Source organism: Cryptomeria japonica, chromosome 9, assembly GCF_030272615.1.
Source record: "Cryptomeria japonica chromosome 9, Sugi_1.0, whole genome shotgun sequence".
NCBI lineage: Eukaryota > Viridiplantae > Streptophyta > Pinopsida > Cupressales > Cupressaceae > Cryptomeria > Cryptomeria japonica.
Genome location: NC_081413.1, coordinates 188,192,157 through 188,480,514, shown reverse-complemented (window position 1 = coordinate 188,480,514; position 288,358 = coordinate 188,192,157). Strand labels below are relative to the sequence as shown.

At 36.5% G+C, this 288,358-nt stretch overlaps 1 protein-coding gene across 1 annotated transcript; it reads right to left on the bottom strand.

Moving 5' to 3' along the window:
- Positions 1-122,486: 122,486 nt before the first annotated feature.
- On the bottom strand, positions 122,487-236,878 carry LOC131038330 (geranylgeranyl transferase type-2 subunit alpha 1). Its single transcript, XM_057970716.2, has 8 exons — positions 236,452-236,878; positions 236,127-236,286; positions 220,426-220,592; positions 220,207-220,311; positions 203,364-204,152; positions 202,968-203,154; positions 159,255-159,444; positions 122,487-123,255 (listed from the first exon to the last, which is right to left on the bottom strand). The coding sequence occupies exons 1-8, from the start codon at positions 236,559-236,561 to the stop codon at positions 122,870-122,872; spliced, it is 2,094 nt and encodes a 697-aa protein (XP_057826699.1). The 5' UTR covers positions 236,562-236,878; the 3' UTR covers positions 122,487-122,869.
- Positions 236,879-288,358: the final 51,480 nt, after the last annotated feature.

Below are 288,358 nucleotides of genomic sequence, written 5' to 3'. Positions count from 1 at the left end.
GCTATACACTTGAAACCAAGAATCACTTGCACACATGCACAAGGATGGGTGGAACTAGCTAAAAATAGCTAGACTATTCTTACTCTCCTCCCCACATACATCACCTAGATAAAAACATCTAGGGGCGAGTTGTGCATGTCCTTTTCTCCCCATGGATCACCTAGATAAAAACATCTAGTTGCGAGTAGTCCATGCTCTCTTTCATCATTCTTCTCATGGATCACCTGGATAAACACATCTAGAGTGTATTCATGCTCTCTCTTCTTCTTCTCATGAACTCATAGTTTTTCTATTGATAGTTCATGGATGATGCTTTCTTTGCTCTTTTATGTGATCACTTTTGTTCATGAGATGGGATTTTTCAAGAATGATATTAATTGTTGAGACATTTTTGATATCGAGGTCTCTTTGGCTAGTTGATTCGAGGTCTCTTTCTTAGCTTTTGTTATGTGTCTTTTTGTGTGCCCTTACATATGTTTGACTGAGTTAAGATCCTAAGATTGTGGGCTTAGTTCCTCAAAATTAGTGTTATCTTATACTCCTTGTAATTCTGCTCTGCATTTCTCATCTTCTTCATCCCTCTTTCTTCTACTTTACCATAAGTATTTGCGTAAGCTTATACTCCTACTAAAGTGGGGGCTAAATGTAGCATCCTAAAATTGCACCCTTTGTAATTTTGACTGTATTTTGGGTCCTCACCTTATCAGTTTCATCCCCATACTTGATTGGGACCCGTCTATGCCTCCCCTATGCAACCAAACTTCATTTTTTACCTTGCACCTTGCATGACCATCTTGATCCTGCCCCAAAATAGGGCAGGACCAAGATGTGGTGCCCTAGTCCCCACTAGGAGCACAATGTAATGCCTTGGTCCCCAGTGGGGACTAGGGCGTGGTGTCCTAGGATCCCCTCAAGGAGACCTATCTTGGCCCCTCTCCCTTAGACCTACCTCAAATGTGAGTGAGAAATAAAGCCCTATGTTGGCGTATGTCAGAAAATTAAATGTTTGATGGCATGCAAGTATATAAGGAGGCCTTCCCCTCTCATTTTGAGATATCATCATACATTCATGAAGGAATAATTGGATCTCAAGTGTTCAAGAATTCAAGTGTTCAATTATTCATCATCTAGAATTACTCAAGGCTACATATTCTTCATCTATCCATTGGAGCAACATTACATCATTCATTTGCAAGCATGTGTGTGTTAGGGTTTTGTCATGTTCATGCCATTTCATACAACATATGTGATTACATCCAAGAAGCAAAACATCATTATCATTTATTGCAGATATGAAGGTATACCTTTTCCATCATTTATTTCAAGCATTTGCAGTATTTCATTCAAGGTTGATTCCAAACTAGGGTTTGACCTAGGCAAGCCCCTGTTCCCAACCCCTTTCTTCTTCTTTCTGTGTGCAGGAAGCAGGTGCACAACTGTACTTATAGAATTAAGCTTTATTTGTAGAGACATAAAAACCCTTTTTGATAGGTGGAAAGTTCAGAGGACCGATAGGAGGGCGCCCCTATCTGGACACACGATCCCTGCAACTTTTGCCAGATTTTGCAGAGCAGCTCTGAATCATCTTAAACTTATTAGATCTAGGTGCACGACCGAATCCCAAATCTGTAGCTCGTTGTTTTCTCTTACTTTGTCTTCATTTACAACACTTTACTCATTGAACTCACAAAAGAGGGTCAGCCACATTCCAATTTCAACCAATCTACTTAGTATTCAGTCCTTGGGATTGGATCTAGTGGATTCATCCCCTCTTTTGAATGTAAAGCTTCCCCAAGTGAATTCTCCTTTCCAAGTGGTGAATTTGCGAAGCCTCCAATTTTCCACTTTACACTAGCATATATATCTTAAAAATAATCTATATAAAAATACATTGAGAGATATCAATATGTTTAAATTTTTTCATTATTAGAAATAGAGCATCCCACCTACACTATCAACAACTTGTCGATAAGTTAAAGAAAGTAAAATAAATAAAAATTTAAACTTACAATTGGTAGTGTTGTGATAGATAGTAGATTGCAAAATTATATGAGGTTGTAGACAAAACTAAATAGAGAACATAATGCATATATAGACAAGTTGTCCACTAAACATATTGTTGTCGCTTTGTGAACTTACAATTGATTAACTGATACATAATCAAGTTAGGATCAAGGAAGTATATTGATGGATGTACATGTAGATTTCAATATTTTTTAAATTTGCTAACAATAATTGTATTTATTTGCTTGTGTTACTCTAAATATATTAGATTTAATGAAATCATCTACTACAAAACTAAGTAATAATTCTTCACATAAGAAACCTACATTAATGGGAGCTAATCTTTTAGAAGCTATAATTAAAAAACACATAAATATAGACTAAAGAAAGTGAAAGACAAATGAAATTTGAAATTGTAATTGGTAATGTTGTGTTAGATAGTAGATTTAAAAATTATGCAAGATTGTAGACAAAATTAAGTAGAGTTAATTTGAAATAGAGCATCCCACCTACACCAACGACAACTTGTCAAACACCCCTGTTCCATTCTAAACTTAAATATTTAATTTAAGTTTGACACCTACTAAAAAGGTCTTATAGATTCATATGCTTTCTTGCAATATCTTTAAACTTGGATGAGCTTATAAAGATATTTGTAAAATATTATCTAAATATTTTTTGATAGATGGTTTTGGTGTGTAATATTATTTACTATTTTGTAAATTTAAAATGTATTTACTATTAGATAAGAATCTAAGGTTAAAGTGCCAAATATAATGAATTTTTTTTTATCAACTATATTCTTATCAAATTGTGAAAGTGGAAGCTCTTAACCTTGATGTTGATGGATTTGTTAATGTTATATCATTCATGTTTTAGTTGAGACATGAATTCATTATGAATTGACATTGTTAAGTGTTTACTTTAAATTATTGAAATTTTTATCTTTATAAATCACTTTTTTATTTTTATTATCAATAATATTTTCACTCAAATTGAGTACATTAAAATTTGTATATATACAACTAATATAAAGATCTTAAATACATTTATTTAAGAAAATGTAAGTGATCATTTTGAAACTATTTTATATACTATATATATATGGAGATTTTAGAATTTATATTATTTATTTTGAAAATATTATGTATAATATTAAATATCAATATTTTGATATGTCAAGACTATCTAATTTAACATAAAAATAAGAATTTTTGTTAATATTCATGTCATTACACTCGACCAATCTGTCATAACTAACTTATCAATTTTCTCTACACAATATATAATATTAAATATTTTTATTTTGACATGTCAAGACTATCTAATTCAAAATAAAAATAAGATTTTTTGTCAACATTCATGTCATTAAACTTGACCCTTCTTTCATAACTAAGAGATCATTTTTCTCTACATAATATATATAATTCAAATCTTTCATTTGTATGTGAAATTCTTAGGAGAGCTCAAAGTTTTCTCTACACAATAAATGTAATTCAAATCTTTTATTTGTATGAGGAATGTTAAAAATTAAACTATATTTGATCACATAGTTGTTAAGTGCAATCATGTCTCATGCAAAAGACACACCTCTCCATTGATAGGTATATAAATAAAGATATTTGTAATTCATTTATTTGATATAAAGTAATTTATGACTCATTTATTTGATATAAAGTAACTCTATCGAAACTCTCAAATTTCAACAATCATCTGAAATATACTCCCACATTATTTAATCTTAGCATTTAATTTTTTTTTTCACTTTCATTCTCAACTTAGATCTTTGTGATTCATTTATTTTATACACAAAAAATCTATTCAAGCTCTCCAATTTCAACAATTTGTATTAGAGCACACTACAACATTGATTGCAAAAATCATTGTTGAATCTTAAAGGAAACTTTTTTAGTGTGGATTAAAGAAGTTGCAACATTGATTGCAAAGATCATTGTTAAATTTTTAAAGAAGAAAATTGTAACATTGATTGTATAGATCATAACTGAATTTTAAAGGAAAAATTGTTTCATTAATTGCATCGGTCATTACAAAATTTAAAAAGTCATCTTGATTGTAGAGATCATTGCAAATGGTAAACAATTTATTGAGTGCCATTTTTCTTAAATTGACTAGTGCTGACAATTGTAGAGAATGACATCATCAAAAGAAAAATATTTTTTCTTTTAGGAGACCTCACCTCTTTTGTCAATGGAACTAAAACAAGACATCCCATAAATGTTTGTCTACAAGACAATTTCTACAAAAACTCAGGCCAAGCATTGGCTTTAATAACTTTTTCAATTGGTGGTATGTTGATAGAAAATGTGTAGCATGCAACTACACCAAAGGAAGCTCGGAATGCAATCATTATAATATTCTAGCACAAGAATGATGTGAGAATACACATGCTTCAAACTCAATTATATAATCTATGAAATGGATGGTACAATAACCAAGCATTTATTAAAAACAAGGGTATATAAAATCATCTTATTAATGCGTGTAAGGTTATAGATGATAAAGATCTCATCTCTATAACTCTTAATAGTTTTCCTAAATCATTTGAGAGTTTTAAAGCTACTCTTACATCAAGTGGGAAATTGGCAACCCTAAAATTTAATGATCTAGAGAGCCTATTATTGCAACATGAGGAAATGTTTAATGAAGATAATATAGTTGAATCATCAAATTCCTTTGCCTTCAAGTTTAAGGGCAAGGAGCCACCACAACAAAGACATCCTATTGTAGATAATGATGAAAAAAGAAAAGGAAGGGTTTTCTATTATTGCATTGTCATGGTGGTCTTAAAGTACACTGCTTGAAAAAGAAGAAAGATATGAATAAAATTAAGCAAAGAAGTATGATGGTCAATGCAAACATTGAAGATGATGAAGGCCATAGGAAATTTATAGTAAATGCCTCGAAATATATTACAAATGTTGATATTTTAAATAGTGACTCGAGTGCTACTTGCCACATGATTGGTAATATTGACAACTTGACAATTGTAGTAAACAAATGAAGAAACATTGTTACATTGGTATATGACTCACAATTACATGTTGAAGGAGTTGACAATTCTCATTTAGATGTTCCAACACAGGATAATACAATTATTGATAATGTTTTATTTATTCTAAATTAAAGAAAAATCTTATCTTAGTCCAATCATTGCCAAAAATGTTAGTTATTTAAAAAAAATAAAAATTGCAATGTATTTAATAGTGAGGGAAAATTAGTGTGTGATGGATATATGAAAGGAGCCCTATTTTATTTGGACAAACTCCTCTCAAGCCTTAGTTTCAAGAATTGCTTCAAGGAATCAATTATGACATGAAAGATTTGACCATATTTGTTGAACATAGTGTTGGTTGGGTTGTCATTGATGTCAAAGGTGTATATCACGAGAGTAGTCATATTATCATTATGTTCCCCTCAAATTCAAGTGTCTAGAAGGTTGTTGTAATTTTAATTACTTATGTCATGTCATGTCATGTTAGAGCATCTATGGTCTAGAAGGATAGAGAAAACTATGTTGGATAACTCTCTTGAAATATTTCATTAGTATTATCATAAACATGTTTTAGTTGTCTGTAGAGATTTGGAAGTGTCTGATATATATTTTGAGGTTTATTGCTCATAAATTGTATGTGCATTGGCATAGTGTTTTGTAATACATTTTACTATAGTAATTCTTTGTGACTTGTGATTTGCAAGATAAGTAAGGCTACACACAAAGACACATCTATTGAAGTTTCAAAGGCATAGATCAAGAAGAAGGAAAGTTATGGTTGATAGAATGCTCACAATGATTAGTTCACTATATGTGTGGATGTTCCTGATGAATATGTTAGAATATTGCATCATGCACTAGTTGGATGGAACATTTGGAGGTTAATTGAGATCAAATGAGTTAGTATCAGACAACACATAGCATGATCCCACTCTTAGTGCAATGTGTTGGCTTTTAGACTAGGCCTATTACACGTTTGGTTTAAAATTTATTCATGTAATTGACTTGTAGATGTTGTAACTAAGTTTTGGGTTGATTTGTGGATGTAATTAATACAAGGATTCATATATAATATAATTAAATTCATTCCAATAGTGTGAATGTTGTGATTATGACTGATAATTGTGACAACAGTTGTGCAAACTATCTATAGTGCGCCTCCTTGACTCGTCCTTTTGAGAGGGTGTGATAAACACTTTTAGGTTTGTGTGTGTTTTGATATCTTTGTCTCATTCTTATATTGATAGTCTCTTTGACATTAGTGGATTCATTATGATTTATGTGGATGAAATTATGTCCCGGACTAATATGATGATGAGATTTATGTGTAGTGATCTAGATGCAATCATTATTCATGTATTGATTATATTTCTTATGAGGATATGATGACATCTTATTATTGCTGACCCCACTTTATGATTATAATGGACGAGATGATGTTTTTCTTGATTGCGAATGTATTACTACTGTATTCGTGATAGAGACGATGTCATACCACTCATTACGAGCATGATATGACATTGTGATTCTCTCTCACTTGCTTGATCATTTATGATATATATATCATGGTATATGTTGCCTCATGGTTATTGGTGATTGCAAGATTTGCAGGTACTAGACATCAACTCCACCTATTGTAACATATATGAGCGTGTCTTAATCCCAACGGCAAGTTGATTGGAGATGGCATGAGCTCCCTCTACACACTCTAGGCTTAAGTTGATACCCTTATCAGTTAGTGTCTTGACTTAAGTCATTGGTTTGTGTCATGTGGTATGTTGTTCAACCCCATGTCAAGTTGCCTTGTGAGTTTGCGATTATTTATTAATTAATAATTAATTGGTTTATATAGTTTATTTAGTATTAAATTAAATTATTGGATGACATTAATATTTGATATTAATGTGTGAATTATTATTATTGGAGATTTATTATTTATTGATGTTTATTTCATGAATATGTATTTAATTGGTGATTTAATATTATTATTATTTTATGGTCTAATATTTAATTGAATATTTTTTTTATTTGAGCTTTTGATTTATTGGATTATTAATTATTTATTTATTGTTTAATTACTAGTTGAGTATTTATGCTTGTCTGTACATTTACTTATTTATTATCTATTTTGTTTATTTGTCTATTGTTTATTTATTTATTTTTGGGTTATTTATTGTTTATCTAATTATTTATTGTTTTGATTATTTATTTATTTATTTGCCTTGTTGTTTTATTTTGTACCTACCCCTTGTTATGATTGGCCCTCTTGGGAGTTGTGATTGCGAGCATATCTAATTAGTTTATTTTACATTTGCATATCATAGCTAAAACATTTCAATCTTGAATCTCCATAAGACATCCATAGTACAAAAAGCTGTTGAGAGCTACACTAATTTGGAACTTGGAGAGGAGAGAAACAAGGGAGAAGGAGCTACAAGCATGGTGGAAGGCATTTGGAGATGCCTTGTTGTGTTTGCTTTCATAGTTAAATACTTCATTATGTTTTTTAGTGTCTCTCTTGGTATGCCTGCTTAGACTAGTTTTTGGCTGATTAACACTAACACTTCTTTGTTTCTCATGTTTCTTATGTGTTATACGACGGTAGGTTCTTGTCTAAACATTAACCCCTTTTTGCAGAGCATCATTTGGTGAACCCAACGTGAACCAAGGAGCAACTTAAAAAAAAAAACTAACTTGTTTGACTATTTTGCTTGACATACAGGTTGCGCTTCGGCGCTTTTGTTCGCGCTTTAGTGCTATCTTTATTTGGTATTCTAGCATTTTTGTTTCTATAATAGCACTATTGTCCAAAATTTAGCGATGTTGTCTATAGTCTAGAGCTTTTGTCTCTTAATTAGCACTTTTGTTTCTGTATTAGCGTGTTTGTCTTTCGGTCTAAATATTTTCTTTTGGCGCTTTTGTCCTTAGTTTGCGCTTTTGTGTTAAGTAGCGCTTCTGTTCTCAAAGAGAGTAGCACTATTGTAACAAAGCATTGTAAAAAATTTCTTGTAACCGATATATTAATTTTTCTTAGGCTTGTAGAAGCCCACCATGTGTTCAGATTTTACTGACTTTTCATTTCATGTGCAGGTGTAAACTAACCCATTTTATTGCTTAGGATTTTAGAAATTCCTTTCTTGATTTTATTGCAAGTTAAAACAAACTCAAACACTTCATTTGATGCTTAAAACTCAAAATTTTCATTTGGTTCTCTAAAAATCACAAACAAATTTTGTTTTTCATGCAAGATAAGCAACCTAAACACTTCATTTTGGTGCATAAAACTCAACCAAACAAATTTTGATTTCCTTGCATCAATTCAGGTTAAAAATCACAATCCACACTTGGTTTTTGGGCAAATAAAAAGAACAATCAACTTGTTTTATTTTACAAAGTGAATTACTTCAAGCAAACATGCTCTTCATTAAGTTAACCAGGATTTCATTTTTCCTAGTTTACTCAACACATTGCCTTTGAAGGATACAAAGAACACCATGACTATTGGAGCAACATCTCCAAATAGTTAGATCACCATTGCAATGATAAGTTAAAAGGAACAAGTGTATTTTGTGTTTGGCACACTTGTGCAAAAGTGTTTGTCGAGTGGTCCTACTTCTAACACACTCTATCCTCTCCCTTGGCTTTTGTTGTCCTAGGTGTAAGAGAAAAGTGTTAGTAACACTCAAATTTTATCTTTTTAAGAGAGGCCTGCCAAGAGACACATCACTCTTGGGAATGAACTCGCGTGGTAAATCCTTAGAGCCGTTATAGAAATCAGGTGTGAGCGAAAGCCGTAGCCTTGGGTATAGCCATTCCTACAATGTAACTCGTCGAAAGGACAAATGGGCCCCACCACAAGTTACAAGGCTCTTAAGTGAGTCACAGTAGAATGAACTTATGTCCAAAAACATTGAAAATTACTAAACACCTTTAAGTAGTAGCCCACCCATTCTATTGATTGAGGATATTTGTGATAAATTTAGTGCAAGAGCATAGAAGTTTTTTCTCCCAAGATACTCACCATACATATTTCCTTGAGTAGAAACATAGATTTTTGAAAGGTTACTTGTAGCCCGATAAAAGTGGTGACTCCCCCATCATAGGGATCATCTATTTGTTATGTCGTGCAAGACTTAGTATATCAAATCCTTACTTGCCATGACGGGATTCATAAGGTATGTAGTACCAAAGTTGAAATATCAAGATGTGGGTTGAAATTATCACAACTAGCCATTTGACCTTAGGGATAAAGAGTGTTTGAAGTGTTTTTCATTTTGAGTCAAGACCAATGCAAATTGAGCCAACTTCAGGCTTTGGAAAATACCTAAAATATATTTGAAGGAAAGGGTCATAAAAAGTTCAAAGGATTGGGTTGATCTAGACCCACACCTATTTGTGCCTTTTGAGGCAACATTCTTGTGTTTGTTTGCTTGCTTTGTTTTCTTGTCAAAGAAAAAAACCAAAATCAATTCCAAAAACAAGTATTCATCCAACATAAACATTTTCAAAATACCAACAAAAGATCAAAAACAAAGAGCAATAACAAAAATATCAAACTATATGACCATTCTTCACATCTTGAGAAAGAAGAGTCTTCATCAACATATCAACTTGAAGAAAAGACCATTGAGCTCAAAGGATTTTATCAAAAGGAGGAAATTCTTCTATCTTAATAGACAAATCTTTGTCTCTCATAGAACCTTCTTACATCACATGCGTCGATACCTTCAAGGAAAATCAAACGAGTTTGATCAAGAGTCATTAAACCACATAGCTTTTACTCAATATAGAGCTTTGAGTTATCATCAAAATAAGGGAGGCAAGATCAATCCTGCCTTCTTTCCAGATCTTTGTATCACATATAACTCAGCTAGGGTAGAACCACCAACCCTTGAACAAGAAGAGGAAGAGTTTGTTCCTTTTGTAACACAAAGTTTCTATTGAAGTTAACATTTCATCCATTCTCACCATTCACACATTATCAATCCATTTCAACTCTCAAAACATCAAGAGGTTTTTGTCCTAAGTTCTATTTCGATATTGCTTGAATAAAACACAACACATCACCTTTTAGAGTGTCTCTACATCTAGGATAAACTCATCCTAAGAGGCATTTCTACGTAGGTTAAAACTAGTCTATGAGTGAATCCTCTCATTACTAGGTAGTTGGGTCTGTAACACATCTCAGATCTCTCTAAAGCTTATCACATCAAACTTTGTTAATCAAACACAACAAGCAATTCAAGGAAGAATTTTTGGTAACATCTACCTTTAGTGTTAGAGATCCATATGCAAAACACTTCACCAAACATCAATCTTTCATTTCATCACCAACTCATCATCATTTTCATCAAAATTCAACAAAAACTTATAAACAAAATGGCTCAAACTAGATCAAGGTCTAGATGACAAGAAATTAAGGAAGAAGAGGAGGAAAATATCAATGAATTCCAAGAAGCTCTTGGAGGAAATCCAAATGATGAAAATCTAAGTACTCCTACTCCTGCGACAATAGAAAGGGCACAACACAACCCTCTCTTTAATAGACTTTTTGACGAAATACTCAGGAGAAACACTGATGCTCACTTTTTAAGACTTGCTCAAGAGGGAGCCAAACTACCCTCTGATTTTGATATGGCACAAGGCAAGCATCAGAACGCCAAAGGCATAATGAGGATGAAGGATGTCGAGATCACATTAGATACAACCTTCATCAAGGTAATCCCCCACATCCTCCTCCTCCAAATGAAATAGACATGTTGCGGCAACAAGTTGAGAATCTCACCCAACAACTTCATAGTGGTGTGAAAACTAATCAGTTTTCAGTTAATGACATTTGTCCCTATCCCTTTGATAGGAATCTTCATATGCCACCTTTTCCATGAGGGTTTGAAACACCCAAGTTCAAAAAGTACCAAGGAAAAGGAGATCCTCGTGATCATGTTAGAGAATTCCATTCAGCTTGCCTCGAAGTGGCATACGCGGACACATACCTAATGTGATTTTTTCCCCAAAGTTTGGGAGGAACAACCACATCATGGTTTTCCCGACTACCAGGTGGCATTAGGACCTTCGAAGAACTAGTCTAGAAGTTCCTGGCACATTACTCACACAACATTGAACGTGATATCACAATGGCTGATCTATGTAACATTGAGAAAAAACCAGGTGAGCTATTTTTCAGTCTTTCTACAACAATGGCGTCAAATGTCTAGCAGACATTCTCTTCAATTACCTGAACAAGAACTAGTGGAAAATTTATTTCCAACTCAAACGAAGAAATGGAATTTCACCTAGATGTAAAAGACACAGACTCTTTCAATGGCATGATCACCAAAGGTTTAAAATGTGAACAGGCTCTCATCAAAAAAGGGCTTATCAAGATATACAATGAGCCAAAGGATGGCCCTTGCCCATGCTTCAATAGTGACAAGCCTAACTTCTGTAACAAAAACAAAAACATCATCAATGACTGGGTTGTGGATGCAAGAACTATCAAAAGTGCACAACCTGTGGTCCAATTTGCAGGATAGAACCCCCCACCCAAGAATAAAACAATTGCTCCTCCAAATCAAGGATGCAATATATCTCAAGAGGAACCCAGACAACATCAGCAAAATTTTAAACCAAAATGAACATACACTCCCTTAGGGGAACCTATTGAAATGGTGTTACGTCAACTGGTTTATCAAAATCTGGTTTTCTTACCCAAAACATCAAATTACGAACCTTAGGTCAAACCTTCATGGTGGAGGGATATTGAACATTGCGATTTCCATCAAGGGAAAGGGCATAAGACGAGAAATTGTCACAGATTGAAAGACCTTATTCAAGATCTTATTGACCAAGGTGAGATTGAAATCAAAGGACATGACCCATAAACAACAAACAATTATCATCTCATGTTCAAAAATCCACTTCCATCACAAGATCAAAGGGGTCCTTCCACTTCAGGAGGAGACACAGATACCACCAATTATACGTGCATCACCTATAATTACACTGTGAATCACCTATATGATGCCAGTGAATAAATTGCAACTATTACCATCAAGAGTCCCAACTCCACTTGCAATGTTGTTACACGTCATGGCAAGATTACCATAAAAGCAGCTCCACAAGGAACCACATCTATCCCAAAGCAGTATAACCTTGTGGACCAATTAGATAAAATGCTCGCACTGATATCTATCTTAGAGCTATTGCGCCTATCTCCATCTCATAAAACAATCTTGGATCAAGCTCTCCAAAAGGCATTAGTTCCTACAAACCTAAATATAGATCAATTCCAAGCCATGGTTGGCAATCTAAGGTCATCACCTTGTCTCACTTTCTCTGAAAGTGACAACACATCCTTCCAGCAACCTCATAACGCCTCACTCCACATTGAAGGATTTATCAATCAACATAGGATCAAGCGAGCCTTTATCGACAATGGAGCAGGCCTAAATATCTGTACACTACAATTAGTAATAGCATTGGGATATGCAATTGAATCAGTTGATCCCCACAAGAAGATAACAATCAAAGCCTATGATGATGCAGAGCATTCATCCAAAGGAGTCATTGTGCTACCAATCTGAGTGGGCCCCGTGGTGAAACACATCATATGTCAAGTTCTGAACCTTCCTCTACCATATAATTTATTATTAGGAAGACCTTGGATACATGCCATGCAAGCCATTCCATCCACCTACCATCAATGTATCAAGTTCCCGCATAATGGTGTAGAAATTACAATCCTGGATGATGCAAACCCCTTTGTATATTGTCACAATATCAATCATCAACTAGAGATTACCGTTCCCAACAATAGAGAAGCCATCTCATCCACATCATATGTAAGTCCAGTCTCTCTTTCCAGTTCAAACACCACTATACCCAAGCAAGAGAAGCTCAAGATGAAAATAGCAGAGGAAGGTCCTGGGGAGTACAATTTGAGCCAACTCTTTTGTGTTGGACAAATGCCTACTTCTCCTAGAACTCATGGTAAACCTCAACGGTTACTTCAAACACCACTGATCAAGCCAACATGTACTTTGATGTCATTCACCCTTGGAAAGAGTCAAGAAGAAGAGACCAGATATGAGGACTTAGCAGAATGGATCTATAAAGACCCAATCACCACGGACATCCCACAAGCTAAGCTTCCCACCGATCAGTATAGAAAAGGCCTTCTCATTATGCAAAGAATGGGTTATGATGGTCAAAGTGCTTTGGGACCTTGTAAGCAAGGAAGACATGAACCGCTGTAGCCAGAATTAAAGCCCAAAGATAACACAGGCTTAGGATTTCAAAAGGAGATCCTTCCTAAACTCAAATTCAAAGGAAAACCCAGCAAACCTCTATATCAACCTACTACAAAGAGGTCACCTTTGATTATATCAGCAACACCAAAAACCAAACCAACTGCCCCACTGAGGCTAAACATCTCAGCAATAGCATCCATAACACCAATCATCCCACCAATCAAACCAAAAAACCCATCAACCGCAACAACCGCATCAACAACACCACTAGCACTATCAGAACCCCCAACAGTATCGACAACACCGACAATTCCAGCTAAAGCAATAGATTCAACACTACCAATACTCCCTATATCGGATTCATTGATTCCCATAATTCTTCCTATAGCACCGATCATTTCATCCACAATGGTACATCAACCGATCACACCTACAATGTTTAACTCAAAGGATATCCTCGTATGGTATAGTAATCGGATACTAGAAAGTGACTCAGAGACTGACTCACATGAGTGGGAATTTGATTTCGTCCAGCTTAATACTTCAGATGAGGAAGACGCATCACTACCTCCACCTTGCAAAGACATCCCTATTTATAGAGAAGCACAGATAAGGACCTCTTGGGTTCCTGAACTGGAAACATCTTCCACAGACCCTACGTCACATCCTATGCTTGATTTTGACAGGGAGAGTACCATCAATGACCTTCACCACAATGTCTTAACCCTCACTGACACATCTAATGAACTTAACCTAATCGATGAAGTAATGCCCATTGTCCATCTCGAACTCATCAAATGGAACCAACCTAATCCCCCATGCCTTGACCACTTCCAAAATGATGAGGCGATCATTGACTTTTTGGAACTACGGGATAACATACCAAGCGGGGATCACAAAGCTAGATTCACCATTGAACTTAATAGTGCAACACACTTCAGGGCAGATGCCAAACCTTTCAGTTGCAAAAAAATATAACAATAAAACGTGGATCTTCCAGTGAAAACCACACTGTGGCACTGTTTGATCCCACAAAAGTAAAAAGAAAGAGCATATCCAATGGTGAAAACCTCTTTGAGGCACTGAAGGATGATAGGTTTGACATTATCCCCTCTAGTACACAGCAGGAACGATCAACAATTCTCATCGAGGAAACGGAAGAATAAAATGTGGGGACTCCTGACACTCCTCACCACATACATCTGGCATCTCTTTTGACTCTAGAGGAACAACCCAAGTTTGTCTAATTCTTCAAACAATGCCAGATCAACTTCGCATGGTCATATGCAGACATGCTTGGTCTTGATCCCGATTTAGTCATGCATCACCTCACCATAGCAGAAGGAGCCAAGCCTGTCAAGCAGAAGCTTCGCAAGATGCATCCTTAGATTGCAGTACTAGTCAAAGCATAACTTAAGAAACTTCTGGATGTTGGTTTCATTAGACCCATTGATTATGCAGATTGGATATCCAATATTGTGCTTGTCGGCAAACCAAATGGGGGCATTCGTATCTGTACTGACTTCAGAGATCTGAACAAGGCATGTCCTAAAGATGACTTCCCCCTACCAAACATCAACATAATAGTGGACCTAACAGCAGGACATGCCATGCTTTCACTCATGGATGTTTTTCAGGGTACAACCAGATAAAGATCGCACTAGAGGATCAACATAAGATGACCTTCACATGTCAATGGGGAACATACTTTTGGTCTAAAGAATGCAGGAGCGACCTATCAAATAGAAATGACTGCCATCTTCCATGACATGATGCATACCATAATGGAAGATTATGTTGATGACTTATTGGCAAAATCACTAACAAGAGAAGGTCATCTAGAAATATTAGAGAAAATCTTTGACAGACTGGAAGAATATCATGTTCGACTCAACCCAAAGAAATGTGTCTTTGGATTAACCTCAGGGAATCTTCTAGGATACATTGTCTCAAGCAAAGGCATTGAGGTTGATCCTACAAAGGTCAAAGCAATCATGGACATGCCACCACCAAAGAACATCAGTCAGCTAAGGACATTACAAGGGCGCCTACAATCCATCCGAAGATTCATCGTACAACTAGTAGATAAGTGTTACCCATTTACACACCTGTTACACAAAAACATCCACTTTCAATGGGATGCCAGATGCCAGCAAGCATTCTGAATGCTTAAAGACTATCTCATGAATACACCATTATGGATCCCCCTGGATCCGAGTAGACCTCTACTACTCTATATATCAGCAAAAAATAAAACATTAGGAGTACTACTGGCTCAACATAATGTAGAAGGGAAAGAGTGTGTTGTTTACTACATCTCTCACACACTGGTTGGCTATGAACTTAATTACACCCCTATTGAGCGAGCTTGCCTAGTAGTAATCTTGGTAGCCACTAAACTGAGACACTATCTGTTAACACATAAAGTACAACTCATTTCCAAAATCGATCCACTAAAGTACTTACTCAGCAAAGCCGCATTGACAGGCCGCTTGGCCAAATGGGTGATGATTCTAAGTGAATTTGACATTGAGTATGTGGACCGTAAGGCTATCAAGGGGGAAGTTATTGCAGATCAGTTGGCTAATGCAACACTCATAGGCAATCATCCTCTCATTTCCAATTTTCCAGACGAAGAGATATTCATGATGACAACAGCACAACCATGATAACTATACTTTGATGGTTCATACACTAGGCATGGCTCGGGGGCAGACATTCTGTTTATCACACCTCAAGGTGACAACATCCCGAAGTCTTACAAGCTCACATTTCCATGCACAAACAACATAGCTAAGTATGAAGCCCTGATCACAGGACTTAGACTAGCCATACAGTGGAAATTAAAAGAGTTACATATATATGGCGACTCCCAACTGGTCATCCGACAAGTAACCGATGAATATCAAACCAAGGATGACAAACTCATGTCGTACAAATAAATGGTGGAATGTTTAAAGGCATCATTTACTACTATCACCTTTGAGAAGATACCTAAAGACTAGAATCGAGTTGCTGACGCTATGGCTACCATTGCATCTCTCTTAGATCTTCCACATAATTCCACATGCTACGAGTTCTTGGTCAAACAACTTTGGACTCCCGCTTATGATATTCTCGAATCTGAGATGATATGTTTCCTTATTGGTTCTGAATCCCCATGGTATGGTGAGTTCTACACCTATCTCTGTGATCACACACTTCCTCCTAACCAATCGAATAACCAACGTAAAACTTTCATTCGCCAAACCGCTCGATATACCATTATTGCTGAAACCCTATACCGATGCAGTCTTGATGGTACTCTCCTTTGATGTCTAGAATGGGATGAGATAAAAAAGTTCTTGGAAGAGGTACATGAAGTAATTTGTGGAACTCACGCAAGCGGCCCTTCACTAGCTAAGAAAATCATAGGCGCTGGATACTATTGGCCATCCATGGAAAAAGACATACTATTTTGTCAAAAAATGCAAGAAGTGCCAAATTCATGGAGACTTGATACATGTACTAGCACAAGAACTACAACCAATCACAACACCATGGCCTTTTTGTCAATGGGGACTTGACCTTGTGGGTAAAATCTATCCATCTTCATCCAATGACCACAAATTCATTATTACCACCATTGAATACTTCACAAAGTGGATCGAAGCTGTTCCACTTACCCAAGTCACCGACAAGAAGATCGCCTCATTTATCCTTAATTACATCATCTTCTAGTATGGTGTACCCATGTCCATCATCACAGATAATGGTCTTCCTTTCAAAAATCAGGATGTCCGTGAGCTCTGTGAGAAGTTTCACATCCAACACCACTTTTCCACTCCCTATTACCCACAAGGCAATGGTCAGGCCAAAGCATCAAACAAGAACATATTGAGAATTCTCAAGAAGACAGTCAATGATGCCGACCATGATTGGCATGTTCAATTGAATCCAGAAATATGGGCATACCGAACTAGCATTCGAACCCCTACAAGTGCAACTCCCTACTCACTGGTCTATGGTGCAGAAGCTATCCTTCCTATTGAAGTTGAGATACCATCACTACGGGTTTCCTTGCATCATCTCATAGATGATGAAGCATACAGGGTATCACGTCTTTAGGACTTAGAGCTACTTGATGAGAAACAACAAGCTGCATACAATCACCTTAAAGCTTATCAGCAGCGCATGAGCAGAAGCTATAATCATCGAGTTAGACCTCAGACATTTGAGGTAGGTGATCTTGTTCTTCAAGAGAATACTCATAACCAACCAAACAAAGGACATTAGGGAAAGTTTGAATCAAAGTGGCTGGGTCCATATGTTATCACTACTGTATTTGGGTCTGGGGCATATCGGTTGGCTACTTCAGAAGGAGAACTGCTAGCAGATCCAATCAATAACATGCACCTCAAACGGTTTTATACATAAGCTACACAGAGCATCAGGCTCCCCTACATACCAAAAAAACACCAAAAACATTCAGATAAATGTCCTGAAGAAAATAGTAAAGAAAAATCATGCATCCAAACGGTGAACAACCACTATAGTGGCACCTTGGGTAAGTGTGATGGTGAAAACCTGGCAAACATGTGCCACTTGTAAAGTCTATGGCTCCATTGTCTTTCAAACTTGTTGTGATCACATTCATTACATGCACACATCCATCCTTCCAAACCATGACTTGTTATTGATCTGCAATCAAGGATAATACTTCATGCGTCTTGCATCCTGTTTTTTCATAGTCATGTTTAAACTGGGGGCAATGCCCTTGACCTATTGATGGGAGTGGATTCTGCATTACTTGTGATTCATTAAGTTCATTCAAAACCATCCACAAAATACCAAAAACATTCAAAACTGTCTCTCAAAATCCAGAAACATTCAAAACAATCATCACAATACCAAAAACATTGGAAAATTATCTCACAAAATCCAAAAACACGATAAAACATCAAAAATCAATAAAAAACATGGCAACACTTTGTACATACGCATCCAAGTAGATACCAAACACACATTCTGAAATACTCAAACGATGATCACTTATCACATCAACCAAACAATCAACATCGACACACAAACTGCCTTAACAAGGATGCATCCTTCCTTACCAAAACAAAGACAAGATGACATTTTCTTTGACAAGAAAATTCTGTTTAAGATATCAAATACTTGGTTGATTTGTAGGTTATTTATTCATTTATATCAGGTTCCTACGCTACTCTAGGATATCCACAAGTGATTAGAGTGGCCAGGATGGTTCCTAGGCATTGTTTATATATCTTTTGCGAATTCTTCTGATGAAGTTCTGGGGCATGTCCTAATGGTGTCTACATGGGAAGTTCACTACATTACGTGATCTTGTGCAAAATATAGTCATGGATCACTATGACTTGTAGGCTACAACATATACCTCGACCATATGAGCATGAACCATTATGGAGGGTCCATATTCTTTATTTATTTATGCTACTTGTTTGCAGGTACAATGCTCCAAACTTGGTTCCTACTGCCTCATCCAAGATTGATACTACCCTTGCTCAATGATGAAAATAAAGCACTATGCATCATCATTTTATCTCATTTGTATATATTTCATTCCGTTGCATTCCACCCATCCATACATTCATAATAGCTGCATATCATGCATACATAGTCATAACAATGCATACTCTATTTCACTCTTCTTCCATAGGATTAGGTCCTCCATTTCTTCTATCTAATATCAAACCCCCCCTCACCCTCCCCATCTCGATAATCAACATCAAATACCCTACATCATTTCCCATCAACCCAATCAAGTAAGTTACTCTATCTGCACAGGTACATCGACTCACACACACCTAGACTATCAACAGATACTTTGATCAAGTATCTTTGGGTCTCAACAGGTAATCAATCATGGTAATCCTAAACTACAACAAGCATTTATCATAATGACCTAGTCTTAATGGGGCTGCTATGATTCACCACAACCATCCATCACACGCATACACTATCAATTGATCAACCAATCAAACACAATCCAACAGACAATTACACCAATTGTCTAAGTCTCAATGAGTATTTTGCTTCATATACCTTGACTTCATCGAGCAATTACATCAATTGTCTAAGTCACATCAGGTCACTTTGATTCACTTACTCATACTTTATCCTGTCCAAGGAACCAACTAACATCAATTGTCATGCTTTGACTCGACCAGGGCAATTAAACCAATTGCACCAGATTGTCCAACCAATTTTGATCAATTCTATAGCATCAATCCAAACCACACACTACATCTGCTCTATATCTCTTGCATGACCTACGGGTACTCATTGGCTTGTTGTTTCTCTGTTTCACTCCGTTTTCTCTCATTCTTTCACCAGTATTGCTAAATTTTTCTCTTCTACCACCCCGCCAATTTTCATTCTTTTTCGAGAGATCGCCCGATTTTAAAAAAAATTCGGCCCATCTCTCGAGGGGGCATACCACCCATTAAATTGACATTTTATGGGGCATATTTCTTCACACCTATTTTTATTTCTTTGAAATGACGCGATAAACCACACCGTCTCAAAGAGAGGCTAATGTAGTCACATAAATCTGTCCATTTTAATTAAATGAATATTTGCTATTTATTTGATTAAAAATCCACTAGCCATCAGTTAATTAAATTAACATTTAATTAATTCATCTTCAAATCATTCTCCTATTAATTAAATAAATTATTCAATTTATTTTAATTAATTCATTAGACCAAATTCACAATCAATTAAATGAATAAATTCTATTTATTTTAATTTAATCCTCTTTCCTCTTTTAAACAAATTAAATAAAACATTTATTTAAATCATTAAATCCCCCCCCACTTGCATTCTCCTAAAAATGCAACTTGCACCTATTTGTTGAAATAAATAAATATTATTTTAATAAAAATCCTATTTTCTCTCACCCACCAAACCCACTTGCAATCCTAACCCCCTTCTAGATTCCTCTAAACCCTTCCTAATTAGCCTAATCCATCCCCTAAATATTGTCATATTCCTAAGAAACTTGGAGTCACTTCTCAAAGACTTCAAAGTCTTTGAAAAGCATTAAATGCTTCATGTGTTCAACAATTTAACCTCTAAATTCTTCCAAACCACTTATGGCTCTTACATGACCATTAATGGTTAAATCCACTTGCACCCATGGTTAGGGACTTTGACCCCTAACTTAACCCTCATGTGACCCATATGTCTTCTCAAGAATTTATTGCTTTGACCATGGTTATCCTCACTAACTCTTGCACAAGAGTTTATTCATTGGATAAAAGCATTATTCTTTGGATAATGAATTTATTCACTCAACCCAACCTTAAGCTTAACTCCCAAGTTAACTCTCAGGTCATGTCAAACATTTAATGCTTCTTCCCTCTCCTCTCAACCTATCTCATATTGACACTTGTCAACCTGGGATTGGGTTGAAATCCCTCTCATGGATTGAATATCATTCAATCCTGACTCTTGTTGAGATTACTCAATCTCAACCATTCATTGCTCCATTTTACCTATAAATAGAGCTCACATTCCTCATTTTCAAATTCTCAAGCATTCTCAAGCATTTAGCATTCATAGTCATAATCCTGAAAACTTGTATGCATTTACATTATAGTGAATTTTAGAGAAAGAGCATTTAGCATAAATAACATATATTGTCATTTTGGACTAAAATAAATCTTAGTTAATTTCATAGCATATCTAATTAGTTTATTTTACATTTCCATATCATAGCTAAAACATTTCAATCTTGAAGGAAAGGTTTAGGGCTCTGCAACCAAGGGCGAATGAACCATCCTTGGAAGCAAGTCAACTCTCTGGCTGAGGGCTCCTAGGCATATTGGGAGGCCCTCGCATTCAATTTGCCTAGTACCTCCATTAATGGAGAAGCATAAAGATGAAGATGACAACAAATCCAACACAACCACCACAGAAGGGAAGAAAAACGCTCAAAAGAACACTGAAGGGAAGAAATCATTTCGGTAAACGCTCGAAGGACACTCCACCATCTTTACAAAGGATGCAAGGTTCGAAGCAGATTCTTCCTATGATGCAACCACAAACCAGACCCACATCAAAGGTGAGGCTGCCTTGGCACCTAAAGTTGTCATTAAGCCTAATGCTTCCATGGTAGAATGTATTTTTAAGGAAACAGCTAGACGTAGGAATTCTGCAATTTTTTAGCAGCCCTTGATGTAGATAGAATACCGTCTAGACAATATCTGAATAGGTGGTTTCAAGATGTTTGGTTTTCAAAGCTTGGCATTCATTTTTTGTTTTTTAGAATGTTGCAAAAAGGATTGTTTCTTATTTTTTTTAATGATAAAGAAACCCAAAAGAAAGTGATAGAAAAACAATTTTGGAATGTTGGAAACTCATGTTTTAGAGTCCAGTTCCATGTAATGAAGAAATATTGGCCTTGTCTAGCCCTAAATGGGTTACTATTAAAAGCATACCACCCTTTTTATGGAACTGTATATCAAAATTTATTGAGCCCCTAGGTAAGGTAATCAAAATTGATTCCTCTGCTACCCTGCTTCCACATATGGATGCAAGAGTGTTTATCGCTCTCAACCCAGGCTCGATCCTTCCCTCTGTAATTGATATATGTATTGAAAACCAACTCTTCTCTTGTCTTTTAGAGTATTTGGGTGGTATTAACGCCTACCATAAATGCAGAAGAAGTGGACACATACTTAAAAATTGCCCTCTATTAGCAGGAAAGAATAACACTCAGTCCAAGAACACCTCTGTTCGACACCCCAATCACTCTGCCTCTGAAGACCTCTTGAACCCTAAACTAAAAGACTCTACTCCCCCCCCCATTACACACTAATCCCATGACTTCTGCCCCTTCCATCCACCCTCAGATTAACCCCTCCATTCTGCCACCCCCACAGGCCACCAATCCCACACCCACTAGCCACCAATCTCATGGCTGCCCTAGCCCACTCAGTGCTACTCCCTCGATAGATGAGTCTTTGGCCAAATATCAGAAGGCCATAAAAGAGGCCAACTTGGCTAACACTACTCCTAGTTATATGGAACCTGAAATGGCTGGTATCCCCACTAAACTTGGAGGACACAGGACCCAAAATGCACAGCAAATTGTCCTTGAAAAGTTGAAAACTGCTGCAGAATTCAGAAAACAACTTGAAGAGTCTCTAAATATTCAAAACAAGGAAATTGAGGCCAGTACCATGCCCTTCCTCCATGACTTGATTGGAGGGGAGGATGGTGGTCTCCAAGATACCACCAATGCCAGCTGCACTAAAATTCTGGGGGTTGAATGTAGGGGTAATTGGGACATCCTTGGGGAAACAAACATCCCCCCCACTGCTGCCAAACCAAATACTCCCTTCGAGGCCACAGTTGAGGGGGAGGAAACTCAAAATTCTACTACACCCCTTGAATTAGCATCAGCTAACATTGATGGGGTAGTGGAACTGACCACCCCCCTTCCGACCAAGCCATTGAGGTTGGTCATGGACCTGGACCCCATGGGGAGACTGATGAAGGTGAGGTTAACAACATTGGTGGAAATAAGCCTATCTCCCTAGACCTTAGAATCTTTGACTTTGGGTCTTATAATGGGGAAGGAGATTTATCATGGAGTAAATCCAAGAAAAAAAGGAGGAAAAGATCCCCTAAAGTCTCCAAAGAGCTGACAACCAAGAAGGAATCAATGGGGCCTAAACAACTCTCTGAATTAAGGAAAAAAAGAGGTAGACCTCTCTCAACAGTGGCCTTTGATGGTTGTCACCTCTCTAACCCTGAGGAACGACCTAAATGCTTTGAGGGGTTCAAGTCCCTGATAGAAACTACTGAACAAACATCCTAATGATAAAAGCCACCTCATGGAACATAAGAGGCCTTGAGGCCCCTGATAGGAAATATGTGGTCAAAAGATTTCTAAACATGCACAAAGATGTTGACTGTCTTATGCTCCAGGAGTTGAAATCAATAGGGTTCACTTTGGAAGTTGGATTAAGATCTATCTGGAGGGAGGCCACCCCCTTGTATACCAACCATCCTAAAGGAAGAGGAGGGGTTGCAATATTATTAAACCCTAACTGGGCTAGTAAGGTGGAAAAATGGGGGCAATCCCCTTGTGCTAGTGTAGTATGGGCTATTATTCAGAATGACAACTCCACCTTTGGCATATGCTCAATTTATGCCTCTAATGATTACCAGGAAAGGGCAAATATGTGGGAATGGATCTCAAATTTAGAGGATATCCCCTGGATCTTGGGTGGAGACTTCAATATGGTAATAAATTCTCAAGATAAATAGGGCGGTAATAAGGTAGAATGGAAAGGTACTGAGAGAATTCAGTGGGAAAGGATGACTAACAAGATGAATCTACTTGATCCTCTAGCAGGAAAGAAGGGTGAATATAAATCAATATGGTACACCTGGTGTAACCATCAACAATATAATAAAAGAGTTTACTGGAGGTTGGACAGATTTTACTTCAATAAAGACTTCTTTGAAATCAATACAAATGATGGGGGAATACAGTATGTTGTCATACCTTATACACTCTCAAATCATCATCCTATTATGATAGGACTAAAGTTAACTGGGAATAGGGTATCCACATTCAACCCTAGATCAAACTTTAAGATGAATACCAGTCTATTACAGGATGAAGACATGAAATGTGCCATGTGTCTAGTCAGAATGTTTAACAAATATAGTAATCCCCAATGGTCCAACATAGACAGGTGGAATCAGAATATCCAAACATGGACCTCACTCTGCCAAGCCATGGGTAAAAAGAAGGAAAAAGATGTCAGAGCATCCGAATTATAGTTGCATAATGACCTCCAATTGGCTAAACTTGAACTTCAAGGGGACCCTGAGAACATATCACTCACTAACCAACTAGTTAGGGTCAAGGCTAATCTTAGAAGACTGCAGAATTAGAAAATCAAAGGATGGAGAGCTAGGGAAAAATTGAACTGGTTAGATACTGGAGATTGAGGGTCTAAATTCTTCTTCCACATTCTCAAAATGAAACAAGCTAGAGAAAAAATTGATACTATTTGGGATTAGAATAAGAACCTATCTAAACTTGCTGAAATCCTTGAATGTTTTTCCCAGTTCTACAAGAATCTATTCTCTACTAAACCAGTAAGGGAGGATCAGGAGAATGCCAGAAATATTATTATGTCCCTAGTCCCCAGGCTTATTAACAGAGAGGACAGTAAGTTTCTCGAAATGAATATTATAAAAGAAGAAATCAGGGGAGCTATCTTGGCTCTTAGCAACGACAAATCCCCCGACCCTGATGGGTTCCCAATAGAATTATATAAAGAAAACATTGGGTGGATTGTTGATGATCTTTATTCCCTGTACTTTGAGGCGATACTTAGTGGCTCCTTAGGCAAGAATGTTAATCAAGGGCTAATAAAGCTCATCCCCAAGGAAGGAGACAAAACCCTAAATAAAAATTAGAGGCCCATCACACTGTTGAATGTGTCCTATAAAATATTGGCTAAGTTGGTTGCATGTAGATTGGAAAAGATCTTACCTAAGATTGTCAACAATACTCAAATAGGGTTTGTTAAAGGAAGGTACATACTGGAAAACTTAATCACATGTTGGGAGTCCTTGCACTGGGCGAAATAATTAGGACAGAGTGGAGCCATGTTGCTCATAGATTTTGAGAAGGCATATGATAGGATAGAATGGGACTACATCATTCAGATGCTCCACTCTTTAGGCTTCCCCCCTGGATTTTGTAATATGGTTAGAACCTTACTTTGTGATGCCAATGTCGTTGTTGAAGTCAATGGACTAAGATCCACCAATTTTGAACTTACTAGGTCTATTAGACATGGATGTCCTTTAGCTCTTGCCTTATTTGTGCTAGTTGTTGATGCAATGTTCTATCTACTTAAGGAATCCTTTGTTACCCCCACTATTAGGGGTATTACACTACCTAACAAAGAGGAAATCTATAATATCTAGTTTGTTGATGACACTGTACTATTGATTAAGTTGGAGGAAGATAACCTTGTAGTCCTGATGAAAAATATTGATATTTTCTGTTTGGCATTTGGTAGCAAAATTGCTCTTCACAAATCCAATCTTCTTGGATGGGATAAAAAACCTCTAGGATGGCTTAAGAAGTTCTCTCTTAATTGGTTGGGCCCAACACATATTGTCAAATATTTAGGTATTCCTTTCTCTGTCCTCCCAAACCTAAAAGAAATGTGGGAATGGGTAAGGAACAAGATAGATAAGAAACTCTCAAAGTGGAATAAGAATTTTCTCTCCTTAGCAGGAAGATTCCAGGTCTGTCAAAAATTTTTAGCCTCATATAATATCTATTTTTCATCAGCCTAGCTATTTAAGAACTACCAATTTAATCATGTCCAAAAGTAGATTATGGAATTACTTTGGTCAGATGGCAAGGGGACTAAGAAACAACATGCAGTCAAATGGGAATGGTGCACTATGAATAAACTACTTAGAGGGATGGGGTTGAAAGACCTAAAACTACAAGGTATTTCTCTTGCTTCCAAATGGATCCTTAAAGCCATGGAAGGCAATGAACCATGGAAAGTTCTTATAAGAAATAATATCAAATGCTTTGTTCCTAACAAAGCTAGGAAATGGAAGGACCTCCCACTACTGGATAGTCTTATGGGGCAGTTTGAGGTAGCTTCGGTTGGGTTTGATATCTTCAAGTCACCATGGAAGGCCTGAGAACAAGTGAGACACTTGGTGAATATCAAAAGTGATGGCATTGAATAGGGGAATATTGCTGAAAACATATCAATATGGTGGAACTTGATCCATAATGGAAAACTGTTGGCTACACTTCAAGGCTGCTCTGTATTGAAATGGCATGATTGGGGTATTAAAAACTTTGAACAACTGTTTACTAACAACCAACTCAGGTCATGGGAGGAGCTGCAATCCACCTTCTCTATCCTAGATTCCCAGATCAGGACATACAACATCCTTAGATTGGCACTATCCTCTTCTCTCCCCCCCCTCACCCCCTGCTCCCTCACTCCCCCCCCCCATGATTGTACTTTGCTGGAATTGTGACACACCTCTCCCTTCACTAAAATCTAAATGTATTTACTCCACACTCACCGAATCTGATACCATCCTTCTGCACCTTAATGCATTCTGGGACCTAGACTGGGAACCGAAGACCTGGAAAGACTGTCTAAATAGGTTTTGGATGGCCCATAATGAACCTAAAAAGAAATTCTTTGGGTGGTGACTACTATTGAATAAACTCCCCATAAAAAATAAGGAAGGTGCCTTAATAAACTGTAGCATTTGTAGAGCACCTGAGTCTGTGAAACACATATTCTTTGAATGCCATTTTGCTAAGGAAATATGGAGAATTTTTCTGGTTCTCTTGAGTTCATAGATTTGTTCTAGGCTATGTCAAGGGCTGTAAGAGGATTGCTAATATCTTTTGGTCTTGTTTTTCTTTGGAAGTTTTGTGGCTCATATGGAAGTATCACAATGATGACATCTTTAATAGAAATACCAGGAACCTCACTGAGTTTCTTAGGAGACTCATTGCTCATTCTATTTCTGTACAAGTCACTGTTGTGCTTAAACTTGACTCAGACAAGTTTGACAGATGGATCAAGGACTGGGCCACTACTATGTACATCCGTGAACTATCACACGGGTTCACTTGGGAAAGAGATGAACCAGGCAAAGCACCTTTTGAACAAGCCCCGGTAGCCTTCATGAGGCAATTGGATCATAGGCAAATGTATATGGAGATCATCCAGGAGGAGGCCGATCTGATCACTAAGTGCATTTCCCATCCTCATAAGAAAGAACTGCTAGATGGTCAGGTAGAAGTATGGCAGGAAGGAGCTATGGGCTGGGTGGCATGGCTCCCACCTATGGACAATGACGACTCACCAGATGTTGAAATCCTACTTCCTTAACAGCTGATTAATATGCTATGATGTCATTTTGTTTATAAATTTGTAATATGCTATGATGTCATTTTGTTTATAAATATGTACATCAGTTGTAATCCCCTTTTACTTGGAGGTGCATGTTAATTGTGTATTTTGTATATGCACCTTCTATTGGTGCCTTGACTACTACTGAACTTAGTCTTTTTGCTGAAGCCATGTAATGCTTTCTTGATATCTAATCCAAAAAAACATTTCAATCTTAAATCTCCATAAGGCATCCATAGTACAAAAAGATGCCGAGAGCTACACTAATTTGGAACTTGGAGAGGAGAGGAACAAGGGAGAAGGAGCTACAAGCATGGTGGAAGGCATTTGGAGATGCCTTGTTGTGTTTGCTTTCATAATTAAATACTTCATTATGTTTTTCAGTGTCTCTCTTGGTATGCCTGCTTAGAATAGTTTTTGGTTGATTAACACTAACTCTTCTTTGTTTCTTGTGTTTCTTATGTGTTATACGATCACAGGTTCTTGTCTAAACATTAACCCCTTTTTGCAAAGCATCACTTTGTATATGGGTCTTTAATCATTTTGTCAATCTATGATGCATTTTTGTATTTTGGCTTGTATCAGAGATTTTTGTGATTGTCTTGAGTTTTCTTTGAGATGTTTATAGTTCAGTATCATTCATTTTGTTGTTGATTTATGCTCTGACAAGATGTTTTGTGCCTTGCTATTGAGGTTTGTGCATATATGTTGATTATCTCTAGCAAGAAGGAGAATGCCTTGTTGTTGAGGTTGATTGTATATGAGCTCTAGTGGGATGGATGTGCATCACCATTGAGGATTGTATTTGAATATTGTTGAGTAAGATGGTGTATGCCTTACTCTTTCTTATTGTTATACTTTTGATGGTGGAGGCTCTTGTTTTGGCATGTTGGAATTATAGTTCATTGTTATGCTTCATATGTGTATTTGTGCTATTGTGACTATGGATTTATTTCATTTGAGCCTTCATGATGTTATTGTGTTTATGTTTCACCCTAAGGTCTTGGTCCATGGATAGGGGGAGTGGGCTCTTGCATGTGTAGGACCAGGGTCATGAGAAATAGACCTCTAGGAGGGGGTCTAGACTGGATGGAAGCTAATGAAGAGTTTTCCTTTGTAATTGCAAGTGATAAATTTAATAAATTAATTAGTAGGTTGGGTAATTAGGATTCACTTAATCAAGATAATGAATTTGAGTTTATGCCCCAATGGAGAGTCCCAGGGAGGTTGTTTTGGGATATAAGATTAGGAAGACCATTGGTGCCGTAAAATGATCTCCCTTGTTTGTATCCAAGGTTGAGATGGATTCCACATGAGGCTTGCATGTGATGACACTCTTTCCCTATGTGTCCATTATCCTTATGCCTTGATTGTTGATTATTCCTATGGGAGTTTATTGCTTTTTGTGTCAGCCTCATGATGTATTTTGGCTATTAAATTCTTGATTGTTGTCTTTGTGGATGTCATTTTGAGTCCTTAGTTGTTAGGTGTCTGTTGAAATGTGGCGACTGATCAGAAAAGTACTGTACACTTAGCACATATCCTTGCTGGGGTTCGGGGCTGGGCCGGGCCCCGAGCCGGGGTTCGGGGGTGGGAGCCCCCGAGAAAAACCTTTTTTGGGTATTTTTTTGTTGTTGATGAAAACCGACATTGTAATAAAACCCTAAAAAGGTCGACTTTGTTTTTGCCCTAAAAACACATGTTATAAGCAGCTGGGATGCTTAAGGCATTTTGAGGTTGATGTACTATTTTTGCTGGATAATAAGAAAGATTGGACAGCTGTGTATGGTGGACGTAACCCATTCTGGGTGAACCACATTAAATCTCTGTGGTTTCTGTGTCCTGTGTTTTTTCTTTATCTTTTGTATTTAAATCTGCATATAATTGTTAGTTCATATTTGCTTCAGATCTGCTTGAAACCCTAACAATTGGTATCAGAGTGAGGTTTTTCTGTAAATCGGCAGGACTTTTAGATTTGAGTGGGAGCAATGGAGGATTCCAAATTCAAGGTCGAAAAGTTTAACGGTCAGAATTATCAGTTATGGAAAATGCAGATGGAGGATTACCTATATCAAAAGGATTTGTGGCGGCCGTTGGAAGGAAAGACAAAGAAAGAAACTACAATGTCAGATGAAGAGTGGGACATTTTAGATAGAAAGGCACTGGGATCCATTCGATTGTGCCTTGCACCATCCATAGAATTCAATATTACAGAAGCAAAAATGACTATAGATTTGATGGTGACATTGACTAAGTTGTATGAGAAATCCTCGACTTCGAATAAGGTATTTCTTATGAAGCATTTGTTTAATTTGAAAATGAGTGAGGGAGGATCTATAGTGGAGCACTTAAATGAATTTAATACAATTACCAGTCAATTGTCTTAAGTAAAAATTACCTTTGTAGAAGACGTTAGGGCTCTCTTGATTTTATGTTCTTTGCCAGAAAGCTGGAATAGCTTGGTTATGGCTGTAAGTAACTCTATCTCTGGTAAAAATACTTTGGTATTTGATGATATTGTTGGTGTTATCCTAAGCGAGGAAATGTGAAGGAAAAGCATAGGTGAAAATTCAACATCATCAAGTAGTATTTTGAATGTGGAGAACAGAGGAAGATCAAAGGAAAGAGGAAAAGGCCCTTGGAATGAGAAGTCACGAGGGAAGTCAAAGAAAGGACGCTCTCAATCTAGAGGAAAGAAAGATTGTTGGTACTGTGGAAAGCCTGGTCATCTAAAGAAAGACTGTTGGTCTCAGAAAAACAAAGAAGGAGACAAAAATGAAAATGATATTAACGAAGCTAATATTGCAAGTAATACTTTACAAGATGCTTTAATCTTATGTTTGGATAACGTTAATTATTCCTGGGTAATAGATTTTGGGACTTCATTTCATGCTACACCCCATAGAAAATATTTTCTAGATTATGTTCAAGGTGATTTTGGACAGGTATATTTGGGTGTGGATGAGCTCGTGAAATTGTTGGAAAAGGAAAGATAAAGATAAAGTTGCAAAATGGAAATGACTGGTTTCTGCAGGAGGTAAGACATGTTCCCAACTTAAGAAGAAATTTAATTTCTGCAGGGCAACTAGGTAGTGAAGGTTGCATAGTTACCTTCTCAGACAATATCTAGAAGGTCACTAAAGGATCATTAGTAGTAGCTAAAGGTGCAAAGGTAGGCACATTATATCTGTGTACTGGTAACACTTACTCTACCTTAGCTGCTACAGATAAAGTTACTGCAGGGACAACAACAATAGATGTTGCAAGAACATATTTGATAATGTGGCACCATAGGCTTGGGCACATGAGTGAGAAAGGGATGAAAATCCTTCACTCCAAAAATCTATTGCTAGGACTAAGAAGATTGATTTAGGGTTATGTGAAAACTGTGTTTATGGTAAACAGAAAAGAGTTAGATTTCTCAAGGTTGGGAAAGAGAAGAAGAGTGAGAAGTTAGAGCTTGTGCATTCAGATGTATGGGGACCGGCTCAGGTATCATCTCTTGGTGGCTCTTGTTATTATGTTTTTTTTATTGATGACTCAGCCAGAAAAACATGGGTATATTTCCTAAAACAAAAATTAGATGTTTTTGAAACTTTTAAGAAATGGAAAGCTTTGGTTGAGAATGAGACAGAAAAAAAGTTGAAGTGTCTCAGATTAGATAATGGAGGTGAGTATTGTAGAAAAGAATTTGAAGATTGTTGCTCCTTAAATGGGATTCGAAAGCAGAAGACAGTTCTAGGAACTCCACAGGAAAATGGTGTGTCAGAGAGAATGAATAGGATTATCATGGAACACGCGAGGAGCATGAGATTGCATGCTTGATTGCCCTTACATTTTTGGGCAGATGTTGTACATACTGCTATCTATTTGATAAATAGAGGACCTTCAACCCCTTTGGATGGTGGTATTCCAAAGGAGGCATGGATTGGTAAAAAGGTAAATTATTCTTTTCTGAAAACCTTTGGTTGTGAAGCTTTTGTCCATGTTGATAAAGAAAACATAACTAAGCTTGTTTCTAAATCTCAGAAATGTACCTTCATTGGATATGGGATAGATGAATATGGCTATCGGTTATGGGATTTTGAAAATAAGAAGATAATTAGAATTAGAGATGTTATATTCAATGAGAAGGTTATGTATAAAGAACAGATGCAGGAAAAGAAGCATGAACAAGACAAACAAGAATATGTGGTGTTAGATGAGATTCCTGAAAATGAAATGCCATAGGTACCTGATGCTCAGCAACAACAGATTGTCCCACAAACTCCTACAAGTGTTAGACATTCTACAAGGTCAAGTAGACCCCCTGAAAGATTTTCTCCTTCTTTGTATTTTATTTTATTAATTGATTCTAGTGAACCCGAAGAATATGAAGAAGCAATGCAGGTGGATGCCAAACAATAGTGGGAGCTAGGTATGAAAGAGGAGATGGACTCCTTGATGAAAAATAAGACTTGGGACTTAGTCCCTTTACCTACAGAAAAAAGAGCTTTGCCTAACAAATGGGTATATAGGCTGAACGAGGAGGAAGGAGGTCAGAAAAGATATAAGGCCAGACTTGTGGTAAAAGGTTTTGCATAGAAAAAGGGTATAGTTTATGATGAAATATTTCTCCAGATGTAAAAATGACTTCAATTAGAACTGTACTTAGTCTTGTGGCTGTAGATGATTTACATCTTGAACAATTAGATGTCAAAACAACTTTTCTCCATGGAGATTTGGAGGAGGAAATTTACATGTTGCAACCATAGGGATATGAGGTCAAAGGTAAGGAGAACTTGGTGTGCAGGTTGAAGAAAAGTTTGTATGGCCTAAAGCAAGCACCCCGAAAATGGTATTTAAAATTTGATAGTTTCATGGCTGAACATAGTTATCATAGATGTCATTCTGATCATTGTGTATATTTTAAGAGATTGGATAATGGCAGTTATATTATCCTATTGCTTTATGTTGATGATATGCTTGTTGTTGGGTCTAACATGCAACATATAAATGATCTTAAACAGAAATTAGCCAGGTCATTTGCTATGATGGATTTGGGTGCAGCTAAGGAAATTCTCGGTATGAGGAATACATGGGACAAGAAAAATAGAACCTTGAATTTGTCCTAAAGTGAGTATATAAAGAAGGTGTTGAAAAGATTTAACATGCAGGATGCAAAAGCAGTTGGTACACCTTTGGCTAGTCATTTCAAATTGACTAAGGAGATGTGCCCAAAGGCACAGAAAGAGGTTAATAAAATGTCTAACATCCCATATTCATCAGCTATTGGAAGTATGATGTATAAAAAGGTATGCACAAGGCCAGATATTGCACATGCAGTGGGAGTTGTGAGCGGGTTTATGAGTAATCCAGGTATGGAACATTGGAATGCTATGAAATGGATCTTTCGGTATTTGAAAAGAACCACTACAAAGGCATTATGTTTCAAAGGATCTAATGCGGCTTTGAGTGGATTTGTTGACTCTGATCTGGCAGGTGATATTGATTCATGGAGGAGTACTATAGCGTATGTTTTTACTATAGGGGGAACTGCAGTCAGTTGGATTTCTAGGCTGCAAAAGGTTGTTGCACTTTCAACCACTAAAGCCGAGTATGTTGCTTCTACAGAAGCCAACAAGGAGATGATTTAGTTACAATGTTTTCTGGAGGAATTGGGTCAGACATAGGAGGATTTCCCATTGTATACTAATAGCCAGAGTGCCATTCATCTTGCAAAGAACTCTACTTTTCATTCAAGGACAAAGCACATTTAGCTCAGGTACCACTTCATCCAGACTATTTTGGAGGAGGGTCAGTTACGGCTTGAGAAGATTCACATAAGTGAGAAACTTGCTGATATGTTCACGAAGGCAATTGCACAAGAGAAGCTTATTTCTTCATCAGTTTTTGTTGGTCTTCTTGATTGATAATTGTGGAATTTATACCAGTAGAGTCCTAGTATTTTATCCAGTGGATGTTGCATGTACAGTGGTGTTGTGTAGTATCAGTCTCCAAGTGGGAGATTGTTTGGTGTGGAGTCTGATCAGTCTCCAAGTGGGAGATTGTTGAAATGTGGCGACTGATTAGCAAAGTACTATACACTTAGTACATATCCTTGTCGGGGTTCGGGGCTGGCCTGGGCCCCAGGCCCCGGGTAGGGGTTCGGGGGCAGCAGTCCCCAAGGAAAGCAGGGGTTTGGGGGTGGGAGCCCTCGAGAAATTTTTTTTTGGGTATTTTTTTTGTTGATGAAAACCGACATTGTAATAAAACCCTAAAAAGGCCGACTTTGTTTTTGCCCTAAAAATGCATGTTATAAGCAGCTGGGATGCTTAAGGCATTGTGAGGTTGATGTACTATTTTTGCTGGATAATAAGAAAGATTGGATGGTTGTGTATGGTGGACATAACCCATTCTGGGTGAACCACGTTAAATCTCTGTGTTATCTATGTCCTATGTTTTTTCTTTATCTTTTGTAATTAAATCTTCTTATAATTGTTAGTTCATATTTTCTTCGAATCTGCTTGAAACCCTAACAGTGTCAGCCTAGGTCTTGAGTGTGAGTTGGAACCCCATTTCATCTCCTAGCATGGGGGGTGGTTCCTTTTTGGTTCCACATGGTCGGGTGGTTTGATTCCCTCTTCCATTAGGATGTTCTTCATTGGATGCTAGCAAGCGTGGATGTGGATGGATTCTTGGCGCTTATTCTATATAATTTAGATTGTAATTAAGTATCTTATATCATGAGAAAAGATTTATCTGTAAAGAGACTATGTATCTTGTTTAAGTATCTTGTAATCATATGTGATAAAGACTTGTAGTAGGCTGTGATCATGATATAATGTAGTAGGTTATGATTGTTGTAATCATTGTAACACTTATGTTGTAAATGGATATTCATCATGTATGTATGTAATTTGGGATTGGAAGGAAACAATGGAATGAATGAGTAAAATTATTAGATTATCTTGTGTATCTATGGATGTAAAGAGAATGTTAAATGAACATATTAGCATTATGGTAGATGTTCTTAATGGAAATGATGTTATTCCCTATTATTGGTTTTCTCTTGATTATGAATATGCATGAGTGGTTTGTAGGCACATATGGTTAACTTGAAGGAAAAGAATTAGGTTAAATTTATATGATGTTTGCATGGAAAAGATGATATTATTTTTGGTGGTTTTGAAAAGGAAAACATGAACATTTGGTTTTAGTCCTTATAAATGAATTCAAGAGTTAATGGGAATATGTAGGATTTGCATTGATAGATCATAATACTCATGTTAGGAAGAAAGTAATTGATTATGAACTAAATGTAATGAATTTTAATGGTACCATGATTATAGATGTTCTTTTGTGTTAGAGTTTAATTAGGTAATGAAGTTGAAGTACCCTAGGGAATGGTAGATGTTGTATTGTTATTTCCACTTGCGTAATATGATGCTATGGTTATGGTTATAGTGGACGTTTTTAAAAAAAAACCATCTCTATTTGTTAGATTACTTATTTTATCTAGGGTATTTTGGCGGGCATTACACTATCTACTCAAATTGTGTTTAAGTGTATGGCTTAAAATGTGACTCTCATGCACATAGTAAGAGTGTTCTAAAGATTTGAGATCGAGGAGATGTTAAAGGTTTATCCTTGAAGGTTTGCATGACATATCTTTCATGTAATTTTTTGTAATTGAGGTTGGCACCTCATCATTTGAGGTGATGCTCAATTCTTGTTTAGGGGATTAGTGCGTCTTGTATGTTAGTACTTGCAAATATTAATGAGGATTGGTGTCTCCATTATAGGTTGTGATTATTGTGGGTTGGTGCCTACAAAATACTGCAATTTATCGGTTTTCTTAGTCATATTGGAATTGGCCAGTAGATCCAAGTAGTTCTTCTCACAATGGTTTCTCCCTTCTGGGTTTCCACATATCCAGTGTTGTATTGTGTTGATGTGTGTTTATCTTTTGCTTAGCAGTTTCTATGATGATTTGAGAAATTATTAGTGGTAATTAATGTTTAATTAAAGTGAAATTGGCATATACTAATTCACCCTCGCCTCTTAGTATATATGTGTGTTTAACAATATTAACTTTGAATCACTAAAGGAACTATTCAATCAAAATATCAGATATGGCCTTTGCCCCATCACTACAGAGAAGTGTTTTGTGAAGTTTGTGTCATGATGAGACAACATAAAGAAAATTTTGATTTTGGAAAAGCTTGGAGAACCTCCAAGAAATTGAAGTTAGTTTATTTTGATCTTTGTGGAACCATGAAGACAATTTCTAGAGGGAAATATTGATATTTATGACATTCATTAATGACTTCACTAAAAAGGTTTGCGTTTACTTTTTGAAAAAAATAATTTTGAAGCATTTTTTTTCTTATGATTTTGTACATCAAGTTGAGAATGAAAGTGATAAAAGAATAAAATTCAAAGATCAAACAATTGGGGGAATAAATTTTAGATTAATTTTTCAATTTTTTAAAACAAAAAGGAATTAATAGGCAATTCTTAGCTCCGTATACTCCAACACAAATTGGCGTAGCTAAAAGAATCAATACAAAAATTGATGAGAAATTTAAATTCATGCTCAAGGCTTGTAACCTTGATGAAAAATTATATGGAGAAGTAGTTCATATAGTAATTTATTTGATTAATCAGAGTTTGATTCCTAGTTTAAAATAAATCTCTCCAGAAGAACCATGGTTAAGGAGGAAACCAACAGTTTGACATTTGAGAATTTTTGGGAGTATTGCCTATAGGTATAGTTCAAAAGAAAAGAGAATAAAATTTGATGATAAGAGTAAAATATTGCATATGTGTTGTTTATGATGTCTCAGTAAAGCCTATCGGTTGTATGATCCTAAGGCAAATAAATTCACATCTCTATAGATGTCAAATTTGAAGAAGAGTCACATTCCAAGCATTTGCCATGTTGATTGTTTAGAAGACAAATATGATAGTGGTGCATCATCATTGCTCACCCATAAATGTTGTACTAGAATTGGAAAGTCTCATTTAATTTCTAGAAGAGAAGAAATTGATGAGACAAATTCAAGCTCACTAACCACTCCACAATGTAATCTTACTCTACGGTGATCAAAATAAGCTAGGAAAACACCTATTAGAATGCATGGCTATAGAGTCAATTATGCATTAATGTAAAGTGTTCTAAGTGCTCACAAACCAAAAACTTTTGATGAAGCAATAAATGATAAAAAAATGGAAATATGATATTTTAGACACCTAAAATTAGCATTTAATTAAATAAATATTTACTATTTATTTAATTATTTTATCCTAATGTCTTCTATTAATTAAATAGATTTTTTAAGTTATTTAATTAATTCACTAAACCTCTTCTTTCTAAATTAAATAAATATTTATTATTTATTTAATCTCACCCCTTTCCTCTATTAACTAAATAAATACTTTTTTTTAATTCACTTACAGTTTCTAATTTAATCTTAGCCCTCCAACTTGTTCACATGGACCATAATCTAAATCCGTAGGCATGTGACAAGTGAAATTCACTTCATTCTTTCTCCAAAGTCAACCCACTGCTTAATCTTATCACTCAAATTCAAATTAACCTCTTAATCTTATTCACCCTTATCTTTTACCTTTCACCTCTTAATCTCCTCCCTTCATCTTTACATATAAATCCTATTGAGTCTCTTTCATCTATGAGATCCTGGCCAATCACAATCTAACCTTGTAATCTAAACCCTCCATTTTTAGGATAATTTCTATAAAAGAGGCTTCCTCCTCTTATACTACATTATGCATAACTTGGTCATACCTACACTTTGCCAAAATATAAAGCATACATCATCAGAAGCATAGCCTTACATCATCACAACCACATCCATTCTTCCTTGAGCACTTGCCAAAGTGCAACACAAATTTGGGAGCAACAAAATCAAATACGAGATCATGGAGGATATGAGAACAATGAAGACAAACCTATCATGGATGTAAAGATATAATCTTGGTTGTTTTATGTTTTATTTACATGAATGGTAGTTGTATATTGATTGTTTGTTGAATTAGTTTGTAGATCTAGGGTTAGTGGCTAGCTTTGTTAGGGTTTTCAAATAGATCATAATTCAACATACACATTTTGGCATGCCCGATGGGACTTATTTGCCTATTGACTTTGTATTTTTGGATGTTTTCGCAACCCTATATTTTTTTTTATTTTTATTTTTTTAATTATGAGACTAACCTTGTACAACTAGGGTTGAGGACACAAGCTTAGGGTTTACAAAGATTTGATCATCTCTCAAATGGCTATGAATTTTTGTACAAAATTTTTACTACAGACTAGGGATGGTATAAGGAGATTTCAGACCAAAAATCAATTTTTTGGATTAGTTTTGATGGAGTTATAACTTTTTTTTGTGATTTTTCATAAAAAAATATTTCTTAGGCAAAAATCAGCTAATTTTTTAGAACTTCTTACATTTTTGGAAAGGTCCCAGAATTATAGAGGGGTTTGTTCTTTGTATTTTTAATTTTGACAACAAATAATTAATAAAAAAATAGATCTTTAGAAATTAATGTTTTTTCATAAATTTGCTCTCTAGGGATCAAATTAAGGAATTTTTCTAAAAATTTTACATTTTTGAAAGTCTCTTAGAATTTATTAGGGGTGTCTTCTTTACATTTTTATTTTTGGAGTGAAAATAGTGAAAAAAACTTGAATCTTGTTAACTAGGTCAAAAGAAAAATAAAATAAAATTGTAATCTTGTGATGAGCTTATATTTTATTTGCATATATTTTATTGCACCATAAGATTGCTTTATTGTAGCATCATAAATTGTACACCCTTAATTAGGTTGTCCAATTCCATGATTAGTTAGCACTCACCTTAGTGTGTCCCATTGCATTTTGTATTATAGGACTTCTTTAGGAATTTAATTTATAGTTTAAATAAACCTAAGTCCTCTCTCATCAATGCACATACCATAAAATTGGGCCCTTAATCCTAAGTGTGCCCCTTTTTTATCATTTAATCCTGATTTAATTTGAATCTTACCCTAATGTCAATCTTCAAATCACACCCTACATAGCTACACATCCTGGTTTGAGCCACCGAGCTAGAATTAGCATTAGATTCCCATTATCCAGCATCCCTAGAAATTCAAAAAAAAGTTGACGGGACTAGGACGAATCTCTACTACCTGGTCTTGAACTTTTTTTTTCCAAATTTGGGGAGGATAATTTGGTGGTGTTTTCAAATTCAAATCCTACTCCATGTCAAATTATATCATTTCTAAGTCATCTTTTCATCAAATTCAAACCTAGGGTTTCATATATAAGGCAAATCTTTCCCTCATTTAGGGACCAATCTAGGAATTCAAGAGGAGATCCTTGTGAAGTGAAAGTGCTACTATATGTGAATTTTCAGACCTTTAGACTCATCCATCATTCAAGTCTTCATAAACCATAGAAGTTTCAAGAGACATTGGATAATGATAAGGGAATCATCAACTGTTGATTGACTTGTACCTTTTCCTAAAGATTGGGTATAGTTTCAAGTTGTTCTTATGTCTCTACATTGAGATTCAGATCTACATCACATTAGTTTTCAGATTTACATCATTATTTTAAGTTTGTATCATAATTGTGATCTAAAGCATATTCATTGATATCATTTAGGATTTTCTCTAATACATTGGGTAAAACTCTAGTTTACATTTAGCTCATAGAAATCTTACAAACACATAAGATTCAAGAGAACACACACTTTTCTAGTTACATTGTCGTCTATTTGTGGAGGTGGAAATCACCAAAACAAGGGTGTTAACTAAGACAAACCCCTATATAGCCACAAACACACCATTTTCAACTTGCAGGTATAGTTACAGGTATCCAACGAAGCAAGAAGTTTTCGAAAGATCTTAGCAGACAATTGTAGGGTTTTTTTGGAAATCAGGCCTAGTTTTTAGGGACCAGGGTGCCTCATGCCCTGGTCCTCCTTGTTTTGCACTAGATTTTTAGGTCTCTATTTAGACTATCTCAAAAACCAGATCTTCAAATCATAGGTCAACAGACTAGGATGCCCAAATGCCCTAGTATTGTCAATTCTTCTACAAATTCATATCACAGGTGCACAATAGAATCCTCTTCTTAGATCTATATTTACTATCTCAATTCAGTTGTCTATTACTTTGTTTCAGTGCTTGTTTATTTAATTGTCTTTGTTCCTTCATTATAGTTTTACATTTGTAAAGACGTAAACACTCTAACTTTCAATAAAAGAACGAAAACTTCTTAACTTCAAACAAATCTATAATTCCCTTAATAAATTCATTTGTTCTTCTCAAATCATTCCAAACACTCATAATTCCATTCAAGTAAATCATAAAATTTGCAAGTTTATAAGTTGATACTACTAAGTCTATAACCAATAAATAGGTAAACAATAGTAATCTTACAAAATTGAGTATCCTTTCATAATATTCCAACATACAACTCAATATTCATATATTCATTACAAGACTTAGGCATTCTATAGCCTTAAGTTAACAATATCTAAGATACAAGATAATATGCAATAATGAGATAAGATACATCATTTAATCTTCAATCCATAAGCCAACTTCAATTCAATCCTTCGACTGAAGATGAGAACAAGATTCAGGCACTTTTTCCACCCAACCTTGAAGCATACGCTTCCACAAAATTCTTAATCAAACAAGAATATCCAACCCTGCATGAATTGTTTAGCAAGAATAATTCGATATGCAAGATGGAGTCTTGGTGCGTGCTTAGAATGATACATGCATTTTTTATTATTCTAACTCATTTAAGAAACAAGCAAGATCAAAAAAAGGATATAGTAGAGAGTCATAAATACATCCATCTATTCCAATGGTCAATAAGTTACTCGACTGAGTATAATGCCATGCATAGCAATAAAATAGTTTGGAAAAGCAAACTATACTCTCTAAAACCCCATATTCGGCACCCGTCTTGGAATGTAAAATTTCCCTAAATCACATGACTAGCATATTCATTCATCTAGCATGCCTATTACCTCTAAGTTTACTTCTATGAGTATGTTTGTCAAGTATTTCCATTCACAAGCATACATAGTTTGAAAACAATTCAAACATAAATTCATTTTACAAGAAGAACAATCTTTCATTTTCAGCATAAATTTAATGTTTAAAATAAAGAAGGTGTAACACATGTATGCACATATTTGCATATTTAAAAGAATACAAAAATGAAAGTTATGAGTACACGTTCTTATAAATTTGTGTATCTCATATGATCTGAGTTTTTTTTAGTATGTATTATCTTATTATTTCAGTTATTCATCATCTATGTTTCAATTTTCCAATGGACAAAAGCACAACATTCATGTTTAGATATGTTCTAATAAGAGTACATTGTTTCCAGAATTTCAAGTTTATATGAAAATATTATTGCATTGGAAACTAATCAAGTTTGCATGCTTTTATATGTTTTCTATACGTTCTGTTGCCCCATATTTGATATACCCAAAATTTTAACTTCAAATTGGTCTCAGTGTCGAGTAAAGATCCAATAGGTGTTTATGTTTAAGCAGTGAGCACGTGGTCCAAAGTCGTTGCCAGTAAAAATATGAAAATGGATGAATTTTGGAAATTACCAAGAATTAAGGGGAATCATTTTATTGACATTCCCTTAGCATCATTCTATGTCATGTGGCCAATTTTTGCATGAACCCAGTTCATAGTTTGTCATATTTTAAATTTTCAAATTTTGGTGTTTGTCGCCTAAAAATGATTAAAATCTCTCATTTTAGGATTTTTCATGAGGATTAAATAATTTTTTTGTCTCTTTTCCCTACCATCGACATGTGTTTCAAATTTCAGGATCTAACTCCATACCGTTTGGAAGATATGGTCATTTTTCTCAAGCCTGAGCATTAAATTTAAAATATTTAAATTATTTTTCGAAGAAATAATTTAATATTTTAGAATATTTTAATATTTTGGTCATTTGAGGGAAAAAGTTGTCTAAAAATGTCATTTTTATTTCTCCTTTATTCTTCTCCGTAGTCGATGGTTTCTGGAGGTCAAGGTCATAGTCTTTGAAAGAAATGGTTAAAGATGCTCCATTTTCGAGCATTTTTAACCCATAATCATAACCTTTGCAAAAAAATAGTTAGGAATGCTCCGTTTTCAAGCATTCTTAACCCATATTTATAAACTCTCACAAAAAGGTTAAGAATGCTCCAAAACATAGCATTCCTAACCTTGTGGGCCCGCTTTGTCAATAAGGTTAGAAATGCTCCATTCTGGAGCATTCTTAACTTCCTCCATAAGAGTTTTTAAAAGAAACTTCAAATAACAAGTTATGAACATTCATCAATGCATTGAAGAAGAGAGGGAGTTCATCGGATATTGAAGTTGTAGCTGCTCTAGAGACATGAAAGTAAATTATGGGATCCTCTGAAAGAGATTTCATCTCATGGTTGCAATAATGCCAGAACACACATAATGTATTTGTTGAATAGACTTTAGAAACTTTCAAGTGATTGCAATTAGCAAGGGTAATGAACTCCTCTGCAACCTATGCCAACATCCTCCTTGCCTGTGCTGAAATGGAAGCTCTGAAAAGAATATCGACATCCACCAAAGTATAATGAATTTGTTTTTTTTGCCCCGACCGACATGTTTGCAAATGATATGGAAGCAAAGACAATACATGAGAAATGTTTGACATAATGTCATAGGCTGCTAATAATAGAAGCATAGACATACTGTAAAATGCAGATATGTATGTAAAATGTAGAAGGCATGGATAAGGTGCAAACCATTTGACAAAATGCCTCAACCAACTATCTTCCTAGGGAATGATACATGTATATGACTACAATATGTGCATCATGTTAAATATTACTCCAATCCTAGCAAGAGGATAAAAGAATTTTACCAGTCGTGTAGTTGCAATTGTTTTGGTAGATATATATGCGGAATGTGAACCATAGTGGGGAGTGTAGTCGATTGAGCGAGTAAAGGGCAGTATGATTTTAACCCCCTCTGATTCCCGATCGAGGAGGAAGCCAAGCTTAGTACATACAGATCTAGACCTAGAGAATCATCAATCAATCAATAAGGGAGAAACCAATGTATAGGTAGGCCCATAGGGAGGGGGACTTGGTCCTTGGGTAATGAAGCAAAGATCAAATACATATAGTCAGAAATGGGGCTCTAGGTCAACAACACTACACCATTAAGAATAGATTTGGTTCAATTTGTCTTAAAGTTTCATTTCTGGTCTACATGCCTACTGGTTAATTGTCGAACTATACTCAAGGCCACAATGAACCAATGTGAGGTGGAGCACTACCCCATCTATTTCTTAATATTATTATTACTACCCTACTCTAATGCTAAAGAGGGAGGGGCAGCATGAGCGGATGTACATTAGTGGTAGGAACAACTTGCATGGATATCATTCATGATTCCCTCACCATAAGAATAGTGAACGTTAACACCATTATTCTTACTCAAGTGAATTACTTGACAAATGTTTTAAAGAAATGTGGTCTCATTTACATGGCAAGTGAACTCGATTTCAAGTGCTTATGAACAAATTCAACTATGGCTATCTTATCATTATTGTTCTTGCTTTCCACTCATATATGGCGTAGACCCTTGGGAGGTTCTTTCAATTCAGTCATTCCATAATAATCCAATCCAGTGAATTGCTTGATAGAACGCCTTAAAGAAATGTGGTCTCATTTAAAGCAATGATCGTAGGATATGCACAAATTTAGTCACGGTATTCAACAAATCATAAAGGATAGAGGCGTTAGATGTTGTAGTCGCAACTACTGCAAATGGTGGAAGCATAGCCAATGCCGTGTGCTATTTGATAGCATGTTGTGTTTACAAAGTGCGGATCATGAAAGCTTAGAACAACAGGATGTGCATTCATCAAAGCCTAATGTATTCAATTTTGTCAAAAGTTTATTGAACTAACCATCTCTATGGTAAACACGCATTCAAATGAGAAGCATTAAAAAAATGACATGTTCATCTTGATGGATATGCATGTGATTCTGGAAGCTTGGATTAGACAGTGAGCATGAACTATTTATTCAAGTATCTCAAAAGGAAAAGACATCATCTCAAATAATGAAATGAAATGGTTGCAGAATGAGCAAGGATCTACAACTCCAAGGAAGTGTGAGTGACATGGAGGATGTGATATGATGGCCAAATTTCTCAAAGAGGATTCACAAATATGCAAGGTTATCTCAAATGTACTAATGTATGGACATGTTGTGATCTCAAATGGTTAGATGACGAGATGATGACAACTTCAAATGAAGTGGATAAAGATGGAGAAGTGCCTCAACATAACTTATGACTTGGTTCTTCATCAATGTTACAAGTTTGAATTTGTATTTTTGTAAAGAATGACATGTGGGTTAGTTTATGACAACAAAGATTTTTCACAGATAATTGGCAAACATGCAAGATGGCAGTAAAGGATTCTAGTTGATGTGATCACAATGGGTATCTCCTCGAATAAAAGATATTGGCAGATAAATATCTTGTTTCAATGATCAAGATACCAACTTATGGAATAGATGGTGAAGTGATTACAAGATCAAATGAAGCAAATGAAGATGGAGGCCACCTCGAAAAAATTGACAATGAATTATTTCTTCAATTTAATGGGTTTGAAATTCTTTTTGTAAAAAAAGTGACTTATGTCACTTATTGTAACCAAAGGTTAAAAATTTGACTTCTTCTGCACATAAAGGTGTAAGTTATTAACTCATTGAAATTTACACAGAAAAGAGTTAGTTATTAACCCAGGATTGAAGTTGGTTATAAGGTAGTTATCCTACAAGCCTATAAATAGAAGGCTTTTGCATTGTTATTGGGGGGGACTTTTACGACAGGGGGAAAACTCTTCAGAATTTTGTAGAGGAACTAAGTGCGAACTTTGATGTTCATACCTTTGTACTAAGGGGTTTTTGAACTTGTATATTTTCAAAAAGAATAATGAATAATGCATTGAGTTCATGTTTCTTGAATGTATTCATGAGTTATTATTACTAATTTATCGTATGTTGAATTAGTAATCCCTTTATATATTGGTGAAATCTATTGATGGAACACATCATTTCATGGTATCTTGACTTGCATGTGCTAGTGCAACCTATCTCTTCCTGTGTCGAGGTTTATTGTACTTCTTTCATCATCATTACATGACTAACCTATTTGGTGTTAACCCCTTTTATAATTGTTATCCTTTATGGAATCCTACTTGGTATTCGTATGTCTTCTAGTAGGGTTTCTATTATTAATCTTGGTTTAAGTTTTATATTTTATCCTTTATGTACTTTCAGGTTAAAAGTACACAAAAATCCTAAATACTCCATCATACGAGGGAGCTGCCCCTCTCAAACACAAAGGAAGATTGTGGTTTTACCCCAATCTCTCCAACTGTTGGAACGTTTGTCACTGCTCATCAGGCAAACATGGTCAGTTTCAGGTAAACAACCGCAGTGACAAATTTGTTTACCAACACGTTCTTATCAATAATATCCTACGTTTGGTAAGTTTCAACAAGTTGTTTCTTCTCAGATTTAAATCTAACAATGTTTATAACAACATATATGAAGAATCTTATTTACCCAAAATGAATACATAAGTTTATGTATGTACATATATAAATAAACAACGTTGCATTCATGCTCAACGTATTCTGTAATCAAGAAGACAACATGCACAAAAATATACATGTAAAAGAAAATCAGTTTTACAGAGATGTATTCTGGTTTATCTTCGTCTTCTTCTAATTCAAAATATGAAAGTGTGTATACATTTAGCTTATAGGAAAGAATCGGTTTCATGAATCTAAACATTATGTCTATGTATTTTTATATACATATGTACATATATATATTTATATGTGTATGTACTTTATATATATATATATATATATATATATATATATATATATAAAAGAAGTTTATAACGTGTTGGTTCTATTCTCAACAAAAGAAATAAAACAAAGAATGAAATTTTGACAGTCCTTGCTTTCAAAATCAATAGAGATTTCATATTTAACAGAGAAAGACATTTCTTCTACAGAGATATAAATTTGATAGAGAGAAGATTTCAACAAAGATTTCATTCTTAGAAAGTAATTTTGTTTAATATTTTGTCATAATGCAAACTAAATCGATTCGGCCTACCTTTGTAATTGATTGCTAAATCTGAATGAACAAATGACCTATTGGTTGATATCGATTCTTCCTTCCTCTTATTTACTATTATTTTCTCACAATTTGGCTTAGTGTATCCTTCTCTCCTACTTGCCTTATGTGTTTTTAGTGTATCTTTTCTTCCAGTTGTGTAAAACAATGACCATGTTTTCCTTTATGCTGCTGGGCATTAGCTTTTCCTGACTTCATGGCTTAAACTCTCTAATCATTAACTTTTAACTGTGGTTGAATTAGTTTCAATGACCTGGGAGAGGCACGTCACCCTCTATCTAAGGCTCCTTAATCACCAAATGCAGTGGTGGATATTTAAAATGCTAGGTAAGTATGACTTTCAATTAACACAGTCGCTCTTTTTAAACCGATAACCATGAGTCTTAATTACCTTGCCAAGTCGATTTCCCATATCGGCTCCTTAAGCATATAACATGAATTCGATGCTTAGAATGCATAAAGTATGTATCATGCAACCAACACACACACACATATTAAACTCAAAACTTAGTTATCAATGCCATTCATTTTAATTAACATTATATATTTATTTATTTAAATTTATATATATATGTATATCAAAACATCAAATATACATACATACATACATACATACGTACATACATACATACATGTATATATGTAGATATATATACACACACATATCTATACATACATACATACATACATACATATACATACATACATATACATACATACATACATACATATATATATACATACATATATATATATATACATACATATATATATATATACATACATATATATATACATAGATATATATATATACATAGATATATATATATATATATATGTATGTATGTATATATATATGTATGTATATATATATATGTATGTATATATATATATATACATACATATATATATACATACATATATATATACATACATACACACACACACACACACACACACACACATATATATATATATATATATATATATATATATATATATATATATATATATATATATATATATATATATATATATATATATATATATATATATATATATATATATATTGTTGGCAATATAACAAGGATATTGAGAAGGTTGTTGATGATTATGGACATAACTGATTAAAGATGTTTTACTGTCTTGATATTATTATTTTGTCATTGATGTCAAGAAATTGATTTTCTAATTCAGTATGATGTTGCCATATCTTAAGAAATATGATATGAAGATTATAAAGAAGTCGGTAAAGACACAGGAAAGAATATGATGAATAAAGGGATAAGTTATTCAATGGGCAACTCTACCGAGTTAGACAATGATGAGATATTGATGTTTTAGATTGTTTTAACATCATACATATGTTGTAAAATGTAAAGGTTAATACTACACTATGTTATCAGACAAAGAACCTAGTCGGTAAACCCTAAGGAACCTAGTCGGTAAACCCTAAGGTTATCGCAGTCGGTTAATGAAGACAAAATGTCTACTGAGTAAAGTTTAGTATTCACCGAGTTGTAACTGAGCTATAATAGAATGCATTAAATGTTTACATGTGATATTTAATGAAAGAAGCTGATGAGCTGGAGTGGATCAATGATTGACAAGCCATGGAAGAAGTTTGTTAACAAATCTAAGGCAATGGAAAGTCGGCAAGAAGATCTATAGCTCATATTGAACCGCATTACCCTAACACAAGTTCCAAGATGATTGTGCAAGTTCTGAGGCAGGGTAAAACATTTTTCAGATCATAAGATACAATGAACCTGGACAAGATTGAAGATCTAATGGCTGTGATTGATCATGGGAAATGTGATCAAGGAGATTAAGCGGTTACATGATTGTTTATAAATAAGGAATTGTTGATAAACAGTGAATGCGGGCAAGTGTATGCACAGGGATGCTAAATAGTGATCACCGAGCAATGAAGCTTGAAGACTTGTTGGAATAACAGAGTATTGATGCCCAGCTGATAGACAAGAATAGTTCTATGTCTAGATTGTGTTGAACAAATAAGAATCTGCTTTAGCATTTTAGATGTAAAGTTGCAAATAGGTTGTATTACTGTTAGCTTGTGGAAGTAACAGGAAATCTCTTAACCGAGTGGACTTAACAGTATTATAAGTAAATCCTCTAACAAGGTGACATTCTAAATGAGTGTTTGAAATCCTTTGACAAGGTCACTTCTAACAAAGTGAAGATCCTAACAGATCTGAGGGAAATCCCTTAACTGGGTCACATCTAGCAATGTGTTTTGTAATCTTTAACAGGATTGGCTTTTAACCGAGCATACTCTAGAAGAGTATATTTCTTAGTGGGTCCGAAATCCCACAGTGGTTTTTCCCTATTTGGGTTTCCACGTTAAATCTGGTGTTATGAGGTTTATATTGTTCATATGCTTTTGAGTTTTCATGTTTGACAGTTTTTATTCTATGACTGATATATGTTATCGAGGTTGAATCTAATGTTTTCATTGATGATTAAGTTTGTATGATTCACCCCCCCCCCCCTCTCATCTTGTTGGCTATTGGATCTATACTTACATTAAGTATCAGAACTATCAATTGGTATCAGAGCTTTGGACTCCGAAAGGAAAGTTTAAAGGCACTTGAGTTAAAGATCCAAAGATGTATAAGAGGGATGCACCTAAGCTGATTAAGTCAAGTTTCTCTACATGGCAGAAAAGGATGAAGCTACATCTATCAGGAGTTGGAGAATATGCTATATACTATCTGGAGAATGATTTTGTTACACCAAGCACCTATCCATTGACTATGGAAGAGATAAAGGCAAAGCAAGAACACATTCAAGCAATGATTGAAATAACATCTGCATTGACCGATTCTGAGTTTAATGATCTAGAAGGCTGCAATGATGCAAAGGCTATGTAGACTAAGCTCATATCTGTATATGGAGGAGATGAACATGTTCAAAGAGAAAAAGTTGATAGTCTAAGAGGACAACCTGAATCTATGAGGATGAATGAAGGTGAGAACATAACCCAGTATAGTACAAGACTAAAGGAGATTGTAAATCAAATCAAGGGAGCAGGAGGAATTATTGAAGAAAAGGATGTGACAAGTAAGTTGTTAAGAACCCTTCTACCTACCTATGCAATCCGAGTCTTTGCAATCAATGAATTGAGGTCTATACCTAATATGCCAGTTTCCTTGGATGCTACTATTGGTAAGCTACATGCATTTGAGTTAAGTAATTTTGATAACAGTGGGTCATCGGTAAATAAAGTTGAATCTGCATTTAGTTCTTTTCATCTGAATGAATCTAATGATTACAATGAAAGAAAGTATAAGTACTCTGGAGAAGATCATAGTGGAGCAAGTGAAAGATTTCGGAAGAACATGGAGGAGGTACACAAACTATATGAAGAAATCAAAAAGCAAGAAGAGTTTGAAGCACTATTGGCCAAAAGGTTACCAAGAAGCAAAGGTAAGTATAAGGGAAAACTACCCTTGAAATGTTTCAATTGTGATAAGATTGGACATATGGCTTCTAACTGTCCTGACAAAGATTTCACTGAAAAGAGAGATTACCGAGATGACAGACAGAAAGATAATCATCACAGAGGTCACTGAGACTTCAGAAGAAGAGATAGAAAGACCTGCTTAATTGTTGATGAGGAATCTAAAGATGATATATCAGATGAGACTAATATAGAGGAAGTTGTTTATGTGGCTATCAAGGATGGATCAGATGAAGAAAGGTATGAAGAAAAAGCCCTAATATCTCACATAAACACTAATGATTCATGGATTATAGATAGTGGATGCTCACATCATATGATAGGAGATAAACACAAGTTTGTTATGTTAGAAGATTATGATGGAGGCTATGTTAGATTTGGTAATGATGCACCATGCCCGGTGAGAGGTAAAGGATCCATAACACTTCTTGATAAAGCAAGATGCAATGATGTTTATTGGGTTGAAGGTTTGAAATATAATTTGTTGAGTGTAGCACAACTAAACAACACAAGTTACCGAATAGAATTTCAGAAAGGAATTCTCAAAGTTCATGACAAAAATGGAAAGTTAGCTGCTACCGGGACACAAACAAAAGGTAATACATCTCACCTTGACTCTACTCACAACAAGTGCTTACATGCAAAGATTGATAACACCTGGTTATGGCATAAAAGGTTTTGTCATGTTAATTTTGATAATTTGATCAAGATAAGTAAGAAGCACAGAGGAAGAGGTCTACCGAGTCTTAAAAAACCTGAGAATGCTATATGCCGAGGATGCCAAATGGGCAAGATGACAAGATCCAGCTTTACAAGTAAGTCCTACACTTCTAAGGGAATTTTAGATTGTGTGCACACTGATCTTTGTGGTCCTATGAAAGTTCAAAGTTATTATGGTGATAAGTATTTCATATTATTTGTGGATGATTATTAAAGGATGATGTCAGTAATGTTTTTAAAAGAAAAATCAAAAACTTTTCAAATGTTTAAGTGGTACAAGGCTAGAGTTGAAAATGAAACAGGAAGACATCTGAAATGTCTTAGATCAGATAGAGGAGGAGAGTTCACATCTGATGAGTTCAACCTATTTTGCAATGATCATGGTATTAAAAGACAAGTCTCTGCACCGAGGACTCCACAGCAAAATGGAATAGCTGAAAGAAGAAATAGATCTATTGTGGATTGTGCTAGAACACTGATGATTGAGAAGAAGGTTCCACAAACATTTTGGAGAGAAGCAATAAGCACAGCTGTTTACACCTTGAACCGAGTTCAATTGAAGAAAGGTACTTTGGAGACACCTTATGAAATCTGGTATGGCAAGAAACCTAATGTAAGTTATTTTAAGATCTTTGGAAGCAAATGCTATGTTCATAAAGATGATAGAAATGGCAAGTTTGATCAGAAAAGTGAAGAAGGAACATTTCTAGGATATTCTTCTAGAAGCGAAGCATTTAAATGTCTGATCAAATCATCTAACAAAATAGTAGAAAGTGCAAATGTGAAAATTGATGAATTTGTAGAAAGAACTGATGACAGGAATTCCAAAGAACCAGAAGACTATGATGAATTTGTCTATGTGCAACTGAAAAGTCCTACCAAGATAACTGTTGAAGGAAATGAGGAAGCTATCTAGTTACTGAGTGATGACAAGGATCATACAGAGCCTACTGAGCCTATATTAGCCAAATATGTCAGAAGACATCATGCAACAAGTCAGATTATAGGAGATAAGGATGATCCAGTAATGACAAGGAACAAACTGAGACAGAACACATGTCTGATATCTGAATTTGAACCAAGAATAGTGAAAGAGGCATTTAACAGCGAAAATTGGATAAATGCTATGACTGAAGAGATTGATCAAATCGAGAAAAATAACACATGGACACTAGTCCCAAGACCTAAGGACAAAAATGTAATTGGTACAAAGTGGATCTTCAGAAACAAGCTAAATGAGAAAGAAGAGGTCATTCGGAACAAAGCAAGATTGGTTTGCAAAGGTTATGCCCAAGAAGAAGGAATTGATTATGGTGAAACTTTTGCACCTGTTGCTAGACTTGAAGGAGTTAGAACATTGTTGGCATATGCTGCTTTCAAAAACTTCAAGGTATATCAAATGGATGTCAAATCTGCATTTTTGAATGGAATGTTAGAAGAAGAAGTTTTCATTGAACAACCTGAAGGATTTGTTGAAGACAATAATAAAGATCAGGTATGTAAATTGAACAAAGCTTTATATGGTTTGAAACAAGCACCTAGAGCGTGGTATGAAAGACTGCACTCTTATTTGATTAAGATTGGTTTTATAAGGACAAGTGAGAATAGCAACATGTATATGTGATGAAAATGGAATACTAATCTCAGCCATATTTGTTGATGATATTATATTTTGTGGAAATGACTCTTTATGCAAGACCTTTGGTAATGAAATGAGCAAAGAATTTGAGATGTCATTAATCGGTGAGATAAAGTATTTTATAGGCTTACAGATACTGCAAATGAAAAATGAAATTTTCATTACTCAATCCAAATACATAAAGGAAATCTTGAAGAAATTTGGAATGGAGAATTCAAATCCAGTAAGTACTCCTATGAATACAAACTGCAAACTATCAAAGAATGATGAATCTGTATCTGTTGATGAGACACTCTACCGATCCATGATTGGAAAACTTCAATATGTTGTTCATAGCAGGCCAGATATAGCACATGCAGTTGGTATTGTTGCAAGATTCTCTGCAGATCCTAAGGAAATACACATGATAGCAATCAAAAGAATTTTTAGATACTTGAAAGGAACTGAAGATTATGACTTAGTATATCAAAAAGGAAATGATTTTGATTTGAAAGTCTATACTGATGCTGATTGGGCAGGCAAAATTGATGATAGGAAAAGCACAAGTGGAGGAGCTCTCTTCTTAGGAGAAAGACTAGTGAGTTGGCTTAGCAAGAAACAAGGATGTGTTTCTCAGTCAACAGCCGAAGCTGAATATGTTGTTGCAACACTGAATTATACCAACATTGCATGGACCAAACAATTGTTGGAAGGTATAAATGAGAAAGTTACCGAGCCAGTAACTATATTCTGTGACAATACTAGTGCCATTAATATTTCAAAGAACCCTGTTATGCACTCTAAGACAAAGCACATATCTATCAAATATCATTATCTTATAGAAGAAGCTCATGAAAAGAAAGTGGTGTTGGAATATGTTAACACAAAGGAACAAATAGCTGATATCTTCACCAAGCCACTACCAAAGGACACTTTTGAATATCTTAGAAGTAAGTTAGGGGTCCTACCCCTATCTTCTACTCACTAACCGAGTTTGGTGAACGCATCACTTTGATGAATCTATTGAATATCTTTTAGGGAGCTGATGCTGGAGTGATACACTTTAAGAATGCTTTTCTGAAAGTGTATTGGAACAATATTGGGATAATACAGAAAATGATACAGGGAACAGGAATTGTAAACAAATGCTATGACCGAGACTCAGTTGATACACATCAGCAGGAAATAACTTCTTACAGAAACAACTTATGTTTTAATTCTTTTCTTTTTGGCATTGTTGTCAAAGGGGGAGAAGACTACCAAAGGGGGAGAAGACCTACCCAAGGGGGAGAAGACTAAAGGAGGAGAAGACCTGAGAAGATTGAGAGAAAACCAGAAGAAAAGTCTGATGTATGGGGGAGAGCATTTCAGCATTTCAGAATCACAGCAATCCAAATTCTTAATGATCAAATCAATTGGTTTTGCCATCAATGCCAAAGGGGGAGATTGTTGGCAATATAACAAGGATATTGAGAAGGTTGTTGATGATTATGAACATAACTGATTAAAGATGTTTTACTATCTTGATATTATTATTTTGTCATTGATGTCAAGAAATTGATTTTCTAATTCAGTATGATGTTGCCATATCTTAAGAAATATGATATGAAGATTATAAAGAAGTCGGTAAAGACACAGGAAAGAATATGATGAATAAAGGGATAAGTTATTCAATGGGCAACTCTACCGAGTCAGACAATGATGAGATCTTGATGTTTTAGATTGTTTTAACATCATACATATGTTGTAAAATGTAAAGGTTAATACTACACTATGTTATCAGGCAAAGAACCTAGTCGGTAAACCCTAAGGTTATTGCAGTCGGTTAATGAAGATAGAATGTCTACCGAGTAAAGTTTAGTATTCATCGAGTTGTAACCGAGCTATAACAGAATGCATTAAATGTTTACATGTGATATTTAATGAAAGAAGCTGATGAGATGGGGCGGATCAATGATTGACAAGCCGTGGAAGAAGTTTGTTAACAAATTTAAGGCAATGGAAAGTCGGCAAGAAGATCTACAACTTAGATTGAACTGCATTACCCTAACACAAGTTCTAAGATGATTGTGCAAGTTTTGAGGTAGGGTAAAACATTTTTCAGATCGTAAGATACAATGAACCTGGACAAGATTGAAGATCTGATGGCTATGATTGATCATGGGAAATGTGATCAAGGAGATTAAGTGGTTAGATGATTGTTTATAAATAAGGAATTGTTGATAAACAGTGAATGCGGGCAAGTGTATGCACAGGGATGCTACATAGTGATCATCGATCACAGAAGCTTGAAGACCTATTGGAATAACAGAGTATTGATGCCCAGCTGATAGACAAGAATAGCTCTATGTCTAGATTGTGTTGAACAAATAAGAATCTGCTTTAGCATTTTAGATGTAAAGTTGCAGATAGATTATATTACTGTTAGCTTGTGGAAGTAACAGGAAATCTCTTAACCGAGTGGACTTAACAGTCTTATAAGTAAATCCTCTAACAAGGTGACATTCTAAATGAGTGTTTGAAATCCTTTGACAAGGTCACTTCTAACAAAGTGAAGATCCTAACAGATCTGAGGGAAATCCCTTAACCGGGTCACATCTAGCAATGTGTTTTGTAATCTTTAATAGGATTGGCTTTTAACCGAGCATACTCTAGAAGAGTATATTTCTTAGTGGGTCCGAAATCCCATAGTGGTTTTTCCCTATTTGGGTTTCCACGTTAAATCTGGTGTTATGAGGTTTATATTGTTCATATGCTTTTGAGTTTTCATGTTTGACAATTTTTATTCTATGACTGATATATGTTACCGAGGTTGAATCTGATGTTTTCATTGATGATTAGGTTTGTATGATTCACCCCCCCCTCTCATCTTTTTGGCTATTGGATCTGTACTTACATTAAGTATCAGGACTATATATATATGTGTGTGTGTGTGTGTGTGTGTGTGTGTGTGTGTATATGTGTATGTATGTATCTATATATATACATACATACATACACATACATACATACATATATACATGCATACATATATATGTATATGTATATATATATACATATGTATGTATGTATGTATATGTATACACACACACACACACACACACACACACATATAACGGAATAAAAACATAGCATTCATCTATTTTATTTTGAATATATATATACTCCATCTGCATGAACAATGTAAATAACAATCATCAAAATGCATGCATAATCATTTAAAAGCATTCAAAATCAAGCTTTCTCTAAATCAAATAACATCAATTATGAACACTTAATAAGAATTCATCATTCAAATTTAAACGAACACTCAATTTTAGAGCCATATAAAACAATCATTCAAATTTAAATGAACACTCAATTTTAGAGCCATATAAAACAATCATCTATGCAAGATGCATTCTATGAAATCTAATGTGGTTTGTGAGATTCCATCTCTATACCAAATTCAAAAAGCTAAAACAACTCTAGCTGAACCAAGTTCTCGTCTTCATCTATGTTCAGTTGTTCCAGCTACATTCACTTGCACTTGATTGCTCATTAGCAACGACAATCTCCAATTTTCACAATAAAACAATTTAAATCATTCACTTGCATTTAAATTTCCATTTCCATTCAATTTCATTTCGTTATCCATCTAGTTCAATTTTCATTTCATCCATATAACATAAAATATAAATAATTTTCCTAATTTAATAATTTCAATTAAATATAAATAAAAACAATACGTGACAACATTCTCCTATACTTTAGATATCTCTTTGTATAACATTGAAGGAATATAAACCCTAGAATTATCCCTTGACTCTCTTTCACAAGAGTTAGTTAAGGATGATCACTCTTCTAAGTGCTTTTGTATTCCAATATTTGTTTGAAAGTGGATTTAGGTCCTAATACTACCTGATTCTATTTTCATCCAAAACATTTTGGTGAACCTAACTCTCATTCATTGCATTTACTGTTTGTATTTTATCATTGCATGTTTCTTTCATGTTAAAAACATAAAAAAAATAAAATTTAGAAATCTTGTTTTATGCAGTGTGTGTTTAGTTTTATATACACTTTTCATTTTAAAAGTTAGTTTTCAATATTGTCAGATCTCTATTTGCAAGATTTTCATACATATGATAATCCTTTTGCTTATGATGATTACACTTTTAGTAAGGAAGAACTTGATGAAGCTCTTGATTAGTTCCTTTATCCTAAGCCTTCTAAATAAATATTTTTCTTAAGACTTTGTTGGATATTGGTTGTTGTGTTGTCATTGATGTCAACATATTTTTCTATGTATTCCACTGTTGCAGTTTGGTTGAATGAGTTGGTTTGGCCTATGTGTTGCAGATGAGGTGATGCGGATTAAAGGGTTTCTGGTATGATGTCTGTAGATGGTTCATTTCCATTTGTAGAGGTTTGCATGATGTTTTGATTGAGTTTTGTGATCTGATATTGAGGAGATGTTATTCAGTTGTTCGTGTTATTCGGTATTCTGGTTTATGGTCCATATTGCTCTGAAATTTTGTTGTGGATGTGTGGGATGTTTTATGTACATTTATGTGTGTCCTCAATTCGATTGCTTCATGATTTGGATATACATGAACAAATCTTCTAGGTTAACAGTCAGTTATGATGGTATTCTTGATCTCTGGTAGAGAGATAATGGAGATTCTTGTAATCTGATTTGTTGTAGTTGTTGTGGTGCAATTCATGTTGCTTGTGAATGTCTCTAGATCATGTTCTATGCATATTGGTGGTCCACATTGACTATTGTGCACATCATTGAATATTTCCTTTGTCCAGTCGCCTTCTTCATATTATGCGACATTGTTGGTGTTGTAACATGTTGCAGATGATTGAGGCATAATTGTTGGAGGTGTTTCATATTCGCAGTATTGATTTGGGTCCAGACTATGTATTTGCCAACATTTTTTTGGTCCGTATGTATTGTGTAGCGTGTGAGGTTATTATTTTGTAATTTGTATTGAGAGTTTAGCCGACCTATATTTCAGAGGTTGAGGGTTTGTATAAATAAATGTAATAATCATGTAAGATGTATGTTTGTTTTGTATATGTGAGTGTGTGGTCGAGTTGGATGTGTGAACAAGTGATTTGATCTTTCAGAAGAGTGAAGGAGAGAAGAAGTGTTGCAGAGAAGACTGTGTACTTAACCAGAACTTTACTCAAACATATGGAGATGCTATTTTCATAGTTCATGTAATTTAGATTGTTGTCTGAATGCTTTTGTAAATCAATGAGACTTCCTGTAAGGCAGTGAGCCTTCCCTTAAGGTTGTAGCCTTTTTGGGTTTCTTATTTTGAGCAATAATCTCTAGGCAGTGTGTCTGAATGCATGTGCATTCCACATTGTAATATTTTCATTTACTCCTAATAGGGTATTATCTCATTGTGGGTAGGTTCCCACTGTGGTTTTTCCCTTAACCGGGTTTTTCACGTCAAAAATCTTGGTGTTGTGTGTTATTGATGTGGAGTTGTTTCATGCTTTAACTATTAATTATCATATTTGTTTTGAGGTTTAAGTTGCAGTAAGTTTTTGTGCAAACTGATTCATTCCCCCCCCCCCCTCACAGTTTGTTGAATTGTTGCCAACAATTGGTATCAAAGATAGATCCTTTGGAAGAAGCTTGACCGCTTGAGGATGGAAACCTTTGCTTTCAAGAAGGATAGTCTTAGATTTGATGGAAAAAACTACACTCTGGAAAAGTCGGATGCAATGTTATTTGAGATGAATTGGAGGAAGATTACTAAGAATGTATACAATGTTCCTCGGAATGGTCCTACTCTAGACACATAAAATTTGTCATCTTAATCCCGGGTGAATCCACCTTATTTTTCATGCATTATTCCATCTATTGTCATTTATCATCATTTATCCATTATTAATATTATCATTAATATTATTATTCATCATTTATCCATTATTAATATTATCATTAATTATTATTATTTATTATTTAATATCTCTATTATCATTAATATTATAATTCCATTTATCATTTACTAATATTATTATTATATCACCTATTTATCATCTATCACCTATAAATTTTATAATAATATCATTTATCTATTTTCACAAATACATACATTTGCATTTCTACTTTCTCCTCTACTCACTTACATTCACCTCACACATGTGGTATCAAACTCTCAAGTCCAATCTTTTATCCCACATTCATCACATAACTTGGATTCACTCGGAGAACTTCTATAAAAATCTAGCCCCCTCTCTCATTTGAGGCTATCTAGCAATCTAGCAACTTAGCAATTAGCTTATTTTTGTGTTCTTGTATTTCTCAAACTTTCTTCATTTTCATTTCCTATTTTGCTTTGCATTTTAAATCTCCAATAAATCATAGCTTTTTATGCTTGAACATTTTGATCTATCTTATTGTAGGTTCGCTTGAAATTTTTTAATGTTTTGAAGGTTTTTGATGCTCTATTTAGAGGTTGTTTGAGAGTTACATTATAGGAAATATCATTATCAGCGACGCTTTGATCTTCTAGTTATTGTTTGCTTCATTATCATTTTTGTTCATTATCATTTCTATGTCTACACTCATTTTGCATCCCACATTATATGATTTTGTATTCCTGCATGTATTATGTATTCCACATCATTATTTGAATTCATTGTGCCAACAAAAAAACGTGTTCTCTATTTATCAGCACATTTTTGGTACATTTGATACGTTGATTTCAGCACATTGCATTACGTTTTGCTTCATTCATTATCACTGAGCAAGTTGCCCTTCATTGATTGGCTGCACATACATTGGTTTCTACATATGGCTGCTCATTTATACATTTAAAATATGCATCATTTGTTTATGCACTGCCTTCTACTATTGCAGCACTTCATTAAGGCAATCCCCTCACTAAGCTTATTTTGTGCATATCCTAGAGACATTTCATCCAACCTACATTTTGGCCTCCATAGGTTTGTTTTTACAACCCATGTGAGTTGTTCCATTAGCTGTGTGGGTGAGATTTTTTAGTTTCATTAAATTCTTTACTTTAGTTTTTTTTCATTTTTTAGTTTGATAGAATGTAGTTTAGTTTATTTTTTAGTTTTTTAGTTTTCTTAAAAGTTAGTTATAGTTTAAAAAAGTTTTGTTTTACGTTAGTTTTTTTTTGCTATTAGTTTTAACTTTTAAAAAAAAAAATTATATTAAATATCAAGAGACCAAAATTAGGAGAGTTTATACAAAAATGAGGATGGGAGGCAAAGCCTTAGCCATTAACCAATGGGATTATCCGACTGAACAAAGACAACCTCCTACAAAAAAAAGAGTTACGAGAGACAGTATATACACTAAACCATATACATCAACTAGAGGCTACTGGACACCTATTGCAGAATCTCATCCTAGTTTTCCATCCATGTTGTCCATCCTTGTGGCCCTTCCATCCACACCACCTTCTTCCGCTCCAGGACCTGGGTAAACATTTCGAGCTTATCAAAGTAGGGACCTCTGTTGTCCTTGAGTTCCTTGATCAGTTTCTTTAGAGCCTCATCGAATGCAGTCTGGTTCTCCACAATTCTATCCCATTCAAATCCATCCTTCATCTCATATATGAACATGGTTGCCCGACCATCCCTGAGGAAATGCAACAGCTTCTCCCTCTCGACATTCATCAAAAAACATACCTGCACAACAATTTTATAACGTGAGTTTCTTAAAAAACCCAGTAAGAGTCCTATTAGTACCTTGGAATTTTTCCTCATTTCTAAGCTTCCAAATAAACCAAAGTATGAAAGAAGAGAGAATTTGCCAAAATAGGTTAGCATCGTTCTTGAGGCCATGAATGAATCCAACAATAATATCTAGAGTACAAACATGTTCAGTAATGAAAATTCCAAACATCAGCTAGACCTCTCTGGTAAAAATGCAGTCAAAAAATATGTGCCGCATATTCTCAGGCTTCCTACATAGAGAGCATAGGTCAAAGGCACCAATGTTATTCCTAATAGGCAGTCTATCCAACATTAGTTGCCACCTGAAGCATCTGATTTTAGGGGGGATGGGGGACGTCCATAGTTTCTCAAATGTTTTCTGCCAAGTAGATGTATTAAGGTCAACATACCAGAGGGAGTTAATATGATTGATCACCGTGGTATCATGAGTGAGAAGTTTGTAGATAGACTTGGCTTTGACCTTGGAGAGGAGGGAGCCATCCTTCCATCGGAATGAGAGGTATCTGTGAGCATCTACATCAGTGTTCCTAGGAAGATCTAGACAAGCACAAGCGTTTGTAATCATATTGTAGGTTCTCTTATGCGAGGCAGGGAGGCAAAACTTATTGCTAAGGTCCTCCCAGCTGATGAGATTATCATGTTCCAAGATGTCCAAGAGGTATTTAATGCCTTTATTATACCAATTCCTAGTAGAGCAACCTTGGGTTAAAGCGAGGGGTTTAGAGTTATGGTAGAGATTCCACCATATTAGAGTTGGTAATAAGTTTACGCACGTGCTCCCAAGCTTTCCAGATGGATTTAAACACCCAAGTGCCTTGAACAGACATAGAGAATCCGCCTACTATCAGATCACTAAAGGGGAGGGCTTTCTAAGATTTGGCAGACTTGGGGATGCCATTTTGTATGTTATTTCTGACAAGGATCTTCTAGGGTTCTTGTCCTTCCAGGGCATGAAATATCCACTTGGCAGCTAGGGAAACTCCTCGCGTTCTAAGATCCTTAAGTCTCAACCCACCAAGTTTCTTATCTATGTGGCACCAGAGCCATTTGATGGTGTGGGCCTTTCTTTTACCCTTACCATCAGACCAAAGGAAGTGCCTGATAGATTTTTGGATCTCATAAACTTGGTAGTTACTGAACATCCAGACAAAGGAGTAGTACAAACTATAGGAGGAGAGGATTTTTTGGCAGACTTGGATCCTACCAACCAGGGATAGAATCCTATTGTCCCATTTATTAAGTTTTTTGTCAATCTTTTTTTTGACCCAAATCCACATATCCTTGAGAGAGGGAGAGACAGAAAAAGGGATACCGAGGTACCTAACTATTTTATTGGGTCCTCCCCATGAATATCCAACCTGCTAAAGCTAGTCTGGGGGTTCCTCATTCCACCCAAGCATGATAGACTTGGAATTGGAGATACAAGCACCAGAGGCTCTGCCAAAGGTTGCAAGCTTTTGATTGAGGGAGTCAATGTTATGCCTAAAGAGCTCTAGGAAGAGCACAGTGTCATCAACAAATTGTATGTTGAGCAATTCAGAGTCATATGGCATCTTAATGCCATGAAATTTAGGGGATAGGGTATCATCTCTTAGGAGGTAAAAGAGGGTGTTTGAGGCAATGACAAACAAAGCAGGGGCAAGGGGGCAGCCCTGTCTAATGGATCTAGAAAGAGGAATAGACTGGGAAAGTGATCCATTAACTTCAACTAGGGTAGAGGCATCTTTGAGGAGAATTTGGACATATTTACAGAACTTACTAGGGAAACCAAAGGCTTTGAGCATCATGAGGATGAAGTCCCATTCCACTCTGTCATAGGCCTTCTCAAAGTCTACAAGGAACATGGCAGTATCTTGATTTGAAGTTTTGGCCCATTCCATAGATTCCCAGCTAGTGACAAGGTTCTCCAAGATATACCTTCCTTTAATGAATCCTATTTGGGTAGAGCAAATGAACTTGGGAAGGATATTCTCAAGGTGAGAGGCTAGGGCTTTGGCAAGGATTTTATAAGAAATGTTGAGGAGAGTAATTGGCCTCCAATTTTTTATGAGGGCTTTGTCCCCATCTTTTGGGATAAGTTTAACAATGCCCCTATTGATGGACTCCCCAAGGGTTCCACAATCAAATGCTTTGGTGTATATGTCATAAAGGTCTTTGGTGACCCACTCAATATTGGTTTTGTAAAACTCAGCAGGAAGTCCATCGGGGCTTGGGGCCTTATCATCCTTGAGGGCTTTAATGGCATCAGCAATTTCTATCATAGAGATTTTGGTCTTGAGAGGAAGAGCTTCAGCCTCGGAGATTCTGTTTGGGATAATGTTACTGCACCTATTTCTAGCCTCTTTTGAGGCTTCACTATCTTCCGAGGTAAAGAGGGTTTTATAAAACATTTCAAAAGCATCTTTGATCTCTTTGATGTTTAGGAGTTCCTTATCCTCAACTATGATTCTGTCAATTTTTTCTCTATTTTGTTTTTGTTTAAGGAGATTGAAGAAGACTTTAGAGCCTTTATCTCCAAATTTTAGCCAATGATTACATGCTCTGATAAGGGCACCCTTGATTTTGACCTGTTGATGTTTCCTAAGAATGTCTCTATCCTGAGCTACATGTTCTGCCAAGATAGAGGAGGAAGGATGTAATTGTATTTCATGCTCCAAGGAGTGGAGCCGATTAGTGAGAGTTTTTTCCACAAGCCTAAGATCCTTGGCTTTCTTCTGGCCTATAGTTTAGAATATTTTTTGTGAAGAGGAGACATTTTTGTTCCATCTGAGGGTGTGGGAATGGGGATGTTGAGAGTGCATGTTAAAGAGTCTAACCATTTTAATGGCAGTTAGGGCATCCTTCTCATTTAGCAGGGAGGTATTAAGGATAAACTTCTTATTGAGAGGATTGTTGTTAGGGATGGAGTTCCTAGTATTGATGACAACAATGATAGGGAAATGGTTAGATAAGGTTACTGGCAGAACAACCACCGAGTTCCCCAAGTGGTTAGGGGAGAAGGAGAAGAATTTTTTATTAACATAGAACCTGTCTAATCTAGAGTAAATTCGGCTGGGGCCTTGCTGAAAGTTGCACCAAGTGTACCATAGGGCAGAGGATTAAGATTTGCTACCCTCAAGGGGGTCAAATAGCTGCATGTGTTGTTTAAATCTATCCCAGTGAGGTTTTTCTTGGCACTTCCATTCAAAAGGGATACCCCTGGCCTTATCATATTGGTTTTCAATCATGTTAAATTCTCTAGCCATGACCCAGGGGATACTTGGAAGGGCTGCTAGCCAATTCCAGGGGGACACTCTTTCCCTAGGATCATTAGGTGCATATATAGAACATACTCCAAAACAAGAGCCTCTGATATCCAAGGAGGCCCAAGCCACTCTGTTACAAATTTAGTTTCTAAATTTTTATAATTTAGTTTCTAATTTTTTTTTTTAAATTTAGTTTCTAATTTTTATATTTTAAATTAGATTTTTAATTTGAATTTTAAAGTAGTTTTTTTATTTAGATTTTAGATTAGATTTTTAATTTAATTTTAGATTAATTATTTAATTTAATTCTAGATTAGGTTTTATATATAACTTTAGATTAGATTTTGTTAATTAGTTTAGATTTTTCTAATTTTTAATTAGTTTCGATTTTTCTAATTGTTGATTAGTTTAGATTTTTCTAATTGTTAATTAGTTTAGATTTTTCTATTGTTAATTGGTTTAGATTTTTAATTGTAAATTAGTTTAAATTTTTCTAATTGTTAATTAGTTTAGATTTTTTTAAGTTGTTAGTGTGTGCTTTTTTAGTGTGTTTGTTTTGATTTCGGGGACTAATCTTTTGACTTTTTGTCTTGTGCGAGGCATCCAATCTTGTGTGTCAAAGATAAAATTTTGAAACTACTAATCTTATTTGATGTAGGATGTATGTCGAAGGATTTGTGATTTGAAACTTATTGTTTGATTTTTAGATTATATCAAATTTCAAATTGGTGCTCTAAAATTAACCAGTTTCTTTTGTGTCTTGAGCAATAGGCTCTTTTTGTTTTACCTTTTAGAGGGTCTGCCTCTCGAGAAGCCCTTAAGGCTCAATGAGAGGGAATGGCCCAAGTGGTAATGGGATAAATCCAAGCTCTTCCAAACCACTATAAATAAATGTGTTTGTGACGAAAGTTGCAAGCAACGAGTGTTGATTAGTTCATATCGACAACATGTCTCCCCATAAACCCTATATAGCACAACCTCTATAGGTTGGGAGCCTTTCTTAATAGAGTGTATGTCGCCGCATGTATGGTCGCTCGAATAGATGCCCTTACTAGACACCTTTTGTGTTAGAAGCCAAAAAGCCTTCGAGTTGTTGATGCAGGAGGTCAGACCTCTGAAGTGGCTCACATTCTTACGGTTCTTAGTAGAGATACAAAGTTCACCATGAGGAGTTTTCATGGGGACTGGTACTTGGATGCCCTAGAGAAGTGAGTGTCAAGGGTGGAGTCAGTGGGGTCAAGCATCTAAGTATCCGCTCGGAATTACGTAGCTCAAGGTAACCCCCCAAGTGAGATTCAATAACTATTATCCTAGCCCACCTTAGGATTGTGCTTGAATGTGTTTTTATTGCAAAATCAAACAAATATTCTATTGGTCGTGTTTTCTAAGTGTGTGAAAAACAAACAAGAAAATTTCACAATCAACACCACACTTGAAATTGAAACACTTTACAAAAACCTTGGTCTAAACTTTCAAGTATCCATCCACATTGTAAAACAAAAACATTGCAAAACAACATTGTCATTGAAACATTGAACCCATGTTCTAAAAACAATCATTTCAAATCTCTTGAGACATCACTTTTGGAGTTCTAATCTTTTAGGTTCTTGTATAGTCACGTCATTCTAGTTGCCATACCTTTTAGGTCCTTGCATAGTCTTCACCTAGTTGAACCTTTCATACTTGCATATCTCATTTAATTATACCTAGTCCTTTGCATGCCACCCTTAGATAAAACCTTTGCATAGCTCCCTTAGATCAAACCTTTGGATACCACCATTAGGTTATACCCTTGCATAATCCCCTTAGATCATACCCATAATATTTGCATAGCCTTCCATCATTCCTTTAGGACAAAAACTTAAACCTTACATAAGTGCCTTGGGTAATTTCATCATTGGTCATAGCATTTCATTTATTGATATCCTTAGTACTTGCATACCAAAAAAATTTTTAAAAAAAATCCAAAGTCCAAAAAAACAAAAAAAAAACATTGCTTGCACTTAAGATTTTTCGTCTTAGGTTTGACATCAACTTTTGATCATCAATCACCCTTATCACTTGAGGTGCATCTTCCTTGAGTTAGGGAACCTATCAGTGTCTTTGAGTTGTTATTCCTCTTGGATTTCATCATCTCCTATCATAGCATGCCCTCTCTTTGATCACGTATCCTTGTGTTTATCCATCATAGCACAAGTCAAACCTCACATTGCAAATATTTTCAGACCTAGAGTATCCTTAGTCCTTGTATCAAACATCATTCATCTTCATATCCCATTTAAGATTTAGCTACACATTGCTTTCATATCATATAGATCACATTTTTGCATCAATCCTTTAGTAGTCATATCACATATATTGCATCTTTACATTGATCCTTAGTTGCATCCCAATCTCATGTCATATAGTTCCCCCTTTGCACATTAGGGTTTGCATCATACCTTGAGTCTCATTCATTGTCATTTACATAAACCTTAGGTCAAAGATCAGAAAATTGCTTATGTCTCCTAACTCGAGAATCAAAATGTTTCAAAATCATATATTTCAACATGAAGACAACCTTACTGATTTAGATGAAGAAGAACAAATTAGCATTACAACTAGTGAAACTAGTGAAACAAGCGATGAAGAAATAACTCAGTCTACTATTGACAAAGCATTTCACGATCATAGATTTACTAAACTTCTTAAAGAGGTGGTAAAACATGATCCACAAACATACTTCAAAGCCCTTGTTGATGAGGGAATTAAATTGCCACCTAATTTTGACATATCATTGCTCACAATTAGGGACAAATCAAGAGCTAGTGAAGCTAAACCTACAAGGAAAAACAATGAGGAGAGGATAAAAGATCACATACCTTTCTACTTGCAACCAGGATACAAGAGATCTACGAAAACAACAAAACATGCACCTACTGATGATCCTGTTTTGAGTGAATTGAGAGCAGTGAGACAAGAAATAGACACTCTCAATAATCATAAGGCATCATCACACAAATTTTCCATTGAGGACATATGTCCCTATCCTTTTGATCCGATTATTCTGATGCCACGTTTTCCTAGTTATTGGGATATCCCAAAACTAGATAAGTATAGAGGAAAAGGGGACCCTAGAGATCACTTGAGATAATTTTGCGCCGCTACCTTGGAATTCGCAGTAGATGAAACATACCTTATGTTACTCTTGTCTCACACTCTTGGAGGAAGTGTCATGGAATGGTTCTCTAGATTACCTCCAATGATCAAATCTTTTCAAGAATTGGTTGATAAGTTCATTTCACATTATTCTTACAACTGCGAACATGAGGTATCCATGATGGAACTCTTCAACACAAAACAAAAACAAGGAGAACCTTTTGTATTGTTTCTGTAAAGATGGAGACATTTAACAAAAAGAACACCTTATGACATTCCCAATACGCAACTTCTTTACCTCTTTTGTCACAACTTAAACAAGGAAATTGGAAGAGAACTTCATCTCAAGTGTTTAGACTCTTTTGAGGAAGTAATAGACTCTGGATGTCGAATTGAACAAACCCTTATCGGCGATGGTACTATAAAGATAAATGATGATAAAGATCACAAAACAAATTCAAACAATAAGACACCCTTTTGGGCTTAAAACAAGAATATGGTTAATGACGGAGTTGCTTAAACGAAAATACTAAAAAATCATCATCTATCTACAACCTTAAGGGTTCATCCTCAGAAAAAGGAAAAGAAAAACAAAGAAGCTTCCCTAAACAAAATTTTACACCATTGGGACAACCACTCAAATCAGCATTGAAAGAACTCCTTAAAAAAATATTATAACATTGCCAGAGATAAGGGAATACAACCCTCAAGTTAAACCCCCATGGTGGAATGATGATCACTTTTGCGACTACCATAGACACAAGGGTCATAAGACTAATAGTTGTAATAAACTCCGACATGTGATACAAGACATACTCCTTCCAGTAACTCTGATCGTGAGATATTAAAAAATCCTTTCCCTAAGAATGACAAGGATAAAGGGAAGGACCCAAAATCTGGTGATGGTGTGAACTATACTAATGCTAAATATGACTATACCATAAAAAACATTAGTGAGGTTCATGATAATCATGTGAATACCTTCATCATAAAGGGAAAAGAAACTGATTGTAATATTACCACTCGCAGAGGCACATTTATTATTAAGGGCTCTAATTCTAAACCCGCTACACCATATTTGCAATACAACCTTATAGAGAATTTAGGGAAAACACCCGCACAAATTTCCATACTTGAGTTGCTACGCCTATCCCCTGAACATAAAGCTATCCTTGATAAAGTGCTCATTACTACCACAGTTCCTACAAACCTACATGTAGATCAATTTCAAGCTATTGTGGGACATATCGCCTACCCTCATACCCTCACTTTCATTGAGAATGATGACTCATCCATGCAACAACCCCATAATTCACCCTTACACATTGAGTCCTTGTCCATAGAGTTAAGATCAAGAAAGTTTTGATAGACAGAGGAGCGGGTCTAAATATTTGTACTTTGAAATTAATTAGAGAGCTTGGGTCCGATGAAAATGCAATTGATCCAAAGAAAAAGATTACAATAAAGGCATATGATGAAGAGGAACACTCATCTAAGGGATCAATTACCTTTCCTATTAAAGTGGGACCTGTGGTGAAGGATGTGATTTTCCAAGTCCTTGATCTCCCCTTGACCTATAACATTCTCCTCAAAAGGCCTTGGATCCATGCAATGTAAGCTATACCTTCTACCTACCATCAATGTATCAAATTTTCACACAATGGTGTCAAAGTAACTATACCAGGAGATCCAAAACCTTTTATGTGTTGGAATTTGCATGAAGACTGCATTAATAAAATGTTATGTTGTCATTGATGTCAATTAACCGGTAATGATGTTGTTATAATGTTGTTTTGTAACTAGTAGGAAGAGCTAGTGAAGGGAACTGCAACTGGTAGGTGAGTTTGTAGAGGAAACTGTTATTGCTAAGTAATGGTGAGATCAACCAGTAAACCCTACATGTTGATATGATAAACCCTAACCAATTAAGTTTGGTGAATTAGCTATATTGGTTTATAATCTAATGATGAGCAATAATGATTATGACATGTATGCATGTTGTATGAGAAGAGTTTCAAAGTGTTTTTGGCACATTGAGATAATGGTGTTTATCTTGGGAATGAGCAAGCACATTGCATGTAATGCAAACCACGTGATGAGTTACAGAGTTTGTTGAAGTGGTGATCAAGGAGCGGTCGAGGCTATGTTGAATGATGTGCAAAGATTGTTATGTAATCCAATGGTCATACTTGAACTGATTTGTTTGTAATCTCTATGAGAGAATTAGGCTTGTGTTGTGTTACCAACCTATTGATTTGTTTATAAGGTAGATGAGTTGTTTTGTTTTAGAGTTGGCAAATTTGTAGTTGAGAGTGAGAGTGTGGTTTCCAAACTGGATGATGTATATGCAGTTTGTGTAAAGGCAGATAAGATCATGAAAAGGATTTGAACAAGCAAGTGTAGTTCTATTCAAACTGATCAACAAACTCTTGTTGTTTTCTAATAATTATAATAGTAAAATACCCTAACCGGGTAAGCTCTAACAAGCTTAGTGTTATTAAAATCCTCTAACTAGGTGGTCCATTAGCTTGGATTTCAAATCCTCTACCGAGGTTACTCCTCAAAAGGTATTGCTTCTAATAGGGCATTATAGTCAATCCCTTAACCGGGTGGTCCCTAACAGGATTTGTTCTTAACAGGACTTATTGTAAAGCTTTAACAAGCTTGGCTCCTAACAGGGTGAACTTTAGAAGAGTTCAGAATACTTGTGGGTATTTATCCCCACCGTGGTTTTTCCCATTTGGGTTTCCATGTCAAAAATATTGTGTCAAGTGGTGAATGTTTTTGTGGTTATGTTTACTATGGTTGAAATGCTTAATTGCTAAATCTACTTTGATATGTTATGTTAACCGACAACAATCTGAAATGAATTTTTACTTGCATCAATAAAGTATTTGGATGTTTGTGAGTTTCAAGTTGTTTTACTGTTAATCTGTTATAATAGTCAACTGGTTCAACTTAACAATGATATTGCATTTGTAGTTTAGTGGTTTAACTTGTCAGTTTAGAGTTCGCATTGAGAGGTTGATTTTAAGATTGGTGAAAGTTTATTATCAATTTTCTATCTACTAATTCACCCCCCCTCTCGGTAGTTGACCGAATCCTTATTCTTTCATCATACCATCATTATGTATTGAAATAATTTGAGTTCTAAGACTGAATCCATAATTTTTAGTAACCATTAAGCACCTCCTTCCCAAGCATACATTGATCCTGGATCCTTAAAAGTATCCACTTCCAGATCCAATGAAGCTGAGATTAGAATAAAAGTAAAAGACCATGGAGTAGGGGAATATTCTATGAGTCATTCTCTCTACATTGGAAAGCTACCTTTGTCCCCTTGCACTTGTGGAAAACCACAAATGACTGAGACCACATCAGACACCACTACTATAGTCTGTAAACCTACTATTTTTTAAAAATGGGGAGCTTTATATGATGAAATGGAAGAAGAGGACCCCTTGAGATGGTTATATAAAGATGAAGATATAGAGAAAGAACAAATTGTAGAACCTAAAGTCAAAATACCAGCTGAGCTATATGGAAAGGGATTAAAGATAATGAAAAGATATGGCTATGATGGTCATAGTCCTCTTGGTTTACACAAACAAGGTATACTTGAACCGATCAAACCTGATGGTGGATGTAAGGTTCCTGGTATAGGGTATGATATGAAAAAAGATAAGACCTTGAGTACTAAGGGTAACTCAAGTGAGGTAGGGGATTCTTCTAATGCAACATAGACTAACGAGGAAGGTTTCATTGCTCACTCTGATGATTTCATTAATATATATGACTATGATTATATTTGTACCCTTGACCCTATTCATAACCTTGAACCTAATCATGATCCTTTACCTCTTGTTCACCCACAACTTATTTATCGGGACCATCAGGGACAACCCCAGTTAGATGTTTTTCAAAACGATGAGGCAATCAAAAACTTTCTTAGAGCACGAAGTGATTTACCCCTTGAAGATCATAGGGTTGGATTCACCATAGAACTCAATAGTGCAACTTACTTTGGAGAAGGTGCCAAGCCTTTCTGTCATAAAATTATGGAAAATATCAATAGGTCTTCTAGTGAAAACCATTTTGTGGCGCTATTAGACCCCAAAAACTAAAAATAAAGGACGTATCAAAAGGTGAAAACCTCTTTGAGGCACCTAAGGATGGAAGGCTTGACACACTTCCCCTAGAATTATACCATGAGAAGTCATCTATGTTAGTGGAAAAAACACTATCGAAAAACTTCGGCACAAAAGAGAAACCAAAGATTATAAATCTAGCTGAATCATTGTCCCCTGAAGAGATAATAGAGGATATCCAGTTTTACAAGGAAAGAAAGGTTAATTTGGCATGGTCCTATGCAGACATGCTCGAACTTGACCCTGATTTAGTTATGCATCACTTGTCTTTACCACTAGGGGCAAAACCTATCAAACAAAAATTGAGAAAAATGCACCCTCATGTGGCACTATTGGTAAAGGAAAAATTACAAAAGCTACTAGATGCTGGATTTATAAGACTTGTTGACTATGCTGAATGGATTTCAAACTTGGTACCAATTTCAAAACCTGATGGGAGTGTCTGTGTTTTCACAGATTTTAGAGATTTAAATAAAGCTTGTCCTAAACATGACTTCCCACTTCCAAATATTAACTTGATAGTGGATGCCACAATAGAACACGAGATGTTATCCCTCATGGATAAGTTATCAGGCTATAATCATATCAAAATTGTTCTTGAAGACCGGATCAAAACAACATTCACTTTTACTTGGTGAACTTTTTGTTGGAATGTCATGCCCTTCGGATTAAAGAATTTCAGAGCTACTTATCAACGTGCAATGACCACTATCTTTCATGAAATGATGCATATATATCTGAAAGATTATGTAGATGACTTTCTTGGAAAATATTACACCAGGAAGGGACATTTAGAAATCATGGACAAAATCTTTACAAGGTTGGAAAAATACAAAGTTTGATTGAATCCAAAGAAATGTGTCTTTGGGGTAACCTCTAGGAAACTCCTTGGCTACATTGTATCATCTAAGGGAATTGAAGCTGATCCTGAAAAATTAAAATCCATACTTGAGATGCCGCCACCAAGGAATATTCGTTAGTTGAGATCTTTACAAGGGAAACTCCAATCTATTTTTCTCTTTATAGCACAACTGGTAGATAAGTGTCAACCAGTTTAGCACCTGCTACATAAAAATGTTTCATTCAGATGGGATGACAAATGTGAACAATCTTTTCAATAGATCAAAAGAATACCTAATGTCACCACCAGTGTTAGTACCTCCCACATATGACAAGCCTCTACTACTATATATATCCACAACTGCCACAAAACTGCGGGCACTTTTGGCTCAAAATGACTCTGAAGGAAAAGAACGTACAATGTATTACATCAGTCATACCCTAGTGGGATATGATCTTAATTATAGTCCTATTGAGAGAGTGTGTCTTGATGTAGTTTTTTCCTTATAGAAATTGCGACATTACATGCTTACACACCAAACAAAGCTCATTGCAAAAATCGATCCACTTAAATATCTTCTGAGGAAAGCGGCTCTTATAGGATGACTGGCTAAATGGGTCATGATTCTTAGTGACTTTGACATTGAGTATGTAGAAATAAAAGAAATAAAAGGAAAAGTTATAGAAGATCAACTTGTTGATGCTCCTTTCACAGATGATCATCCACTTATCATAGAGTTACCTGATGAGTCATTATTCAACATGGAATCTTCAAATCTCTGGACTCTCTATTTTGATGGCTCCTTCACACATGGTGGCTTTGGTGTTGGCATTCTCTTCGTCAGACTGCAAGGGGATTTCCTACCAAAGGCTTATAAAATAAAATTTCCTTGTACCAACAATATCGCGGAATATGGAGCATTACTTTCTGGACTCTATATGGTTGTACAATAAAAAAATTTAGATTTGCATGTTCTCGGTGACTCCCAGTTAGTGATCAGACATGTTAATGATGATTATAAGACAAAAGCTTAAAAGATTATGCCATACAAGAGAATGGTAGATGATTTCAAGGCATGCTTTACCACAATCACATTTGAGAAAATTCCTCGAGACAACAATAGAGTAACTGATGCAATGGCTACAATCGCCTCCCTTGTAATAATGTAAAGTAATGTTGAATACTATGAGTTCTTGGTTGAACCATGATTGTAGCCTGCCTACAATGTACCACAATCTGAAATGATATGTCTCATTGTTGGTCCTAATTCCCAGTGATATGGAGATATTTATGCCTATTTACATGATAATAACTTACCTCTTGATTTATCCAACAAAGCCCGAAAAAATTTTATTCGTCGAGCCTCTCGTTATGCCATTTTAGTTGATATGCTATATTGTCAAGGTCTTGATGGTACCTTACTTAGATGTCTTGAGTGTGACAAAGCCAACATTGCCTTGTGAGAGGTGCACAAAGGTATATGTGGGGCACATTCAAGCAGTCCTACCCTAGCTAAGAAACTCTTGCGTATTGGTTATTAATGGCCTACTATGGAGAAGGACGCTTATCAGTTTGTTAAGAAATACAAGCAATGCCAAATACATGGAGACTTGATACATGCACCAGCACAGGAATTGCAACCAATTATCACCTCTTGGCCCTTCTATCAGTGGGGACTCGACCTTGTGGGAAAAATCCATCCACCCTCATCCAATGGCCACAAATTCATCATCATTGCTATCGAGTATTTCACAAAATGGATTGAAGTCATTCCCCTTACCCATATCACTGGAAAATAAATTGTGACATTTATTTTAAATTACATGATATGTAAGTTTGGTGTCCCCCTTTACATCATTACTGATAAAGGTCGTCCCTTCAAGAACCAAGATGTTCGTGAGCTTTGTGACAAATTTCTTATCCAACATCATTTCTCCACACCATACTATCCTCAAGTTAACGACCAAGCTGAGGCCTCTAACAAAAATATCCTTCAAATCCTCAACAATACGGTCAATGAAGTTTGTCATGATTGGTATATCTAATTGAACCCCGCCTTGTGGCCTTACCGCATGATTTTCTGCACTCCCACAAATACCACTCTATACTCCCTTGTTTATGTTGTTGAAGCTATATTTCCCATTGAGGTTGAGATACCCTCCCTATGGGTCTCTTTGCACAACCTGATCAGTGATGAAGACTACAAAGTCTCCTGCTTAAATGACTTAGAATTGCTGGATGAAAGAAGACAAACCACTTTTGATCACCTAAGAGTATATCAGCAACGCATGTGCAGAAGTTACAACCATAGAGTCAGATCTCACACATTTGAGGTTGGTGATCTTGTCTATAGAGAAAATTCAAATAACCAACAAGACAGAGAGAAAAGGGGCAAGTTTGAACCTAATTGGCTTGGTCCATATATTATCACTGTTGTGTATGGATTGGGAGCATATCAGCTAGCAACTCTCAAGGGTGAACCGCTTGAAGATCCAATCAATAGCATTCACCTTCGCAAATTCTATGCTTGAGTACTTTAGAAAATTTTCTTTAAAAGATCTTGAAAAATTACAAAAAAATGAGAAAAAGATCCCGAAAAAATACAAAAAAATGACAAAAAGATCCTAAAAAAATATCACCACCTTGGTGAAAACCTGGTAAACAGGCACCTTGTGACGTGTCACAAAAAAAGTGAAAAATAAAAAAAGTAAAGAAAAATAAATTCGTCCACTGGTGAAAACCTGGCAAACAGTTGCCTTGGGCAAGTACCATGGTGAAAAATGGGCAACCGATACCACGCATAGAGATTTTGCTTCTCCTTCCTTCAGTACTCTACTTGATCATGCCCTATTTGTATCTACCTTCCCATTTCATAATAGCCTTTCCACCCCCACCATAGCTTGTGGATCATTTGCATACCCCGTGTGCACTACTTCTCTTGCATACTACGCTAGTCTTATCCTTCACTGGAGTATCTCCTCAACCTTGGGAGTGGGTTGGGATAGTTGGCATCTCACGATTGGAGGAACTATCTTCTAAAATGTCCTAAAAAAATCTTTAAAATCATAAAAAAGTCCTGACAAAAAAATCATAAAATGTCCTGAAAAAATTATAAAATGTCATAAAAAAACCCTAAAATTTAAAACATTTACAAAAACCCTAAAAATCATAAAAATCCAAAAAACATGTAATAAACATTGCGATGACACAAACACTTCGGACAAGCATGCAACTTCGAAACTTCAACAAACTCATGACATGACGAGATTACGATTGAGAAAACATAACAACATCTGATCGACTTATTAAAACCAAACAGATTAATTGTGAACAAAAATCATTCGGCATGAAACATATTCTTTTCTTTTTTTCTTTTTTTCTTTTGATTGTTTTTGATTTTCTTTTTTTTTGGTGACATGTCTTTTAGCTTTTCCAGGATGTCTCTGACTAGATATTTTATCTCCAGGATGTCTCTAACTAGAAAGGCGAGGATTGGGCATGTTCACATGTTTGCTACTTGTGGATTGTTTCTTAGTAATATGATGGCTTGTCTTAGGACATGATCATTTAAGATCATCGAGGACATAATAGTCTGATGCAAACTGAGGTAATCCTTCTTGTATGATGTGTTTTCTTTCAGGCAACTAGTATGATGATTCATTTGGGTCTTATTTGTATCTAGATGAGTTTTTACATTTGCCATAATAAGCTCGATGATGACTTTAGCACTTCAAAAGCACAAGAATTTTCATCACCTTTCATATCCTCTTTCTCATCATTCTTCTTTCTCATCACTTTTCTCCTTTCATCACCCTTTTCATCTCTCTTTTTCATCATTTCTTCCATCATCTTCTTCATTCTTCTTATTGCAGCAAGATCAATCAAACGCTTTATCCAACTGAAGCATGTCTCTGAAATTATTAATCACTTTATCATTTCAACCAACTTGCTTCTTGCAATCTCAATGCCCCTAGATCAATCAATCAATCAATCAATCAATTAATCATTGGATCACCTTATCTTGTGATCACATCAATCCCTATTAGCTTAATCAACTCAATCATCTTATCAACCTAGTTATACTATTCATTTCCATCAATTGTTTAGTTACGCCTCATCAACAATGCATTTCCATCAAATGTACATCTCAACTTAGTCACTTGTGCAATATCAATCATCCAATATCATTTTTGTAATCTATCGAGAGATCAATCTCCATCAAATCTGTTCGATCAATCTCTCGAGGGGGCATAATCAATAAATTATCACCCTTACCAGGATATCTTTGGGGCATATATAATGTTGATCATTTTCTTTGAAACAACATGACAGGGTACATTGTCTCAAAGAGGGGAAAAACGTAGACACATAAAATTTGCCATCTTAATCCCAGGTGAATCCGCCTCATTTTTCATGCATTATTCCATCTATTGTCATTTATCACCACTTATCCATTATTAATATTATTATTCATCATTTATCCATTATTAATATTATCATTAATTGTCATTATTTATCATTTAATATCATCAATAATATCTATATTATCATTAATATTATAATTCCATTTATCATTTATTTATATTATTATAGGGTATATGCACCAAGTTGTGGTACCAAAAGGGGGTCTTAAGATGCCATTTTTTTTGTGAAATCAGCAAAGTCTAAACTTCAACGATAAATTGAACATAATTACACTCCAAATTTGAAGATGCAACAAGAACAAGAGTCGGAATGCTTCGAGTCTACTTTCTAAACTACTAATTTATTTTGAAAATGGTGGAGATTAAGGGCTTCAAAAAGGGGGGCCACAAAAAGTGGTCCTATTTTTATGTAAAAAACATAACATAGTGTCTATTGTGGCCCCCCTAAAATGTTAACTTTTTTTTTGAATTTTTAAAATCGCTTTTGTGAGAAATTAGATAACACCTTGTAGTTTATGCCAGATTTTTCATCTAATTTTTTTAATGAGTATATGATTTTTTACTAATTTTCGAAGTGGACACATCTTGAAAAATAGAAATTTGAGCATGCTCCCCCCTAAAATCATTGAAAACTAATCAAAACTTTTTTTAAAAAATTGTGTAGAATGGAGTGTAGTTTCTAAAAATGTAAGTTTTTCAAAATCTGATGAACGTGTGAAAATCTATACCCGAAATAGTGCATGTTGGTTTTTGACAAAAAACAGACACATTGACAAAAGAAATTATAGATGAAAGACTTAACGAAGTCAAAATTTGAAATGAATTAAATTTTTGGATAGCTAATAAGGAGCTCAAGTTTACCATGGTTTTTTTTTTAACTTCATTGAAACATGTACAAACCTGACGGAGAGAACGACCAAAAATATGTCAAAATTTTCAATGTTCTGATAAAAACACATCTCTAGCCTGAAATGGTCATCCAAACCTTTGGGTTGGATGCCCAAGGCAAATCCAACCCATATGTTTGGTGTTTCCCAAAGCAGGCCATTTGGTGTGCACCAAATATGGCACTCTCCCTATTTGGCGTGTACCAAATGTGATCAATGGGTTTTCCCATCTGGCGCGCACCAAATATGGTCCATATTCCACATTTGGCGTGTGCCAAATAGGGAGAGCACCAAATGTGGTCCATATTCCACACTTGGCATGCACCAAATAGGGAGAGCACCAAATGTGTACAGAAACAATTTTTAGTTGAAACAATGTCCCATTAGCTATCTCTCTCTCCTTTTATATCTTTTTGTACATATTGTGTCTCTTATCAATCCCTCCTTAGGTTCTAAGTAAATAACCTCTATTCCACTTATGTATATTTCTCTCTCCCTCTCCAATTCTCACCCTATAGGTACTTGCCCCTCTTTCTTTCTTTTTGAACTATCCCCCTCACCTATATCTACGTTTACCATCTCTAAGTATCTCAAAAAATCACCATCTACCCCTCCTTCCCTCTTTCTCTTTGTTCCTTTGTCTCTCATTTTATATCTCACTCCCCTCTCTCAATTATGGCCTCTGTCTCCTCTCTCTCCACTTGTCAAGGTATCCACCTCTATCCATCTCACATTGAGCTCTCAAGGTATCCATATTCATCCATGTCCCATTACCCTCCTCTATGAGCTAGATATCCCATTACCTACCTTTATCTCCCTTCACTCGTAGTTGCATATCTCTATATGAACCAGATCTCTTATTCTCTCTCCCCTTACCTCTGATCTCCCTTCATTCTTATATCCCTACTCTTCTTTGTCCCTCCCCTCTCTAACTCTCACAATTCTCTTATTCCCCTATCCCTATGTATCTCCCTCTCCATCCTTACACCCATCTCATTCTCTCTCTCACCTCTTTCCCTCAGTCTCTCCCTCACTTTCTTCATGTTTACCTCTCTATCCCCCCCACCCTCCTTAAACCCCCATCTCACCTCTCTCTCCCCTTTGATCTTCTCACCTCCCTTCCCCTCTATATCCTTTATCCCTAATTATCTCATTCCATTCATTTTACCTCTCTATCACCCACACCCTCCTTAAACCCCCATCTCTCCTCTCCCTCCCCTCTAGGCCTCCCACCTCCCTTCCCCCCTATGTCCTTTATCCCCAAGTATCCCACCTCTCTCTCCCCTCTATCCTCTCACCTCCCTTCCCCTTTATGTCCTTTATCCCCAAGTATCTTATTCCCTTCAGGTTTACCTATGTGTCCCCCTCATCCTCCTTAATCTCTCATCTATGTCTCTCACCTCTCTTCTTGTCTATGTTCTTCATCCACAAATATGTTTGTTTCTTCATGTTTACATCTCTATCCCCCCACCCTCTCAAAACCCCCATCTTGCCTCTCTCTCCCCTCTAAGCCTTTGACCTCCCTTCCCCTCTATGTCCTTTATCCCCAAGTCTCTCATTCCCTTCATGTTTACCTCTCTATACCCTCCACCCTCCTTAAACCTTAATACCTATCTCTCCCCTCTAGACCTCTCAACTCACTTCCCATCTATGCCCTTTATCACCAAGTCTCTTAGTCCCTTTTAATTTTTACCTCTATATCCCCCCCCCACCATCCTTAAACCCCCATATCGCCCCTCTCTCCCCTCTAGGTTTCTCACCTCTCAAAATCTATCTCAGTAGTTAAATCTCCCTAGATTGGCCCATATTTATCTCCCTTCCCTCGTAGTTCCATCTCTCTCTATGAACTAGATCTCATATTCTCTCTCTCCCCTTACCTCTTCTCGAGCTCTTCATTCTTATAGATACATACTCTTATTTGTCCCTCCCCTCTCTATCTCTCACAATTCCCTTATTCACCTATCCCTTGAGCTATCTCCCACTCCATCCTTACACCCATCTAATTCCTTCTCTCACCTCTTTCCCTCAGTTTCTTCCTCACTCCCTCCTCTCTCTAGGTCTCTCCCACACTTTCTTCATGCTTAACTCTCTATCACCCCCAACCTTCCTTAAACCCCCATCTCATATCTCTCTCCCCTTTGTGCCTCTCACCTCCCTTCCCCTCTACATTTCTTTTATCCCACCTCTCTCTATCTCTCCTATAAGCCTCTTAGGTCTCCCTTCCCCTCTATGTCCTTTATGCCCAAGTATCTCATTTCCTTCATGTTTACCTTTGTATCCCCCTCATCCTCCTTATGGCCTTTTACCTCTCTTTCCCTCTATGTCCTTTATCCCCAAGTCACTCATTCCCTTCGTGTTTACCTCTCTATCCCCTCCACCCTCCTTAAACCTCAGTACCTATCTCTCCCCTCTAGACCTCTCAACTCCCTTGGACCTTATATGCCCTTTATCACCAAGTATCTTAGTCCCTTTGAATGTTTACCTCTATATCCCCCCCACCATCCATAAACCCCCATATCACCCTTCTCCCCTCTAGGTTTCTCACCTCTCAAAATCTATCTCTGATGTTAAATCTCCCTTATTTTCTTCATCACTCCCTCCTCTCTCTAGGTCTCTCCCACACTTTATTCATGCATACCTCTCTATCACCCCCAACCTTCCTTAAACCCCCATCTAATATCTCTCTCCCCTTTGTGCAACCCACCTCCCTTCCCCTCTACATTTCCTTTATCCCACCTCTCTCTCTCTCTCCTCTAAGCCTCTTAGGTCTCCCTTCCCCTCTATGTCCTTTATGCCCAAGTATCTCGTTCCCTTCATGTTTACCTTTGTATCCCCTTCATCCTCCTTATGGCCTTTTACCTCCCTTTCCCTCTATGTCCTTTATACCCAAGTCTCTCATTCCCTTCATGTTTACCTCTCTATCCCCTCCACCCTCCTTAAACCTTGGTACCTATATCTCCCCTCTAGACTTCTCAACTCCCTTGGACCTTCTATGCCCTTTATCACCAAGTCTCTTAGTCCCTTTGAATTTTTACCTCTATATCCCCCCCCACCATCCTTAAACCCCCATGTCACCCCTCTCCCCTCTAGGTTTCTCACCTCTCAAAATATATCTCAATAGTTAAATCTCCCTAGATTTTCTCATCTTTATGTCGCTTCCCTCGTAGTTCCATCTCTCTCTATGAACTAGATCTCATATTCTCTCTCTCCCCTTACCTCTTCTCTAGCTCTTCATTCTTATAGATACATACTCTTCTTTCTCCCTCCCCTCTCTAGCTCTTAAAATTCCCTTATTCCCCTATCCCTTGGGCTATCTCCCTCTCCATCCTTACACCCATCTAATTCCCTCTCTCTCTCTCACCTCTTTCCCTTAGTTTCTTCCTCACTCCCTCCTCTCTCTAGGTCTCTCCCACACTTTCTTCATGCTTACCTCTCTATCACCCCCAACTTTCCTTAAACCCTCATCTCATATCTCTCTCCCCTTTGTGCCTCTCACCTCCCTTCCCCTCTACATTTCCTTTATCCCACCTATCTCTCTCTCTCTCCTATAATCCTCTTAGGTCTCCCTTCCCCTCTATGTCCTTTATGACCAAGTATCTTGTTCCCTTCATGTTTACCTTTTTATCCACCTCATCCTCCTTATGGCCTTTTACGTCCCTTTCCCTCTATGTCCTTTATACCCAAGTCTCTCATTCCCTTCATGTTTACCTCTCTATCCCCTCCACCCTCCTTAAACCTTAGTACCTATATCTCACCTCTAGACCTCTCAACTCCCTTGGACCTTCTATGCCCTTTATCACCAAGTCTCTTAGTCCCTTTTAATGTTTACCTCTATATCCCCCCCATCATCCTTAAACCCCTCTCCCCTTTATGTGCTTTATACCCAAATCTGTCGACCTCACTTTCTTACTCACACCCTTCCCTCTCTAGTTTTGTCCCTCACTTTCTTCCTCACTCTCTCCTCTCTCTAGGTATCTCCCTCTCTTTCTTCCCCATTCCTTCCCCTCTCTAGGTATCTTCCTTCCCTCCCTACCCCTATTTCTAACTCTCCTGCAATCCCCCACTCTCTCTCTCTTTGTTCTTGTATCCCTCCTCTTCTTTCTCCCTCCTTCTATAAGCTTTGCACCCCCTTTATTCCCCCCTCCCTCGATATCTCACCCTCCATCCTTACCTCATATGGTTTAGCATATCGGGCTATAAGGTCTATGGTTATTGTATAGGGTTGAGGATTTAGTATATTGGGTCATACGATCTAGGGTATTTGTTATAGGTTTTAAATGGTTTAATTTTTATGGTTGTGGCTATCAAACTATATAGTATAAAGTATAGATTATAGGGTATAGAGTATAAATTTATCAAAGGTTAAAAAATTTCAATGGAAGTCAGTTGGCACTAGCCAAATGAGCTACACTAAAAAATGGTTATATGGGACCCTTGACCCATGATCCAAGCCCACATTCTCTCATTTTGTCTACTTTATGCGCATGATAAAAAAAAAATTCTTTTTTCTTGGTGTTGACATTTTATGCAAGGTTATTTTATACATTATTAGGTCTCCACCACTTTTTTTTTCATTTTGCAACATCAAAGAGGAAGAACATAGTTTTCTTCATCAAATTTGAATAATTGAGGTAATATTTTCTTGCTTTTAGAATTCAAATACTTATTAAGTGTTATTTTGTTTAAATGCTAGAATAAAAGTGTTTTGTCAAAATTAATTATAATCCTATTAGATTTACATTATATTTAAGAATGCATTTGAAGGAAGTTGCATAAGAAAATTATTTGTTTAGTGGTTTAAAACAAAAATTGTAATTTCATACATCCTTTTTAAGATCTTATGAACTAATTTAAAAAAGGAATACATGAAATAATTTCAATTTCATATATCCATTTTAACATATGCATAATTAGGATAGTCATAGATGCATCAGGACTGCCCCTTACACCTCTTGAAATATCTTTATGAATTAACTTTATTCTCTTTTATGTGTATGTACATGTAGAAATCATCATCTTGCCAAGGAAATGACCAAAAATGTAACACCAGAAGAGCGTGAAGCTAAGAATGCAAAAAAAAAGAGAAAGAATGAAGCAACTTCGTGAAGCAAGCAAATTGAATACCATAGAAGAAGAGGTGCCAATTGAAGAGGAACATGAAATATCCATCCAATATAAGAGAGAGACAGAATTGGCCACACAAAGGCAATGGATGCAAAACCTTCATGCAATGAGACAATTGAATTCTGAGGTTGAGAGCATGTCTACCACAATTCAAGTTGAAGGTACCCCATCTCTTACATCTCAATTTGAAGGCGCACCATCACTTATTGGCACACCGTTAGCGTCTACAACATCTCATATTGAATGCACTTCCTTTATGACATTTGAAGTTTCAAGTACTTCATGATTGACATCAAGTATTGGAGCTACACCATCTTGTACACCTCAATTTCAAGGTATGTCATTATTTTCATCTCCGGTTGAAGGTATGCCACCTATCCCTAATGTTGTTGGCATTCCTAATCTTGAGGTAACTCAAAGTCCTCCTAGAGTTTTGCATAGAAAGCCTAAGTATTTGATTAATATTGATGCTAATATTTTCAAACCAATGGTTGACAAGATTATAAAGCGTACTTGTCAAAGACATGCTAACCGGATATGGAAAATATTTTTTTAGCCTTTAAATGAGATGGGAAGATGTCGACTATTTGTTGAAATAATGAGAAATCTGAAATTTAGGCCCATAATGAAAATTCTTGGGCTAAGAACATCGATTGAATCAAGTGACAAATCTATTGTGAAGAATCTAATGAATGCATATGATACTGTTGGTTCTAACTAATGCACAAAAGATAGTAATGCCACACGACGTGTCATTACATCAACAATTGTAAGCACTCAAACTAAGAAATCTTGCCTCATTAGAAAGACAAGTAAATAATTGAAGATAAGTAGACAAACTATAATGAGAGCTATGGGAAGGCAAAAAAGAGCGGAGGATCCATATGACAATGAGTTATGGGAATTTTCCGATAGATTACAACGAAAAGATAAAGCAATTGTTGAAGCCTTGAGATCCCTAACTGAAGAGCTTTGGAAGAATAACACAAGAGTCTCTACAAATCAAAGAGATGTTGTAAGGAGGATTGGTAGTAAAATCCGTGATCCACATTCGAAACATTTTTTGGATATGACTCAAACACAATTTTTTTCCAAGTTCCAACTTATGTATTCTCAAATTAAAATTAGTCAAAGATTCTTTGAAATGGTAAAGCCTTTTTATGTCAAAATAAATCACACATGCACAACTTTTTGTTGTAGAGTACATATCTAATTTTCTAACCATTATGATTTTTATCAACACATATGTATAGATTTGCATGCTAACAATGTTTTGCAAGAATGCAACATAATTGGTCCACTGACATCTTCAAGGGAATTCATATCTAGCATCTTATGTGAAAGAGTAGATCATCAACTATATTACAATAAGTGTTGCTTGGATGGTACATGTGTTCATTGTGGTGGATTCCAACATTTACAAATTTTTCAACATATGGATATTAGACAAGAAATTGGTAATGAATTAGTGGAATTTGGAAAATATAAGATAGTGGCCTACATGCTAAAAGATGGAAAAGAAGCAAAAAGGTGTGAATTGGTTAGTGAGAAGATTCCAGTGTATCAGTTTATGGGCATCTTTCATGAGAATATAGTGTATGAGTATGCAAGGCATAAACATCAAGCTCGTTGGTTGGACTCACAATTTAAGTTATGCAAGGACATATTTCCACTTCATACAATCATTTCAATTGTTAACTTTGCAGAGAACAACACACTACAACCGCAGAAAGAGGTGCAATCGCAATATTACAGCTCCACACAAGTTTCTATATTTGTGCATATAGCATTCATTCATGCACATGATAGTGTGGAAGAGGATAGGAAGATATTGAGGGAGTGTCATTTTTACATTAGTGATGATCACTCACACTCTACAGAGTTTGTGCAAGGTTGTTTTCAGATATTCTACGATGATTTGACTAGCTGAGGCATATCATTCTGTCAACATATCATATGGTCAAATAATTGTGCATCACAATTTAAGAACTCTCAAATGTTTTATTGGTTGAGTAGGATGCATAAGTTGACTGCTATTTAGCATATGTGGAATTTCTCTGAGGTTGGGCATGGAAAAGGGGAGCATGATGGTGCAGGAGCATGTATTAAAAGAGCTTTAGCACGAGAAGAGTTAAAGTACAAAGAGAATCCAAACTTGAAATATGTAAAATCAATTGTTCAGTGGTGCAATGGTACAATTGGTCTAGGTAATCAAGGTAAGTCTTCATTTCGCAGATTTTTTGGGTTGGTAGATGATACTAACATTGCAAAATTTGAAGATTGTTGTACATTGATAGGATCAAGTGAGCTACACTCTTTCAAAAGCTCTAATGCAGGTTCATGGACTATCCATACTTGTGATGGCATGTTATTTTTTTTCATGTAGAGATGGTGCCTATAATGAGTGTGAGTCAAAGGACTAGGTGGACGAATGGTGTATGAGGCCTCTAATCCCACTTGAGACATATCGACCTTTGAGTGCACTACAACTCACACAAATGGAAGCAACTATTGACTTTGACCATTTGTCAGATTTAGTCCAACCACATAAATTATCCACATGCAAGTTTTTGTACTTTAATATTTTACCTTAGTTATTTGCTAAATTCTTCTCACTTTATCATTATAGGGCATGTTTATGTAGTTATTACAGTTGAAGACAATGAAGAAGGAACATATTATTACTTGTGTCATTGTGTGGACACAAAAAAGAAATTGGATGACCCTATGATAGATGGAGAAAATATTGAGTACCCCACAAGATCAATAGTTGTTACTAGTACATGGCTTAGAAGGTACCTAGTGAAGAAGTCTAACTTGTGGTTGTTTGAGGACTTCAAGACACATAGGAAGATTCTTCATTATTCTAACCTAGTTGTAGCTTCAAATGTTCATTTAATCAGATATGGGGGTAGAGCACTAAACAAGAACCTATGGAAGGTTCGTGAGTCTGACCATGAGGCCATACTAGACACAATAAAGAGTAGAGAAGATCCAGATGGTTCATTGGATTAAATGTAAATGCAAAAATTGTAATATCAATCATATTTGGATATATGTACATGACTTGTATTTTTTGACTACTCGAGGCATTGTATTATAAAAATTGTTTTTTTGTCTTGTTTTGTGTTATTTTATGTAAATAATGTCATTTTAGACCATTAGAGATCACATGGGATCATTTTGTGAAGTTTTGGGCTAATATGGTAAAAGATGTAAAAATTGCTCATTTGTTGTCAATCACTCAAAGTGTGAAAAATTGTCCAAATTCAGCATCATTTTTATTGATGTTAGTGACATGTAAGAAGGATTCATCTGATCCTATGGGTTTGTGAGATGGCACTCTAAAAAAGTCTCTCTTGGTTTAGGTAGACTCGGATCCAATTGCTCGTGGCGACACTTTCTCAGTTGCGACAAAAAGCATCACATGAGTTCAATGAAAAGTTGCATAATGCCCCATCTTTCAGTCCACTCATCACAACACCGAACCGTCAGCACGTACGCATCTGGGCAACTAATTTTACACTAGGAATGCCTTCATTTGTCTATCGAACTCACCTGATCGATGCAGGCCACACCCTAGCAACAAAATCCCTAAAGTGCTCAAAGTGTGAGAAATTATCAAAATTTGGCATCGCGTTTCTTGACCTTGGTGATACATAAGAATGAGTCATCTGATCCAATGAGGTCATGTTACGACACTCTAAAAAGTCCTCTCTCAGTTTAGGTAGATTTTGATCCAATTGCTCATGGCAACACTTTCTCGGTTGCAACAAAAAGCATTAGATGAGTTCAATGAAAAGTTGCACAATGCCCCATCTTTAAATCCGCTCATTGTGGCACTGAACCGTCAACACATAGGCATCTGGGTGGCTCATTTTATGCTAGGAATTTCTTTGTTCCTCTATCAAACTCACCTGATTGATGCAGGCCACACCCTAGCAGTGAAATCCCTAAAGTGCTCAAAGAGTGAAAAAATGTCAAAATTTGGCATTGCATTTATCAACCTTAGTGACACGTAAGAATGATTTGTCTGATCCTACGGGGTCGTGTTATGGCACTCTAAAAAATCCTCTCTCAGTTTAGGTAGACTCGGATCCAATTGCTCATGGCGACACTTTCTCAGTTGTGACAAAAAGCATCAGATGAGTTCAATGAAAAGTTGCACAATGCCCCATCTTTCAATCCGCTCGTCGCAACATCGAACCGTCAGCTCATACACATCGAGGTGGTTGGTTTTACGCTAGGAATTCCTTCATTTTTCTCTCCAACTCGTCTGATCGATGTGGGCCACACCCTAGCAAAGAAATCACTTAAGTGCTCAAGTTGCTCAAAGTTGTCAATATTCGACATCACGTTTCTTGATGCCTATTAATCATAAGGATGAGACATCTGATCCTCTGGGGTTTTGTTATGGCACTCTAAAAAAGCCTCTCTCAGTTTAGGTAGACTCAGATCCAATTGTTCGTGGCAACACTTTCTCGGTTGCAACAAAAAGTGTCAGATGAGTTCGATGAAAAGTTGCACAATGTCCCATGTTTCAATCCATTCGTCGCAGCACCGATCCGTCAGCTCATATGCATCATGGTGTCCAGTTTTACGCTATGAATGTTGTCTTTTTTCTCTCCAACTCGTTCTATCAATGTGGGCCACACCCTAGCAGCGAAATCACTTATGTGCTCAAGTTGCTCAAACTTGTCAATATCCAGCATCGCGTTTCCCAGTGCCCGTTAATCATAAGAATGAGTGGTCTAATTCTACAAGGTCATGTTATGGCACTCTAAAAAAGCCTCTCTCAGTTTAGGTAGACTCGGATCTAATTACTCGTGGTGACACTTTCTTGGTTGTAAAACAAAGCATCAGATGAGTTCAATAAAAAGTTGCACAATGCCCCATCTTTTAATCCACTCGTTGTGGCACCAAACCGTCAGCTCGTACGCATTAGGGTGACAAATTTTACATTAGGAATGCCTTCATTTTTCTCTCCAACTCGTCCAATCAATGTGAGCCACACCCTAGCAGCGAAATCGCTTAAGTGCTCAAGTTGCTCAAAGTTATCAATATTCGGCATCGCATTTCTCAATGCTCGTTAATCATAAAAATGAGCTGTCTAATCCTACGCGGTCATGTTATAGCAATCAAAAAAACCTCTCTTGGTTTAGGTAGACTCGGATTTGATTGCTCGTGGTGACACTTTCTCGGTTGTGAGAAAATGCATTAGATGAGTTCAATGAAAAGTTGCACAATGCCCCATCTTTCAATCTGCTCGTCATGATACCGAACTGTCATCTTGTACACATTGGGGTGGTCAGGTTTATGCTAGGAATGCCTTCATTTTTCTCTCCAACTCGTCTGATCGATGCAGGCCACACCCTAGCAACCAAATCGCTTAAGTGCTCAAGTTGCTCAAAGTTGTCAATATTCGGCATTGCGTTTCTCGGCGCCTGTTAATCCTAAGAATGAGTCGCTTGATCCTATGGGGTTGTGTTATGGCACTCTAAAAAATCCTCTCTTAGTTTAGGTAGACTCAGATCCAATTTCTCGTGGTGACACTTTCTTGGTTGCGACAAAAATCGTCAGATGAGTTCAATGAAAAGTTGCACAATGCCCCATCTTTCAATCCGCTTGTTGCGGCACCAAACCATCAGCTCATCCATGTCGAGGTGGCTGGGTTTATGCTAGGAATGCCTTTTTTTTCTCTCCAACTCTTCTGATCATTGCAGGCCACACCCTAGCAGCAAAATCGCTTAAGTGCTCAAGTTGCTTAAAGTTGTCAATGTTTGGTATCACGTTTCTCGACGCCCGTTAATCATAAGAATGAGTCATCTGATTCTACGACGTTGTGTTATGACACTCTACACAAGCCTCTCTTGATTTTGGAAGACTTGGATCCAATTTCTCATGGTGACACTTTCTCGGTTGTGACAAAAAGCATCAGATGAGTTCAATGAAAAGTTGCACAATTCCCTAACTTTCAATCCGTTTGTCGTGGCACTGAACCGTCAACTCGTACGCATTCGAGTGGTTGGGTTTACGCTAGGAATGTATTCATTTTTCTTTCCAACTCTTCTGATCGATGCGAGCCACACCCTACCAGCCATCCCATTTAAGTACTCAAAGCGCGAAAAGTTGCCAAACTTTGGCAACGCATTTCTCGATGCCCGTGAGACTTATGAATGAGTCATCTCATCATACGGGGTCATTCTATGACACTCTATTATTCTATGCATTAGATTAATAGACCTAAATACTCTTAAGTATTATTAATTATTGGGAGTCATTTAAAGTATCTCTATTAGGGTATGCATTAGATGAATAGAAGTATATGGGCTATGCAATTTTTTTAAAATGGGTATTGGTACAATGGTGTCTTACATTGTCTAATTTTGGTTCTTTCCATTTTTCCCTTATATAGTCTTATTTCGACTATAACTATTGAATTTGTGTTGATGCCTATAATCTTGTGTCTTGGATTACAAACACATATTTAGGTTCAAAGCTTAATTAACAATAAACTTTGTGCAATTATTCTTTTAATCATTTGTACTGCAATTATGGATAACCATGATAAATGATTTGCATTAACCAAAAAGCTACAAATCCATACAACATTGTATACTGTTAAAAGTATCAAATATATTCAATACAGACAAATAGGCTTTCCAAAAGCCATATGGACATAGAATGTCACGTATTCATAAAACAAAACATATGTTCAAAATTGCTATAAAGGTATACAACATGATATCCAATAAAGTCAAATAGGAGCTTTCCAAAAGCCATATGGACATAGAATGTCACATATTTGTAATAAAAAACATATGTTCAAAATTGCCATATAGGCATACAACATGGTATCCAATAAAGTCAAATAGGAGCTTGCCAAAAGTCATATGGACATAGAATGTCACATATTCATAATACAAAACATATGTTCAAAATTTCCATATAGGCATACAACATAGGACCCTATCCCATTCATTTCCCTCCAGGGGAAGGAAAGAGATCATGAGATATCTTTGCATGTCTAGGGGATGGAGATGTATATGATTCAGGTGTCTTTCGAGTATGCCCACTTGACCTCCTCTCCAGACTTTTTTGTAACTCCACCTGATACAATGAAAAGAATGATGTTAGCATATACAAAAATTGAATTTTAGAATGACATATAATAGAATAGTCATTTACCGCATACAAATAATCATGATGTTCATCCACAACAAGTGCACGTTCATGATCTGGAGTGACAAGCCCCTCATGTAAGCATCACAATATAAATTAAACTAAATACAAGTGTCGTTAAAATCTTCAATAACGTATTATTAAGATAACAAATGTAATGCTAAATTTACTAAATTTACAAATATGTCTCATACTTCTGTCAAAGCAGTTGAACTTGCTACTGCTGCAACAACACCACGCTCCATTAACGCGTGAACAGTAAGAGGAGTCTCTGATGTCAACATCTAAAAATTAAACAAAGTATGATCAATCGCCAAAACTATCTATATTATTTAATAACAACATTAAAGATAAATTGCTTACCTGGGTGAAAGATTGTCGATGAAATACACTGCGAGGTGTTGATGTTGAAGCTCTAGCATCAAACTATTTGACATCCAAAATGAGTAATTAGAAAATCATTCACAAGGGTGTTGCAATAATGTTGTTAGTATTATGAACACTTTGACCCTAATTTTTTATCATTATAATTTACTAATTTAGATATATTCTTAAATTTCCATATAAGATTTAATAAAAACAATGAAATGAACTTGTAATGAAATCCACCTGGTTATCAATGCCAAATATTTCGTTCAGCAAGGATTATGTCATGACAATGTTCTCTGTAGCAAACTTCACTCATGCACGTGCATTCTCAGAACTATTAGGATCATAAGTGCAAAGAGAGCCATAAGATCGACAAAAATCAGTTGGAACTTGATGCCTAGAAGAATCACGATCATCACTTGCATCACCCTCTACTAGAGGCCTAGCATAATGTATAAGTGTGTCAGTGAGTGAGCTAATGGAGTCTAGAGTTTTGACCTCAACACTCTCCTTCACAATGGAAGGAATAATAACATGCTCCACCATAGGTTTGGCCAAGGGTCTTGGTGGGAGATTTGGGTCACGTTGTGCACCCTCTCTATCATGTGAGGAACCCCACCTTTACCTTGGAAATCTAGAAAATCAAAATAGTTTGGGATCTCATTAAGGACAAACTCATAGTATATTTTTCTCAAAAAGTATTGGGGTACCTCATTATTATTGCATGGGGGCTGATCAAATACCATCCACCACCTATCCCAAAAATTGTTCTTAATCCCTTCATGATGACACCAAAGAATAGGGAATATCCTACATCTAGGGTGTAAAGGTTGATTCGTTCGGGGGTCCGTAAAAAGAGCACACAAGTCAAATTTATTAATTTTCTTTTTCTTCACTATCGCATATGATAATTTATCAGCATAAAATTGCTTTTGTTCTTCCTTCTTACTGGACCAAAAATTTATTTGCCCACTCATGGATTGTATGTGAGATACAATAGATTGCAAAGAACTGGAAAGGTTTGTCCTATGGGAGTTTGTTCCAGTGGGATCTTTTAGCCTTCTGATTAAACCATCAAGCTCTTTTTGGCTATTTTCTATTTGACCTAATAGGTTTTCTTGTGTACCTATGGGATGTCTAGGGATTGTAGGAGGTTCTTGATGTGATTATTCTTCAATATGGTCTTCATGAGGAGGTGATTGAGTGTTTTCAACATTTTCTTTTCTAATCTCATTTCCTGATAATGAAAATAAATTTAAATCAAGAAACCTAGTTTAATCTTCAAATTAATAAAAAAATTACAATAAGATAACAAAAATGCATACCTCTTTGAGGGTGTGGCGGAATTTTGATGAGAGATGGAAAACTTAGTGCCCAATATCAAGCTTCTATAAAAGGCGAGCGTAAGAAAATGACACCCCAAATCGCCAAAACACGGGTTTGGGAGTGCAAAATGCATCCAAAATGCGGACTTATGTTTTTTTATGGTTTGAAAAGGTCATACGGCGTGCGCCTTATGATAATTTAATCTTTTTTTGAAGTGTGGCACCTTTTTGGTACCACAACTTCGTGCATACACCCTATATCACCTATTTATCATCTATCACCTATATATTTTATAATAATATATTTTATCTATTTTCACAAATACATGCATTTGCATTTATACTTTCTCCTCTACTCACTTACATTCACCTCGCACATGTGGGATCAAACTCTCAAGTCCAATCTTTTATCCCACATTCATCACATAACTTGGATTCACTTGGACAAATTATATAAAAAACCTGGCCCCCTCTCTCATTTGAGGCTATCCAGCAATCTAGCAACTTAGCAATTAGCTCATTTTTGCATTCTTGTATTTCTCAAACTTTCTTCATTTTCATTGCCTATTTCGCTTTGCATTTTAAATCTCCAATAAATCATAGCTTCTTGTGCATGCTTCTGAGAGAAAAAATATTAAAAACACAAGACCTTGATTTAAGGAGTGCAATGGAGTAGTTTCATCATAGCATGCATGTGTGTTAGTTTAGATCTTTTTGGTTTGCATTTTTGTGGTTTGCATAAAAACTTCATTGTTTGATGTTGAATCATCTGGATCTTCTCCCATAAGATCTCAGGTTTGGTTTTTGCATCTACACCTACTACTCTGGATGAGATAAAGGAAGCAAAATACAATATCAGAGCTAAGGAAGCATTGTTGAGTACCTTGTCAGATTTTGAGATGACTAATGTGATGGACTTAGAGACTTCTCATGAGATTTGGATAAAGTTGGAGACCTTGAATGAAGGTGATATCCATGTGAAGATTGCTAAGTTGCAGAGCTTGAAGGGTAAATATGGGAACCAAAAGATGGGTGAAGATGAGAACATTACTTCTTTTATGCAGAAAGTGAATGAGCTTGTGTGTGGAATCAGATGTGCCGGTGGAGTATTAGAAGAATCTAAGATTGTTGCTAAAGTATTGAGATCCTTGCCTTCTTCTTACAAACATAAAGTTGTTTCTATTGATGAGATCTAGACTATGACAAATGTGACAAGAGACATGTTGATTGGTAAGCTTGGTGCTTTTGAGATGAGTGAGTTTGGAGACTTTCTTCCTAAGATTGAATCTACATTCAAAGCTGTTGTTTCCGGGAAGCAGTGATATGATCTGGGAGAAAGTTCTACAAGAGTATCTAGATATGAGAAAGAGATGGAAGATGAAGAAAGATAGATTGAGGAGCTTAAAGCACTTATTGCCAAAAGATTGCCTAAAGGTGTCGATAAGTATGAAGGAAAGTTACCTCTTAAATGTTTTTCATGCAATAAGATAAGACATTTTGCATCAGGGTGTTTGGAAAGAGATAGAAATCCTAAGAAGTCATTTAAGACATATAAGCCTAAGTATCAGAAGAAGTGTTATTATGTTGTTGATGAAGGAGTGACAGATGATGAGTTGGATAAAGGAAATTCAAGAGATAAATTTTTGTCCATTACTATCAAGGAAGATGATCCTGTAATTACAGATTCTACAAGATGCATCATTGAGGAGATAATGTTAGCTGCTAAAGTTGAGGAGAAAGATGAATGGGTAATTGACAGTGGTTTCTCTCATCATATGATAGGTGATAAGAGTCAATTTGGAAAAGTATTATGGTGGTATAGTAAGACTTGGTGATAACAAATCTTGTGTAATCTGTGGTAGAGGCTCAATTTCTCTTGATGGTAAGAACAATACTGATGATGTGTTGTATATTGAAGGTTTAAAGACTAATCTTTTGAGTGTTGGTCAGATGGTCAATAAGGGATATAACTTGCAATTCAAAAATGGCAAATGTGAGATCTTGAGTAGCTCCAGAATTGAGATTGCATCAACAACAAAGACTAAAGGTAATATCTTTCATTTGAATGTTGGTGGTAAAAGTTGTTTGATTGCTCAGATTGATGAAAGTTGGTTATGGCATAAAAGGATGTGTCATGTAAATTTTGATTCCTTGGTTAAGATAAGTTATACTCAAGAAATGAGAGATCTACAAAAGTTAATAAATCCCTCTAATTTGGTATGTAAGGAATGTCAATTAGGGAAGCATACAAGAGTTACTTATAAGAGCAAACAGTATAATTTTAATGGATTGTTAGATCTTGTGCATACCGGTCTGTGTGGTCCTTCTAGAGTGACAAGCTTACAGGGTGACATGTATTTTACGTTATTGATTGATTATTATTTAAGAATGATGTGGGTTACCTTCTTAAGGGGGAAATCTGAAGCGTTGGATAAGTTCAATATTTTCAAAGCTAGAGTTGAAACTAAGACTAGATTGAAGCTGAAATGTTTGAGATCTGACAGAGGTGGAGAATTCACTTCCGATGAGATTAATGCATATTGTGAAGAGCATGGAGTTAAGAGACAGTTATCTGCTCCTAGGACACCACAATAGATTGGTGTTGTAGAGAGGAAGAACATAATAGTTCAAGAAGCTGCTAGAACCATGATGATTGAAGGAAATGTTTTGCATATGTTTTGGAGAGAAGTTGTGAGTACTGCAGTATACACTCTTAACCAAGTAAATATCAAAGGTGATACTAGTAAGACTCCTTATGAGTTATGGTTTGGTCATTCTCCTACTATTAGATATTTTAGAATTTTTGGTAGTAAATGCTATATCAAAAGAGATGAAGATCTTGGAAAGTTTGATGCTAGATGTGATGAAGGAATCTTTTTTGGTTATTCTACTAAAAGTAAGGCCTACTGGTGTTATGATAAAATATTGAGAAAGATGGTTGAAAGTGCTAATGTGAAGGTCAATGAAGGTAATATAAGACAAATTAAATCTTGCGGATGTGATTCTAATGATTAGGATGTCAGTTCAAATAGAGGAAAGCAAGTGTAGACCCAAAGTCAAGTTCAGATTGCTCTGGAAAAGCATGTGAATGAAGGTGCAGATGTAGAAGAAAGAATTCAAGAGCCTGGAATTCAATAAAATCCTAAAACTCCCAGGTATGTAAGGTTGAATTATTCAAAAAATCATATTATTGGTGATAAGAATAAAGGTGTGATGACTAGAGAAAGACTAGTTGAAGAAATTTGTTTGATTTCTAAGATTGAGCCTAAGAATGTTGATGAAGCTTGTAAAGATGAAAATTTGATTAAAGCTATGGAAGAAGAATTGAATCAGATTGATAAAAATAATACATGGATTCTTTTTCCTAGACCAAAGGATAAAAAATGTAATTGGAACTAAATGGGTATTTTGGAATAAGTTGAATGAACAGGTTGAAGTTGTTAGGAATAAAGCTAGACTTGTGTGTAAGCGTTATCCTCAGATGGAAGGAATTGATTATGAGGAGACCTTTGCTCTAGTATCTAGAATTTAAATAGTTAGATTATTTCTTACATATGTTTCTCACAAATATTTCAATCTTTTTCAGATGGATTTCAAATCAGCCTTTCTTAATGGTGAATTTGAAGAAGTCTAGATTGAGAAAACAAATGGATTTCAGCTGACAGATGAAAAGGACATGGTTTGCCGATTGAATATAGCATTGTATGGATTGAAGCAAGCCCCTGGAGCCTGGTATGCTAGATTGGATAAGTATTTGATGAAGCTTGGATTCAATAAAGGTACTGTTAACATAAATTTTTATTTCAAGATTGATCAAAATAACATCTTGATTGTTGAAGTTTTTGTTGATGACATTATCTTTTGAGAAAATGATTGCTTATGTAAGAGATTTGCTTAAGAGATGTAGAATGAATTTGAGATATCTATGATTGCTGAAATGAAATTATTTTTGGGATTGCAAATTACTCAGTTGGATAAAGGTATTTTCATATCTCAGTCTAAGTATGTGAAGGAATTGTTGAAGAAATTTGGTTTTGAGGACTCTAAACCCGTTGGTACACCTATGGTGAGCAGATGCAAGTTGACAAAGGATGATGATTCATTGAAAGATAATCAAACTAGATATAGATCTATGATTGGTGGTTTGTTGTATTTGACTTAGACTAGACTTGATATAATGAATGGTGTGTGTCATGTTGCTAGATTTCAAGTTGATCCTAAGGAATCTCATGTTATTGCTATAAAAAGGATATTTAGATATTTGAAAGGGACGGTTGATTTTGGTTTGTGCTATTCCAAGAATGATGACTTTACTTTGAGTGCTTTTACAAATGATGATTAGGCAGTTGATATTGATGACCGAAAGAGTACTACTGGTGGTACATTTTTTTTGGGTAAGAAGTTGGTGTCTTGGGTGAGCAAGAAGCAGCATGTTATTTCCTTATCTACTGCAGAAGTGTAATACATTGTTGTTGCTAGCAATTATACTCAGGTAATCTGGATGAAGTAAATGTTGAAGGATATAGGAGTTATTTATGATGAGCCTATTGATATATACTATGATAATTCAATTTTTATGAATATTTCAAAGAACCATGTGTTGCATTCCAAAACAAAACATATATCAATCAAATTTCATTTCTTGAGAGAGAAGGTGAATGAGAAAGAAGTCAGATTGGAGTATGTATTTATGAAGGAACAAATTGTAGATATCTTTACAAAGCCTTTGCCTAAAGATATTTTTGAGTATCTCAAAGAGAATATAGGGGTGATTGCTCCTCCTGATGAGAACTAAGATGCATGGATTTGCATCAGGCCGATGAACTTCACAAAGATATTTTATGCTCTGGATTGATGAGTGAGCTTGCTACTCAGAGGGAGTAGTCAGTGTTGGTGTTGAGTTCAGATGTTCAGAGTTGTGAATCTAATTCAAAGGAGAGGGAATCCTGATTCTTGAGCCTTTGTCATTAATGTCAAAGGGGGAGAGAAGCATGTGAAAAACCCTAAATTATTTTTGAGGTATTTGGGGAGCTGATACTTATAATTTTGAGGGAGATTGTTATGAGTTGTTTCTTTCTTTGCATTGATTGTTTTTCACATTCATATGTTGCCATCAATTCCAAAGAGGGAGATTGTTGGATATTGGTTGATGTGTTTTCATTGATGTCAACATATTATTTTGTGTATTCCTATATTGTAGTTTGGTTGGATGAGTTGGTTTAGCCTATGTGTTGTAGATGAGGTGATGTGGATTAAAGGGTTTCTGGTATGGTGTCTGTAGATGGTTCATTTCCATTTGCAGAGGTTTGCATGATGTTTTGATTGAGTTTTGTGATCCAATATTGAGGTTGTTATTTAGTTGTTCATGTTATAAGGTATTATGGTTTATGCTCCATATTGCTCCGAAATTGCTATATATTTTGTTGCAGATGTGTGGGATGTGTTCTGGATGTTGATGTGTGCCCTCAGTTCAATTTTTTCATGATTTGGATATCCACAAGCAAATATTTTAGGTTGACAGTCAGTTATGATGGTATTCTTGAGCTCCGGTAGAGAGATAATGATGTTTCTTGTAATCCGAGTTGTTGCGGTTGTTGTGGTGTGATTCACGTTGCTTGTGAGTGTCTCTATATCATCTTCTATGTGTATTGGTGGTCCACATTGATTATTGTGTGCATTATTGAATATGTTCTTTGTCTGGTGGCATTCTTTGTGTTATGTGGCAGTCTTGGTGTTGTAGCATGTCGCGGATGATCGAGGCATAAGTATTGGAGGTGTTTCATATTTGCGGTATTGATTTGGGTCCAGAATATGTCTTAGCCGACATTGTTTTGGTCTGCATATATTGTGTAGCATGTGAGGTTATTATTTTATAATTTGTAATGAGGGTTTAGTCGACCTATATTTCAGGGGTAGATGGTTTGTATAAATAAATGTAATAATCATGTAGGATGTATGTCTACATTGTATCTACAAGTGTGTGATCGATTTGGATGTGCGAACAAGTGATTTGATCTTTCAGAAGTGTGAAGGAGAGAAGAAGTGTTGCAGAGAAGACTGTGTGCTTAACCGGAGTTGTACTCAGGCATATGGAGATGTTATTTTTAGAGTTCATGTAATCCGGATTGTTGTCTGAATGCTTTTGTAATTCAGTGAGACTTCCTGTAAGGCAGTGAGCCTTCCCTTAAGGTTGTAGCCTTTCTAGGTTTCTCATTTTGAGCAGTAAGTTCTACGCAGTGTTACTGAATGCATGTGCATTCCCCATTGTAATATTTTCATTTACTCCTAATAGGGTATTATCTCATTGTGGGTAGGTTCTCACTGTGGTTTTTCCCTTGACTAGGTTTTACATGCCAAAAATATTGGTGTTATGTGTTATTCATGTGGAGTTGTTTCATTCTTTAACTATTAATTATCAAATCTGTTTTGAGGTTTAAGTTGCAGTCAATTTTTGTGCAAACTAATTCCACCCCCCCCTCTCAATTTGTTGCATTGTTGCCAACAATTGGAATCAAAGCTAGATCCTTTGAAAGTAGCTTGACCACTTGAGGAGATCTAGGATGACAACCTTTTCTTTCAAGAAGGATAGTTCTAGATTTAATGGAACGAACTACACTCTCTTGAAAAGCCGGACGCAATGTCATTTGAGATGCATTGGAGAAGAGTACTGGAATATTACTAAGAATGTATACAATGTTCCTCAGAATGGTCCTACCATTCGAATCACATGGGAGAGTTATAATTTGGTTTCCCATACCTACAATACAAGAAACAATAGGCATCATAATCCTCTTTCAGTTATTCCTTCTTCTCAACCAATACTTCCACCAACACCTTGTTTATCACAAAATCTTGGTAAAGAGTATGATCTTATTGAATAGCTTAAAGCTACTCCCGCCAAGGTTTACCTGTGGGATTTGATTCAAAATTCATCCATACATCATGTAATGTTACAAGATGCTTTAAATAACTTAGACGTTCCACCCGCAGTGGCACCTAATAATATGGCTTCTTTTATTGAATCTATGAAAACACCTAAAGCTCAAATTGCATTCTCAGAGGATGAGTTACCTTCTAAGGAAATTCAAAATCGATGTGATTCACTTATGATTGTTGTCCTTATTAATAGTAATGTTATAAGAGAAACACTTTTGGGCCATGGATCTAGCCTTAATCTTTGTATAATTGATTTATTGCATAAGATTAATGTGGATACTTCTCTTATAAAACCCAAATCTTTTTCTATAAATGGTTTTGACAATGTTGCTAGAACTTCTTTAGGTAATATAACCTTTCCTATTAAGGTAGGACATTTTATTTTAAGTACACCTATTTAAGTCATGCATGATAGCCTTACAATATTTTGTTAGGATGACCTTGGATTCATAGTACACAAGTTGTCCCTTCTTCTCTTCATCGTCAAGTCAAATTCTGTTATAACAACGAGATGCATACTTTGTACATTGATACCAATTTACAAGCTTGTTTGCAAACCTCATCTGATTCTAAATCTTCTTCAAGTACTCCTTATTCTTCTATCACTCAAGATGAGTCACCGTCTCCTCCTGAAGATACTTCTTCTACTTCATCTACTTATGACATTGAGACATATAAGGCCCTACCTTCCCTTACAAAAATGTCTTCTCTTTATGGTCCTGGTTTCCACATCCTCGATAAAAGTGGATATAATGGCAATGGTTGTAGCACAAGTGAACAAGGGATAAAAGCTCCTTTAGAGAGTCATATTCATGAGGCATCTTTTGGCCTTGTCTATAATCCCTCTAAGCCCACCAAAGCATCTAAGAGACCATCTCTAATATCAATGTCATATTTTCCTCCAGTTCCCTTTCTTTAATGCATCCTCACTTAATTAATTATGACTAACTGCCTTCCCTTGATATCTTTTCTTCTAATAATTCCTTGGCTGATTTTTTAGGATTCTATGATAATCTTCCTCATTACGATCATAATCATAGATTTCCTTATTGTTTAAATGTTGAGGCATACTTTGGGAAAGACACTGAATTAGGAGGTGATACGGAAGAGATGATTCATGAATTTCCTCAACCAATGGATGTTCCCCAACAAAGTAATATTCTTGTGAGTGATTCCATTGACATTAAAATGGATCCATACAATTAGGAGGAAATCATAAAGATCGAGAAGTGTTTAAGCAATAATGAGCAAGATTAATATTCTTCATTATTACGTGAGTTCCCTAAAATATTTGCTTGGATCTATTGAGATATGTCTGGAATTGACCTTAAGATTGTGACTCATAACATTGTGTTGATTCCTGATGCTAAACCCATGAAGTAGAAAATTAGGAAAATGAACCCCAAAATAGTCTTGCTTGTCAAAGCTGGAATAGAAAAACTTCTAGAAGCTAGCTTCATTTTCTCTCTTGATTACTCTCCCTAGATTTCAAATATTGTTGTTGTTGCCAAACCTAATAACAATATTAGGATGTTCATTGACTTTCAAGATCTCAATAAGGCTTCTTTGAAACGTGATTTTTTGCTTTTGAATATTGATATATATTTTATTCTACGAATGTTCATGCTTTGTTATCTTTCATGGATGGCTTTTCTGGATACAATCAAATGTTGAAATATAAAATTTCTTTTACAACTCCTTGGGTTACATTTTTGGGGGTTGTGATGCCTTTCGGGTTGAAAAACGTTGGTCCCACCTATCAACGCGCTATGACTCTTATATTTCATGATTATATGCATAAAATATTGGAAGATTATGTTGATGATATCATATTTAAGTCTATCTCTTGTCAAGACCATGTTAGGATCCTTTGCCAAATTTTTGAACAAATTCGTAAATACAACATGCACTTGAATCCTTGAAAATGTGTTTTTGGTGTGGATAGTCGATAACTATTAGAGTTCATTATTTTGCATCCTGGTATTGAAGTGGATACAAAAAAAATAGATTCCATTGTAAGCATGCCACCTCAAAATATATTTCAATTGTGAAGTTTACAAGGAAAAATTCAAGCTATTCGTAGGTTTTTTTCACAACTTGTAGATCAAACTTTCTCTCTTACTCAATTGCTTAAGAAAGATACTACCTTTTGATGGAATATGGATTGTCAAAAAATATTTTGAAGATTTGAAACTTTCTTTGGCTAATCCTCCTATTTCGCAACTTGTTATTCGTAGTCAACCTTTTCTTCATTATACCACTGCTTCTTCTCATGCTCTCATAGATTTATTGGCACAACATAATAATGATGGTAAATAATATCTGGTTTATTATATAAATCACACTTTACTCAATTTTGAGGTATGATACATTGCAATTAAAAATATGTGTCTTACTGGTGTTTTTCCAACTCAAAAGCTAAGACATTATCTTTTGAACACTGAGACACATGTCATTATCAAATTTGATCCCTTAAAACATCTCTTTTCTAAAAATACTTTTTCAAGATGCTTAGCAAAATGGTTTTTGTTGTTAACTAAATTTCACCTTAAGTTTGTTTCCCAAAAAGAAATCAAAGGACAAGCTTTAATCGATCATTTGGTTGATGCTCCTTCTCCTCTTAATTCACCTAATCAGGATTCATTTCTAGATGACTTTGTTATCCCCCTAGATATTGATAATACTTGGGATTTGTACTTTTATGTATCTAAGTGTCGAACTAGTTCAAGCGTCGGTGTTATTTTGACACCACCTTCAAGAAAACCAATCCCTTTAGCCTATCGTCTCAATTTCCTATGTACTAACAATATCATTGAGTACAAAGCCCTTATTGTTGGTTTAAAAGTGGCTTTATCCTTTAACATTCAACATTTATGTATATATGGTGATCCATAATTGATTATAAGACAAGTTATGGGAGCATATCAAGCTAATCAAAATAAGCTTTCACAATACTATAACTTGGACTTGCCATTGTAAATAAGTTTCTTTCTTATACCATAGATCCTATCCCTCAAAAGGACAATCGACATGCAGATTCTATGGCAAGTCCAACTTACCTTATATCCCTTGATGATCCTTCTATGGTTATCAATTCATCATTCACAAACTAAACTTACCTGCTATTATTGATAGTTCTAGTGAAGTGGACTCATGTTATCCTTTAGATCCTGGTCAATGGTATTCTTATATCATTCAATATTTGGCCAATGGTACCTTTCCAGATTCTACAAGAACACTAGAACTCTAATACATAAGCTTGTTGTAAGATACATCATTCTTTTCAACGTTATTTATAGAAGGGGTTATAATGGCCTTCTTTTTCGTTGTCTCAACAAGATTGGGATTCCCATTGCTCTTGAGGAAGCACATTTGGGTGCTTGCGGGGGGAATTTTGGTGGGAAATATTTGGTGCACTTTGAATGGGATACTATAGAAAAAATATGGAAATATATTCTTTTTCTTTTGTCAAAAAGTCATCAATGCCAACAACATATTTTTTTTATCCATGCTCCTGCTTATGAACATAGGTCCCAAGTTGCCTCTTGGCCCTTTTCACTATGGGGTTTAGATATTATTGGTAAAATTTCCCCTTCATCACACGGACATACTTTCATTCTCATTGCCACAAATTGTTTTACGAAGTGGGTAGAGGTTGTTCCTCTTCACTCCACTACCACTGATGTAATCTACCAATTCATTCTAGATAGTATAATTTCTCGATTTGGTATACCTTCCACTTTGATTTTTGAAAATGGTACCTCATTGAAGAACAAAGATGTGAATAAGTTCCTAGGGAAATTTCATATCCAACATCGCTTTTCTACTCCATATTACCCTCAATCAAATGATCAAGTTGAGGCTTCTAATCAAATTATTTAACAAATTCTTCATAAGATTGTAAATCAGCATGGTAAGGGTTGGCATCACATTGGCATACTCAGTTGACATATGCTTTTTGGGCCTATTCAATGTGTTCGCATAACTACGAGTACAACTCCTTATAATCTTGTTTACCGAGCTAACACAATTATGCCTTTGGAGTTAGAGATTCCTTCACTAATAATTTCTCTTAAGGGGATAATTGATGATAATTCTTATAAGGAACAACGTCTTCAACAACTTGATATGATTGATGAAAAATGTGTACACTGATGAATAATGATGAACTACTAAGGTCCTAACCAGTACTGAGAGGGGGGGGTGAATCAGTACACACAAAAAATGCTTTAACACTTTATCATATTAAAACACAACTAACTGGTTGTCTTCACCACTGTACTTAACCATAGCAATACCAGTTAAACAGAAATACTTCAAATAGCTAAATTGGTTAAACAAAAATGCTTCAGACAACATTCAACAGATCTCAAATCTTGATGACTACTTCACCGATATAATCATGCATGAGTTGTATCAATAATACCACAACCATTTAACACTGCATGCATATCTAACTTAATTAAAATCACACAATCATCACATGAAAAACTTACAACCCATAACACACAGATTTTTCACATGGAAACCCAAATGGGAAAAACCACGGTGGGGATGAATACCCACAAGCTTGTTTGTGAACTCTTTTGAAGTCCACTCTATTAGGAGCCTAGTCTGGTTAAAGACTTTACAATAAAGGTTTTGTTAGGAACCGTTCCTGTTAGGGATCACCCAGTTAAGAGATGTCTATATACCCTGTTAAAGGTTGAAACCCTGTTAAGAGTTACCTCGCTAGAGGATTTAAATAACTCAATGAACTTGAGCCACTTGCTTAGAAGATTTACAACAAAGCCTGTTAAAGCTACCCAGTCAAGGGATTTACCTTTTGTTGAAATGGTTAGAAGATAACAGGTAAGACACTCTGATTTGATAACAACACTTCTTGCTAAGGCAGATCCTTTTCAGTTCCTCTCTTCTACAATCACACTCTGCAAATTCCTCACTCTGGTTTGGCAAGTATCAAATCTCCAACATGCGGACACAAATACAACTTTTACCAACCACTACAATAACAAAACTCATCAACCTTATAGACAACAACTAGGTCGGTAGCATAAACCCTAAACCCTAAATATTTCAAGTTTACACTTACAAGCGGTCCAATCCTGACCATCCAAACAAATTACATAGAATGAAACAATCTAAAACAGATCTCAAAGCATTTTGCATCGTCCAATCTTCACTGCATCTGAAAATCAATAACCCATCTTCACTGCATCTGAAAATCAATAACCCATCACGCGCTCTTCACACACCGCTAAGTAAAACGCTCATTCCCAAGGTAGGCATTCAATGCATTCAATCTTCACATACAAGAACCACAAATAAATCCTTCACCTGCACACAGCTGATGTGGAATCTCCATCCTTATCCTTATTCCTTAACTAATCTAGTCACAAAACATCATCAGTTGCACCGCACAAGCCAAACCGGTAACCCTAGAGCTGAACTGAGACTACCAATCGATAGTCACACTTAGTGAACCCCGACACCGGTCCACTCCATCCCGGTTGACCATAACTACTTCTGATCTTCATATTGGTTCACCTACTTGAGCACTTATTGACATCAATGATAACATACATTATCACTACTTCATCATATGCCAACATACACGTTCTCAAACATATTCAAGCTAATAAAAAAAACTCTACAATGAAGCTATAATGATAAGGTTATTCAATGTTCTTTCTCTTTGGGTGATTTGGTGCTCTATGAAAATCACTGTAACATGAATGCTTTGATAGGTAAAAAATGAAAGTTTAGTTCAAATTAGCTTGGACCATACATCATCACTAATGCTTATGGATCAGGTGTTTGCATGATAGTAGATATGGAAGGTATGTCTCTTAAGAAACCCATAAATGTTATGCATCTTCATAGACATTATGGTTAAATTTATTTTTTCTCTTTCCTTTCTTCTCTTTCTTCATCCTTATTAAGTAATATGCTAGAATGTCTTCATTAGAGCATGCGGTATTAGATAAGGTTATTATTTAATATGCATTGCTTCATTCTTGAAGAAAAAATTGTTGTCTTGAATTCATTATGTAATTTCTTAGGAATTTATTTTTTCTTTATGTTATCTTCATTACAAGTTGGGGTTGTTGTTGCACCAAAAGATCGACACGTCAATGCCCCATACAACCACTAGACTTATAGAATCCATAGGATGTTGTTAACCCATGTCGTGAATCCCTGTCAGGGACGCTGGCCCACTGCCAACAAGATTATTATCCAATATTTCTATTTGTTATGTTAGATTAGATCATGTTGTGTTTAGTTAATACATACTTTAATTAGATCACATTGTTGTGTGCTTTAACATAATTATATTACATCATCAGTAGTAGTATTTAATTAAACACTTAGGGTGTTTGGTTAAGTCACACATGTATCAATTTAATCATGATGACATTGAGAAATGAATCACGTGAATGCTAAATTAGACATACATGTTATTTACCAAATTTGTTACTTTTAATTAAAGCAATAAAACACAGTGTTTTGCATTTCAAGGAACAAGTTTGAGAAAACATTATATATATATATATATATATATATATATATATATATATATTAAAAATTGGACTCGAGAGAATTAATTAAATATGAGTTATTTAATTAATGGATCCATAATTCTTCTACTTATAAATAAATTGAATAATTTATTTATATAGTTCATTTTTCCAAAATTCTTCTTATCATAAATTATTTCTCCATTTGCCTAATTAAATGACCAAATTTAATTAATTTGTTTTATTTAGTTATCCACTCCCACTTAATTTAAATTTTAAATTCAAATTTATCACATGTCTCCTAATCTAAACTACCCTCCTAACCCTCCAACCTACCATCTAACCTTGGGTTGAACGAACCTTATCCATTAAAACTACTTCTATCTTAACCTTTAATGGAGTTGTCTCTTCCCTCACCAGGTACATGGCATCCTTGCCACATGTTCTCCCCCTCCATGCCACTTGCCCTCTTGTAGGAAATGTGTGGAATTTGTTGGAGATTCCCTTGCCACTTGTCCTTCTAAGAATGACAAGTTTCATATCTCCCCAAGCCTTTTCTAACCTCTTCATTTCTCACCGTCCATCTCTCCAGGATAAATCTAGACCATTGAACCCTATCACCCAGGATCATACCTTGGAAAATATATAAATATCCCTTTTCATTCATGAAGGGATCCTTAATCTTTTATTTTGAATATTTGCATATGTGGTGAGCATAGAAGCATCCATAGTTTTTGCATTTAGCATAATGTTTATTTGATTATAGCATAGCCACCATGTTAAACTAGAATTATGATCATTCATCTCATTTCCATTTAGATCATAGGATCATAGTATAGCATACTCATTCTTCAGGTTGTCATCATGGAGGTCCATGCTGCTGAGAGCCAATAAACAGACCAACAAGGTCCTTGGAGATAGAGGACAATGAGATGCCATTGGGAAGTGCTCTCTTACTTTATTCATTGATTAATTTTTTAATATAATGTCTCATTGGTGTGTTAGGTGTTTTACTTGATTAATTCACATTCCTAGCATAATATATATATAGGGTTTCGATAGAAAAAGTACATATCATCACCACTCATACAAAATCTGGTGTATACATCCCCAACTCTATGGTTGGTGGCTACTTGAGCCCTCTGGTCCCTGACGCGGTGACCCCATAGGTGCATGTTGATGGACTAACATGGAACGTGAGTGACTCCTAGAAGAGCTCCTCCTATCCCTATCCAACATGATACCCTCGTACATCGTTGACTCTGGTTGGGCCTCCATGAGCTCATGTTGTAGTTGCTTCCTCTCCTCTCATGCAACCTCCAACTCTACTCTAATAGAACTGAATACATGCTCGTGCTACTTGACACTCTATTTAGATCTTAATGTTATTTATGAGGATTGCGGAATGTGTGTTGAGATGATGATATCACCAAGTACGTGACTAATAAAGTCACACTATCCTTGTGCACTAGCTGTAGAGAGAAATAGAATTTCATATAAGTCACATATATATACACATTTCAAAATTAATCAAACAAATTTGAATCTAACCATATCTTTTTACCCAGATCCAATTCCTTCCAAGTAGGATCAAAAGAGGCAGGAGAGTGAGATACTATTCTTGAGGGCATAACACTTTTTCTCTCTCCTTGTTCATACTGCCTCAGCACCTCAGACTATGGTGTGGATGGTGATGACTTGGGTATCCTCGAGGTCGATCTCTATAAGGGTATGCCATCCTCCTCTACCTCTACACCCTACCCCCTATCCCCTATCGGTAGAGGGTCAATATCTGGAGCCTCATCCCTCATATGATCAAGAGCATCAATCTCATCTAGCTCCTCCTCTTTCTCCTCACCATCTATCTTGCTAGGCTCCTTAGATGCCTCATCTCCTCCTCTCACCCCACTATGTGAATATGTTGGTCTCACCCATGGCTTGGGATTCCCTCTCAAATAGTCTAGAGAAAATATGGCTTCAGGATAGCTAGCCTCCCAATATCTAGTATAGCTCCATTGTATGCATGTATCATCCTCAAGTGGGGTAACATATCTGTGACATCTCTCCTCCTCCTCGTCATCTATGATCTCTACATCCTATGTTGTAGGTCTAGGCCTAGCTCCTAGTTTCATGAAACTTTGAGAGTATCGTATGTAGATCAATACAACTGTGGGATAGCCTTTCTATAGACTAAACTACCTCATCACTTTGATGTAACTATGAAGACCCTCTAGTAGACAATCCCACTGCATGTGACGTAATTGTACATTCTATCCTACCCAATTATAGATTTGTCTATAAGGTGTCCATATGATGTCATTAGGTCAAAGGCAGTCCATCATGACTCTCCAATACAATAAGTCTCCTCTCTATCATGGTCTCATGCATGGACATGCATGCGCTTGGGGCTCCTTAAGGCTGATATCTACAAGAAACCTCATAGGCCTCATGCATGTGATATGCTTGAATATCCAAACCTAGAGAAGAGTGCATTTCATCAAAATCTTCCCCTCATAATAAAAATAATCTCCTAAATCATGGCAGAGATGTGATAACATGCTACATCCCCATGCGAACACAATATGGTGCTCCTCCATCTGATGTATGGTGTAGGCTAGTCCTCCATGTATGTGACTACCTCAACCATTTATACAACTAATACCACTGTAAATCATAAGTCTCCTAACCAATGTGATATTGCCTGTTTGATGTAATAACCATCAGATAAGTATCTAACCCCTAGACTCTCTAGGAGGCCCTCTACCAGTGTAGTATTTTTTATCTCTCTAAACCTCAACTCATGAATGATGTGAATGATATCTCATATTTCTCCCTCTCACTTGCGATTGTAGTATGTGATATACTTCCTATAACATGATTGTCATCTCTTTGATAGGAATGAAGAAGATAGATGTATCGGGATCTCATCTCTCCATCAAGGCCATCAACATTGGCCCACAAAATTCGATCATCGGCATGCAACATACCCACCATAAGCCAACTACTTGGAGAAGCCTTTGCTCATCCTAAGATAGGTGAGGGATTTGAATCCAAAAATGGTTGTATATGTGACCTAAGGTATGCTCCTGTATGTATGTTAGTTCCTCCAGACATCAAATCCATGCATCTATATCATCATTATCATCATCAAAAAACCTCTCTTAACCCCATGAGTACCACTTGGTGCCCCTTTTTTGGGACCATGGCACCTTAATGGGACCATGGTACCCAAGTGGGTCCATGAAGCCCATTTTGGGTGGCCCATGTCAGATTTAGGGATATAGACAACAAATCATCTAATCAAATGAAACTAAATCAACAAAGTATAATTGGCAAGCCTACCTCATCCAGTGGGAGATCCTCCAAGACTGATAGCCTTAGGATTACCATCCTCATGGGAACGTTTGATCATTAGCACAACATTCTTCTCCCCATGGGCTCCTCTTTTGCACTTTGAGACAAAAAAGGTGAATAAGACAAATGAATAGTGTATTGTCACTATTTAAAAGGTAATTCTCTTTCAAAACCCTAATTATGTATTTTGCACTTAATCTTTCATATCTTGAGTTAGAAAGCTCTGATTCCCGCATCATTGATTGCATTGGAATTGTGATTCAACTCTAGCTTTCCAAATGATTCTCTATTAGTTTTGATCTTCTAGCAAACCTTATTACAAGCATTTGTCATTAATTTTCCTTCACAATTCAAAGCAGTAAACATGATACCCTGTTTCAACATCCTAATTAACAATCTAAAATAGGGGGCATATAGCTATCCTCAAATTTCATCTCTCCTAGTAAGCAAATAGGAGATTTTACTATTTTAACTAGCATTGTGGTTTTGTAGATTTCATTTCCTAACATTGTATTCTAGATATTGTTGGGGGTTCTATTCGACATTTATGGACATATCCCTTTTCCTATGAATGTTTACTCTTTTGTACTTTAGCTTGCATATGCACATATTATAATATGACCACTAAAGTGGGGAATAAATGTAGTGTCGTAAATTGTACACCCTTAATTAGGTTGTCCAATTCCACGCTTAGTTAGAACTCACCTTAGTGTGTTCCATTACATTTTGCACTATAGGACTTCTTTAAGCATTTGATTAATAATTTATTTAAACCTAAGTCCTCTCTCATCAATCCACATCGCATAAAATTGGGCCCTTAATCCTTAGTGTGCCCCTTAATCTTTATTTAATCCTAATCTTACCCTAATTTCAATCTTCAAATCACATCTTGTATATCTACACATCTTGGGTTGAGTCATCGAGCTAGAATTGGCATTAGAATCTTGTTATCCTGCATCCCTAGAAATTTAGAAAAAAAGTTGATACAACCAGGGTGAATCTCTACTACTTGGTCTCAAAAAAAATTCCCCAAATTTTGAGAGGATAATTTAGGGTTTTTTCTAATTCAAATCCCACTTCGTGTCAAATTATATCATTTCTAATTCAACTTTTCATCAAATTCAAACCTAGGTTTTCATATATAAGGTAAATATTTCCCTTATTTGGGGATCAATCTAGGATTTCAAGAGGATATCCTTGTGAAGTAAAAGTAATTCTATATGTGAAGTTTCAGACTTGCAAATCCATCCATCATTCAAGTCTTCATCAACCATGGAAGTTTCAAGAGACATTGGAGAATGATAGGGAATCATCGACTGTTGATTGGCTTGTACCTCTTCCTAAAGGTTGGGTATGTCTTCATGTTGTTCTTATGTCTCTACATTGAGCTTTACATCTATATCACATTAGTTTTCATATTTACATCATATATTTGTGATCTAAAGCATATTTATTACTATCATTTAGGATTTTCTCTAACACACTTGGTTAGAACTCTAGTTTGCATTTAACTCATAGCAATCTTACAAACACATAAGATTCAAGAGCACACAGACTTTTCTAGTTACAATATAGGCTATCTGTGGAGGTGGAAATCATCAAAACAAGGTGGTTGACTAAGGAAAACCCCCATATAGACACAAACATACCATTTCAACTTGCAGGTACATTTATAGGTATCTGGTGGAGTGGGAAGTTTCTAGATCTCAATAGATAATTGTATCTTTTCTATTAGAAATCAGTCCTAGTTTTCAAGGACTAGGGTGCACAACAACCTTGTCCTCGGACCAAGGTGCCTCACATCTTGATCCTCCTTGTTCTGCACCAAATTTCTAGTTCTTTGTTTAGATTGTCTTAGAAGGAAGATCTTTAGGTCACTAGTCAATAGACTAGGGCCCCCAACACCTTAGTCTTATCAATTCTGCTATAGATTTATATGACACATGCAAAAAAAAATCCTCTTCTTAGATCTATATTTATTGTCTCAGTTCAGTTGTTTGTTATTGTGTTTTAGTGCTTGTTTATTCACTTGTCTTTGTTCCTTCATTATAGTTTTACACTCACATATAATTTACATATCCCTTTACATAGCAACGAAGGAATAAAAAGTCTAGAATTATCCCTTGACTCTCTTTCACAAGAGTTAGTTAAGGATGATCACTCATATAGATGCTTTCATTTTCCAGTGTTTGTGTGAAAGTAAATTTAGGTCCTAATACTAGCCAATTCCATTTTCATCCAAAACATATATCATCCTTGAAATTGTTTTATCATTAGTTTTAATATCATAATGAATCAACTCATGCATAACATTTATTTTCTTTTGTTTATCATTTTTTGCATATTTTCACACACATGGATTTGAGGATGATAAAAAGCTAGCTTGGAGCTCATCATTGGATCAAAGGGTTCCAAAACGAAGGGGAAGCATTAAAATCAAGGTGCCCTTATTCTAAACCTTTTCATTTACATTCTAAAATTGATTATAATCTTTTTCATTTATCATAAAATCATTTCTTTCTCTAGATCAACTTGTTTGGTGTGTCTTCCACATATTGAAAATGGGATCAAATCAACCTTTCACATTTCCATTTTGACTAAAAAAGAAAAAGTGTCTTTCCATCCCTAAGATCACATATGTATGATCTCAACCCAACGATAACCTTGAGTGGTTGGAAATAAGTGATCTTATTTTTATTTTTAGGAGGTCTTCCTAGAGAAGTGATCACTCTAGGGGATGACCTCAACTCTTGTGTTTTGACAAAGAATAAATAGTGAGGGTGAATCAAAAGACAATACCTCTTGGAAGTGAAGTATTGTCAATTTTGTCTAAGCCTCTAAGAACTTTATACCTTTGAGAAGTGAAGGTGGAGAACGGTTTAACCTCTCCTCCTAGATATTTGGCACTATTTCTCTTTCATTTCAAATATTTAAGCCTCACATAACCTTGTGGTATATATAGGATACCCCTAGTTGATCTTATCAAGCCTTTAGTTGAACCTTTTGGCCATAATTTCTTATGTATGCAAGGATTGATACTTCCACTTGAGTAGGATTGTTGTTTTTTATGTGCTTGAATTTTTTGACCACCTTCCCCACTTGAAACCAAAAGTGTATACATCATCCAAATGGAATCATAGGTTCTTGTCTTTTTTATTTCTTTCTTATTGTGTTTTCATATTTAATAAAAAATCCAAAAAAACTCAAAATATCAAGCTAGGATCACATCAACTGATCCAAGGATTCAACCAAAACCAATCACATGTAACATCTTAATATCCCAAACTTCATGGATTTATGTTTGTAGCGTCCTAAAATTGCGACACTTGCAATTTCGACTGCATTTCAGTCTTCACGATGGCGACGCAACACGCAACCTGAATGGAGACCCTGAAACTTGCTCACGACACTGAAAACTGCATTTTTCAAGTACCCTGGCCTGAACCTCCTTGCACCCTGATGTCCCGGGAGGTGGGACCAGAGCACCCAGCGCCCTGGTCCTTCAGGACCAAGGCGCCCAGCGCCCTGGTCCCTGGGTCCTATTTTGGGCCCGGTCTCCTAAGGGGTCTCAGGTCTTTTTGTTTGCAATTTGGAAATTATCTTTCCTGGTCGGCCTAAGGTCGGGAAAATCAGTCTATCAGCCCTAATTGACAAGTATATAAATGACATTTTCCTCTTTCATTCGATATATGATGGAAAAGGCATGGAAACTATACTCAAGCATTCAAGCACTCAAGCATTCAAGCATTCAAGCATTCCTTCTAAGTCTCCATTCAAGGCTAAGTGTTGCATTCAAGACAAGGATTCAACCATTGAAGAGGAGATCACATGCTACATACAACATACAACATACAACATCTAAACCTTCGCACATAAGGATACAAACATCCTTAGAACAAGGTATTAGTACTTGTTTTACAGTCATTTACATTTACAGCTCTTGCTCATTTCTTGGTTAATTCCAAAACCGGGGTTTGACCTAAAGGCAAACCCCTAATCCCTAACCCCCCAATCGTCTTCACTTTTCTGTGTTTAGGTTGCAGGTACGCGGCTGAAATTGAAGATCTAGAATCCTTGTGCAGAGACGAACAGATCCCCCTTCGTTTCGCGGATTTTTCGGAGGACTGTGGCGCCGGGCGCCATCGTCCCGACAACTTTTGCTCAAATTTGCAGGACAGCGCCGTATCGACATTTTACTGCTAATTCCAGGTCCGCAGCTTCATCCTATAACCCGAACTCAGTTTATAAGCGAATCTTTATGATTTTCTATGCATTCCTAGCTTAATTTCCTTAACAACATTCTTTACAAAAGAGGGTAGCCTTGCTTTCCTAACCCTTGAAATTCATTTAGCATCCAATCTTGCATTGCGTGGGATTGGATCTTATGAGTTTCAACCCCTCTTTTGAATGTAAAGTCTCTCCCCTAAGTGAAAAACCATCGAATCCTAGCAAACCTCCCTTCTCTCTCCTCGGAGTTGGAAGAGGGGAGAACAACTAGGGTTCGATCGCGATTTTTTTCCGCTTTACAATGTTACAAATTTTGTAGGGAAGGTGAAGAGCTTATCCTTCCAATTGAAAGAGCATGTGAGACCGTCACAACCAACCTATTGATCATATCAATCCAACTAGCACATATCTTAGAACTTGCACCAAAATTACATACCTCAACAACAACAAAACATCTTTTCCACAAACACATACAACTAAAACCCAAACTTCATGGATTGGTTTATAAACTTGGTCATGGAAGTTAAATCATTCACACCAAACCCCCAATTCAAACATCAAAACTAAATCCCCAAAAACAACATTTCACTCAACCAACAATGCACATGCACACCTATCTCTTCAAACAACCAAGTCAATACCCAAAGGATGATGTAAAAAATAACTAATCAACTACAGAAAATTTACACTTTTGGGAGATTCGATGGGATCAGCCCTGCAAAAACTTGTTGTCAATAAACTTATCACATTACCTGAGGCTAGAGCATTTGAACCTATAGTCAAACCCTCATGGTGGAATGATAATTAATTTTGTGAATATTATCGAAACAAAGTACATATTGTAGACACCTAAAATTGTCCAGTCTAATTAAATAAATATTTTATTTATTTAATAATCTAAGCTTAATTCTTCTATTAATTAAATAAATCTTTATTTATTTAATTAATTCATTTATCCTCTTCTAGCCTTATTTCTCATTTAAATAAATACATTTATTTATTTAAATTATCCTTTTCCTAAATTAAATAAATATCTTATTTATTTAATTGATCTCACTCCTATTAATTATATAAATCTTTATTTATTTAATTAATTCATTAACCTTTTCTACCCATGACACATGTCATTCATCTCTTAATTCATACACTACCTACCCCTTTCATTATTTTATTATTTCTTTTACCTACCCTCTAATCATAGCCGACCTCTTTTACACCTCTCAATCTTATCCCTCCATTTCTTATAGTGTCTTCTATATAAGAGGATACTTCCTTCATTATCAACCCTAATCAATCAATCTACACACATACTATGCATTCAGCCCCCGTTGACTACTTGACTACACTACGCTTTTGAACATAGGCGATCCTACTTGCAACCACATTTTGTTCTTTGTTGAGCTCTTGTGCACATAAAATTTGAGAGCAAATATATCAAGCAAGATCAATGGAGATAGGAAGAATGGAGATCCAAACCCTATTGGACATGTGATGGTATAATCTTTGTGATTTCATTTGATTTGCATTGTCTTAGGTAATCTTCATATGTTATGGTGGATCTTTGTTGTTGTTAGGCTAGGGTTTTGTGGTTGAATTCATTTAGCCTTTCAATATTGTTATTATTGTTATCCATTTTCACATTACCTAAGGCTAGAGCATTTGAACCTATAGTCAAACCCTCATGGTGGAATGATAATTAATTTTGTGAATATTATCGAAACAAAGTACATATAAATTTTGATTGCTCAAGATTTAAAAATCTCATCGAGGACCTTATTGGTCAAGGTGACAATACTATTAAAGAACATCTTAATAATTCACCTGATGAGGAATCATGCATATGTCAAGATACTATTTCCAAGCATGATCAAAATCATCTACCTATGTCTAGCAATGGCTCATCAAAAAACAATAACACCAATGGCATATCTACCTCCCATGAAGATGATGGCCCACAAGTATCCTCCATTTATCCCACCATTCCTTCATCCCCTAAAGCTTTACAATAGCAATCCCCATTGTCTCCATAAAAAAATGAATGCAATGATGATTCCTTTCAAGTTTACCCTTAAAGGCTATCCATAATAGAAATCCAAGATAATCCACTTCTTGATACATATCCCTCCCATGATACAAAAATCCTAGAACCAATACCACCTCCCTAGAATCTCATGATGATCTGACCATCCCTAGAATCTTCAATTGAACCCACTCAAGGTAGTCCCATTAAATATCTAATTCTACCATGCCAAAGCATGAACTCCATCCAATAATCCCCCATACATATCCAAACTCATACCCCATGTCAAGAGAACAATCCAAAGTGTGAAGAAACAAGTCCTAAACGAGTCAAGATCAAGATCTCAAATCCTTCCCATTCCATCCAATTGTTAACCAAGAACCCATCTCCCTAGAATCGCATGATGATCCCACCATCCCTTTTCATTATATCCAAAATGATTCCCTTGCATCTGAATAAAAATGTGCCTTCAAGTCCCACTCATAATCCACTTCCTAAGAAAGATCATGATATCCCTTCTATCCTTCCCAATGATCCTATTCAAAATCAAGAGCAAAGCACCCTTTCCACTCCATCCAATGATTGTCTTCCATGTCAAGATCAAGTTATCCGTTCATCTCCTTTTCATAATCCTCCATATCCATCTCAAGATCTCAACATCCCTTCTAATCCCCCTCATGATCCTAATCCTCCTTAGGATCTCATCATCTCTACCCAAGATGTTCAACCCCTTACTTATCAACTTGGGTCATGCACTCATTCGATCCAGTTTACTTCATGAGCTTATTATTCCTTCCATACCATGTCCTCCCCAAAATGGAATTGCATCTTGTTTCAAAAGCAACAAGTATCCCATTGGTAAAAATATTTTTCAAAGAATGCATCATCAAGGAAAAGGGTTGGGCATCTATGAAAAAGGTATATTAGAACCCCTTGATATAAAAAGAAAATCCTAATTTTCATGGCCTTGGATACATAGCTCACTCTCAAGATGTTGGTATCCCTACTAAGTCTCACTTTGGTCCATCTAAACACCAAAATGTACATCCCCCTTCATCCCTTCCATCCTCCTTAGGTACTTATATCCCTTCATGCACTATCCATATTACCCCTAGCTCACAATCCACTTACCCTACCATAAATCAAGATCAAAAAAGGTACATATCCTTGAGAACCTTCCAACCATCCACCTACATGAACTCATCCAAAAGACATCTATATCATTCCTATGCACTCATAAATTCCAATAGTGTTGGAAGCAATTTGGATTGCAAACATAAAATCCATAAGTCCAAAAATCCACACACATCCAAAGGTCAACATGTCCCATCTAAAAGAAATGTAAAAACAAAGAAAAATTTCATCCAAAAGAAAAAAGAAAAATCCAAAAGGCAATTGAGGCACATTAAGGAAAAAAGAAAAATAAAAAACTATGTGGATTCCTAAGTTTCTCATAGAAGCAATGCAATCCAAAGAACCAAAAAGAAAAGAGATATGTAAAAGCCATTTCGATTCCCAAGTTGCTCATAAAAGAAATGCATCATCTATAAAAAATTAAAATTGGCATAAAAAATTGTTATTCCAAAGGCTTCCTACAATCCTCCATTTAAACATCTCCCACCTTTGAAATATATTTTGGGTCCTTATATTCCAAAATCTACATCCACTTCTCCATCAAAACCTCAAACTCCAAAATCCATTTTTACTCTATCACTCCACCACCCTTCAAGTTGTGTACCAACTTTGATCTTGCCAACATTTCCATCCACCCCTACATAAATATTCCAACACCCCGTCCATTATCCAATACCCACTTTCTATCCTACCATCCCTCCCATCTAATCCTTTGCATAAATCCTTACTCCATTCCACCTTATCATCCATTTCATCTCCCTTTACCATCACCCTACAAATGTGTTTGAGCATAGCTCCTATATTCATGCTCCATTGCAACACATCTTTCAAGGGTACCATCTAAATAACAAGGTTCTTGAGTCCCTCATCTCCTATCATGCATCTATTATCTTCAAAAAAGTCAAAAAAATAGAAAAAAAAAAGCAAAAAAAAAGCAAAAAAAAAGAAGAAAAGAAAAAAAGAGAAAAATAATTTATCCAATGGTGAAAACCACCACTTGTGGCACCTTGGACAAGTATCTTGATGTAAACCTAGCAAACAAGTGTCATGTGTAATTCATTACCCTCTTGCACTCTACACTTGGGGGCAAGTCTCATCCGTGCTATCCTATCCAATTTGTCCTCCATTATCCCTCATTCACCCAACCTACATCCATATTCCCTTTTCCACCTTTGATCTTGACAAGGTTAGGGATCTTCATAAGCATCATGCATCATATCTACTTCACCTTCTCCACACTTTGTCCATTTATCTTATCCATTTGTTACTTCTAGCATCCATTACCACCTTTGATCTTGCTTATCCTAGCTCCATCCTATCCATCCCTCAATCTTGATGAAATCTAAGGACATAAAATGCAAAACATGTTTTCAGAAACACCTTGACATGTCCATTCTTGTTGACAATATGTCATTCAAAATACCATGCCATCACCTTGCATTGTCATATTTGGTTCCCCGGCTTGGATAAACATGTTATCCCATAATGAGAGAGTCTTTGAAAACCAAATAAGCCTTTATTCCATAATAAGTTGCCTTCATCCTTCACTTATCCATTTCCATCCCATCAATTCATTCATCCGCTCATAATGTTTTATGCCTTCCTAGACACTAGGGGAAAATAAATAGACCTTGCTTGAGAATAAATGTTGATATATGTCTTATACTTCAATCAGTGATTTCGACAACTTTCATGAAATTCAAAATCCAAGAAAAAAAAAAATTTAATAAAATAAAATCCAAAAAAATAAAAAAACTTATGGCAACAAAATCTACAAGGCACATTTTGATTGCACCCCGTTCCTTTTTAACGATCTTCTCCAAATCTTCATAACTCATTATTTTGGATTTCTTTTCATTTTTTTCAACCACCCATTGATTTGTTTCTCCAAAGAGATTCTCCATTTTTAGCTTTTGCATTTTATATCCCATTCCATTAAATTTCTCTATGTCCAAACAAGATGCAGAGGAAGTCATGCTTTCAACACACAATATGCAAAAATTAGATCAACCAAAACAACCACTTCAACTAAAAAAAAAACCTTCATTGTACCACCCAAGACATAAAGAGGGCCAAGATCTGATACCAATATTATAAAATTGAAGGTAAACATCAATAATAGAAGTTGAAAATCTACTATAGAACTAATCTAGCAATGGCTAAACATATGGAGTTTCAAATAAATAATAAAAGAAAAATAGAGAACAAAAGATTGAACATATAAAATAATGTTTAATGTGGAGAGACCCTTTTCAGAAAAAACCTCCAGAAAAGAAGAGATGCATAGCTCGTATTATTTGCAACTAACATTATAACACATCAACTCTAAACTCCTCTTGAATCTTCAATTTGACATAATAGCCCCCACAAAGAAAACTAACACAAATTACACTCCCAAGCACTTGTTATATATAAAATATGCAACCATGTGTCCACCTTAAATAGTGGCTTCCAGACTAGTGTAATCCTCATGTGTCCACCTTAGAATTTTCACTTGTAAACCAATAATGAGCTCTTACAAAACCTCTTGCAGTTATCATATGGTGTCTTCCATGCATGGGTGCATAGGGACCAAAATAACAAAGGTTCTATCATAAATATTGTCACAGTCATCATAGAATCTTATAACATGTGTCATATTTTATCATAGATTCTTACAATTTATGATAGTCATCATAATAACTCAAAATAGTTGATTCTTAAGGTGGACACAAAGATCTTCCAAGTTAACATTTTTTACTGTTACCACCATACTTGTACTATTAATATAATCTATAACATTTTTTTAATAAATCATTAATTATCGAAGCTAGTAAATAAATATTTTCATACCATTAGAAGCAAATCATCATTAGTGAAAACCTTCCATCCCTTATGAGCAACTTACAAGAAATATTAGGAGTAATTAAATTACATGAGATTTACAAGATTGGTGACACCTTAATCCCAACACCATTAAACTTTAATAGTTCACACTATGTTCTATGAGCCTCTCCTGGCCCATCCCACTAATATCTACTAGGTGTTCTATGATCCTCTCCTGGCCCATCCCACCAATATCTACTAGTCAATCTTGTATTGTATTAAACCATCTTTTATTTCACTCTATGTTCTAATATCCCCTCTTAGTCCTATCCCATTATCCCTTATACATTATACTACCTCCCTCCTAATTTCATTAGATACACATACCCTTACAAGAAACCTTTCCTTCCACTCATTATTGACCAACTCTCTTCTCCATTACCTCTACACACCTCAAGTTCACATTTTATGTCCTATAGTGAAAACCTAGAAACCTCCTAATTCACCCAATGTTCCATTAGTCCCTCCTAATCCAATTTACTTAATCTCTAATAATTTACCCTGTTATCTATTATCCCATCTTGGCCCACTTCATTTATCTCTACTATTATATCCTATGTTCCATTATCACCCTCTATTCCCATCCCATTAAATTCTCTTATTTCATCCTATGTTCCATTATCCTCTTCTCTTCACATCCCATTGTACCATCTCTTATTTCACCTTATGCAACATTATCCTTCTTGGTCTTGTCCCTTTATCCCTTCTATATTATACCACATCCCTCCACATTTCATCCTATAGATACCATTACAATAAACCTTTCCTTCTACTCATTGGTGTACAACTCTCTTCTCCATTACTACTACACACATCAAGTACCTACTTCATGTCATATAGAAAACCCTTGACACCTCCCAATTCATCCTATATTCCATTAGTCCATCCTAAACTCATCCCATTAACCTTTAATAGTTTCATTATCTACTTCTATTCACATCTCATGAAGAAGGTGGAGTTAGCAATGATAATTACAATACTATATTTAGCAAATATCTCATCATGGGTGTGAAAATTGAGTAGTGGAGCAATCTTGAATGATATTGGTGGGTCCATATGAGTTGGGTGTTGATTGTGGATGTTTGTGTTGAGATATGGGCATTATGTAGGAGTTAAAGTCAAAGATAATGTCTAGTATTATAAATAAGTTATTTGTGCTATTCATTTGCTCATTGGAAGTTACATTTACTATTTTCAAACGAACCTCTTCATTTTGGACATAGAAATTTTTGCATTTTACCATGGTTTGATTGTACAAACCATTTGTAATATTCATCTTCCATTTCTCTATAAATTGGAGGCATAAAATAGTAGTTTTATGAGATTGCTTTCTAGGTGCACAAATGTTGTCAAAGTACATGTCAGAGTTCTATAAGTCATGTTTTGCAGGTGACCTTTCGAGATAAAGAAAGGACAAACCAAGAAGCATAAGAGATTTCATTCAAGGGAGAAAGAACTCGATGCTTGCAGTGATAGGACTGAGTTGATGGCGGTAAGTATTCATCGAAGAAGAAGAACCCATACAGTTTGTCCTTGCGATCTGGTTCTTCGAAGAGGAGGTCAGATGGTTGATATCAAATTCAGAGGGAGTCTAACATTTCATCAGAAGCAACATTAGATAAGGAGGTCAGAAGGTTGATATCAGGCTCAGAGGGAGCCACACCATCATGAAGATATGCTTAATGCATCCTTCTCTATGAGAGAGAAGTTTGAGGAGCAAGCCATTGCTTAAATGCATTCTTCTCTGTGAGAGAGGAGTTTGAGGAGCAAGCCCTTGTTAATACACTCTTCTTTGTGAGGGAGAAGTCTGAAGAGAAGGCCCATGTTCCACCCTCTGGGAATAGCCATGATGAATGTCATCATGTTGGGTACCGTGATGAATCGTGTTCCACCCTCTAGGAGTAGCCATGGTAGATGTCATTTCATAACTATATTATTAACAAGGATTCCTCCCTAGCTAAGAGGGAGTGTTGATGTTGTAGTGGCCACCCTTGTGAAGAGATAGATGGTGTCATTGAGAACCGACCCCTTGTGAAAGGGTGCCTCCCTCATATATATAGAAGATGCAAACTCATTCTTTGATCCATTCAATTTATGTGAAGAGCAATTTATATATTAGTTAGAGCAGATCGATCCTGTGAAGAAGGCCAATCAGATTTGTTCTTGTGAAATTTGCTTCAAGGAGTGAAGCAACATGTATTGGGCCTGTATCTTGCATTATTGCTAGACATATTTGATATATAAAGAAGACATTTTTATGCTGGGTTTTTCTCCCTCGAGTAGGAGGGTTTTCCCTTGAAGATCAAACTCTAGATATTCTAGCCAAACCTCTTTCAGAATGAAGGTTGATCACTTCAGAAAAGGTTTAGGTATGATAGAAAGGTAATTTGCTTTGTAATCTGTATTTGCATGTTTAATGTGTAAACTTCTTTGTCATGACAGGACATTTTGGATTTTATCCCCTAGGTTCATATCCAAGAGGTGACGATCTCTCAAGATAATGAACACTTGTATGGAGAAATTATAAGGTGACGATCTTATAATGTCCAAACCAGTTATCATGGTGGATCTCTGGTGGATCATGGATGAAGCCATGATTGTGTTGTGGTAAAACATTCATATGAAGTGTTAGCGCACATACCACAACTTGGATAAGATGAGAATTTAAATCTTTCTCATACGATTATCCTTAAGTATTGCGTGTTTAGGCAATACTGATATCACGTGCTTAGGTGATATCCTGTCATCACAAGATTGACGTGATGGACATTTGTATCATGTGTCTAGATGATACTTCATATCATGTGATTAGGTGATATGACATTTGTATAAAGTGTTGTTTGTACATACCACAACTTGGATAAGATGTGAATTTATGATCATCCTTAAGGATTGCGTGTTTAGGCAATACTGATATCACGTGTTCAGGTGATATCTTATCATAATGAAATTATGAATCTTTTATATCACATGGTTAGGTGATGCTCTTATGTCCTGATGGTGCTTCATATCATATATATATTCTATAAATTGGAGGCATAAGATGTTTTATATTTGTATCTTATGTCCTGATGGTGCTTCATATCATATATATATTCTTGGAGACTGACATTATGGAAAAGAAATGTGATGCAGGTTACTTTATCTATCTTCCAAAGCTAAGAGGGAGTGTTAATGCATTAGTAGCTTCTGCAAGATAAGACTTTCCTTACCCGTTAATCTTCTCTATTCTGTTTTGGTTTACTCATCTATGCTATTAGATTATCTGATTTATGCTTTCCAAACTGAATATGTTTATCAGATTATAACATTGATCATGATTATAATATTAACATTGATAAAGATGAATTAGATCGACGACTTGCTTAACAAAGTTAAGCTTCGATCTAATGCTATTAGTTATCGATCTATTAACATTTGCTTTAACACCGATTCATTATCGGGTGTGTTTATTTCGACCTGTTATCATTTACAATGATACCGATTCATTATCGGGTATGTCTATATCGATCTGTTATCAATGATACCGATTCATTATCTAGTATGTTTACATCGATCTGTTATCAATGGCACCAATTAGTTATCATAGACACCGAGTGGATCGGTTGATGGTTGATGGTTGTAAAAGTCACGACCAAGTGACATCTTGGTCGAACATGTCTAAAAGACATGTCCGATCAATGTGCCACTTGATCGTGACTACCTGATACATGTTCATCCTCCATACCTGCAGCAAAAGAAAGACAACAACATTATTGTCATAGTTATAATATCAAAATTCTAAATACACCATCCTGCATATAACTTGTTCATTAAATTGGAAATTGCAATAACATTTACACCATGGTCATGATCCCCATGATCCACACTAATGCAGTGGTATAACATCTTGTGATCAAATCAAGGAGCCCATCTCATGTGGTGTGGTCTCTTTGGGCTTTGATCCATTGAACCATGAACTAATACAAGTGATTTCCCACCCACTACTAATGCTAGTTATGACTTCACACCAAGTCCAACAATTGATCCTCATACCTAGGATGCGATGGATGGTTAGACTGAGTGGCTAGGAAAGATAATAATAGAGGTAAGTTCATGATGAACTTGTAGTTTTATATTCATTTTCTTCTTGTTAATCTTATGAACAATGCCTCTAATTTTTATTTGTGGAAGTGCATGTACAATGTTTGAAGCTGCTTATTATTATAGTCAACTTTCATATAGGTCAGTTACTCATGTTTTGATATGGATGTAACAATTTTAAGACAATTCTAGGCTTTGGATTGAATCCAATTGGGTTGTCAAAGAAAGGGCACAAAAATAATGCTGGTCGCATATTGTCCATAAACATAAGAGGCCACATATTAAACTTCCTAAATAGGCATGCATCTAGATCTACTTGAAAGAGGCCATTGTATTCCACTTAATCTTTATAGAATGTACAATAGCAGTACAATATTTGTAAGTTGTTTGAATCTACACAAACGTATTTGAAAGCAATATGGTAAACAAGTCATGCACTTATTAGTGCCATCAATGTTCCCAACTATTCAAGATGCCAGCTTGTTATATCATATACTCATAACTACACTTGTTACTATCTTGATTGAATTTCCTCTAAAAAGAAATCATAAAATTTTAACATAATTTCAAACTCTCCGATGGAAGTTAAGTTTAATAATCTATCGCTTTTGTTTTAATAAAAGAGGAGAAAAGTAACTTGGATCAAACCATTTCCATTTATAGCATACTTACAATACTCACTTTTTTTTGTAATTGGTCATATCCATTGTTGTTCCCTTGAAGTTCTTTGCATGTTAGAATCTTCAATCCCTTAACTTGTACCATTAGGCCCTTTGTTGTGCTCTTTCTCCCATGGCAAATGGCAATGGCCCTTGTTGATCTTGTAAGATCTATCCATTAGGTGTGCTGTTGACAAATAAATCAGCTCACTTGTCCCTAACTCATGAAGAACTCACTCCAAACCAACTTTACAATAAAACAATTATCAACCAAAGTGCATGTTCTCACTTATTGTTGTTATTTATCACAATTCATAAAAGTGGACAGTTGCTTTATTTATATGCAGATAATTTGAGTTCACCATTTATTGCATTCAAGATCTCTTAGTGTTATAATATTTCCCATGCTAAGTGAATGCACAAACTTTATTTATTTATGAAGCTACTTGAAAACAACAAAAGTAACATTGATAGTAATCCTCTTCTTCTAAAAATAATACAGTAAAAACTTCAAGTCTTCTTATTTTCAATAAAAACAAAACTCAAAGATCTCTTAGTGTTATAATATTTCCCATGCTAAGTGAATGCACAAACTTTATTTATTTATGAAGCTACTTGAAAACAACAAAAGTAACATTGATAGTAATCCTCTTCTCCTAAAAATAATACAGTAAAAACTTCAAGTCTTCTTATTTTCAATAAAAACAAAACTCAAAGGCTTAGCATTGACTAATAATTAAAAATTGTATCAAGACAAATCATCGTTCCAGCTTTATGTTAATTAGTATTTCCCATGCTGTCTAATTGTGTAGGACTAAATTTTACAACTTAAGCAATAAGGCAAAAAAAAGTTTTGGAGTTGATCACTTACCATATGACTGACATTTAGAGTACAAGTTAGAGTCAAAGTTCCTGAGGTTTTAAGGAACACAATTTACAGTAAACAAGGAAATCTCAGAAAACGCGGAAAAGCCACAACCACAATCTCGCTATGATAACTTGAGTCTTGCCAAAAGAAGATTGTCCATGAACTTGCACTAGACTGTCTTTAAATAAATATGGTTAGGGTCCACTATTAATGATAATCATATTCATATAGAAGTACAATGCAAGTCCTACACCATTCACCACCATTAGAATTATGAGGTTTGCCCATCATTAGTAAAAGCCCATGGCTGCCATTTCTAACTAGCTTTAGCATGTATAGCACAATTCCTGTGCTTATCTTCCATGGAAGAATCAATGTTGTGCAAGCATGATGTTTCTTCAGAACCATCCACAATGTGAACTTTTTGGAAAGTTGTGAATTACAGTAGATTCGATGAGATCCATCATGTGACTGAGCTTTATCCAGGGGCTAGAAATATGCTACACTGGTAGATAACACTTTTAAGCCACACGTGTCCCGTCAAGCCATTTAAGTGTTGGAAGAATTTTTTTCAACGAGATTTTACAGTTTTCATCAATAGCAGGATTTCCTGCAGTATCTAGTTGTCTAAGATGCAAGCCCTTGAACATTAATGTGATTTCCCAAGAACATTCAAGATTGTCTTGCTCCATGTCTCCACTGAACTCTTTGGTGCTTGCAGATGAATTGTTTAGAACAGACGGAAAGGAATACCTTGTAGTGTCAATAGAATGTGATCCAATTTCATTGTATGCAATATTCAATGCCGTTAATGTCATTATTAGTCTCAAAGGAGCAAGCGCAGTAAAATTGGGCAGGAGATTGTGACTAAGATTCAGGCAAGATAGCAGCTGCAGAGCTTCCAGTCCTGTTGAATAAAATCAACTTAAAATTAGAACTGAAATTATCAGCTAAAATTTCGTATTTTACCCCAAACATCTTACCAAGATATAAAAGATAATCAAAATGTTATTCAAGACATTACATCAAATCCATTCATTGCTTGGTCCATTTTGTGGCAGGTGGCAACTACAGTACTAAGATGAAAACAGTCATTTTAATTAATAAGAGACATAAGATTTCCAGAATCTGTGATAGTTAACGAGAATGCTTCTTGATGTAACTGTGTAATATTTTTTAGTATCAACTATCAACATGTTGGATCACACTACATGATCCATCATCAGGATGAGAAAAAATTTGAATACACAGTTTGTTGTAGATTCATGCTTTTCTATAGGTTATAATCTTTGACAAGCTCTATTAAGTGTTTAAATACATTTCAAAGATTGGTCAAGTATCCTATACAGTGGGGCTAAAGTATTAATAATTGATTTTTTCAATAATCGCAATTAATAGATATGCAGAATTGGGGTCTCTCAGTTATACACATTACAAGCAACCTGAAGACAACTTATCCAGCATAGCATGTTACAATTTTATTTTTCACATCAGTATCTCTTAAAGTTACTAACCAATAAATACCTTCAGAATAAGAAAGAAAAGATCTTTGATAAACATTAGTAAATCAATGGGTTAAAAAGTATCTTAAATATCAGGATGATTAGAATGCTTGGCTGGAGATGGGTCTAGTTAAAACTTGATATAGACTTTTTGACCAGAATCAATGATGCATGGTACGTTAAAAATGGTAAGCTATCAGACAAGACACCTTTGATCATTCTTGTGCATTTTCCTTAAGATTATTGTTAAGAGAAACAATATTGACAGAGGATACCAATGAGACAATAAGAGAATCTTTCACAGCCTGTTTTCATCAGGTTCTCTAGCTCCATAGTTGTATGTGATTGCCACTGATACTCTTGGTTATTTGTAGTACATAACCAGAGACAAGGAAAAATCAAAGAACTTCCTTTACCAGGAGGTTAAAAATAGCTTGGTGTGGAATTCAGTGGTGATGACTCAATCTAGTTCTTAACCCCTGTACTTTCTCAACACCATTTTAAGGCACAATACATTGTTTAAAACTTTAAACATTCTAGCAGATATTGCTAATGTGTTATTTGGTTAAAAACAGATTTCCTCCTCATCATGAGCATCTGATCAAATCAAATATGGAAGTTTATAATTACAAGTGAAAACATTTGCTACTTAGGTATTTATCCTGCATTCCATTGCTGACTAGTGGCAAGAGATAATAGCTAAATTTGAATAGAAAAAAAAGACACAGGACTTGGGTATTTAATACGACTTTTGTGTTTCCCGTCCCAGGAAGATTCTAACATGTAGAAAAGGTACTTGGAAATTTTGATTGGGGTTTGGAAAATTGCTGAATTTGTATCAATCTTTTTACCAGTATCTTCCAACTTTGGCACTCTTCAAAGAGATCAAGGACTGAGAATGCCAGTCATTAGACAAATGGCAGATCTTACTCTCCAACAGAGTTCAATTTACTCCAGAATTTGTGCTTACTAGATTGGCACATCTTATGAAAATATTAAGAGTTTGGCAATTAATTTCTCTAACTACCTTTCGCCCCACAATCCTTGCAGTCAGATTGGCATCATGCCTTCATTTGCTAGCAAAAGACCAGCAAGAAAAGGAATGTTTTGCTGAGAAAAACTATAGAAACATGAGATGCGGAAGTGGCAAATGTGGAACAATTTAAATCAAGTTTAAATTTCAAGAAGAGCACATAAACCGGATACCAAAATGATCCCTAAAAGATGCCTTTTCAAATTGCAACCATGAGAATCAGGTCCTTTTGAATGTTGAGAAATAGAAAGACACTTGGCGGGGATGTCCTCTTTTTTCAGAGCTGGACAGTCTACAACATCTGGTGAATTTAAAAATATAAATTTCACTTTTTAAGAAAAAGATGCTAAAAACCCCTAAAACACTAAAAAGACAAGGATTATTGTTGCAAATTTGGTGCATTGTATTTACTTTTTTTGTTTTTTGTTTTTTTTAGTTTGTTTAAGTTATTTTGAATCTGTCCCCCCAATGTCCTGTTGCGATGTTTTCACACATCATCCCATTGCAAATGGGGACCCCCTGTTTTTGCTGAATAAACCAAGTCTTTTGCAGTCTGTGTCGTCTCCCGACCCTAAGGAATGAGTTATAAGGTCTTGTTGGTCTAGATTCAGGCCTTTGGAAGTAATGGAGTGACTAAGTAGGGAATGGGTTCTTAAGGAATATACAACCTAGCCAAGATATAGTCTTAATATTGTCATCAAGTCGAGAATAAGGGTTTTAACGTATTGAGAAATGCATTGTGCTTATTGCTTTATCCTTCAAACTTTGCATTTTGCTAACTATGAACTTGATTGATGCTTGTACCTCACAACGTTTCCTTGTCTTTCTTCAGGCATATTACGTGGAGCAAGACTTTGGATGCTAAGAGGAGGACATCGTTGAGTGGGTGATTTCATCGTCCAATAATAGAACAAAGAATGCATAGTCAAAGGAAGGGAATGATGGATGTTTGGCTAAGTGTCAAGATAACCCTGAGAAATGATATGAGGAAATGAGTTATCTGAGAAATGATATGAAAAAATGAAAGAGGATCTTTTAAAGGTCTTACCAGTGAAATTTGAGCATAATTTGAGAACTTTCTATTTTTAGAAAGTTTCACTGTGGTCCCATTTGACCTAATTTTGCGTTTGGGCAGACTTTCTATTTTTAGAAACAACTGAACGTTAACTGCAAGTGGAAAAGATATCCAGATTCAAGTCCAAAAGAACAAAGATGAAATGCAGAGCATAAAAAGTCAGTGCAGGAGGAATTTGGCGAAAAGGAAAAATCCACCCAAGAGTGGAAATTCTCAGCGAAGGAGGAATTTGGTGAAAATTGAAAATCCTCCTCTAGCCCAAAACTCCACCCAAGAGTGGAAATTCTCAACGAAGGAGGAATTTGGCGAAAATTGAAAATCCTCCTCCAGCCCAATGTTGGTGTTGGAAATAAGCCACACCCGGACCGACGATGGACTGGTCCAAGAGGGGCCAGTAGCTCGGTGGTAGAGCACTCCAACAACGTATGGAAGGTCCTAGGTTCGAGTCCTAGCTGGTCCATGTCTCAACATGGTATCAGAGCCAGGTCTAGGCTAGGAGCCTGTTGTGACGTTTTCACACATCGCCCCATTGCAAATGGGGACCCCTGCTTTTTGCTTTCTAGGGTTTGTTTTTCAGTTTTTTTAAGGTTTTGTCCGTTAGCCTTTGCATTTTGAGTGTCGCCAAGGGGATCACATGGATAGCAAGTCCGGCTTGAGTGATGTCTTGATCCTGAAATTTGGCTAAGTCTGGAATGTCCTAATCCTGAAATTTGACTAAGTCTGGAAACTAAAAAACCTCAAAAAACTAGATTTTGCAATATAGCTCCTGGAGGTCTGAAACCACTCTCAAACATCCTGAAAGTATATATGGAATATAACTTAAAGTATAAGTCACTTATACTTAAATGTTATATTCCATAAAATTATCCTGATGGAGAGTTCAAAAGTCAAATTTCGCTCCTGTCCTTCACCGAGGATCCAGAGCAAATTTCGCTCCCGTCCCTCACCAAGGGTCCAAGGCGAAAAAGCTTATTTGAGTCATTCCTGACCTTGTTTGGTCAAATTGGAACATCAAAGGCATGGTGGAGGATGAAATGAACGTGATAGAGCATCCAGATTTGATTAAAGACAATGAAATGATGGAGTTTTGCCTAGAAGGGTAATTTCGCTCCTGTCCCTCTCTGAAGGACCAGAGCGATTTTCTTTATATACACATTTTTAAACCTTTCTTGGGCTTGAACTCTTATTCATGGCGTATAACAAGATGATATCTTCCTTAGCCAAGAATTTCGAGATGAAGGATGAAGCACTTTGGCCTAGATGACAAAAAGCGCTCCTGTCCCTCACTGAAGGACCATGGCGTTTTTTCAAGTTTCTCTTTGTTTGAGATTTTATGGCAAAACTTGACTTGGATGGGAAGGACGAATGATGTTTTATGCCTTAGACACGATTGAGGGTTTAAAAGACAAGGAAATATACCATGAAGTAAAAAGGTGCTCCTGTCCCTCTCCAAGGGTCCAGAGCGATTTTCTAAAAGTGTAAATTTCTTGCAAAGACAAGGCAAGTGTTGTGATCGAAATGAATGGAAGAAGACATGATTAGCCCATTGAAGATAATTTGGAAGGTTAGCAAAGGACAGACAAACTTGAATTTACAAAAAGCGCTCCTGTCCCTCACCAAGGGACCAAGGCGAAAAACATATTATCTAGCTTTTCTCTCCAAATTTGAACAAATCTAGGCCAAGGCGCAAGTTTGAAATAATGTTTAAAATGCTTCGAGGTGGAATTGAGATGCAAGAGTTGCAAATTTTGATGACAATTGGGAAAAGCGCTCCTGTCCCTCACCAAGGGACCAGGGCGAAATCTCCAAATATGCCCATTTACCTTGCATTTTGAAATGATATTTTTGTTACCAAGACTCAAGGAGTAGTGAAATGTGATATTCTACGCCTGGAGAGTAATTTGAAGATTAATGTGATCATGAATTTGTGCAATGGACTCAAAGCGCTCCTATCCCTCTCCAAAGGACCAAGGCGATTTTTATAAAATCAACAAGTTCTCTCCAAGATTATGCTAAGGAAAGATTGAGCAAGATTGGAAGGGTCTTCTAAAGCATGGTGAACAAAGATTTACCTCCAAAAACTTGATGATCCTAGGCCAAATGCAAAAGTCGCTCCTATCCTTCACTAAGGGACCAGGGCGAAAATCCTTGGAACACTCATTTAGCCTTGCAAAAAACAAGTTAAGCATGCATAGAATGAATGAAGGGGATCATCGCTTACCCCACAACGAGAATCGACAAATAAAAGGTGAAGGATCAAGACCAAAGTGAAAAATCGCTCTTGTCCCTCTCCAAGGGTCCAGGGCGAAAAAAAATCCTAAAGGCACTTTCCTCCTAGAAATCAAGCGAATTAAATTCAAGACTCCAATTGAAAGTGCCATTTTGGATGCCTAGATGAAGTTTTGGCGATAAAAAATGAAGAATACAAGGTTTAGATTGCAAGTTCGCTCCTGTCCCTCTCCAAGGGACCAGAGCGAAGTTATTGGCATTCTTTATTTTTACCTTATTTCAACGTTGATATCCTCTAAAATCGAATTAGATGCCAAAATTGCCAACTTCGAAATATTTAAAATAAAAATTAAATTAAATTGGCATTTAATAAAGGCGCATTGGCATTTAATAAATTAATTTTGAGCCTCAAAAAAAAATCGAATTTTTATTATAAAGGCATTTAAAATTAATTTTGTGAAATCAAAATTAAAAATGGAGTGCTTGAGGACTTATTTTTATTATTTTATCAAGTCAGCCTCTCCTTTTTGCAATTTTATTTATTTTTAGGCCTATTTTGACAAGTCGGCCTCATGGGTAAGTGGAAGGTGAGCGCTCTATATATTGAGGAGTGTTGCTTCACATTTCAAATCATTCAATCATTCCTTTAAGGGCGAAATTCATCTTGAAGGCTATTGGAGAGGCGAATTTCTTGCTTGTGGAAGGTGAAATTCTTTTGAAGCTAGAGGAGGCGTGACTCATCCAAGGGAGGACTATAATCTAAGCTTGTCCATCAAAATCCAGTCTTCTCTCATCATTTTTTTCAAAGTTTTGTACTTAAGTACTCAAGGGAAGGTATGAAGATTTACTTTTTTGAAGATCTCATTCAAGACTTATTGTGATCCCATTGCAATTCTGTAAAATCTAAGTCTTAAAGATCCAAATTCCATTTCATTATTAATTTGAAAATGTGTAATTCTTGATTTAGCATGACTTTTTTCAAATTAATATCTTAAGTTTTACCTTTGAAAGGTCTTAAATTTCATGCTTTGAGGTTTGATGCTCAAAAAACTAACTTTAATATTTTGTGTAGGTATCAAGATGGCGACTCCCAAGCTCGAAGGATCTACAAGTCGGAAGGACGGTCTCCTCCAAGAAGATCAAGCGAGGATAAGGGCGACCTCCTCCAGTCTAGCATCAACAAGGACGACCTTCTTCGATCAAACATCATCAGGATAAGGGCAACCTTTTCCAATCCAGTATTCCAAGGCGAGGTACATCATCATCTTGCACATCAGAGACAAAAGAAGTCAGACCAAAGGGGTTCGTTGAAGAAGCAGATAGTTTCAGAGAAATTAATTAAGGTTAACTTCTCAACGTTACCAAATTGGGTATCAACCAAGTGTCAAATGAGGTGGCATCCTAGTCATCACTTCTGCAGTCAGATAGGTCCACCTCAGCGTGTCCAGATTCAATGTACCTAACTTATGGAAGGTGGCACAAACTTCGATGTACCTACCCCAGCTATCCATTGGTGGAATTTTCCAGAGAGGACATGTGTCCAAGCAATATAATTTTATCATTGGTCAAGCATTAAATGTTATGTAATGGTTGTAACAAACCCTAATTAGGGTTTTCATTGTAAAATCTTGGCCATTGATCTCGAATTGATCTAAGCCATCGAATTGTATTGAGGGCACTATATAAGCCCTAGCATTTCATTTGTAAAGGCAGTTGGAAGCAGTTAGAGAGTAGTTAGATAGTGAATTAGTCAATTGATAGAATAGCAATTAGAGTAGAGTAGAGAGAGAAGGCAAAGATTGTTGCCAAGATGTTGTAAAAGACTTGTAACTTCATTGAAGAAATGGTGAAATTTATGGGTCGATTCGACAATTTGCATGGTCTTTATACTTCTCATATTTGATTTCATGTTATTAGATGAGTGGAAGAAATGTGCTTGATTGATGGTGAAATTCGCATATCCATACTACTAGCAATTTGTTGATTCCAGACTTGCCTTGTGTAGTCAATTGGAATCATTCAGCTTAAGCTTAACTTCAATTGTCGCTTCTTCATTGATATGCATCAACCTGATGGTGTCTATGCCTGCAGTGATGATTTGAACATCATAAAGCTTTCCTTCAAAGATCGCACTAACCTTGTGGAGATGGTCCTGGGATGTCAAAACAAGACTTAGTTAGAATTTTATCTAAGATCATTCATTGCTCCTACATTCTTAGTATTAGGATTAGATCCTTTCCTCGCCCTCGTCTTTTTTTCCTTTTTTTCCAAATCTAAGGCAGTAATATCCTGTGTTCCAGCAATATTCAAAGCAGATCAGACGTTCAATCATCAAATGTAAGTCCCCTTGTGATTCCAGCAAATCACATCATACCACAGAGAGCTTATCCACACATAGAGATCCTACAACGAAGAACCTTGAAGTCATCCTGATTGATCCTTTTCGCGATATCTTCAGCATTCAGAAGCTTTACTCAAGAGAGGATAAGGTACCCTTGGGTATTTTATTTTGTGTTTGATGGTGTACAAAATACACGTCAACAGAGCCCCAAGCACACGAGAGGTGTGGCTTAAGGGGGGGTGTTGGTGTTGGAAATAAGCCACACTCGGACCGACGATAGACTGATCCAAGAGGGGCCAGTAGCTCAGTGGTAGAGCACTCCAGCAACGTATGGAAGGTCCTAGGTTCGAGTTCTAGCTGGTCCATGTCTCAACACCCAAAACTCCACCACAAGAGTGGAAAATTCTCAACGAAGAAGAAATTTGGCAAAAATTGAAAATCCTCCTCCAACCCAAAACTCCACCCAAGAGTGGAAAATCCACTCCGAGGATGAATTTTCCGTGAGGACAAAAAATCCTTCTTTGCCGCTCCAAAGGCGTCCAAGTCTTGGAAATGGTAAAAATTTGTCTATGGGAAAATTCCTTCTTCCCCTCCAAGTGCACCCAAGCATTCATGAAGTCTTGGAAACAATGAAAAATTGGCTATGTTGGAAATTCCTTCCTTCAGAACAAAATTCTTGTAAACAATGAAAAATTGGCCAAGTGTTGGAAATTCCCTCCTTCAGGACAAAATTCTTGAAAAGTGAAAAAATGGTTAAGTATTAGAGAATTCCTCCTTCAAGTCCAAAATGCGCCCAAGCATTCCTCAGGTCATGGAAATCTGAAATTTTTACTAAGGTATGGAAAATCCTTCAGGACTTCCTAAATATACCCAACTTCATGATGGCAAGAAAGGATGAAATTTCACCAAGGAAAATTCCTTCCCCAAGCTCCAAATGCGCCTATCTCCAAGAAGGGAAGAAATGATAAATTTTGCTAAGTGTTGACAAATCCTCCTCCAAGATTGATATGCGCTCAAGGATTCCTCAAAAATGGAAACTCAAAAATTTGACTATGGAGAAATTCCTTCTCCAAGCTCCAAATGCACCCATCTCCAAAATGTCAGATAATGATAAAACATCAAGACATCAAGGGGCATGGAGGTCCAAGATGACCAGATCCAATTTATGACATACAAGTTCAAGAAGAAATCCAATCTCAAGAAGTTCATGGAGGAAGAATTCCATTTCTAAACATCGAGGGGGACATTCAAACTCCAAACATTCAGGCTTCGAGGCAATCTAGTCCCAGACCCCAAGGTTCACTTCAAAGATCAAAGTTCAAGTGCAAATGTAGAAAGAAGAATTTCCTTCGAAAATTCAAAATCAAAGGTCAGAAAGTTCAACTGTGAAAGATTTCAAGAATGACAGAATCTTCGATAGGAGAGTCCAATCCATTCCAAGAAGGTGAATTCCCAAACCCAAGTATGTGGAAAGGAGGGGTGATTAGGGAAAAGGAAGTATATGACTTCTCTGGATGGTATTGCATAGTGATATTAGGAAAACAAGCCTTTAAGAAGTCAAATGAAGAATCAGCCCGGCTAAGGAGGATACAAAAAGAAATTTAGATGGAAATCCTCTCCTCAATGGAGAAATTGTTTGCACAAGAAATGGGAGATAAGGAAATGACCACAGATAATTTGAAGAGCAAGGTCAAGGAATACGTTTTCAAGGACATGAGTTCTTTCTCGGGGAGTCGCTTGGATGACATTTCCTTATTCATTAGTTTCATGAACAAGATTCAGGAACTCAAGCCAGCATGGGAGAAGATTCTTAGTCAATGTGAAAAGGATACAACAATCGTGGAGTACAAGCATGAGACTACTCCAAGTATCTCTGTAGATGAACTTGAGATAATGATGTCTAGGTAAATTGAATTTGCCAACAAAGAGAGAGATAAGGGACACTTATTTCTAGATAAAGAGTTGTTTGATGCTTAGTTCACACTCAGTTATTGGTTTTTTACTCTAGTTCTTTTTTGCATAAAAGGTGGTCATTTACTTTGAAACCCTAATTAGGGTTCCATCTTGTAATCTTGGCCCTTGATTGCAAATCAATCTTGGTTGTCCATTTGTGGAAGGATCTCTATAAAAGGCCCATGTCTTCTTATTTGTAATAATTAGATAGCTCTTTAGAAATAGAGAGCTCTTTCTCTTTAGAGTAGAAATAGAGTAGGAGAAGGAGAAGACATTGTTGTAAGACTTGGAGAAATAAAATTTGATTTCATTGAAGACAAAGTGGATTCATGTTTATTTTAGCTTGTTGCATGACGTTCCTTCAACTTCTCAAATTGTTAGAAGTGCATTGATGTTAATGGAGAATGTGACAATGTTTGATGAATTTCAATGGTTCATACTTTTTGCACTTAGATGATTTCTATTTGCAGTATAAAGTTAGCCTGAGCGTTTTTTTAATATGGATGCTTAACTTCTATCATGGAATGCACATTGTTCGTTATGATGGTGTTCATTGTGATATGAAAACTCTCTGCATAATCCCTAGAAGATTGCACCAATTCTCGTGTTGTTGTTGAGCATGGCAAAGCAGGACTTGGTTATGGGGAATTCGTCCATTGGAGCATGATCCATTACCCTCATTGTCCCTAGGAGTAGATTAGAACTTCTTAACCTTTTCCTTTTGTCTTTTTTTCCAGTTCCAATTAAGTCCATTCAAGGAAGAAGCATCACAATCCTATAATATCCGATGATGAAGTTCCAGCCATAGCATCAAGAGAAGTGAAGAACAACAAAAGTGTAAGTCCCCCTTAGATTACCAACATACATCAGCCAAAAGAGCTTACATCCAACATTAAGTCTCATGTACGCAGTAGAAAACTTGGAGTCGCCTCAGTGAACTCTTTTGCAATCTTAGCACGCGAGGAGTCTTTGTTCAAGAGAGGATAAAGTGTATTTGGCATTTTTACTTTGTGTTGGTGTGGTCACAAAACACCCATAACACGTCCTCAAAATTGGAGAAAGTTTTCGTTCATAGACAAAGTCTTGGGATGGTTGGTGCTTCAACAAGGATTGAAAATTAAGAAATCTCTTTAGGGCTGGCTGATCAAAATCTTATTGCATTTTATATTGGAAAGAAGAGTCTATTCAGCATGTCTTTTTGAAATGTATTGAAGGGTGGGTTTTTTCAGTGTTGTTTCAATCTAATTTCAACTATTTAAAGTGGTCCAAGGGGACACGTCCCTAAGGGTCTTGACATTTCAAGGACAATATCTCCCCCACCTTCCGCTATCCCTTTATTCATTTTCTTTTGATGTGGCGACATGCCCTTTTATTCTTGTACTTTGGGGACAGCCTACCATCCCTGATTAATCCAGACACATTTTTTAAGTGAAAAAAGGAAAATTAAAACAATAAAAATCGATATTACACAAACCCAGGAAACATCTTATTGTTTTGAGGATGATCAGCCAATCTTACATAAACCTATGTTTTCAGCATTTAGCAAAGAACCCAACATTTTTTGGATATCAACTTCAACTAAATTTACGTATTATAAACTTTAACTCAATCAATTTTATTTAGTTATAAGTTATTCATATTTTAAAATTCAAATATTCTATTTATATTATTTAATGGTCATCCCCCAGCCACCCCTACAATCCAGGAATTATTTCATTATCCTTGAAACTCAAAGAAACCCTCACTAATTTTATTTATGTACCCTCTATTCAAGGTTATATTCTAGGGGAAGATGTGTATGATACAGGATAGCTGCAAAACTTTATAATACATGATTAAAATGTCTGCAAATAACTTCTTGTGGAAGAGATGATGTAAAACATTAATGAAAGACAATTCCCTATTCAGCTTAGGACGACACTTCAATTGGCATAAATTTCTTCCCTTGACGCAACCTAAGTTACATTTCTTCAAAACAAGTAACACAACATTTGAAAATGTTAAATTTACTTGCTTTTTGAGTCGAGGTATAGAGAGGAGTTTCAATCATTCCCTATAATGTCCTAAGGCTAAAATAAAGAAATGCACCCTCCCATTCAAGGGTGAATAAAAAGAATGTAGAAAAGAATTGAGATGGTTGAGGCCTGGTGGGAAGGTGAAAATGAGTTTTGATGGGGCATCCAAAAGAAATCCAAGTAAGGCTGGGGTTGGATATGTCTTACATGATTGTACTGGAGGCTTTATGTTGCGCCGTTCTATCTATTTGAAGGATCAAACAAATAATCACACAAAATGGGTAGCATTGCTTGCAAGTCTTAAAGTTACATATGTGGCTGGTTTTCGGGAAATGGAAGTGATAGAGAACTCATCGATAATCATTAATGCAGCAATAAAAGGGCATTATCCAAATTAGAAGCTAAATGCAATATTAGAGGAAGTCAAAAAGTGGAGATCAAAATTTATCTCTTTCAAGATCTCTCATTGCTATAGAGTCCAAAATAGTGTGGTAGATTACATGGCTAAACAATGGACTTTGCTTCAAAACTTCACTTTGGTAGAAATTATGGATATAAATGATTGGATTAATCTTGCCACCTTAATTGAGACGGATTAACTACATTAAATATTAAATGTGGTCAACAGTGATTATGATAAGTTTATATACGGAAGTGAGGTGGTTGAAGTGCTTGGAGTAGAACGCTACAACTCATGGGAGAAGTATGGTGAAGCAATTGTTAATAATGTTGGATGGTGCCATTCTAGTATTTGTTGTTTTGAGTGGCATATTTCTAGGTTATGTAGCTGGTAGTAAGAGCCTGGTTTGGGCGCTGTTGTCATTTTATGACATCCTTGGTCCATCAGTGAGAACTAGTAAGAGATATGCTCCATGGACCAGCGCTGCCCCATTTGATCAAGGACAAAACCAATGGAATCATGAAATGTTTAAGTGTTGTCTTGTCAAGATGCGGAAGTTCTCCAGCCTTTTTCCTTCCTTGAACCTGAAATCCCGAAATTTCAAGTTCTCAAGCCTTTTTCCTTCCTCGAACCCGGAATCCCAAAATTCCCAATTCTCAAGCCTTTTTCCTTCCTTGAACCCAGAATCCCGAAATTCCCAATTCTCAAGCCTTTTTCCTTCCTTGAACCTGGAATCTTGAAATTCCCAGTTCTCAAGCCTTTTTCCTTCCTTTAACTCGAAATCCCAAAATTACCAGTTCTCAAGCCTTTTTCCTTCCTTGAACCTGGAATCCCGAGATTCCCAGTTCTCAAGCCCATTTCCTTCTTTGAACCCGGAATCCCGGAATCCCAAAGGTTCCCATTTCTTCTACCCTTGCAACAAGGTCGGACATCTGATCTCTACTGACATCTACACTTCCAGATGGTGTGATCAACACTCAAGGCTCTTGATGCTCTACCAACTCCTACAACTTGTCTACTTTCATTCATGGAGCTACAGGGGCACATTTAATGATCTTTGCAAAACTGCCATCAAGTGGAGTCCAAGGCCATGCTTATTTATGGTTACTTGATGGCATTCATGTCAGGTTTGCCTAACCTGACTTTGGAATGTCAGACAATCCACCTTCTAGAAGTATTTTTCTTCTTAGGATTGCCTTGTCAGGGTACGGCTAGGTTGCTTGCATGCAAACCATGTCAGGTCTGTGCACCTCCCTGTTGTCCCTGACTGACTTTCCTCTGATCACGCCAGGGTCAAGGCTTCCTCTCCTTGACCATTGGTTTCTCCTCTACGACCAGTTTGCTACATATAGGTTGTTAGACCTCATCTTAAAGGGTTCTCTTCCTACTGGCTTGAGCTACTCTTTGCTCTTTCACTTCTCTTGAAGATTGGTATATTTTCTTGCATTTCCGCAACTGTAAGTTTGGCCATTGGCCTGAGAATGAATTAAAATTATCATTCTTGCCTTCCTTCAACTGATGTATGTTGTGTATGTTGTCTTACCTTCATTGTAAGTGTATGTTTTGTGGCTTTCTTTCACGTATATGTTGTGTTAACTTGTTTCTCGGTGTGACTTGTGGGAAACCTTCTCCCCTTTTGACATTCAGCAAATTCTAACCTCCATACATGCATTTGGGGTCATTCATGAAATTGAAGTTTGTGCATCTCCTGGGTATTTCGATTGGTTCTTTGTGTCAAATCTAGGTGGGGAGAGAAACATCTCTTATCTTGGTGCATCGCCTCCTTCCATTTTAGCATTTCCTTCTTCCCTTTTCCTCTGCAAGTTATTTGGATGGGTTTAGAAGTAGAATTTGGAGTGTTGAGTTGGTTCAAGACCTGCACTTGGATTGAGAAGGAAGTCAACCTTCTTCGAAGATTCAACTACATTGCGCAAGGTCCCACACTTCGGGGTTGTTTCCATGTTTCATGAGGTTGTTGAGTTGATAGCTCAGCATGGGTGCAAACTTTTGTGACAACAGTTTCTGGCACACCCGATGAGACATACTTTCAACTTGCATGCTAAGGATTCAGTGTTGTTCTTAGTATCTCAGCCTTTGGAGGCAGTCATCATTCAAGCACTTGGCGACTCTACTCACAAATCCAGTCTCTTGTTCATGACCTGTTGCTGATTTCATGACCAGAATTTATACAAGGGCGTCTTCTAGAGGTAATTTCCAACTTTCATAACTCTCATTTCAAGTTCTAGAAGACGAAGAGGTGGACCTTCATTGTCACCAGTCAGAAGTGTTAAGGTTGTAAGCACTACATCACCCAAGTCTCGTTCTACCTCGCCATTTACAAGACATTGCAGTCTAGGGCTTCCACTACTCATATCAATAGACCATTGTTTCACATGGCCACAAATCAAGTTTTCGTTACCTTCAATGGGCAGAGTCCTCTCATTTCAGCCCAAAAGAATGTTATACCAGTGGCTGCGTTAAAGAGTATACTCTATTTTACTAGTGAGACAACTACTACTCCCATAGAGCACATTCAAGACATTGCAAACATCTGCTCCGTCCATAATGGCATTGAAGATGATGTTGTTGTTAGGCTCTTGGCCACTTCCTTGAAAGGAAAAGCTTTGCAATGGTATAGAGGATTACCGCCTAACTCCATTCATGACTGGGACAAATTAGGAGAGAAGTTGTGTGAGCATCTTGAAGACCAAAGTGATCACCTATCCCTAGTTGAACAACTAACTACAATCAAGAGGGCACCTCAAGAGTTCATGGGAGACTTCAATTTCAAACTCCAAAAGACATGGAATAGAATCCTTGCCTTGGTAAAGCCATCTCCCAATCATGCCTTCTTGAATTATCTAAGAGCTCTCAATAGTGATGTAGCTATCATGATACAATCAATGGGTGGAACTTCTCTACCAGATGCGTATGACATATCCATAAAGGCAAAAAATTGTTCGATACAGGCTGGGAAGATAACTCCAAGGCCGCCAATGCCTCTATTCCCAAAAGCTCCTACTCAACAGCCCACCTTGGCCCCTATCCTCATGGCGCCCACAACCCATCCATTTACATCCACTTCATCCTCAAATAAGCTCCACAAGGTTAGACTCTATTGCAAAACTTTGGCAATGAGTTGGTGACTCTAAAGAGGCAACGGGCTCAGCATAGCAAGCCTTATCAAGCACAAATCAGAAATACCAATAGAATAGGCCACCTTTTCAAGGGCAAAACTAATGGAGTAATGTCAGGCCCTTGAATAGTTTGAATCATAGTTCCAGGACTCTCGGAGTCCTGGCGAGTTCCGAGCCGAGTGAACCTAGCCGAGTCCTAGAGACTCGGAACTCTCCAAGAACTTGCTCTAGGCAATACTCACTAGAAACTAGTTTTTTGCCGAGTCTCGATTCGGGTCAGCCTTGTCGAGTCCGCGTCGAGTCCGAGTCTCGTTTCTATGGTTTGAATCCTACAATTGCAAATAACTCAAAGGCAATTGTTCCAATGTACAACAATCTGACCCAAGAGCAAGATTGGTGTCAACCATGCAATCTGCCACACAACCAAGGTGCATCCCAAAATGGAGAGTAGTGTAGAACGAGCCAACCACCTCCGACCAGCAATATGATCCAAATCAGCCAAGTGTTGGCAATCAAGCTCACATACAAGGAGATTCTACTTTCGTCAATTGGCAAGAGGCAAAATTTTGTGGTATATGTTGGTTGAAAATTTTGCAAACTCTAGAAGTTTACAAAATTATAGCTTCAAGCACAGTGTGTGAGATTAAATCTCTCATACTTTCTTAGGGAAGGCTCCCCCTTTCACTTACTACTCTATCTATTTAAAAATGAATACAACTTCTGACTTCTAATCTAAACTTGGGTGGTACATCATCCTATTCTCTTTTTTCAGAATAGATGTTATTCTCTCCTCTTTCTTCAAGAAAGAATTTACAATATAGAGCAGTAATAATCCTTACACTTTCAATATTACAAATTAACCCAAAATATAGGAATGATCAAATACAAATAAGTAAAGAAGTAAAGTTTCCATGAAGGCACAAAGTCCCCCGTTGCTTCTCCGGGACGGGAAAACAATGTTCAAGCTCAAAGTCTTGTAGTCACTATAATCCTATCACCCTTTTACAATTAACTTTTGTAGGCCATTGTTGACGTGTATTTTGTACACAATCATACACAGAATAAAATACCGACAGGCATCTTATCCTCTCTTGAGAAAATAGTCTCTAACTGCTGAAGATCTGCAAAAAGGATCAGTTAGATGGACTCCAAGGTTCTTTTAGTGGGGTCTCCACGTGTGGACAAGCTTTTTTAGTGGTATGATGTGATTTGCTGTTTCCTCCAAGGCGTCTTACGTATTCAAAGCTCGAAGATTTCACTAAACTAAAAGGAACTTTCAAAAAAAAATGAAAAAAAATAGGGCTTAAGAGGTCTAATCTAGCCTAACCCTATGAACGACTTAGCATGAATGAGATTTGGCAAGACTCAACCAACTTCAATTTTGCCATAAGATAACAACTTAATTGAAATTAGTGCGATCTTCTAAGGTAATAATGGTATTCAATGCATCAAAGACCAAGGACACTACTACGAAGGTACATATCCTAGATGCGAAAATGCTTGAAGGTTAAGGACTCAAAATGTTTTCCAGTCGACCACGCAAGGCGTTCCTACAATCAACAAGAAGCTAGTGGTTTGGATTGCGAATCCTACCAAATATCAAATCTCACACTTAGCCTTTCAAATTAACAAACTACTTTGATTGAGCGTGATTCAAGTACATCCAACAACCATGAAGATAACTTAAGAAATTTGCAACAAAACACCATAACTTCAATATTTTATTGATTTCCAAGTCATCATATACAACAATTGCTTGAGTTTCTCTCTTCAAGACTCAATCTTGCTACAAAATAAAAATTGCTCACAACTCTAATCTCTCTATTTCACTCTTATCTAAATATTCGACTATTAACTCCCTCTAAATGAAATGAAAAATGGGGGTATAAATAGCATCCCCAGTTACAATGAAAGGTCCAGATTGAAAGCAAATCAATGAACAAGATCATGACACCTAAACCCTAATTAGGGTTTGTTACAAATGACCTCCTTTTTACTGAACAATATTAAATACATAGCCAAATATTAAATTTGGCACAAAAATCTAGGAGGTATCAACCAATGAGAAATAAGATGTCATGTCATCTGTAACAACCTTTCATCTAGAATCTTATTCCCTTTCCAATTCTCTTTCTTAGCATATGCAATGAATTTTGTCACGATTTCTTCGATTTCTGTGCTTGGAATCTCGGGAAGATTCTTGATACTCTCTTCTAAGTGGATAACCTGATCAAATGCATCTAGAAGAGCTGTGTCCCAAGTAGGTTCAAGTTCCTTTGTTCTATCAATCAGGAGCATGGTGGCATACATCTGATCATACTGCTCATCTGTAACATCTGCGTCCTTGCGAAAGATGATCTTGATTCTATCCTCAAATTCTTGTATATCCACATCTATCTCGACCTCGATCCTTCTGCCAAGAATGGTACGAAGTACCTCAAATACTCTGTCCTGGATCGGATTGATCACCTCCTCAACTTGACCACATCTAACACTGATGTCCTCAAAGAGAACACTCTTTATATGGAGTAAGGTTGACCACTGAAACAAACTGTGAGAATCACCTTCTAAGATCCTCTCTTGTGCTAAAATTCTTCTGGATGTGTGTCTTATAACTTTCAAGACAGGGATGACAACGTCCTTGGTATGGGCAAATGCAGCTACTGTTGCCATCAATCTGTGAATAATCTCAAGAACTTGGATAGCCTGATGGGTGATCTTCGACATCCTTGTAACAAACTCAATGGCCACCGTGTGAGATCTATCCATCCAACTACATGTACGCTGGACCATATTCCTGAATCTTTCTGCTTCATTGATTGATTGAAGGGGTAATGCCTGCAATGGTGATCTAACTGGATCTTGACGTCCCAAAGGTTCATTGATATGACTGAAATATGTCCTCCATGCACCGACCTCTTTCTCAAGCTTTCTATTCTTTTCTACTTCTTCTCTAAACTTGTCCTTCAATGCCTCAAATGTGTCGGTGGCATCATCTAAAGTCTGCTCTGCTGTGGATGGTCCTAACTCAATAGTCTGTATATGATAGTCCTCTGCTAGGATCTCACCCTCATATTTGTCTGCTGCCGGTGTAGCTATCTGCAGTTTTCTAGATCCAGTCTCATCTCGAACCATCTTGGACATCTTTGTAGCCTTCTTCTTCTCTGTTGTCATATGTGAACGTCCAACAAGGCTCTCTAAATCAATTGCACTGTCCTCGTCCTCAATTACGATCACCTTAGTCAATCTTTCCTTCAACCAATCTGGGATATTTGATCTTGTCTCTTGAACTTGAATCTCTTTATGTACTATTTCTTCTTGTCTGGGAGGAGATGTTACTTCATTATCATTATCTAAATCATAGTCTTGGAGAGATCCATCGGATGAAACATGCTGTGCCTGTCCTTCCTCCTGCCTATCATTCTGTACCATCGATTCCATGGATTCTTCCACTCGAATTGTTCTATCCTCTGGTCTGGAAGAAGTACCTGGTGTTTGATCTTTGTTGGCACCTTGCTTTTTCTTGGAAGGCTCTTTCTTTTCTGATCTTTCCTTTCTCTTCGAACCTCTCGAATGAAGATTGCCCTCACTGGCGCATCGAAGGTTACCTTCACCTGAATTCCTAGGATTAGGATTGCCTTCACTAACACTGGCTCCACCTTCGGCTGGCTTTTCTTCCAAAGTAAAAGACATAGCTATGCCTTGTTCTCTCAACTTCTGATGTTGAACGTCTATCCATCTGCGAGTACAAGACAAGACTGGTGCCATCAAATCATCTAAATCCACGGCCTCGGGCTCATTCCAATTCAAACTTATTGTTTTGCTTTCTCTATCATATGAAGATTGGATGTGCTTGCCGTTGTCCTGAGCTTGGTCGGCTACTCTGTAAATCTTACATTTCCTGATGAAATCCAAAGGCAATCTAGAATGTATCTTTCGTTTCACTTCGAGATCATCTAGGAGATTCATCATAAAATCTTCAATCTGGTACTCATGTCTAAATCTTCTACCGACCGTCTCCTCTAAATGTCCATGGGGATCAAAACTATTCCTCCAAGCAAAAGATGAAAAGGGATACAAGGCTAACTCCTTCTCTGCGTCATCCATGGCTAAGACAGTAGGACATACCTCAACTGAATTACCCAAAATAATAGGTACCTGAACTCCATTCTGATGTCTGTGTCTGAATGCCTTCACATATGCTGCCAACTGCCTTGTTACTTCAAGTAACACAATTCTATCTGTCGGGTACCTCGGCAACATGTATGGAGGTAAAGGACATCCATACACTCTGATGTAAGTGAACTTGGGAAACTGAATGAACCAAGCACCGTACCTCTTGATGAATTCCTGGGCATCCTGAGATAATCTGTTGTGAATCCCTCCTTGCAACGTCCTTGTGATGTTCATCGTGAAAGTATCATTGATTAACTTGTAGTTCTTCCCTGGTGGATGATGCAAGTAGGTATAGGATTCACAAACTCTGACCTCGCCGGGTCCTCTTCCAATCACTCCTCTGTGAGGTAGTCCTGCGTACTCAACGCTCCTGATTAAGGCATAGATGACATATGAACTCATGTGGAAGGACTTAGTAGCCCTGAGTCTTCTCAACTGTACGTCTAAGCAATGGCTAATTATCCTAGCCCAATGTATTGTACCCTTTCCTTGAACAATCACCTGGATGAAGTAAAACATCCATTTCTCAAAATAGAAGGCATGAGGTGCTCCTGTGACTCTGTTGAGCATGGTGATCAAATCTCTGTACTCCTCTTGGAAATCAATCCTGTGCGGTGTGTTCGGTACTTTGCTCAGACGGGGACGACTCTTAAGTAGCCAGTTCTTGTTGATTATGCTTAGGCAAGCATCTGGATCATCATCATACACTGATCTGGCTCCTTCAATGCTCTTGTATATCATGTCCCTGTGCTCTGGAAGATGGAAGGCTTCACTTATGGCTTCCTCTGAAAGGTACGCCAAAGTGTTTCCTTCATTGGACACAATTGTTCTGGACTGTGGATTGTAATGACGGGCACACTCGATCATCAACTCGTGGCACTGAATGGCTGGAGGAAAACCGGCCGCCTTAATGATGCCACTCTCTATTATTCTCCGGGCGACAGGTGATGGCTTGCCGATATAAGGGACCTCTCGGAACTTCTTCGTGCTAAAGTTCCCCAAGTTGGTATCTCCAATGTTGCTCCACTTGGACACGATCTTGGTCTCCACTTCTTCGGTCTTCTGATCTTCTTTCATGAGAGCCGAGCGACTGGTGGATGCTCCCGCCTTTGGGGTCGCCATACCTCGATAGAGAGCTAACTCTAGAATGCAAAAACAAAATTCGCCTAGGCAAAATTGAGGTATAAAGTAATCTTCAATATGATCTCCTCAAAATTGACTTCGCCACCTCTGGACAGGACGTGATCTTCAATTATCGCCTTGGACGCGGTCTCAAATGGATCTTCAAATTCGTACTTTGGCGTGGTCTTCAAGTTCGCCTTGGACGTGGTTTCAAATGAACCTTCAAACTCGCACCACCCTTGGTCTTCAATGTAATTCGCACTCTATATTAGCGCCACCTTTGGTATGAATAAAACTTGCGCCACCTTGGATAATATTCGCACTATCTTTGAACACACTTAACACTTTCCTTCGTCTTCCTTAATTCGCATGTAGAGAGGTAAAATAATGATGTGAAAATAATAGTTTTCACCCCCCTATATATAGCGCTCTCATCGATTTATCTCTTTGGCCGACTTGATGAAATATAACAATTTCAAAACGATTTTTAAATGATTTGCAATGACATAACAAGGCCGACTTCCATATATGAGCGCTTGAAATCGATTTTTTATTAATTAAATAATTAATTATTAATGCCTTGCGTTTTTTATTTGCAAATTTCGATTTTAATAAAGGCAAAAAAAAATAATTAATAAAGATTAACGCCCTATTAAATGCCAATTTAAATAGGATTTTCAATTTTTTAAATCGATTTAGCATTTAAGGATATTTGAATTGTTTAATTTGGCGCCAAAAATATGAAAATAAAGGGACGTACCTCATCGCTCTGGTCCCTTGGAGAGGGACAGGAGCGATTCACCATCTTTGGCATGATTCTTGCGTTTTCAACGTTCAACTTCTTCATTTCCACGTTCCAAATCGATCATCTGGTGGTCCTTCGAATTTGAATTTCTTTCTTGTGCGAGCAAATGCATTTTATGACCATTATCGCCCTGGTCCCTTGGAGAGGGACAGGAGCGATCCTAAGTTTTTTGCTTGAAATTCTCCATTTTGGTACGATCCTTTCCTTGTATCATCTTCCAAATGCTATTTAAAACCTTGTGCGCCCTTGTCTTAACGTGATTTTCAAAGAATATCATGTGTTTGGCCTAACATCGCCCTGGTCCCTTGGAGAGGGACAGGAGCGATCTCCATGTCTTCACGTTTATCTTGTATCTTTGACCTTCAAACCTTCATTGTAAGGCGAACAATATCATTGCTTGTGTCCTTTGCGCTTATTATATTTGTCTTCATTATGTGTTTGGACGTTTTAAAGGGACCATCGCCCTTGTCCCTTGGAGAGGGACAGGAGCGATCTATTATTTCTCCTTGATCTTGGCGACTTTTAAACTTCGATCTCCTTTGCAATGTCCTTCAAACGTCGTCCTTCGCATTTCCTAACCTTGCTTCGCCTTGATCTTTGAAGGAACGCGAGTGTTTTGATAGTATCGCCTTGGTCCTTGTCCAAAGGACAGGAGCGATCTTGATTTTTTCACGTTCAATATGCATTTTTGACCTTCGATCTTCCATTGTGATGTTTTCCAAACGCCATCCCTTGTCTTGCTTAACCTCGCATTGTTTCGATTTTGGAGGAATATGAGCGCTTTTGATAGGATCGCCCTGGTCCTTGTCCAAAGGACAGGAGCGATATGAGCTTTTACCTTGATTAGCAATGTTTGGACGTTTAAAACTCTCGTATGTTATCATCAAATTATGGCTTGAACCTTGTTTATCCTTATGGAGTCTTGACTTAGCACGTACTTGAAGCAAAACAAAGGATCCAAAGCAAATCACCCTGGTCCCTTGGAGAGGGACAGGAGCGATATGATCCCTAGGTCCATTTTGGTGATTATCTAACGTTTGAAATCTTCATGCATCACCTTTCTACCTTTCCGTGGACCATCTAAGACCTTGCGAAATCTTGTCCTTACGGAAATCTTGCTCAAAATGATCAATACATCTAACATCGCTCTGGTCCCTTCCTGAGGGACAGGAGCGAAGTTCATTATTATGTGCTTGTTCTTGTTTTTACCAACTTGCAATTATCTTCATTGCGTGAAATGACGTCTTTTCGACCTTCTTGGTTGCTCGAAACTTGTTCGCCTTTTGAAATTTATGCCATTATGTAGGTATCGCTCTGGTCCCTTCCCATGGGACAGGAGCGATCTGGGTCTTAGAGTGCACGTTCCTTCCATGTGATGACCTTTACAACCTTGCGCTTGATGGAAATGCTCTAAAATGTCTTCGCCACCCTTTGTCTTGACTTGGATCGGCCTTGAACTTTGGAGGAACGACCTTTAACTTGCGTAGAGAGTATTATCATCATCATCGCCCTGGTCCCTTGGAGAGGGACAGGAGCGATCCTTCCCTTGTGGCCACTATCTCACTTTGCCTGGTTCCAAGTTTATATTCAACGGACTCGTCCTTCTTCCCTCTATTCGTTCATGCCTTGACATCATTTGTAACTTTGCAAGAAAAACAATTATATCAAAAATCGCTCTGGTCCCTTCCAGAGGGACAGGAGCGAACTAGGCATTTAACACTGGTATGGACGTCCAAAAAATCTTCAAATTATATTCAATGCGTTCACCTCATGTTTTCCTTTGTTTTTGAACGTAAACTTGCCTTGACCCTTGTCTGGATTTTGCAAAATGAAGGAAATCGCTCTGGTCCCTGGGAGAGGGACGAGAGTTACAAGGTACTTCGCCCTGGTCCCTTGGAGAGGGACAGGAGCGATATGGTCAATATAGGTCATTCTCCTTCGTTTTTGCATCTCAAATTATATTCATTTGGCAAAACATCTTCTCTTGGACGTCCTCAAATTGCTAAGTCATTAAAATCTTGCAAGGACGAGGCGAAATTTGATTTGTAGCTCCGGTCCTTCACTGAGGGACAGGGGCGATTTTCCTCCTGGAGGCCTTTCTGTGCTCATGAAAATCTTCAATTTATATTCAATGGAAAGATCTCGTCGTTCTCCATCACTTCAAACGTAAAATTTGTCTGGACTCTGCAAGGATGATGAGATATTTGAAAATGAGCTCCCGTCCTTCACTGAGGGACAGGAGCGATTTTGCTCCTACAGGCCAAAATAACAAGATTTTTCACATTTTAACACTTCACGAGGCGAAAACAAATCAATTCCAATGCCCAAGATCAACATTCAAAAAAGTCAAAATTTGGTCAAAATATTCAATCAGACAAAAATTCATATTGACGGTCAACACTTAGAAAAGTTTAAGTCCTGCATGAACATTCTAATTGAAAATTAGACCATTTTGGCGAAATCATTGCATTCAAAAATTTGCATTCTAGAAAAGAAGCTCAGAAGCTCTCAAAAATGACTGGATTTTGGCTTGAAAAGGCAAAATTTAAAACCCTAAGGCTTGGCCCTAAATCCAGACAACCAACCAACTAGCAAAATCCTAAAAACAAAAGCGAAAACGAGCGAAAAACAAGCAAAAAGAGGGGGTCCCCATTTGCGATGGGGCGATGTGTGAAATGGTCACAACAGCCATAGTTGTGCACTAAGACAACAAAGTAAAGCACAAAGTCTTTATCTTGATATCCTATTACAACTTTTGATAATCTTTTCTTGGAATAACAATATGAAGCTCGGAGTCTTCAAGTTATTATCTCCTTCTACTAAGATGACAAAATGAAGCTCAAAGTCTTCAAAATGCCATCTTTCACCTATTCTTAATCCTAATTACAAGAGCTGAAAAATGGCACAAAGTTCACAAACCAACAATTGTTTCTATTCTTTAACAATATTTCCTCAACAACACCTTTACTTGAGCAAAATAAGAATTTACAATGAAAATGACATAAGAACACCCTCACCGTAAACCACAAATGAATCCAACACAAAGTCTAGATGCCAAAGCTTTCTTCTTATTTCATCAAGTTTGTAAAATCACAAGAGGAACACAATGTTTCACTTTTGCTCCACGTTGGCAAAGTTTCGGCATATAGATTAAAGATAATAGATCCAAATTACAATAAGCAACCTCATATGTATAGAGGAGAGGTGCAGCATAAAACTAGGAAAGTTAAAAATAATTTGTGATCAAGTCAAAGGTAGAGTTCAATTTGACTTAGGACACATGCAAGTTTTGGATGCAAAAACTTGAATACAAAATGACACTTGAGGTGTCTGTTGAGATTACAAAATGACACTAGACTAGAGATGCATAAAAATGACTAAGTGTCTGGAGCCTCGTCTTGTTTCCAACATTCTTAACCAATGGAGTCTTCATGTCCTCGTTTGGTAGCCTGTATTTAACAATCATCCCAATGTGCTGAATCTGGCATCTGGAGTGGAGTTGAAGAAATGGATTTGAAGAATTCCCAAAGTTGGACAAAAATGACCAAAAATTGCCAATCGAGGTTTAAGAAGTGCATTTCGCACTTATAAGTCCGATTTGCATTTGAAAAGGGTCAACAGTCATATAGGTGCATATCGGACTTATAAGTCCGATTTGCACTTATGCAAAAACAAAGGGAAGAAAAATTGACTATGGTGCAAATCGGGGTTATAACTCCGATTTACACCTAAGAAGGAAATATGGTGCAAGTCGAGGTTATAACCCCGATTTGCACTGACTCTTGGCACTTAGGAAAAATGCAAATGGCAAACGGTGTAGGTTGAGGTTATAACCCCCACATGCACCGCTAAGGGAAGACTTGGTGTAGATTGGGGATACGACCCCGATCTGCACCGTTTCAAGGGGACTCGGTGTAGGTCGAGGTTACGGCCCCAATCTACACCAAAATGAGCTGACTTGGTGCAAGTTGGGGTTATAACCCCGCCTTGCACCATAATAGGAAGACTTGGTGTAAGTCGGGGTTGTAACCCTGCCTTGCACCAAAAACAAGATTTCTAAGGCTTTAGGTGTAGGTCAAGGTTATAACTCCGACTTTCACCTGACATGAAAGACTTGGCTATGAAATGGTGTAAATCGGGGTTACAAACACAATTTGCACCCAACCTTAAAATTTTGAAGGGGAAGTGTAATTCAGGTTTGTAACCCCGATTTACACCAAAACATAAAACTAACTTAAAAGACCCAGAAAAGGACTAGAACCTTTGAATCAAAAATCGCTTGTTGTGACCTTTTCACACATCACCCCATTGCAAATGGGGACCCCCTCTTTTCCTGCTTTCCACGTTGGTTAGTTTAGGGTTTTAGCAACATAGTGGGCAATTTTGAGTTTCCCATGCCCGAGTCTCGGAATTTTAATCATGCCTATTGTCGTTTAGGGTTTTTGAAGTTATAGGATCAAGCGCATAAAGTTGAGATTTTAAATGATCCTAATTTTGTCTAAGTGTAGACCTTTTGAGCGTTAACGTGTTTTTAAACGTCCTCGTCATTGATTTTTTAAGTGCTAAGATATTTTAGGACCATTTGGAGTTGTTTTCTCACTCCTAGGAAGATATTCAAGTTGATTTTGCACTTTATCCCGATAGGTTTCCTTGTGTTTAGCTCAAATCTTTGGCAAATTTGCCTAAGTCCAAATGAGTTTTATTGACTTTTGAAGTTTCCTAGTCATTTTGAGTGGAAAAATCATCATTTTCCGGATGAAAATCCATAGTCTAAGGGTTAAAAGGTCAAAATTCCACACTAGAGGTGTTTTTCCCCTCATATTCCTGACTACCCATGATTTTCCCCCACTCAAAATCCAGACTAGACATGAATTTCCCCTAGAATCCAGACATGCCCTATTTTTCCACCATTCAAAATCCATACTTGGGGCCATTTTCCACTAGATGACTAAGAATTTGACTAAGTGTTGGGATTTTTCCTGACTACCTTCGTTTTTCCACTAGGAGTGTGGATAAGGTTACAGATGACTTTTATGATGACTCCTGACATGGATCGATTTTCCACTAGGACTTTTGTGACGATATTTTGTGGATTTTTATGTGGATATTCATTCCAGACCCTAGGCAAATTTCCATTGGGAATGATTTTGATGATTTTTGTGTCTGGATGAATGTCCAGACAAGGGTCGATTTTCCCCTAGGAGGATTTTTGTGCTAAGTGATGAAGTTTAAGTTAGAATTTTGATTCCAGACCCAAATCGATTTTCCCCTGGACCCATTTTTGTTCAAGTTGATGAATTTTTTATAGGGATTTTTGTCCCTACTTGGGGCGATTCCCCAAAGGGGATATTTAATGATTTTTTAATGAAGTTTGTTGGGATTTTTATCCCAATTAAAATCAATTTTCCCCTATTGGTCATTATTGATCTAAATTTTAAAATCTTTCAATAAAGTGAGCCTCAAATTTAATTGTTTTTATGAAGTGCAACGATTATTTTAAAAAAATAAATAAATAAATAAATGATTTGCAATGAGCATTTAATAATTTTTTACCTTCTAGAAGCAAAACGGTTTTTGCCAAGCAAGTATAAGTGCAAGTTTTTTATCCCACATAGCTTGTGTGGTAAAAGTTCAAGGTGAAAGCAAGTTTAAAAGGAGGCGGCCAGCATTATTATATTATTATATTTACCAAGTGTGTGCTTGCTAAAGCGATTTCTCCTTCAGTTGGCAAATTTTGGTGAAGTGTCAAGTTGACACATTGGGTTGAAGATTGTTTTGTCGCCCATTTTTCCTCATTTCCAGCCCAAGGCGATTTTTTCTTGGCTGCCATTGGAGTGTGTTGAAGCTTCATTTTTCAGACTTATGCGATTTTTGGGAGGTGGCGCCATTTTTGGGAGGAAGACGATTTTTGTTTTGAGGGGTTTTTTACCTCCATTTTTGGTGATATTCCTCTTTGGTGTGTGGCGCCATTATTGGAAGTTTGCTGGTTGATGTTCTCAGACCTGTTATTTGCCTCCATTGCTGAAATCTTTCGACCTCCATTGCTGGTTGTGCATGACATTTTCAGATATATACTTCGTTAACAGCTTATTTGTGCCTAAGACGATTTTGTCTAAAGGCTGATTGGAGGCATTTTCAGAGCTTATTTAAGTTGTTACAAGTCTGAAACTCCATTGATAGGCGGCTGTCCTAAAAAAAACTTCATTTCCAGCCACTTGTCAACTTTGACGATTTTGTTTGGAAGACACTTTTAAATCATTTTTTGATCATTTTCAGGGATTTATACTACTTCGCAAGGTGCTGGTAAGTCGGAAACAATTCATTTTCAGAATTGTCCTCAAAAAATATTCTTTTTACCAGCCATACTTACATTCTCCAGATTGATTCTTTCACCATTGAAATCGATTTTCATCAAATTTGTGCATATTTGGGTGATTGCAATCTATTTTTTGAGAGTAATTTGTGAAGTTGCAGGTTATCTTCAGATTTTTTGGCAGCCATTGTTGACCTCGGAAGGTGGCTTCAAACGTAGCTATGTGTGAAAACATAACCTTTCACACCTTTCCATAGTCATTGTTTGATCCGCTATACTCCTTTGCACTCTATTTTGGTAAATTTCCTAAGTAAAAGGAGGCGTCTTCAAACTTTGGTCTAAAAATTATTGATTTTAATGAATTTCATGAGGGTTTTATACCCTAGCCTTGTCACATTTTGCATTCTACTCTTGAAATCTATTGAGAGTGGATTATTTTCCCGATTTCCATACCCAAATTTGTCTAAATCATTAGGAAATCAGAATTTTTGTCAAGAATATTTTCCAAAGTTCTAACTTCTAGCTTTGTACAGGTACAATGTCGAAGTCCGGACTCAAGGAAAGGAGAGAACAACAAAAGATAGTTGAGACTAGATTCTATCCAAAATCCAAGATGTCATCCAGATGGAAGGAGAATACGGACACGAACATGCATTTTCTGCACATGAGCTAGATGCGACAGCGGATGTTCGGAATTGGGAGCCAGATTCCTTCCCCAGCTTATGTGAACATTATGAAGAGTGGCATTTATCAGGCCGTTGGATTCCCGCAGTCCATACAGTGCAGTAAGCTTATCCTGGAGTGTGCACGATGTTATGATCCTCGCTCTTGAGTGATCAAGACTCCTAAGGGTGCCATCATTGCCTACCTTGCTAAGGATGCGATTGTTGAGGTGTTTGGAATTCCACGTAGAGCGGACATGAAAGATATAACTAAGGATGAATATGAAGACCGATATAAGAAGAAGATGGATGCGTGCAAAACCGTAGTGAACAAGGAATGGATGATCAAGCCTAGGACTCATCATTCCAAGGCTCCCAAGACACTCATGTGCACAGACTTCAAAGATGAATATAGTGATTTAGTATTCCTGCTTAACCGAGTGATGGGATGCCGCAAGGTGCAATATACAATGGATGGATGTTCTATTTCATCCAGGATTGTCTGAAAGGAACATTGATAAATTGGTCTAAAATCATAAGTGACAATTTGGATTTTCAGCTGAGGAATGTGGAGCGATCCAGGTCATTCGCCATGACTTCCTATTTGGTATACCTACTTGCACTATTTGTTACTTACAAGGGATTGATATGCAGAGGTGAAGTCGGGAATGGACAAGGACAATTCAGGAGTTATGAGTGCTATCCACAGCTGAACATGTATCGAATGGAAGATTATAAGAGAGTGAATGATGTATTCACAATGTACATAACGCAAATGTTGCAAGGTGGAGTCCATAGGAGGTTGTCCAAGGAGGCAACAGAGCTGATAGAGAAATATGGATCGTGGTATATACAGTTTCCCACTTTCACATACCTTAGGATTCATGGATTTCAATCCGAACCCTACAGGCTTCCTAAGTATCCTTCTGACAAAGTGATCTTGTTAGAAGTGGTGAGATAGCTTTTGGAGTTTGATTCTATCCAGAAGGAAAAGCATAGAACGGGCATGTCATTTCCTATTTCAATTGGGAAGACATTGGAGGTATGCCAATTTGCCTTAGCAGCCAGCACAGCAAGTGAGGAACTTGCATTCTATCGATTTGCACATACAAGAGAAGAGAAAGGTTTGATCCAGATAAGAAAGTTAGAAGGATCGGGGGAGAAAAGTTCATCCACAAGGTATTCATAGAAGATTATTGGGCCAACTTGATGGACGAGTAGGCAATAAAGAGAAAAATGTGGTCCAGAATGTCAGTGGATTTCATGAGGAAGTGTGGACTTTTTCTCATTCCTGACCAAGTGTTAGATGACAAGGATCATACGCATCCACAATATGAAAATGAAATGAAGAAGGCGATTCTATTGCCTAATTGGTCAGAGCCAGAAGAAATAGATTTGAATGTATTGATGAGAGAGGTCTTGAGTTTCTCCCGAGCATGGGTGGATATTCAAATGAACAGATTAGTTGATATGGGTGTTACCTTCACTTATGAAAAGATGAAACCAGAGGAATCCTGTTCCGAAGATGATCAGAGGACTATTAGTGATATCAGGATTCATGCAGATGAGGAGAGTCAAGCTCCCAAGAGAAGGAAGAACACACTAGGAGAAGTCAAAGCTAGAGGAAAGAAGATTGAGGAGGTTAAGAAGAAGAAGCAAAAGACTATCATTCCTTCGCCTATCATTCCTTCACCACCCCTCAGTGTCTCCTCAACCAAGGAAGTTGAAGTACCAGAACAAAACAAGGGGACTGAGCAATGTTCCAAAACAGTGATACTACCAGAGAATATTCAGGATTTACATGCCACAACAACATTTGCTCCACCTAATGAGGATAATGATCAGTTGGGATCCCCTACTGTCCTTTTGGAGGTTAGTTTGGGAAAGAATGTATACGATTTGACTAGGGATAATCATGATGATGATGATGATGATGATGATGTTATCTCGGCATTGAGAGGGCTTGATCAAGAGATGTGTCCCGATGATGGTATGGAGATGGCCGCTATTCCCGATTGGCTGATGAAGAGTATGGAGAAAAGTAAAAAGATGATAGAGGCACAGCCTATTGATGACATTGATGACTACTTAGCTAGGAGCAATAAGGAGAGAGAACCTAAGAGAGCTGAGATTTTGGCACACATAGCTAGAGATGAGACAAGAATGCGGATTGCGCAGGTGGTTGTTCCTATTGGAGGTGTGATGGCAGACATTGCTACTCCCATGGATTTCCAAATTACTTCAATTGCCCTTGGTTGTACTACAAAAGAGCATGAATTTCAGGAGGTTGGTGACACCCTTAAGGCTATCAATGTGAAATTGGATGGAGAAATAGAGAAAAGAGAGATGATTTGGTCTCTTTGTTGATTAATGTTCATAATTTGGAGAAGCTTATGCCAGATTGGGAGAACACTTTGGATGTTTGCTCGGATGTTTTGGACGTGACCGATTTACAGCAGGATACCTTACCCAGCATTTCCATGGAGGAGTTAGATTTTGTATTGGCTAGATTCTTGGTGTATGCTAGGAGAGAGAGAGAGATGTAGGACAGAATCTTCTAGAAGATTCCCTATTTGATGACTAGGCGTCTTTATATTGGGCCATATGTTGGTGGCTCCATTTTTTATGTAAACCCTAATTAGGGCAACTCTAGGGTTTTGTTGGCATGATCTTGGCCCTTGACTTAGTTTTAATCGTGGCCATCCATTTTGTATGAGACTCTATATATACCTCATTGCCTCTCATTTGTAAGAGAGTTTTTGTAGAATTGTTGGTATATGCTACAACTTTTTGAATATAAATCATTGTTTGACTTGATGGTGATTTTGTTTTTCAAGTGTTGTCTTGCATTCAAGGTTCTCAATTCCTCCAAGTTAGATTAGAATTTTAGATTAGAATTTGCTTTCATGTTTGTTAGATTGAATGAAAGAATTGTTGAGTATATTTGTGTGGAATCTATGAATCCATACCACTAGCCTCTTGTTGATTGTAAGTGCGCCTTGCGTGGTCAACTGAAAATTTATGCAAACTTAAACTTCGATTATTACATATCCATTGTTATGCATCAACTTGGATGGTCTCAATGCTTGATGGTAATAGTTTTAAAATCTATGAAATATACCCTAGATGATTACACTAAGCTTGTGTCAAAATTTGTTCGATTTGATGGTGAGACCTTGCCTAGTTTGATTCCACTAAATTTGTTCATCATTTCCTACATTCCTAGGCTTAGAATAGATTTCCTAAACCCTATTCCCTTTTGCCATTTTTTTTAGTAAGTCTTGTTAGAATTGAGTCCAGAACTACATTGCCATATTCTAAGTTATCAGCACGCCCATTCCATATCATGATAAATGAAGTTAATTCGAACAATTGTGTAAGTCCCCAAGTGAAAACAGCAATTCACATCGACCACTGAGTTACCCACTCGTCAAGACCTGACTGTAGAAACCTTGGAATCGTTTTAGTTGGTCTTATCCTTAGCATCTGAGGTGATTTTGTTCAGGAGAGGGTAAAGTGCTTTGGTATTTTATTTTGAATGTGATGTGCATAAAACACACAAAAACAAGTCCTAAATCACACATGAGGAGGAATGAAGACTACCTCGAAAAGCGTTCTTAGAGAAAATGAGCTAAAAACTAGACAAAATTTGTAAGGGTTGTCCTGTTTTTGTGACTTAGCCAAAAATGAGGACAACAGTATAAACTAGACAAATGGTGATGCTATGCTACAATACGCAAGGTGAAAAAGGAAAGTGGTAGAGGGTGCCTCACCTTCAACTTCTGCCCAAGCTCCAACACCCAAGGTAGCTATCCAAGTACAAGTCAAAATACCATTCAAGGGAGTAGGAGGCAAGAGGAGGCCCAAGTTGCCCCAAGAACAAAGATAGACCTTATAGCTTCAAAGGGGCCTTCAAAATCAGTTGGTGTTCCTTTCAATATAGTTGACCAAATGAAGAAAGCCAATCTCAATGTCTCTATGTGGGAGGCCCTTTCCATCCCATCTCAAAGGGATTTTCTTAAGGAGGCATTGAAGGACATCTACCAAACAAGCAATGAGATTGCGGTCAACAGGAAGACAGTATCCACTAGTTTGGTACAACCAAAGGAGGAAGAAGATTCAAGCAAGATCAATAAGCCTCCCCCCTTCTATCTCTCTTTAATCATGGGAGATAACTTAGTTCACAATTGTATGATAGATTCAAAACCTAGCAACTCAGTCATGCCTAAGAAGGTAGCTAACCTTCTTGGTATAGAATATAATGCAGAGGGTTTGGTGGTAATGGGCAAATACCTTGGTTTCTTCTTTAGGGGTCAACACTTGGCACCATCCAATGGTCCAACCTCTCCAACCTTCCAAAGGTTATCAAGCTTGTCCTTGATCCTTCCCAAGGATCAATCTTCTCAAGACAACTTAGTTTCTCTAGGAGACTCCTACTCCTAAATATTCAACCCCTAAACCAAGACATCTCTCAACCCCCAAGCCCTTTGCCAACAGGACCTTTTGCTCAAATGGTGGAATCTATCATATGTGAGTTGTTGTATATGTTTTATATGGTATTTGCATTGACCTTGTCCCCTTTGATAGGTATTTATAAGTCCTTTGTGCCTTTTGCCCCTATGGACCTAGGAAATAGGGCTACAAGCAATTAGCCCTCCATTTGAACTTTTCCCACTTTACCTATCAAACTACCTAAACAACCCCCTGAACAAATTTGATATTCAAGTACCCTTTTGGGCATTCTAAAAGATTTCAAACTTCTACATCTGGGTTTTAAGTGCAAGTTTTCAAACCCTATTGGGCCTAATTTTGGTCTAACTAGTCGGTATAGAGGTTTAGGCCTCAAAACCTTCACCAGTCGGATGGAGAGGAAGTCAGGGCTCTTGGAGAGGGTCTGCACATGCCTAAGGGTCCTTCCCATGCAAACTTTTACCACCATTGTGTCCACTGTCCCAAGGATTCATTCAATCCCTCACTGCACAGACTTGCCACATGGAGATGCCAAGTCTAGGGCATCACTCCAACAGTGCCAAGGCGAAATCTTCTGCTCCCCAAACCAAGCAAAACAACTAGTATACATGGTAATCCAACATTCCTCGGGGTTTCAGACCTTTCCCATAGAGGAATGTTGAATAGGGTCTCCTTTTGCATCCAAACCCTGGTTTTGAGGGTTTTACCAGGCAGCGAGGAAGAAAAATCAACTACTCCTCGATCACAGAATTTCAAGACCTCAAACCAACTTCAAATGAGAGGTGATTCACTGCTACACTTGTTTCAAAACATTAGATCCTCCAGAAATCCGTACAAATCCATACCCAGACCAAGAACCCAAGAAAAAGTAGTAAAAATGATAGTTTCAGATTGGTAGGGAGCATAAATTTCATTCAAAGCCTTAATGTAACCTTTGGGAATCGTTCCTCAGGCTTAAATAAGACTAAGGAAGCCTTCTAACCACTTCCCAACGTACAAAATGCAACCAACTAGCCGTTGGGCAACCACAACTCAAAAAGTTGCAAAAATTGCTCATGACAACATAGCAACTTTTGACATATTATGACATCACACACTTGCCTTCGTATTGAAGGTTACAAATTGGATACACCACATCTCTAGGATCCCTAGACACCAAAAACATAAATAAAATGCCCATACAAGGCTTGTGACCAAGTATACAACTTTGGAGCCTTAGGGCTTATTACAAGCATTGGTAGCATTGGACCTACCATATCCATTTAGGACCTACACAAGTGTTCTATCACACCTTAAGTGCCCCTGCACCAGAATATGAAATTGTGACTAAGGGAGTTGTCCAATTGGAAGGCACTTCTATGAAGACAGTAGGGATAGTTAAAAATGTGAAGTTAACTTTGCATGCATGCCCTGGTTGCACTATCTTACAAGACATGTCAATTATTGACCTCCTTGCCTTCTTTGCCATCTGTCTGTCTAGAGACTTCACCGCCAAGATAGGTAGATATTTGTCTTCTGTTTGGTTCCACATGCTATTTCGAACAAGGTATGGTACCAAGGTTACCATAAAAGCAAAACCCATTGTACAAAACCACATTGAGCCTTACACCACCAGCCCTATAAACATGAATTGCACTTTGCGTGAAGAGGGGGAGAAGTGTATTGTCAATGAGCTTGCTACTCTTCTAGAAGAGGTTCTTGATTGCTTGCTAGATGAGTGGGGCAACGCTTTCTAGTTTGATCCATTAGCTAAAAGTGAGAAGGCTAAGCTCGGTACCTATTGTATTCATGAGGAGGATATTCCTATTCCTAACCTCATCAAGACACGAGAAGATTTGAAGGGGTTATGGAGCATGTTTTTTGATGGTTCAAGAAACAAGAATGGTGCTGGTGTAATGCTTCTTTCTCCTGAGCGAGAGAAATATTTCTTCTCTTTTAGGCTTCATTTTGGTTGCACCAACAATATGGCCGAATATGAAGCCCTAGTCCAAGGTCTCCAACTTGCACAAAAGAGAGATCAAATCTTTGCAGGTATTTGGGGATAGTGAGTTAGTTGTTAATCATATCAGAGATCAAAGCATAACAAAGAATAACTTACTCAAATCGTACAAACAAAGGGTTTGGGATTTGATTGAAGGATTTGAGGCCTTCAACATCCAAAGCATTCCTAGGAGACGGAATAAGCATGTTCATAGGCTTGCAACTTTACGTACTTGATCCTATAACTTCAAAAACCCTAAACAACACTAGGCATGATCAAAACTCTGAGACTTGAGCACGGGAAACTCAAAATTGCCCACTAAGCTGCCAAAACCCTAAACTAACCAACGCTAGAAGCAGGAAAAAAGGGGGTCCCCGTTAGCAATGGGGCGATGTGTGAAAAGGTCACAACAGGTGTATGGTCATGTTTTCGAGCATTTGAAAACAGATCCTCCAGTTAGTTGTTGTGCTAAAGATCCTTTTTTTGTTTAAGTCTTTTTAAGATTATGGGTCTCTTTTGTTTGCTCTTTTTCCATTACAGCAAGTTCTGCAAGGTCTGCTCTATTTTGGAGGGTAGCTTTTGTATCCTGTACTTAGGGTTTTTCTGGTAATGATTGTATCAAGCTGGTGTTAATGTTTGTAGCGCAGGAGATTTCATTTACCTGCAATGGTTGTGTTACTGTTAGCCACGGGAGATTTCATTTAACTGTGATGATTTTGTGGATGATGAAATTTTACTGTCGCCGACTTTCGTATTATGAGAGTCTCATCCTTGCTGGCACGATTTCCTTCTTTACCGTTTTTCATCCGTTAGTGGTGCCGTCATGACTCGTTTTCAGCTCCTGTCAGTAGTGGAGTATGAAACGTTTTTTTATGTAACTGTCGATGAGCTTCGGTGTCTCTTGGCCTTCCGTCTCCACCGTCAAGAGATAGTTCGTGCTCTGCTGGTTCCTTATATTATGTTAGCTGTCTGTTTTGCGTGTGGGAAAAGCATATAAGAAAGACAATCCATTTCATATGCATCCTGTGTTCATCGGAAAGTGTGGAGAGAAGCTTGGATAGCATTTGTTTCAGTGATTTTCGTATATGACTGGTGTATGATTATTTCTGGTCATAGAGAGTTTATGTGTTGAGCGTATTGTAGAAGCCAGCAGGCTTTACTTTATCAGTTATATGTTTCTGCTGTTGATTGTTAAGAGTTAACAATCTTGTTTAGACTATTGCCTTTTTAAGCTTGAGGACATTGTATTCAGTTTGGCGCTTTCAATAAAAGTTTGATTTTGGTGTGGCTGGGTTTTTCACCCTCAGGTGGAGGGTTTTCCCAGGATAAAATTCTGTGTATCTTGTTTTTGTGAGATTTTCTAAGTTTCAGATTGTTGTGTCTTACCTTTCTTATTCTAACATTAACAGCTGGTATTGTGTTATTTTCCTACTAAGCCTAATGGTGCCTATACTTCAATGAAGTTTGTACGCTTATTATATAGTTGGGCTGGGGCCCCATTTGTAGATCCCTGATATAATAATTATAAAATAAAGAGTTATTGCCATACTTGATCTCACTTAACAAAATACTGCATGTGTTGATTAATGCTTTATACTAGCTATGACACTATACTGAAATCACATCCAGAAACATCTAAGTGAGCTCTTGTGAGCAAGATAAAGCATAAGCAAAATTGTAGTGAAGACTGACCATCTATTGATCGAAGCCTGTTATGACTGATATCCAGATTCTGCAGCCACAGTAATCGCTCCATGCAGCCAATTCTGGACAGCGATAATCCATTTAATCGTAACCATATATTTTGTTGTCCATGTGAAATGAAATCTATGCTGACTGACTCCCAGATGTAATCCTGTAGCTTTTCTTTGCTTCCAGTTACCTGAAAACCATAAAGGAAAAAGTAATGGTTTTCTATCACTATATTCTGTTTTACTATTTAGTGTGTAGAAGAGAACATTACAATGTTTCCACAAAGAATGTAGCTGCTAAGATCCCTATTAAAATAATCTGAGAACACATACAAGCACCATAGATTTGCAAACAGCATGGCAGCTTAACAATAAAAAAGATATAGTCATCAACTGCAAATTTTTACCATAAGCAAATTTAAGGTGAGCTGCCCAAAACATGCAACAAGCTCCAGCAGGGGAGCTCACTTTTAAGTTTTAGATAATCCACCAAGGTATTCAATTACAAAATAAAAAGAAAATTTCATCCTACAAATCATATATCACTGTAACATTCTCGTTCCCAAAGAAATTTGTAGTTTTAAGTGTCCTTTAGCTTTACTGTGGCTGACAAGAGGCATGTAGCATGAATCCATGTAAGCAATAATCTTCTTGGAGAGAATCAGCAGCTTACTCACAAAATTTATAATGCTATTGATTTCCCAATGTTAATCTTCTGTAGCAAAAGGCGGCACTGACCTCTGATCCACAAGCCCAACAGCTGATAGTAATTTCTATGTAATCAAATAATCTTCCCTAATGTATTGCCATTTCTATAAAAGAATTCCCTTATTAGATCTTGGAAGTTCTACTGAAATACTTCCCTACAATCAAATTGGATATATATCAAATCTGCTGGAAACATTTCTGATAAAATATAAGCAAACAAAAATTATTCATTAATAGTTTTTAGTAGATGTACTAATCATACCTTTGGAATCTTGTTGAAATATGCTATTGCACCTATTTTATTTAGTTTACTTAGGTAAATATATTTTATTCTTAGTAGGTTAATAATGATGTCATCCTTGATTGGAGGCAATACAACCATTTGTCACATTTGCTTCGATAATATTTGATTGATTGTGATTAGGCAGTGCCTCTACCTCATCAAGTGGCACCATTGTTTCAACCTATTGAATTACCTCCTCTCTTGATTGAAATTAACTCATATCGTCTTGAACCTATGTCACCATGACTCATCCATCAAAAAGGATGTGTGTGTGTACAATTTTCCTTTGAATTGCTAATGAATAAAATAGCCATTTTGTTGCTCATTCATGTTTTCTCTATTCACAGAAATTAGGTTATTGTAATTAGTCATAGAGAATTTTGGTCTTACGTAGATTTAGCTTAGGCAAATCTTAATTGATTCAATTTTATATATAATTTCATACATTTTGTGCAAATTATTGTTATTTTATATACTTTTGATATTTATATATATCCTTTGCCCCAAAAATCTAGGCAATTTTCATTGTCGTTGAAACCCCATCCAATGTTGCTCTATCCCAAAAATCTTAGAGAAACATTGACCACAACATGATGAGATGCATGTTATAGGAAAGAACATAGAGTGAATTTACTAATAGAGCACTAATTAATCTTTGGACAAAACCACTTCAGAAGAAGTCTAAAAGGATTGTTGGAAGGTGTGTGCCATTCGTCCCCTTGGTTGTTCAATACCGCCCTCAAGGATTCGCATCATGGCTTAACCACCTCCCATGGTTTTTTTATCTCTGGTGTTTGTATCAGGCGTTAACAGGTCAATCTTTTGGCGCAATGACAAACCTTGGTTAACAAATGGTATCAAAGCTCAGGTCACAGGTTTAACCCCTCGATCGCACTGGGGAGGGGGAGGGGGGGGATTATTGGAAAGTGTGCACCATTCGTCCCCTTGGTTGTTCAACGCCGCCCTGAAGGATTTGTGAAATGGCATAACCGCCTCCCATGGTTTGTTTATCTCTAGTGTTTGTATCGGGTGTTAACAGGTCAATCTTTTGGCGTAACAGCAAACCTTGGCTAACAAGGAGGCGCCCTGTTAAGCATCTAAAATATTTGGCAGCATGGTCTCTATCCACATTCTAAAACAAGAATGGATGAAGCTTGATCATGATAAGCACAAAATCACAAAAAAATACATCAATAAAATCTCATTATTTAACAATACCTATCTTCAATTGGAATCGGACTTGATTACTCACATCACGATATAACAGCAGCCCTAGAGTAGAGACTACAAAGGGAGTAGATGCAAGTTTGCAACCAACATTTCAATACTCATAAGTGATTGCAAGTGGTGAGCAACTCATGCTCAGACTTGCTTGCTGCTCATAGATGAGCCCATGTCAAGTACTCATTCAGCTTTCCAGTACCAAAACATGACAAGTAATTGGCATGGGCTCACCTTTGCATGGCAAGCATATTTGGATGTGCCATAAACCTTCCAAACACTTTAAACTCTGAAATTTTCAGCATTTAACTATGCATGTGCTTCTTTGTCATTAACAACCATATATGATCTCTTTGAGCTTCCAATTGAAGGGACTGAAGAAGAAAAAAAATTAATTTTCTGCATATTTCAAGTATGCTTTTTTCTCTGTTTTTTCTTTTTCTTCAGATTTAGCATTAGATTTATGATCTTATGATTTTATTAAAGGACTTAATTTCAAGATCTATTTCAATTTCATAGACATTCCACAAAAAATGCACAACAGGGTGAGACAAAAGCACCTCAATTGTAATGCTCCCCACTGTAAGAAGATAATAAATAAATAAATAAAATATAATAATACAGCAAATCGCCACAAAGAAGAAACAAAGATGAATAATTAAGGATCAGCCCTTGAAGACATATTAATTACTCCTTGGATCAGCGCCTTCCTTAATTATTGATTAGCATCTTTAGCAATGGGCAGCGGGTGTTAATGAGAAAGTAGTGAGTGCATAAGAGAAGGGGCATCTCTTCAAAGTAAGAGATGTAACCCTTCCCAAAAATGAAAGATATAAAAAAGGGTTGAAGCCTCACTTGAAGGGGCATCGAACAAGGAAATCTGATTGAGTATAAATCAAGAAAGAACAGCAATCTATGTTATTTAGATAAGTGATTGGTATGCCACATATTTGTATCTATTAAATGTATTTAGATAAGTGATTGGTATGCCACATGTTTGTATTTATTATTTATTTATTTATGAATCTGTTTGAATAATTTATTTATTTAATTAACTTGCCAATCCATCAAGAATGATAAGATTAGTAATTATTTATCTGATTCCCATCGAGCAATCACATCTGGAATCAATGTGAAATGTTTGGTAGGGAGATGCAGCGGTACCAGTTTCCTCATCAAGTACCCTACCCCGAGTTGGATTGCTTGTGGGCCAAGGGGCCGAATGACTCGAAGGCTCATTTTGTGCCCTTGGGCTTGGTTGAGGAGGACAGTCTCTTGGCACCCTATCAAACTTTCCCATTGCATTCCTAATATGGTTGGCTGATGGAAATAAGCTATGAAAATGGACCCATATGTATTTTGGATATTTAGTTTTCAATAGAGATTATTTATGATCATAATGCATGGTGTTAATTAATTACAATTCTCTCTAAGTTTAACTGCAATTATGTAATTTATTCATAGAATACTATTTGTGAATAAGTGTATTGTTGGAATTGTTATTTTGGGCAAAAATCGGGTATAATTCCAAAAGGGGCCATTACATCAATGACCCTATTTTTGTGCCATACAACCTTCACCTTCTCTCAAAAAAGGTGGAGGGCTCAATTGATCGTGAGGCAACTGACCTGAACAACATTGATCCATATAACAACTAAAGTACCCTTATGATAAACCCCATGTTTATAGAAGATTAGATTTCTAGATTTGAGAGACAGGCAGAGGAGGATGCAGCGAAAATAATAGGAGGCACTGAATTGGAAGAGATCGTTGTTGACAATAATGTTGGTCCTAAGGAGTCATAACCTCATAGGTCAAGGGCAGAATTGAGATCACAACAAACACAAAGGAGAACCCCAACTATCGCTAGCATGTCTATGAGGAAGAGAAAATTTAAAATATCGTAACTTGAATGAAATTGTGTTCTTTTATGATGATTTTCAATCATCATGCGATTCACATCATATTACTGGTTGTTGTATAATTGTATTCACATGATATAACATTGTATTCCTTCCTTTTTTATTCAAATATGAAACCAAACACCTCCCCAGCATTCTACAAACTCGTTCCATATGTTTTTAACTATATTTTGAATGATACTTATGCTTTTTAATGAATTTAAGTTTTTTATAAGTTGCCAAGTCTGAGTCAAAATTGAATCTGCTAATTTTTGCCAAGTCACAAATTTTCAAACTCTAGTTGCAGCAATTGATAGACTGGTATTGTCAACAACTAACCCTAAACTAAATACATTTGACTTTGTACATCATAACCATACTTACTAGGAGATGGGGACTAACACTAGTACAAGAGACAAGGATAGTTATCAATATGCCATTTCCAAACAAAAAAGTTGGTGCCAATAAAAATAAAATATTTATATTATATAATTTTAATTAAGAAACAACAATCATATAATGGAGATGCAACTTTAAGAATGTAAGCAATGATGCGAAGCAAATTTGAATGGAGTTCGTGAACAAGCTACAAAGATAAGGGTAGAGGAAAGGAGTACAACCATATTCCTTCAAATTTGCAAACAAGAAATGCAAACAAAGTAATACACTACAATGAAACAACTCCTAGATTCATTGTGATTGTAGCAAATTATATTCCTATTGGTAGAAGAAGCCACTTTCAAAACATTGACAAGGAGCAATCTATGGTTTTGGATGTGGTAGAGATCAAAATCAATTTGGTAGAGATTAATATTAGCTCTAAAACTAATCACCTCTATTCTCATTCCTTTGTTGGAAGATTTGCAAACTACTAGCCAGCTAGAGAGAATTTGGAGAACTAGATAAAATTCATGTAGGGCATTACACATCAAATAGCCTTTTTGCCTTGTGGTTTCTTCACAATCATTTGTCCGTCTATGGACGAAAAAGAGAGAAATTTCAATGGTTCACAGTTGTTGGATGGTGCTAGTTTGTTTACCCAAGAATGACGGCCAAACTTTGATCCATTATTGTGCAATCTTGAATTTTCCATGGCTTAGATTTGCCTCTATAATCGACTTCTAGAATATGGGATGTCTCCATAATCAAAGATTGGTAATTCCCTTGGTAAATTTCAAGAGGTGGATAACAATGTCAAAGAAGAGATACCAAGAATCTATACTCAAGTGTGTTAAGATCATTTTTTCCTCCCCCCTTCCAAAATCCATTCTTGTTTAGACATCGATTGGGAATAGTCTCAAAGAATTGATATTCAAAGGCCTAGCCCTAGATGTTCTTACCATTCAAAACATAGACACAAGCTGATTTCTCATTTGGATATGGTGAATAAGGATCTCCCCACCCCCCTCCTTTGTCATGCCCCTCCAAACTAAGGAAAGATCACAATCATCCTTAATATGTGATAATACCTAGGCAGTTAAACAAATAGACCAGCCAAGAATAAAGAAATTAAAATAATAAATAAAAAAAGGAAACTGTTATTTGAATAAGGGCCGACCAGAAATAAGGAAAATAAAATTAAAAATAATAAAGATAGCAACAAGGGCCATCCAGATAAAGGATATCAACAGCCACATTTATATAGTACCCATTCATTAAGAGGGCCAACTAGATTAGTCAGCCACATTTATATAGTACCCATTCATTAAGAGGGCCAACGAGATTAGTCATGAATTATTAATCGACCCACCTAGAACCAAAGAAATGGGAATCGCCATGAATCGCCTAAACTCGGCGAGTCCGAGTCCGAGCCATGCTTGCCGAGTCTCTGGGACTCGGACTCGGACTCGTCCAAGTCTGGCGAGCAAACTCGTGCTCAAACTCGCCAAACTCGGTGAGTCCCGAGCCCCAAACTCGGCTACTGCCTGGGTTAAGTAAAATGACAAAAAAAAACATTTTAAAAAGTTTTTTAAAATGAATGGTCTCGTCTTTGTTCACTACAACCTCCGCCTGAGAATGAGAAAAATTAGGGTTACAACATGTCAGCCAATAGAAAAATAACACCCGACGCCTTTATTAAATAATAAGTTTTTTTGGCCTCGCAGGACGCTGCCCCTTGACCCCACCTTGAGGGCGCTACCCCCAAACACCCATCGAAAAATATGGGGGGAAACTGCGTCGATAGAAGTAGGGAAAATTTAACCTCCGAGTCTAACACTAATTGGATCGACCAGGTAGATATAGAGGCTGAGACTGTAGCCATGGTAGAGGAGGACCGGAGAGCACGAGCACAGACAGGAGATTCAGAGGCAGATAGTGACACGAATGTTCCTGATGTTGGTGAGCATGGCATGGTGTCACGAGGAGTGGCCATGGCTGTCGAATCATCCAAGACCTACCTTAGAAGCCTTCGCAAGGGGCCAGGGCCGGAGGGTGCTACCGTGCAGGCTCCTCTGAGCCATAGGCTTGTAGTTGTATTTACCTTTCGTATTTGTATGAAACATTTGATGATCATCATATGAAGACATGGATTTTGTATTCCATGAGTTTTGTAATATTGTATACATTTGACAATATTTATATATCTATGTTTGTTATTTCCTTCGGCTACAATTTGCATTTATGCTTATGTGATTGATGTATACTTGTGTATGTAATCAAATGAGCCGAGTTTGATGATGTTATTGTGTCTTTAAGGTGTATTCAATAAAGGGTGCCTGAAACAAGTTTTAAATCTTTAAGAATCTCTAAATTTCTTGAGTTTTTCACTTTCCCGAGTCCAGCCGAGTTTGACTCCGAGTCCCGGGTCCGAGTCCGAGCCGAATCCGAGTCCCGTTTCTTTGCCTACAACATATAAAGACAGCACTTTAATTATGCAAGGATGCATCCCTTGCAAAGTTAATGGACGACATGAAGAGGTATGACCCCTTTGCAATGGGATATATAAAAGGAAGATCAATTCATCCAAGAAGGGCATCGAATGGAAAGAAACATTTGATCTGAAATCAGAAAATAAGCCAATAAAGAGCACAATCTGATTTATTATTAGCAGCCTGAAATTAGCAAGTCTATGTGTGGAAATGTGATGTGATAATATGAATGCATTATTTATTTTTTGCTGAAATATATAGGGATAATTTATGTAATTGCATTATTCCCTAATTTAAGTATTGTTTTCCAATTTAAGTAAAATTACTGATATTTCTAATTGAACGTGTTATTATATAAATTCCTATAGTTATTCTATTTGGAATTAGGTAGGAATGATTGCAAAACAAGAAGGTCGATCAACCTTTCGAGTTCACAAAAGGTGAAGACCTAACCTACCTTTCATCAAGTATGCCACCCGAGATAGAGCACTCGTGGGCCGGGAGACTTATGTATGCTCCCGGGCTTGGTGGAGGAGAGAGTCTCATGCTCTCATCAAGCATGCCACCCCGCGATGGAGTTCTCATGGGTTGGGAGGCTAAATAGTGCTCTTAACCTTGATTGAGGAGGATGGAGCAACTCCAAAGTGGACTGAGGGATGGAGTGGACTATTTGCCACCCATGCTCTCGCAATACAAAAATAACTATCCTTGAAATTACAGTTTGCAAAGTTTCTAGCTAACTCCTAATATGGTTACTAAAGGAATATGCCTTGAACAATAATTGATACAATTGATTATATATGCAATTATATGTTATTGAATCCCTAACCCTTGTGGAAATAATTGGTCTTATGAATTACATTTCAAATGTTAACTAACATGATTGTGGGACCTAAACTAGAATTCATCTTGCTAAAGACATTTCAATTGGTAGATTTATGAAATTAACTGTATTACATTTCTTATTCCAATTGGAATTGTGATTTTAGAGCAAAATATAGTAATACCCCAAAAGGGACATTACATCCTTAATTGAGATCTCGCCTAATATTGCAAATTCTTGCCTATTGCCAAAGGATGGGGTAGAGATAGATCCTTCAACAACCCATTCAACAAAGAGTTAAGGAGAGCAAGATTAGTCCAACTCTCCTTTGAGAAGCATTCATATTGACTCTTTGATAATGTTTGAAGCACAACATAAAGAGTTTTATGTCCCCCAAATACCCCCATTACTTTAGATGATCCAAAGGTGGATATAAACTGGGAAGAAGATGTCTTGCACACTCTCAAAAGAAGCTGATATGGAAATGGACCTAGAAAGCTTTGAAGAAGATGTAGGAGAATTCATTTCTAAGGAAATTTTAAAACTTTCACAAAAAAGATACAAAAGTCCAAGGCAAATTGTGGAGCTCAAAGCAAAAGAGGAAGAAAAACAATAAAGGAGATTGCCTTTTTTTGAGAGTTTGTTGGGTTTTGTACATTCCTTAGTCAGATGTAAAAAACCAAACCTTGATGGTTCTGTTGTGAGGTATTCACACATTGCCCCATTGCAAATGGGGACCCCCACTTTTTCGCTTTCTAGGGTTAGTCCTTTTTGCTTTCTAGGTTGCCTTAGAGTTGCTATTAATCTTTGCATTGAAGGGATAGAGTTTGTCAAGTAGCCAGAAGGTTCATCAAGTCAGGGTGGTCTCCTGAGGTTGGAGCAGAGTTCCCAGACTCGCTGCGAGTCAAGCGAGTTCACCGAGTTGGCGAGTCGAGCCTAGCTCGGCGAGTTTTGTTGGCTCGGGACTCGGACTCGGCGGGTTTGGGCCATATCTCGTCAGGCGAGTTATGCCAAAACTCGCCGAGTCCGAGCTCCAGGACTCGGCCAGCGAAACGTTCAAATTTTGATTTTAAAAAACAAAAAAAATAAAAGCTTTTGACATTTTTTTTTTTAATTTCTCTTTCATTTAACCCTAAAAGGTCTTCTAATTGCTAGTTGTGAGAAGAAGAGAGGAAAAGTGAGAGAGAGGAAGAAAAACAAGAGGCCATAGGTTTGCAACCGGCAGGGAAGAAGAGCATCAAGGAGACCACAAATCACATTGGGGAGGCCATAGGATTGCATTGAGAGCATCAAGGAGTCCATAGCAAGACTTCTCAACTCATTTGAAAGAGGTAAGTGTTAAACTTTGTAGATTTTGTTGGTTTTTTTAGGTATGTTAATGGATTTTTTTCATTTGTTTGTTAATTTTTTTTAGTTTAACAATTAACTTTCCAAATCTTGAATGTTTTTATTTTTTTAGCCTAACTTCAATGAGAGAAGTAGAATAATAGCAAAGTGCAAACCCTACATTTTTTTAGAAAAAATTTGTAAACATGTATTTACAATTTTTTCTTAAAAAAAAGTAGGGTTTGCTGATTTTTTCTATTAGTTTATAACTTTATAAAGTTTTCTTATTGCAGCAGCCTTCACATTTAAAAAACATTCATTTTTCACAATGCCTAAAAAGGATGAGGCTTGGAAATATACTGAAGACTTTATTGGCAAACAAAAAAATCAAACAAAATATTTTTTTTGTAAAGAAATTAATTTTGGTGGCATCAATAGATTTAAATACCATATTGCCGGCATACCTGGCCATGATATTGAGGTATGTAAAAAACAAACTGCTGAGACAAAACGTTTTTGTTATGTCCAATTAGAAACACATGAACAAGAAAAATTAACTAAGAAGAGGCAATTAATGGAGTTAAGTGCTATTGGCTCCCATGCACCCGCACCCGCATCCGCATCCACATCCGCAGGCTGTGTTGGAGAGGGTTCTTCCATGCCTCCCTTTCGTCCTAGTGCTTTTGTTAGTGCTAGTGCTTCTACTTCTACTCCTCCTAGTGGCACTATTAACTTTGGCCCTAGAGTTCGGAAATCCAGGTTGGATAGTTATTTTGTGCCATGCAGTACTCCTAGGGCACAGCCCTCGCTTGAGAGCATGGGTTGGAACAAGGAGGTTCATGATGCTACAAGAAAACAAATTTGCAAGTTTTGGTACTTTTGCAACATTCCATTTATTGCAGCCAGGTAATTCTTTTTGATTTGATTGCTTTAAGTTTAAAAGTAAATTTATAGTTTGAAGTTGAACTCTACTTTGTCTAATCATAATCTATTTGTGACAGGTCTCCTTATTGGCAAGGCAAGGTAGATGCCATAACCATTTGTGGTGCGGGGTTTAAAGCCCCTACTGATGCTGAGTTAAGTGGCCCCCTCTTGTTAGAAATGGTTGAGGATATGAAAGTTGAGCTAGAGGACCACCGATAGTCTTGGAGCCAAAAGGGTTGCACCATCATGACAGATGGTTGGACGGATAGGAGGAATAGAACACTGCTAAATTTTCTTGTTTCCTGCGGAAGTGATTGATCATGATTCATTCTAATTTGTACTTCCCTAAATGCATTGAATAAATTAAATTTTGATTTGTTGAAACTCTATTTTCAGGATCCGCCATGTTCTTGAAGTCTATTGATGCTTCCTCACATGTGAAAAATGCCACATACTTATGTGAGGCTATTGAGGAAGTCATGCAAGAGGTGGGGGAAGAAAATGTGGTGCAGGTGGTGACAGATAATGCAGCAAGTTATGTTGCTGCAGGTAAACTTTGAACTTTTCAAGTCTTGATGGAGAGGCATCTATGATTATTTAAAATTTTCTTAACACATCAAAATTTCTAATTAATTTAAAATTGCTGCAGGTAAACTTTTGATGGAGAGACACCCAAAAATTTTTTGGTCTCCATGTGCGGCCCATTGCCTTGACCTCATGTTGGAGGATATTGGTAAGCTTGAATGGGTGAAATCAATAGTTGAAAGGCCCCAAAATATCAGCAAGTTTATCTACAATCATGAATTAGTCCTTAGCATTATGAGGCAATACACGAGGCAAAAGGAGTTGGCTTGTCCTGGTATCACGAGGTTTGCCTCAAACTTCCTCACACTGAAATCCTTGACGAAATCAAAGGCGGCTTTGAGGCGTATGTTTGTTGGTGAGGAGTGGACTTCCTCATCCTATGCTACGACCACTGCAGGGATAGATGTGGTAAATTGCATTTTTGATGAGCTAGGTTTTTGAACCTGTTGGTGTCTGTTTTATCATCTACCAAACATTAGGATAGGATACCCGAAGGTATTCTATCCTCTCCTGAAAAATCACTACTGATTCCAAGGTCTATATGTGCGAACAAGCGACTTTAGTGGAATAGCTTCTTGGGTAGTGTATGCTGAAATTTTCAAGGGGAACTTACCTTTAACAAGTATTCTTGAACTGCTGGACTTAGATGGATTTAGCAATTTTTAGGCTCTTCTTCTTTTTTTGGGATTTTCTGGGATTTAGACTTTCAAAAGAAAGGGGAAAAGAGATAGGGTTTAGGAAGGCTAATCTAATCCTACGAATTCTGGAGACGGTATCAACTGGATGCTTTCGAGAAACCAAACCTTGCTTCACCACACTAGGGACAACTGCACAAGGCCGGTGCAATCTTCAATGGGTTGTGCTTATGATCGAGATGTTGGGATGCACAGGGGATGGGCTCAGACTAACTTTGCACAATAGAATGGAAATCATCCATTTACCAAAAGTATGAGCGGAAATACACCATCAATTGATACTTATCAAATCCTTCATTCAAATTAACAACAATGAAAGCAAATCTAAATTATTTCTAACTAAGTGTTGAGGCAATTGAAACCATGCAAATAATTCAAATAATAGAGATTACAAAGCAGCGCACATGCAATATATTATCTGGAAATGACCTTAAGCAACAATACATCAAAAACCTCACCCTTTTCAAATGAGGGGAGGCAACCTTATATAGTTTCTCAAAAATAAATGAATGGCCGAGATTAAACAGTGATCAAGGGCCAAGATTGAAAGTCCTGAACCCTAATTAGGGTTTCCCGAAATACTATTAGTTCAAGCAAATGAAAGAGTGACAAGTGACGCAGCTGCTAATTTTACTGAGGTGAGTGGCCACTTTCCTCTTTCAGAGATTCAACGTATCTGGACACCACGAGCTTGACCTCCTCTATGGTGACACTTGGCAAACCGCCAATTTGGAAATCGACGAGATCCACATCGTCGACGCACGTAGCAAGGATGCCTTCCCACTCTACTGCCTGGGTGAGAAAGTTGTCATCGATGGAGAGGAAGTTTGCAATCTTAGAAAGATCGCCTTTGTCAATCATCCCTGAATCTCGGAAGAAGCTTGTCTGAATCCTGGTTCTCAGGTTCTCTGCTTGTAAATGCTTCTCCCTTAGGCTTTCCTTCTGCCAGATCTCTGACGCCACCCGGAATACCTTGCCCAGGATCTCTCTAACCCTTGCCTCTGTCTCAAAACACTTGGTCTCGGATTTCTTCAAGACTTCAATCCGAGTGACCAGAGCATAGTACCACGTGCCGAAGTCGTACCTGTCTCCTGTCTGTATGATGCCTGCATCCACTAAGCTCTTCTTTGACATGCCTCAGATAACCTTTAGGTGAGGAAGTATTTCATTCTGAATTTCATCCACTTCTTCCCAATTGGATGATAGATCCTAGATACAATCAATCAACAAAGAAGTTGCCTCATGCGTTGATACTAAGTTTTCTACCAGGGTGTCAGCACGTATCACAGCATCTGAAATCCACTCCTTTTCTTGAGTGTATGATCCCTTCATCTCATCATAGTCCTTCATTGATCCCTGTTGAAGAGGCTGTGGTGGAGTAGCTGGGACTTCATGGTTGAGCGGGCTGGTAAGATGGAGAACATACTTCGTCCACTGCTGGTTTTCTTCCTCCACTTTCTTTCTCTTTTCTTTCTCATGAGCCAGCCTTCTCTTTAGAACATTACAGGAGTCGTCAAAATATTGGACCTCCTGGTCCTCGGTAGGCTTACCCATCTCTATGGTGGTGATCTTGTAATCATTTGCGGTGACATTGTCCCTTGTCTTCCCTTCTTTGGGCACTGCTATCTGGACTGTCCTGAATTCGACACTGTCTCTTTGAATCAGGGAGAACTTCCTGGCTGGTTTGGGCGGTTTAGCTGCGGCGGGCTCATTCACCTTCTCCAGGAATGCTGCGGTAGCCTCCTCGGTTGAGTGGACCTCCTTAGGAACCTTGGCCTTTATTCTTGCTCTCAGCCAATCAGGAATGGTTGATTGTTCTAGAGTATTCCGATCAAACTCATCGTCTGCTTCTCCTGGGTTCGCTGGTATGCCATCCAAAAAAATTATAGGGGCTTCATCCTACCCCCTGTCTGGAGTTCGGAAGACCTTCTCCATCACCTCCTCAACTGGCTGAGAAAGCACTCTTACTTCATCATCACTCACATAGATATTTATCTCTTGTTCCCCAGTTGTACTCCGATCAGGCGCAATGGAAGCAACACTTAGGATGGAGTGACTTTCACTGGATTATCTTCTCTCAACTATAGCCCTTTTCCCTGTGCACTTTGTGGAGCTTCCACCCAACTCTTTTCTCTTTCGAGATCCAACACTTTCCAGATTCCGAGCATCACCGGCGGAGGTACAAGGGTGGACGGACAGAGTATCATCCACTCCCATTAAGTCATAAGTTAGAACCATACCTTTGGCCTTCAACTGTTTTGTCTTTTCAGATGCCCACCACCTTGAGTATTCAACCACTGACCTCATGAGGCATACTAGATCTGATTTTTCTCCCTCTGTCCAATCTATCAAGACTAAAGGTTCATTCTTCATCTTCTCAAAACCCGGTTGCTGAAGTTCTAGGCTTTCTTCCACCTGATCGACAACTTTGAACACTTCCATTGCTCTCACCATACTTAGAGGAATTCTTGACCAGAACCTCTTCCGGATCTCGAAACCATCGACTGCATTAGCCCAGTAGTCTTCCAGATCTAGTCTATGCTCAAACGTTGTCCCTTCGATCTTCTTTATCCTCTGGAATGGATCGAAATCTTTTCTTGCCTTGTATTGGTAAAAGGGATACCAGGCCAGTTCTTTCTCAGCAGTAGCTGCAACTTGTGATGATGGACATGTTTCCAGCCCATTACCAATTGTAAGTGAGGATGTGCCTTCCTTCTTCTGCTTATCCCTTTGAATCACTATATACTCCTCCAATTGTCTCACAACCTTGAGCAACACCACTCGGTTGGTAGGGTAAGCTGGAAGCTTGTATGGAGGACCAGAGAATCCCTGAATTCGGAGGTAAGTGAACTTTGGATATTGGATGTACCAACACCCGAACCGACCGATAAAGTCCATAGACTCTTGAGAGAGCCTTTGGTGCAGGCCACCTTGAAAGGTCCGGGTAATGTGCATCAGGAAGGCATCATTCACCCTTTTGAAATGGAACTTTTCCTCCATATGGAGCTGGGGATAGCAATCATATACCAAGAATTGGTTCTCCTTGTTCCCAACTTCTTCTCTACAAGTGAGACCTTTGTACCTATAGGTCCTGGCTAAAGAATAGAACAAGTAAGAACTCATGAAGAAAGTCCTATTTGCCTCCAGATTCCTTAGCTGGCTGTCTAAACTATCGCTGATCATATGGGCCCAGTCTATCATTTTTACTCCATTGATTATTTCATTAATGAAATAATACATCCAGGGTTCGAATGGAGCTCCCTGAGGATTTCCTATTATTCTATTGAGCAAGACGATCATGTCCCCAATGTCCTCCTTGAAGTATGCTCGTACTAGGCTCTTTCTTTGGAGTTTAGAGGCGCCCTTCCTCGGCCTGTCTAACCAGGAATGATTAACTATGGCATCATATTCTTCCAGGTGATCATGGTACAGACTGTCAGCTTCATCCTTGGTCATATATACTGTGTTGTGGTACTCAGGGATCCTGAAGGCCTCTCTGATGGCCTCATCACTGACATTTGCCAACACTCTTCCATCAGGTGCAACAATATCCTTACTGATGGGGTTGTAGTGTTTGGCACATTCAACTACTAGTTCATTGCACTACATGGTGGGGAGGAAGCCGGCAGCGTGCACGATACCACTCTTCATCATTTTCCGCGCAATGGTGGTAGGCACAAGGTTGTCCAGACCAAACATTTGCTTCTTAAACTCCCTCAGATTGATGTGTCCGAGGTTGGTGTCGTTGATGTTCTTCCACTTGGAAGTCATCCTTGACTCTAGAGGAGCATCTTTATCTACCTGGAACTTCATGGCGCTCAAAACCTGCAGATGAATGATAAAAACTTTAAGTTAGAAAAAAATTCTGCAGAATTTCGAAAAAAAAAAAATAACGGGGCCGCGAAATGGCTAAGTGTTGGAAAATTTTCATTTTTTCACTCTCATTACTTAGCCACAAAAGTTGAATTTTCGCCTCCAGACCTTCAGCCTTGAAGCTGGTTGAAGTCACCATCAAGTGTTAAAACTTTCGAAAATTTTCATACTTAGCCAAAAAAATTGAATTTTCACCTCCAGACCCTCAGCGTTGAAGCTAGTTGAAGTCACTATCAAGTGTTTGAAACTTTCAAAAATTTTCATAGCCAAAAAAAATTGAATTTTCACCTCCAGACCCTCAGCCTTGAAGCTGGTTGAAGTCACTATCAAGTGTTTGAAACTTTCGAAATTTTTCATACTTAGCCAAAAAAAATTAAATTTTCTTTCTCCAAAATCATTTATTAAATTCTAGAAAAATATTCAGAAAATTCACAATTTTAATTTTACCTCTGACTTGGCTAGACTTTTCTCCAAAATATTGAGAAAATTCAGAAAAGATGCCTTTCTCCAGAAATCTATAAGCCTTTTGCCAAAATATTATCCGACTTCCAGCAATATCTAGAATTTCCTCCAGATGATCTTCAAACTGACATACTCTACTAAGCTCTCCTTAGTAATTTTGAACTTCTTGGTGTAATAATGAATTTGATAATGAAGTATTTGTAGACAAGTTTTAAGAAAAATCATCCAACTCATACTTCTAATTCTAAAAAAAAACAAAAACTTTCCATTTTGATTTAAGTTTGAAGATATTCATTAATCCTCCAATATTCCCTTTCAAAAAAACTTTCCATTTTGAATTAATATCTCAATAAATTTTTAATATTCCCTCAATATTCTCAAAAAAAACATTCCATTTTGGATTTATTTTGAGGATTTTTTTTTTTTTAATTTAGATATTTCTTCATTTTGGATTTAATTTTGAAATCTCTGTGGATTTTGTGACATCATGTTGACTTTGTTTGACCTTCCATGTGTAGGTTGATTTTTCGAATTTTATTTCCATCCTTTTCAAATTTTGGCGAATTTAGCCAACCTCTCCAAGGTATGGCGAACTTTGTCTAGAACTCCTTTGTGGCCTCTATTAACGTGAAAAAAATTGAAATAAGGCATTGGGGCGGACTTTGATGTTGACTCCTCCATGGCTTCCTTTACCTTGGCGGACTTTGGTGGTCTCTTCATGGCCTCTTCAACCTTGGGCGGACTTTACCTTGGCCTCTTCATGGCCTCCTTCTTCCTTGACTTAGCATCTTGGGCGGACTTCTAGCAAGGTTTCCATATGACTATGGCGGACTTTGGTGTCTTCTCCATCTTGGGCGGACTTCTAATGCTTCTCCTCATTGGGCGGACTTTGGACTACACTCCCACCTTGAGCGGACTTCAACCTTAGCACCCATGTGACCTCTCCAACCTTGGGCGGACTTTACCTTGGCCTCTTCATGGTCTCTTCATGGCTGGGCGGACTTTGGAGTTACCTCCTTCATGGCCTCTTCATGGCTGGGCCTGGGCGGACTTTGGCTTGGCCTCTTCATGGCCCCTTCAAACTTGGGCGGACTTTACCTTAGCACCCATGTGGCCTCTCCAACCTTGGGCAGACTTTGTCGTTAGCACCTTCATGGTCTTGTTGTGACCTTTTCACACATCGCCCCATTGCTAACGAGGACCCCCTCTTTGCTAGCTTCCTGCATCGTTAGGTTAGGGTTTTGGCTGCTTAGTGGGTAATTTTGCATTTTCCGTGCCCGAGTCTCAGAGTTTTGATCATGCCTAGTGCCGTCTAGGGTTTTTGAAGTGTTAGGATCAAGTTGCAAAAGATGATATTTTTTAATGATCCTAAGTTTTGCTAAGTGTTTGAGCATTTGAACGTTAACGTGTTTTTAAACACGCGCATCAATAATTTTAAAGTGCTAAGATATTCACAAACCTTTTGAAGTTGTTTTCTCACTCCTAAGGTAATATTTAAGTTGGTTTCGCACTTTATTCCAACATTTTCCTGGCGTTTCGCTCATATTTTTGGAAAATTAGTCTAAGTCCAATTAAATTTAAAGTCGCTGAGTGATTTTGAGTGGTTAAAATGTTAAAATCCTAAGGGAAATCCATATTCCAAGGGTTAAAGGGTCAAAATCCATGCTAGAGGTGATTTTCCCCTCACATTCCAAACTACCCAACCCATTCCCCCACTCAAAATCCATACTACACATGGGTTTCCCCTGGAATCCATACTGGCCACTAATTTCCCCCACTGCTTATCCAAACCTGGAGCGATTTTCCCCTGGAGATGCTAAAATTTGGCTAAGTGTCAGGATTTATCCAGACACCCATCGAATTTCCCCTGGGAGTGCGGACTGGAGTGCAAGGATAATTCCATGCCTGGGTCGTTTTTCCACAAGGATTTTTGTGACAACTAAGTTAGGATTTTTGTTTGGATTTTTATCCAGACAGGGATCGATTTTCCCCTGAGCATTTTGTAAGGATTTTTGTCCGGATTTTTGTCCAGACAGGGATCGATTTTCCGCTAGGAACATTATTAAGAGTTTTTGAGTCCGGATTTTTGTCCAGACTGAGGTCGAATTTCCACCAGGGAGGTACTTTTCAAGTTAAGTGATTTTTGAGTGTGGATTTTTGTCCAGACACCCATCGAATTTCCCCTGGGGGGTGATTTTTGCAAATTGAGTGCAATTTTGTCTGGATTTTTGTTCAAACTCCTATCGATTTTCCCCTAGAGGGTGATTTATGTGCATTTTGATGATTTTGAGCATGGATTTTTATCCAAGCATGGGTCGAATTTCCCCTATGGGGCAAATTTTGACACTTAAGCGTTTTTTGAAGGGATTTTTTAATCCCAACCTATAGCGATTTTCCCCTGGAGGCTTTATTTTGGATTTAAATTGGAATATTTTAAATAAAAGCCCCATTTGATTGCTTTTAAATAATTATTAAATGATTATTTAAAATTTAAAAGCAAATTTAATAACTTGCAATAATTATTAAATGTTTGAATCTTCTAGAAGCAAGTTAGGGTTTCACCAAGCAAGTATTTATACAAGTGTTTTTTTATCCCAAATTGCTTGTGTGGTGAAAGTTGGAGCTGAAAGCAAGTATATGAGAGGAACTTCAGCATTATTTTATTATTATTTCTGCCAGGTGTCTCCATGAGAGCGATTTTTTCAAGTTGGGCGAATTTTTTTAGCAAGGCATTTTTGTGAAGTGTGGGATTGAAGATTTATTTCCCTCCATTTTTTCCAGCTTGCTGATTTATTCCTCTTGGCTGCCATTAAAGACCAGTTTCAGATTTTCGATTTTGCTAAGTTTGGCGATTTTTTCCAAATTTAACATTTTTTGGTGAAAGTTGGCGAATTTGTGTTTGGAGACCTTGGGCGATTTTTCCTCCACCATTGTTGCTTGCTGTTCAAACCTTCATTTCTGCAGATTGCTGCCATTAACAACAATTTTCAGAATTTTGAAATTTTCAATTTTTTGCTAAGGCAGGCAAATTTTTGTGTTTGGGGTTTTCAATCCCAACTTGGGCGATTTTTCCAGATTATTGCCATCCTCCATTATTGCAGATCCGAGCTACCATTGGCATCAATTTTCAGATTTCCATTTTAGCGCTAGACTTGGGAAAATTTCGATTTTGCTTGGAGGCCACATTTTGGTGGATTTTTCATGCATGTTTGTTGGCTGTCATCATTTCCAGCCTGCTGATTCGCTTCAGATCTGAGGTTTGCTTCAGATTTTGACCTCCATTAATGGCTGCCATTAATTTTCAGACTTAAGATTTTATTGCCCAGCCAATTCTAACTTAAATATTTAGCATTTGGAGACATTTTGTGGAGTTTTCTGTGCACTTTTTAGACCATTTTATCGCTGTTGCAAGTCTGAAACTCCATTGTTAGGCGGTTGTCCTCAGAAATTTCATTTCCAGCCACCTAACCAATTTTGGCGAATTTGCTTGGGGCTGTTTCCTAAGCCATTTTTCATCATTTTCAGGGATTTAAACCACTTTGCAAGGTGCTGGTAAGTCTGAAGTGTTCGATTTTCAGACTTGTCCTCAGAACACTAATTTTTACCAACCATACTTACATTCCAGAAAATGATTGTTTTCATCAATAAAACTGATTTCTATTGATTTTATGCACATTTTGAAGATTATAACATATTTTAAAAGTCTGAATTTTCAGGTTGTCTTCAGAATTTTGACCTCCATTGTTGACTGTGGAAGGTGTCTTTAGACATTCATTGTGTGAAAACACAACCTTTCACACCTTTCCTAAGTCATCATCAATCCGGTATACTCCTTTGCATTCTTTGCTTGCATATTTTCTAAGCGTAAGGAGGTATAAATGAATTTTTATGGAAGGCTTCCATGCCTTAGTGTTGTCACACATTGAACGTAATTGCTAAAATTTACCAAGTGTATGGATTATTTTCCTGACTTCATGCTCTAAACTAGCTAAATCTCTAGAAAGTCAGGAATTTTATTACAAGTATTTATTTTTATCCTAGGACTAACTTCCAGTTTCGTACAGGTGCGATGTCGAAGTCAGGATACAAGGAAAGGAAAGAGCTGCTGAAGACGTTGGAGATTGGATTTTATCCAGAGTTCAAGATTTCATCTAGATGGAGGGAGATCACTGATACCAACATGCATTTCTTGGACTTCGACCAGATGCAGCGTCGGATGTTCGGATCCAGAGATCAGGTTCCTTCTCCAGCATATGCGAATATTATGAAGAGTGGCATTTTCCATGCCGTTGGGTTTCCACAATCCATACAATGCAGTGAGTTGATCCTGGAGTGTGCACGATGTTACAATCCGCTCACAAGAATGATCAAGAGTCCGAAGGGTGTTGTCATCGCCTACCTTGCTGAGGATGCCATTGCTGAGGTATTCGGAATTCCACGCAGTACAGACATGAAGGATGTGACCAAGGAAGATTATGCAGACAGATACACGAAGAAGATGGGTGTATGCAAGAGTTTAATTAATAAAGAATGGATGATTGAACCTAGAAATCATCATTCCAAGGCTCCCAAGACACTTATGTGCGTAGATTTTAAGGAGGAATATAGTGATTTGATATTCCTACTCAACAGACTGATGGGAATGCCGCAGGGAGCAATATTTCATGGATGGATGTTCTACTTCATCCAAGATTGTCTTAAAGGGACACTAGTGAATTGGTCTAAGATCATAAGCGACAATCTGGATTTTCAGTTGAGGAATGTAGAGAGGTCCAAGTCATTCGCCATGACTTCTTACCTGGTGTACCTACTTGCACGGTTTGTTTCATACAGAGGATTAATATGCAAAGGTGAAGTCGGGAATGGGCAAGGACAGTTTAAGAGTTATGAATGCTACCCCCAGTTGAGTATGCACAGAATTGAAGACTATAAAAGAGTGAATGATGCATTCACTATGTACATCACACGGATGCTGCAGGGCGGAATCCACAGAAGATTGTCCAAGGAGGCAACAGAGTTAATAGAGAAATATGGATCGTGGTATATACAGTTTCCCATTTTCACATATCTCAAGATTCATGGGTTTCAATCTGAACCCTACAGACTTCCTAGGTATCCTACTGACAGAATGATATTGTTGGAAGTGGTAAGACAGCTTCTAGAGTTCGATGTTATCCAGAGAGAGAAGCACAGGACAGGAATGACATTCCCTATTTCAGTTGGGAAGACGTCAGAGGTCTGCCAATCCGCCATAGCTGCCAGCACTGCAGGTGAGGAGATTGCATTCTACAGATTCGCTACCTACAAGAAAAGAGAAAGATTTGATCCAGACAAGAAGGTCGGGAGGATTAGAGGAGAGAAGTTCACTCACAAGGTTGACATAGAGGATTATTGGGCTAACTTAATGGATGAACAAGCAGTAAAGAGAAGAATGTGGTCCAGAATGTCAGTGGATTTCATGAGGAAGTGTGGACTTTTCCTCATCCCTGATCAGGTATTAGATGATAGAGATCATACACACTCACATTATGAGAATGAAATGAAGAAGGCAATCCTATTGCCAAATTGGTCAGAGTCAGAGGAGACTGATCTGAATATATTGATGAGAGAAGTCTTGAATTTCTCCCGCACATGGGTAGATATGCAGATGAACAGATTAGTTGACATGGGTGTTCCCTTCACTTATGAGAGGATGAAGACGGAAGAGTCTACTTCTGAGGATAATCAGAGGACTGTCAGTGATGTCAGGATTCATGCAGACGAAGAGAGTCAAGCTCCCAAAAGAAGGAAGAACATGTATGGAGAAGTCAAAGCTAGAGAGAAGAAGATTGAGGATGTGAAGAAGAAACAGAAGACTATCATTCCTTCACCCCCTCCCAGTGTCTCATCAATCGAAGTGATTGAAGTAACAGAACAGAATAAGGAGACTCAGCAGTGTTCCAACACAGTGATACTACCAGAGAATACTCAGGAATTTCATGCCACAGCAACATCTGCACCTCCTAATGAGAATGATGACCAGCCGGGATCCCCTACTGTCCTTTTGGAAGTTAGTTTGGGAAATGATGTATATGATTGGACCAGGAATAATCCTGATGATAATGATGAAGTTATCTCGGCACTGAAGGACCTTGATCAAGAAATATTTCTTGATGATGGTATGGAGATGACCGCTATTCCTGAATGGTTGAGGAAGAGTATGGAAAAAAGTAAACAAATGATAGAAGTACAGCCTATTGAGGATATTGATGACTACCTAGCTAGGAGTGCTAAGAGGAAAGAGCCCAAGAGAGCGGAGATTTTGTCGCACATAGCTAGAGATGAGACAGGAATGCGGATTGTGCAGATTGTTGTTCCTAGAGCAGGCGTGACAGTGGACACTGCTACTCCCATGGATTTCCAGATCACTTCAATTGCCCTTGGTCGTCCATCCGCAGGGTAGGAATTTCAGGAGATTGGTGACAACCTCCAAGCAATCAATGCCAAGTTAGACATAGCGATTGCGGAGAATGAAAGGTACAAAGAAGAAAATATTAGACTCAGAGAGTATATTGCAGGGACAAGGCATGGGGATCTGTTGTGACCATTTCACACATCGCCCCATGCAAATGGGGACCCCCTCTTTTTGTTCGTTTTTCGCTCGCTTTTCGCTTCGCTTTTAGGGTTTTGTTAGTCAGTCAATTGTCTGGATTTAGGGTCAAGCCTTAGGGTTTTAATTGCCGTCTTTTCAGGCCAGAATCCGGTCAGTTTTGGGAGCTTTTGAGCTTCCTTTCGAAGGATGCAAATTTTGAATGAAATGAATTCGCCAGAATGGTCTATTTTCAATTGGAATTTTGAGTGCAGAGCTTAAATTTGTCTAAGTGTTGATGATGAAATGTGAATTTTTGTCCGATTGAATATTTTGACCAGATTTTGAGTTTTTTGATTTTTGATCCTAGGCATTGTAAATGATTTGTTTTCGCCGTGTGAAGTGATAAAATGTGTAAAATCATGTTATTTTGGCCTATAGGAGCAAAATCGCCCCTGTCCCTAAATGAAGGACAGGAGCTCGTTTTCGAATATCTTATTGTCCTTGCAGGGTCAAGGTGAATTTCGAGTTGGAAATGATAGAGAAAGGCGTGATCTTTCCGTTGAATATAAATTGTAGATTTTCACAAGCACAGAGGTGCCTCCAGGAATCAAAATCGCTCCTGTCCCTCAGTGAAGGACCGGAGCTACAAATCAAATATTGCTTTGTCCTTGCAGGATTTCAACGACTTGACGATTTGAAGATGTCCAAGGGGATATGTTTTATCGAATGAATATAACTTGAAGAGCAAACATGAAGAAAAATGGTCCAAAATGCCAAAATTGCTCCTGTCCCTCTTCAAGGGACCAGGGCGAAGTACATTGTAGCTCCCGTCCCTCTCCAAGGGACCAGAGCGATATTCTTCATAGGGCGAGATTCAGGCAAAGATCAAGTCAAGTTTACGTTTGAAGGCAAGGAAGGAGGTGAAATGAACTCATTGAAGATAAATTGAAGATTACCAAATGCCATCAAAGGACCAAAATGCTTAAGTTCGCTCCTGTCCCTTAGGAAGGGACCAGAGCGATTTTTGTTATAGATGATTTTCTTGCCAAGTTACAACCGATCTCAAGGCATGAATGAATGAAAGGAAGTATGACAAGACAATTGAAGATAGTTTTTGAAGGAGATGAAGTGAAATGAAGCCCACAAGAGCAAAATCGCTCTTGTCCCTCTCCAAGGGACCAGGGCGATATGATGATTATATTGCTATTCTTCCAAGTTCAAGCCACTCTAAAATGAAGAACAAGGAGGCAAGGACGTCTTAAGACATCTCAATCAAGCACGAAGTATCCAAAGTTGCCAATATTGAAGGAACCGCACTTAGACACCTAGTTCGCTCCTGTCCCTCAGGAAGGGACCAGAGCGATATTTCCATAAAGGCATAAAATTTGAAAGTTTATCAAGCATCAAGTGACCAAGAACGATCAAGGAACTTTATTTTGCACGATGATAGCGATTGCAAGTTGAACAAGGCCAAGACGAGCTCAAAATGTTGAAATTCGCTCCTGTCCCTCAGGAAGGGACCAGAGCGATATTGATTATATTAGCCAAATCTCTCAAATATCACGTAAGGTCAAGGTTTTGCAAGGTCGTAAAGGGTCCAAGGCATGATTAGAAGGTGATATACAAAGACTTCAAACGTTAAATGATCATCAAAATGAACACAGAGGCTATATCGCTTCTGTCCCTCTCCAAGGGACCAGGGCGATTTGCTTAGGATCCTTCATTTTTCTTCAAATTCATGCCAAGTCAAGGTTTTTCGGGATTACACAAGGTATAAGGTGTCTTTTGAAGATGATATGCAAGAGTTTTGAACGTCAAAGTGTTACCAATTTGTGCAAGGAACTCATATCGCTCCTGTCCCTCTCCAAGGGACCAGGGCGATAATGGTCATGAGATGCATTTATTCACACGTGCAAGACACTCAAGTTCGAAAGACCCAACAAAAATACCGATTTGAACGTAAGGATAGAGACTTTGGACGTCGAAATTGCAAGAATCATGACAAAACTGATGGATCGCTCCTGTCCCTCTCCAAGGGACCAGGGCGATGAGGTACGTATCTTCCATTTTCAAAATTTGGCGCTCAAACACATTTTCTTTAAATTTATTTTAAATGCTAAAATCGATAGATTGAAAATCTAATTAAAAATGGCATTTAAAATTTGCGCTTAATATTTATTAATTATTTTGCCTTTATAAAAGTCGAAATTTATTTATTTAAATAATAAAGGCATTTAATTAATTATTTATTAATTAAATAAATTCAAAAGGAGCGCTTGGTTTGTGAGAGTCGGCCTTGTTATTTATTTAAAAATCGTTTAAATTGCCTTATTAATTACCAAGTCGGCCTATATGGAGGTGAGAGGTGAACGCTATAAAGGGGAGGTGAAAATCATTATTTTCACATTATCGTTTTCATCTCATATGCGATCAAAGGAAGAAGTGCGAATTGATATCCAAGGTGGAGCGAATTTCATTCCAAGCAAAGTGGTGCGAGTCCAAGTTTCCATTTGTGCGAACTTGTCAAATCCATTGGAGATCACGTTAAAAACTTGAAAGGTGGTGAAATTGATAAGGAGAGATTGCGTTGAAGACTATTTATACGTCAATTTTGCCTAGGCGAATCCTTTTTATTTTGCATTCTAGAGTTAGCTCTCGATTTGAGGTATGGCGATTTGGTTTTATTGTTTTATTTGTTGATCGTCATATTTTAAATCTTGAATTTTGAATTTTTTTGAATTTTGGATTCCTGGCTCAATCGTTTTATTTTAGGAAATGATAACTCAAAGACTTATCATGAAGTTTCCTAAAATTTATTCTCTAATCTATGTTATTTATTGCAAAATCTAGCTTCTCATTATGAAATGTTGTGTAGGTATGGCAACCCCGAAGGCGGGAGCATCCACCAGTCGTTCAGCTCTCATGAAAGAAGATCAGAAGACCGAAGAAGTGGAGACCAAGATCGTGTCTAAGTGGAGCCACATTGGAGATACAAACTTGGGCAACTTTAGCACGAAGAAGTTTCGAGATGTCCCTTACATTGGTAAGCCATCACTTGTCGCCCGGAGAATAATCGAGAGTGGTATCATTAAGGCGGCCGGCTTTCCTCCAGCTATTCAGTGCCATGAGTTGATGATCGAATGTGCTCGTCACTATGATCCACAGTCTAGGACGATCGTGTCCAATGAGGGAAACACTTTGGCGTACCTTTCAGAGGAAGCTATAAGTGAAGCTTTCCATCTTCCAGAGCACAGGGACATGATATACAAGAGCATAGAAGGAGCCAGATCAATGTACGAAGATGATCCAAATGCTTGTCTAAGCATTATCAATAAGAACTGGCTACTTAAGAGCCGTCCCCGTCTGAGCAAGGTCCCGAACACACCGCACAGGATTGATTTCCAAGAGGAGTACAAAGATTTGATTACCATGCTCAACCGAGTTACAGGAGCCCCTCACGCCTTCTATTTTGAGAAGTGGATGTTTTACTTCATCCAGGTGATCGTCCAGGGAAAAGGTACGATACATTGGGCTAGGATGATTAGCCATTGCTTGGACGTACAGTTGAAAAGACTCAAGGCTACTAAGTCTTTCTACATGAGTTCATATGTCATCTATGCCTTGATCAGGAGTGTTGAGTACGCAGGACTACCTCACAGAGGAGTGATTGGAAGAGGACCCGGCGAGGTCAGAGCTTGTGATTCCTATGCCTACTTGCATCATCCGCCAGGAAGTAACTACAAGTTGGTTAATGATACCTTCACGATGAACATCACAAGGACGTTGCAAGGTGGCATTCACAACAGATTATCTCAGGATGCACAGGAGTTCATAAAGAGGTACAGTGCTTGGTTCATTCAGTTTCCCAAGTTCACTTATATTAGAGTACATGGATGTCCTTTACCTCCATACATGTTGCCGAGATATCCGACAGACAGAATTGTGTTACTTGAGGTAACAAGACAGTTGGCAGCATATGTGAAGGCATTCAGACACAGACATCAGAATGGAGTTCCAGTACCTATCATTTTGGGCAATTCAGTTGAGGTATGTCCTAATGCTTTAGCCATGGATGACGCAGAGAAGGAGTTAGCCTTGTATGCTTTTTCATCTTTTGCTTTGAGAGAAAGCTTTGATCCACATGGACACTTAGAGGAGACAGTCGGCAGAAAGTTTAGACATGAGTACCAAATTGAAGATTTTATGATGAACCTCCTAGATGATTTTGAAGTGAAACGAAAAATGCATTCTAGATTGCCTTTGGATTTCATCAGGAAATGCAGGATTTACAGAGTGGCCGACCAAGCTCAGGACAGTGGCAGACATATCCAGTCTTCCTATGATCGAGAAAGCAAAACAATAAGGTTAGATTGGAATGAGCCCGAGGTCATGGATCTAGATACTTTGATGGCACCAGTCTTGTCTTGTACTCGCAGATGGGTTGACATACAACATCAGAAATTGAGAGAACAAGGCATAGCTATGTCTTTCACTTTGGAAGAGAAACCAGCCGAAGGTGGAGCTAGTGTGAGTGAAGGCAATCCTAATCCTAGAAATTCAGGTGAAGGTAACCTTCGATGTGCCAGTGAGGGCAATCTCCATCCAAGGGGTTCGAAGAGAAAAGAAAGGTCAGAAAAGAAAGAGTCTTCCAAGAGGAAACAAGAGGCTAACAAAGATCGATCATCCGGTACTTCTTCTAGACCTGAGAAGAGAACAATTCAAGTGGAAGAATCCATGGAGTCTATGGTACAGAATGACAGGCAGGGAGAAGGACAGGCACAGCATGGTTCACCAAATGGATCTCTCCAAGATTATGATTTAGATGAAGATAAAGAAGACAATGAAATGACATCTCCTCCCAGACAAGAAGAAATAGTGCACAAAGAGATTCAAGTTCAAGAAACAAGATCAAATATCCCAGATTGGTTGAAGGAAAGATTAACTAAGGTGATCATAGTAGAGGACGAGGACAGTGCAATTGATTTAGAGACCCTTGTTGGACGTTCACACGAAGTAACAGAGAAGAGAAAGGCTACCAAGATGTCCAAGATGATTCGAGATGAGACTGGATCCAAGAAATTGCAGATAGCTACACCGGCAGCAGACAAATATGAAGGTGAGATCCTAGCAGAGGAATATGATATACAGACATTTGAGCTAGGACCATCCACAGCTGAGCAGACTTTAGATGATGCCACCGACTCATTTGAGGCATTGAAGGACAAGCTTAAAGAAGAAATGGAGAAGAATAGAAAGCTTGAGAGAGAGGTCGGTGCATGGAGGACTTATTTCAGTCACATCAATGAGCCTTTGGGACGTCAGGATCCAGCTAGATCACCAGTGCAAGCACTTCCGCTTCAATCAATCAGTGAGGCAGAAAGATTCAGGAACATGGTTCAACGTACAAATAATTGGATGGATAGATCTCATACAGTGGCCATAGAGTTTGTAACAAGGATGATGAAGATTATTCATCAAGCTATCCAAGTTCTTGAGATAATCCACAATTTGATGATAACAGTAGCTGCATTCGCCCATACCAAGGATGTTATCATTCCTGTCTTGAAAGTTATTAGACATACATCAAGGAAGATCTTAGCGCAAGAGAAGATTTTGGAAGGGGAATCTCACAGTTTGTTTCAGTGGTCAACCTTACTCCATATGAAGAGTGTTTTCTTCGAGGACATTAGTGTTAGATGTGGCCAAGTTGAGGAGGTGATCAATCCGATCCAGGACAGAGTATTTGAGGTACTTCGTACCATTCTTGGCAGAAGGATCGAGGTCGAGACAGATGTGGATATGCAGGAGTTAGAGGATAGAATCAAGGTCATCTTTTGCAAGGACGCAAATATTACAGATGAGCAATATGATCAAATGTTTGCCACCATGCTCCTGATTGAAAGAACAAAGGAACTTGAATCTACTTGGGACGCAGCTCTTCTAGATGCATTCGATCAGGTCATCCACTTGGAAGAGAGTATGAAGAATCTTCCCGAGATTCCAATTGCAGAAATCGAAGGAATCGTGACAAGATTCATTGCATATGCTAAAAAAGAACCTTGGAGTCTACCTAACTGATCCTTTATGCGAATCTTCAGCAGTTAGAGACTATTTTCTCAAGAGAGGATAAGATGCCTATTGGTATTTTATTCTGTGTATGATGGTGTACAAAATACACGTCAACAGGATCCCACCCTTATTTCTCCTATTGCAGTTGACCATGGAATACATTCACACTGCGAGGTAGCGAGAGGTACACACTCCGAGGTGGAAAAGTGGATTGAAAGCACAAGAAGGCAGGCAGATGATTTCCTTACTCAGTTTGTCCAAGCATATGATAAGACAACAACGCTTGTATTCAGAATCCAGTATTTGGAGGGAGTTTGGGAAGAATTCCGGCCTATCCAAGAGAAGACTATTCCATGCCTCCTGGCATTGAAGAAGGTTCCTAATTCCATTTTGGTCAGCGAGAACATTGTGCACAGTGGAGACATATATAATTTCCATGGCTGGTATAGTGCACTAGCTTTGAAGAAATCAGCTTATGAGAACGCCCAATCGAGTTGTATGGAGATGGAAGGATTAATTCAGGACATTCAGATGAAAATCCTTGCCTCGATTGAGGAATTATTGGGTGTTGATGTTAGTGATGCTAGTGATTTACACTTAGCCGAATTAAGAGACAAGATAAAATTTATGTATTTTTGCCAGTTGGACCCTTTGCAGAAGAGTCAGATAGATGACTTGGTCTCTTTGTTGATTCATGTTCATAATTCGCAGAAGCTCATACCTGAATGGGAGAACACTTTGAATGCTTGCTCGGATTCATTGGATGTGATTGATTTACAGCAGGATACCTTGCCTAGCGTTTCCATGGAGGAGTTAGATTCAGTTTTGGCTAGATTCTTGGAGTATGCTAGGAGAGAGAGAGATGCAGGGAGGAATCTTCTAGAAGATTCTCTATATGATGACTAGGTATCTTTCTATTGGGCCATATGTTGGTGGCACCATTTTTGATGTAACCCTAATTAGGGCAATTCTAGGGTTTTGTTGGCATGATCTCGGCCGTTGATCTCAGATCAATCTGGGCCATCCATTTTGTAAGAGACTCTATATATGCCCCTTTGTCTCTCATTTGTAAGAGAGAGTTTTTGTAGAATTGTTGGTATATGCTACAGCTATTTGAATCCTAATCATTGTTCAATTGTTAGTGATTTTGCTCTTCAAGTGTTGTATTTGCATTCATGGTTCTCAATTCCTCCAAGTTAGATTAGAATTTAGATTAGAATTTATTTTCATGTATGTTAGATTGAGTGGAAGATTTGTTGAATTTATCTGTGTGGAATCCTTAATCCATACCACTAGCCTCTTTCCGCTGGTAAGTGCGCCTTGTGTGGTCAACTGGAGTTTGAGTAAGCATAACTTCAACTATTACGCGTCCGTTGACAAGCATCAACTTGGATGGTGTCTTCGTTTGATGGTAATAGTTTGAAAATCATTAAGTATACCTTAGATGATTGCACTAAGCTTGTGTCAATACCTGATTGTGAGACCTTGCCTGGTTTGATTCCACTAAATCCATTCACCATTTCCTACATTCCTAGGATTAGAATAGATTTCCTGAACCCTATTCTTTTTCCCCCTTTTTTAGTAAGAAGTAAATCCAAAGCTTTATTGATAAATCTTAAGTTGTTAGCACACCTATTCCACATCATTCATGATAATCCAAACATTTGCGTAAGTCCCCAAAGTGAAACACAGCAATTCACATCAACCACTGAACTTACCCACTCGTCAAGACCTGACATGTAGAAACCTTGGAATCACATTAGTTGATCTCATCCTTAGCATCTAAGGTGATTTTGTTCAAGAGAGGGTAAATTACTTTGGTAATTTATTCTGTATTGTTATGTGCATAAAAAACACATCAACAGGTCTCCATCAAGGTGGGGCGGACTTTGTTGTTAGCTCCTTCATAGCCTCTCAACCTTGGGCGGACTTCAAGCTTAGCCCCCACATAGCCTCCATCAAGGTGGGGCGGACTTTGTTGTTAGCTCCTTCATAGCCTCTCAACCTTGGGCGGACTTTGGAGAGTGCTCCTTCGTGGCCCCTTCAAACTTGGGCAGACTTTACCTTAGCCTTGGGCGGACTTCAAGCCTTGCACCCACATGATCTCCTAAGGTGGGGCAGACTTCAAGCCTTGCTCCTTCATGGTCTCCTTAGGTGGGGCAGACTTTGGAGTGGGCACCCATGTGACCTCCCAACTCATGGCGGACTTTAGGCAAGGCGCCCACATGACCTCCATTAGCATGGCGGACTTTAACCTTAGCACCCACATGACCTCTTCATCCTTCGTGATGGGGTTTGAACCTGCAGAAACACTTCAAAACCCTTGTTAGCCAAACTTAGAAGAATTTTCAAAGAAATTTCAAAATTTCACAGTTTAATCTAATTTAATCGGATTAACTTGAAATTTGAAATCCGTCCTTAGGTGGATCATCTGAAAAAGCAAAAAGCCTAAAATCTAAGGATTTTAGCTTTTTAGGTCAAAACTTGGAATTTTCAAATTCCAGTCGAAGCTGGTCGATGGTGCAAGTGTAAACCCTAGGTTTGCATCCCGGAAAAAGCAAAAAGCCTAAAATCTAGGGATTCAGCTTTTTTAGGTCAAAACTTGGAATTTTCGAATCCCGGTCGAAGCTGGTCAATGGTGCAAGTGTAAACCCTAGGTTTGCATCCCGGAAAAAGCAAAAAGCCTAAAATCTAGGGATTCAACTTTTTTAGGTCAAAACTTGGAATTTTCGAATTTCGGTCGAAGCTGGTCAGTGGTGCAAGTGTAAACCCTAGGTTTGCATCCCGAAAAAGCAAAAAGCAGACATCCCTAAAAAATAGGAAAAACTTTCTAAAAATAGCCATACCGAGGATCCGGCTAAAAATGCCAAAAATGAAACTTCCTAAAAAATAGGAAAAAGCAAAAAAGCAAACTTTCTAAAAATAGAAAGTTGTCCAAATTTGTCCAAATCAATTGCGATCTTCGTCCTTTGGCCTCTCTAAGCACTCTGGTGGTGTTCACACTTCGGAATCACATAACTTGCAAAAACTAACTTTCAATCGTCAGGGCCTGAAATGCTCTGAACTGGACAAGGCTTGGTGAAACTGCAGCAAAAGGTCACAGGACACTAACAAAATCCTAGATAGCAGGAAAAGAGAGGGTCCCCATTTGCAATGGGGTGATGTGTGGAAAAGGTCACAACAGGACCCCCTATGGAGAAATCGTGCGGGTAAATTTATTACAATTTAACATTTAGTAATTTACTTTTAATTTATTAACAATTTAACTTTGCAATTTTGTTTTTTTTTATTTAATTGGTGACTTAATTGTTTTTGTTTAACATTATGTGTAGGCCACTGAGCCCCTCGTAGTTCTCCTACAAGTTGTTGATGGGGAGAAGCCCTCTATGGGCTATATATATGAGGGTATGGATAGGGCCAAGGAGGCCATTAGGTCCATATATGCAGGAGATGAGGATAAGTATGGCCCCATTTGGGAGATTATTGATAGGAGATGGCAGAACCAGCTTCACAGGCTCATCCATGCAGCAGCCTATTACCTCAATCCGGCATTTTGATTCCGTGATGACTTCAAGGCAAATGAGGAGGTTCTTAGTGGCCTGTATACAATGGTACAGAAGTTGTGTAGTGATGGCATAGCCTCAAGTACAACGCTCCAGCTGGATAAATATAATAATCAAGAAGGGGCATTCTTCGCAAGCATCATGTGCATAGAGGCTCGGACACAATTGCAGCCCAAGTAGAAATATATGTAAACTTAAGATTCTTAAGTTTATGGCTTATGCATTTTAATTTTTGATTTTATAATCTAGCCTTAAAGTTGGAAATGAGTTTGATTTTTTTTATTTTCATTATTTCAAATAGATGGTGGCAAATGTTTGGGCCCTCAACCCCAAACCTTCAAAAAATTGCCATCCATATTTTGAGTCAGCCATGCAGCGCTTCTGGATGTGAGCGCAATTGGTCCATGTTCAAGCACATCCACTCGAAGAGGCGTAATAGATTGTTTGTGGAGAGGTTGAATGATCTTGTTTTTGTTCATTACAACCTCCGTCTTAGGACCAGACAGATTTTGGGCACTGACTCCTCTCCAATCACTTTAGCAGAGATCGATCCAAAGTCTGAGTGGATCATTGAGTCTACCGATCCCATCTTCACTGAGGAGGACCATGAGTGGGTTGACCAGGCAGACAAAGAGGCTGAGGCTGTGGCTATGGCAGAGGAGGAGGATAGAGCACGATCCGGCACAGGCACAACTAATGTTGATCATTGTGGCACCTCACAGGCGGAGACTATGGCTACTCAATCATCCAGGACCTACCTTAGACGCATTTGTAGAAGGCAGACAGACTACTCTAAGGCTGAGGATGAGCTAGAGCCTGAGCCATAGACTTATTTTTGTTCACATTTACATATATGTTTGGGAACATTTGATGTCATGGATTTTATATACATTTGACAACATTTATAACTCTATATATCTATGTTTTCTATTTCCTTCAGCTACAATTTACATTTCTACGCATGTGATGGATGTATGTTTATGTATGTGATCAAATTAGCTTCTATTTGATGATGTTATGGTGTCTTTAAGCTTTATTCAATAATGGGTGCATGAAACAAGTTTTAAATCGTTAAAAATCTCTAAATTTCAAGGGTTTTTTATTTTGTCGAGTCGTTGTCGAGTCATAGCAGAGTCACGAGTCGAGTCGGCCTTGCTGAGTCCGAGTCTAGGAACTTTGGAGTAAAGACAGTCAGTTGTTAAGGCTTTTGAAATGGATGACTTGTATCTTGTTTGTAGGGTTATGATTGAAATGAAGAACGAAGAAAATCAAGTGAGTTGAGCATGATAGGTAAATAGGAGTCCTTTGTATCATGCCTAGGTTTCTTGTGTTATCTAATCATACTTCTTGTTGCAAGCACAAGCCTTGGTTGTTTGAATGGTGTCCTTGAACTTCTCAACCTAATTCATGTCCTTGCCAAAGTCTGAGGGCGAGAAGTTCACTAAGGTGATGTACCTCATTAAGGTCCCAGAGCGAACTTTGTCTTTGAGTCCCATCCTCCCGAAGGTCATAGAGCGAATTCACCTCTTGAGTCTTGTCTTTGCAAAGGATGGTGAGCGAAATTTTATTTTAGGTCTCGTCCTTTTGAAGATCTCTGACCGAATTTCTTATAGAGGTGTTTCTTAGAGGCTGAATTGATGTTGCTTTCAAATTGATGAAGTAGTAAGTTTCAAGTCATGTTTTTGCAATGGTCATAAGGCAAGTTGCCAAGTCTCGTCATTTAGGTCTTGTCCCTAGAGAGGTCACATAGCGAATTTTGCCTATCTCGACCCTATCCTCATCAAGGACATTGAGCGAACTATGTTTTAAAACTTGTCCTTGAGCTAGTCATGAAGCGATTTGAGCTTATCTTTGGGAAGGTCAGTGAGAGAAGTTTATCTTTTGGTCTTGTCCTCACAAAGGACATAAAGAAAAATTGAATTTAGCTCATGTCCTTGAGAAGGACATAAAGCGAGCTTCTTCATTTTGAACTTGTCTTCTTAAATGGACACATTCAACGTATAAGTCTTGTCCTTGGAAAGGACATGGAACAAGTTTGATTATAAAACTTGTCCTTAAGGCGGTCCTAGAGCGAACCATTTCTTGAGAGTTGTCCACACAAAGGACATAGAACGAAGTAATGAATTATAGCACCTGCCCTTGGCAAGGACGAAGAGTGAAAAAACATATAGTTCCTGTCCTTCGAGAGGACACAGAGCGAAGTGATTGATATGTTTTGTCTTTGAGATGGTCGTGGAGCGAATTCACTTACTATAGGGCATGTCCTTAGAGAAGACCTTGAGCGAAATCCTTACCTTGAGTTTGATCATCAAACATATGACCCGATTTGATAAAGTATACATTTTTAAGGGGCTGACCAAAGTAAAGTTATAGATCTTGTCCTTAGGACGAACATGGAGTGAATTTTGAATATAGGTCATGTCCTTCAAGAGGACCATGAGCGAATTTTGGATTTAGGTCCTATCCCTGGGCTGGTCAAAGAGAGAACTGATTGCTTTAAACATTGATTGGTCAAATCAAATGATGCAATTTAATCTTGGTCTTGTTGTTAGGAAGAGAGAATTAATTATAGGACCTGTCCCTAGGGAGTTCATAGAGCGAATTTCACATCTTGACCTGTCCTTACCAAGGACAGTGAGCGAACTTTCCCATATAGGTCCTGTCCCTAGCAAGGACATAGAGCGAATTTTCCAAGGAAATGTACTTCACAAGCAAGTCAAAGCGAATTTCAAAGATGTACCTTGCAAGAGTTTTAGAACGAATTTTGTATTTCAAATTCCAAGAAGAGAAGTTCAAGGTAAGAAAGTCGGCTATCATAAAGAAGCTTTTTGTTATTTATTTTACCAAGTTGGCCTATTACTCCCGAGGACATGTCTCTTACCCTAAATCGCATATAAAGGGAACGTCAAATCAATCATTCCAAGCATCAATTCAAACATTTTTCTCTCCATCAATGGCAGGTCAGCGAATTACTCCAGCAGGTCAATGAATTTCATCAGCATATTTGTGAATTTCATCCAGCATATAGGCGAAATTTATTATTGAGGATGCAGGTTTGAGTCTTGAGAAGGCGAATTTATCATTTAAGTATTGAGGAAAAGCGAATTTGCTCAGCTAGGAAGCCTATCAACCAGCAAAGTCGTCGTTAGACAGCCTAGATTTGCTCTAGGATATTCAAATTGCCCAATGAACTTACTAATTGCAATCATTCAAAATCAGAGATTGTGTCAAGTTAAGAGATTATATCAGCTATATATCATATGAGTTTGATACTATACTTGCTTTTTTTGGCAGGTATAAAAAGGAAGATCATGCAACCACCATAAGGCAAGAGACACAAGCAAGGATGGAGGGATGACTCGATCATGACAAACACTTCCTATCATCACTATGCAAGACCAAGGACAAGATACAAGGGGACTACTTCAAGAAGCTTCATCAGCATCAAGAACACCTCAAATGCATGAAGAAGACTCAAAGTACTACTAAGTTAAAAAAACTTCAAGTGTTCAACAATTGCAAGCAATAGCGGGTTATCTTCAAGGTTTTCATTCTATCACATCAACATGGAGAGATCATAAGATGGCGAAGGAGAGATCGTGCAATCACTCCAAGAAACACAAGTAAGGATGGAAGAAAGACTTAGCTACATCAATACTTCCCATCACCACTACTTTGAGCAAGCTAGATAATGTTGAGTATCAAGAGATATCTCTCAACATCCCTTCATGGTGACAAGTCAACTCTACAAGTGCAAGTTGAAGCGGCGTCCTAGTCATCACCCTAGTCACTACTTCACCAATCCGAGGGTTCCACATCAGCATGTCTAGATGCAATGTACCTGACTCACCAGTGATGGCACAAACTTCGAGGCACCAACCCCTGAAATCTATTGGTCCACACTCATGAAATGTAATTTTCTCATTGGCTAAGGAGAGTTTGCTGTAACAAACCTTAATTAGGGTTTTCATTGTAAAATCCTGGCCATTGATCTCAAATGGATCTGAGCTGTTGAATTGTATTGAGAGCACTCTAAAAGGCTCAAGCTCTTCATTTGTAAAGGTTAAAAGCTAACAACAATAGTTAATAGTCAATAGATAGTCTTAAGAGAATAGAATAGTAATTAGAGTAGAGTAGGAGGAGAAGGCAGAAATTGTTGCCTAAGTTGTAAATGAACTCCATTTTCATTGAAGTTATGGTGAAGTGTGTTGTTTCTTTATAACGTGCATGGTTTCTTGTTGGATCTTCATGTTAGGTGATAAATAATTAGATTGAATGGGAGAATTTGTTGAATGCATTTGTGTGGAATCCACCCAGTCCATACCACTAGCCTCTTACTGATTGTAAGTGCGCCTTGTGTGGTCAACTAGAATGATATGAGGTTAATTTCGAATCGTTCTACACTCATTGTTTATGCAATAACTTGAATGGTGATCAATGTTTGATGGTATTGATTCGAACATCTTTGAAACGTCCTTAGAAGATTGCACTGAGCTTGTGTCAAATTGTTCAAGTTGATGGTGAGACCTCGCTCAGTAGGGTTCCATATAGTCATTCGTCTATGTTCTTACATTCGAGGTCTTAGAATAGGTTTTCTCGACCCTTTACCTTTTGCCATTTTTTAAAAATCAAGCTAGGTTAGAACAAGAGCATCACCATATAGCAACATCAGATGATCTAAGTTCCAGCAAATCAAGCATTCACGCATTCAAATGTAAGTCCCCTTGTGGTTCTAGCATAATCACATCAAACCAAATGAGCTTATCCACACGTAGAGATCCTACATTCGGAACCTTGGAGTTTTTCTTGGATGAGCCTTAAGCAAATCTTCAGCATCCAAAAGATTTTGTTCAAGAGAGGATAAGATACTTATGGTATTTTATTGTGTTCACATGAGCGTAGAAAACACATCAATAGGTTCCATTCATTGACGACTAACTAAACATGTCCTTTCAAATGTTGCTCCACAAGGCCTTGAGCCCAGATGATTTTGCAGCTTCATTTTTCCAAGTGCTCAGATTTTATAAAGAGTGTTGTGATGGCAGCTACTAAAAGAATCAATCTAGGAAATCAAAAAGGATTTTAAAGGTATGAACTATAATTTCATTGCTCTTATTCCAAAAAAGGCAAATCCAACTTCTTCAATGATTTTCAGCTAGTTTCCTTATGCAACATGATCTCCAAATTAATCTCCAAAGCCATGGCAAATTAACTCAAACTCAAAAGTGTTGCTTCCCACTCTCATTTCAAATGAGCCAAGGAATTTTCTCACTAAAGTAGTTCTCTTAACACATGAAGCCATTCATTCAATCTCTTCCATGAATTCAAAAAGCATGTTGGTTAAGCTAGATATCAGCAAAGCCTACAATCAAGTAAAAAAGAAATTTTTATATCATGGTCCTAGAATGATTTGGCTTTTGTGAGGAATGGAGAAAATGGATCTTCAATTGCATAGCTTTCCCAAGGCATTATGTTTTGATTAATGGATCTCCCTCTAGAATTTTCAAACCAACTAGAAGTCTCCATCAAGGAGATTCCCTCTCTCCATTTATAAGCAGTTCATTCACAATGCAAGTAGTCTCAAATCCTCAATTGATGGAAGAGCATACATATTACAAAAGGACTAAGTGCTATGATGCACAGATAGTTTGCTGACAGCAATATGTTGTTTGACAAAGCTTCCATGTCTTAGAGAGTCTATGGTGATGAAGGATATCCTTTCTTCTTGCTCCATCACCTATGATTAGTATATCAATGAAGATAAATCTGAAATATATTATTTCAAAACTTCTCATAACTTTTAGCAATCTTTGTCAAGAAAATATTTGGTTATTGCTATATTTGTTGACACAAGGAAAGCCTCTTTGTGGAAGAATCTTATGAACTCATTCCAGTCCAAACTCAACACTTACAAAGTAAAGTGGCTAACTTTAGCCCGAAGGTTGTGTTGATGAGTGTTTTGTGACACCTTACAACACAGAATAAAGTATTGAATACTCTATCCTCTCTTGAACAAAGATCTCTCAAATGCTAAGTTATGTGATCAAACAAGGTGACTCCAATGTTTATATTGTCAAGTCTTGACGTGTGGATAGACTCAATGGTTGATGTGATTGTTGGTAATCCAAGGGGACTTACATTATGAACTACAACTGGAACATGAACATCGGATGTATCCATCTGTGATGCTTCTTCTCCTAAACTAATTCAAACTCAAAAGGAAAAAAACGACAAAACGGGGAAAGGGTTAAGAAAGACTATGCTACGCCTAAGATCAATGATGACGATGAATGCTACTTAGACAAACTCCCTCAAACCAAGGTTTGTTTCGCCATGATGACAACAACTACACAAACTTGATGCAATCTTCTTAAGGAAATGGAAGATTTTCATACTACGAATACATTACCCAAATACCCAATGCTGGTACAACTTGAACAAGTATCCAGAATCAAACTTAGCATAATAATGAGGTTCGGGCTAACTTTACACTATGACTTGCAAACAACAAACCACAAAAAGAATGGAAAAAGGAATTCATCACAATAACTTCATAAGCATCCACCATAGTCAATGAACTCTAATTAACTTTGAGAAGTAACAAGAAACCATGCAAATGTAGAAACAACACAAAGATCCACCATAGTGTTGATGCGGGAAATCATACTGCTACTCTTTCAGGTCAACACAGAATAGAACGCTAAGTATCCTATCTTCTCTTGAATAAGGAAATCCCTAATGTTGTTCTAAATGATCAATGGGAACAACCTCAAGGTTCCAACTGCCAGGTCTTGACGGCTTAGGATATCTCAGCAATAATGTGCTTTGTTGGTAAACACGAGGGGACTTACAAATGCAACAAGCTGGCCTGCATCTGTTGATGCTTTGGTTCTCAAGCTAAGAAAATAAATAACAAAAGAGATAGGGTTTGGGGATCCAATGGACAATGATAGTAATGATTGATGATACGGATAGACAGATTTCACATAACTAACCCCTACTAAGCCAGAGATATACTCACAACTCCACACGGATAGTACAAGCTTCAAGGGAATGAAGGATTTTCAAACTAGAGGTATTCATTATGGCACCCAATTTTAGCGTAGCCTAGGACAAACACCTACAGTTGAACTGAGCACAATAAAAGGGTTCAGACTAACCATACACAGGGACCTACGATCAGCAAGCCCCTAATGGTATGAACCTAAAATCTCATCAGGTACATTCACGTTTCACCATTAAAGTCGTTGAACTCTAACTCTAAATGACCAAATGAAAAGAAACCAAGCAAACAGAAGAGAACAAACTGACAAACACCATACTTCAATGTTTATTGATTTGTTTCAACTGCCATTAACACAATTTCTGCTCAGCAGTCCTATTCTACTCCTAATCTGCTAACTAGTAAAACATCTAATTATCTAAACCTTCTAAAAATCTAACCCTTTACAAAAGAGAGGCACTAGCCTTCTATAGGTTTTATAGTTTTGAATCAAAGGCCAAGATTGATTTCATCCAATAGTTGTGATCTTTCTTCTAGAAGCTTGGCAACTTTAACACATTCCTAGTAACTTCCATAATTTCTTAATTGCCCCTTTCAACCACCTTCTCAACTACCTACAACTATTTGACATCAATTTGGCAAATCGGGTAGCCGAGAAATAACTAACCCATGTCCCTTTGGATTCTAATGACTTAAGAAAGTTGGGATCACTGGCCCCTCTAGAAGTGTATTTGTGCCGGCAAGCAAAAGAAACTATCAATCATTTGTTACTTTTTTGCCCCTTTGCATTGAAATATTGGCATTGGCTTTGTCCTTGCTTCAAGTGGTCTAGAGCCATTATGGTTTATATATTGGCCATCCTTGTTTACCAAATCCATCTGTGCCTCCATTGGGTAATTAGTCCTTCAATAATTATTTGGCACAACTAGAAGGAGAGTACAAGAAGCACATTTTTTTCAAGACAAAATTCCCTGAGGGGAGGTTGTGATTGCAAGAATAGATATTGTTGTCAATGAAGTAATCATGAATTCAAGCAATGAAGAAGAGATTTTTTTCATCTTGGGACAAGAATATATTAATATTTGGTCATTGCTTCACTTCATCCCCATTCAAGGGTGGTTTGGAACTAACTCCTCTACTTCTGATAGGAAAATTTGTAAGTAGACCCCTCCTCCCTTTGAATTTTATATTTTAAATTACAATGGGATCTCTTAGGGTAACCCTAGTCTTTTTTGAGTAAGTTGCATCATTTGAGATCATGAAGAGTTTTTGCTCAAGGTAGCTTCAAAGAAATTGCTAGTGGGTTCCAACAACAAGGTTGAGGTTCACGCTTTGCTCCTTGGTCTATAACTAGCAAATCTAAGTGGCATCAAATCACTACAAATTGACGGAGACTTCATGGTGATATTTCATGCTCTTCACAACAAAGGATCACAATGTTCAAGAATTGACAATATTCTCTGTGAAGCTTGGCCTTTATTGGATTCCCTAGATAGCTATACAACAATAACTGTTACATGGTGCGGTGGATTTTCTTGCCAACTATAAAATTTACATGGTAGAGAATTTCAAGGTTGATTCCTCCATGGACCAATGGGATGGCTTAGTTGATGCATGGGAGAACTACACCAATAACCAACACTTCGGAATTAAATTTGGAGAATATCACTCGATCCTCAAACAATCATTAATGCATATGAGGGATGCCATTAAAATTGGCACAACCTGTTATGATGTTGCACCCTATCATGGCACTACCATTTCTTGCTAATGCTTTGATTTACATGAGGCTCTTATTATATTCCAATGAATTTCATAATCTTTCTTCATTTGTATTCTCCATTCTGCCTATTTTCTCTGCAACTCCAAGCAAAAATAAGTCACAAATCATCCTTTTCACCTATGCATAGAGAAGTGAGAGGCTACATTTTGTGGACCTGTGATAGCAATCAGAATGAAAAATGTCATCATCCTTCAATCAACTTCTATCAAGAGTGCACCCCGTGAGGTAATTGGTACAGATTTCTTTAAGTCGGATGTTTAAAAAAAAGTTAATACTTAATAGTGGCCTATCATCTGTCTGTTTCCAATTTGTTGGATTTCCTACATAACAAGAGACTGGTTAAGGCCATCTTGGTGCACTATGTGAGAGCCAAACATCTGAATGGTTTGTTCAACTTTGGACAAGGCTCTGGCCATGACTATCCTCAGTTTGGTTAAGCCAGTCCCCATTTCAAGACTTGCATTTTGGGGCTCAGTTTTGATTGCCTCCTTTAAAAAATAGGAGACCAGATTCTTGGCCTTTTACAGCATGGTAAAAAAATTGAAGGAGAGCATGAAATAGGGGATGGTAGAAAAATTAACGAGCAGCCCATACAGGCAAGGCAATCAAATACCTAATGAGGATGATTGGTCTTCGGTTCACGAATGAGGATTCGAAAGCAAGAGAAAGCAAGGCAATGGGAGGTTCAAGCAATGCTTAAGACAGTCTAGTATGTAATATAATATTCAAGCATAGTTTATTATAGAATGTAACATTCAAGCAATATTTTATATAGTCTTCTGCCTATACAGACTAGCTTTCTCCATTGTCTATTATATGGAAAAATTGATCTATGTATTTATGCCCAAGAGTGGAAGGACTGTTGTTCTTATTCTCCATTTACTAGAAAGAGAGTGGAACGTAAGTCCACATTTATGCATCAAAAGAAGAAAACTTTAAAGAAAGTAAAATACTAAAATGCTTAAAATTGAAAAATTTAACATTTGGAAGTATTGAAATAAATGTCAATGAAAGCAAAGAGTGATTATATTGATATTTGATAACCATCATCATGATATAAAAACTTATTTTAAACCATAATCCCCTAGAGATGGTAAATAGAAACTAAGAAGCAAATGCCATCATTTTAAAAAACATGGTACAGGAGTTCTCAAAGATGACTATAATTTCAATCAATTGATCAAACTTCAATGGATGCATATGTCTTAAGATTATAATTGTTACTCTTCTTGCTATTATTTATTTGGTTTATGCCAAAAAATAGAAAACTACACATTTATTAGTGTATTTCTTTACTTCGTTTAGCTTTTGTCAACAACATATCAGCACTTTTTTTATATTAATGATCGTGTACAAAACAGAATACATTATGAGGAGCCCATGCTCTAACTAGTTTTCAGCTTTATCACCAAGAGAGCACAAAATCAAAAAATATGTCATGTGTCCAACTAAAGAGGAACCATAATATCTAACCAAAAACCTGTCCTAATCCCAAGACCCAAATATATTATTACTACATTCAGAAAAGTCACATTCATAGGTGCCTAAAGGACGCACAATATCTGGATCAGCAGTCACATCCCATCTGGTTTCCAGTAGGAAGTTTAGGAATCCATTATCAATTTAATATGACATCTAAGAAACCTTAATAGGAAGTTTCCTAATTTTCAAGGAATGTTTCTAGAGACATATAGAGATGCAATTAAAATCTATCTAAAGTCTCCAAATGTCTGGAGACATTCCCATATGAGTAACTGAAATGAAGTACATTTCAGGTATAGGAGACGAGTACCAAGGTTTAGGGTTTGAGTCTCCTAGTATGATCATCGTATAAGGCAATAGAACTTTGTATCTTTTAATTATTACCATGGACAACGATAATGGTAAAAGTAAAAACATCTATCCTCATTTCTAAATTTATCATCATCCTTGACTATGTGTAAAGGGAAACTAGGGGGTTTGTTGATGGAATTTGCATTCAGAGCAGAACTGTAAACAGTTGGAACTGTCTTCACCAATTGTGTTGTTGACACAATTGAAGTGTTGTCATCAAAAATAGAAGTGTCATCAACATCCTATCACTATGGGATTCTTCACTTTCGATACTCACAGGATCCAACTTCTTAATCAATGTTACCTTTCACTTTTGTCTTTTGCAAACAACTTGACTGCATCCTATGTATGCAAGCATATAGCACCTTCCCTTTCAAAAATGAATTGTCTTTTAATTTGTATCAATATCAGTTCATGGCTGGTAGAAAATATGCATCGTGGTTAATCAATCAATTTCTATTTGTAGATTGATTGATCATGGTTGTACAACCCTAGCACTATAGATTTTATCATTCAAACCACAGTTCACAAACTTGGACTTGAAGATTACAAAGCAAGCCAAATTTTCCAACTCAGCAAGTCAATAAAGAAAAAACATTTAATTTTTGCAAAAAACATAAATTTTATGGAAAATACAGCAAAACATTTTCAAAAGTTTTAAAAGGCAAAAAACAATGCTTATAAAGCCAAAAAACAACATTTTGGGGTGTTCAACATGGCTGAATAGGAATTTTAAAGGCTAAAAACTGCATCTTTACAGTGTTTTCTCTGCATTTTCTGTATGTTTCTGGCACGGCGAGTCAAGCTACCAGACATGCCAATTTTTCAGTGAGTACTTAGCACGTTTTTTTGAAAAACTCGAGATGGAGACTCAAGAAGTTAATGTGGAGACAGCTTATGGGCAGAAATCATTCACAACTGTTGTCATTTCACACTACTAAGATCAAAATAAACATAAATGTCAAATATCAACAAAAATGGTGTGTTGTTGATTTGGTGTATAGGATACATGGTCCTGAATCCACAAGATGCAACAAATGGATATGAGTTTAAAATTTGACAAATGTCCATATGATGAAGATGGAATTTTTATGGACATGATAAATCCCTGATTCCATGAGAAATTGAATTTCCACTCCGTTGAGGAGAAGCTTTATTTTAGCTCCAAAAGCTCGCACAGCTATAAGAAATTATGAATTTTGGAACGGGAAATCAATTTACCTGATCGAAGAGAATCAAGCTGGACTGGTCCTTGTAGTAGTTCGCATGTGAGGAATCAATATCAATTAACTCATTAAACAACTGCAAAACTTCATCTGTATTCATTCTTGTATTTCCTAATATTGAACCACTTGATAGTGTGTCCTGAGCCATCAACAACCTCGCAAGTGTAAGCTTTGCCCACTTACTGCAAACATATCACATAAACATATTAAAAAATGATTCAAAAAATAAAATAAAAAACTTAAGCAGAAGTTGTTTTTAAGAAAGAACAAATAAAGACGGTGAAATTGGAATAACATAGATTTCACCATGCTCAACTTCATCTAAATATCAAGAAATAAGAAAATTGGGACTTGAAACTACAATAGCAGAAAAGTAAGCAGAAAATCTTACGAATCCATCTCAATTTCAAGTAGCTCCCTGAACACCTTAATTTCGCTCTCCAATGTTTCATTATGCCATGATCTTTCGGGGCTATGAATATCCTGGCAAAATTGGGACAATGTGGGGAATTTATCCTGACCAATGTCCACAGGAGAAAAGATTTCACCTTCCCAAGCAAGTTCGACAGTCTCCAATTCCTGTAACATGTCATTTGCTGTCGCCAGTTGAACATCCAAACTAAAATTCAGTACCATAGGACTTGCAAGATTGCACCCATTTGAGGAGATTATTCCAAGAGAATCTACATTAACCTCAACAGTATAAGTTGTATTTGTATTGAAATCTGGTGGGAGTCTCAAAATTGCAACCCATGTTTTAGCTTCTAACCCATAGGCAGAAAGTGGTTTCCAGAGGACTTCACTTTCAGCTAGCAATGAATTTACTGTAATAGTAGAAGAGTTTACACCTTTTACTGGCTCGCTGAAATGAAGAACTAATGGAATGCCTTCTGAAAAAATAAACTGATCTGTACCAAAGGGATTATCAAAAGTTACATGTATATGTGACTGCTCTTGCAATTGTATAGCCAGATCTGAACCATTAGAAGGCCAAGTTGCCACTAATCTTGGACCATTTTGTGAAACTGTTTGGCCAAGAAGCCATAAATGATAAAACCATCCACTCTGATCATCTGAATCAGTAAACAGAGCTTGTTGAACAAGTTCATATTCCTCTGTTAACACCTGTTTGGAATTGATTTCTTCAAATTTGTTCTTAAGCAAGTTTGATAAGAGCACACTGCAAAAGTAGAGTTTAATCATGCCTTTGGTAACATAAAATTGAATCAAAAACTTTAAAAATAAATGCAAATGAATTTACAATAGAACCAGCCATTTCCCAACTTCTAGGCAGAAAAGTGACCTGGGTAACACAGGAATAAAGAAAAGGGAATTTATGAGGATTGAAATACCACATAAATCATTTCCACATTATATTTTACGGAAAAATTCTCAATGCCATTAACACCAGTCAAATTACAGAAAACTAAGAAGCAGCCAAACCAATAAACAATTCTGAATAGTCAATGTTCTTGCACATCTAGCACATAATCTGACCAACAAAATCAAAGGGAGAAAGTTATACATGCATGGAGATAGAAATTTATTTAGTCACTGAAAAACTGATATCTACATCTGCAGTCATTCCTTGCCTAACTGAATATTTTTTATATCTTCTTTTTACTTTGGGGGTTATGCTCTAAATGCCACTAGATCTACAATGGAACATGTTATTTTCTAGCTTCTTGGCTGAAATGCGACCTAGAGAACACAGAGGAAGAAGAATTACTAGATTACCATTTCAGATTCAGGTATGGGAATTTGGTACATGGATTCAGCCAAAAAAAAAATGGGATTAGGTTTGTCCATACAAAAAGCATATAAAAATCATAAATACATACATATTTGCACCATAAAAACAGGAATTAATGTGATGAACCCTTGCTGGTTCAACTCTTCAACCTGCTGTAATTTGTAGATCTTCTTTGTAATTTTTAATTATTAAGATGGTCTTTCAGAAATAGACAGAAGTTGCGGAAGAGGGTTTCTTTAATTTGCAACACATATTGAATAATACATGAATTTAATCAACTGAAACAATGAATTGGAGAATTTAGAAGCATACCCGTAGGTCCTTAGCCAATTTATTGAAAAGAAAGAATAAATCAGCAACTTACAAAGTTCTGATTTTTCTTCTGGAACAATTCAGATCTGCTCTTATTTAAATACTAGGACACCCAAACAGTGAAAGATGGTGCCAATAAATGAGCAAGCTGTGTGTTTGGGAAAAGAAGCCTCCAAACCACAGAAGAATCAACACCAAAAAAGTAAATAGGAAAAAACCTACAACAAATCTGCCTTGGGAGAAGCCAAATCTGCCCCAATTCAATTCAATTTGACTTCTGAATGAAGCCAACCAAGCTGCAACAATTCGATTGATCTTTCACAATCTCAAAGCTGCTGAATTCTTAAAAATGCACGCTCTCCAAAACTGGTCCAAACCCTAGCCGCCATAGCCAAGTGCTCAAGAGAAAATGTCAAATGCTCAATATCAAGAAAGAAGTTTTATTTCCATCTTGGCTGCCTAAATACCCAAAAGGTGCGATTTTTAGCAATTAGGGATTTAAAAATAATAACTTGCTTTGAGGGTTCCCAACTTAACCCTAAAAGCCATGCCTAGCTTAGGAGATAATAAATCTTCACTTAAATAAATTTAAGTGATGCACTTTATGATTTTATATTAATATTTCATTAAAATATTAATTGCTTGTGGAACCACTAAAAAATTCATCTCTCTCTCATTATTGCTTGGAAACTGAATCTGTCAGAAGCTAGGGACACAGTTCGCCATGCCAATGAAAATAGGACCATGTCTATTTTTAGCAATTTTTCCCTAAAAAATAGGAAATCCTCATAAAGTGTCAGAAACTGATGAAACGAAGACCAGAACTGAACTCAACACTGAACTAGAACAAATAGACAGACCACTCCTCAAGATACTGCATTACTGACCCCTTTATCCATACTCTGTTAGCCTACAAGGGTCCAAAAATAAGCTAACTCCTCAATCCCAAGTCCCTGACTAGGATGGGGACATTGCAATTAAGTTCAGAATACCACATAACATCATATCATAAACAAAACCACCATAAAAATTTAAATATGTTCCACCATTTAGAGGTCATTTTTGGGGACGGCTATATATATATGGGGAAATTTCAAATATTGATATGATAGCCTATGTTTATAAGTTTTGATATATTTGTGTACAAGTTGCCCCAATCATATACTAGTCATGGTATTCTCAAGGTTCTAGATATATGTTCCAGTATCTGTACAACTATAAATACAAATTACAGAATAAATGTACTTTGTCAGTTTATTTTTGTTCATATGCAGGAGTTATTAAAGAAATGATTGCTTCATGTTTACTATGATTTCTATTAATTTTTGTTTACTTTGTCATTTTGTTTTAGCACTGTGGAATGTAATATAGTTTGAGGATTTCTTACTATAAGCATATCCAGAGTTTTGTTAGATTGCTTTTCTGGCATTGTTATTGTTCTCAGCATTTCAATTATCATTATTGTAAATGTTGTCATGCATAAAATCTATCAGTTTCTAGTCTAGGTCTCCTATGCATTTTAAATTATTATTGCAGAGTACGGTTCAGCAAAATAATGAGTGATCTAGTATATAATTATGTTTTTCATTGTATTACGTAAGTAGTATGATCTGGTACCACAATTGAAAACTGAGTAACAAAGATGCACTTTTTTTGTATGCAGTTTGGAGCAATTCATTTGCCCCCAAAAGGTCAGCCTTTGTGTTGTCCAATGAGTGAGATCTAATGTTATATTGCATCAAGTTATGGATGCTAATTTTGCAGCTGACAACTGCATCAAGTTGTTTAGGATGCATGAAAATTTAGTGGTGAAAATTATTCCCATTCTACCAAGTCTAAATTTTTTTTTGTTTGTCATCATCTTTTGTTTGACACATCTCTGTTCTTTAAGCTTGTCTATTTTCTTTTATATTTGGTAGGACGTCTTTGGCATTTTGTATCTTTTATTAACTTCACTCTTATGTTTATGTTAATTAGACTTTTTTGCCATATTACAAGATTCCAAAATGCATCTTTGGATGCCTTTTTTAATTTATTCACATTTGTGTAGATTCCTGCCCCAAGACTCCAAAGTTATTCTTGATCAACAAATTTGTATTTTGTTGGACTGTTGATCAGGAAAGCTTGATGTCCATGAGCAAGGAATTGTTTTTCCTGTTATTGCATTTACTACAGTGAATATACAATTTCCCAAATAGCTTATTTTTATATAAAATTTAAAAAAGTTTTTTCTACAGTTGCGTGTTTTTTTTTTGAGCACTAGAAAAAAGGGGACGGCCAGCCATCCCCACTCTATCCCCAAGCCATCCCCCCATTTCAGAAACATCCCAGATATTTTGGCAAGTTTTGGGGATGGCTAGAAAACATCCCCAAGATGTCCCCGGTGAGGGGACATGGGCAAAAAACCTTGGGGACACGTCCTTGTGTACCCCTGCAATATAATAATTGTACTTCAATGCCAATTTGTCAAAAACTTGAATGTCATGATGGATATTCATTGTTCATGTAAATGTAAAATAAACTGTTATTGTTTCTGTGCAATCAGATTTGCTGTAGCTTCAAAATCTGGTATGTTAGGGTCAGATCGAAGAAATGAAAATCAATTATGTCTCTTATCGATTTGCCTCTGTAGGTACTAAGGCAAATGTATATATAGGTCACCGATCTCTGTCCATTTTGTTATTCAATTCGAACACTAAGTTCAAAAGGGAGGATGGCGTATATATGCGATTGTCTTCATGGAATCGTGCCCCCACAGGGGGTCACGATCCTATGTGGAACCACGTGGTTCCACATAGGGTCGTGACCCCTGTGTGCAGCCACGATCCTCTACACCGGCGTTCATTACTTTAACCAAACTAAATATTTGCAAAACTAATTTGTAGTTAACACTAACTAAATTCCGATCTTAATTAAATCATAGATAACAGAATTTAGTATTTTGTGCACTGATACAATTAGAGAAACAGATTTAGTTTTCTGTGTTACGACTGAGACTATAATTTAACACTCCCTCTTAGTCTTAGGAGTATAGGCCTAAAACTTTAATTGAGCTCATCACTAATCTCATGAGAATCACATCACCTAGGTGTGAAGTATCAACGTGTGATACTAAGGATCTACTCACTTTGATATCCAAGTTTAAGTATCAGCCTATGATACTAAGAATATACTCACTTTGATATCCCTGTTATAGTATGTGCACCGACATTAATCCGCTTACATAATGTCTACTATAACTTATCATATTACTGATATTCAAATTGTCTAAATTTCAGTTTATATGATCTTCCAAACATTTATAAGATCGTCACCTTACAGTGTTTAAATACAGGTGTTCATTAACTAAAGAATCGTCATCCTTTAGAAATGTACACAAGGAAAGGTTACATACTTCATATACTTAATTATATGACCAAGAAGTTTACATAATTTTAAACATCTTTATATGTATCAATTACATTTTAACCATACCAAGATACCTCCTGAAGTGATCAATTTTCACTCTTGCTAGGGGTTTAGTGAGAATGCTAGCTATTTGATCTCCTGTATTGACATTTTCCAATCTTATTACCTTTCTCTCTATCATATCTCTCACATAGTGATATGGGATCTCAATGTGCTTGGATCTATCATGGAAAATTGGATTCACTGAAAGTTTAATGCAGCTCTGATTGTCACAATGAATGATTGTAGGCTTCAGACTTTCACCAAACAGTCCTACTATCAGTTTCCTCAACCATACGGCTTCCTTAGCTGCCATGGATGCAGCTATATATTCAGCTTTTGTGGAGCTCTGAGCTACGGATGATTGTTTTTTGCTGATCCAAGATACCATAGTTGATCCTAAGCTGAAACAACATCATGAAGTGCTCTTCCTGTCTATCACGCTTCCAGCGCAGTCTGAATCAAAGTATCCATGTGAGTTCAATGCAGTGTGTTCATAATGAAGTCCATAGTCCAAGGTACCTTGTAGATATCTCAATATATGCTTTATTGCAACCAAATGTATTTCTTTGGGTTCAACCATGTGTTGACTGAGTGCATTTACTGCATAACATATATCAGGTCTGGTATTGACTAGGTACATTAGTGATCCAATAATCTGTCTGTATAATGTTGGATCTGCAAATTTGGAATCTGCTATAGCTTCTTTTAGTTTATGAAAGTTTGTTTCCATAGGAGATGACATTGGCTTGCAATTCATCATTCCAAATCTCTTCAGAATATCAATGGTGTATTTACCTTGATTTAGATAAATACCATCTGATCTTTGCCATACTTCTAATCCAAGGAAATAATGGAGTAGACCTAAATCCTTCATCTCAAATTCTGAAGCTAGTTCCTGTTTGCATTTTGCAATGAGATGATCTTCGCCTGTAATTAATAAGTCATCTACATATAATATCAGTATCAACATTTCACCTTTGATTGTTTTGAAATACAAATTTGGATCAGCAATGTTCTTAGTGAAACCTATCCCTAATAAGTAACTGTCAATTCTTTCATACCATGCTCTGGGAGCATGTTTTAACCCATATAGTGCTTTCTCTAACTTGCATACATGTGTTTTTGCATTATTTACCTCAAATCCCTCAGGTTGCTCTAGATATACTTCTTCAATTGTTCCATTCAAAAATGCAGTTTTTACGTCCATTTGATGAACTTTCCATCCTTTAGATGCTGCTATAGCCAGGATTGTTCTGACAGAAGTGTATCGTGCAACAGGTGCAAATGTTTCTTCATAGTCGATTCCTTCCTTCTGTGAGAAGCCTCGAGCAACAAATCTTGCCTTATGTTTTTCTATACTGCCATCAGCAACATGCTTGATTTTAAAGAACCATTTAGAAGATACAACTGATTTTCCTTTAGGTCTAGGCACAATTTTCCATACATCATTCTTTAAGATAGATTGATATTCCTCTATCATGGCATCCTTCCATACTTGTTGTTTAAGAGCCTCTCCGGCACTTGAGGGTTCAGCATTTATGAGATCTGTCATTAGAGTAACATAGCTAGAAAAGTTTGAAGGTCTTTTGCTTTCTCTAATTGTTCCTCTAGGTGTTGCATAGGATTCTGCTTCCTATACTGTTTTGGTGGCCCATAGTGATATTTTCCTGGGATTCTCTGCTGTAGTGTTCTCATGTTCCAAGGTGTTTTCCTCAGGATGCTCCCTCTGAGTTTCAGAAAGAGAATCTTCTTCCAAATTCATGGAATTAGTTGGGATCTCAGGTGTGATGGAACTCTTTGTTTTGTTAATGGCTACATCTTCTTCAAATATGACATCTCTACTTAATTCTATTTGTCTTTGTCCAGGGATGAATATTCGGTAGGCTTTAGATGTTTCACTATATCCTACAAAAATCCCTTTCTACCCAGTAGGTTCTAGTTTAGTTCTTTTCTCCTTAGGTACATGAATATAAACAGGACATCTAAATATTTTGAGATGGCTAATATCAGATTTAATTCCAGTAAAGACTTCTTCAGGAGTTTTGTCACCAATATGAGAGTGGGGACATCTGTTTTGAATGTATACAGCAGTATTAGTGGCTTCTCCCCAAAGTGCAGTTTCTAGGTTTTGATCCAACAACATAGCCCTTGCCGCTTCTACTATTGTTCTATTCTTTCTTTCAGCAACCCCGTTTTGTTGAGGATTGTAGGGTACAGTGAACTCCCTCTTAATCCCAGCATCTTTACAAAACTCTTTAAATACATCTGATGTGTATTCCCTACCATTGTCAGTCCTTAGAGTTTTGATTTTCCTACCAGAGTGATTTTCTGTAATAGATTTGAACTCTTTAAATTTCCTAAGAATATCTTCAGATTCCTTACTTTTAAGAAAATAAATCCAAGTTTTCTTGGAGAAATCGTCTACAAAGATTACATAGTATAAAGTGTTTCCTAGTGATGGTTCAGACATAGGCCCACATAAGTCAAAGTGAACTAGTTCTAGTACTCCTTGAGTTTTTCTAGAGCTGCAGGGAAAAGAGCTTTTAGTGTTTTTCCCTAGTGCACATCCTTTACAAACATCTGAATGAATTAGCTTTAGTTTAGGTAGTCCTGTGACTAATTTCTACATAGAGGGTAGAGCACGAAAGTGTAAGTGCCCTAGTCTTCTATGCCAAATTTTTGTTTGATCTGTGACTTCATGAAGTAAGGTTTGATTTGGCTCATTACACAATTCATATAGGTGTCCTTGTCTGTAACCAATCACTTGTGCTCTTTTGAAGGTGGATGTTTTTGGCCATGCCATTACTTTTTCATCTATGAATGAGACTTTGTATCCATCATCCTCAAGTGCAGAGATAGAGACTAGGTTCCTTTTGATACCTGGTACAAATAGTACTCCGGTGAGTTGAATTGAGATTCCAAACTTTAGTCTGATTGTGCATGTCCCGACACCTTTTACTGGATGTGCAGAGTCATCCCCTATTGTCACCTCTTCATTTGATCCCTCTTCCATTGAGTCTAATAATTCTCTGAATCCGGTGACATGTCTTGACGATCCACTGTCTATCACCCAAGTATTAGACTTGTTTGAAGCTTGACTTGATAGTGCTGAATATAATACAAACTTCTCAGATTCAAGTTTTGTGTTCCTCTCTACTATGGCAAATGATGCCTGCTGTTTTAATTTGTCAAGACAATTAAATGACATATGTCCGTACTGATCACATCTGTGACATTGGATTTTTGACATGTCTTTCTTATGAAAACTTTTCCCATGGTGGGATTTTCTTTTCTTGAAGTTTCTCTTCTTGCCTTTCTTACAGGAGTCGGTATTCAGAATGTGGAGGTCCTCATCTTTGGTTTTGTAATTTCCCCCTTTCATTTGCCTTGATTCTTCAAGGAGACAGGCATCCCTTAGTCGATCAAATTCTGTGAATTTATCCCTTGTATTTATGCCTTGTTTGAATGATTCCCAGGATTCAGGTAATCCATCTAGGGTAATCATTGATAGTTCTTGCTTCTCGACATGATAATCAAGTTTTTGCAGTTGATCTCTGAGTGAACCTATCCTCATGAAGTATGAGTTTATTGATTCACCTTTATTTATACTTATGTGGTTCAACTATCTTTTTAGAGCTAGGGTTTTGCTCGGATTGTTTATCTCATATGTCCTTTCAAGGGTTTTGTACATTTCATATGCGTTGTCATATTTTAATATAAGTGGTATAATGTGATCCCTTACTGCATCTATCATGATTTTTACAGCTTTATCATTTCCTTCATTCCATACAGTTTTCTCATGTTCGTCTTCAAGTTCAGGCTTGTCTTCTTTTATGAATTTGATTACTTTGTTCTCTTTTAATACTATCATAATTCTGACTTTCCAAGCCACAAAATTTGCTGCTCCTTAGAGTCTGTCCTCGAATTTGATTGTGTTCGCCATTTTAGAAATCTTCGATTTTAATTTGTAAACTTCGCTTTTAGTCTATTCGGATCTTTAAATAGTTAGGCTCCAATACCATGTAAATGTAAAATAGACTGTTATTGTTTCTGTGCAATCAGATTTGCTGTAGCTTCAAAATCTGGTATGTTAGGGTCAGATCGAAGAAATGAAAATCGATTGTCTCTTAACAATTTGCCTCTGTAGGTACAAAGGCAAATGTATATATAGGTCACCGATCTTTGTCTGTTTTGTTATTCAATTCGAACGCTAAATTCAATAGGGAGGATGGCGTATATATGCGATTGTCTTCGTGGAATCATGCCCCCACAGGGGGTCGCGATCCTATGTGGAACCACGTGGTTCCACATAGGGTCGTGACCCCTGTGTGGAGCCACGATCCTCTACACCGGTGTTCATTACTTTAACCAAACTAAATGTTTGCAAAACTAATTTGTTAGTTAACACTAACTAAATTCCAATCTTAATTAAATCGTAAATAACAGAATTAGTATTCTGTGCGCTGATACAATTAGAGAAACAGATTTAGTTTTCTGAGTGTTACGACTGAGACTATAATTTAACAGTTCAATATTGAAATAGTAAATCAGCATTGGCATGGGTAACGAAATTTCACCATTACAACATTAACTAACTTTCTTAAAAAGTAAGTTGAAAGCATCACTTTCTTTAAAAAATTAATGGCCTTGTGCATCTGGTGGTTCAAGACAAAGAAATTAATAAAACACTTTTTTCTCCTATAAGTTTACCCAGGTAGTATCCTGATTCATCCGGAACAAATCCAAACCCATTTTAGAGAACCCTGGGTTATCCCATAGGCAAATTGACCTGGAATCCACTCTGGTTTCAGACCAGACCCCCAAGCAAATGAACCGGCAACATAGAAATATTACACAATGCGTTTTCCAGATTATATTTTATAATAAAACTCCTGAAGCTATCAGACAAAAATGAATCAAAATACAGAAAGCCAAGGAACAGAAAAACAGAAGCAATTCTGTATGGTCAATGTTCGTATCACACTTAGCACATTATAGACCAGTAAATCAAAGGAGAAAGATATTAATGCATGTAGAATAAAATTTATTTAGTTCCTGGAAAACCATTATCTACATTCATAGCCAATCCTCCCCTAACTCAACATTGTTTGTATCTCATTTCTACTTTTGGGAGTATGCCCCACAATTGTCTGTTAAGTTTGTCTCTTTTTATAAATTGCATTTCTTTGGGCATGAATGTCTTAGTAAAAACTACCTTATCCCTTGACAGCTCCAATTTCCATTAACCCAGCAAAGTAACATATGAACAAAAGTTGCTGTAAGGGATTATCATCAGACCACTTAATTTCCCCATGTACGCTTCTAAACACCTACATGAACTTCTAATATGGGTGTTTTTTTATTTCAAATGTCATGAGAGCATTACGAAATACACTTTCAAATTTTCCTGATCTGTAATTATTCTAATGTTTTGGCTCAGTCAAGTAAAGAACTTGGAACCTTCTAGCTGAAATCAACATAAGCAATGTAATCAATTGTATTTAGCTTAGGAACATCAAGAATCCACAGGAAGATACATAAAACCTTGTGAATAGTACTGTGATGAGTTTTTAGCACCAATTCACTAATCTAAAGGATTGAAAAGTACATGGAGGGACATATGTGATGGTTCATTTCCTCTGTCAAATTTGATTGGTTCATCACTCAACTGTCCAAATACCTCAAGAGAGTAGATGGCATATTTTGACCTTTTAGTTACAATCTCACATTAATTGCACAACTTATCAAATAAGCTATCAAACTGAGAGATCAGAAGGCAATCCAAATAGATGTTCTCAGCAATTTTGTGACTGGGAGAGTTACAAGACATAATTGGGAAGAGACAAGCAATCCCATGCTGCATTTTTCTCATAATGGGTTTCCTCAGAATAAATATTGCATTGTAAGTATTTTCTCGTGTGAGTACAATTGAAGAAAACATTTATTTTCATCTTCTTGTTATGAATTGTCAAGAAACGTATGTACTCTAGATATGTAAATCTAATTCTTGTGGGAAATGTCTATGCACTCATACATTCCATTTCAGCATGACTGGATGTGTGGGTGGGAGGAGGTTTGGAGCTCTATATTATATGTAGGAAAGCCTTCTTCATCTTCCACTGGAGCATCTCCAAACACTTCCTTATGGTTGAATGCTGACTCTTCAGATTGGTTGCATAGATCACCTTTGTTCCCTTGTTTTATTTTGTTATGTTTTTTGTGTTTGTCTTTTATATTCTTTATTATTACTCATTACTGAGGTTTGGATTTCATGTCCACTATTGCACATTTTGTCTGGTTGGTTATGTGTTTTGATTCATTTTCCTTTGGCTCTTGTGTTTCTTTGATTCCTGATAAAAGCATCTTGGGCAAAATAAAGTGCATATGTTGATAAAACTTAGAATTTATGATTTCTAACTTCTAAGTGAATGGAAGGGAATGCAGATGAGGATCAGCACAAAGCAAAGAATGAGGGGTGAAGTAAAAGCAATGACATTAAGGGAAGCAAATATAATCTCTCAAAGCGGGATACTGAAAATTATTTTGCTGAGGATTCAGCTCTGAAAAACACTAGTCAGACATTTCATGAGGTGCTATGTGCATAAGACGTTACAACAGTTTCTAAAGGGGCAAGGTTCAGACTTCGGCAAGGAATTGGACAAGGAATGTTAGGAGGGAAAGAGAGTGTGAAATCAAAAAATCAATCTAACAAGTACACTCCTTTTCCTAAGAACACTAATAAATTAATTATCATACATGGAGGAAAATGTAGGTTAAAAAGTGATTCTATTATTTCTTTGTCTAGATCAAGATTCCCTTCCATCTACCAAGTTTAATGATGTTTGGCTTGGTTCCATATGCAGGAAAAGGGGGAGTTTATATTCCTTTTTAAGAATACTTCAACAAGTCCTTTTTTTCCTTAAGATTCGAGTGTGCGAAGATATTAATTAATAAGCATTTTTTGAAAAAAGATTAATCAGCTTTTATGGTTGTTCCTAGGACCCTGATGTGAATGTTACTATATGATGAATCTAAAAGATGGATGGAAATTAGGAGTGTTCCTCCACAACTATGGTATTTGCTACCTCAGGCTTTCAAACCCATGGGTGCAGTTTTGAAAGTTGAAAAAACTAGAACAACTTTTCTACATCTTAATGTTAAATTTTTTATTTCATTACAGGTAGCTGAATCTCTTCTTGAATCTCTGTTTTCATTTACAAGAAAGGGTTTTAGCTATGAGTGAGTTGGAATAAGGGCCTTAAACACCTGCTTCTTTTGCAAAAAAGATGGCAATGTGAGAAAAAATATCTATTCAAGAATACACCCACACCTATTTTATGTCTTTCAGGTCAACTAGTTACGACCAATGTTATCTATACCTAATTATATCAATAAGATGAAGAATTTCCAGTATCCTGCTTGAGACATCCTCACCTATAGCACTTGCAATTACTTACCATACTGGTATATCCCTCATACTTTATCACTTAATAATATGTGGATATTTTAGACATGGGAAGTTATCGAAATCAGATCAATCCCTTTCATAAACACAAGGGTTTACAATCGTTCCAAAAACCTTTACTAGGCTAATATGTAGTAACTTACACTTATACAACTCAAGGATACAAAAAATACAATTTGGTTTAATCCACTAGGATTTTGCACTTCAACTAACACCTTTAGCTTACTATCTGATCCAATTCTTGCGTCAAAAAAGGTGATCATCTAATTACTTTTCAATACTAGGCACATTATTATCAACCTAAAATGATTTAAGCTCACGATAATTCATAATTCTTCAACACGAGGAAAAAGAGATGTAATCCTCAAAAGCATTAACACTTATGACGGGATCTCATTTTATGCATAGTGGATGAGAATACAAGAATACATGGAAAACTTATGAAATTCAGTATTTCATAGCACATGAGAGAGTTCAATGCTAGTTTCATCTACTCTCTTGTGGCTTATTTCACATTAATTACCTTCGCAAAATTCTCTTCTCAAATATAATCATTTTGCCATGATCATCATTCTAATGTATATATTTCCATAATTGAACTACTTATATTTTACATGAATATTCCCCATTTCTTGTCTTACCTAAGTTCACTAGGTTTTACATATTCTATCCATCATTAATATCATTTGACAACCCAAACATGCAGAGGTGAACAATTGTTTTCTATATCCAATTCTAGTTTCGTTTCCTCTTCTTGTGTAACTAGGTTCACCATGTTCTCAAGGCCTATTCTTTATTAGTATTGCTGGTACACGCAAAATTTTATTTCTAATAATGTCTGCACTCTTAAGAGGGCCTTAGTAGGTTGTATGAAGGGAGGAAGAAAATGATTTGGAGGATGCTTTAAGTTGTTGTGGTTTTCCAATTATCAAATAAAAGAGAATTATGATTCCTTTTCTTCAGACTCTAAAGGGTCTTTTTCATCTTGTCCTACGATGCTAGGAAAATGTGGTATCACTTCCTTGGGAATATGAGACTTGTTCAATACCACCAAAGCTTGAATGTCGCTTGTTCAAGCACACACCACTTGAATTGTTAGTTATATATCTTCATGAATCTTAGCGTTCATTATATGTTCTAATTGATAAAACCTTCTAATAGACACCCGTATTGATAAACATCTTAATATTTACACTTGAGACTTGTAAGATAAAGTATGTTAAGCTTTGGGAGAGAACATGCTTATCAACTTGATGCATAGGAATAGTTCTTAGTAGTTAAGCTCAAAACATGGTTGCTGTTATGCGTGATAACTAAGAACCTAGAAAACTTTAGATGGGTATCACCATAATGACCTCATAACCTTTCGAGATGATAACATGTGATCCTATGACCCATCCCCTTTATGAGACTTGTTTTACATTTTATACACTTGATCAAGTTTCAACACCATTATCTTAGTAACATAATACACGCAGTGATGTCTTGTTAATTAAACATATGTTATTGTGGTGTACAGCTAAAGCACGAGAAAGCACCAAGTCTTGTTTATGTCAATGTTCTTAGATTATAACATTTCTCTAATACTTCCTTGGGCAAATGATGGCTTATGGGCTTTAACCTAGGACTTTATAATGTCCCCTTTTATAAAATGCCCTAGTTTACCCTGGATTATAATTCTTAACTATTAAGGGTGGGTTAGAGAGGGAATATCTTTGTCTCTTTAATAGAAAAAACCCAGAGTATCGCCTTATCTCCCTGATGGTTGCAGGTTCGATCCATTCTTTATGCTCCCCTTTTTCAAGATTATTCGATCCTCAAACACCAATGCAATACTTAAGCATTGATCAGTAATTAATTACCAATAAATACTGATCATAAGTACTAATACGTTATTAGTCAGTAGAATGCAGATATAAACAGCATTCATTATGCTATGTAAGGGGAACTCATACCACAACCACTGTATAGAATCGAACTGCTGTATATTTACTTTCTTATTAATGCCAAATCTGTGGGTGTTGTCTTCTTATACTCATCCCTCAGGCTTGGAGGGTTACAACCTTCCTTCAAAGTGGTGACTGTTGGAATGGGATGTGTTCCTTTGCTACAAACCGTATGTCTCTTCATGATTTAATCGCTCTTTTTAATGTATCGCTGTTTATTCTAACTAATCCCTCATTCCATCCTAGAGAAGATCGCTACTAGAAGGGAAAAGGATAGGTTCTTTCATATAAATATTATTTACTATATATCAAATCTTATCATATCTGCCCTGCAATATCTCTGACTGTTGAGGATAGACAATTTTAGCATGTTCTACGATCAATGAAATTGTGAAGTCTTACTTGCATAAGACAATTTCATATTACGGTTGGGATCTGTTTACTGTTTTGGTCTAGTGTCATGGCGGGGATAAGACAGTCTATATTAATATGACTGTTAAATACTGCATAAGAACATGATCAGGCTTCATATATTAAGCATACATATTAAGCACATGCCCATGCATACCACCAAGAACAAGGATGTTACTGCCTGTAACTTAATAACAGTTTTGATCTGATCGATGGTGATATCACTGCAGGCTTTTGATTCCTTTCCTTTATATCACTTATTGTGAGGGAGAAGTTGTTGATTGTAATTAGGTAGGAATGGCGGATTCCAATTGCCTTGGGCAACATTGGAATCCGCCCAAAGGGCTGACCCCTCCTTCAACGTATAGGGCTGGGCCCTCTCTCACGGCACTTCCCAAAACCCCACGCTACATTCAAGATAACGTGCACCCATGAATAGGACCGACCCTATCTAATAAAGCATTTCGGTAAAACAGATATAAATAAATTAAAGGTTATTAATTTATTATAGGCCGACATAAATGGATCTTGCATCACATATAAATAAAGACATCTTCACCTCATTCAATACACAATTAATATATCCTTTCATGCGAAATATGCATCTGCCTAATGATGTGAAATATACATCTGCCTAATGATGTGAAACATACATCTGCCTAAATGCAAACGCTGAAGAAGGAACTTATGTGAATCACACCTGCCATTGAAGGAGCCAATATCAAGTACATGCTGTCATAAAGGAGTGCAAACTGTTCCAGAATTAAGGCGCTAGAGTTACTGATCAGTTTCAAGCATAAGTGCAGATCTAAGATGCAATAAAAGTGCAGATCCAGTGTATGAACCTGATTGCAGATTGGTGCGCTAAAGGGGCAGATCTAATGCTTGTGAAAGTGCAGACTTGTGGAAGATTTCATCAGCCCTAAGAGTGAACATCTCAGACCTCTACAAGTACTTGAGATAAGTATTGTAATCAGAATATTGAATCTAATCCATAATCAGATCTGAGGATCTTTTCTGGCTGGGTTTTTCCTCCTAGGAGGTTTTCCCAGGGTAATTGTGTTTTGTTCTTATTTGTTCATTTCTATGTTATGCCTAAATCTAGAAATCTCTAAATTCTACAACAAACAACTAATTAGAAACTAAATTTTGATTTCTGAGTTTAACATTAATCTGAAAGTATAAAAATTAATAGAAGTCACACCTCTTCATCATGTATGCCCTTTGGCAAGAGACACACCCTTTCACCATTAGCACCCTTTGAAAGAGTGCAACTCTTAATTATTTCTTCCTTTTGGAATGGACACAACCTTTCACAATCACATCTGCAGTTCTTATTTTTCCAATTATCCCCCCTCAAATGAGGTACTCTTCTCCCTTTTATATCTCATGTTTGGGGGAATCACAACTTTTCATTCCATGTCTTTTGATCTTTCATTAACTTAATTAAATTTTAATTATATTCTTTTATATCTTAATTCCATTGGAATTTACTCCATGGATGTTCATCAGTGCTAGCACCACTACAAAGATTCCGTCATTGTTAATATAAAAATATTTTTGTTCATTAATCGTAACTTGGAGCAATAAACAAATTGCATGGCATATGAACAGTTCATTGTCAACTAACAAATGTTGATATACTGGAGACCTGAATCACTGTCCGTGGGAACTGTCCTCTGTTTCAAACAAATATTTTTTTAGATTATATCCAAAAGTAATTTGTTCAAAAGTTTTTCACATGAGCTTGCAAAAGCTCTGTTGCTAGTATGCTGCATTGTAATTGATTGAAGATTTGGATTCATTTTGAACTTTATGGGGCTAACAGTGGCAAACTTAGTTGCTTCAAAATAAAACAAATATATATAAATGAAACCAAGGCTGCTATTGTCCACACCTGCGGTTATGCCAAGCAGAATAGTTGCTGAAATTTTCATTTATCTTCTTTGTTGTAAAATTCAACTCCTCCTCATCAGGAACTTTTTTTAATGCTGCAACAAATCTAGCAAACACCAAATAACCAAACAGATTATACAATGTGTCCTTCAAAGGCTCTTAAATGAAAGCAGGAACTGCTTGAAAAAATCAATATTGTTTTAGAAATCACAATTATCACCTGCGGTAATTCCATCCATGAAAATTGCGGCCATCTGCTTTAAGGAACTGATCTAAAAGCTGAAATTCACGGTCTAAAGAGGAATCCAAATAACCCATGTTAATCACCCATTTGCGGTGGTACCATGGACAATATGACTTGAAGTTCCTTTTCAAAGCTCTCTCTACCTGTTTTTTGCAACATAACCAAGAAAAAACAGGCTACCATGATACATAATAAACTTGCCAATAGAACAAAATCAATATCAATTGCTACTTCAAAAATTGAATATCCTAACAAAGATCACACCAGACACTCGCAAAGCACTAGTTAATTTAGTGCCATCAAATTTCTTCACTAGAAATTAGAAACAAAATATAAGCTATTTAAAATGCATCCAACTATGTCCATTGGGCCAAATTGATGGTGGTTAAGGGGCACCCATTGGGTTCAATCCCCAGCATGCTCACCTCACAAGCCCCATTGAGATAAGGTGGGCTGGCCTAGGACAACACTGTCAAGCTTGTAAAATCCCGAAATACCCTTAGCCCAAAGAAACAAATGTCCAATTAGTTCAACTAAACAAAACACAAAATTTGCCATCCATTATACAGACACCCATGCAGTTCTTATCCCAAAAAAAAAAATGTTACCAGAAACTATGCACGGCAAAAGATTGAAATCTTTTATAATACGGATCGCCAATGACTTATTATCAAAGTTGCATGGACACGGATACGGATGCAGTATCAGATATGGATACGGCCATTTTTTAAGACCCCCAATACGGATACGGCTGGATACAACATTCATAAAGAATACATACACATATTTAACACAATTTTCTAAGTTATTAGAGGAGATTTTCATTACTTCAAAAGCAATATAGACACAAAATTGCCACATAAATAATTATAAGTTGATTTAACAATTTACAATATGCAAGAATAGTAGAGCTACATTAGAATATAACCCAAAAAATGGGTCACCGAAATAGAAAAACATTTCATTTGTCTTTCTCATTTGGTGTAGGTTTTGTTTATACCAGATTTTTTATTAAAAAATTGCATGAATGAAGTTTTTTTTAATTAAATTTAAGAAGAATTATGTCAAATTTAACAAAATCAAATCACATAGTATCTAGCATGGTTGGAAAAATCAAGGTTTTTTGGGCATGTGTGGGTACAATATCCGATGTGTATCCGGGTCGTATCAGATACATATCCGTTTTGAATAATACGCGCGCCCAGCAACGGACAAAGAAGTATCTGGCTACTCTATTTATCATATGACAATCCAAATTTATGTAGAGTTGTATGGTCCTAAGTTTTTATTTTTAAAAAGGAGAAAAAAATGCAAAAAATATTTTAAAGACTTGGTCATTAATATGAAAATAGATTTAGATTTTGAGAACATCCAAGTTAGTCCTCTTTAACTTGATGGAACATTGTTTACTATGCTTTCTTTGAATCTTTATTTATTTTCTTCTAGTTATAGAAAACATTTCTACCACACTTTATTATTTTGGGAGCTATAGGATTGGAAGTCAAAGATCCGCTCTTGGGCTTAGATAGGACAATTAAAAGGCCCCTATTACGATCTCCTCCCCGAATCTACAATGATTGATTATTGACCCTAAGGGATAAGGCATGGATAGGGAAAGCAGGTACAAGCACCCCACTAGGTAGACCAACCCAAGTGGATGTCCATGTTGCTTGCCACTAGGGCCAAGAGGGCAAGTGTCCGCTCTTGGGCTTAGTGCAAGGATGGCTTTGGGCGGACCTATCATGCTTCATCACCCAAGCCCTAACATGTTGAATAGTAGAGAGTAAAATAGAATTTGTCTATTTATTGATTTGAGATTATTGCATGATATCATCTAACCCTAATAATTTGAAAAGTATAAATATATGTATATGTATGTATGTCTATGTATCCTTGGTTATGGTTGCAAGGTTTAAATCAAGGATCATCTTGTTAAGAAGGATATTTTACTTGGTAATGATATAACCCTAACCCTATTTCATCTCTTGCTTTATTGCATTTGTGATTCTAGGGCAAATTCTAGGATAAGTCCAGAAGGGGACGTTACAATTGGTATTAGAGCCTTAATCCTGCCAGCTTGCAAGACAAACCCACTTAACCACTATTCAATTAGGGTTATCTATTCAACCCTTTCTATATGTGTGTACCTTTCAAATGTATGATTCATACTTGGCGTGTATTTATATGGCTTCGTGCCTTGCGTTTATTTATATGGCTTCATGCTCGACGTGTATTTATATGGCTTCATGCCTTACGTATACACTTCATGTCTTATGTGTATTTACGTGTATTATTTCATGCCTTATGTGGTGCTTCATATTGCATCATGCCTTACATGTATTTGTACTTCATGCCTGACATGTATACTCCATGCCTTACATGTAACCTTCATGCCTTAAGTGTGTTCATGTGTATACTCCATGCTTTATGTGCTACATGTATTCACGTATATGCTTCATGCCTTAAGTGTATTCATGTGTATACTTCATGCTTTGTGTGCTACGTGTACTCACGTGTATGCTTCATGCCTTAAGTGTATTCATGCATATACTTCATGCTTTATGTGCTACATGAATTCACGCATATGCTTCATGCCTTAAGTGTATTCATATGTATACTTCATCTATGTATATGATTCATGCCTTATGTGTATTCATAAGTATACTCTTACCAAATGTGTTTCAGCATGTTGTAGCATCCTAAATTGTACTCCCTTACAATTTTGTCCGCATTTGGGCCCTCACCTTAGCGTTCATGCCTCAAGAGCTGACTGGGACCTGATTTTGCTCATACTATGCAATTTTGCCACCATTTTCACCTCACACTTCATTCTGGCCTCAATTTTTGGTCTTTGATTGTGTAGGACCAGGGTGTGGCACCCAAGTCCTCAAGGGACCAAAGCGCCCAGCACCCTGGCCCTCCCAATTAAGACTCAATTTTGGGCACCTTAACGATCACAAGGTTTGGGCGAATCCGGACCCCGTGTCGGCTCATGTAGGAGAATTAAGTTTTTTTTTCAACGGACAAATATTAAAGGAGGTCTACCCCTCTCATTTAGACATCACACACATCAATTCAATTCAACATCAAGCAATCAAGCATTCAAGTTCAAGTGAGCAAACAATCGGTCTTCTTTCAAGCATTGGAGCAGAGATGAGGTCAAGATTCAAGCATTGGAGTTGACATTCTTGTTCTATGTTATTAAAGACTTCATGAAACCCTAATTCCATGTGGAGACAAACAAAACTTCACAAGGAGGTATAGCATTTGTGTTTCAATCATTATTCAACATCTCCCTCAAAAGGAGAACATTTCCATTACTGCAATTCAATCATATTTCATTTCTATTTCATGGTTAATTCCAAAACCGTGGTTTGACCTAAGGCAAAACCCTATTCCCAACCTATTTCCCTTCCCTACTGTGCGCACGAGCAAGTGCGGAGCTGCAATCTTTAGAATTGGCTATATTCACAATGACAAATCAATCCCCCATTGGAATGCGAAAAGTGCAGAGGACCAAAACGACCACCATCTCTGTCCCAACAAATCAGGAACTCCTCCTAGGAACAGATCTGAATATTCTTACAATCCTCAGATCCAGGTTTGTGGCTCGATCCGACGACTGTAGCTTATTGTTCATGTGTTTTTACATCAATTCTAGCATACATTTTCACAATTCAACTTAAAAGAGGGCAGTCCAATCAAATCCAATAAATCCAACATAATTCTCAACCCTTAATCCTTGCTAGTTTGTGGCAAGATCCATCAGATTTACACCTCTTTTCATGTAATGATCCCCAAGTACAAATTAGCGGTTTTCATCCTTCTTGTGGTGGAAACCCTAATTTTTCAACATCACACATGTTAACTCCATGCTTTGTGTCTTATGTATGCTTCTAATCCTATGTGTTTGCCCCATGTCTATCATGTTTTCAGCATGATTACTTCATGATGTATACCTTATGTCTTTGCATCATGTTTAAAGTGTTTTTAACAAAGTTATTCCATGAGGGTTCTTATAAATATTTCAAGAGCCATATTCTTGCATTCAAATTTTAAAAAATGGAGTATATGTTTTAAATTATCAAGACCCTTCCTTTTGCAAACACAATGTCTCACAATCCCCTACATAACATTGGTAAGACAACATAGGGTGTATGCCAAAGGATAGGAAGGAAGAATGTATGAAAATGCAGGTGCTCAAGTGTAATGTCTCCTACCTGATCTATTTCAATATACTAAAATTTATTGACATTCTTCAATTAGTTATTAACAAGTTCTTATTTATTTTCCTCGTTAGATGATTAATTTCATTATTCTTAGTTCTTAATATAGCTATCAAACCCTGCTACTACTTTGGTTTTAAGGGATAAGGATTTATGTATGTTACCAAAGAGCTTAGAGACCAAATACAATAGGCTCCTTCAAAGTTTACAGATCCAAGCCCTTACCTATCTTGGGTCTATACCCTCAAGGTTTATGGGTTGCTGATCCCCACCCTATCTTGGGACTTAACCTATTGCTTGGATTTAGACTGCCCCTCTTTGGAACATCTCATTCCCATCTCCTTAAATACTGACAGTAATAACATGATTTAGACTATAAGTATACTAATTTCTTATGTCTTATGAATATATATATGAAATTAAGTATGACTGTCATACATGTTGCAGTCCATATTAATATTACTATTAATTCTGCATAAGAACATTATCGGGCTTCATATATATTAAGCATACTTATTAAACACATCCCCATGCATACCACCAAGAACAAGGACCATGCATACCACCAAGAACAAGGATGTTACTGCCTGTAACTTAATGACAGTTCTGATTCGATCTGATCCATGGTGATGACACTAGATGCTTTGATTCCTTCCCTTTATATCTCTCAATGTAAGGGAGAGGTCACACCTCTTCATCCTGCATGCCCTTTGGCAAGAGACACCCTTTCACCATTAGCACCTTTTGAAAGAGCGTAACTCTTGATTTTTTCTGCCCTTTGAAAGGGACATAACCATTCATAATCAGATCTCCACTTCTGATTTCCAATTTATCCCCCCTCCCAAATGAGGTTCTCTTCTCCCTTTTATATCTCATTGTTGAGGGAATCACAACTTTTCCTTCCATGTCTTTTGAACATTCATTAACTTAATTAAATTTTAATCAATTATATTTAATTATATTATTTTATATTTTAATTTAATTTTTAATATTTAAATTTTATTATTATTATTTATTATTAAATTCTATTTCAAAGTGGGGACATTACATCAAGCACCATAAAGTGAGGGTGTAAGAACTTAATGAATATAACAAGGAGATGTTGAAAATAATAACCACTCACAATATATCCATGACAAACAATAAGGCGCTAAGACATTAGACAATAGCCATAAAATCATATGAGGGGCAGTCTATAATAACAGTACCATTGTCAAGAACACATCCATGACAAGTTTACAACACAAGACTTAGTAGTCCCCTCTTGAAATCCACCTGTTTAAAACCTTGAGCTTATAGAATTTGTTGCCATACATACAAGTTATTGGGCATTTCCAAACTCTTCTCCGTAGCTGGACATCTCAATCTCCAAGTTAGATGGCAATTCTGTCATGTCACAGATATCAACATGAAATTCAATAAGTATCAAACACTCTGTATATAGACAGTATTGATATCCAGTTAAGTTTTCACAGCATCTTCTAGACATGTTTGGATCAAAACTTGTATCATAAATAATGTGGCCTCTACACGCTTTTGAGAAATTTATCTCACCAACTATCATAAGATCTCTTAACTATTGACTTAGACATAACCATCCAACAACTTATAAAGCAAGAAATCTAGACATATTTGTATACCTATCAAGTACCTTATGTAATGATGGAGTGAAACATCATTTAGGGTTTCCTCACTGCTGCAGTCATAAGTAACGATACTTATCATTTCACAAACTGCTTGTCACACAATAGGAGACATCACTAACATCATATTCAAAAATAGTAACAGATAAAGCACAAAGCATGATTAAACGTAGTAATTTGTCAAAGCTTCTTTAACAGTCAAATTCATAACAGTCTATGCTTTCTTGAACAAATTGTGTTAGGGTACAACTACAATACAAACAATGAGCTTCAGTGAACAAATTCCTAACATCATAAGGTCTCCATTTTATAATGTGTAGTTAGCACGATCATTTCAAAATTGAGGTCATAGATGTGTGTCTGCTTCTAATCCTCATCTTAACATATGGAAAGCTCACCCTTGCTTCGAATCAAAGAGATAATCATATGTCAGACCAGTCAAACGAGTCCCTTACCAATACAAGAGAAAAATCAGTTTTCAGTAGATAATATTTTGTCTTCCGTTCTAAGATGAGAGAAAACTGGTCTTAATCTATTAAGATACTTCACTCATCCGGGTTCAAACATGCAACTCAAAAAAATATTAGAGTAACGTAGTGGAAGATAATATTAGAGTAACGCAGCCATTTTTGGGAATCGTACTAAACACTGTTGCTTGAGGATGAGCAACTTTTGAAAGGGGCAGACTGTCATACCCCTGCCGAAATTAGAGCCTTTATAAACACCAATCGCAGCATTAAATAATAGAATATGAGCGGCTAAGAAGTCAATGGGGGAGGGCTGACTCAAAATAAAAAATAATAAATAAAATTGGTTGTATCTGTTAAAGGGCCAACCCAAGACAAAATAGGGAGGGCCGACCTAGAACAGGAGTTTAAGAAATTGTATATTAATTACTCTCTCCAAACAGCAATAAAAAGGGAGTATTATTTGAAGAGCAGCAAATATATTACTAGGCAATTACCCAAACAAACTAACTAGGACTGAGGCGATTAATGTAAAAGAAGAACCACAACTAATTTGGAAGTGATGCATTGTTTCCAGGAGGTGAAATTTTTGGAAAGAAGGTGACTCCCCGTCCCCTCCTTGAAGATATATAAGGTAGGTCATTCGATTGAGTAAGGGAAAAAAAAACAGATTCAGATATAAGCAGCCTACAGTCTAATGCAACTATTAACTTAAAAAGACACATCTTTAGATAAGAAGGGTAACCATTGCAAAGGATATAAGTTATAACCCTACGCCTTTCTTGAAGGCTATACATGTAATGTCCCCTCTTTCTAGTTAGGATCAGTGATCAAAAATTAGTCTATCAACGAGTCTTATAGACTAATGAGATGGCTAAAGGACATTTATGATGGTGTTTTCCTCGAGTTTCAAGTACTATTTCAGAGTATTTCAGGATTGAGCCAGTTTTTTATTGTCACTTTCAAGATGCCAGCTTGAAACTAGATTAAACATCATCAGAAAGTGACAAACCTTAGAGAGAGTTGTTAATTTTAGTACTTTCAGATTGAATAAAACTCAGAAAATTAGAATAAGGTTAATTAATTTATTGTTTTCCAGACTTAAGCATAATAAAGGAAATGAAATGCAAAAGACAAAACACAGTTACCCTGGGAAAACCTCCAAGGAGGAAAAACCCAGCCAAAGGATCCTCAGATCTGATTATGATTTTGAATTCAACTGAACATTACACACTTATCTGGAGTATGGAGGTTGCAGTCACAAGATAGACGAGATAGAAGACTTCTTAATTAGTTTGTTAAAGAAGATTGCAATCTGTAGTCCTCCTTATCGGATTTTCTGTGTGCAGCAAGGGTAGCAGTACCTTTCAAGTAGGTCACAGTCCTTTAATGGAGTTCGCTGTATTTTGGATATGGTCTGCTGCCTCTTATGAAGTTCGCTGCCTTCAATTAGGGATCTGCTGATGTCTGATGGAGTTCGCTGTCTCCTATTGAGGATCTGCTGCTACCTAATGGAGTTCGCTGTCTACTGCTGCTATCTAGAGAAGTTCGCTGTTTGCCAGATGCCTTAAAATAAAGTTTGCTTTTCACCGAATATGATTTTCATCTGCTTGAATTGAGTGATGATAATGAGAAGCAAATGTTACATTTATAGGAGACATATTACCTTTTAACATGTCGGCCTTCTTTGCATTTAAACATTATTAATTATATTAACCTTTTAATTGAATTGGATAGGGTCCGCCCTATCAAGGAGGCGTGATGTGTTTAAGTGTAGCGTGGGAGCCTTTTAGGTGGGAGCCGAGGTGTATTGGGCCTGGCCCTATATGATGGAGGCGGATTCCAATGTTGCCCAAGGCAATTGGAATCTGCCAGCCCTAATTACAAACAACAAGAGTGAGCTTTCTTAGAGAGAGAAAGTGAGGTGCTTCCTTGCCTGGTATCCATGAGAGAGAAAAGAGCAAATTAAAAGAGATATTAAAGTTGATGCATAGAACTTCATAGTTTCCCTTTGGGTCACTTAAAACACATTATATTATAAAGTTTTCACCTTTCCTAAGTTCTTATTCATAGTGAGAGAGTGGAAGGGGAAGTGAGAGATAAAAAGTTGGTTTATGTGGAAAAGCATATAACCCAAAGTGAGCACTCTTAAGTGGAATATTACTATGTGGAAAAGGTAACCATTATTTAAATTATAAAATCTGATTGGAGTGTTAGGGTTCGGAACTAATTAGGGCGTATCTTTGGAGACTCATAAAAAGGTAAAAGGTTATGTTGGATATTATTTCTCTTTTTGCTTCCCTTGAGGAGTTTGTAAACCTTAGGGTTTTAGAAGACTTTGGAGACGGAAACCTCCATTGTTGTAGCACATCTGCAGCTATGAGAGACCAGCCAAGGGTGTGAGGAGGAACTCCATATCAGGGGTTTCCATTGAGCACTAGAGAAAATAAGTTTTGGTTTGCAAATTTGAAGCCACCTCCTTGCTTGTGTGTGTGGCCATACTTCTTGGCTTGGAGGACTTGGTAATACATTTTTTAGTTCATCTTTGCACAGGGGTAAATTGACATATGAGAGCATTTTGTGTGAAGACTTAGCAGTGGTTTTGAGGAATCTTTTGGACCAATTGAAGAGTTTACATTAGCGGCTGTAGTGAGGTGGCTGCTTGGCTGGCCGACCCTCTTATCCAGCTCTTTGAAGATTATTTTCACCCCAAACTACGTTCTAATCAGCTACAAGTTATAGTACTATCTTTTCCTATACAGCAAACAAGTTCTAAAAGGTTATGTTGATGTGTTTTTTATGCACACGCAAACACAGAATAAAATACCCAAAAGTATCTTATCCTCTCTTGAACAAAGTCTCTCAAATGCTGAAGATTCGCCTAAGGATCACTTGAGATAACTCCAAGGTTCTTTTATGTCGGGTCACAACGTGTGGATAAGCCCAATGGTTTGATGTGAAAATGCTAGAATCACAAAGGGGACTTACATTTGAACGCTTGAATTGCTGGAACTTAGATCCTAACTACTCGCTTGGAGAATAAAGAAAGAGCAAAAGGCATAGGGTTTAGGAAGATTAAGCTACTCCTAAGAATGCAATAGAAGAGTGAATGATTCGATGGAATCATACTGGGCAAGGTCTCATCATCAAACTGAACAATTTGCCACAAGCTCAATGCAATCTGCTAAGGTGCAATTCAAAGATTTTCAAATCATTATCATCAAGCATTGATTACCATTCAAGTTAATGCATAAACAATGGATGTATAACAATTTGAAGTTAAGCTCGTGTCATTCCAGTTGACCACACAAGGCACACTTACAATCAACAAGAGGCTAGTGGTATGGACTAAATGGATTCCACACAAATGCATTCAATGATTTCCTCCATTCAATCTAATCAACATGAAAGCAAATGAGTTGAGAAGTAGAGACCATGCAACTTGTTGAAATGACACATTAATTCACCATAACTTCAATGAAATCATATGCTCTTTACAACAAGATTTTGGCAACAATCTTTGCCTTCTCCTAATATAACTTCTACTCTAATTACTATCTACTATTCACTATTCATTATTGCTAACTATTCCCCTTTACAAATGAAGAGCTTGAGTTTTATATGGAGAGCTCATTACAATGAACGATCTGGATTGAATCTCCATCAATGGCCCAAATTTTACAATGAAACCCTAATTAGGGTTTGTTACAACAAACTCTATTCTAGCCAATGAAACAATTACAACATTTTGACACATGTCATCTTTAGAACATTCGACCAAGAGATAGTGGGTGTAGGTACATTGAAGTTTGTGCCCCCATGTATGAGCTTGGTTCATTGAATCAGGACATTCTGATGTGGAACTCCTCTGATTGGTGAGTAGTGACTGGGATGACACCTCAATTTGCACTTTGTGGACTGGGTTCATCATCATGAATGAGTATTGAATAACATTTCTTGATACTCAACATTATCCAACTTCAGCAGTGATGATGATGATCTTCTAACTTTGATTAACTCTTCTCAAACTATCTTCTTGAATGTCTTGGTGCAAGGTGTAGATATTGACTTCCTCTTAGTTTTGGATCTTGAGACTGTCTTGGAGTGAATCCTTGATGTCATAGCTGCTTCTTCACTTCATCAATTCATTTCCTTAAGTTCTTTAATCCTCATGTGCAAAATTTATCAAATCATCTTCATTGAATGCTTTGAGGATAATTTTGCTTCTAGATTGGGGCAATAGAAGTGAAATTCGCTCCTAATTTGGAGCAAAGGAAGTGTTTTTCGCTCCAATCAGGGAGCAAAGGAAGTCATTGCAATTTGGATTCTTAGCTCAATATCATTCACTTACCTTCATTCCATTGACTCAAACCTTTAGTCTTTAGCCACTCATACATGAAAACATGTCAAATTGACCTCAAAGAAGGCTCTAGAATCAATTTTGCTCTCAACTAAGAGCAAAGGAAGCAAATTTCGCTCTTGCGAAGGAACAAAGGATGTAAATTTCGCTCCAATTAGGGAGAAAAGGAAATTCTCTCACACTTAATCAAATTTTGCCTTTCATCACTTCAAGTGCATCAAATCAACCTAGAGGAAGGCTCTATAAGCAATTGTGCTCCTAGACTCAGGCAAAGGAACACAAATTCACTCCCAACAAGGAGCAATGGAAGGGATTTTCACTCCTGTCAGAGAGCAAAGGAAGTAGGCCTCAAACTCACTTCTTAGCTAGGTTTTATCAGTTCCTTGCCTTTGCATCAACTTTAGACCTTGTGATTTTGCCTTCCTAGTGTGTAGATGTGTCAAATTAGCCTTAAGGAAAGCCTTAGAGAGAATTTCACTCCTATCCATGAGCAAAGGAAGTAAAATTCGCTCCCACTGAGGAGCAATGGAAGTGAATTTTGCTCCTAACAAGGAGCAAAGGAAATGACTCCGAGTTGAAGTTTTAACTCCTTTTTACTCATCAACCTTCATTCCACCAACTTAAATACATCGAATCATTCCACCAAGGGCAAAGGAAGTGGATTTCGCTCCTGAGAAGGAGCAAAGGAAATGATCTTCAAGTTCATCCTCTAGCTCGGTCTTATCACATCATGTCTTAGGTTTAGCTTTCATTCATCAAAAGGTCTCAATGCTTGCTTTGGATAGGATTTTCTTCTCACCCCAAGGCAATGGAAGGGAAATTCGCTCTCAAAGGAGAGCAATGGAAATGTTTTTCACTCCTAGAGAGGAGCAAAGGAAACGACTCAAATCTACCTTCTTCCCTCCATTACTTAGTTAAAATCATGATGCTCTTCACTTCTTCTATGATCAAAATGATGCCAAATGCATTATAACTTAGTCATTTTACTCAAATGTGCTCAAGATGTTAACTTCACTCCAAGATGAAGGCAATAGAAGAAGATTTCGCTCCAACCAAGGAGCAAAGGAAGTAGATTTCGCTCCTGGAGAGGAGCAATGGAAATAACCTTGCACTTAGCCAATTTTAGGTTTCTTTGATCTAGTATCGCATTCATTGCTCAAACCAAGACATCTCATGATGGCTAGAAGCAGTTTTAGATGATTTGGAAGGCCTAAGAGGGATTTCGCTCCTAAAGGGGAGCAATGGAAATAAAATTCGCTCCTAGACTGGAGCAAAGGAAATTTTAGCTTACTTAGTCAAATTTTACTCCCAGACCTCACCTCTCATTGAAGTATGCTCAAATCATCTGGATGATGAAGGAAACATTGCAATGTTGACTAGGCTTGATATAAAGGGCTCATCCATTCATTCGTCACTTCACTTCACCCCTCACGAAGGACTATCCTCCTAACTCTTGGCCTCTTGACCAACTATACCTCTCCAATGCAAAGGTTAATAGCAAAAGACTCTAACTATACCCTAGAAAGCAGAAAAAAAGTTGGGGTCCCTATTTGTAATGGGACGATGTGTGAATACATCACAACAGGTTGCAGCAGTGAAAGGTATATCAAAACACGTCAAAACAGACCTACAACAGGCCGTACCATCTAAAGAATTTGGAGTGTACAATAAACCCCAACTCAAGGGGGAAAATTAGTCTAAACACTCTATCATTATCGTCTTCAATAGACTACCATGTGGCAGCAATTTGGAGAGAAAAGAATCAGATTTGTGATCTTTGTGAATCTTTTACTGAGTAAGCACCTCATTTTCAGAGTGAGCACCTTAGTTGTGTGCTACATCTAGAATTCAACTTTTCCTCTACAAACTACCGGGTATGTTAGTAATGGTTTAAGGGACTTCACTTGCTTGTAATAGAACTATTAAAGAAGATTGATGTATTCATTTTCAATAGAATACTGATATAAGTATTGAGCTTAAATGTAATTCCAAATCAGTTTTTCAATTTACTTCTTGTTATTAGGAGGCATTTATCTTCATTCTTTCAAAACTTCAAACAAAAAAACAACTACACCTTCTGCAAAAGATCACATTCAAAGAAAAAACATATAGTATTATTAATTTAATTAAAGAACAAGCAGGTGTTCTTCTACTGTTCAGAAAATTCAGTGTCCTAGAGAGGTAGGACATTAAAATACAGGGCAGAATTATCCTTGGGAAGAGGACATAAAAGTGGATGAGAAATTTTGCTACATCTATAGTCTGCATTTATAAAATCAAGGCAGATTAGAAGAACATCATCAAGCAATCAGCATTTGGAAAGAACATCATCATGGACTCCATGTAATTACAGCAATCAGCAAAAGGAGATAATATCCAGATCGGAAAGGCGTGTAAGCAACAGATAAACAATCGACATCAGATTCTAACTAATCCGATTCAGATCTGTTGTATCAAACATCTAATAATCTTAACAAGTACTCTTGTGGTATATATTTAGCCTATGCACTACTAATCAGCATTTATGATACAATCTCTCATAAATATATGTTGAATATTAAACACATAGGTCTGATCATGAATCTGTTTGTAAACCCCAATCGCGTAGGAAAGGAAGTGTAAGGAAGAGGGGTAATTATGAGATTGCCATCTAAGTAGGCCACCTCGAGTGGATGTCCATGTTGACTGCCATTGGGGCCAAGAGGGCAAAGATCCGCTCTTGGGCTTAGATAGGACAATTAAGAGGCCCCCTACTACAATCTCCTCTCTAACTCTACAATAATTGATTATTGACCTTAGGGGATGAGGCATGGATAGGAGGCATGGATAGGGAAAGGAGGTACAAACACCCCACTCGGTAGACCACCCCGAGTGGATGTCCATGTTGCCTGCCACTGCAGCCAAGAGGGCAAGTGTCTGCTCTTGGGCTTAGTGCAGGGATGGATTCGAGCAGACCTATCAGGCTATAAAGTATCATATGAATATTTGAAATTTCGCTAATTTTTTTGCGTAGTGCAGGGATGGCTTTGAGCAGACCTATCAGGCTATCAAGTATCATATGAATATTTGAAATTTCCCTAAATTTTTTAAATATATATATATAGCTGTCCCCTTTGCCATCCCTTGTCATCCCCAAAAATGGCCTCAAAAATTCCCATCCCTAAAATATGCCCCCCGTCTCCACGTCCCAGAAACTTGATGGAACATAGAATTAAAGCCATGGCATATGAGATTGCCTTGGTTAAGGCCAGAGCCTTCCCAGTTGAAACAGCTGTGATGATACAGCTGTTAGAATATTTGAAGAGAATAGGGAACATGGAAGTTCAAGCTGGCCCAATATTGTGGCAGGAGAAAAGCTAAATAGAAGGAAAAACACGTGGATGAAACAAAATATCAAGTGGATGAGTAAATGGAGAATTAATAAGCAAGAATGTCCAAATGTAAATCCAATAATCAAAAGGTATGCAAGAGAGAAAGTCAAAGTAGTGATGTGGACAAAGCATCTCAAGTGAAAAAATTATGTCACACAATTCGATCCCACATCTGACCATGAGCAAAAACACTCTATAGAGGCAGATATAAAATTGTAAGCTAAAATGCTAATAGCCCAGTTAAGAACTAGCACACACCACCTTAGGTGCAAAACAAGGAAGTGGAAAACACACAAGGAGGTGTGGCTTGACAAGGTTTGTCATCTCTGCACATCAGGGTTGGTAGAAACAAAATGGCATTGCATCAAGGAGTGTTTGGCTTATGAGGACATTCAAGCCAAATATGCTATACTCTAAAAGTTGAATCTCAAACTACTTTGTTCAAGGAGGAGCGAATTGTGAAGATGGAAGATTACTTGATCAAAATCCATAGCAGAAGAACCATGATCAGCAAAGAAATAGTTGACAATTAGAAGTAGAGGTTCGCAATTCATTGATTGGACCTCTTGAGTTTATCATGTTGTTTCCAATCTTGGTTCCCATAGACTATCTGGTCTCATGAACATCATTAAAAAATTTCATTTCATTTCATTTATTTGCTACTTACTAGAGGGGTACAACATTTCTCTATTTGTTCAATTTCAATCTGAACTTCCAGATTTTGCAAGATCTTGAAAGGTGAAAAAAGGCCCTGAATCCAGTGAATCAAATCCTTTTTAAAACTAGAAGTCCATCCAGCTGCGGTCTATACAATTCATAATAATGAACTCTACGAGATTCTGAGAAACTCGACAGAGTCAGCCTATGTGAGTCCAACAGAGACCACTCAAGTCAATAATAAATGGAACATAAAAATGGATGAGGAAAAAGCCTATAATCTGCAAAACTGCAGACGCTTCTAATTCAAATTGGAAAACTCGGTACTAAATTAAAAAAACACAAAAAATAAACAAGACAAGCCTAAAAGCTGTGAAACCCCCTTCCCTTCTTTGTTCAAACATCTAAATTTAATGTTCTGCACATTTGGAAAGAGAAATACGTGATTAGCGTATAACGGGAGATATTATATGCGATTTTACTCAATTATTGGAGGTTTTGATTGTGTTTTAAGTGATTAAATTGCCAAATCTGATTGAGTTTTACGTTGTTTACAACTTCGAGCCTAAAATAAGCTACTGAATGTAAGCCGACTTCTGTCTCAACAGTACCCACATTGCCATGCAAAAACACAAAGTAAACATCAGCAAACATAGAGCCCTTGAGTTTGTGTTTAGACCGGTCTAATTCCAATGAAAAACACAGGGAATTTAGTATATTAAAATAAGTTATAAAAACAAAACAGACAACGAGCGAGAGAAATTCCACGTATCCAGGCTCACTAAGCCAAAAATTAAAAAATTAAAAAGATATTATTCCTATTTTCAAATAAATTTGCCAAAAAAATAAACCCCGATGTTTCGAAGCTCACAGTTGCCTTTAAAAAAGGAAATATACAAATCGATCCCTTGCCATGGTCAAATTATAATTAAAATAGGACATAAAGGTAGTACCAAGCGAAGTTCTCCGTTAAGGATCTCCCTAATTGCATCACCATCGCCTTCAGATTCCAACAAAAATTTTACAGCCATCTTGCGGTAATTCCATACGGTGTAAATTTCAGGGTTGATTTCAGCGAGACTGGCACTAATCTCAAGAGCTTCTTTACTATATCTGCTCAAAAAAATATACATCTCAATTCAGATTTTTAAAACTTTATGATGTTTTCCTAAAACCTTTTTTGCTCCATACTTGTTTAATATGCCCTAATTAACAAATGCGGATTGTTTTTATTGCAGAAACAAACAGATACTGTGATCCGGATCAAGTTTGGCATACATTTTGTCATGATGATTTTTGAAGAACTGAGTTTGCAGAGACTGAAGACGAGCTGCCTCTGCGACGTCTTTTTCTCCATCGCCTGACGACTTTCGAGGTCTCCCATGCATTTTGAGCTATAAACAAATTTCACTGCTCTTTATTTTTTATTTTCTGTACATTTGGCAAAAAAGCCGCTGCATTCAAGGCACTACCTATTGCTTGTGAACTTTGAAGAGGCTTTGAACAAAACTATAAAAGTCTATCATTGCCTTCGCAATTAAGGTTTTCTATTTAACTGATGTAACAGTGAAAATGTCATACCCGTGCCGTTTTCCCCACAGTCGCACAATTTTCCACTCTATGGAATGTATTCCAATCTCTCTGGATTGAATCTGCACATTTCACAGCTTGGAATTTTTTATTTTTTTTCCACAGTAAATGTTATTAGTGCATTGAATATATTATGTAATTTTTTATAGGAGTTGACAAATAATTTTATTTAAAGCTCAGCTTTTGTTTTTATATGTTTTAAGAGTTTATTCATTATTGATATTATAATTTAGATTGGTAGTAAGTATGTGTATCCATTGGGATTGTCAATTTTTAAAATTTATTAAATCTTAATCTTTGTAATTTATGAATCTTATTTTCAATTGTACATTAGGATGATATATAAGAACTAATTCAAGTTCATTTAAATCGTTTAGGAGTTATTAATGTACAATCTAGACATCTATTAAGTATATTTAGAAATTAACTATAAACATACAAAAATGTTGCTTCAACACTTTAGGATGATGTTACATGTTTGTTTGTTATTTCAAATACTTGTTCATCATTATTGAATCATATGGATTTGACAAAGAAAAATAGACACCATTTTCTCATATGTAGTCCAATAGATTGAACCAAAACCTTTTTAGTAATACAAAATAGGCTAGTTAATTTCCACATACGAAGTTCAAATCCACCATCAAGTTCATTTCCACAAGTGTGGAGTTTACCTTTACATATGTTGAGAACATATCTCTAGAAGCAAAGTTAAACTTAAGAGTCAACAAAAAATTTGTTCTAAGGTCATCGTCTAATATAATTCTCATATATGGGCAAATCATTTCGTAATATTTATGAGAATATTATTTTTATTAGATTGAAAACTAATTACCTTTTTTTTTAAGGAATTATGTCGGTTAAAGTTTCTGAACCCGTCAAGAAACATGTTACAAAGGGGATGCCCATGCCCTAGCCATCATCTTCATCATGCTCTATGCAAAAAATGTATCCTTTCCAAGGATAATATGTAGGTGAAGAACATTCTTTGTACCTCTACTATGCATGAGCACTGATGGCATTGATGGGGTTTAGCACTAGGGTCAAGAAATCACCCAAGAAATCCAATGTAATAACAATCTATAAATGGTATGGTCATGTTGGCTCTATGAAAAAAAAAAAAAAAAATCGGCCGTTGTGGAATTGAAATATATTAATGGTGTCTCATTATTTTAAAACATTCTCATTTTTCTTGTGTTGGAGGTTTGTGACTCGTTTGAAATTATTAGCTAAAGCTTCCTTTACTAGTTTCTAGTTGTAGAAACTTCATCACCCATCACGAATTCTTGATTTGTGTTAGCATTTGTGGCTTTTTTAGAACTAAATGCTCGTCAAGAACTATTGTTAGGGGTTCTTCACATTCCTAGAGCTTTTCAAGTCTTTTCTACTACACACTTGTCATTTTCTTTACCATGTCGAGGATTGATTGGGAACCTGAAGCCTTGAAGATTCTCAATTCCTAGTTATAAAAGGAGCACTAAAAATATCTTTTTTCTCTTTTTACCACCCATAAAAGGAATTATAACTTTTGAGAAGTTCTCCTCCGGTATCATTTTCAACACTTAGAGTTCTATCAAGAACCTTATTAGTGATCGACTATGAACTTAGAACCTTGGTGAAGTTTTGAAGTTCTTGGTACCTTGAACTATGCCAATAATCTCCTATGTTCTTATTGTTCCCTAGTTACATAGGTTCACCACCCACTAGGAACCTCTTTGAAGGATTTCATTCAAACAGTCACACTTAAAACCTAGTTAGGAACCTAGACCATGTAGGTAATTTGTGAGCCACTAAGAATTTTTTAAAGGTTCTTGATTCTACTTCGACATCACTTTATGAGAATTTTCTAAGTGCCTGAACTTAAGGCAAAATAACTAACATATGATAAATAAGAACACTCTTGTACTATGAACCAATAAGCATAAAATTACAATATTTACATGTTAGTTCTAATAATGTTTTATCTCTAGTATGGCATGTTTTATTGTGATTAAAATATTGATCTTTGTAGCTTATTATTTGTGTTTCCTTATAATCAAGGACAACTCTTAGAGACATATAATACCCTTTATTTTATATACTTGCATGTTTGTCTCCTATTTATCACTTGATATCTATTATTTGATTATCACACATTGTTGTTATTAACATTCATTATATGATTATTATGCTTCACATGATATGATCATGCTTGTTTTGTAACCCATTCGGGACATATATTATGACTACCATTGCTATTGCTTTATTATCTTTATAATAATAATTTAATTATTACATATTTGGTACCAAATAGAGCTTTATAATCATTTGAACAATGAGTATATTTCTACATAGTTAAATTTTCTTTTGTATTATTTGATATTTTTAGCATCTATTTCTACATAATTAAAGACATCTTCTATTTTCTCAAATCTCTTTCACACTTTTCGCTTGGCAAGAGTGATACTACCTTGTACTTAAAATGAAATATCTTTTGCGTTGTATTTTTATTAACAATTTTAGCAATTATGACTGTGGACGTATAAAAATGACCACTTTCCTAAATGAATATTTAATGTTCATTTTATTCTCATTCCTCTATTTTAGTTAAATCTAATTTAATTAAATCATCCACATTCCTCTATTTGATTAAATAAATTATTCAATTTATTTATTTAAATTCACCTAAGCCTTTCATGTCATTTAATTGAATAAATCATTTTATTTAATTAAATCCCTTCTCTCTCCTTTTAATGAAATTTGCATTTAATTAAATTATTCACTTCAAATAAATTAATTTAATTTATTTAAATCCCCCACTTGCATCTATTTTGTTGAAATAAAGTAATTTATTTTAATTAAAATTATCCTCCATCCACTTGCATTCTCCTACATCTCCCACTTGCTTCCTAACCCTCTTTCTAGATTCTTCTAGAACCTATCTAATCCTAATCAATTAGCCTAAACCCTTCAATTATCCCCTTTCCCTAAATTTGAGGATGTCACTTCTCAAATTTGGAGTAAAGTCTTCCAAAGGCATTAAAGTCTTTATGCCTTCAACAAGCTAACTTGTTGAGTTCCCCCAAATTTGGAAGGACTCTTAGAAATTTGTCCCCAAAGTCTTCCAAACCATTAATGGTTAACTAACCCTTTTGGCATGGTTAGAGACTTTTTGCCTAACTCAACCTTCATCTAACCCAAGGGTCTCATCAAGCATTCATGGCTTCACCCTTGGTTATCTCCTTAACCCTTGCACAAAAGTTTATCCTTTGATTAAAAGCTTTATCCAAAAGGTAATCTTAACCTAACCTTAACCCTTACCCCCTAGGGTAACCATGAGGTCTTCTCAAGCATTTAATGCTTCTTACATCTCCTCTCAAGCAGTCTCTTGTTGACAATTGTCACCATTTCATTGGTGAGAATTGTAAACATGGATTGATAACTTTCAATCCTGGCCCTTGATAAGATCATCCAATCTTGACCCTTCATTGCCCTATTTTCCCTATAAATAGAGCCCCTTCCTTCTTCAAAAAAATCAAGTCTTTAGCATCAAATTTATAGACATTTTATTAGTCATCTAAATCATTTTCATATAGCATTTAACCTCTCTTTGATAGAAATAATCAAATCATCTTTATTTGTATAATCATGGTAGACTAGTATGACATGCTAGGATAGCCTTGTTACTAATGTTAGGGTTTCAAGCAGATCCGAAGCAAATATGAACTAACAATTATATGCAGATCTAAATACAAAAGATAAAGGAATAAAATAGGACACAGATAACACAGAGATTTAACGTGGTTCACCTAGAATGGGTTACGTCCACCATACACAGTCGTCCTATCTTTCTTATTATCTAGCAAAAACAATACATAAACCTATCTATGCCGTAAGCATCCTAGCCGCTTATAACATGTGTTTTTAGGGCAACAGACAAAGTCGGCCTTTTTAGGGTTTTATTACAATGTCGGTTTTCATCAACAAAAACGTGCTGAGTGTACAGTACTTTGTTGATCAGTCACCACATATCAACAACTAATCCTTTCATCTTATCATCATTCGCATGCTAGTTAGTTCATCTTTTAATATCATGCACATTAGGATTGCATTCATGTTAGACTGATCAAAAGCATCTATCATTCTCATGATTGTCATCCCTAAGTCACTTTTCTCAGTGATCTGAGAGAAAAGGCATTGGCTCAAGGGGTCTTGTGAGATAGAGAACAATGGAACATCCCTTGGGAAGTTGAGCTATTCCATATAGCTCCATAACTTGCACCAAGAGTCCCATTGGTGTGTGGACTAGTCATGATTTCGTAATTTTCGTTTCATTGCACCACTTTTCCCGCATACATTTTTGGCGCCCACCGTGGGGCATAACCCCATTTATCAAATCATTTTTGATGTAGGATTAACTTTGCAGGTACGCGAAAAACTTGAATCAGCGCGTGGAGAGAATCCTCTAGCGCATTCGGTCAATTATTTGGCTCATCTAGCAGACTGTTTAGCACTTTGAAACCATCTTTTAGCGCGTAAAGACTTAACTTTAGCGCATAGCATTTATGCTATTTCCTATAGGTCCCGACGCTTTAGTACATCAATCTAGCACATCTGGGCATTCGGCTAGTGCACCCGTCTTATTCTGTAGCGCATAGGTTCCATTCTGTAGCGCATAGAAGACACAGGCAGAAAGCAAAATTGTAATAGATGCTTAAATTAGACTTGTAGAAGTCCACAAAAAGAAAAATTTTGATTGCTAACTAGTTTTACTGCAGGTAACTAACAATTTCTTTGCAGGGTTTGGGAGATTGTTTTTCTTTTACTAAAGTTTTAGGCTTGGAGTTTAATTTGGTATTTCTAACTTTGTAAAGTTAGCTATATTAAATTTTCTTCATTTCCTTGTTAAGTAAAATTGAACTCACCTTTCATTTTGGGGTACCTAAAAAGAACAACAAATAAAAACTATTTTCTTGCTTTCTTAGGAGGAAAACACTTCATTTTGGAAGCTATAAAAAGAACCAAACAAACTTTACTTTTGCAAATGTTATAAAAAGAACCTCACCATCCTTGGGTGTTTAAAAGGATTCACTTTACTTTGCAAGTTAAAGAACCTTATTTTCCAAGAGTTTTTGAGTCAAACCAGTAGAGGGAAGTCCTTCCCCTTTATCGATTTCATTTTGTTGACCAACCCGAACACTTTGCTTTGTTGACTGGGATTTTATTACTTAGCTTAGAAAATCATTGATTTGGGAGCTAAAAAGAACACCATGTTTTTTGGAGCAACATCTCCAGATAGAAGTTAGCAAAATCATTGTTTTAAAGGTTAAAAAGAAGATTGTTTGCCTTGTCTCGAAAGTGGAAGGTATATGCTCTTCCCTTAATTAGGTGATCAAAAATTCAAACCACTCTTATGCTTTCTTCATTTCAAGCATTTAAGTCCTTTAGCGGGCCTGCCCTTCTGAGGAGCTAAAAACTCTTAAAACCATTTTTGGCCGGTGTGAGGGGAACGACCTAAGTGGGAAATGACTTTATCACCAAGTGTTCCAACCCACTATAATCAAAAGTGGAGGGTGACAAAAGTCCCTTTCAACAGTTTTGCACAACGATTAGCCTTCCCCCAGTATCATTAGCCTTTATTCTAAAGGTTGGGAAGCCTCCTGAGGGAGTTTATCATTGACAATCGAACAAGAAGCTTGATTACTAACCTTAGAAATAGAGACCTTGAGCTGAGTCAATATCCAAACATTGGCAATATCATAGTGCAAGGGTGGGGAAGAATCCACCCCCAAGATTACTCACCATATATCTCCCAAGATAGCTACTCAATTGTGAAGCAATTCACTTTGGGTTAATTTCTGGCAAAAGGCAAAAAAACGGGCGCCCTCTAGGGGTGACACGGTTATTTGAGCTGACAGAGTATTGAGACTAGTGGGCTATGATATTGTTGATGACCCTTGAATAAAGAGTCTGATTGAATTGTATTATTTGTATCCAAACCTATTAAAACATTGGGGATTTGAACACATCCTCGTTGAACATACACTCTTTGTTTAGAATAAGCAAAAATGGTTGTCTTTTTCATGATGTGTTTGCATTTCATACTTCAGAAAATCATCTATCATGGTTAAAAAAGTGTTAAAACTTCCAAGAAGACTAGCAAATAAAAACAAACAGGGCAGTTTAGCACGTAGGAACAACATCCTAGTGCATCGGGAGCAAAACTTAGCGCTTTGAAACCATCTTTTAGCGCGTTCAAGCTTAAACATAGCACATCCATTCTGAGAAATAGAGCATAAATCATTAGAACATTTGACAACTAAACAGTAGCGCTTCTTAGGGACATATTAGCACATTCAGACACCATCTTAGCACATTCAAGACATATAATAGCGCTTTGAGCTCAAACAATAGCACGTAATTGGAACATATTAGCGCATAATCCATCTAGACCAGTCAAAATCAAACAGTCCAAGTTAGCGGATAGCGAAGGTAGCTTAGCACATTGGGGTCTTCCTTTAGCGCATTGGGATCATTCTTTAGCGCATCTAGTCTCTGACTTAGCGCATGGTCAAAAACTCAGAAAACTAGAGAGCAAAACAAACCTTTTTGAAATTTTTTATCAAACTTCTTGAGTATTCTTTCAAGTCCAATATTGAACACGGTCATAAGAAATCAAATCAGAAACACCAAAGAAATCATTTCCAAATCAAACAAGTCAGTCTTAGAACAAAAGTTGTCAAGTCCAAAACTAGCTAAAGATAACACTTTTTCCTATCAAAATCAGGTTACATCATCACACCGATCAAAAGGTCCATCATCTAATGGATTCCATCATCAAACATACCTAGTTTAAACCTAAGTTGTCAAATCGATTTTCCATATCAGAAAAACTCTTATTCCATATCATTTGACACACTTTGTCGTGAGGGGGCATCAAAACCTTCATTTGATAAAAGTAGGCTTAAGTTTTCAAAAAAAATATCACAATCCAAACATCGAAGGAAACCATTGATCACCTATGTATGACTAATCCTCATATTTTCAGAAGAAAAAGTCTTCATCATAACACTAAGTTAAGGAAACAACAACCTAGTTCCCAGAAACTTGCTAAAAGGAATAGATTTCTCTACATCAATCACCAACTCTTCAAATCTCATCGCACATTTCTCCGTCATATGCGTTTATATCTTCAAAACAAGTCAAACGAATTTGACAAGGAGCCATTGAGAAGTAGAGCATTTTGCCAAAAAGCAGCATTCAGCCAACGCTTAAATCGTGGAGGAAAGATCAATCCAGATTTCTTCCTGGAAGTTTGCATCACTTACAACATACCTTGATTAGAACCACCAACTCCTGAGCAAAACACAGAAGAGGAATTCATCCCCTTTGTCACAGATAGTTTCTACTAGATGCCCGCTATCACTCGCTTTCAACGAAACAAGCAATACGAACCACAACCAGAGTCCAGTATGGATCGAAGATTATCAAATCCCTTCGAGTATCCAAATCTAGAAGACACAGAGATTATTGAAGAGCTCCTCCAAGAATGTCAAGAAAGCGCACCTCATTTCAAAGACTTATGGAAAGACTCATAGAGTTCGACAAATAAAAATACCTACTCATGCTAACAAGCAAAGGAGTTAGGATTCCTGAAGACTTCGATGCTAACGCCTTTAGAACAAGTTCTCGACATTATACTTATCAGGAACAACAAAGAGAAGAAGATGCATGTGACCCTGAGCAAAACATACCTAAGCCAAACATACCACAACACACGCCTACCCAAGCTAGAAATAATGAGAGGGAAGAACTCTTCCCTCGGAAAAAAAATGCACCCTTGGTTGCTCTCACACAACAAATGCAAATGTTGCAAAGACAAATATAGGACATGCAACAGGGATCAACAGTACAATATTCCTTAAACAAAATTTGTCCTTACCCTTTTGACAGAAGGTTAAACATGATACCTTTTCCCCCGAATTCAGACATTCTAAAATTTGACAAATATGATGGAAAAAGCAATCCTCGCGATCATGTTCAGGAATTTTGTACCATGAGCCTGAATTTGCCCATGATGACACCTATTTGATGAGGCTATTCTCGAGAAGCTTGGGAGGACAAACAATGGAGTGGTTATCCAAACTCACACCTCTTATCAGATCCTTTGATGAGTAAGTCAACAAATTTATCACTCAATACTCCTACAATATTCAACATGCGATCACCATGCTAGATGTCTGCAATACCAAACAAAAAAACAATAAAAAATTCATGGTGTTTCTTCAACGTTGGAGACAGATGGTTTCGAGATATCCTCGAGATGTGCCCGAAAAGGAAAAGATGGAAATTTTCATCGACAATTTGAATAGCGAGATGAGTTACTTACTCAAGCTCCAATGCATACCATCTTTTGCTAAGTTGATTGAAAATTGAATCCAAGTAGAAGAGGCATGTGTTAAGAAAGGAGCATTGAAATTCTTCAAAGAAGGAACTAATTCATCCAACTCTCATTTCAACAACCAGAACAACAACAACAACTTAGATAAATCCAGGTTCTGGACCAGAAACAAAAATACTAGAAATGAAGGAGGAAACGAGGCTAATGATGTGAATTCCAAACAACCAGTATTGGCCTTATCAAACAATCCTTAGGCTACCAAGAATCAAAAGGGTGCTAACCAAGGCACTAACACTTATGCACTGAATACCAATCCAAAATATTCCAATACAAACAACACCAACAATATCCAAAACAACGACACAAATCGAGGACCTAATACAAATTCAAGGGGTAACACCAACAACTTTCCTAAATGCATTTACACACCATTGGGACAATCATTAGAATCAGCATTCAAAGAACTCCTGGCAAACAAGATTATCTCATTACCAGCAATAAACAACTTTGAACCCCAGGTCAAACCACCTTGGTGGAATGACTCACACTTTTGTGATTTTTATTGAAACAAAGGACATCAAACAAATGATTGTACGAGGCTTAAAAACATTGGTCAAGACATGATTGATAGAGGTGATTTAACAGTCAATGGTCTCAAGACAAATGGTGATCATGACACCTTTAAAAATCCCCTTCCAAATTACAACAAGGATGGAGCTTCAACATCAAACAACACACACGGAGCTCGTATCAATCACATATACAATAACACCATCAATCATATATCAACAAATGACAATCAAGTAAATGTCATTAAAATCAAGGACAAACGCGAACATGAATTGATCAATGTAACCACCAGAGCTCAAAAATATGTTTTGAAAGGGCATACATCAGTAGCAAACACTATCCCTAAAATTCAATATGATCTGGTTAGTCAACTGCACATAACTCTTGTTCAAATATCCATACTTGAGTTATTAAAACTTTCACCAAAGCATAAAGACATCTTGGAATAGGCACTATTGGAAACAAATGTACCTCAAGATCTGGATATTGACAAATTTCAAGTCATGGTAGCTCACATGACAGGGCCTCATAATCTCACCTTTTCTGAGCATGATAATATCTCATTAAGCCATCCACACAATACTCCACTTCACATCGAAGTCTTGGTCTACAAACATCGAGTTAAAAAAGTATTAATAGATGGAGGAGATGGACTCAATATCTGTACCTTAAAACTTATCTATGCATTAGGCTTCTCTGAGAAATCTATTGATCCACACAAAAAGATCACTATCAAAGCATATGATGATGAAGAAAGATCATCCAAGGGAACCGTGATATTGCTAATTCAAGTGGGACCGATACAAAGGGACACTATGCGCCAAGTCTTAGACATAGACCCCACATATAATATTTTATTGGGTCGACCTTGGATACATGAAATGCAAGCAGTACCCTCAACTTACCACCAGTGTGTCAAATTCATGTACAATGGGCAGGAGATTTCTATATCAGTTGATAATAACCCTTTTCACCATTGTAATGCTATGGGGGCAGCCCAAGACAACCTGGTTCCACATGACATGAAAAAACAAACTTCCTCAACACTAGATCCTCAGTAAGAAACACTTAAATCTTTATCCATGGATTTCAAACAAAAGATGAAAATCAAAGAACAAGGCATGGGAGAATACTCTTTGGAACCCATGTGTCTAACCAACTTACCAGCATCGCCAAAATCTCATGGACTACCTTCAACATCAACACATCAAGCAACACAACCCATCACCAAGTTTGAAGGCAAATTTATCCAATTAGGCACACTAGCACATGAATCAGAAGAGAAGGACATCCTTAGTTAACTATACAAGGATGAAGAAGAAGTCAGAGCTGCTACTATGGAAGTTACTATACCAACACAATTGTATGGGAAAGGCTACCTGATCAAGCAACAAATGGGATACAATGGCAAAGGACCTATCGACAAGCATCAAGAAGGTGTCACAGAACCATTGGATCCTCCTTCACAGTTTTCTAAAGACAAAACAAGATTGGGCTATGAACACACTCTACCCCCAAAGAAGAAACCAAATAAATATAAAAAACCTCAGTGGAAAGCAAAGAAGAAATACAAGGAGGACTCATGGTAGGAGGCACTACACGAATCAGCAGAAATAATACGAAAGGAACGTGAATACCAGGAAAAAGAGAAACAACACGAGGAGTTGGTCATTCAAAGAGAAGAAGAATCTTATGCAGAAGTACATCATGTTCCAGAACCTGTTCCAAACAAGGAAGAATCACTCCCTGACAACATCACTACTCCCCGAGGAGAAACAATATATGAACAAATGTAAAAAGTACAAGTAGGATCTGATATAGAATCAAAGAAAACTATCAGACTGGTATCAATCATTAGGGACCTATTTTCACCCTACAACATACCTGTCCACAGTACTAAAAGAATCTGGGACAACACTTCTAAGACTGATTCAAATGACTATGAATGGGGCAGCTATTCAAATGTGACGGAAGATATTCCTAAAAATACTAGTCATATACCCCTTTCTCAAGAAGGACAAGGCACATAGTCTAGACTACTTGAATTTGGTCCACAAAATATCTATGACGCCAAAGAAAATGAACAACGACATTATGAGCAAGTCTACATGGAAGATGATACCATCAAGGACCTCGACAATATCATTAACCCATTCAATGTCTCAATCAACCTTAACGATACCTCCATCATGACACTTACCGCAGCCGAACTCGATCCACCCAATGACTCTTTACCACTTATCTTTCCTGATCTCATAGACTGGGATGAACCTGAAAACCATGATATACCTATTTTCCCAGATGATGACTCCATTATCCATTACCTATGTATTGTCAACCCGGAAACAAACTCTACTAGCAAACAAAGTAATGAGATTTGCAATCAGGGGAGTGCCAAGTCTCTCAGTCGCAAAAATGAAGGAAATAAAGGATCTACTGCTGAAAACCAGTCAATGGCAGCACTAGATCACAAAAAAAGTAAAAATAAAGGACGCATCTGCAGATGAAAACCTTTTTAAGGCACTTAAAGATGGGAGACTTGACACTCTTCCTGAACACTATCAGGAGCGATCGCCCATATTGATTGAGCCCACTCAATCCATCAACATTGGTATAATAGAAGTAGCCAAAAACATACACCTAGCAGAATATCTGACAGATGCAAAAAAGCTAGAGTTTATCAAACTCTTCAAAGAGAAGCAAATCAATTTTGCTTGGTCCTATGCAGATATGCCAGAGACTGATCCACACTTAATCATGCATCACTTATCTATTGCTCTAGGAGCTAAGCCAGTCAAGCAAAAGTTGAGAAAGATGAATCCACATGTGGCATTACTTGTCAAAGTTGAACTAAAGAAACTATTAGACGTCAGATTTATTTGACCTATCGACTATGTTGAATGGATTTCAAATATTGTACCAATTTCAATACCAGACAACAACATCAAGATATGTACATATTTCAGGGATGTTAACAAAGCTTGTCCAAAGGATGACTTTCTTTTGCCCAGCATTGACATAATTGTAGACCTCACAACAGGCCATGCAATGCTATCATTAATGGATGGTTTTTCTGGCTATAATCAAATCAAGATAGCTCCAGAGGATCAAGATAAAACAACGTTTACCTATCCTTGGGGAACGTATTGTTGGAATGTCATGCCTTTTGGCTTAAAGAATGTTGAAGCAACTTATCAACGAGCAATGATGATAATCTTTCATGATATGATGCATACCTTCATGGAAGACTATGTGGATGATTTATTGGCTAAGTCATTTACCTGGGCAGAACATTTGGGCATACTAGAGAAATTTTTTGAAAGATTGGAGAAATTCCAAGTTAGGCTCAACCCTAAGAAGTGTGTCTTCGGGGTAACATCAGGTAAATTATTAGGCTACATCGTGTCAGCAAAAGGCATTGAAGCAGATCCAACAAAGGTGCAGGCCATCATGGAAATGCCACCTCCCAAGAACATTAGCCAACTCAGATCTCTACAAGGACAACTCCAATCAATCAGGTGATTCATCGCCCAACTAGGAGATAAAAGTCTACCATTCAATCATTTGCTACACAAGACTGTACCATTTAGATGGGAAGCAAAATGTGCAGAATCATTCTATCAAATCAAGCAATATCTAATGAACCCACCAGTTCTAGTACCACCAATAGCAGGAAAGCCACTTATTCCTATTAGCACAAGAAGATCAAGAAGGCAAGGAACGAGCTATATATTACATCAGCAGAACATTAAATGGATATGAGCTCAATTACACATTCATTGAGAAAGCTTGCTTAGTTGTAGTCTTCGCTTCTCAAAAGTTTCGACATTACATGCTAGCTCACACAATCAAGCTAATAGCCAAAATTGATCCTCTCAATTATTTACTCAGCAAAGCAGCTCTCACAGGTAGACTAGCTAAATGGGTCATGATTCTCAATGAATTTGATATCCACTACACAGAGTATTGAGCTATCAAAGGACAGGTAATTGCAGATCAATTAGCTAACACACCACTACTAGATAAACAACCAATGGAGATCAAATTTCCAGATAGGGATGTTCTTACTGTTACCACCAAGCAATGGACCCTGTACTTTGATGGTTCCTACACTCAACATGGCTCAGGTGTCGGCATCTTGTTCATCACTCTTGAAGGACACACCATACCAAGATCATATATACTCATGTTTCCATGCACAAATAACATTGATGATTATAAGGCACTGGTTACAGGAATCAAAATGGTCATGGAATGGAGAATCATGGAATTGAAGGTCTATGGAGATTCCCAACTAGTCATAAATCAGATCAATAATGACTATCAGACAAAAGATGACAACCTGCTGCCATACAAAAGAATGGTGGATGATTTCAAACAGTATTTTGTACACATCACCTTTGACCAATACCAAGGTTGGACAACAGAGCATCTGATGCAATGGCTACTAACGCTTCACTATTACAAATTCTAGCACAACAAAATCGTTATGAGTTTCTGGTAGAGCAACTATTTTCCCTAGCCTATGACAATTCTGCATCCCATGTTATCTATGCCTTAATCGGTTCAGACTCTCCATTATATGGAACAATATATGAATATCTCAAAACCAATACCCTACCCATTGACTTATCTCGAAATAAAAAATGCAACTTTATCTAGCAAGCCGCCCGTTACACTCTAACTGCTGATACTCTTTACTGTCGAGGTCTAGATGGTACTCTTCTTCGTTGCCTTTATTGTAATGAATGTGACTCTGCTTTACAAGAGCTTCATAGAGGTATCTATGGCACACATTCAAGTGGTCCTACTCTTGCTAAAAAACTTCTAAGAATGGGAAATTACTAGCCGACAATGGAAAAAGACTCCTATCATTTTGCAAAAAAATGTCCTAAATGCCAAATCCATGGCAATCTTATACATGCACCAACACAAGAGTTGTAGCCATTTACAACATCTTGGCCTTTCTGTCAGTGGGGACTGGACTTAGTAGGCAAAATACACCCTTCATCTTCAAATGGACACAAGTTCATTATCATTGCAACAAAATATTTTACAAAATGGATCGAAGCAGTCCCCATGACCACAATAAGTGGAAAACAAATTGCCTCTTTTATTCTTAATTATATGATCTGTAGATACGACATTCCCAGTTCCATCACCACAGATAATGGATGTCCTTTCAAAAACTAGGATGTGCGAGAACTCTGTGAATGATTCAAAATCCAACATCGTTTCTCTACACCTTACTACCCACAAGGGAATGGTCAAGCAGAGGCATCAAATAAAACAATATTGAAAATCCTCAAGAAGATAGTAAATGATGCAGGGGAGGATTGTCATGTGCAACTCAATCCGACACTTTGGGCATACAGAACTAGCATCTGGACACCTACAGGAGCTACGCCATATTCATTGGTGTATGGATCAGAAGCAATTTTACCTCTTGAGGTAGAAATTCCCTCACTCAGAGTATCTTTGAAAGGCCTCATTCCGAATGAGGAGTATCAAGTAAACAGACAAAAGAGCTAGAACTTCTAGATGAAAAGCGACAACATGCCTATAATCACCTCAAAGCATACCAGCAATGCATGTGTCGAAGCTACAACCACAAGGTCATCCCTAGGATTTTTAAAGTCGGTGATCTCGTACTCAAGGAAAATCCCAGAAATCAACAGGATCAAGAAAAGAATGGGAAGTTTGAACCTAACTGGTTGGGTCCCTATGTCATCATCTCAGCCTATGGATCAGGGACCTATAAGCTAACAACTTCGGGATGCGATGTGCTCGATGAACCAACCAACAACATCCATCTAAAGAAATACTATAATTGAGCAGTCTAATGCACAGACAAAGTGAAAAATACAAAAAATCAAAAAATCCGAAAAATACAAAAAACCAAAACAAAGAGGTGCAATAAAAACAAATGGTGAAAACCTGGCAACATGCCCTACTTGTGAGAGAACAAATCCTCTATCTATCTTTTCTCCTAACTTTTGTATCCAAAATTAAACACCACTGGCCATTGCCCAACACTTTATCAAAACAGCATTGTCCATGACATACTTAGCATAGTCATTATCCTTGCTTATCTGAATATTAGTTCATCATATCCCAACATGGCTTGGTAATCACTGCACATATCCACATCGATAGGTAAATCTATCTAGGGGCATCATTCATCTAAATTCCATCATGTCAGCAAAACAAAAATCACAACATGACAATAAAATCCCGTCAAGAAAAACTCCAGCTGTCGAAGAGAACAAAAACATTGATCCACTTAAAACAACTTCGCAACACGCGATGAATGATTTTCTGAAGTATAAATTGTTTACATCTTGCATGAAGTTTCGACTATTTTTGCACTTGAACTCTTTTGAACTATTGGATCCCCTAAATTTTCTCAATGATGCATCGAGCTAGAGAAAGTGATTGGGGACTTCGAATTTTTTTAGTTTTCTGTCTGTGAGGCGATCACTTGTACTGTGCAAATACTTGTCTCGAGACGTGATTCAAAGCATATCACTGAAGACATTATTCCACTTTGTGCATACAAATGGTTTACTCTTGTCTATTTTTACGCAAGCAGCACTCAGGTCGTCTTGGTTCAATTATACCTCGACACTTGTGTCATCTTGCAATATCAAAATTCATGTAAATTTTTCTCAGATCATTATGGTTCAATTATACCATTATGCTTGTATAAATTTTTAACATATCAAAACAACTCAATGATGATAAAAACAAAGAAAGCAACAACATGTGACTATGCAGGAATGACAAAAGGAAGAATGAGGATGATCAATTAGCTGCATATCATTTTACAATTAGTTGCATATCATTATCATACATCTCATTTTCAAGATACATCTCACAGGATATCATTATCATACATCTCATTTTCAAGATACATTTCACAGCATATCATTATCATACATCTCATTTTCAAGATACATCTCACAGCATGCCATTATCATACATCTCATTTTCAAGATACATCTCACAACATATCATTATCATACATCTCATTTTCAAGATACATCTCACACCATATCATTATCATACATCTCACAAATCATATCATTGCATCATGCATCATCCAATCATATCCATCAATATCAAATCACAAGCATTTATCTAAGCATTGCATCATCATCATAGAACCATCACATCAATGCATAAACCATCATCCATAAAACACATCACATGTGGATTAAAGAAACCAGTGTCGTATATATATATATATATATATATATATATATATATATATATATATATATATATATATATATATATATATATATATATATATATATATATATATATATAAATGGTCAAGTATACAAAAGATGTCATTTCTGTCCAAAATACAACACAATGATCAAAATACAATGGAGACAAGTCTCTCAGGTATGACTATCTCCTGAGGCCGATGGTCTCACAGCAGATGTCCTGGCACTTGGATCTCCAGGTGGATCATGACGAGGCGGCCCAGTCACACCTTTGCTCTCCATCCCCGAATGAGTCTACCTGAATCGACTGGATCTCACCGCAACATAACTAGGAGCTTTGTGATCTCTAGGAACTGCCTCCTCATATAGCGCGTCTATAGTACTCAATCTCCTTGGTTGCATACTGCATCTCTCTCAATGTGTCTCTCATGGAACCACTGGTCGCCACTCTCTCCAGGCTATCCGCACGAGCCTCTGCTCAACCTAAGCGCTCTAACACTATATCTCGCTCTGCGATAATCTACGTAATCTGACGCTACTGGGCTAATACCTGTACCTGTAACTATTGCACTGACAACTATAAGGACCTAATCTGTGCATCCTCTCAATGGGTGGGTATCTGAATCTAGAGGGGTACCTGTGTCCTGGTACCCCTTGTCCCTGTCCCTGTCCTCGGTGTCGGTGGTGATAACACATCTGATCTCCTCCTCTGGGTAGGCCACCTAAACTCATCCATCCCACCCACAACTGCTATAACCTCACCCACTCCACCAACTCCAACTGCCAAAACTCCTCTCCCTCTCTCATCAACTGCTCACCTCACTACTCTATCTCCTCGCATCCCTCTATCTCCACCATCTCCTCCTCTATCTCCTCACATCCCTCTATCTCCACCATCTCCTCCTCTATCTCCTCGCATCCCTCTATCTCCACCATCTCCTCCTCTATCTCCTCGCATCCCTCTATCTCCACCATCTTCTCCTCTATCTCCTCTCATCCCTCTATCTCTTCTCCTCCCTCTATCTCCTCTCCCTGCTTTATCTCCACGTCTCCCTCGACCACCTCCCCTCCCATCTCCCTCGTCATCTCCTCCACCATCCCCATATCCCTCCTCCAGCTCCTCTCCCTCATCTCTCTATCTCCCCAGCCTCTCAGGCTGCTCATCCTCATCATCATCAAATGCGAGAATTGTAATGCCCCGCCAGGAAACCCTGAAGGGATAAAGCTAAAACATACAAATGAAGTGCAATAATTTTTTTTTAGATAAACACAACATTGAGATACAACGAGATATAAAAGATTCAGATTACATAGCGGAAGACATCAACTAACACCTAAAGAGTTTTCCAACGTGATTACTTAATTCCACAACTCACTTAACTCACACTAATAAATCCAATAAGCTGATTAGTTGATAACGAGATAATTCTTAAACAAGGAAATTTCTTACAGATAGATGAAAATATAATTCACAAGATAAGGTTCATCCATTAAGATTTATCTATATTCTTCATTCATACTTTTCATGAGAATTTAAGTCATACAACTAATTTAATAACACACTTTAATTTCATCATAATCTAATGAGTTCTTCCCATGCATACTTAATTTCCTTAACAATAACTGAATGTAATCCATTATACTAAGCTACATTCATTCATGATCCAATTTACTGCATCCAAGAGAGGACTGCATACATGCATTTAAAATTAATTCCATCTTATCCACTTATACATTCTATCAAAATGTCAATTCATACATGCTAACACTAAACATGAAACATAAGAATAAAAGCATCACATAACACCAAGATGATCTCGGAGTTCACCCCTAAAGGGCTACATCTCTGGGTCTGCTCAACTGCAAGACCCCTCTGATAAATAATAAAGTTACGAATACATGAGGTTCTCATAATTTACAATCCTACCATCAAGGCGAAACATAATCAATATACAAACGACCGCATCGGTCAATAAATACATAAACGATCCCTGAAAAGGAAAGGATCCAGCTGAACATAATCGAAGCTAATACAAAGGTCCATTTGGACATCCACAAAACTGAGTCATCACAACCCAAGGTCTAACATAAAACTGGTACTCACAAGGGCATAGACAATAAGAGGACCACAAATGTGCTCCTATCAGGACAATACAACAACACACTAGAGTACGTAGGGACAAGTGTCATCACACAACTGGTATGGTTACCATGGCAGGTCTTCATAGGTTCCGGCCCTATACACTGGGTTACCTTGGCAACCTAATCCAAACCTCCAACCCATCCAAGCCTCATGTGGACCCACACATCCTCTCATGAAGACAAAGATGATGGTTCGCCATTTCAGGCCTTCTCACAGCATGTCGAGTCTGTGTTAGCACTCATCCCATGTGTGAGGCACAATTATCTTACTTAGAGATTAACTTTCTAATCTATTGTTAGGTAATCACTTATTAGACTCACTTTTGATGGGTTACCCAACAGCCACTTTGGGTGCGACCCCCAATCGAAAGCCACTTCCCCATACGACACTAGACTATACTTAGACGAACTCAAAAACCAAGAAATACACATGGTCAGATGAATGAAGTTCAAAATGGAAGGAACAATCGTTTGGTCAAACACAACTTCTTATGCAGTGCACTAACTGACAGTACTCTAACTAGAAACCTGACCAACTATGGTCAACCGCAAAACATCATTTGACACCTGCATAAAGGATATGACCAATTACGACACTACCACAAAACAATAGTCAAACTTGAAACCGAGGACTGGAACAGGTACCCAAATCAATCCATACGATAGGGTCCAATCAAACAAATCAAAACTTGCCATTACTTAAGTAAGAGCGAATACAGAAATTAAACTTGCATAAGTAATAATATGTAGATACAATCTTTTTCCAAATTAATTTAAACATTAAATGTCGATCAAGTTTTCTAAATGATCTAAGTTAGATTGCAGTTATCTACCTCATTTAGGTACAGGTTGTTCTTGGTTTTCTAACTCTCTAAAGTTCAATTGCCTTGAACATACATAAATGCCTCATTATGAGTTTTTAAACCAAGTTCATAGGGATATAATTAAATAATCATTAACCAACTAAATAAGATATTTATTCTTCAAATAAAACATCGTTCTCATACTGGCTCAAAACCAATCTCTCCAATTTCATATTTTCCAAGCCTAGTTACACCATACAGATCAAGGAAACATAAATATATAAGGAATCCAAAAGTAGATAATCATTTCCAAAATCCAAAAATTACTTCCTTATGCGCATATAGAAGGATCCAAAATTAACTATTAATTAATGAATATATTTATTAATCCATGATTAATTAAATATAATAAATTAATAATTAATAACGAAATTAATAAATCAAGTATTTAATTAGAAAAGTATGCATTAATAATAAAATGAGATTTAAATATTAATTAATGTATATTTAACACTATACAATTAATTAATAATAAATTATTCATGAATTATTATTTAATGTCAAACTTAATCATGATTAAAAAAAACTTAATTTAAATTTAATCATTAAATTATATATATTTTTTTGATCAATAAAAGGCCGAAGCCAAATTTTATTTCTTTTATAAAATTATTACATCTCCATTCAGTGTGGGCACCGGTAGGAAAGAATGGAGTAATCATTAAATTATATTAAAATATTATATTTTTTTGAAAATAAAAAAATATATAAAAAAACCTTTTTTTTTTTTTTTAATCATATTAAATGGGGGGAGGGTACCCACGTGGAACCCCACGTGCCCCCCCCCCCCCCCCCCCTTGGGAGCTCAGCTGCCCCTTGGGGAAGCGCTGCTTCCCAATGGGAGCACGCAACACCCCATGGGGAGCGCTGTTGCCCCCAAAGGGAGCACGCAGCACCCCATGGGGAGCGCTGCTGCCCCAAAGGGGATACGCAGCACCCCTCCTTCCACGTGGTGGGGAAACTCAGCCATGTGGGGAGGGGGTATAATTATTTTTTTTCTCTTTGTTTTTTTTAATTTTTATTTAAAAAAACAAAAAAACTTTACTGTTAAACACACAGTAAATAAAAAAATACAGTCCCAGTGACTTTAAATAAAATTTTTATTTATTTCCAGAAAGCATGGGTTTCCAATATTGGCAAATTCAAATACCCAGATCTAGAAATGGGAGGATTTCTCTAAAACCAAATCCATATTGGCAAAATAAGATTGATTAACATCCATATATCCAAACACAAGCGGATTTCTTTGATAAAAGCTTGAATTTGAAATCACTTAATTGGAATTTTAACAAATTTCCATGGTAAACAACCAATCTCAAGTTCATTTTTTTTATTTTAAAACAATCAGAGCAACCATGATCTAAACTTGGATTGGAAATAGAACAAGAGGGGATTGGATTGGAATTAAATTTATAATTGTTTCATTTTCCCCAAATAGATGAGTTTTTTTTTTTTTTTTTCACAAACAGATTTCTTCAAAATCCAAAACAATTTCTGATAAACAAAGAAACAAAAAATATAAACCAGAATCTTACCTCATATAGCAATCCTGGAAAAGATTTAGTGAGGAGTCCAACCTGCAGGCTCAAGAATTTTCTCTTCCTCCAAAACCCCCAAATTTTCCTCCAAAAATCTTTTTTTTTTCAACAGTATTTTTCCAAAAATATCAATCCCCAATATTTTCCAAAAGTCTAGGTTAAATGGGAGAAGTTTGACCAAAATTTTATTTTTGAAATTAAAATATTTATTTAAAATAATTCACAAAAATCATCCTTTTAAACTATATCAATAATTTAAATTTGCCCTTCAATTTAAAAATTGATTTTCTCAATTAATGGAAATTAACCTTTCTATTTCAAAAATGCCAAAAGATTGAATTAATTCTATTGCAATTAAATTTAAATCTTTCTTTTTCAACAGCATAAACATAACAATTTTAACATTAAAATTAACTATTTAATTGAACTTGCTCCCTGTTTAAATCAAGCAATTCAAATTAACGATAATCGCATAAAGAAACCCTGTTTAATTTAGTCCCTTAATCTTTAATGCACAAACACATATTTAATCCAATTAAATACTATGGACTAATTACTCAATTTAACCATATACACAAAACACGCAACCCAAGAAGCCAAACAGATAGACGACTTGCATACCCAACCAAAGGGAATACCAACGATGACTGACAATGCTCACTTGAGCACGACTATGGTCAAACGAGGGTCTCACAACCACCTAATACAACTCTAAGGATTAAAGAGGTACACTCAAACCTGCAATTGAGGTGGTGATGAACCTCGCATCCATGCGGCATTGTACCTGAAATCTCCTACAACCAAGAGTCATACATGCATACATATATAAACCTAATGAAAGTGTTAGCCCGAGATAATAACATGAAATAGGAGAATTAATAACTCGCATACAAACTAGTGCGAAAACCACAATAACAGATATGCACTAAAATCAAAACATCTGACTATAACATTATATTATGATAAACTAACCAAGGTCAAACCAAGATTAGAAATTGATTAGGGCAGGGGTACTACAAGAATCATCTCCACTGGATATGATATCCATGCCACGACATGGGCCACAAAGAGCGCTGCAAACTCCTCCGTCATCCCTGCATCTACCACCCCGTAGGCATAGTCCCATATCTATCCAACCAAATGCATGTCTTCCTCCATCGCCGCAATGCTATCAATAGTCGGACCCCACTCCGGCACATCCTGCCTCTGACGAGCATATAAGCATGCTCTCTGTGGTATACCCTGCTGTCGACCATACTGTTGTTGAACTCGACTGTGCAGGAACCTCTCAATCACAAAAGGCGTCTGCCCTATCAGGAATCGTGACATGTATACATAGGGCATCTCTAGCCCATCCTCATCCCACACCTCACACTCCATATACGGTCTCCAAATAACCATATCAATGTCATCTAACACCCTCCTCCAATGCTCTAGCTTGATCAACTTACGCTGGACAACTATCCCTGTATATCCATATGCATAGGCATGACCAACTAGCCTAACTCCGTCTGCAAGTGGCCTCACTGCGGGAATGTGCTCCCAAGCCCACACCTATAATAATGTGACCCTGGTTGATAAACTGTTGTAGCCTAAGTATACCACCTGATGCAAATCTCTATACAAATGGGCCAACATACAGAACCCCCATGCAAACCGACGACCCTGTGTCACCATATCCTCCAAAACCAATCCCCATCCCACTGCCAGTCCCTTCAACCTACGGTTGGGACACAAGAAGCTGCCTACAAAACCTGCTAATACTGATGGTAGTGGGGCATAATCAAAATCTATGAACTCCTACCAAGGGATCTCATACCCACAAATCAGATCATCATGAAAAAACTAGCGAAGCGCCTCTGTCCCACCCTCCTCTGTCTGCTCATAAGACAATAATGCCCCTACCATAGGAATCTATAGAATCCGATAACAGTCCTCTGGAGTGACTGTAATCTCACCCGTAGCCAAGTGAAAAGTGTTCGTGTCACTGTGCCACCTCTCTGCCAATGTTGTCAGTAAACCCCGGTTAATGATATACCGAGGCATGTCCAACAAAGAGGACAACCCACATCTCTCAATAACATCTCTATCCGCCTGTGTCAATTGCAGAATCAGAGACCATGGCCTCGGAAATCACTATCGTGATTGAAGAACCCCAAGCCGCTCCTGTAACAAACAAAACATGTCCGAATATCAGTTCCCACATCAAATCTGATATATCTAATCACAAATTTCATATCAACTTGAAACAACGAAAATCAAATCAAGTTTCATATCAGAAAATCCAACCCATATCAAAATCACAAATTCCATATCAACTTGAAACAACGAAAATCAAATCAAGTTTCATATCAGAAATCGAACCCATATCCAATCACAAAATTTTATATCAACTTGAAACAACGAAACTCAAATCAAGTTTCATATCAGAAATTGAACCCATATCCAATCACAAATTTCATATCAACTTGAAACAACGAAAATCAAATCGAGTTTCATATCAGAAATCGAACCCATATCCAATCACAAATTTCATATCAACTTGAAACAACGAAAATCAAATCAAGTTTCATATCAAAAATCGAACCCATATCCAATCACAAATTTCATATCAACTTGAAACAATGAAAATCAAATCAAGTTTCATATCAGAAATTGAACCCATATCCAATCACAAATTTCATATCAACTTTAAACAATGAAAATCAAATCAAGTTTCATATCAGAAAATCCAACCCATCTCAAAATCAAAATTCATATCAACTTGAAACAAATCCAAATCAACTCAAGTTTTATCTATCAAATCCATATCAAGAAATCAACTAAAATCCATATCGAGAAATCAAAATCCATATCACAAGACTCATATCAGGAACCATATCAGAACTCATATTCACGATGAAAAATCAAAGATCTCAAAACAACAGACAATCAGGATCATCATTCAATCACTCAGCTTGGAAATTCAACAAAGACAAATTCAAAATTTATCAAAAAACCACACATCGGCACAACAGACACAAAGATTGGCTACCACACCCATCCAGGAACACTTAGCAAACACCTGCTCACCCCAACCTATCTCCCTTCCTCTAATTTTACCTCACAGCATCATATTTTCCTCCTAAATCACTACATTTTCTACCCACGTGCTAAGACATCTTCCCTATGTACTAAGTTGCCACCTATGCACTAGCTAAGCTCAGCTACGCGCTACAAAATTTACCCTACGCGCTAGACTTACCCTATGCGCTACCCTGTTCCACCCATGTGCCACCATATTTCCCCTATGCGCTAGGTCTATTCTATGCGCTACCCTTTTCCTGCTATGCACTATCTTGTTAGCCATATGCGCTATCCTACCCCTATGCGCTAGCCTAAACCTGCGAGGTGCTACACAACACCCCCCGATGCTACCCTAATTCATTAACCCTATGCACTAAAGGTTTTATCGTATGCGCTACAAAATTGACCCTATGTGCTAACACGTAAAAAATCTGACACAAAAAATGAAAAACGTGATCAAAATCGACCAAACAAAAAGCAAAAGGGGCAAAATTTAGACAACTTACAGGTGGCCCATACATGGTTGGCCTCCGGTATCAACGAACGTGCTCGAATCGGTGCGAAGCATAGGGAACTGACATTTTGTCACTCTCCAAATGTCACTATCTCCAAAAGTCAACAAGCACAAATGATACAAATAAAATCGCTTTTCACCTTTTTATAGGGTAAAAGGAAATTAGGGTTAGTAGGAGGGGCATGTATTTTTCTCGTGCTCTTGCTTATAACCCTAGCAAACATCATTATCGGGAGATGAATCAATTAGCACGCATTCAACACAGACAAAATTCTAAAATGCGCTTCAATCTACAACAACCAACTTTCAAATTTTTAATTCATCTCCCGAGGGAGCATTATCAATACCATTATCAAATCTAGGGCACGACATCAACAATCTCGACACATGAGATCACACCAATCAAATTTTGGTGGCGCATCAATTTTCTTTGAATCAACATGTGCACACACGTCACTTCAAAGAGGGGCAAAATGTAGACGTATAAAAATGACCACTTTCCTAAATGAATATTTAATGTTCATTTTATTCTCATTCCTCTATTTTAGTTAAATCTAACTTAATTAAATCATCCACATTCCTCTATTTGATTAAATAAATTATTATTTTTATTTATTTAAATTCACCTAAGCCTTTCATGTCATTTAATTGAATAAATCATTTTATTTAATTAAATCCCTTCTCTCTCCTTTTAATTAAATTTACATTTAATTAAATTATTCACTTCAAATAAACAAATGTAATTTATTTAAATCCCCCACTTGCATCTATTTTGTTGAAATAAAGCAATTTATTTTAATAAAATTTATCCTCCATCCACTTGCATTCTCCTACATCTCCCACTTGCCTCCTAACCCTCTTTCTAGATTCTTCTAGAACCTATCTAATCCTAATCAGTTAGCCTAAACCCTTCAATTATCCCCTTTCCCTAAATTTGAGGATGTCACTTCTCAAATTTGGAGTAAAGTCTTCCAAAGGCATTAAAGACTTTATGCCTTCAACAAGCTAACTTTTTGAGTTCCCCCAAATTTGGAAGGACTCTTAATTTGTCCCCAAAGTCTTCCAAACCATTAATGGTTAACTAACCCTTTTGGCATGGTTAGAGACTTTTTGCCTAACTCAACCTTCATCTAACCCAAGGGTCTCATCAAGCATTCATGGCTTCACCCTTGGTTATCTCCTTAACCCTTGGGTAAAAGCTTTATACAAAAGGTAATCTTAACCTAACCTTAACCCTTACCCCCTAGGGTAACCATGAGGTCTCTCAAGCATTTAATGCTTCTTACATCTCCTCTCAAGTAGTCTCTTGTTGACAATTCTCACCATTTCATTGATGAGAATTGTAAACATGGATTGATAACTTTCAATCCGGACCCTTGATAAGATCATCCAATCTTGACCCTTCATTGCCCTATTTTTCCTATAAATAGATCCCCTTCCTTCTTCAAAAAAATCTAGTCTTTAGCATCAAATTTATAGACATTTTACTAAGCATATAAATCATTTTCATATAGCATTTAACCTCTCTTTGATAGAAATAATCATATCATCTTTATTTGTATAATCATGGTAGACTAGTATGACATGTTAGGATAGTCTTGTTACGAATCCTTTCATCTTATCATCTTATCATCATAAGCATTCTAGTTAGTTCATCTTTTAATATCATGCACATTAGGATTGCATTCATGTTAGATTGATCAAAAGCATCCCTCATTCTCATGATTGTCATCCCTAAATCACTTTGCTCAGTGATCTGAGAGCAAAGGCATTGGCTTAAGGGGTCTTGTGTGATAGAGAACAATGGAAAATCCCTTGGGAAGTTGAGCTATTCCATATAGCTCCATAACTTGCACCAAGATTCCCATTGGTGTGTGGACTTAGTTAACTCATCAATCACCTTTTTCAACTCTCAATCAACTTTGGAATAGAGTAATCAATCCAGTTCAGTGATCAATCAATCTACTTCACTAATCAATCAATCCAGTTGACTCATCAATCAAATTAATTAAACTCTTGATCAATTTTGTCTCAAGCAATCTTAGCCATTGATCAATTATGTCCCGGAATGAATCTCAACCGTCCATTCTCATCCTCTAGAATCTATAAAGTCAGCTCATTTCTCCTCATTTTTCCTTAGCCACTATCTTCAGAATTATTGTTCCATCCTTGTGCAGGTATCCCAGCATATCACTAAGAGCCACGCCAAAATGATGATGAAGAAGAACAATGGAAGCCATGAAAGAAATCAATTAAGGGAGTTTTGATTGAATTTTATATGTTCAATTGATTTTAGTATACATTTCATTGTTATTTATGGTTTCTTAATTAGAATTGAGTTTTAGTGGTTAGCTCAGGTATTGTAATTAAATATGGTTAATTTACCTGTAAATCATCTGGTGAACCCGATGTGAAACGACAACTAATATTCTTCCTTGATTTTGTGTTTTTGCAGGTTCTATGTACAGATTCCGACCTAATTTGATGTTTTTGCAGGTTACCTGTACGGAATCACGTAGGAGAAGAAAATGTTTCACATCCATATGTGTAGAAATTCGCATATGTCCTGTCATTATTTCACATTCGTTCTTTTTGGATTGCGCATTCGTCCTTACCCAAATTCACATTCGTTGATTGCGGATTTCGCATACGTTCACAATGGAGACACACCCTGACAATTGAATGTTGTTTATTTGCGATTGACTTTACCCCCTAATCCTAATCAATTCTTTTAAATCTGAAAAGTTTACATTCTATTGTTTTAAATTTTATGTATTTTTTTGAAATGCTCCTAAGCTATGGCACGCAGGGTGAAATTTAGAATTTCAAGATCAAGGAGGGGTGCTGAATAGAGAAGACAACAATGATATTTCTAGAAATTGTTGCAAGCAGAGAGAAAATTCAATGAATTTGAACTCCAAATCACCTATTTCAAGTATCAAAGATGATTTTTTGCCTACGTAGCATGTGTTCTGACAGAAATTTGCAAGAGTTCTGTCAAAAATTTGCATTCGAGGTTATATCATTTCGCATTTGTTGTTACAGTTTTTTTGCATTCGTTTATACTTTGTGTCGCATTTGTTATCTGGAATAGATCACTTTCTGTTTCTATTTTATCTTGTTCTGTTTTGGCTTTCTATATTTCTGACAGTTTGTTTACAGTGTGTGGCGGAAAGAACAAGGAATAAATGAACGGTCCAAGAAGCTTATTGAAACTACTAACTTGTGGCTTGCAGGGTATCCTTTTGAGACTTCCATTTTACTCACATTTTGTTTTGGTGCTCTAAAATAAACATGTGTATATGATTCACATTTCGATTTGGTTTTAAAAATGGACATGGATTTGTTTTATGCTTAGATTAGATCACAATGAAATTCTCTAAGGTTAATGAACTTTTGTCTTTCGTGTTTGGAGTGCTTGCTCATTTTGTTGGGTGGAACCACAGTTGCATGAAATACCTTTCTACCTACCTTTGGGGTCTTGGGAGATAGGAAAAAGTGACAACAACACCCGCTCTTATTTTAGTTGTGAGGGATATCTTTGAGTGGGGATTTCATCACCCCACAAAGGTATCTTGAATTGGGAAATGTTGGGGATATTGACTATCTCAACATGATCTCGAGCGGATTTTTCAAGCCACTATATAAATATGTTGGTCACGCGGCTGGAGTGCTGAGTGAATTCGACATATGTGGAGGCCTCCTTTGCACCGATAATCTCAGTTAAAGCCTCAAGTGGCTTTCTTTGAGAATATGTTGTTGGATTGGTGATCCCTCAAAACTATACTACGAGCCAATTGTTTAAGTTTACCAAAAATCCCACATTTGATGGTTCAGGGAGTGTGGATCATACCCAGTAGATACCCATCTTGATGAGACAAGAATTCCCTAGTTATAAGATACCTAGAACTTCGTGGTAAGAGAATCTAGTATGCTTGAGAAGTGAGTGTCGTGGCGGGGGAGCCAGTGCTACCAAAATCTCTATTAGTCCATCTTGTATGAGGTATTTTGTTGCGGGGGCCCATCAAATGGTTTTAATTCCTAGCCTAAGTTGTAAATGTTTTCCTCATGTCTTTAATTTATTCAACGTGTTAAACTAGCAAGGGTCAGTTTCATTTTGGGCCCATTTAGGCCCTTTTTCTCGCATAACTTTTATTTTCAAAGTTGTAAAAACAAATTCAATGGGCCATACTGTCTTTCATCTTTGTATGTTGTGTTTGAAAAATCCTTCAAAAACACAAAATTTTTCCCAAACAACCAACTCAATCAATACCAAACAATCAAACAAGGTGACCCCAAATTCCCAAAACAAAGTTTCTTATTTACACCCTTTTACGATTATAGGTTGGTTCCAAGTCCTCAGTTTTCATTTTTCATCATATCATGCTTCTCTAAGTCCTTACCTAGTGTATCTTGCATTTCATAGTCCATATCACATTTGCATTAGTCTTCATATGGTATTTCCCTAGTTCATGCTTAGTCCTCATAGTGTACGCATAGTCTTTACCTAAATCCTCCTTTTGCATTTGGTGTCAAATCCAACTCTATCATTTTCACTTAGCTCTTGTATAGTATTAATCTACATTAGGTCCAAATATTCTCCCAGAATATTATTGAGTCCAAGAGACCCCAAATTTCAGTCAATCATCATATCAATCTTGGTTCCCTTGCTCATCAATCTAGCATACATAATTGCTTTCCAAAATTTCAATTTGTTTCATCAACAAACTCTTAACATCTTTTGAATGGTGTCATTTAATTGGTCAATAGATTAAGTCTCCTTTAGTTGCATTTAAATTTTCTTTGAGGACCCTCCATAGCATGTGTTGCAATGGCCTTGCATGGTCACAATTTATTCCCATTTGAGCAACTAATATTAGTCCAAACGAAGATCAGGGAAAAATCATTGATGGTATTGATAACCTTGTGTGGAGGCTAAGAACAAGTGTCCCTCAGTATAGAGGAGTCGAGTTTATCATAGACGAGGAAATAAGAAAAGAAGTATGAATCCAAAGAGTAGTTGAAAGAGAAATCATTCAACAAAGGCTTGAAAGACTTAGATTGCAGCAACAACAACCTCCTCGTCCCGATCTTCAACCTCCTCATCCCAATCCTCAGTAGAGTGTCAAGGTAATTTGCATACATAATCTTTCAAGAGTCTAGTATTGTCATCCTAGCACCATAACTTGTCAAAGGTCTTGCATTCTCTAAGTCATATTAGGAGTCATTCATGCCCTTAACAAGATCACAAAGGGCTAAGAATAAGATGGACCCAAATAGTGACCCTTTTGTTAATCCCATGTGGAACATGGACTTATCAAACTGCTAACACACGCAACCCTAAAGAGATGCAACACTACCAACCAATATAAACAACATGCCTTCAATAAAAGAAATCTAGCAAAAATTGACACAAGAAGAACTTGAGGTCGCCCAACAAGATCCATAAGTCCTCATGGTTCTCAATGCACTTATTAATCACGATAAGGACAAATATATTTCTCTTTTGATTCATCTTCAAGTACAACTCACAGTGCACCTTAGAACACACAAGCGGTAGCCACCCAAGCCACAATTGCTTTCACTCAGAATTCCCAATCGAGTGCAACATCCTCAAATACAAATGTGACATCCCAAATAACCTCTAATGTTACCTCATAACCCACGTCAAATGTCTCAAATACATCGGCACCAACTCAAACAAGTATGGATCATAATACCATTCCCACAAGTACCTCTCAACCAGTAGTATCGGTTTCCATGGGATATACTTACAGTGGTTAGGGTTTGAATCAAGGCTCCACTGAGATGTATGAATCTAATCAATACCCAATTTTCTTACTTCACAATAGCTAGTGGAAATTATAGCACATAGTTACATAACCAGTCGATGTTCCAACAATCTCCTATATACTCAAACACCAATCCTTTTGTTGGGAACGCATATATGGCTAGTGCACCTTTGACCCAGATAGAGATATTGGTTCAACAAGTTCAAAACCTCCAAAGACAGATGAAAAATATGCAAGCATGCAATGAGAAGAAAAACTACACCATGGAGGAAATTTTTCCTTATCCCTTTGACAGGACTTTGTATATGTCACCCTTTCCACCACATTTTGAAACTCCCAAGTTTGACAAATAAAAAGGAAAAGGTGATCCCCAAGATCATGTCAGGGAGTTCTTCACTGCATGTATTGAGGTGGCTCATGAAGATACATACTTGATGTGCCTATTTCCCAAAATTCTTGGAGGAACAACACTAGAGTGGTTTTCGCACCTCCCACCAAAGATTGCCTCATGGGGAGAGCTAGCTGAGAAGTTTATAACAAACTTATCACATAATATAGATAATCCAATTACTCTAATGGATTTATATGCTGCCAAACAAAGGGAAGGTGAGACATTTGCTGCATTTTTACAAAGATGGAGATCCGTGTACTGTAGATGCCTTAGTCATATACTAGAAGTTGAACAAGTCGACATCTTTGTCGAGAATTTCATTGCTCAATTCAAGTATCCACAGTAGATGCAATGTCTCAACACCTTCAAGGAGATCACATAAAAGGGTCTAAAGTGTGAGAAGGGTCTTGTAGAGCAAGGGGTCTTGAAAAATCACAAGGAAAGTGGATTGAGCAACAACACAAATAATGAAAAATCAAAATTCTGGTTGAAAAATAAGAATGTGATAAATGATGGTTGTAGATTCTCGTGTGGTTAATAGAGTTCAACTAGTGGTATCATTACAAGGATTGATTGAGTCCTTTGTGCCAAACAGGAATCAGTCCCAAGATAATAGTGCAACATCAATGAATGAAAATGCAATTCAGTATGGTGAGCCTATACCTCCAAGGGTTAATACACCAAGAAGAAACTACATGCCACTTGGAGAACCAATTGAGTCAGCTCTTGATACAAACCAATTTGATCACCCTACCAGAAATCAAGCCATATAAACCAGGTCCTTTCAAACCAACTTGGTGGAATGATAATGACTTTTGTGAATACCATCACATGAAAGGCCATAATATCCAGCATGACCAAGAAAACTTATGACATCTTTTTGCTTTACCGGTGCAGTGATATTTTGAATAACTTCAATTTTTGCTGGGTCAACTTGTATTCCATTTATAGAGATATGATGACCAAAGACTATACCTTCCTGCATCATCATGAAGCATTTTTCACTATTCAATGACAAATTATAGTCTTCACACGGTTGCAAAACTTTCTTCAGGTTCTCCAATGCTTCCATGAATTCTAAATCATAAGTTGTAAAATCATCCATATAAATTTCCATGGTGTCCTGAGAAATATCTGAGAATATGCTTATTACTGCTCTTTGAAAAGTAGTCGGAGCATTACATAATCCAAAAGGAAGAAAAAAATATGCACATTTTCCCCAAGGACAAGTAAATGTAGTCTTCTCTTGATCCTCTGGTGCAATCTGAATCTAGTTATAGCCACTAAATCCATCTAAAAATGAGAAATATTGCTTCCCTGCCAAAGAATCCAATACCTGATCCACAAATGGTAATGGAAAATGATCTCTTCTGGTTGCCAAGTTCAAGGCTCTATAATCAACACATATCCTCCATTTTCCTCCTTTCTTAGGAACTATTACCAAAGGTGATACCCATTGACTATCAAAAATAGGATAGATAAATCCATCATTCAACAACTTCTGCAATTCCTCTTTAACCATTTCTCTTAATGCAGGATTGATTCTTCTTTGTGGCTGTCTAAGTGGTCTACAGTCTTCTTTTATGTAAATACGGTGGGTACAAACTGTAGTATCAATTCCATGCAAAAGCATGTTTATGACATTTGAGCATATCCACAAGTGCTATCCTTTCAATTTCTATAAGATTACTGTTGATATTCAAATATTTATTTGAATCAACTTCCACTTTGCTAGTAAGATCAATATGAGATACATTAGAAAAATGAGAAGTGCAGACTTCCTATGGTAACAGAGTGCAATATATCAGTGGCTGCAAGAAAGTTTGATTCTAAAATATTTGGTAACAACTCTTGCGATTGTTGATCTTGCCTGAACTAATTTGTTAGTATTTTATAAAGGACTGAGTTGTCATCTTGAAGTCAGATGAATGTCCCTCTATTAATCATCATAAGGTGATTGATAGAGTCAACTCCTTCTTCAAATTCTTCACCCAAATATGATGATTGATAGAGTCAACTCCTTCTTCAAATTCTTCACCCAAATTAGGCCAAATGGCTTGTTGTTGATCAAATTGGGGCTGAGCAGGGGAATGTAGAGCTAATGTTTTGGTAGTATTTCCATCTAAAATAGTCATATCCCCCGACCGACATCCAATATGTGCATTAGCTGTAGCAAGCCAAGGTCTTCCCAAAATTACCGAGTACCCTCCCAATGTGGCTTTAGGAGACAGGATCATAAAATCTGTAGGGTATTCCCAATAATCCAAAGCAACAACTATATCTTCAATCATACCATCAGGTCTAACTATAGAACTATCAACAAACTGTAGGATTGTAGGTGTAGATCTAAGACTAGTTATTTCAAGCTGCTGCATAATATCTCTTGTCATAACATTAATGGTTGCTCCCAAATCTATCAAAGCCTTCTTTATCTATGTGTTGTTGATGACTATATTCACAACAGGGCTACCGGGATCAGCATATTTAAGAACTGAAACTTTTCCTAACATAATATCAGCTAATTGACCCATTACATTCACTATTTGTGGATCTTTTTTCTTTCTACTAGGCTTCTTTAGACATGCTTCCTGTAGACACCTAAAAATGTCTCATTAATCATATACTAATTATTCCTCTAATTGATTAAATAATTCTTTAATTAAGTTAATTAATCTTATTCTTCTATTTCATATTTCCTCATAATCTTACTAATTATTCTATTTTTTATTCTATCATCATTTAATCATTTTAACCATTTTCTAAATGTTAATTAAATATTTGTTATTTAATTAATTCCGATTAATTCCCCAATTTAAATAATCTTTATTATTTAAATAAATTACTAATTATTCAATTTCTATCTCTCTAATCATCTAATTATTCAACCCTCTTCTAAATATTAATTATTTAATTAATTGTGATTTAATCCTTTAATTTAAATAATTTTTATTATTTAATTTAAATAATCTTTATTATTTAATTAAAGTCCATTTCTAAATAATTAAATAGTTTCTTTAACTAATTAATTCTTCCATTTCCAAATCCCCCAAATTCTAATTTCATTTAATTTCATATTTTTCTAATTTCTTCCAAATTCAATTACATGTGCGTGATTTCAAAACCAAATTAAAAATCAAAGTCAAGTTCTAAATATATTCAAATGCTAAATTGAATTAAAATGAATTCAATTATTTGAATAAATATCATGCAAAGATTAAATTGATAATCTAAATCTAAATGCAAGCACATGCTAAATTAATTAATTAAATCATTTTTCTCTTCAACCTCTATTTCCATCTTTTAGTTAGCTTTTTCTAAATTAAGCTTTCTTTGTCATCTTCTTTATTTCCACCAATCATTCTTTTTCTTCCTTCAATCAACTTTTTCTCAATCAGTTGACTCAATTAATCTATTCCATCTATTGAGTTTCACTCCTATAATCAGTAGTTCAACTATCAATTTTCATGTGAGCTCACCTGAGTTCCAGCTCTTGATCAATATGTTCCACCTATCAATCAATCTTCTCCAATTTTAAAAAAATTAAGCATCCAATCTCCATTTTCAATAATCACGAACTTTGAATCTTTGTGTCACTTGCAGGTTACCAACGCAATATCTGAGAGCCATCATACCACAGAGAGGAGAAGAGCAATGGAAGCAATACGTGATCTTGGGATGTGGAGTTTTGATTTGATTTGATTATTTTAATTCCTATTTGCTTGATTGTGTTATTTCATTGTATTGTTTGTTAAATTCTGATTAGGACATGGATTCATGATTTCCCTTGTTTCTAATTGATTATTACTTTCTTTAAAGATGAATTTCACACATATACATTTTGGTGAACCCGACGTGAAGTAACAACAATTTAACCTTCTTTATTTTTCTGTGTGATTTTTGCAGATTGTGCGGGTTTTTCATTTTTTTTGCAGGTTGTATGAATTTGGAGAAAAGATTTTTTCCGTCACGCAATCGAGCATTCATCGTCATGCAATCGCATAGACAACATCACACATTCGACCCTTCAGGGTCACGCATTCATTCTGATAGGGTCACGCAATCACCCTGTCCAGATCGCGCAATCGCCCTTTCCGAATCACGCATTCACAGGAAGCTTTGTTGTTTAATTTTTTCTTCTGTTTGTTATTTGTTCTATATAATTTTGTCTTAAATTTGATTAATCCGAGATCAAATTTCTTTTTATTTTATGATTTGATTAATACAGTTTATGGCAAGAAAAGTACAATTCAGGATTTCAGGTGCAAGAAGGATGAAACAACAAAGAAGAGAAGCCAAGCTCTATCAAAAGGTTCTCCAGGCAGAAAAATTGATACAGGATTCGGAGGAACAACTGGCCTTTGATAGATATAATAGCTTAGTTCTTTCTTATCAAAATAAATATGATCTAATCAATATTGAATGGATGATGAGGGATTTGGCTAGGGCTTCACAATTGGTTTTGCAGGTTCCTGATCGGGTTTAGTTTTCTTTTATTTTTTTATTTTTTAACTTTTGTTGTTGTTTACCTTCTGTCATGCAATCGACCTATTAGTGCTACGCAATTGACCAAATATCATCACACATTCGGTCTGTTAGATTTATGCATTCGCTCTGTTAGATTCACGCATTTGGTCTGTAAGTATCACGCATTCATGCAGGTAGGATTACGCATTAGTTTTTGTCAAATTTTGAGTTTTTGTTTTTTGTTGTTTGGATTTTACTACTAACCTTCTGTTTACAGCCTGCGACGGATTTGCAGAGAGGATTAGATTAGTATTTTTGCATGCACACTTTACACTTCATTTTTGGTGCTTAAAATCAACAACAGTTAAAATGGACATGCATGGATAACTTTACACTTCATTTTTGGTGCTTAAAATCAACAATAGTTAAAATGGACATGCATGGATAATCTCACACTTCATTGTTGGTGCTTAAAATGAACATGGGCTAAAATTGACATGCATGTATCTCACACTTGGTTTTTGGTGCTTAAAATCAACAAATGGTTAAAATTGGCATGTATGCCTTCATTTTTGGATTTGGTGTTTAAAATAGACATGCACATGCATATCTAACACCTAAATTTGGGCTATAAAATGAATGTGAATCAGGCTGCATTAGATTAAATCATTTTTCTTTTTCTTAAGGTAAAGAACTTTTTATTGTATATGGGGTAGACCTACTATTGCACTAATTGACTTTCCACCTGCCTTCGGGGTCTTGGGAGAAAGGAGGAAGGTGACAATGACATCCAAATTTTATTTTATTCTATGTAGTGAGGGGTATCTTTGACTGGGGATTTCATCACCCCACAGAGGTACTTCAAATTGGGATGCGTTGGGGATGTCATCTCTTCCAGCGTACTCTCGAGCAGGTTTTTCAAGCCGCTATATAAATATACTGGTCAGGCGGCTAGAGTGTTGAGTGAATTCGACGTATGTGGGGGCCTTCCCTGCACCAATAAGCTCAACTAAAGTCTTAAGTGGCTTGCTCTGAGAATCCATCATTGGATCGGGACCCCTCGAAACCTAATATTACACACCAATTTAGTTGCCAAAAATCCTACATTCAGTGATTCTGTGAGTGCGGATTGTACCCCATAGATACCCCTCATGTACCTTACATTATGAGACAGAAATCCCTCAGTAATAAGATCTTCAGATCTTTGGGGTAAGAGAGATTGGTATGCCCGAGAAGTGTGTGCCGTGGAGTGGAGCCAATGCTGCCAGACTCTCTATCTATTCATCTTGTTTTGGTATTTTGCTACGGGGGCCTCATTGAATGGTGTCCACTTTCCACCCTAAGATTGTATTCCGTTCTTTTTTATGTATCATTGTGATAGACCAGTATTGAGTGAGTCCCTTGGGCTATTTCAGGCCCTATCCCATGTATCTCTGAATTTTCTGAGATTGTATGAAAATTGAGTCAGTCAGGTATACATACCTCCAAGCATTTGTTCTCAGATTTGGAAAACTATAAAACATTGTCCCACACATGAAGTTACAAAAAACAAAGTCCATTTTGAAACCAAAACTCAAAAGTCCTTACATACTTGTGACCCTAGGCAGTCTTTTATATAGTCCTCATTATCATCCTCATATACGTCCTTGTCTAGACCTCATATACGTCTATCTTAGTTCATCATCATTTGCATAATCATCTTAGAAATTCATACCCCAAATGTCCAAAACACAATCAGAGGATCAGTCAAACTCAACCTCAACTCAAACAAGTTGGTCAAGTTCAATCAAACATTGTCACATTAAGAGAAATGGAAAAAAATATCTTACATTTTGTGATCCTAGGTCCAAACCAAACAAGCAAACATCGTGGATTATAATTATACATTTCGTAGGGAAGGTGGAGGATTCATCCCTTCCATTCCTATTCCATCGCCATCCATAGAAATATTAGCTCAACAAATCAAAACTTTGTAACAACAAGTGACAGACATGGCTAGTCTTGACAACCATAGGGGCTGGTTAGAAAACATAATGAGAGAAGTGATGGCCACGAGGGAATCAATATTAGACCAACATTCTTATTCTTGTGAGACCATTCAAACATGCCAACCTTCATTCTTCAACAAAATCGTTCCTACCTCAGTTCAACCAAAATTAGAGTCATGTAAACCTTCTTTTTCTTTCAACCCACTACATCAATCATACCAATCATATCAACCCAACATTAAAACCTTGTTCAACCAAAATCAAACCCCATTCAACCAAATTCTAAATCAAAATTCATATCAACCCAACATTCAAACCTCGTTCAACCAAAATCAAATCCCTTTCAACCAAAGTCCAAATCAAAATTCACACCAACCCAACATTCAAACCTCTTTCAAGAAAAATCAAACCCCTTTCAACCAAAATCCAAATTAAAATTCATTTAACCAAAATCAAACAACTTTCACCCAAAATCAAACATCTTTCACCCAAAATCAAATACCTTTCAACCAAAGTCCAAATCAAATTTCACATCAACCCAACATTCAAACCTCTTTCAAGAAAAATCAAACCCCTTTCAACCAAAGTCCAAATCAAAATTCATTTAACCAAAATCAAACAACTTTCACCCAAAATCAAACATCTTTCACCCAAAATCAAATCTCTTTCAACCAAAGCCCAAATCAACCATATCTATCCACCATTTCATTATCCCCTGAAGTCACACAAAACCAATCCATGCCATCTGTATCTAATAACACAACCTCCCAAGGGTTATCCATCGTACATAACCAATCTAATCCAAGTCATGATTCAAAGAATCTCATTCAAAATCCTTCTTCATCAGGCCAAAATGTTGAAACATTCCAATAATCTCCCATGCATTTTCAAACTCCTTCCTCGTGTCAAGAGGATGATCCAAAATCAGAAGAAATGAGTCTTGAAACAAATAAAGATCAAGAACAACCACTTCCATCCTATCCAATTTTTGATCAAGATCCCACCGACCAAGAATCTTATGATGATCCCCTCGCCCTTTTCTATTCCATTCATAACCAAACCCTTCCATCTCAAGAACAAAGTTTCATTTCAAGTCCCACCCAACATCCAACTCCTAAGCAAGATCAAGACATCCCTTCCATCCTCCCTAATAATCCCTTTACAAACCAAGATCAAATCATACCTTTACCTTCATGTCCTAAACAAGATCCCATTATTTCTCTAAATCTTGATCAAGATCCCTCCATCCCTTCATCTCCATGTCATAATCCTCCATGTTCTTGATAACATTTCCTCTCAAATGAACTTACCATTTCTCCTCGTGATCCCAATCCCTCTACACAAGTTGTTCATGAACCCCTTATCAATGAAATCACCAATCCAGATCATACTACACAGAGCAACTTGTCAACAATTTTATGTGTGCCATCATCAAATGCCAAAGTGGTGACAAAAACAAGCATAACACCTACTAATGAGATCAACACCTGGTTGGCTTCATCATACTTTTCAAGTGCATCAATAAAAACTAGCATAACACCCACTTATGTCATAACTTTGTAACCAATTTGTCTCACATATCCACACTTGAAAGACTGGGGGCAAGAGGATCTACCACAGTTGGATTGCATTGAAAATCATAAGGCTATAGTTGAATTCATGGGTTCTAGAGCTGGATTTCCATCTGATGATCCACAAAATCCAAAAACTAATAGAATCAACATTGGAGATACTAAACATATACACTTACCTGAGTCCTTATATCCTATTAGAAAACACATCTTTATCCAACTCTTTAAACAAAGACCAATGAACTACCTACACAAATATTATACCTAAGGGCTATGTAGTTTAGGTTTTACTTTTCACATTGCATATCATATTATTCAAAGCATTGCATTACATATAGTTTCCTTTTAAAAATAAAAATAAAAATGCATCACATTCTCAAAATTTTCTGCATTTTCATATAGTAGCACCAATAAAACAAGGCAATTGTCCAAATTTATCATTTGTTTGCATTTAAGAGAAACAAGGGTCGCCTCCTTTCTTAGATATTCGGACATGAAATCTTTGAGGTCCTAAGGTCATTCATTTTCAACATTACCTTGTGACAACACTTTACTTATGGTCGGGTAGCAATTTCACTATTTGAGACTTGTTAACCCAAAATCTATCAATTGCTATATCTCAAACACAATAAATCTCTAATTTACTGGAGACACCTAGTTGATCATATGACTAGTGAAAAATCTAAAATTCTGCTTTAGCGCCGTTGTAATTGTCACACCCAAGTAGGTTTCATTACTTACAAGTCAAGGCAAGAAAAGAAAAAGAAAAAGAGCTATGCCAAATTCATCTCAAGGCAAAAGAGAAATGATATATAATTAAAATATCATGTATACAAGTACGATAAAAAGCTTGACTATGGGAACATGCAAGTAACTCCATTAGGGCTATGAACACCTACTGGCAATGGAGCAATATTTGAGGAATTGCAGTCTATAACCTCGTTAAAGCTGTCAAGGCTTGCTGGCAGCGAGGCTCTATTCGGGATGCTTTTGAAGTTAGAATAATCCATGTAGCTAGTCATATAGGATGCCAAGGATTTTTAGTGAACACAAGGGTAGGAATTAACTCATCTACACACACATGGGCAAAAGAAGATCAAAGTTTCAAGAACCAATGGGGAAGTTTTCTGCATCTCCATTTGTAAATCCTAGTCACTAAGTGTGTTGAGATGAATGTTCCTAGGGACCTTAGAGATCGATTGACTGCTTATCTATGAGATGTTTTGCTCCTCCATTTTAATTGATGTATTACAAATGCAAAAACAAACACAGTCAACCTTGTTCGAATAGGAAATTCATCTTCATTCTGCATATTGCATTCACATAGGTCATGTCGAAAATTCATTTGTCTCCACATACATTCTGTAGATCATCATGTCATACAAGTCTGCACACTGGGGGCATAACTAAAAAAAATCCAAAAAAATCATATAAAGTCCTTAAAAAATCCAAAAAATCATATAAAGTCATGAAACAATCCTAAAAATCAGATAACGTCCCTCGAAAAATCCCAAAAAACAATTAAAAAAACAAAATTCAAAAACACTGAAAAAACCAAAAAATACCAAAAACATCCATATAATGTCCAGAAAAATCAACCAAAAACATCCATTTAATGTCTTGAAAAAAATCAATAAAAAAAATTCAAATATCGATCTACATAATCCAAAAACATCGAAAAAGCTCTTGGAAAAAAGAACTAAAAATCAAAAATCAATCAATCAAAAAAACTTGCAATAAAATGTCTTGTGAGAAACAAATACCCTAGCAGATATCCAACAAACACTTCGCACGAAGTTAACAAAGGATACAACTATCCAGTCAAACATCTGCAATCCACTGATCAAACTGTCTTATCAATCATATCATATCCATATCAAGTGATCATTATCTTGTCTTAAACAAAAGAGGATACACTCGAAATCAGACAAGTCAGTCTTAAATGGGGTCCGCAACTTTCTGAGATCAGACATTATCAACCATCATATCAAGCAACTGAGAAGGAAGGCACACGGTCAGTATAGTTGCCGAATTTTGTCCGGGTCAGTCTTTATCTTTTATCATTTGGCAACATATATTGTTCCTATGCTACTCAAGGATGTCCACAAGTGACTAGAGGAGCCATGATGGGCATTATCTTTTTCTTTGTTTGTTGCTTGTTTGCTACGTGTTTGTTTCTTCAATGAGATATCTTTACATCTTGGTTCCCTATACCCTGATGTGTTAAACTCCATTGTTCAATAATAAGGCTCAATGATGAATATATATTGCACAATAAATAATGACACAGGTTCGTGATTCATTCAATTTCATTTTCATCTCATTTGCTTATTGCTACTTTGTTGATTCTTTTCTAGACATCTCTTTCTAAATCATTTTCTATCATCTAACATTGTCTCATTTTGATTTTAAGGTTCATTCTCTCATATTTTATCTAAATATCATCTTCATATCACCAATCTCTATCTCTAATCAACTAACCATTCTTCTATCTTTCATCTCACATTCTTCTTTTTTTGGAGAGATCATTCATGTCTTTAATGCACAAACAATCTCTCGAGGGGGCATTACACCGTAAGTATCACCGGGGCATACTGGGGCAAATAGTTTTATTTTCTTTGAAACAATGTCATTCCAACATTGTCTCAAAGAGGGGCAAATGTAGACACCTCAAAATGTCTAATTCATCATGTACTAATTATTCCTCTAATTGATTACATAATTCTTTAATTCTTTAATTATGTTAATTAATCTTATTATTCTATTTCATATTTCCTCATAATCTTACTAATTATTCTATCATCATTTAATCATTTTAACCATTTTCTAAATGTTAATTAAATATTTGTTATTTAATTAATTCTGATTAATTCCCCAATTTAAATAATCTTTATTATTTAAATAAATTACTAATTATTCAATTTCTATCTCTCTAATCATCTAATTATTCAACCCTCTTCCAAATATTAATTATTTAATTAATTGTGATTTAATCCTTTAATTTAAATAATCTTTATTATTTGATTAAAGTCCATTTCTAAATAATTAAATAGTTTCTTTAAATTATTTAATTAACTAATTAATTCTTCCATTTCCAAATCCCCCAAATTCTAATTTCATTTAATTTCATATTTTTCTAATTTCTTCCAAATTCAATTACATGTGCATGGTTTCAAAAACCAAATTAAAAATCAAAGTCAAGTTCTAAATATATTCAAATGCTAAATTGAATTAAAATGAATTCAATTATTTGAATAAATATCATGCAAAGATTAAATTGATAATCTAAATCTAAATGCAGGCACATGCTAAGTTAATTAATTTTTTTCTCTTCAACCTCTTTTTCCATCTTTTAGTTAGTTTTTTCTGAATTAAGCTTTCTTTGTCATCTTCCTTATTTCCACCAATCATTCTTTTTCTTGCTTCAACCAGTTGACTCAATTAATTTATTCCATCTATTGAGTTTCACTCCTACAATCAGCAGTTCAACTATCAATTTTCATGTGAGCTCATCTGAGCTCCACCTCTTGATCAATCTGTTCCACCTTTTAATCAATCTTCTCCAATTTTCTATAAATTGAGCATCCAATATCCATTTTCAATAATCACGAATTTCGAATCTTTGTGTCACTTGTAGGTGACCAACGCAATATCTGAAAGCGATCATACCACAGAGAGGAGAAGAGCAATGGAAGCAATACGCGATCTTGGGATAGAGAGTTGATTTGATTTGATTATTTTAATTCCTATTTGCTTGGTTGTGTTATTTCATTGTATTGTTTGTTAAATTCTTATTAGGATAGGGATTCGTGATTTCCCTTGTTTCTAATTGATTATTACTTTCTTTAAAGATGAATTTTACACATATTGCTAGTTTGTTGATTCTTTTCTCGTCATCTCTTTCTAAATCATTTTCTATCATCTAACATTGTTCTATTTCATTCTAAGGTTCATTCTCTCATATTCTATCGCAATATCATCTTCATATTATAGGAGTTGAGAAAATACAACACCACAGGAGCCTGAAGATCTTCTGCAAGCCGAATAACTTGTTACAAGGAGAAGCAATGAAGCAAAATCTGAAGAACATACAAAACACAGAGAATATGCTCAAAAAGAGAGAGCTCAATATTCACAAAAATATGTAATGTAACCGAATACTCTAACACATATCACCTGTCTCTATCTCTAATCAACTAACCATTCTTCTATCTTTCATCTCACATTCTTCTTTTTTTCGAGAGATCATTCATGTCTTTAATGCACAAACAATCTCTCGAGGGGGCATTACACCCTAAGTATCACCGGGGCATACTGGGGCATAATTTTTTATTTTCTTTGAAACAATGTCATTTCGACATTGTCTCAAAGAGGGGCGAATGTAGACACCTAAAAATGTCTCATTGATCATGTACTAATTATTCCTCTAATTGATTAAATAATTCTTTAATTATTTAATTAAGTTAATTAATCTTATTCTTTTATTTCATATTTCCTCATAATCTTACTAATTATTCTATCATCATTTAAACATTTTAACCATTTTCTAAATGTTAATTAAAGATTTGTTATTTAATTAATTGCGATTAATTCCCCAATTTAAATTATCTTTATTATTTAAATAAATTACTAATTATTCAATTTCTATCTCTCTAATCATCTAATTATTCAACCCTCTTCCAACTATTAATTATTTAATTAATTGTGATTTAATCCTTTAATTTAAATAATCTTTATTATTTGATTAAAGTCCATTTCTAAATAATTAAACAGTTTCTTTTAATTATTTAATTAACTAATTAATTCTTCCATTTCCAACTCCCTCAAATTCTAATTTCATTTAATTTCATATTCTTCTAATTTCTTCCAAATTCAATTACATGTGCATGATTTCAAAAACCAAATTAAAAATCAAAGTCAAGTTCTAAATATATTCAAATGCTAAATTGAATTAAAATGAATTCAATTATTTGAACAAATATCACGCAAAGATTAAATTGATAATCTAAATCTAAATGCAAGCACATGCTAAATTATTTAATTAAATCAATTAATTAATTAAATCATTTTTCTCTTCAACCTCTATTTCAATCTTTTAGTTAGCTTTTTCTAAATTAAGCTTTCTTCGTCATCTTCTTTATTTCCACCAATCATTCTTTTTCTTCCTTCAATCAGCTTTTTCTCAATCAGTTGACTCAATTAATCTATTACATCTATTGAGTTTCACTCCTACAATCAGCAGTTCAACTATAAATTTTCATGTGAGCTCACTTGAGTTCCAACTCTTGATCAATCTGTTTCACCTTTCAATCAATCTTCTCCAATTTTCTATAAATTGAGCATCCAATCTGCATTTTCAATAATCACGAACTTCCAATCTTTGTGTCACTTGCAGGTTACTAGCGCAATATCTGAGAGCTATCATACCACAGAGAGGAGAAGAGCAATGGAAGCAATACGCGATCTTTGGATAGGGAGTTTTGATTTGATTTGATTATTTTAATTCCTATTTGCTTGATTGTGTTATTTCATCGTATTGTTTGTTAAATTCTGATTAAGAATAGGGATTCGTGATTTCCCTTGTTTCTAATTGATTATTACTTTCTTTAAAGATGAATTTTACACATATTGCTAGTTTGTTGATTCTTTTCTCGTCATCTCTTTCTAAATCATTTTCTATCATCTAACATTGTTCTATTTCGTTCTAAGGTTCATTCTCTCATATTCTATCTAAATATCATTTTCATTTCATCTGTCTCTATCTCTAATCAACTAACCATTCTTCTATCTTTCATCTCACATTCTTTTTTTTTTTGAGAGATGATTCATGTCTTTAATGCACAAACAATCTCTCGAGGGGGCATTACACCCTAAGTATCACCGGGGCATATTGGGGCAAATTTTTTATTTTCTTTGAAACAATGTCATTCCGACATTGTCTCAAAGAGGGGCAAATGTAGACACCTAAAAATGTCTCATTGATCATGCACTAATTATTCCTCTAGTTCATTAAATAATTCTTTAATTCTTTAATTAAGTTAATTAAACTTATTCTTCTATTTCATATTTCCTCATAATCTTACTAATTATTCTATCATCATTTAATCATTTTAACCATTTTCTAAATGTTAATTAAATATTTGTTATTTAATTAATTCTGATTAATTCCCCAATTTAAATAATCTTTATTATTTAAATAAATTACTAATTATTCAATTTCTATCTCTCTAATCATCTAATTATTCAACCCTCTTCCAAATATTAATTATTTAATTAATTATGATTTAATCCTTTAATTTAAATAATCTTTATTATTTGATTAAAGTCCATTTCTAAATAATTAAATAGTTTCTTTAAATTATTTAATTAACTAATTAATTCTTCCATTTCCAAATCCCCCAAATTCTAATTTCATTTAATTTCATATTTTTCTAATTTCTTCCAAATTCAATTACATGTGCATGGTTTCAAAAACCAAATTAAAAATCAAAGTCAAGTTCTAAATATATTCAAATGCTAAATTGAATTAAAATGAATTCAATTATTTAAAAAAATATCATGCAAAGATTAAATTGATAATCTAAATCTAAATGCAAGCACATGCTAAATTAATTAATTTTTTTCTCTTCAACCTCCTTTTCCATCTTTTAGTTAGCTTTTTCTAAATTAAGCTTTCTTTGTCATCTTCCTTATTTCCACCAATCATTCTTTTTCTTGCTTCAACCAGTTGACTCAATTAATTTATTCCATCTATTGAGTTTCACTCCTACAATCAGCAGTTCAACTATCAATTTTCATGTGAGCTCACCTGAGCTCCACCTCTTGATCAATCTGTTCCACCTTTCAATCAATCTTCTCCAATTTTCTATAAATTGAGCATCCAATATCCATTTTCAATAATCACGAATTTCAAATCTTTGTGTCACTTGTAGGTGACCAATGCAATATCTGAAAGCGATCATACCACAGAGAGGAGAATAGCAATGGAAGCAATACGCGATCTTGGGATAGAGAGTTGATTTGATTTGATTATTTTAATTCCTATTTGCTTGGTTGTGTTATTTCATTGTATTGTTTGTTAAATTCTGATTAGGATAGGGATTCGTGATTTCCCTTGTTTCTAATTGATTATTACTTTCTTTAAAGATGAATTTTACACATATTGCTAGTTTGTTGATACTTTTCTCGTCATCTCTTTCTAAATCATTTTCTATCATCTAACATTGTTCTATTTCATTCTAAGGTTCATTCTCTCATATTCTATCGCAATATCATCTTCATATTATAGGAGTTGAGAAAATACAACACCATAGGAGCCTGAAGATCTTCTGCAAGCCGAATAACCTGTTACAAGGAGAAGCAATGAAGCAAAATCTGAAGAACATACAAAACACAGAGAATATGCTAAAAAAGAGAGAGCTCAACATTCACAAAAATATGTAATGTACCTGAATACTCTAACACATATCACCTCTCTCTATCTCTAATCAACTAACCATTCTTCTATCTTTCATCTCACATTCTTCTTTTTTTCGAGAGATCATTCATGTCTTTAATGCACAAACAATCTCTCGAGGGGGCATTACACCCTAAGTATCACCGGGGCATACTGGGGCATAATTTTTTATTTTCTTTGAAACAATGTCATTTCGACATTGTCTAAAAGAGGGGCGAATGTAGACACCTAAAAATGCCTCATTGATCATGTACTAATTATTCCTCTAATTGATTAAATAATTCTTTAATTATTTAATTAAGTTAATTAATCTTATTCTTTTATTTCATATTTCCTCATAATCTTACTAATTATTCTATCATCATTTAATCATTTTAACCATTTTCTTAATGTTAATTAAAGATTTGTTATTTAATTAATTGCGATTAATTCCCCAATTTAAATAATCTTTATTATTTAAATAAATTACTAATTATTCAATTTCTATCTCTCTAATAATCTAATTATTCAACCCTCTTCCAAATATTAATTATTTAATTAATTGTGATTTAATCCTTTAATTTAAATAATCTTTATTATTTGATTAAAGTCCATTTCTAAATAATTAAACAGTTTCTTTTAATTATTTAATTAACTAATTAATTCTTCCATTTCCAACTCCCCCAAATTCTAATTTCATTTAATTTCATATTCTTCTAATTTCTTCCAAATTCAATTACATGTGCATGTTTCATAAAACCAAATAAAAAATCAAAGTCCAGTTCTAAATATATTCAAATGCTAAATTGAATTAAAATGAATTCAATTATTTGAACAAATATCACGCAAAGATTAAATTGATAATCTAAATCTAAATGCAAGCACATGCTAAATTATTTAATTAAATCGATTAATTAATTAAATCATTTTTCTCTTCAACCTCTATTTCAATTTTTTAGTTAGCTTTTTCTAAATTAAGCTTTCTTCGTCATCTTCTTTATTTCCACCAATCATTCTTTTTCTTCCTTCAATCAGCTTTTTCTCAATCAGTTGACTCAATTAATCTATTACATCTATTGAGTTTCACTCCTACAATCAGCAGTTCAACTATAAATTTTCATGTGAGCTCACCTGAGTTCCAACTCTTGATCAATCTGTTTCATCTTTCAATCAATCTTCTCCAATTTTCTATAAATTGAGCATCCAATCTGCATTTTCAATAATCACGAACTTCCAATCTTTGTGTCACTTGCAGGTTACTAGCGCAATATCTGAGAGCTATCATACCACAGAGAGGAGAAGAGCAATGGAAGCAATACGCGATCTTGGGATAGGGAGTTTTGATTTGATTTGATTATTTTAATTCCTATTTGTTTGATTGTGTTATTTCATTGTATTGTTTGTTAAATTCTGATTAAAAATAGGGACTCGTGATTTCCTTTGTTTCTAATTGATTATTACTTTCTTTAAAGATGAATTTTACACATATTGCTAGTTTGTTGATTCTTTTCTCGTCATCTCTTTCTAAATCATTTTCTATCATCTAACATTGTTCTATTTCGTTCTAAGGTTCATTCTCTCATATTCTATCTCAATATCATTTTCATATCATCTATCTCTATCTCTAATCAACTAACCATTCTTCTATCTTTCATCTCACATTCTTCTTCTTTTTGAGAGATGATTCATGTCTTTAATGGACAAACAATCTCTCGAGGGGGCATTACACCCTAAGTATCACCGGGGCATATTGGGGCAAATTTTTTATTTTCTTTGAAACAATGTCATTCTGACATTGTCTCAAAGAGGGGCAAATGTAGACACCTAAAAATGTCTCATTGATCATGCACTAATTATTCCTCTAGTTCATTAAATAATTCTTTAATTCTTTAATTAAGTTAATTAAACTTATTCTTCTATTTCATATTTCCTCATAATCTTACTAATTATTCTATCATCATTTAATCATTTTAACCATTTTCTAAATGTTAATTAAATATTTGTTATTTAATTAATTCTGATTAATTCCCTAATTTAAACAATCTTTATTATTTAAATAAATTGCTAATTATTCAATTTCTATCTCTCTGATCATCTAATTATTCAACCCTCTTCCAAATATTAATTATTTAATTAATTGTGATTTAATCCTTTAATTTAAATAATCTTTATTATTTGATTAAAGTCCATTTCTAAATAATTAAATAGTTTCTTTAAATTATTTAATTAACTAATTAATTCTTCCATTTCCAAATCCCCCAAATTCTAATTTCATTTAATTTCATATTTTTCTAATTTCTTCCAAATTCAATTACATGTGCATGGTTTCAAAAACCAAATTAAAAATCAAAGTCAAGTTCTAAATATATTCAAATGCTAAATTGAATTAAAATGAATTCAATTATTTGAATAAATATCATGCAAAGATTAAATTGATAATCTAAATCTACATGCAAGCACATGCTAAATTAATTAATTTTTTTCTCTTCAACCTCTTTTTCCATCTTTTAGTTAGCTTTTTCTAAATTAAGCTTTGTTTGTCATCTTCCTTATTTCCACCAATCATTCTTTTTCTTGCTTCAACCAGTTGACTCAATTAATTTATTCCATCTATTGAGTTTCACTCCTACAATCAACAGTTCAACTATCAATTTTCATGTGAGCTCACCTGAGCTCCACCTCTTGATCAATCTGTTCCACCTTTCAATCAATCTTCTCCAATTTTCTATAAATTGAGCATCCAATATCCATTTTCAATAATCACGAATTTCGAATCTTTGTGTCACTTGTAGGTGATCAACGCAATATCTGAAAGCGATCATACCACAGAGAGGAGAAGAGCAATGGAAGCAATACGTGATCTTGGGATAGAGAGTTGATTTGATTTGATTATTTTAATTCCTATTTGCTTGGTTGTGTTATTTCATTGTATTGTTTGTTAAATTCTGATTAGGATAGGGATTCGTGATTTCCCTTGTTTCTAATTGATTATTACTTTCTTTAAAGATGAATTTTACACATATTGCTAGTTTGTTGATACTTTTCTCGTCATCTCTTTCTAAATCATTTTCTATCATCTAACATTGTTCTATTTCATTCTAAGGTTCATTCTCTCATATTCTATCGCAATATCATCTTCATATTATAGGAGTTGAGAAAATGCAACACCACAGGAGCCTGAAGATCTTCTGCAAGCCGAATAACCTGTTACAAGGAGAAACAATGAAGCAAAATCTGCAGAACATACAAAACACAGAGAATATGCTCAAAAAGAGAGAGCTCAATATTCACATAAATATGTAATGTACCCGAATACTCTAACACATATCACCTCACTCTATCTCTAATCAACTAACCATTCTTCTATCTTTCATCTCACATTCTTCTTTTTTTCGAGAGATCATTCATGTCTTTAATGCACAAACAATCTCTCGAGGGGGCATTACACCCTAAGTATCACCGGGGCATACTGGGGCATAATTTTTTATTTTCTTTGAAACAATGTCATTTCGACATTGTCTCAAAGAGGGGCGAATGTAGACACCTAAAAATGTCTCATTGATCATGTACTAATTATTCCTCTAATTGATTAAATAATTCTTTAATTATTTAATTAAGTTAATTAATCTTATTCTTTTATTTCATATTTCCTCATAATCTTACTAATTATTCTATCATCATTTAATCATTTTAACCATTTTCTAAATGTTAATTAAAGATTTGTTATTTAATTAATTGCGATTAATTCCCCAATTTAAATAATCTTTATTATTTAAATAAATTACTAATTATTCAATTTCTATCTCTCTAATAATCTAATTATTCAAACCTCTTCCAAATATTAATTATTTAATTAATTGTGATTTAATCCTTTAATTTAAATAATCTTTATTATTTGATTAAAGTCCATTTCTAAATAATTAAATAGTTTCTTTTAATTATTTAATTAACTAATTAATTCTTCCATTTCCAAATCCCCCAAATTCTAATTTCATTTAATTTCATATTTTTCTAATTTCTTCCAAATTCAATTACATGTGCATGGTTTCAAAAACCAAATTAAAAATCAAAGTCAAGTTCTAAATATATTCAAATGCTAAATTGAATTAAAATGAATTCAATTATTTGAATAAATATCATGGAAAGATTAAATTGATAATCTAAATCTAAATGCAAGCACATGCTAAATTAATTAATTTTTTTCTCTTCAACCTCTTTTTCCATCTTTTAGTTAGCTTTTTTTGAATTAAGCTTTGTTTGTCATCTTCCTTATTTCCACCAATCATTCTTTTTCTTCCTTCAACCAGTTGACTCAATTAATTTATTCCATCTGTTGAGTTTCACTCCTACAATCAATCGTTGAACTATCAATTTTCATGTGAGCTCTCCTGAGCTCCACCTCTTGATCAATCTGTTCCACCTTTCAATCAATCTTCTCCAATTTTCTATAAATTGATCATCCAATATCCATTTTCAATTATCATGAATTTCGAATCTTTGTGTCACTTGTAGGTGACCAACGCAATATCTGAAAGCGATCATACCACAGAGAGGAGAAGAGCAATGGAAGCAATATGCGATCTTGGGATAGAGAGTTGATTTGATTTGATTATTTTAATTACTATTTGCTTGGTTGTGTTATTTCATTGTATTGTTTGTTAAATTCTGATTAGGATAGGGATTCGTGATTTCCCTTGTTTCTAATTGATTATTACTTTCTTTAAAGATGAATTTTACACATATTGCTAGTTTGTTGATTCTTTTCTTGTCATCTCTTTCTAAATCATTTTCTATCATCTAACATTGTTCTATTTCATTCTAAGGTTCATTCTCTCATATTCTATCGCAATATCATCTTCATATTATAGGAGTTGAGAAAATTCAACACCACAAGAGCCTGAAGATCTTTTGCAAGCCGAATAACCTGTTACAAGGAAAAGCAATGAAGCAAAATCTAAAGAATATACAAAACACAGAGAATATGCTCAAAAAGAGAGAGCTCAATATTCACAAAAATATGTAATGTACCCGAATACTCTAACACATATCACCTGTCTCTATCTCTAATCAACTAACCATTCTTCTATCTTTCATCTCACATTCTTTTTTTTTTCGAGAGATCATTCATGTTTTTAATGCACAAACAATCTCTCGAGGGGGCATTACACCCTAAGTATCACCGGGGCATACTGGGGCATAATTTTTTATTTTCTTTGAAACAATGTCATTTCGACATTGTCTCAAAGAGGGGCGAATGTAGACACCTAAAAATGTCTCATTGGTCATGTACTAATTATTCCTCTAATTGATTAAATAATTATTTAATTATTTAATTAAGTTAATTAATCTTATTCTTCTATTTCATATTTCCTCATAATCTTACTAATTATTCTATCATCATTTAATCATTTTAACCATTTTCTAAATTGTTAATTAAATATTTGTTATTTAATTAATTCTGATTAATTCCCCAATTTAAATAATCTTTATTATTTAAATAAATTACTAATTATTCAATTTCTATCTCTCTAATCATCTATTTATTCAACCCTCTTCCAAATATTAATTATTTAATTAATTGTGATTTAATCCTTTAATTTAAATAATCTTTATTATTTGATTAAAGTCCATTTCTAAATAATTAAA

Bases quoted from the DNA above. Each gene is read 5' to 3' on its own strand.
- LOC131038330 (XM_057970716.2), bottom strand. From the start codon at position 236,561: ATGCATGGGAGACCTCGAAAGTCGTCAGGCGATGGAGAAAAAGACGTC. The intron at 159,445-202,967 runs GTAAATTGATTT...TATGGTTTTCAG, and splicing joins GCTTGATTCTCTTCGATCAG to GTAACTGGAAGCAAAGAAAA. The intron at 123,256-159,254 runs GTCAGTCTTCAC...TTTATTCAACAG, and splicing joins CAGGCTTCGATCAATAGATG to GACTGGAAGCTCTGCAGCTG.